This window comes from Acanthochromis polyacanthus, chromosome 12 (assembly GCF_021347895.1).
Source record: "Acanthochromis polyacanthus isolate Apoly-LR-REF ecotype Palm Island chromosome 12, KAUST_Apoly_ChrSc, whole genome shotgun sequence".
Lineage (NCBI taxonomy): Eukaryota > Metazoa > Chordata > Actinopteri > Pomacentridae > Acanthochromis > Acanthochromis polyacanthus.
Window position 1 is genome coordinate 31,090,593 of NC_067124.1, and position 234,093 is coordinate 31,324,685.

Below are 234,093 nucleotides of genomic sequence, written 5' to 3' on the forward strand. Positions count from 1 at the left end.
TATTACAAAAATCCTGTGACTTAATCAAGCTTATTGCTAATCTGCTAATCTATCTTATGTGGTTTATTTTTTTCTCTCCATTGTGATTCGATTTAGATTCCACCTTTTTTTGTGTGTGAGCTGTAAAAAAAAAATCTCAGTGACTATGATGTTGGATCGTTTGCACTCTGAACTTCAAAACCCATAGGCAGGCTTGAAAAATGGGTCTTAAAACAAATAAACACATAATGACAAATGAACTGCATTTATCAGAGGCAGAAATAGCAAAACTTATTTGTGATGTTCGGTTTTGTCTGAACCACATTTAAATTTTAAAATATTTTATCAAAATCACTTAATTCTACTTGTCTCATGGAAAAAAATGCCAAAAATAAACCACTATCACTACGTCCTGTTAAAAAACACAAAAATCAGCCCTCCTCAGTGCAACCAGGATGTGACTATGGAGACAAATCAGACACTGAAAGGAAACTTAAATATACTTGAGCAAAAGTAAAATAAATTTAAAAAAAATATATTGTTAAAAAACTGTATGCGGAGGAGCAAGGTATTGAAAGATACATTCAGCATGGTGAAACATTGGTCTGGAGTTGATGTACAGAAAATTAAAAGCTTGTAAAGGCTGAAAAATGCAAGTAGCAAAATATCTATAGCATGAAGAACTACTATTTTTGGGTGGAAATGATGAACATGTTGCTTTTTTCATTTTTTGTGATAATGCAAATGAAGAAATTAAATCTTGTTTTCTATCGAACTTGCAGGATTTCGGGCATTATACTGCTAAAAATCCATTTCTGAGTTCTCTCTACTTGTAGTCATTGTTGTGCTGTTTCCATACAAGTGCAAAATTTTATATTACAGTGAAAAATGAGCCCACAGTGAGGAAAAACGTGGATTAAGAGGTTTAGAAACTGCTTGGAGTTCAGAGGTTTTAAGGAAATTTACAGGAAATGGGAACAATGTGGTAAATGTATCTTTAGTTAGCCTTTTTTAAAACATTATATATATTTTTTTGACTTACACAAAAAAATGCATGTAATAGCATTATACTTAAATGATAAGATGCTAAAAAGTCAGATTTTGGTCTTACTTACTGTGTTCAGTCAGAGTATACGAAGAGCTCGAGCAGTTCCGAAGAAACCACAAGCACAGAGTCGAATCAGTTTGTTTATTAAACACTTAATCAACTTTTTAATACATTAGAACATTGCAATGGGCTTTAGCTGCTTTTGTCAAAAACAGACCGGTAGTTCGAGCTTATATCGTCCTGATAACCCAACATTCAATCCAAGAAAGCAGAGAAAAATAAACGGCTGTACCTGCTGAAAAGTTTGGGCCTCGTGAGGTGAACACGAAGCCACAGAATCCCTTTAGTCACACATGAGTCATTAAAGTCCGAGTACAAAAACCGAGAACAGTAGTAGAAGACGGCGGTGAAATACATTCTGTGGGATCATTGCTTTTCAAACCACTGTTGTGCTGTTTGAAGGTGGTAAAAACACTGATTGTCAATAGAACTGAAGCACGGTCAGCATGAGGTGAGAACAGAACGGGCGATCGGCCGACCACCGACTGTGATTAGCAGCAAAAATAAGGTGTTAAGGCAAAAACTTTCACTTTAACAGTCAGTGAACCCGTTTTCAGCCAACCCAACACAAGGAACCCCTTCAAGGCTTTAACATACACACTGCATATTTCTGTTCCCCAAAACCCAACTGGGAACATCCTGAACTCTTCCCCCAACTTTACAAACTGCCATCAGACAAACACACGACATCTCCTTTATCAGAATCGTAAGTCTTTAACCTGGCACAAATACTGAGCTGAAAACTGCTAAGAAAAACCATGTTAAAGCTTAATGACATCTCTATTTATGAAAAAAACTGTGTGTTCTGTGTGTGTTTTAACTTCTGTTGAAACAGGTTGAATGGCTGCATGGAACTGAACATATGAGCAAAGTATTGAAGCATAATTAGAAAGTTGCATCTTTTCTTCATACACAGTAAATCTTTCAGCACAGTATTAACAGTACATTGTATGGCATCATCCATGTAACAACATGAGTGGACTCTTGAGATCAGAAACTTGAAACAAAAGCTCATCAGAGTCGACCAGAGGATATTAGAAAATATTCTAGAACAGTCTTTTTCCTGGGAGGTGTACTAGGAAGCGAGATTAAGGAGATAGCAACGAAAATCTGAACTTTTAATATCTGCTGTATCACCATGGTAACTGATGCTGCACAGCTAACCTGCTTCAGAGGATTATTTTCAGAATATTGGAAGTACATCAGCTGTAAGAGGCAATCCTTTGCTTTTCAGACGATATTCTGTTTAAGTGATATACTTGTTTGCCTCTAAGTTTTAGTAACACCACTTGACAAAGCTATGTAGCTGTGTCGCCATGGAAACCGAGACAAATTCAAGCGGTGATGCAGAAAATGCACCTTTTTAAAAAAAAAAAAAAAAAAAAAAAAAAAAAGAGAGTCACTTCTGTGCACACACAACTCGCCTCTGCAAATATTTAGTAAGGACTTCTCAAGATAACTAATTATAAAGTGGCTCAGTGCTTAAATGCAGCTCAAGATCTGTGTTGCTCGATTACTCAGTAATGCAGAAAATGTGCAAAAATGTTTTAGTGCTTGGCTCTGATTGGCTGCAAAGTCCATTGTACACTGCTGCTACTGCAACTAATAGATTAGAAATTTGATAAGTCTTGTGGTATTAATTATGGATATATTAAATCACCAATAATTTCACTTTGATTTGAATAAAACCTAAGGTGGTTTAAACATTTCCCACTGTGTAAGACACTTGAGCATCATGTTTAAATGCATTATTTTACTGTTTAAGTGCTTTAATTGCTGCTGTCCCATTAGAAATAGGCAACAAGCACTGAGAGGTAAAATAATTGGGTCCATAACAACTTACATAATTAACAATTTGCATTCCTCTTTTTCCCCTTATTGCCAGTAACAGTGTTGCTTTTTGTCCTAATAAAGCTTTTATGTTCTTCATAGCTCTCTACTACACATCATATGTTTATTTAAAGAAGAGTAAATGATGCCTCCTTTCGTGGAGCGCGCACTTGTTAATTAACCTTGGACTAACAAAAAAAGTTGACAACCGTCACCTTGATTTCCATCATCTCTCTGTATTAGGTTTAGTCGATCCAGCTAACACAAAGAAAGCCGGGCTGTGTTGAACCTTGATTCCTAGTACACCCCTCCGGTAACGTGCAGAACACGTGGAAATGTTTTAAACGCCCAAATCTACTTTACATCTGAAATGATTTGTCAGATAACTCAGTTTAACTAATCAACACACTGAACAAGTGCTGTGGATTAGAAGGTAAAGCTACATAAGCACATATTTACAGCACCCATGCATTTATCTGCCCAATAAATCTACATATAGCGAGGAAAAACTAGAAAATGTCCACCAATAAACTCACTTAGGACACATTAGGAGGCAGTTTACTGTGACAAATCATTCTACAGTTTGGCAATAAAGACTTGGTGGACATACATTATATTCATTTTTGAGTAGAAACACTCAGTTTACTGCATCTGTGTTTAAGGTTTCAGTAATAATTTCACTTCAGGACTAAACTAACTGTATATCCAGTTAAACAGGCAGTGGAGCTTTGGCTTAAACAAACAAGTAAACAAGTGCTACTCAGGATTACAAACACATACTGGATGAATAATATGACAATCCCTTATCCATGCGCTTCTTTTTTAATAAAACGTAGATTCAAATATAATCTGTTCATGCTAGGATGTCTAAGCACATGATGACAGAGTCTAAAAGCAGAACTTTAAGCCTGCTCTAATCTGGTTAACTTCGAGTTAATCTAAGCAGCGATTTCCTTTAAAAGGCTCATTTCACTAAAACTGTGAAGCACTTTAAATTAAAAATATTATCATTTACCTCTACTTGTATCCAGAAAATCAGACAGTTCAATTAAATTACATTTTGTTTGAGGTGCTCACAGCAATGACAGGGTTATAACATGAACAAAAGCTGCAGTAGAAGGCATTTCTCCATAGAAATTTAAAACATTTCAAACTGATTTTGCAAGGAAGAGTCTTTTTTTTTCCCCTCTATGATAACCAAAAATAATCTTCTTTTCCATCCACCTTATAATAAGATGGACACCAGTAGAGGTAAGTGAGCAAGTATGTGATTTTGAAAGAAATGATCTCTTTAATTATATTGATTTAATATTTAGATCTGTGCAGCTGTTATTTTGCTGCCATTGCAAATAAAAAAAGAAGAAGAAACACAGGTGCACATTTTGACATTTTCAGTCTTCTCAAAATGATTTTGCCTGTTTGGAAAGTCTTTACTTCCATAGAGCAAGCAGGAGGTTCTTCTTTATTCGTCTCAAATTAGGGAAGTCCGATTGTAATTCACAAGTTATATATACAGTATATGTAAGTACATCTACATATTAAATCTGCTTTAATTCCAGAAAGGAAAACTTTTCTCACTCAAGTGCTTTTGTCAATTAAGTGCTTGTACAATCATTTTACTCTTTAATATTCATCTCAAGCCTAAATCGATAGTAAAAGGTCAATAAAATCTGCTTTTTGCTGCTTAAATTAAAATTTTTCAACAAGGCTGCTTGGTAAGCACAACTTTAATTATATTGTAGGACTTTGCTGCTGGTATGGAACACACTGAGTGTATTTTTGTGTTTTTTAAAGCAAGAAATGCAGCATTTCTGAGAAAAAATTCTAATAAAAGCATCCAGAGAGAAAGTATAACATGCAAAATTTATCATCAGAGTTATGCTTTTAAACAAACTCTAACAAATAGCAACATCTTGTGTCATTTTTGAGGTTTCTGTTCTGTATGTCAGGTTACCTCTTAGAAAAAACAAGACTTTTTATAGATTTAAGCTGTTTACAAGACCTTCTAATGAGATCTCACCCATGAAACAACATTTTTTTTTAAAAGTAGGGCTTCTTCACTTTTCCTGTATATAAATCTTTACTTTATACATTGTGCCTAATCATGTAGTTTTTCACTGTATTTTCATCGCTGACACTGTCCTAGCAGCTAAGCATAAATCTACCTCAGCTTTGGGGTTTTTACAGGCAAAGGAGTAGAATTTTTTTGTTGGTTCCTCAACACTTAAGTACCCTGGCTGAAACCAAAGAACATATATTATATTGCATTGTTGTGGGTTTTTTTTCAAGCAAGAAATGCAGCATTTCTAAGAAAAACTTCCCAGTAAGAGCAACTGAAGGAATATTTTACTGTCCGAGTTATTCTGTTAAACAAACTCTTACAAATAATGAGTTCTTACTCTGTATATGCGGTTTCCTCTTAGAAAAAACAAGACTTTTTATAGATTAAAGTTGTTCACAAGATCTTCTAATGAGACTTCACCCATTTTATAAAGCAGGGCTTCTTTACCGTGTCGTATGTAAAAGTTTGTCTTATATACATTGTGCCTAATAATAATACAGTTTTTTTCATTGCAAACTCTCCTAGCAGCTGAGCATAAATGTACCTCAGCTTTAATTTAGTTCGTATTTAGGTTTTTACAGGCAAATGGTAGAATTTTTCTGTTTTCCATTTAATACGGTGGTTCTTCAAACAGGGAAACAAACACCGAAATACTTCGAAACCAAAGAATCTATGAAGTAAAGCGAGTCTTCCTGTGTCTTCCTGTTCTTCCCAGCAGAGGGCAGTGTGGAACCACCAGGATCCTTCGTGGCTAGACGTATCCGTGAAACACTCTTCCCGATTCGCACAGTTTCACTTGTTCATCTCCAGGTTTCTAATCACGAAAATTTATCTTCATGTCCTCTGACACCTTCCAACACTCTCATGATTCAGTTCAAACACAAAATGCAGTTTTTCCTCTCCATTCATGAAGTCTGGGGCGCCCTCATTTAGACTGCGAGTCTTTGCAGGATCTGTCTGTGGAAGTGCTGGCTCTTGCACTTTCCCACATTTGTGCCTTTAAATTCAAAGAAACAAAAATCTCGTACAACCTGCATGTTTCCTCCGAGCGTTGAATCACTCATTCATTAACGTGTTTTATTCATCTACCTTCTCCAAACCGTGAGAGAGTTCGAGTCATCCATCTGCTGCTGTGGTTTAAAGGTTAAGTCTGAAACCTTCTCGTCCCCACATTATTACTACACTACTGTTTTTAGGAGCATTTTCTCCAGCAGCCCTTATCAAACTTATACCTCCTCCATCACCTCCATGACGATTGTCCTCGGTCCGTTCAGGATCAGGCTGCTGACGTTCCGGTAGTCCTGACAGAGAACGTTCAGTCCGTTCACCGACACCACGAACTGACAAACCTGGGGAAAGATGGACGGAGAGCACATATGATTGGAATACAGTGGTTATAATGGACTAAAAAAGAGGTGAGAGTAGATCCTAAAAGCATACAGAGACTTGAAGAAGAGGGAGATGAAGAAACATACTTTTAAATGCAGCATATGGTTCAGAAAACTCAATTCTTGTCTTGTTTCAAAGTTGTATTTTAAAAGTAAATTCTGGTTTACTGCTGCAAAAACCAGCTTGCCCTATTAGAGCCAACATTCAAGTCTGCAGGTGGTTAGTATAAATAGATAGTTATGGCAGTACTCCTTTAAAAATCCACTGTTGAGTCATTTTTATTGCCTGTCCTTGAGACACTCTGTGCTTTCATGCAATAATAATTACAGCGTGCAACACTTAATGACACACTCACACAAAAACAAAACTTACTGTCGGCCTCAGTGTCAAAAAGTTGGATGGATTTCCTCATTGTAAAGTGTGAATAATAATTTTGTGATATTAATCTAATAAGTTTTACACTAAATCACATGTCCTCTGTCATTTAAAACTTGAACTACAGTTCAAAGTCTAGAGATGTAATTTACCAAAGTAAAGCCTGGACAATTTTGATGAATAAATAATTGTCATTTCTCAGAAAAAAAATGCATTCAGAAACATTTTCTGGTTGAAAGGAAAGTTGTGACAGTACATTAAACTAATTATCTTAATAGATAAACCTGGGCAGGAGAAAATTTCTCAGCCATTTTTCATTATTTTCTCACCATTTATATATAAATTATTAATCAAAAAAACTATTGTACTAATCATATAGAACACAATCCCCTGGATAATCTGATTGTCATACTTTGTTGCTTGACAGCTGATAAGTTAGCAAAATCTGACATTTATATCTGTACTTTAGAAGCACTAGAGGATCCAATCATCACCGATAAGCAAGAAGGTTAATAAATATTAGCAGTCAGTGTTGTCTGGATGACATTTAAGATGCATTAAACGATTCACGGTGTCAACTTCAGCACAGAGCAAAGTGTAAGAAAACATTCCTCTTTAAAGGTTGCTGATAGCTGTGAATTCAGGTATTTTTCCTAGTAAAGATGAAATAATAGCAAAAGATATATTTTTTCCAAAGAAATAAGGCAATAATAATGAAATAAAATCCCTTCCGTCTTTTTTAAACCTTTATTTATGCTCAGTTACCTCATTCATCACCATTAATCCATCAATGCTGAAGTCATTTATTTAAAATATGCTTAATTATTGGCTTAATATTTGTCATATAATAAAAAAAATGAACATAATCTTCAAGATTGGAGTATTAAGCTGTTAATAAATGACTAAAGATATGAAGACTTTATGGATTATTCATAAAGTCAGTCTGACATTTGATTGTGCAATCAATTATAATTGACTAATGTATGAAAACTTGCCACACCGCTTAAAAATTGCATCAAAGGTAACCAAACAAACAGCACCACAGCTCTGGTAAGTCACAATGCAGCCATAAAAACCTGACAACAGCACCAATCTTACACAGAGGAGCACTTTTTAAAGCTTTTAATTTCGCGTTCTTCTTTAAAAAACAGACCTGCACAGTCATAGCAATAAACAGGGAGAGCGCTAACTGGCATAAAACCGTATCTGACCCGACTAACACCGGGTACAAGCTGACATCCACGTTCCAGTCACTCCCCCGCCACGCCTGAACGCTGCTCCCTTATCGTTACTTTATCGCTGCTCCAACTGCTGCAGATACAAATGAGACTTCTTGTCCAAGCTGCCTTCGAGTTGCTGTTCTTGCAACACGATGCTGCTGCTGTGGTTTTTTTTGCGAGCCCCATTCACTGGCTCACAAAAAAGTTTTCCAAAAGCTCTGCAGGACTCAAAAAAAACAAAACAAAAGCACCAAATTGTTCTGATACTTAAGCAGCCTGTAACTGAACAAAGAGCAGACGCAGACAGGTGAGCGACGATGGAGGAAAAGCTTTTGCAGATGTTTCAGGGAACCAATGCTCAGGAAACACACAGAGTCATCTGACTGGGAGCAGCGTCGCATGGAAAAGTGAAGATAGAAGCTCCTATTTTGGATTATGTTTGGAGCAATTGCTGCTAAATGCTTTTCCGGGGCTCCAAAATGTTTAAGCAAAGCACAGCTCAAAATAGGCCGAGGAAATAAGGGGAAAAAGAGATTAAGAGTGATAGAGGGAAGGAGGAAAAAAGCCCAGACTGTTAATCTTGTGCTGCAGAGGAATTTCTGGCTCTCATACTTAAACTCCTGCAGCCTCTACGTGCAAAGTCAAACTCCTCTCTTTAATGTACTTGTGCACATGCAGCCTTTTTCTCTATTTCTATTCGTTCTGTTCATCTTTTCCTTTCAACCTCTTTAACTCTCCACCGACACCTCCCCCTCCTTCTCTGCCTTCTCTTCTTTCAGGCTGTGGGGTTGTTGGTCGTGGCAGAGGCCCAGCTCGACTGAATGGCTCCTTGCACCGATGGGGTTAAAATGAGTTTCACGCGGAGAAAAAGGGAAAGAAACAGCAACAGGCATAAAGAGACGAGGTACGGGGAGAATACACAGCACATGTAAAGAGGAGGTGCATCTGTGTGCAGTGTAGAAAAATCTACTTGGGCGACGGACAACCTGAGGCCATGTTTGGATTTATGTCCACTGAAGGTCGAAAAAGCCAAAGAATCAATAAGGTACAGTAAAGATAGACCATCTAGAGAGAGTAAATCAGTATTTGTTTAATACAGAGTAATAAGAAGCTGTCATCTTTCTCAATTAACTGTCCTGTTGTCTTCATTTACAGGCACCAAAAAATATTGGTTCCTTATCTGAAAAAAATCCAAAAATTTACCAAAAAAATTGCCCAAATTTCTGATGATTTGAGAAACTTTCAGGAAAAAAAACATCCAATAATTCGTTAAAAGCTTCCCCTAAAAGTTTTATTTAAAAATAATCCCCTCAATTTGGCAAGAAAAAAATCTTCCAAAAAAATCCTAAAAATATCTAAAATGATCACATATATATCAGTATTCTCTGATATACACTGTCCAGTATAAAAATCAATGTCTAGTCTAGATTTTTTACTGAATGTTCTTAAGGAAACATTTTTTAACATTTCTTTATTTTTCCACCAAAAAATGTTCAAAAATTTACCAAACATGTCAAAAATGTGGAAATCAGAAGTTTCATTGTGAAAATGTTTTTTGTTTTTTTCCCCACATTTTCAAAACTTTAAAACGAGTCAATTTGACCAGCAGGACAACATGAAACAAAAGTAACTTGAGAAGTAACTTGACTACATTTCTATTCAATGTACGACTCCTGTGCTCTCACTTGACTTATCGACAAATCAAGTTCTAGTCAAGTTTCTTCAATCCCGATGACTGCATCCTTAAAAGCGGGGACAGAAATACCGCAATGCTAGTCTTCATCCAAAGTAAGAAAAATGACTGAACCATTGACTGTTGGAAAAATGCAGACTTCATGCTCAGCCTTTTCTCCAGTAAATTTCAGTTTTATGTAACAGCACAGTCAGTCAAGATTAGAGTCTCCACAAAATGCAAATAACTACTCAATTAACATTAAAATATGCTCATACGTGGCAACCCGATGGCCAAATAGTTACTATGTGGGCACATGTTTCCTGAGCAGCAGATCCCTAGTGCGAATCCTTGCCAGGGACTGTTTGTTGCCTGTCATTCCCCTGGACTCTCTTGCATTTCTCGTCTTTCTTTCCACTGATATTGTCAAAAATAAAAGCAAAAATGCCCGAAAACAACTCATTGCACACTTAACTTAAGACTAGACGCCAAACATGCAAAATCCAAATGGTCATCCAACGTCAATGACTACAAGGTGTCATGATCACTGTGTCTGCCCACTGCTTAATACTTGCCTTCTTTGTTTAATTTATTACATAAAATGAAATGTAAATATATCTCCTGGTCAGCAGCAGTGACGTCCAGAAGTTCACTGGTTGCCTGGCAACAAAACTGCAGGAGAGTCTGAACCAGTGCATAAGAGACAAAATGTCAAACTAATCCTTTAAGAGAGAGTCTATACTATAAGATAAGAACATTTCGTTTTTGGGCTGCACAGTGGATCAATGGTTAGCACCATCACCTTGCAGCTGGAAGATCCCCGGATCGCGCCCCAGTCTGGGATCTTTCTGCATGGAGTTTGCATGTTCTCTGGGTACTCCAGCTTCCCCCTGCAGTCTAAACTGTCCGTAGGTGTGAATGTGAGCATGCTTGTCTGTCTCTATATGTAGCCCTGCGATAGACTGGTGAGCTGTCCAAGCTGTCCCCAGCCTTCACCCTAAGTCAGCTGGGATGGACTCCAGCCCCCCATGACCCTAATGAGGATGGATTTTCACTTTTCTCAACTGGTGATGTCTGTGTGTTTGTTTAGCATAATTTAGACAGTAATAACTGTCTAAATGTACTGAAAGTTTGATATATCACACATTAGATGTCTTGTAGGAGTTTTTGAAAGTTACAAGCTGCTGCAATTACTGGATCATAGGGGCCAGAATGTGCACATTTTCATCAGTCACACTGGTGTCCCTGACATTTATCAGGTCTTTCTGTGTGAAAAATTGTTCAGTTTCTAACCTAGGTAAATGTGACATTAAAAGCCTTCATTCTTTACAAACTACACACAGCTGTCTGAGTTGTTGACTGCAGTAACTGAGTAGAGACTAGCGGCTTCTCTGTGCCCAGCTGCCCTGCTAGCATCTAGCATCATCATCATCGGTGCTAAATTGTAGTGTCTATCTATAACTTGCCTGTGAGGCCGTACCAGGACATTCATAAAGTTTAGCTTCAGAAAACAACAGGGACTACACCATCCACCACCACAAATCAATCTCAGCCTGTGGGAAACACAGACATCATTAACATGGCTGTTGCTGTTGAAGCATCGACGAACTGAAATGCTAAAAAAGCACAATGTACCAAAGAGATTCATCCTGTGTCTATTAGAAGTGGCTCTAAGAGTGATGCACTGGACAGTTACATAAGTGCTCACATCCATTAGGACAACGCTGATGTATGCGATGGAAAAAGATACAAAAAGACAGGGATGCATGGGTATATGACGAGAAATAAGAAGAGCCTGTGTGCAATCTAAGTTCAGTGGGTGTTTCTTTTCTCCTTCGGTCTTTTACCTGGACTGCAGTGCCAACACCTCACAGCACTGCAATCCCTCTAATCTATTGTGTCTTATTAGACATCAATAAAACCACTCGGGTGAGGTGGAACTCCAGCAGCCTTCCAGGAAATGCAATTAACTCCTCACAAACAAAGTGGCGAACCCGTTGCACACACTGCTGCACTTTAGCAATTTAATCTACTGCGGTAAAACCAAGAAAATCGGATATATCTAACTTAATATTCTGCTCCGGCCTGAGTTTTTATAGGATTAGCGGTTCTAAACTTTACTCTGCACACAAAACAATCAAGTTAAATCTTCATCGAAACAGCAAACAATAAAATTAAAAGTCAATCCGTCAGTCAGTCAATCAGCCCAACACACACGAAGACATAAAACACACACTTCATGAGCGTGGAGGCCTTTACGACTGACTTTGACCATGATATGTGTTTCCATGGTAATAAACAGTAACCAAAGCAGAAGTGATATTTCCACAGGCCATTTCCTCTTTCAGTACTTAAACTCGAGCTCCTTCATGTCTCTTTCCTCATCTTCCACGCTCCTCACTCCTCAGCTCATTTGTCTTCTCTCCAACATCACATTTTCTTAGTTTTGCTGCCACTGTGAGAGAAAACAACAATTTTCTGCTTCAAATTGAACACTACATGGTCACTTTGATCACTGCAGTTACATAAAATTGCAGTAACTTCAGTTCTTGGGAGGAAAAAAAAACGTAGAATACTGAGACGGACAACTCATAAATAATATACTGAGGCAGCTTTCTCAGCGCCTGAAGAAATATTCCTACAATTACCGTATCATTTGTGGCCATCCCCACAGAAGTAATGAGCTTTCATTCATTCTTCAAAAGCTGACATTTTCATAACATGATTTCCAACCAAGACTTCAAATTATGTCCTTGCTTCTTCTTTTTTTTAAACTTTCCTCGGAGTTATTGTCATTTTTCTGTCTCTTACTGTTTTTTTTTATTCAATCAGTGCTCTCTCCTCTCCCTCTTCTGCTCTTCATGCTGTGGTTAAAGTCACTTTGCTCTGCATTCCCAGGATTCCTTGCTGCCACTCTGTTGACATACCTTCATGCCAGCTGTGGCTGCAGAGCCACCGCTACTCCACTTTCCTCCTCCTTGATTTTTTTCCACTTTGACAACACTCACTTTTGCTGCTCTTGACCTTCCTCCTGCTGCAGACTGAAGCTAAAACAAGCCACCCTGAACTCTTCTTTCTGGTATTCTCAAATTCCTCTCTGCTAGTGTTGTCTAACGCATCACTCACAGACCATATACAAAATAAAAATTCCTTTTAAATAGAAACACGCTGTTAAAATAACTGCTGGCAATAAACAGAGTCTCAGTCTCTCAGAATAAAAAAAACAAGACCTCTCTTCTCTGCTCATTATATTGCAGTGCAGGTCAACAGTTAGAGAGAGTAATTAAGTTACATGTACATTTCTCCATTAGTCCTGCATTCAACAGATCACATGTAGTCACTATTTTTAAGAATTTTTATAGCTTAGAAGCAGAGGATTTGGTAATGATGCTGACGACTAGAGAAGTTTGAACAAATACGCATGTAGCAAACATATTTAGAACATAAAACGATCTCTGTACTGCAATGAAAACGACAAAGGGAGACCACGAGATCTTTCCAGGCTAAATTCTGAAACTCTCCTTCATCTCTTTGTTAATTTCCTTTCATATAATGTGTTTTAAACAACATCTCAATCAGAATCGTTGCTTTTGGATGCTGCCTTTTCCTCTGCGTCCACATTTCTGTAGGATTAGTTATACTTTCCACATCCATCAGAGTCCATAAGCATCAGAGTGACGTAGATTCCGTCATTCCGCGTGCCTTCCATTGCTGAACAGCCCACATGGCTACCACACTACAAGGATGCCAACTTTCCATTGACATGAATGCAACACATCCTCCAATATGATTCCAAACAGGCTAGCAAGTAGTATGGGTGTTTTCCCGGGCTCAGAATAGCTCTTTGAGGGGTGACTATATATGACTATGCATGAGTGATCCATATACAGCAGCAGTCCCCGATCAACAGGCAGAAAGAATAGAAACGTTTTAGTTCTTATTTTATTTCCAGCGGAGTTTGCAGGGTGTTTTCTTTTGAAAAATTATTAAATCATTTTCCGTCTGTGCTTGTTTTCTGCTCTCAGCTGTCAGTTTTCATTCCCAGCTGCTAAATGAAGCCATCAATCCAACCTCTGCCAAAATTAATAAAAAACAAACAACTCAATGCTGAGAAGTATATATATATATATATATATATATATATATGGCATGCCGTTTAGGAAATTATATATATAATGAAAGTCGATATATATATAATGAAACTTGATATATATATAATGAAAGTTGATATATATATAATGAAAGTTGATATATATATAATGAAAGTCGATATATATATAATGAAACTTGATATATATATAATGAAACTTGATATATATATAATGAAACTTGATATATATATAATGAAACTTGATATATATATAATGAAAGTCGATATATATATAATGAAACTTGATATATATATATAATGAAACTTGATATATATATAATGAAAGTCGATATATATATAATGAAACTTGATATATATATAATGAAACTTGATATATATATAATGAAAGTCGATATATATATAATGAAACTTGATATATATATAATGAAACTTGATATATATATAATGAAAGTTGATATATATATATAATGAAAGTTGAGATATATATATAATGAAAGTCGGAATATAGAATGTTCAGATTTTCATTCCATCTATTCAAAGTTTCATTCCATATATTCAGACTTTTTCCTACTGAGCCCTGGAAGGACATGGCAAACAAAAACAGGAACCTTATTGGACATTTGCTCTTCAGATGAGCTCTTCTGTGATTATCTGTCTTCATGGTTGTCACAGGGAACGGCGACTACGTTTGAGAAAACAGGTAATTTTTAGAGATGTTTTGATTCTGAACACTGAACGTGTTAGCATTAGCTTAGCTACTTAGCTTCGACTACATTTGCATCCCTACATAGCTTAAAGGTTAAACACATGCACCATATGTTGATGATAATGATAATATCTATGTTTATCTTTATAGCTGGTCTTAAGGCTAATTACGAGGCAGAGGTCAGCTGCTGCCTGGACACATCCATGATCACGCCACTGGTGGGACACAATTGTACTGGATTTCAGCTGAAGGCTGTTGTTCTGTCCAAACTGAGACATTTTTATTGTGACATACCCTCCACTGTTGTTAGCTTTTGATTCAATAAATTTTTTTGAGATGAGGAAATCACTATTGCATGTTTCTAGTTAAATACCCTATTTTTATGATATATCACTAAAGCATGCACTTTTTATATTTTCCATCAATTTCACCCAAAAGTTGAATAACTATTTGTGAGCAGTGTATGTAGACACATAATAGAAGCACATTTCAATAATATGTCTGCTGCAGTAGTGCAGTTTATCTACCTAGATTGGTGTAACAGTAAAAAAAAACACATATGCTACTGATGTTTCTGACTAAAATCTGCTTGAAAAGCACAACTGCTTATCTGTCAAAATGTGTGTAACAAAAGTGTGCACTGAACACTGAATAAAGTCTCTGTAGATTATAGACAAAATTTGCATCTCTCATCACAAATTTCTGTTTATTCACCCAAAGTGCATGAGTAAAATACAAAACAGGTGAAGTACTAAAAAGATTTATTTTCTAGAAAAGCCAATAGTCAACAATGCAGTTTAATTCTGGGACAGTTGCTCCAGCACCGACGCCATGCGTCCCATCAGTGCAACCAAGGTTTTCATTCATCTTCTGGATGTTCTGGAGAATGGCAGAGGTCACGTCTTGGTGTCTTCCGATCTGTTCCAAGAACCGTTCCTCTGACCTCTCCAGATACTGCAGAGGATCCAAAGCAGCTTCCTGGTTCCCTTTTCCTGCATAAAAGCACCAAAAAGTACTAGTTGTCAGTAATTATTTTCTATTTTCATAAACACAGTTAACTTAAAGTAAATGTTCTATTTTGTGATTTTAGGATGGGTCAAAAGATAACATACTGATCATGTTGATGTCTGCATAGTCTAAACAGATCTTACTTGATTTGGTCTGTAGAGAGGAGGACGGCGTGGAGGAGCTGCAGGACGGAACCAGTAAGCTGCAGACTAGTGCTCCTGGTAACTGGACCTCATCATCCAAGGCCGACAACTTAATAAAATGAACAAGACATGCTGTTGATAGCATCTGTAATACAAATGATTTTATCCATTAACTGATTTATTGCTTTGTCCATACAATGTTAGAAAGTGTTACAAATAATACCTGTAATAATTTCCAACAGTGATAAATGCCTTGTTTTATTTTACAACAAAAAACACCAAAAGCATCTGTGTATAAGAAATCAGTGCATTGGATTTCCACATCTGCAAAGCTAGAAAATCACACATCAGAATTTTACCTTGAAATTATGAAAATAGCTGCAGATTACCAGTACTCTTTACTTCATTGTGTTAACTTGATCATTTGAATCAGTTTTTTAGACTTGTATTACTGATACGAAACATAATCAACACATAAATTAAAATGTGTTCGCAAAGAGTTCGCTGGTTCTTCAAGGAAAATTTCAATGATAACCATATAGTTCAGTAATATGATTAATGGGTCATTGTGTAACAGCGTGGGAGGTTCTGAATACAGGTCTTGGACTGAAATATTGCTGCTGCTTTCCTCCGGTTTTATAAGGAGTTGTTTCATAGCTTGTTAGCTTACCAGCGGCTAACTGGCTGGCAAACAATAGTTCAACGCCAACCTCCAATCAGTGATCCGGTGTCCGGACCGCGTTAGCTGGCGGAACGTTCATAATACTGATGTGGGACTGTTGTAGCTAGCGTATTCATAGTAGGATAACAGCAGGATGTTGGAGAAATAAAACTTACCATTATCAGGATCGCTGGTCTGCATGGCAGACTCTTAGCGCATCGCACTGCTTGAATGTCTGTGTATTTCAGGCCGATTTCAAAATAAAACTCAATAAAATTCTCGTCCGGGTGAGTGTCCTTCATTGTCGCTTCGCCATACGGACATGTCCCTTCCGGGGCTCGGTAGGAAAAAAAGATTTGATATATATATAATGAAAGTTGATATATATATATATATATAATGAAAGTCGATATATATATATAATGAAAGTTGATATATATATATAATGAAAGTTGATATATATATAATGAAAGTTGATATATATATAATGAAAGTCGATATATATATAATGAAAGTCGATATATATATAATGAAAGTCGATATATATATATATATATATATATATATATCTATCAAGTTTCATTATATATATATCAAGTTTCATTATATATATATATCAAGTTTCATTATATATATATATCGACTTTCATTATATATATATATCAAGTTTCATTATATATATATCGACTTTCATTATATATATATCAAGTTTCATTATATATATATCAAGTTTCGTTATATATATAATTTCCTAAACGGCATGCCATATATATATATATATATATATATATATATCAATAAAAAGTAATTTTAATCGTTAGGCCGCGATCACCGGTCCATAGAAAATTTGTCTTGCCCGAAACCGGTCCGTGGTGCAAAAAAAGGTGGCTGATATACAGTGAAGACAATGAGTCTGTGATAACTTGTTTGCCAGAAATCTACTTTACGAAGCATTTTCCAGTTAGTTCTGATCATTGACTAAACAAAAAATTAACCCTCCTGTTAGGTTTGTTTCTCAGGAACGCCAATGCTGTTCCTGTTTCAGTATGAGTATGTTTACTTATAAAGAGTCCCAAAAACATTGTTTATATCTCATTATGAACTCCACTGCTAACTATTTCAATCAGTATTTAGTGCAACGGTGTTCTTTACCTCTCACAGATCATGGTTCAATGAGGATAATTCACTAGTTTTTCCATTTAAAAAAAATAGAAGTTAAAACATTTTTAATGTACCTTGAAAAGACCTGCATATAAAATATAGCATAATTTTATGTAAAATGGATATTTAAAAAAAAAAAAATTACATTTTGTTTTGTTTTTTTCATTTCATGGAGTGATGCTGATAAAGACACTGCTTCTGTTCAGGCTGGGTTTGCAAACATGGACAGTGAACCAGTTTCATTTTATATACTGATTACACTTATTAAGCCAATCAGAGGAAGCTTCATACTGAAAAAATACTGTAAACATTTTTTTAAAGTTTTTTTTTTTTTTTTTTTTACTTAAAAATGGGTGAAGTTGAAGGTTAGGTTAATCAAACTGTCTTTGGCATTAGCTGGTATAATAAAAAACATTACATGTCCATGGTGTCTGCTGTGCTTTATGTAACCACTGTTGCTCTCCATCCTGACCTCCACGCCTCCTTTCACGCTATATCAGTGAATGTTCAGTACAAGTGCTGACATCTACCCTCTTTTTGTTGTTCTTCTCTTCAGTCCAGGGAGGAACAGATGGAAGCTTTCAGGACTCCGTACATCTCTCCTGGTCTTACCTTCATGCCAGCAGCAGCTGCAGGTCCACCAGGGTCCACAGCCTGGATGTGACAGGGTTTGCTGCCTCGCACCACGAAGCCCCAGCCTACAGCATCACCAACGATCTGAGGAACAACAGCAGCACACAATATTAACGCGATATCTGACTGCTTTTAATCACATGCTTTCTGCTGTAAACTGTTCCCAAAGCGTAAATGACTGCATGCACATTTTCATTTCTGTCATGTGCAAACTGATGTGGCATGTGAGTGTGTGTGTGTCTGTGCCACATGCCAATGCACATGACTCGAGGGGCTTTTCTCATGAATCCACATGTGTTTGTGTGTGAGAGACAGATGTGCGATTGTATCTGTGCTGTGTGTGTGTGTGTGTGTGTGTGTGTGTGTGTGTGTGTGTGTGTGTGTGTGTGTGTGTGTGTGTGTGTGTGTGTGTGTGTGTGTGTGTGTCCTACTGTGAATGTCTTCTTTATAAAAGGTCCTCCTGGTGTCTGCAGCTCCTCTGGACTCACTTGTCTCTTGAGAACTGTTGAGAAACACACAACAACACAACACAAAATGATTGCTGCTACCGTGAGACAAAACCATTTACATGTTTGCAATCAGGCATGAGCATAGACACTGAAATAAAGATAGAACATTTTGGCTTTTACAGGGTTTTTTTTTTATATTTGATGAAAAAGAAGTGCTTGTGTGTAAAAATTGCTAACAGTGCCTGGAGGCTGGCTGCTTCCTGAAACCGTATAGCTTTCCTTCCCCTCCTCCAACTTCCCCTAACATTACTCACTTTAACATGACTGCACAGGGAACAACTGGAGTTTTGTGCCTCAAAAATGATTTTAGAAACATTCTTTTCATGCACATAATTGAAACATTGACAAGTTAGACAACAAAGGATGACATCTACCATGAGTGCTTGATTACACTCCTAACACACACCGATCCTACACCAACAACCTAAACTGGCTACAAGAAAAACATGCTGAGAATGTTTGAACATCTTCCAGACTTCAGAGCAAAGAATGCAGCTTTCGAGAGCGAGTGTGATTATATAACATAGAAATGAAGATATTTTAATGCAGCTTTGGATTTTGAGCCCAATTCTTTCTTTTCCAACTTTATTTATAGAATATTTTGACCATTTTAGACAGACACAAGGTATAAAAATATAGAAAAAACACTGACTGTCACATCTGAATGTCTGCACCCTGTCTACCCATCAAGGGTGGGTCAAACACTCATAACAAACACACACAAAAATGATGAAAAAGAACAATTCTATACTAGAAAATAAGCAAAATGGATATATAAAGTAAATAAAAAAGTTAAATAAAGAAAACAAAAAAGAAAAGAAAGGGGGGGTAAGATAAACGATGTTGAATAAAATAAATACTAAAAAAATAAGTAAATAATTACACTTATCCATCTACCAGGTCAGAGGAAAAATCTAGGGAATGTATATAGTTCAGAAAAGGATCCCAAGTAACATGAAATGATTTCACTGAGCCTCTCAGTGCAAACCGGTGTCTTTCAATCTTTATAAAGCACCTCACAGACCCAACGAGAATGTGAAGGGGGACTGGGGAGTTTCGACCTCTCTTGTTTTAATTTCGCACACATTTATGTTTGGTTCATAAAACTTTAAAATGAGGCACTTTGTTAACTAGCCCGGAACCAACCATATTACACGATTCAAAAACATTAAACATAAAGTGAATATACATATAGTGCAACACTATAAATAATATAATTCAACAGTTGTTCAGTATTTATATTAAAATATGCAATGTGGACTGAAAACAACATCTTTAAATTCAGAGAAAATGCTAAACAAAACACAGAGAAAGCCTTAAAATGCTGAAATCAAATTTCAAAGATGAGAGAATTCCTCATCAAGTAGAAGCATGTCACAAACATATCAGTCCTAGCAAATACATTATATGACAATAAGAAAATGCTGCGGGTCTTTTTTAAACATAATGCAGAAAAAGATGTTTGTGCTAATTAGAAATGGTGTTTTCATATAGTTGTCTGCAGACGCCACTATTTTTAATCCTCTCAACTCTGTCTGCAGTACATGTAGTTGAGCAGACGGTGGTGTGGAGTCAAGTGGTAAAACACATTGCAGGAAATAAAACACATTTTAAATGTGCTGAAGTGGTTTAACTCTACACTATATATATTTAAAGAATATTAGCTAATAAATTTATTTCAGTATTTTATTTCCTTCCCCAGATCAGTATCAGTTCAAAACATCTGCCTGTGTGGACTGTTAACTGTGTGTATAAAACATTACTCTTGGTGTAGCGCTTTAATCTGGTAAGGACAAGGAAGTGAAGTGAGACAAACCTTTTATCCTTTGATCTGGACATTTTTAGAGTCTCTCTGATCTGATCAGATATGGAGGATGACTTCTTTTTAATGCTTCATTATCTGACGTTTCTACCTCGGATCAGACGCCAGCGTCTTTTTTGTAATCCATAAAGGCATGACAGAAATTACTTTCTACACTTATATTTGTATCATCTGCTATGAATGCTTTATATTTCTAGGCTTCTTCTCATCCTGTCATGCACAATTACTGGTGTTAATGTGAAGCAGGGGGGAAATACCCTGCTGTGTGCATGTGTGCTGGTGTGTGTGTGTGTGTGCCTTCCTTTTCCTGTTCATTGTGTGTCGTATGTGTGAGAGCGCTCATGTTGAAGAGGTTCTGCTGGTACAAAGAGACTCCGGTCGAGGACTCTGTTTGGATTTGACACATCAAAAGAAACTTTGCAGACGTGAAGAGACACACACACACGCCTTAAACGTGTCCTTCAAACCTGTGCTCAGAAGTTAAAGCAGTTCATCTCCAAATGACATGTAATTATGCGTAATGAAAGCTGAAACATCGGACACTGAGATTGTTTGCAACTCGGACTCGGCGATATGGCCAAAAAATAAAATCTCGATTTTTTTAGTCATCCAGGACGATTACGATTTTAATCGATTTTTGTTGTTTCTTTGCGGTCTGTTTGCTATGGCTAGTGCTAGCCATGCCGTACTCCCGTAGCTGCGACCACTCTTCCCATTCTTTAGGATGCCTCTGCCAGAGGTGCTGAAAGAGGTTAGTTCGTTTTCACAGTACTTTTGCAAACCTTGCACATGACTGTAGTTTGCTCTGTGTCAGTCTTGTCAAAGCCGAACCACTTCCATATAATCGATGTAACATGAGGCCCTTTTCTCACGACCAACACTTGGTCTGCTGTTCTGTCCACCATGACGGCAGTGTGAGTGTTTTGGTGGAAGGAGATGAGAGGCGGAAGCAAACGCCAGTGCACAAATCGTGAAAGGCAGAAGAAGAATCTGTATTGTTATATATTTAAGCTCACCTCAATTTTACAATTTGGCAAATTTTCAAATTGTCAGGTTTTAAAAAGGCGAATGAATCGAATTAATTCGATTTATCGCCCAGCCCTATTTGCAACATTACTTTTCTTAATATTTTGTGTAATGTCAGTTTCCACATCATGTGTAGCATTTCATGTCATGTGCAATATGTAATACGAAATGCACAACATTAAAATTTCACGTGTGAAATTCAATTTCCACGTGCAACATTTTCATTAAATGAGCAAAATTCTACCCTAACATACAACATTATCAATGTAATGTGCAATATATTTAATTTTCACCTCATTTTCAGGTGAATTTCTGCGATTTTACTAATTTTGTCAGTATAATTACCAGCATTGCTTTTTACTGTTCTATTCTAGTATTGTTTTAGCCTACATATTTTATTAGGGGCTCGGGCATGGACATGCCCCGAGCCACTATTGCTCTCCCGATTCTTCTTCCGATGGCTATGACTTTTCTAAGACATTCATTCATATTTGCCAGAGTTATGAGCAAAAAACTGCATTGATTTTCACATACACAATGAATGGGGAGACTCAGTTCAGACTTAAAAGTCACCTGTTTTCACAACGCTACAGCTTTGCCATACTTTCACCTACAGACTTCATTTTAGTCTTAAAAAACCCCCAACTCTCTTCTTTTCAGGCATGTACATATTGTGACGGTGGGATTTATGGTTTTCCAGAGAGAAGCCTTCAAAAACCCCGGGTTAAGCAAAAAAGCCCCTCTTAGAGCGTGTGCTCCTCTGGTCCTACAGTGTGCAGAGGGACGAAATCAGTCGTGTTTTTTTGGGGTTAAATCGCCATCCTGGCCAAACGGTACATACTACACGGACAATCCTTTCACAGACTATAGTAAACAATCTCTATATTCATAAGAGTCCGACATTATTCACCTGGCACATTGTTACGTCACGCGCCAGCCCTTAATTGACGTGGGAACCGCAATCGCACCCCATAAGGCTCAATGCAAATTTAAGCCTCCTGCTTCTTCACACACAGTGATTTGAAAACGGCCGTTTCTCGGTCATTCTTCACTCTACAGAAAAATTAAACATACCGACCTCTTCCGTGACTCATCCTGCCACTTACCAGCCGGTTACTTTTGAGCTAGCATTCACGGTTAGCCCGTCATTAGCACCACAACGCGACGTCGGCCGCTGCCGCTAAGAAGCACTACACTGCCATCTGTGGCAGGCACCGTTGCTGTGCTGGCTCATAGCAACCGCCCAATACACACCAATGTATTCACCAATGTATGCACACACACACACACACTCATTGGTGTGCCACACCTACCTTCGGCTGCTCGCTGGAAGGTAACCACAGTTGGATTTCCTCAGAGGTGAGGCCAGACTACACTACCATGATGTGTATCTGTGTTTTTTCCGAAAATGTAACATTATACTTCTGTGCTTATGTACAAAGACAGAAACACTGTCCCATTTGATTAATATGGGGACCTATTGTAATGAAACACTCACATCAAATACCTCCACACGAGCTGCATGTCAGCCTGAAAATGACAAACCTCTCAGCTTCACACAGCCTTTACAGCAACTCCAATACAAACTTTGACCAGGTGAGATCTTCCTGTCTCTGCCTTTCACAATAAAAGCACAGCACAATTTCAAAATAAAAGCCTGCGACAGACCGGAAAACGCCGAAATACACCTCTGCCGCGGCCGCTCCGGATGGGGTAGCGCGAGGGCCCGACGGGCGCCCGGCCCGAGCCCCTCCCGGGATTTCCACGAGCGGGAATTGTCTAGTTTCACTACTGTACTTTTTACTACATTCGTTTATTTTTTCCTTTCTAGGCAGTGCATTTATTTATTTTGAGCAACATCTGGCACAAGAATTTTCTTTGAGATTAATAAAGTTTTATCTCAATTCGTCTTCTCACTTCTTTCATCAGCACACATCTGTCTTTCTCTACAGTAAACATGAAGTCATTTTGCTTTCTCATCAGCATGTCTTCACTTCAGGTCCACTAAATTCAAATCCCAGTTTTGCCCCATGCCCATTTACTCCCATTTACTGATGACAGGATCTAACTTGAAGGCACTGGTTGCTATTTTCTATTGCAGGTTTTATATAACACTGAAAACTGGAAACCACTGAAATCAAAAACAATTTTACACCTCTAGAGTAAATTAGGAGCTGCCCTGTATGAAACCCTCTCTGTGTCCATGTCATCCTACCAGATTTGGGGTTGCAGAGGACCGGCGGGCTGCTGCTGAGCGTCGGGCTGCTGCTGTAATAACCGCTGCTGCCACAGCTGCTGCTCATGCTGCTGCGACGAACTCCCACCGCCACTTTTATCTCTTTGGTCGGGCTCACTGAGTCAGACAGACACAAACTGAGAGGTTAGACTGAGACACAGACAGAAGAAAAAGAACAAGCTGGAGGGGGAAAAAAAGCAGCATTTAGACTAGAATTAATGTTTACAGTTAATTTAACATGTTTACCTTCAGGTGAATATACAGAGCAGCACCACATAGTCTTTTATTTCATTAATATTCACAATAAGAGCTCAGTCTAATAGCAACACCTTGTGTAACTCTGTAAGAATAAAGTTGGTAATTCATTTGAAAAGAATGAATTGAACATTTCTTTTTCCAAAACAACACAAAAAAATTGTGCTTTTACGCTTTGAGATAAGTTTGTCTCTTTCTCTCGCTGTTGTTTGGTAATTAGTGTTTAATGGCATTTTTGTGAGAACTCCTGTATCAGTATAGGCAAAGAAATAGATTCTGTGCTGTGCATTTTACATCTGGTCTTTCCTTTAGATTATAACAGAGAATCTTTCCAAATGTCTCCCAAAAATGACATTTTTACACAACTAAACTGAAAGGATTTCTCACCAAAAAGCCACGAAGTCCCAGTAAGACTTCCATTTCATTTTCATTTGAAGACTTTCAGTTCTCACCTGCTGTTTGAATCAGTTTAAGTGTTCAAACTACTTGGTTAGTTCAAAACCAAGATCATGCTCTGGTGAACACTTTCACAGCAAAACCCGACATGCCACAAGCTCAGCTGCATTTAGGTCCTGAAACTACTACCTGGGTTGAAATCCGACCTTTTCACTACATGCTTGAAGCTTCTCCTGCACTTACCAGGGTGATGAGTCCTGCCTCATTTAATATACGGTTGGTTGGCTGAAAATAAGTGGCAGTAAAGAAGCAATAAAACGGGAAAAAATGTTGCTTTGAAACCTATCCTTGATCAGTCACAAAAACATAAAACGATGGAAAACACGCTTCACTCAAAATGTGATTTAGGACGTAGTTTAGTTGTACAGGAATGGAGTTTTCTGGAGACGGGGCTGCTTGTTCACTCATGGCATTAAGATTTAAGATTCAAGATTAAGAGTTTTTATTTGTCAATGCTCATACAGTGTAATGTAGTGGAAAGCAAAGCGACTGTATGTCAAGGTTGTGCAAAAACAATAAGGAAAAAATAGAAAAAAGTCACATCATTAATAATAATGAGGTAGACATCCATCCATTCTCTATATACCGCTTTATCCTCACTAGGGTCGCTGGAGTCTATCCCAGCTGACTCAGGTGAAGGCAGGGGACACCCTGGACAGGTCGCCAGTCTGTCACAGGGCTACATATACAGACAAACAATCACACACACATTCACACCTACAGGCAATTTAGAGTAACCAATTAACCTCAGCATATTTTTGGACTGTGGGAGGAAGCCGGAGTGCCTGGAGAAAACCCACGCATGCACAGGGAGAACATGCAAATTCCATGCAGAAAGATCCCAGGCCGGGATTTGAACCGGGGATCTTCTTGCTGCAAGGCGAAAGTGCTAACCACTACACACTGTGCAGCCCGGAGGTAGACATTAGAAACCTAAATAATATATATAATAATATATAATGTATATTCTGAGTGATCCCATCAGAGCTCTAAGTACAGTAGCAGTCAAAAAGAGAATGCCAACAATGGGCAAAGCTGTCATCAAAGCAAAAGGGGGCGACTTTGAAGAGTCCAAAATATAAAACGCTCTGATTTGTTCAACACTTATTTTGGTTACTGCATAAATCCATGTGTTCTTTCATAGTTTGATGTTTTCAGTACAGATCTACAATGTAAAAAATAATAAAAACCACTGAATGAGCTCATCTGAAACGACCTCTTGAGATTGGATCTAACCTCCACGCATTATTTGGAAATAAATTGTTGTGCTGTTGTGTGAATGACTTCACACTTCCTCTTATGCAGAAGATGCCAGCTGAGTGGATGGACTTTAAATATGGACACATTCATGTACATACATACATGCAGAATTTCCGTCTAGGCAGGTCTAAGTCTATATTGTTAGTCTGAGTTATCACATTGAAATAGATCTGGGTGCACTGACACCTCTATTTAAAGCTGTCCATTTGAGCAAAGATGCACGCTAATACGAGGCATGAACAGGGTCGAAACAGCCACTTATGTCCAACTGCTGAACGCTCACAAACTGTAAATCCTTGGCAAGAAACACAGAGACTTAAATCACTCTGAAGCGAGAAGGCCGTTTGAACTGAGTTGAAAAAAACTAAATAAAATTCCAAGCTGAGCTGAAAACTTTGCTACTTATTTTTCAGAGCTGTGATGAAACTCAGCAGTTTTTGCTGCGTTCTTCTGCCTGGCAACACAAACAGAACTCCTCTGTTATCTTTCTATGAATGACACCGCCAAGGCCACCACTCACTGTGTGTTTGTGTAGGTATCTGAGTCAACAATAGATGAGGCAAAGGGGGTAAATATGCCACTGAATCCAGTCACCAGGGGCAATATTTAAAGTTTGTAATTAGATTGCTGCTTCAATGAACACATGAACATACTATCACAATGAAGGTTCTCGGAATCAGTAAAGTTTTGGACTTTTTTAATAGTCTTGCTTGAAAAATGACTAAAAACAAGACTGACATTAATAAATGAATTCATTCTTTGTTTCAACTTTAAGGTTTTCTGTCAGATTTGAACTGAATGACAAGCAACTACAGCTTTTGTTTATGTACAGAGTAACGCTGTGTGTTCGGGTGACTGTCTACCTGAGAGGAAGCTGGTGTTTCCTCCGTCTGAGTTCTGCTTGCGGAGACAGAAGGGGCTGTCGTGGCTCTCTGGGATGCTGCGTCCGCGTTCGTGAAGAAGTTCGATCAGCCGCCGCCGTCGCCGAAAGTTCATCCTGAACTGGAAGAGGAGCGGCCCGTCGATGAAGTGATGCTTGTTGGTGACTAAGAACAAATGCAGAGAGCACGTAAGTTACGGAGAGAAAGAATGAAGAAGAAATGAGGATTTTTGTAATTTCACAATTTACTGTTACACATTTATTGATGTCTAATCTGAAAAGTAACTTCTCAGCTGTGCTCCTGAACCTCCAAGACTGTAATATAGTTTTTGCGGATTCAATGATTACAACATTTTCACAGTCAATCCACGAACATGAACTTCATTAGCAATATTCTCTCAGGACTGTGAAATTTATTTTTATACCTCATATGAGTCAGCATCTAAAGCCTCTCACTCAAGTCACAATTATTTTGGAAATTAGGTGGATTTAGTAATCAGTCTTTCCCACTAAACAAACTATCTCTCAAGCTAAACAAAAAACTGCCCACAAAGAGCATCGGCCTCAAATATCAGAGTCGAGCTGATAAGACGAGTACAAATTTATTTAACGAATTAAACCGGTCAAGGTGAAGGTAAATCACAGGCACCAATATATTTACCAAGTTGAAGAAATTTTGAAACTCCCAAATTCATTAAGTGAACACATTCATCCTATAATAAAACAATCCATCTAATATAAGGCTCATTCCTGTTTCTTGACCCACATCTAATAGCAGCATTCATCTCAGACCTCCTTCAACAGAATCTATAGATCCAGAAACCAGCTACAGTACTGACTCTAATCCTAAAGTCCAGATGAAATGAGAACATTTTTAAAAAATCACCATCATTTCTAACTGCTGTTGTGGTTTTATCATGTAAAAGCAGACTTTTTATTCATTAAAAACATCTTTTTCTGGCAATTTCTTAAAACTCTTGCTTCTTTTCACTCCATTACGAGTTTTGTCAAATTACAGATTATTTAACTCATTTCACTAAATCCTTTACACAGACGTCGAAATTGTAACCTCCTTGTAAGTAATGGCCACACATTACAGAAGCAGATATTTAAACATTTTCATTCCGAGGTCACTGAACGTTAGATATTTACAGTTTCAAGTAGTATATGACATATTCCACATGAGGTGATTTGACACACTGTTATTCACAACAATCTAAAAATATATAGCAAGACTATGTTAGAAAGAAGTCTGAATGTGCAGAGATTAACCTCTGAACTTCTAAAATTTTCTTTTTTCTTTTAAATCACCAAAAGTACACCATTTATCAGAGCGTACAAATGGAAAGAATCATTGAATTCTCAATTTTCAGACAATCCTTGAACTAATCGTGTGTCACACGCAAGTTAATCAGGAAAATTGATGAAATCTAAGCTTGAATTTGATCAAAATCTAATTATTATAAACATCACACTTTTTTTAAAAAATGCTGAAAATAAACTGTTTACACCAGATTGTTTAAAAAAGTGCTCTCTGTAGTGCAACTGAAAATCTGTGAGTGACACAGGCGCAAATAAGTATTCAGCTGAACTGCAGGCAGTGTTTACACAGAGCAGAGAGGAGACAAGTATGTGAACAAATTAAAGCCATCAAGGGTTTGCTAAAACATATCTGATCAATAACATAAATGTAGCATGGCTTAAAAACTGTATACAGAGAAGGAAGTCATCAGCAAATTACTAGAGGATACATTATACAAGATGAAATATTTTTATAGAGTTTATGTGCAAATATTTCTAGCATATAGAGCCAACATTTTATCCAGTATTGCTATCATGTGTAGACACTTGGAAAACTGTTCTCGAGATTGATTCCAGTTTATTTTTTTAAAAAAAACAAACATTTGTTTTGCAGTACAACCGTATCATGCAGCATTAAAGACTTTTTTAGAGTTCTGTCTGTGTCTAGTCCTAGTTGTGCTGTTTCCATAGAGATCCAGGACTTTATAGTGCGGTGAAAAATGAGCCCACAGTGAGGAAAAATGCAAGAGCAAAGAAAATACTTAAACTTAAGAAGGTTAAAGGCAGCAGTCAGCCTGTATCATTTTCTGTTACACTAGTACCTTCATAAACTGCATTTCTACTCTGTTATTAAGTTATCATTTCATTTCTGTGCATAATTGTACTACACAGTGTGCTTGTGGTGAATTTACTAGTGTGAATCAGGCTTTAGCACATTTTAAACTCTTCCTCACATTCATAAACTGAAGTGAAAAGCTGCTTTCTGTCTCTTTATCTGACAAAGTCTTTCGCAGTATGATCACAGCCTCCTGCTGCTCCACTGACTCCACTCTGACTGCTCCGTTTGCACATTAAAGACAACTTTCCCTTATCGCAGACTGTTTGTAACCTATAGGGCTGCTTTAATGCTGCCCGTTTGTGCCCGATTTATGTTTATAGTATAGAAAAAAACTTCCACAGCATCCCACATTAAACACAGAGTGGATCATTCCAGATCCTTTATTCATGAAATGTTTGAATGTGTAACCTCTGGCCTACAGAGCAGAAAGCAGGAACTAAAAGTAGCTGGTTCCATCCATCCTCTATGCCAGGGGTGTCAAACTCATCTTAGTTCAGAGTCTAAATATGGGCCAGTTTGGTCTCAAGTGGGCCGGACCAGTAAAATCACAGCATATTAACATATAAATAACCACAACTCCATGTTTTCCCTTTTGTTTTAGTGCAACCAGTACATTCTGAAAATGTTTACACTTAATGAACTCTTTTTACTAATCGTTACGAACAACTTGAAATTTCTCAAAAAAAGTGCGTGCCATTTCAACAATACTATGCCTCATTTTATCACTGACACACACAACTTACACACTTATCACAGTCAACAATATTGTATTTTAGCTCATGATCAGAACAACTTGTCAAGACACAGAAATTATTTGAAATTTACAGTTTTACAAATTTACGGTTAATCCTCTGTAATTACTTTTTACCCTTTCCAAAGTCATCCTGTTGGCCGGATTGGACGCTCTGGTCGGCCAGTTTTTTTGCCTGAGGGCCATATGTTGGACACCTCCAGCTCTACACTCTTCATAATGTTTTACTAATCGGAGCTGAGAGCTGCACAAACATAACCTATAAAACTAGATTATTCTAAATGGTCCTCCTCTCTGTACCACATGAGCGTAAAACAACACACACAGAGTAAAGTCCACATCCATGTAACACTAGAGCAGTGATTTCCACAGGGAGGATGACACTATGAAGTGTGTGTGAGGCCAGCAGGAAGCAGATCAGCTCTGCATTACATTAACTAAGTGTAGTGTGTGTGTGTGTGTGTGTGTGTGTGTGTGTGTGTGTGTGTGTGTGTGTGTGTGTGTGTGTGTGTGTGTGTGTGTGTGTGTGTGTGTGTGTGTCTTGTGTGTTTTGCAGCACCACATTCCTCGACCCTGGAGATGCTCGGCTCGACTACAGCTCCAGAGAGATGGGAGATCGGACGGAAGTAGGAGAAAGAGAGCAGATGGACGTAGTGTGTGATGAGAAGCATTCAGGCAGAAGAAGAGCAGCAAAAAGAGGAGAGAGGGCAGAAATAACTTCATCACATGATCTACATCCCTCCATTGTTTCTATATATATTCCCTCTTCTCCTGTCAGGAGTCTTCTTCCCCTCTTTTTTTTTAATAACGTATTTAGTTGACAGCAGTAATATACAGTAGCTCGGCTTTATGACACTTCGCTACTTATGGCTGCAGACGGTCTGTAATCTACTGCAAAGTATGTAGATAGGACAACCGCCAGCTATGTTAAAGACTGTACTGTAGATGTTCAAAGCGAGAATTAGGATTTACTATCATGTAACCACTTAAAAATAAAGCTACATGAAATTAAAAGCCAGAGCAAATGTATATGTGTATGAATGAACATGGAAACCTCCAGCAGCATTGAGACCACTGTAAAAAAAAAAAAAAAAAAAAAGGAAAAGTAGATAGAGTTTAAAAAAAAAAAAAAAAGGTGGAACATTGTAACATTTAAAAGCGTTAAAAAATATTTTTTAAAACCTGCAAAATAATAAAAATTGTAAATTGATTTAAAGACTAAATTTAAAGACTTAAAGAATCAATTTTACTGTATATACTGTAATGATGAAATAACTGAGTTAAAATAGAGATATTTGATTTGGAAATTCTGCACAGTTTTTCTTTTTTTTTTTTACAGTCGATATGTAAAAGAGTACTTTCAAAGAGAACTTTATTAACATTATCTGTAATCAGGGATATTTACAATTTTTTTAATCTGACTGTAATAGAATACAAATATAGCAATTTTATGGTCACACACTGAATTGAATTGACTGAATTTTCTGACTTTTGATGCATATATGATGCACAATCTGGCTTTTTTTCAAAGTACATTTTTTTTCTCTGTGATTTTACAAGTTATCTATAATTTAATGAAACAGGAAAAATCTCTAAAATAAGGGTTCATTTATTTATGGATTTCATCAAAAAAAATCTTTCAATTACTGTCAATTATCTTTAAAATAAAAACATTTTTGCTGACTTCAATAGAACAAAAATATAGAATTTGTATGGTCACATCATGTAAAAGAAAAAATATCATTAAAAAAGCAAATTTTTGATGCACATCAATTACTTTTTTGTCTTTGTCTAGCTGTTAACGTATCAATTCAAAAAAATTTAATGATTTTATTAGTATGTGTAATTTAACAGTCTGATAAATAAAAACTGTTGAATAAAACTACTACATTTTTTACAGTGTGGCTCTTCTACACTAACATGCAGTCTAATCTAATCAGATGCGGCTGTGAACCACAGACACCAGCGTCAAATCAAATTTCATGTCATGCAGTGACAAAAAAAAATCTCATTCAGTTCATTGTCAAACTAAAATGTCAGCATGAAAGAACTGCACAGAGGAGAAGCACGACAACTGTAAGATCTAATCTACAGGCAAACACAACTAGTTAGTCAATGTGGTTTTTAAAAAAATAGCTTTAAAACCTCACTCTGCCAGAAGACAACTGCACACTTCACCGATGCAGCCAAACACAGCTTCTAACAGCTGCTGTTAATTACATTTTAATTGGCCTGATTTAAAGAGGAAACACAGATTCACAGCTGGAGATGCTCTGTTTGAATAAACTACACACAAAGAAGAAACAACAAGGCTCCATTAAAATGACTGAGACAAACGCTTTGGTTGTCTGTTCCCCTCAAAGTCCAAAATAAACAACTAGTGAGGACAAACAGACTGAGGCCTCATCCACATGCGCACGGGTAATGTTCCAAGTTTGCTTTATCTATGTGATTCAAACCTTCTGTCCAAATGCACTTTTAGGTCAGTGAAAATGGACCGAGTGCTGTTGCCTGCTGTGTTTACATGAGGTGATTTTGTGCAATAGCAGACATGGCTTAAATAATGTCAACGCCAACCTTGCTAAGAGGATTTTTCACATGTTTACGCAAAAATGAACAGTTCACCTTCTTCTATATCGAGAAAAAGATGCATCAGAATATTAGTCGCCCCTTTCTTTGCCACACCAGAAACAGCAAATCACATTTTTTAAGCTTCTGATCGGCCAGAGTTGCTTTAGGGTTTGGGTTATATCATGGTCTGCTGGTTTGGCTCTTGACAGAATTTAAATTGTGTTTTTGCTGAAACAGAAAACCCCGTTTAAAGAATACCCGTGTACATTTAAAGAAGTCCTCAAAAACCTGCACTGTCACTTCTGTGCAATACTTAACTACCACTCACAATATATGTATTACTGCTTCTACTACAATTGTGTTTTTATAGTGTTTTTATAGAGTTTTATAGAGTGTTAGAATGTTTGATGGCGTATACTGCTGGTGCACTTAGAGACCAGCTCTTTAAATTTCATTTTACTTTGTATGACAATAACACCTTTCTTTCTATTTCTATTTCCAAATGTATAAATGCATCCTTTCAAGAAAGTGGACCTGACTCCACCTGATCACATGTGATGGAAAAATACAACTTGCTGAATGCTGTGGAGACACTGATCTTTGTCTTCTGAACTTGTCTGCTGCAGCTGAATGTGCTTCGTAGGCACATTCTCACCCAAAACTGATCTGAACTGTGTTGTGGTATCCACTGTGTGACTGTTCTAACCACATGATGCTTTGTACTTCTATACTATCTATAAAGGAGCAGCTTTTGTTGCTATGAGATCGAGCCCTGGGTGTGCATTCTGTTATAACATAAAATATTGATCTTATTAATCAGAACTGATGTTTCTGATGGATTTTTCTGTTTACACTTTGCAGGTTTGAAATTAACTTTCAAAATTAAAGAGTTACAGATTAACTTCTCTTGTTGTTCTCAGCAACAAAACAGTTTTTTTTTATAGTTTTATACTGAACCAAAGCACATTACTCAACAACTGTAATTAAATATTATTTTAGATGATAGAACTGATTGATGTTCATCAACCTGCAACAGTATAGCACATATGTTGTGTAACACATTATTGACAGGATTTTTGAAGAACAAATTTATTAAATTTGACTACTTTTGTTGATAAAACTTCTGTACCGTTACTAAAATAACATCTTGAGTGCAGCTGGTGATGCTTGAAGTGGTTTTAAATACCTCGTCCACTGCTAGGACTATAATCTAAACACATAAAACCATTGTATATACTGTCTTTATTCACAGATAACATGATGGGCACGACTCCAGGCCGTAAAGTCAAAACAACGTGCAGACTTGGGGAGTCACGTGACGCTTAGGTTGCACTTTCCTCAGGTTTATTGCTCAGTAACATGCTGTAACTCTACTCACTCTTGAACCTCGAAACGGGTCAGGTCGAGGTCGGGCAACAGAATTAAGACTTGTGAGGTGAGAAATTGAATCTCGGTCAGTGTCAGATGTAATGTGGGTCAGCTTGAACAGCTGGGAGCCCAAAAAAGAGCAGATATGTGATTTTTAAAGTTTACAGTCACTCAACAGAGACCACATTAACCTGTTTTTCAAAGGCGGAGAACTTTTTATGTGTACTTTTTTGGAAAATGTATCTATCTGGACATATCAGTGAGGCTAAAAGTGCAAAACTGGTTATTCTTTTGACGACTTCAACATGGATTCGGCGTCAAGTTAACTGCATGTGTGTGACAGGGCTGTAATTAAACACCCACAAGAGTTATCAGATTGTAAAACCCCAAAGATCAAAGCGAACACACGTGTATCATAGAGCCACATGATGCCAAAGTCCTCAGGTTAAGGAGGAGCTGTTTGTACCAGAGAACTTCTAACAGGATCACGTAGACATGAGCTAGAATCTGAGTGCAGGAACAACCGGCTTCACCGTCACCAGGAATCACTCAATCTGTCAGCAGCGTCTAGTGAGAAGTTGTACCACTTGGTTTGAAGCCGAAGCAGCACAAAATGATAAAAAATATGGCATGCTTGTTCTTCTGTGAATTATTACAGGATCTTTAGCATTTAATAACAATATTAAAGCCACACTTCTTAACTGAAGTTAAGCAGTGTTAGTGGTACTTGAGGTGTTCGCATTCACACACTCAGACCAGTGGCAAAAGAGCTGCCATGTCAGGTGCTTGGCTTCCGCTGGGAGCAACCTCGGATTCAGTGTCTTGACATGAACCACCAACATTGCAATTAGTGGACAATCAGCTCTCCCATCTGAGCCCCAGTTCTCTCCTACGTTTGACAGAAAACATCCAAAATCCTTCATTTTGAGTGGTACGTCTAGCCATCTGTTTACACTAGTTCTACTTTTATCTCTGATTTGGTCTCCACCACCTCTTGTGGGAAAGAGTAGATAAATGTTCCACTATAGCCGTGTTTCCATATTATTTCTTTATGTGGTTTTGGAGTATTGGATAAGAAAAAGTACAAATAAAGGCAAAATTCTAAAATCTTTCCCAGTTTCCCCAAAAAAAGTGTTTACACTCGCTTGATGCTTTTGGGAAAGAGTTAATGCACACTGGAGATGAGTTCTGAAGATCTAATTAACATGAGTGTCCAGGTCTTTCCATCTCTTTTTCCTTTTCCTTTGGATAGCATGAAACATGGCTGATGCAAGCTGACACTGCAGAATATTTACAATTTGCACAATTATCCTCAATTTTTTGCATAGATAGTCAAATTTTTTATTTCATTCTTCTTTTTTTTGGTTGTTTTTTTAGTGATTAGCAAATATCTGGAATATTTTCTGTCTTTTCCAACTCTTAGCCTGTAACAGCATCTTTTTGATGACATATTGCAGCACAGTTTATTTGCTGCAAAGCAGTTAATGGAAACTGGCATACTTCCCTTTTTGTTTGTTTTTAGTGACATTTTAAAAGTTTGCTTCAAAATGACATCCATCCATCCATCCTCTATACACCGCTTTATCCTCACCAGGGTCACGGGGGGTGCTGGAGCCTATCCCAGCTGACTCGGGCGAAGGCAGGGGACACCCTGGACAGGTCACCAGTCTGTCGCAGGGCTACACATACAGACAAACAATCACACTCACATTCACACCTACGGGTAATTTAGAGTAACCAATTAACCTCAGCATATTTTTGGACTGTGGGAGTAAGTCGGAGTACCCGGAGAAAACCCACACATGCACAGGGAGAACATGCAAACTCCATGCAGAAAGATCTCAGGCCCACCCCGGGATTTGAACCAGGGATCTTCTTGCTGCAAGGTGAAAGTGCTAACCACTACTACACTGTGCAGCCCCTTCAAAATGACATGATAAATAATAATTACATAGAAGCCGATGCTTAAATAGAAGCATTAAATAGAATCTAAAATTGGGTGCTGTTTGGAGCATGGCTGGTAGCTGCAATGGGTTTTAGCAGAATTTTTTCATTTAAAAACACCAGCTTGCAGCAGTTAAAAAGCAAAAACAATGAGCTAAAACACAAATTATCCACCATCCCATACACTCAGAGGACGTTGCAAATTACTTGAGCATATTTAACCAAAGCTGTGATGTTTTTTTGTTTTTTTTACTGAGCATTTATTCGAAAATCACTGTTCAAAGGAAGAATTCAGCACATTCTCTGTATGTTCATCACATGAACATATAGTCCCTCATATTAAAATATTGATTATAACTAGACATAACCCATTCCACTCCCACTAATCTAACAGTGTTATCAGTAGTCTCCCTCCTCACCATGCTGGATGATGCCATGTTCCAGGAGCCTCCTCCCCAGCTGCTCCGTCTCCTCCCTGGTCGCCATCTCGCCCTCCTGCAGCAGCCAGTCGATGAACTCCGAGGCCACCAGCGTCCTCTCAAACGAAACGCCCTCCTCCTCCCTGGTCTGTAAAAGGTTGTTCTCTGTGTTCATTAGTCTGTGGACAAGAAAGAGCATCATTCAGCTACTTACTGGTTAGGAGATGGAGAATGAGGAAGAAGCCACAGACAGCTGAATTCAAAAGGCAGCTCAGTTGCAGTCTTAAACCTTCCAGTGACTTTAAAAAGCATGTTTTGTTTTATAATTTATCAGAACCAGAATCAGTAAAACCACATTGAATCATCAGATTTTCAATTTCCATCAGAAAACTTCACGAAATCTACACCTAAAATTGTCAGATTTCGTAATTTGTCATCAAATTTTGTCCTATGTGTGTCATTTAAAAGTTCGCCAAAAAAATGTATTTGCTTTAACCAGATTCTGTAAAAAGTTAAAAAAAATTCTGCACTTCTTAATACAATGATGAAGCCACAACAGACTCAGTTGGGACCAACAGTCATGACAAAAAATGAGGGACTGCAGGCTGTATTTACACAGCAAGAGGAGACGGGTATTAAAACAAATCAGAAATTTAAATAGTAAAACATCTATAGCATGCAGGTTAAGCATTTTTCTAATATCAGTAAAACTTGTGGGCACTTAGAAAAATGTTGTCTTTGTTGATTCCAGGTGTTCCTAATTTCTCTTAAGTAATATCTAATCAAATATTCAGTTTTTTTTTTTTTACTTTACTTGATTTATGGTAATATAATTGTGGTATGCTGTACAAATGACATATTTGACTTCTTCCTACTTCTACCTATGATTGTGCTGTTTCCATAGAGGTGTAGGACTTCATATTGCAACGACAAATGAACCGACAGTGAGGAAAAATGTGACGGGAGCAAATAAAATGCTCAGCAACTGCTCTGGTCTCTGAGGATTAAATCAAGTTATAAAATGAGGCACGTAGAATAAAGTGATTTTGATTAAAATATCTCAATTTCAGGCTTAGATTTATTTAAATTTCCAATGGAACAGGCACATCACTGATTAGAAGTTCAAGCCTTTCAAAGCCTTAATAAACTCCCTCAAGTGAGCTGTGAAAATATTCTGTCATTGGAAGCACTTTGGTTCTGAATCAATTTAGCATCTAACGTGCAGCATTAATTCTATTAAAGAAGCCATTTAAATATGCCCCTGCACTGAATTTGCAACATCCTCTGGCTAATGCTTCCACAGTAATTACCGCGGGGGCTCATTCACTTCAGCAGCTTTATATATGCACCACAGACCAAACACAAAGTGAGTTTTCTAGAAGGCTCCAGTTTCTAATTAATAGCTATAATATACAGCCATAGTACTGTTTTACCATCCCAGAGTATATGCTTTGCTTATTGTGAAACGTGAACTTTCTTTAGAGGGAATTTCCAACAGAGAAGAGCTTCCAAACCAGCAGCTCTGCCCATTTCCCCACTCTGTAATCTGCACAGCCTAAATGCACGAGCACTGTGCTGTAACTGTCTCCAGATTAGCACTTCAGCCACATAAGTCAAAGACCGAGAATGTCTCTTAAAGCTATTCATGCTATTCCTAGAACCTCATGCACCCAAACTACACATTAGATTTGCACGATTAGAAGGCAATTACATCAAGAAAACCCCCCTAGATCTGCTTTGCTGATATTAAACGGTGGTTCGACTTTGGGGACTTTTATTTATTGACGCGTATCAGAGGGTTGCTTTAAGTTCTGTGGTCTGTTCTGGATGGCACCAGGTAAAGGACAAACAAAGACACATGTATAAGCTTGTAAAGAGCAGAACTGCTGACTCTCTGACGATGTCACTCTCCTAAAAACACATTCACACCCATCACTCACACCCAAACACTGTCACCTACACACTCCAACACTGTGAGAAACAATAAGTGTTCTGCGGTGCACCTGGACATGTCAAAACATGCACCAGTAAAGAACTGTAGCATCAAAAAGACTTTCTTCGCTTTGCTGGCATGAATCCTATTCCCACATTCAGCTGTAATGGGCATCAATCATTCACTGAGACGTACAGTGTAACGCAGACAAACAGATATTGTGTACAAGTGTGACAGTAACTCTGAGATTTATAGGAATGGTAAGACAGGAAATTTAATGAGCAGCAAACTAAAAAGATGTCAGATGAAGACACCAGAGGGAATTCAGCTCCAGGCTCAGAAACCTGAACAACCACCGACCTCATTAGACCGGTCCGAACAGGCTAGAAGAACCAAAGCTGCATTTCCATTTGACAGTGAACAGATAATCGTTAAATCTGTATTACTGCAACCAGGGAGGAGACTGTTTCCATGAGTCTATCAGTGAGTCAGTCAAGAGATTCAGTACGACTCTGAAAAGGTCAGTGAACAATGGACTAAAGAAAGAGTTACGCATTTTAGGAAATACACCTAAATGATGCCACGTCTGCTCAAAAATATTAAGCTGGTTAGCTTAAGATTAGCATAAGATGAGGAAAAAGGAGCAACCACTAGCCTGGCTAAGTCTAAATTTACCAGTACCTCTAAAATCTCACAGCACTGGAGAATGATCTGACTGCATCTTACTATCCTTCTGTTATAGAGGAAAGAAACTCTCTGGTTAGTTTGTGTTTCTTAAAAACAATAACGATTGTCTTGGGTGGTATTAAGTCCAGGTTACAGTGATGATGCCCCCGCAACATAGAGATGGGGGAACTGTTTTAGTGGAGGTGAGGAAAAAAAACATTTTGTTCCTTCGTGGCCATGTGATAAAAATTCAAGAACTTTTCGGCTGAACTGCAGGCAGTGTTTCCACAGAGCAGAGAGGAGATGGAAACACTGCCTGGGAGGAAAATAAAACATATTTGGGCCATGAAATAAATCTAACATGGCTCAAAAATGATTTCAGGCTTTTTCAACTTTTGTACAACAAACAATCAAAGAAGTTCAACTTCAGTTGTTTTTCTTTTTTTATAATTCATGGCATTATCACTGTGCCACACTGCATAGAAGAGATATTCCTTCTCCTTCATCATGGCTGTTCTGTGTTCATAGAGGTGCAGGACTTCATATAACAGAGAAAAATGAGCCCACACTCGGTGAAAAAGTACAAGGAGCAAAAGACATCCCTAAACTATTTTATGCAGGTTTCCCAGCCTCTATGCTAAGCTACGCTACTATTTATTGGCTCTAGTGTTAATAATGGAGAGTGGCATTAATCTTCTCAGTAACAAAGCAAACATGCATTTACCACAATGCTAAACTATTTCTTTAAGAGCAGAAATAGCTGGCTAAGTGTATATAAGCAATCCGAACAATGTATAGTTCTAATTGATATTCATCACAGGCCTTTTAAAACCATCAAAAGAAGACAAATTAATATCTTATTGGTGGGAGAACACTAGTAGTAAAACCATTAGAGCTCAGGAAGCAGAGCCTCTCAGCTGATTAAGCTAAATGGAGTTCCTAAAAAATGAAATTACATTAAATAAAACTTAAATCACAGGCAGAATGTAAAAACTGTCCTCTCTGTAAAAAGCCTCGACTTGTTCTTATGAGCCCTTTTGGCCCGAACCGTCCTCCCAGCGTGGTTCATTAAACTGTGATTGAAGATCCGGAGAAAGCTGCGGGCTGAGAAGAACTGTACTGTCGTTAAACTCGGTCCCAGTGTCACGCTGTGCTCCTCAACCTTCAAGTTGAGCACAAAAATAGAACAAGATAATGGTATGAGGTGCACACAAAGGGCTGCCAAAGTCTGTCTGTCATGTAAAGTCAACACTGAACACATGACTTGCCTAGATGTCAAATTTTGATGGATTAGGAGCCGTAGAAGAACGACTGCTATGGCCCACATTAGAGGCCAGCATCATAATACAAATGTTGAAAGAGCTGGACATAATGTTCCATGAGACCTACCTGTGTACACAATGGCTTTTAATCCATTTAAACATGTTAAGTCAACAGATCATGGTACACCAGCTCAAAGGGACTGACACAGTACTGTACTCTGCACCTCAAATAATAGCAGCTTGAGCAACACAGTGCATTATTCATTACCTGGGACTCCAGATACAGTATATAAATGGATCATGATAGCCTCAACTGGGACGATTTGAACTGGCCTGACCTGAATTTGCACTCAGAGAAGCTGTTCAGTCAGCATATATAACTCAAGCCGAGTGCTGTCCACTGACATGGTGGCAGGATCGCCTCGCTGTTCACTGCTCTCAGATCTGGTCCTGCGTGAAGTTGGAGAACTGATGACTCTACTCTCATACAACTTTAAAAACTGATAACGTCACTTAAAGGTCATTGAAGGGCCACATGAGATGGATGTAGAGCAAGTAAGCCTCAGCATCAGGAAGCAAGAAAAAGTTACTGGAAAAGAAATTACAAAATAAGAGGCGACTTTTCCAATTGGGAAAACTCAAGTTACCCGTGACTCTCAATAGGATGAACCACATTTAAATAATTGATGGATGATTGGAGATGCAAATTATATAAATGGGTCTAATTATAAAATGATATATAACTTACAAAAACTACCAAATGCCTATCAAAACACTGGACCTTATATGATGGAACAAGCTGAGTTTGGAGTTTTTCTTAGATTTTGCCTTTAATTATTTAACACAGAATCGAAATGATTTCTAAATATAACTCATTTCTAAGCAGAGCTGGATAGAAGTGAATCACATTTCAATGTCGAGTGACCCATGACTCTACAGGATGAAGTACATTTAAATAATGGATGGATGAATGGAGATACAAACTATAATCGGTCGAATTATAAAATGATATATAACTTAAACTTAAAGGGCCCTAACTGAATAAATGACAGCTTCACTTAACAGTACTTGTGGTACACATTAGCATTAGTTTACCTCAGGCTAATCTTGAATAATCTACACTTTCTCCTGTCACATTTTAACTCAGTGTTTGATGTAAGAAGTCCTGCATATTGATAGGAACAGTACAAGGTCTTTTGGTAAATTATTTTCTGAGCAGTACGACACTTTCAGGACCAAAAAACATTTAAAAAAAAAAAAAAAGATAATTCAATTTGTTTCATGATTTATTTATTTTTGAAATAAAGAAACATCTTTCCAACTGCTGGCAGGTGTTACAAATACTGGAAAAAAAAAAAAACTAGCACTACATGCTACTGATAATTTACAACATACAGTTTGAGAGTCACCACAGACTAACCGTTTTCACACTACTCTGCAAATCAGATCTAGAAAGACATTTCACCGTGCTGAATAAGTATTCCAACAACTTGCTCAAGACTCTGTATGCAATTATTGAACCACCTTGCATTTATTTTATTTATTTCGTTCTCCATCTCATTCATTTCTTTCTCTACCTATCTTCTCATACTGCCTGCAGTTGAGCCGAGTGCAGCCAAATAGTCCCTGAATTTTTGTCACTTGACTGTTGGTTGCTGGTGAATCAAACACTGCTTTTCAGTTGTGCAAACAAAGCTCATATTTGATTTATTTTCCTATTTGAACCTGAGGGTTAGCTCAAGGACCACTGCAAAGTTGAAAATTTGTTTTCTGTTCTTGCATTTTCTCTCTCTCTGATAAATGCTGTTATTCTTGCCATTATTTTTAAAGATTAGATGCTTTTCAAACCAGCTGGTGATCTTTGAGGTTTAGAAACAACCTTAATTTTCAGTACTATCATGACCTCCTACTGTTACTGGTTGGTCATGTGGAAAAGCTCCATCTGCTCTTATAAACGAACTACAGCCATGATCATTTCTAAATAAGCACTGGTATGTTCAGAAATGAAAGGTTTGTGTTGTTGTTTGTCGGTGTAATTGTATCTATACTGCAAGTCTGTAACTGACAGAAAGAAAAGCTGAATGGACTTTAAGTGGGATGGATGTCGGGAATGAATGGGAAAAAAATGGCCACAAGAACTGTAAAATATACACAATTTGCAGTTGCAGCAGAAAACATGCAAAAACCACCAACACAATTCTTTGTGGTTCCACTGAAGATGACAAAGGCTCAGAATAAAGGTCGGCCTGGGAATAAAAAAACAGTCTTTGTGATTTTCAACTGAGGTGTTTTCCAGCCCTGAAAAGTCCTGTGGAATTCACCAACTGCATTTCTCTCACATGCTAAAGCTAGCGTTAGTGCACCAACAAAATAACAATAAAGGCATGGGTGCACACAGGTTAGGACAATAGCAAAGCACACACACACAGACTGTATCTCAAGTCTTGTGAAATTGTGACAGATAAGATTGAATGTCTGCTAAGGAGAGAGCGATGAAAATTCTTTGCATGCAGTTCCTTCAAGTTTCAACCGGAAACTTTGAATTTGAAGTGATACTGCAACTATAAATCACATTCAATTTTAAATTCAACTGAAGTGAACTAGCAAAGTGAGCTTCAAACCACACAGTTGCTGGTTTCATGCCTGCACTGACAGGTTAAATCTGAGTGTGGAGGCGGAATAGCGAAGCTGGAACCTTCCCACAGCTGACATATCCCTTAGCAAAGCACAAAATGCACAGCTAATGTAGTCAGGCTAAAATAAAATCCTGGATCACGTGTGAAGGCATCTGTGGACAGAGGTGCACATTCTTGCTGTGTGAATCTAAGATTAAATCAAGCCGATACCTGCATTATTCATAAGGGTTTGGCATGTGGAGGAGCTCCGGATTAAAACACTGATCCTGCAATTAGTGGGCATCCTGCTCTGCCACCTGAGCCACGAGGATTCATCTATTCAGAAGATTTGACATTTTAATATGAGCATGACAAAAATCGCGCTTATGAAATTCAGACCTGATCTAGACCACACACACTTGTAAACATCCCACACGGCAAACAATGCTTTAAATGTTCCTCTCTGTCGCTTAGGAACTGCTGTCAAAACAACATCTTTGTGTGGTTTGTTTGTTGGACTCTGTTTAGGCAGTTTTGACAATCGACAGCATCTGAGATCAGTTCATGCGTTTGGAGGGCTGTTTATTTTTCCAGTAGAAAAACTAGACGTGAACTGGTTGAAGGGGATGACGCTTTATGGAACACGTTGTTTAGTCATGTAGACTGATGCTGTTAGAGTTTACTCATGCATACAAATTTATGCAATAAGGGCAGACTAGTGTGAATAATACAATCAATGATGGCTGCTTCAGTTTTAGCATTCTGGTATTGGTTCATGTTGAACAATGGTCACACAGTCATCGGTTACTGATTGGGACATTTAGGTTACACTCACTATTAAAACAGCATTTTAAAACGAAAAGGATCTTTTCGCTCCATCTTAAACATCATCTCCATATTCGTGATGCTTGATATCACATGACCCTTCATGCATGCAGGTGTCGGTGTCAGCATAAAGCTGGATTTGAAGGGTTGCTTGGAAAATACTAGATGAAGGACAGCAATGGTGAAAAGGAAGGTCACCGATTCCCTTAGCTACAGAACGGCTGCTAGAACAAAACAACAAGGTCAACAATGTCTTTAATTCATGCAGAAAACTACTGGTGGCCAAGACTGATGTGGCACAATAGGAGATCAGAAGAATGAACCGTAGTGGTTCAGACCCAATCAGAAAACAGGCATGGCAGTGTGAATCAACTTTTCCAAAAGTCTCTGCAATACAATCCCAGAGTAAGACTTACAATTATGAGAATACATTTTAGTTGCTGCTGCTTTTTAAAACACTCAAGGATACCTTATTCAGGATTGAAACTAAACCAGGGATAGCAGGCTCGTTTCCAAAAGTCTCCATTTTAGGGGTCCTAAAAGTGTTTGCATACTGTGCAAACTAGCAATGCCATTCTTCTTGGATAAAAGTTTAATTTGAGGGCGCCAAGATGGTGAATAGCCAATCAAAGTTGGTAATTTGTGTCATGTCACGTGACGTTTACTTCTAAACTCAAGGTTTCCAAACATTAGTCTACAAACCAATTAGTGCCGTCATGCTTACTATGTTTACCTTCCATACAAAATTTAAGGTTTCATGTTATGGACATAATCAAAATGTGTTTCAGTGTGAACAGTTTTGGAGTTTTGGAGCCTTGACCAATCATGATGAGAGACAGAACATTATTGGCGTTGTTCTTCGTGGTTTGTGGGTTGATTGGCACTACATGCAACATATAGCTGAAGCTAATGGGAATGCTATTTACATTTACAGGAATTCATTTCACTCAAACATTAAAAAATTCAAATCTAAACCTCGTGGCAGAATTTGAAGTTTTCCAAAGTTATAAGAATTCAACCATGAATGTCTGTACAAAATGCTGTACATCTACTAGATATTAACCCTTTAAGCTGCAGTCAATTCCAGCCGTTTTCAGTACAAAAAAATCGCTAATATTCTATTTCTAAATTTAAAAAAATGACGAAAAATACAGGGAATATTGGACGCACATCGCGAGGTGCATTTCCTTGAAAACGACCGACTCGTGGATTTTATACCGACTTCAGGACATGTTTTGGATAAAATAGTTTACTGGCTTGTGTCGTCTGGATGTAAAAGGTTGGATTATGGCCGTTTTTTGTGGAATCTTTTTTTCTGTGTGTAATAATGAACCTGGAAATGTGAGTCGCGCTGTGTGCTTTGAAGCCGTGTATAGAGAACGGATGGATGAATATTCGTTTTTGTCGGACAAATGTGTTTTTCTTGCCCGCTGTGGTAATCGCATCTGAAAGTGGTTTATACGGGCGGATTCATGAGAATCTAAGCTTTCCATCGGCGTATAGTGTTTGTATAAGCGCGTTTGCAGCCGTCGGACATCCTTGAAATTCCTATGCAAATTAGTAGGTGTACCGCCGGCGGGACACTGAAGCGCATTGAAGCGCAAAGGGTTAAAGTTGCTCTCAGTCATTGATTAAACCCTTAAAAATTCATATCTGTCTAAGTTACAGAATTAGAAGTTTTCCCGAGGAAAATAACTCCTTCCTGCTTTCAAATGGCTTTGATGCAACCCTATACTTTAGCTTCCTCTAGAATGTGTGGATCTATTGAGACCTCGACTCTCTCTACACCTACTGCTTCCTGCTTCCTGCACCCCATGCACACCAGCTCACCTACAACTCTATTCAAACACTGCAAAACTGCTCTACTCACAATGACAAGTTATATTATTGGGGTAATTCAGCCACATATGTTCCAACTAGAAACCAATTTTGAAGAAAAGCCCAACCCTGCAAGCCAACAGGACTGGTACTTAAGTGCATTATATATCAAACTCTGCAACTTTGAATCATCAGTCAATTGCAGTTTCAGTGTGAAAATACTCAGCCATGACTGCTTAATCTGCTCCTGACATGTCTTCTAGCATATCAAAAACACCATATGGATGTGTCAATAAGGTAAATAAATGGATTTTCACCGGAGGGGGTCTTGAAGATACAACAAAGGATTAATAAACACCTGACAAACATATCCACGTGGAAACAACAAGAGTCAGGTTTGCATCACTGATATATTGAAGCTATGAAAGTGAGTCATTTTTGGTGGATAACCCAAGAAATGGGTATTTATGTAATAAACAAAACCCCCGATGGGAACATACATCAGCCTACGTTTCTTCTCCACTGTATGAGCGTGCCATAGCAGACATGTAACGAGGCCAAATTCCCATTTGAGGCCAACAACCCACGCATTTACGACAATCTGGTTCCCACTTCTGTGGCTTTAATGTTGTTGATCCGAAACACTAGATAAAAAAAGTCACTTTTTTAACCCGTGTAGTGCTTAGGTAAGAAAACTGCTCACTGCAGAACTAAATCATACACTGTTTCACTCGTATGAAAACAGGAAGCAGGAACAGCGATCTTCCCTCAATGGGACATGTTTGCACTTTGCACTCAGGCACAAGAAAGACAGTTGTTTGTTTACGCTGCAGGACTGTTATTTGTGCCCTAAGTGTAGCCGTGAAGCAGCTCACAAGCAAGAAACCACCAGAGTAGAGCTGGAGGGTGTGTGAATGCTGGGCTGCACCATAGTGATTACATAAACACATAGCTTTGAGAGTAGAGACGACAGATGTCTCCCCTTGGACTATTTCTTTCTTATGCAACAACTCACTGTGTGTGTGTGTGTGTGTGTGTGTGTGTGTGTGTGTGTGTGTGTGTGTGTGTGTGTGTGTGTGTGTGTGTGTGTGTGTGTGTGTGTGTGTTGACTCAGAAACACACATAAAAAAATAGGTCGTGTTAAGACGACGTGTTCAGAGAAGCCCTGTTTGCTCGAGCGTTTCTTCACAGAGACGTAAAGTGTGTGAATCCAAAACTGCGATGATGCCACTGATACACAACCAAGACACAGACAGACAGGTGGAGATACACGCCTGTGGTGTTTTGGTAGAAACTATTAGTCAGAACATTACTGGAAATACTACACGGGTACAAAGCTGATGACAAACAAAAACAGTTCCATTTGCTCTGCTCATCTCTAAACAAATGCTGTGACTCATCTCTTGTTAAGAAGCTTCCAATATGCTCTGATTTTTCTCATCCTGCAGGCTTTCATTACTCTCGAAAAGCAGCCCAGCTCAGAGATATGCACTCTCATCTAATAGGATCAAATTTAACAGCAAAACTAATTTTCGAAAAACGAAGGGTGGCGGAGTTTCTGATGTACTCAATCAGCATGCTGTGGAGAACGGCAGCGACTCTTACAAAGAGACACAGAGAGGAAGGCAGGAAACACATGGATGGTATGTGTCATAGTTTGCCAAGAGGGCTATGAAGCTCCAAAACATGAAACGGCATCAAATACAGAAGTCATAGTTCACTATTCATCACATCAGCATTCTTCACAAGCGCTGCCTTTATGGAGACAATTTAAATATCTTGCATGCAATCATTCATATCAGTGCATCACAGTAAAACTCAAACAGAGGGAATGCGGAAGGATACGCCTGCAGGAATAGGGAGCACATAAATAAAAGAGATGAAACATTTTATGAAAAAGTAACTCCCTTATCAATCTGTGTGCTCCAGCATGACAGCAAATGTAGGTTTGGGTGTTTTTCTTCTTTGTTATGATACCATAAGGGCTGGGCAATGACACAACGAAATGTAGCCGCAAAGGACACTTTCAGTTCGTGTGTGTCTGTGTGGTTGCTGCTTGGGTTTGGGTTTGTGTGCGCTTACTTTTCATAGATCCTCTGCCCCCTCATGAAGACCTTGGCTTCACTGTCCAGCGGAAACGTGCCGTCGTCCTTTCTGAAGCGGTAAAACAACTTCATGTCTTTGAACTCCCGGTGCTCGTCACACACTACAAACACAGCATGCAGGAAAGACACTTCAGCAAGAGAGAAACACGGATCATTGGAGACAAAGAACCACAAAAGGTAGAGTTTGTTACAAACAGACTGTGAGGAAGTGGAGCCTTTTGTGCACAGATACACTATATATATATATATATATACATATATATATATATATATAGAGAGAGAGAGAGAGAGAGAGAGAGACACAGATGGACATTGACAGAGCTGTCTTGGAGTTTCATTGAATTCTCTATCTAGGTATTTAAATATAAATTATAGCTAAACCCCAAATCATCAAATGTACGCATTACTTTCATTTATCACAGCCAGAAACTGTAAAGTTGAGTCTTACCTGAAAGTAAGACTCAACTCTTTTTTGAGTTTGTGTGAAAAACTAGCCTAATTCAAGCTGAAAATATTTATTTCACCAGAATCCCTGTATTCTACATGTCGCACTGTAAAAATGTGCCAAAAAGAAGCTTTGTACAATAACTAGATGGCATAAAAAAACAAAAAATACTGCAGTCCCCGGTACAACCAAGAAGCCCTAACTGACTCCACCATGGCCAGCAGTCTACTTCACAAAAATTCTGGTACTTCTCAGCTGAACTGCAGGCTGTTTGGACAAAAATATGGGAGAGAACAACAACATAAAAATGTAAGTGGTTAAAAATGATGAGTTTGGAGATCCACAATTTCTTCCCAGAACTGGTAACGCCTGTAAGCACTTTCCGGGATTTTCTGATGTTTGCAAAATAAATGATCCAAGAGATTAAACTTTGTTTGCTTTTTGCGATTTATGGCACTTTAAATATGATTTATTGCATAAAAACATGTTTGATTTCTCTCTCCTAGTCATGGTTGTCTTGTTTCTATAGCAGTAAAGGACTTTACATTGCAAAATGAACCTACAGTGAGTAAAAATGTGACAAGAGCAAAATCCAGCCAGACGATGCTTTACAGTTAACTTACGAGATCCAAATAAACATCAAAACCTGTTTAAACATTATTAACACCTCTAACTAACAAGCCAACCAACTCCACATGTACTTTACAGGTAAATCCATTCCCTTTAATGACACCTAACTGCGAGCTGCAGAGGCGCTTTTAGGTTACGACCATCTGTATCTGCTGGAGCTAATTTACGATGACATAATACAGCATGAAATGTGCCACTAGGGCCTCATGGGAATGTTGATTGTCTCTGTATAAAGCAACTACTAACGTATAAACATCTTAAATTCATTAACCTCCAGTTTGGTCGATTTAATATGAAGTTGGCCGTGTCTAAGCATCAATTAAAAACAAAGGCAGTCCTCTCTTTGTGTCTCCAGAGTCTGGTCAAATGTGCATCAGGTAGCGAGACGCTGTGCTGGAGCCAAACTGGCCAGAAAACAGCAAGAATCATTTATTAAAAGGCACCGCTTGTTCCCAGAAAATGTCAAGGAAGAAAGAAAGAGAGGAAGACATGGAGAGAGACCCTCGCTGTTATAAAAAACAGAAAACACAAGACTAACACACAGACACAGACACACACAGACACACACACACAGACACAGACACAGACACAGACACACACACACACACACACACACACACACACACACACACACACACACACACACACACACACACACACACACACACACACACCGTGGTGGATGATGCTCTGGTCCAGAAGTTTCTGCATGATCTTGATTGCCGTGTCTCGATCGGAGGCCTCCTTGTGTTCGATCAGCCAATCAATGAGCTCCTTGGCAACAAAGCAGTTCGGGTAAGTTCGAAGGTGGTGCCTCCGGTCCTTGATCACCTTCCCCTCATGGAGCCGCAGCCTGGAAGCAAACAAGTAGCAGGAGAACAGAGGTTTTCTTCTGTATTTTTCAGCATGATTCCTTAAAGAAATGAACAATTGTATGTTGCTATTTTAAAAATCTATCTGGCATTACAGCTTCTCCTTCTGAAATCCAAAACCAAGCAACAGCTTTAGAATATGTTATCTAAAAAAAAATCCCAAAATTCTGCATTATCAGAGCCAGAAAAGTAACGGGAAAAACTGTATGATTTTCAACTTCCTGACAGTCCTTCATCTAATTGTGAAAGTAACCACATTTTGGCTTAAGATCATAATATTTAATCAAAATCAAGTTTATTTTGCAGGCATAATTTAAAAACTTGTCAAAAGTAAGCAGTGTGCAGTAAGCAGATTCTATGAAAAACAAAAAAATCTCAACTCCTTGGCGCAGTCATAAGCCATAAACCATGAGTGACTGTGCAGCTGGAGACTATTTTCTTGAGGATTCTTCACGATTCCTCAAAAAAACTACCAACTAACAACAATTATCATCTGTACCTTGATATTTCAAAGACAAAACTGGCATGATGGCTTCACCTTCTGAAATCTAAAACCTACCAACAGGCATGAAAGGTCTATCATCTAAAAAAAATTCAGAAATTATACATATAATGCAGAAATTAAACCATATAAACAGTAAGAGCTGTCCGATTTTCTGGTATTTTATCGGAATCGTTTTATTTTAAAGATATATTTTTTAAAAAATGGTCAAAAATAAGTCGTGTGCAGCAACCACATTCCGTGAATAACTAAAAAACTCTCTGGTTCAACTGCAGGCCATAAATCACTCAGCAGCCTGGAAACAAACAAAGAAGTAGCAAACGAAAAGACTGTTCTTGAGGATTCTTGAGCACAATTTGAAAAAAAAGGATGAGAACCTTTATTTTGCTTTGTTGAACACTTATAACAGAAAAACTGGAGTCAGACAGATGACCTGTCAGTGACATTCAGCTCTACGCCCACATGCTGTTACTAAAGATCCATTCTCTTTAAAACAAATAAGATGAAATAATACAAATACACGGCTTCATTCCTAAAAAAAGCTCCATAATTTCCCAAAACAGCTGGACACTGTCATCTCTAGCAAAGGTTACACAAACAGGAGGATTATTTCCAACTTCTTGGGGGATTACTTTCAGCTGCGGATTAGTTTGCAATTTGTTGCCCCAGTGAGAATTTATGGCAGCAGGATGATGACATGTGGGACTGACTCAGAGTAAACTGTGGCGTTCAAGATAGTTAAGGAAGCCGTCACTCAGAGCAGCCGTGTGGCTCAGTGCGTTTGGAATAATTCTTAGACAACAACGCAGCTCTGTGGTGCAGAGACATGAGATGCATCAATCAGCCACAATGTTAAAACCCCCTGCCTAATGTTGTGTTGGTTTCCATCTGTGGCCCTTCAGGACGCGGACCTCTGATGGCGTCCTGTGGTGTCTGACACCAGAACAGTGTAAGTGGATCCTTTGGGTGCTGTGGGTTGTGGTTTGTGGCCTCTGTGGAGCCGGCTTGTTGCGACATATTTCGTAGATGCTCGACTGAATTGGGATCGGGGGAGTTAAGACGCTGGCCGACGCCCTGAGCTCTTTGTCATTCTTAGAGTCATTCCTGAGCAGTTTTTCCAGAGTCAGGAGCCACGTTGTCGTGCTCAGGGAGTGCTGTTGAGACACAGGGGTGTGTTTGGACTGGAATATGGTAAACTAAGTGATATGTCTTAAAGCAGCATCTATGAAAGTGGCAGGACCCAAGGTTTCCCAGCACAAAAATATAAATAAAAGTAATAAAAGTTGTGATAAATCTCCAATTTGTCGTTTTGTTCTACGGGTCTGTTTCAAAAATGTATCAAAATAGATGATTTCATAAGATTCTGTTTAAAAAAATTGCACTTTTTAGCACAACCAAGATGGCATAGAGACTCGTGTGATGTGACAAAACGTCAGGTACTTTTCAGCTGAACTGCAGGTTGTGTTTCCACAGAGCAGAGAGGAGAAAAGTACAGAAACTAATTAGAGAGACTGACAGGAAACTCAAACATACTTGATCAATAAAACAAATGCAGGATGGCTCAAAATTGCTACATAGATTAGCAAGTTATCAGAAGATACATTCAGCGTGGAGAAACATCTTTCTGCTGCTGATGTACTGACTTGTGTGAAAACGCCTATTTGTAGAAGCTGTAAAAGTTAAATGTCTGCAGTGTGTAGAAGCCACTATTTCTTTTCCAGTATTCGTCACAAATGGGAATTTGGAAAGTGTAGATGTTAATTTCAGCTGTTTTGATTTCTTTTGTAAAATAAATCATCAGATCAACTTTTGCTTTTGATCATTTCTGGTGTTCTGGCGATTATACTGCACACAAGATATTTCTGAGTTCTGTCTCCTTCTACCAATGATTGTGTTGTTTCCATAGAGGTAAAGGACTTTATATTAGAGAGAAAAATGCACAGAGAAAAACTTACTTGGGGTTCAGAAGTTTAAGCAGAACAGTCTAAGTTTTCTTCTGTACTTATCTATGTGACGTGCGTTTCATATTTCAGTATCTTAGACAAACAATCTTCAAAGAGCACAAAAAATGATTTAGAGATTAAAGGACAACATGAACACACGAGGTCAAGTGTTTGTTTAAGCTGACAGGGCAAACCAGTTCTGGAGGTTGGAGGTGAATTTATGGCATTGAAACTTTGCCTGCAGGAATATATGTCACTATATGACGTGATAACATGATACAGCTCTCGTGGATGGCCTTGACGCTGGTTTCACGTCACCGCGCTGACCTCCACCTGAACCCGAATGCTGTGAAAGAGCCAAAAACCAAGTTTCAGCCAAGCCTCCTGCAGCTGGCTTGTTCCACTGCCTGCTGAGTCCGTGTGCAGCTGGCCAGCATCACTCCAGATTAGCACCGACAGCTTCGGTCCAACTGTTCTGCCAGGACTCGAGACAGGCAAACAAACTCAGCTGAAGGACTTACAGACTGCAAATTCGGGCATCCTCTCTCTGTGCTCAGCTTCAGTCTAATCCTCACATAAAAACAAAGAAGCTGGAAGTAAAATCTTACACTCGCACCGACTCAAACAATAGCAGGCAGGAGGATTTCTGAATGACTCCAGCTGAAAGCATTCATAAACCCACATTCTGCCTGCCGCGGTGCAACAAACTCCCCATTTACAACTACGAACCGGTCACAAGACTCACTACAGCATCTGCCTGGACTCTGTGCCATGATGTCGATCTGTTTTTCAGGATGAAATACAGATCTGTCCTGTGATACGACAAGATGGGACACAAAGACGTGGAAAAAAAAAAAAAAAAACCAGCCAGTGTTCTGTTATCAGTATCAGGAACTGTGTCATGTTCCCTGAGCTGGACTCGTGATAAAACGAACAAACAAAAGGTGTGGCCACTCCTCGCTTTTATACCTGCTGCTGTTCATATCATGTGGAATTTTCTAATCGTGAATGCTGCGGCTGACGGAATGGAACCGGCTTTGATTTACTCCTGTTCTCATTTCGCCCTTCGGTTTGTTCGGGACGAAGCTTAATCAGGGAGTCAAGGTGAACAGTGAAGGAAAAGCTGTGGAAAAGTGTGTCTTTACACTGTGAAATGTAAGAAAAACAAGAGTCCACAAGCTGTTTTTAAATTGAAATAGTCGAGTTTGTGTTGATGTTTTTAAAGGTAAACTCAAGATCTACCTTTTTAGTCAGGCCTTGAATGGATTTCATGGATTATATTTATTAATTACTCTTCCCAGATGTAATTTATTCATTAATCTCTCTATTTAATCACTTATTTACATATTTTATTCCACTGTATCGTTTAATACTTCCTTTTTAGTCTGTTTGTACTCATTCTGACGTCTATTTTGCCCTTCACGTATCTTCCTATATTTTAATGATGGATATTTAATTTGACTTATTTTATTTTAGTGTTTCCTCAGTGTTTTAAAGTCCTTTATTTATAACATGACACTACAGGTGTTCATATTGTTTTCTTGCATTTTTATCCACTTCATGTTGCATTTCATTTGTACAAAAAGTGTTCTATAAATAAACTGTGACTGATTGATTCTGACTGGTAAAAACAACAGTTGAAGTTATCCATGATTCATTTTTAATCAGCCAAAACAACATCTGCACACATCTCAATTGCAAATATCCTCGTGCATGGCCTTTCCATTGGATACTGTGTCAGTAGAAGCGATGGCGGCTGCTGTGGTGGATAAGACTGTGAGAGAATGCCGTAAACTGGGAAGAGCTCATCAGCGAGGAATTTCTGGAGAATGGGAGCTTTAGTTATTGGGAGTCTTGCGGTCGAAATTTACCAGAACTTCAGCCTCATGCTGCTCTGACACGGTGGTAAAACAGCCTGTCATATGCGGTCACGCCTGCACTGCCATAGAATGCCTCCACCTCCTGCTTGCTGCAGCTTCTGATGCAACTAGAGATGTTTGCAACGCCGATTAATCTCATCAAAAATCGAATTTGTGATATCTGTAATTAGATTTCGACTTAGCAGAATTCCAGCTTGAGATAAGATCATTCCAACTAGTTCAAACTTAAATTAAGAAATCTATAAGAGACAGTGTAGACAAATTGAGTTAAGAGGAATTATATATATCTTAAATTAGAATTCATAAAGGAAAAAAATGCATTTTAGACGTGTGAAACTGGAATTACAGCTGCAGATATCTACAGGTGATCTATAGACATCTGTAGTGAGAAACTTCATACACTTGAATGGTAAAAGTGGCATTATTTGTCATAATTTCATTGCCGATATCTGAAATGCACATCCAGTGCTGCTATTAAATGTGAGAGCTGCTCCTCATACGCAGGCAGCTAAGTGAGACTGTACTCAGACAGAGAAGTGCTTTGAGCTAAACGCTAACATCAGCACTCTAACATGACCACAATGACAAAGCAACATGCAACAGTAAGCAGATATGATGTTTACCGTGTTCAGAGTTTCACCTTAGTTATAGTGGCAGCATGCTAGCAAGTGCTAATTAGCATTACCACTGACATGAGGAAGATACTGAATGAAATTTAAGGTCAAAGGTTACGGAAATGTACAAATATGAATGATTTATGAATGTTTGTATCAAAGTTCATGGTAATCCAGCCAACAGTGACAGATGTGAACTTCACCAAGTCCGGAGCAGAAGTCAAAAATGTCACCAAAGTCAACAGGCTTCATCCTGTGGGGGACGTGGATATGCGAGCCAAATTTAATAGCAATCCATCAAATAGTTGTGATGGATCGACTGACGAAACAACATCTGTAGAGCAGGCAGAAAGAAAACACAAACAGAGGCTGAAGAGACACGAGTCTTCTGTGTCCTTTTGCCCAGAACAGCAGCAGCGTCTCAGAGGACTCCGGGACAGAAACCCCAACCAACCCTCCGCTCAGCGACACCAGTCATGCTGCCAGCTGGCAGCCTCAGTGTTCACAGCTGTGCCAGGGACACTGACACACACAAAGCATGCAATGATAAACGCTCTGGGGCTGAGTGAGAGTGCACTGAGGAGGATGTGCTCAGACCAGCTATTAATCTCTCGAGGTGATGACTTCAGTGTTACTTTTTACGGCTCTTCAGAAGCAGCAACAATTTAATTTTTCAGACTCAGCTGGAGAAAACAACTCCGTGTTTTCCTCGTAGTTCAATCGGGGGCTGAAATTCCAGGCATTGGTGCCATGCTTTACCGCCTGAGCCTCTATTCACTGCTGGGGTTATGAGGCAGCGAACGCCACCGGGGTTATGAAGCTGATCTCTGCGTACAGTGCTGTAGGTCAAAGGGTACAGCATGTCAACAACACCGGCTGGGTACAAATCCCTGATAGGATGAATGTGCAGGGCATGATAATGACACAGGGTTAGTAGGTTCATCTTGCTCTGTGCAGCTCAAAGGGCACTGTGCTGGTGGAGCAACCAAAAAATTAACAGTGCGTTCAGTCATGAGCACAGAAAGAAAAGAAGCATCCTGCAGAATCCAGACATTACAACGCCTCTGGCTGTCCTGTTACACATAGGCGTGTGTGGATGTCTTTGTCTGGCTGTGCACACTGCAGAGGAGCTGAAACTTGCCTGTAGGCCCGGTAAGCAGAGAGAGAGAGAATAGCTCCATGCATGATCATTAACCACTGACAACACCCACTGCTCTCATTCAGAGTCCTGACCACAGCATGTACGGCGGCACACGCAGAAAGTAAACAGTTATTATTTCATACTGCAAGTATAAAAGTTTGCAGATTAATTTCACAAATATGCCAAAACTTCCCCCTGAAAGACGCTGTGACCGACCGTGGAGGTCAGCGAGGGTTTGCACCAGAAGTGACCGACCTACCTGAGCTGTTCCCCGGTGACGAGCACCTCGGCGAGCCGCTCCAGCTCTGCAGCCTTCTTCTGCATGGTGTTCCCGATCCCGTCCATGTCCCTGCTAGCACGAGACACACAGACCAGGGGTGTGTTTTTGTTTGCAAACAGCCACACACACACAAAGACAACACTCTGGGTGAAATGCACCAGCTTTGCATTTTTTTTGACAAGCATTCAGGGGCTGGACTGCAAAACAAAAGACACGCAGGCATCCACGAGGTGCTGATTTGATAAACAAAACACCGACACCCCGGATTCTGCTTACCCTTCAAGCACCATGAGGACCCAAAACGGGACTTGATCAATTAATCCTTTGATGAATTAGCAGAGAGAATGATGCCATGCCAGGAAACATATGCAGGGACGCGGGGAGTCGGTCTGGGGGGCAGAGCCTCAGTGGGTCCACAGCTCGATCAGTCCGCTTTTAAATCCTCGAAAACCGTCCAGCAGCGCCAGATATCTGCACACACTCATTAAAGCATGCATGCGTACACCCATGAATCCCTCTATTAATCGGGAACTGCCGTGTGGATGCAGCAGCCTCACCGCCTGTCACCGCGGCTCGCTGCTCGGATTTGTTTGTCGCTCACACCACACGGGATCAATGCACGTTTTCTCCACGGCGTAGCCAGAGCCTATCCACAGAGCCCCCGCATTGGGAGGACTCTGCTGGCGTCATGGGGGAGTTAACCGGAGGGGCGGGGTTACAGGGAAGGCGTGGGTGCGCTCGATTTGTCCACCGGAGAGACGAGTTGGACGTTGGATGTGATTTTAGCCACAAGCTGTGCGCGCATTTCTGCTTTACATGCATTTCAAATATGTAAAACTAAGAGAATGCAGATCGAGTTGTAATTGTAACCGCAGAAATCTATTTGGGCACGATTATAAAAGGAGTTTTAAATAAGAAACACAATGTTAAGCTTTAATAAAAAGCATAATTTGTGTAAAGAGTCATGATTGTTTGCCTTAACTTCCACAAATTAAATATTTCAGTTCATACAATACAAGATGGTCGGTTCCTTAGGAGAAGATTCAGCAGTTCATCTAAATCTAAAATAAAATAAAAAGGATTTTGCTTTGAGGGCAGAAAAGTTCTGGACAGAGAAGGCAGATCATTTAAAAGAGGAGTCCATTAATCTGAAACAGCCATGTCTATGACACCACTTGTGCTCATTATTGGCTTGATTTTAGCATTTTCATTGTCTTTTTCTTATAATAAATGGCAGCAATTTTGTACCTTTATTGCAAATAGCAGCAATTTTGGCACCTTATTTCTTCAAGCAGCACAATTTGCATGTTTATTGTGTGTTTTTGTACATTCTTAAATGTAACGTGAGCAACTGGATCTATCTATCTATCTATCTATCTATCTATCTATCTATCTATCTATCTATCTATCTATCTATCTATTGGGTACTTATCATGCAGTCTTGAGATTCTTCCCTAGAAAGTCCATACATATGAGTCTTGGGTGGTCATCGGTACATTAGCTATGTGATTTTCCATGTCACATTATTTATTTTGGACTCCGCATCAGTTTAAACTAAAAAGCCTCTTGGATGAGAGGTCAAACACCTTATAGAATCCAAAAAGTGAGGTCCAGGGGTATGCATGAGAGCACATCTCTGCTCAGTGATTCTGTGTTCTGAAAATGTGAGCAGGATGATTCTGAATAGCTGCTATGTACACCACATGCAACAGAAATCTTATGTCTGAACATGTGACTGCTGAGAGGAACTCCAGTGAGTCAGCATCAGCATAATTCTTAGTTATATCGGTGAGAGTTCACCTACATGAATGTTACCTCCTTCTTATTGTGCAAATGTTATAACCAGTTCTGTGTCTAAATTTAATGATGCCCGAAAAACAATGTCAGAAATACAAGATGAAGTCGACAAAAATAACAATACTCACTAAAAGTATACAACAACAAAGCAATGGCGGCGACATATTGTGCAACCAAAGATGCACTTTTTTCACAACTCTTAGTTTCCTTGTAGTTTTCATTTAAAAAGAACTAACGGTCTTATAGTATAAGCCTCATATCTTGATTATCACAGAAATCAAACAGCCCCCAAACCAGTTGAACAAAGTTAATGAAAATCCCATAATAGGTTACTTAAATATCCTGTTTGTACAAGCAGGATGGCAGCATGTGTCGCTCAGATTACCAAGAACAAGCTGGGACATGTCCAGTGCATGGAAATGAGCCTTATCTCAGTGTCGCTACAAATAGTAAAGAGTAACAAAGACAAGCAAATGTCAAAAATATCATGCAAACAAAACAAAAAACATTTTCTTCAGTAAACATAATGGTCTTAGAAAGTAACTAATTCCTGATGTAAACTGGTAAAAGTAAATGTGTTACATCCAGGTAAAAACAGACCCAATACAAGATTTAAATTTAACCTGAATGTAATGTGTCAAATATTCTGTATATTATAGACACAGCAGATGAGGGTGGGTCATTTTTTTATAGTAAAAATATAAATTATGAGCCCGCACAGCCACAAAATCTAATGTGAAAGCACTATTAGATCCATATATGTTACATTACATTTTGAATTGTCTTTGTGTTTTCCTTCACACAAATGAACTGAAGCACAATAGGTACAAATTGGTGTCTTGAATGAACCTGAATGCAGGCACTGAAGTGCTTGCCGCTCAAATCTCCCATTTCATGTGTCCGACCAATATTCAAATGAAACCTACTTCCATGTAATTCTGCATCCGTGAAGTGAACATAAAACCAGCGCCTCCATCATGAACGGATGAAGTCATCTGGTTTTTCATTGGCTACATTGGAAAGTGTGCCTGTGTGTGCATTCTGCAGAGTAATGTCCTTTTTTGTGAATGTTTTCAGTGAATATTTACAGCTTGCTCGGGTGACCTACTGTATGTGTTGGCCTTGAGAAGAAGCGTGCAAATCAAAAAGAGCCACACTAAATAAAACTCCGCAAAATACTGACTGACTTATTGATTCAATGCACCAGTTACTTTGTAAATCTGTAAGTGAAAGTGGAAAAGATACTTTAGTGATCCCCTTGTGCTTTGGTTCATGTCTTCTCTCCCACACAGACAGTTAAAGCACCACATTAATACAGATGTGATGCAATAACAGGGCAGACAATACTGTTGCTTGATTTCACTGTGTGAGTTCAAACATGAAAACGTGTTGCAACACTACACCCCAGGCAGTGACAGAATGGAAAATACAACACCTGGGATTTATTGCTGACTGTGGTGATTCAAAAATCCTGCAAACTTTATTACTTTACCTTTCCTACAGTAATAATGACTAAGTTTTATTAATGTTGATCCCTTAACTCCCCATTGCTTTAATGAATCTGTCAAGAATGACCAGTGAGAAAATGGGCATATAGTTAAGATTAATTTCTGACACCATTGGCAATGTCTGTCTCTGAGGAAAGGTTACAGTTTAATAATAATAACAATAATAATAATGGATTAGATTTATATAGCGCTTTTCTATTAAGGCATACTCAAAGCACGTACAATGGATCCATTATTCATTCACTCACACATTCTCACTCTGGTTGTGGTAAGCTACATTTGTAGCCAGAGCTGCCCTGGGGCAGACTGACAGAAGCGTGGCTGCCAATCTGCATCTACGGCCCCTCCGACCACCACCAACATTCACACACATTCATACACCAGTGTGAGTAGCCGCACTGGAGGCTTGGTGGGTTACGTGTCTTGCCCAAGGACACAACAGCACATGACTAGGTCAGAGCGAGAATCTAACCACCGACCCTTCGATCACTGGACGACCCACTCCAGTTTATGGTCCAACTTCGCCACCTGTTGGTAAATTGGGACATTGCGGGAACGAAACAAGGCAATTATTGCCGTAGGTCGTGTCATTAATGCTAATGTTATTTTTCAATCCATTAGGCACAATGTAAAATGCAACACAGTTTGACATAAAGCTTCCGCAAGAACGTAATAACAATATTTGACAAAGCTGTTTTGGAAAAACAAAAACGTCTTCTTCCAGCTTATGATCACGTGGGCCAGTGGCGCAATGGATAACGCGTCTGACTACGGATCAGAAGATTCTAGGTTCGACTCCTGGCTGGCTCGTTGCTTTTTCGCTTTCAGAATGAAAAAAAAGCTGAACTACTTTCGGCTTGTCTTTGGTTTAGCCGAGGAAGAGATTTATATACGCTATCGTGCTTTTACTTTATCGTTTGTTTCACATACATCCCGATTCTCAACTGTTTTTGATCACAAGTAGCTTTATTATGCTAACAGTTTCGTATCAGAATACGGAGCAGACCATTGTAGGCCCCAGTCATTAAAACGTCCTTGTATGACCAGGAAAACAGTCCCACAAACTTTTCATTCACGCCTGCAACCGTTTGCACACATACAGCGCTTATTCCACCAGATAAAATCTACACAGTGCTCATATTTAACGAATATGTGACAAATCTATATATTCATCGGGCCAGTGGCGCAATGGATAACGCGTCTGACTACGGATCAGAAGATTCTAGGTTCGACTCCTGGCTGGCTCGGTTCTTTTTACGCACTAAAAATGGACTATTATCTTATTCTCATCTAATTTTTGGCCCTGGCTCAAGGAGCGTCGCTGGTGTCATTTGTGTGCCGCTTATCGCTGCCATGAATCTTACCAGAAATCAACCAGTCAGAAGCAGCGCTTCTACCAAGATTTCTACACAGCCAATCAACTTTCACTGCACCTGCCGAGATTTGACCAATCGTTGTCGGTATAACTACAAATAATTAGGCTATAATGTTATCAATAAAGTTTATTAAGAACTTAGGGAGAATGTCAGTAACAATTAACCAAAAAATGAGCAATTCGGATGATAAGAACCACACCTTGTTTATAGGGTGTTAATAATATTTTGAGGTGGAGCTGCTCTTCTTACACAGAACATACCAGTATGGCTATTTGATAACAACACTGATGTTACCTAATTATCAGTAGCTACTACAAAGAAATGACCATAATTTACCAATATAATGTATTTATCGTTCCATTTTTAGAAACTCCAACTAAAGTGGATATTTGCAGTACCTAACGCGTTTGACTGCGGATAACAAGATTGCATGTTCGATCCCAAATGGGCGCGGTCCCACCATGGAGCCATTATAACTTGGTTTTTAATAGCTGTTAGTGTTAAAGAAATTCATTAAAAAAAAATGTGCACAATATGTAATAAATATGAAATATCCACGTTTGACTAGCCGTTAGTTTGAAAGTTTTCATGAAAAGTTTCTTTACCTTGATTGGACGAATGGAGCTCTGCCTCCAAACAGCAAATTAGCAGCCATTCCTCGAGGAAAGATATTAAGCTCCAAACAAATAAACAAACAAAAGCCGCGATATTCTCCTCAGTTTGTGCAGGTAAACTTGGAAAAGTCACCAAACATGTACGCCATTAGCCAATTTTCTGCAAGTTCAGCTCTTGTTGGGTTAGATCTGGCAGGTAGATGAAGCTGCTCTGTGCCTGCTGCGCCCCCTTCAGTAATTCTGCATAAATTACACTGTGAGCCTGTTGGTCGGATTAATATAACTGCTAATCAATAATGTCCATGAGTATGTAAGAAATATGTAAATCAGAAACAAAAATAACAAACAATAATGTAATATAATAAACTTCAACTACCAACTTTATATATATATTGATATGCATCTGATTTATACTCTAGCATATTATATATATTATTATACATTATGCAGATAGCCAAACATTGCTCATATCCACCCCAAATTTCGGATTTTTAGTGATTTAAAAAAATCTCTGTAAGAAAATGTTTCTTTTGACTTGAAATCACATAAACAAGTCACAAAATATACCGTAAAATTGTAAAGATGATTTGAAACCATTTGTTTTTTTTATATTTTTACTACAGTCAAAATAAAAATGTCAAAAGTTATATTTATCAATGACATCTCTTACATACAATTTAAAAAAAAGCAGAATGTAGAAACACTGGTAATTAAAATTCACAGAAAATTCAGAGTTTAGCCAAGGTGTAAACAGTTTTTGGCTGTTTGTGAATGTATTGTATTATATATAACAGAACAGAATATAGCGGTTCTGCAAATAAATCCTGGATTTTTAAATAAAGACCCAAATCTGAGTCAGAAGTTGGTCTACTGCGATGCATTTATTAAATATTTTCTTTACAACAATCACACAACACATACATTCATATATGTTTGCTCTTCATCTTAACCTACAGTTTGCTATGAAATAAGGACCTCAATGACAAGCAACTTAAGTGTTAAGTTAGTGAACTGAAAACAAGGCAGGAAAAACATCTGGATGGCAAAGGCAGGCGACCAAAAACCCTCTTCACGCTGCATGTCTGCTCAGGGGGTTTGCACCAAAGATAAAATGAAACATAAATGAAAAGCCTACAAATATATATATATATTCTTTTAAAATATACAATGCAAAGGTAACGACATACGTAGATCTACATGCCTAATACCAAAGTCTTCATTGGTGCATAGAAAACTCGCATATCTACCTGTAAGTGCTTAGAACAGATTGCATGTGACAAATACCAACTTTTTGTTTACCACAGAACAGTGCAGCAAAAAGCAGCATTCCTGCTCAAACTTAACAAAGGGGAAAGTAATAAAAGTGTTCGGTATGACTGAACTGGTAAACACACAGAGACACAACAACCTTGATGATAAAAACACTGTTTGACGTTGATTTGAGGTGTTGAGAGTTTATTATTTGATGGGATTTATTGCGCACTGTTTGCATATAGAACATGACGATGCTGGCTCTGTGTGCAGCTCGAGACACAGGTATGTCTGGTAACCTGTTTGAGAATAAAAACTACTCCTGCACACTGGCAACTGATTAAAATGAGAAAAAGTAGAATGATTTGTTATTCTGCAAGGTTTTCCAATAAAACACTTAGTATCTCTGTGAAATATAAAGACACTCCAGCTGTTACTACTGTAGAAGCTGTTGTGCTCCTTCGTGATTATCCTTCCTCTCTGTCTGAAACATTAGGTACCTGTGATTTATGTCACATTCCACACTTGCTTTCACATCATTTGTGTAAATTATCCTGATTAGAACCTAACTTGGTTCACTGAAGGCACACAGCGTCTGAAACGAGCTGACAGAAAGATATCTACACAGCTGACGCAACTGGTATTTACAGAAAAATAACAACATGGCGTCACTTCTGCAAATGCGCCGCTTTGTTGCATTCATAGTAGGGCTTTGGTGTATTGCAATACTTCATTACTGGGTCAATGCCCTGTTATGTTCTGCATAAAGGAGACTTCATTAACATCTCTGTCAGAATACACACATTTGGATGTGATGCGGTCAGTCGGTCAATCCTCTACAACAAGAATTGTTAACATCCACTCCTGCAGTTCCTCCTCACATCCACCAGGCGTCTCCCTCCACCTGTTAATAGGAGGCGGTGGCAGCGGTGACCGAAGCGGGGCAGCCGGGCTGGATGTGCTTCAGGTGGCAGGAGTGGCAGAGGAGGTGTCCGTTGAGAGGGTAACAGCGGTGACCCTCCTCGTCGTTCAGCTCCATCTTACAGTCCTGAACAACACAAAGCAGGAACAAAGATGACACACGCAGCCGCTGAACGGAGGATAATTGGTCTGGCTCTGCATTGACCTCGTTTCTCACCCCTGGAAAATGTGACGGGAATAATTGCTGCTGTGTGGCCTGCAGTTTCTAGAAATCAGTGCTTTTACGAAGACAGAACTCTAAGGTGAAGATGCTCCTTTTTGAACAACTTGAAAGGCAAACAAAAAATCTAAGAGGACACAGCAACGTTTCTCACAGCTCACTGATTTTATTCAGATGAAGTGAAAGAACAAGCAGCTGTCAATCAGACTTTGCCAAAAAAAAAAAAGGAAAAGAAGAAGCACTTGTGTAAAATGTTGAGATAATGATGATGAGGTGTCGCGTACCTGCTTCACTCAGCACTGCATAATTACCAAGACTGTAATTAAGATCGGGGATCTTCTCATTAGAATTTTTTCCTAATGAGCTATTCAGAGGTTCCCCGGCTCAGAGCCACTAAACACATGTTTTCACAGACGCTTGTTTATAAGCCTGTAAGGGCTTTGTTTTTACCCACCTCGCAGTGATAACATTCCACATGGTAGTCTTTGTCCATCGATACAACTCGAATGGTTTCATCAGACCCCTGGAAGAAAATTCACACAGACAAATGAAGCCAATCTCACCACAAGACACTTGGCTGGTCGTGTTCTGCTCAACCTCACAGTCTGACAAAAGATCGATAAAAAGCGTGAGACGGTGGTTAAAGTGAAGAGCTGAATTGTCTGTGCTTTACATGACTCCTCTGCTAACAACCTCTCCTCATCTCTTCCACTGTCAACCCCTGTTGCTAAACTATCAGTGTAGCGTTATGTTTTCTGAATTTGCTGTTGAAAGAACAGAGCTCATAGTCAACTGTAATCTTGGACAGCATGTGCACCCTCTGTGTGAATCATATTCCTCTCTACTGTTTGCCGCCTCAAACAACAGCTCAGAGATATTAGGCCTGGCATTGTTTTGACCTGTTGTCTCGGGGGAAATATGGCTGTATGAACTATCTGCTGTTTGAGCAGTTAAATTCTGTTTTGCTCAGAAGTGTGTTAACACTAGCAGATAAGGTTATATGGAGTGAATGTAGAATAGGGCTGCATGATGGTGGAAAAAACTGACATTGCAATATTTAGTTTATGTATAGTCTGATATAAAATACAAGAATTTTCATCAGATGACTTCAATCATTTTACTTGAAAAAAAAAATATTTCTGTTCATCTACTCCAACTTGGCTACTAATTTTAGGCAATGTGACAGGAACCAGCTCGAAATGATGTTGTGATGTTTGTTTGTTTGTTTTTTACACAAAAAACCCAAACATGCAATGCAGTGAAAATATAGAGGAAGCAGATGCTCATTGTCCACACAGTAGTACTCCTGAACTATGGATGGAACAAAAGACTCAGCTGGACCAGCATGTGAAGAAATCCAGCTCTCAGCTACAGTTTGGGGCCAAAACGCTGGAAAAGTAAACAATGTTCTAACATACTGATATTTAAACCTTATGCTTAGAATGAGTCACTACTGGCTGCACTTGACTCGTGAACTCTTGTGAACTCAGCTTCTCTAAAGCTAAAAACCTATGCTAAGTCAAAACAACATGCCAGTTTAACTTAGCATCTAAAAGTAGGGGTGCTTTCTGATCTTTAGCTTAGCTAATGTTGCTAATGGTATTCCTTCATGTGTTTGTATCAGGGCAGTGATGTTGGATATTGTCATCACTGTGTGTCAGGTGTAGATGTGATATTGTTTGATTAACACAGTGTTGCAGCTGTAGATGTAATGCGCATCCATCAGTGTTTTCATTCTGTCCACTCAGTAGTGGAATCAGCAACACCTTTTAGATGCACTTAAGCAATTTTTTTTCCTGCAAATATTACCTATTTTGACCTCATAACAATCTGCCCCATACATTGCTTGAAGTTACATATGTGGTACACTGTATAAAGCTATTCTATATTTGAGCCCTTATGTCCTCATCACTAAGTATAGCTCTTGAATCTGGGTGAAAATGTCAGTTGCATATTACATACACTACCGTTCAAAAGTTTGGGGTCACTCAGACAATTTCATGTTTTCCATGAAAACTCACACTTTTATTCATGTGCTAACATAACTGCAGAAGGGTTTTCTAATCATCAAATAGCCTTCCAACACCATTAGCTAACACAATGTAGCATTAGCACACAGGAGTGATGTTTACTGGAAATGTTCCTCTGTACCTCTATGGAGATATTCCATTAAAAATCAGACATTTCCAGCTAGAATAGTCATTTACCACATTAACAATGTCTAGACTGTACTTCTGATCCATTTAGTGCTATCTTTATTAAAAAAATAACTACTTTTCTGTGACCCTAAACTTTTGAGCAGTAGTGTACATCTGAAACTTAGCTTTTGCTTGACTACACACAATCCATGCCTTAGTCACAGTAACCCCTGAGTTACACTTGTAGGTCACTTAATATTTCAAATGATCACAGTCATTTGTCAGCTGAAAAAACAAGGTATTAGAGGTTGCACTTGCTACAGACCGTGTGAACCTTAAAACTGACATGGCGTTTACATGGAGCACAGTGAAACCTGGTTGTTCATTTTGCCGTATACACGATGAATACTAGTATCCTGGTGCCTGGTGACTGTGTGCTGTTTACAACTCAAAACGGTAATTTAATCTGACATTCCTGTAACCGTTAGCGTAATATCAAATTAAACTGACTGTTGCAATTGAAAGTTAGGCCTTTGGGCTAATAACAGGCAACATCTTGTGAATTTGGCTTACCAGCGTAATGCCAGCATTGGAGGGTGAGGGAAAAAGGAAATATCAAACATGCTAAAACTTACTTGTTTTCTTTGAATAAAACTCTAGGCCTCAACATTAAATAACAAGAAGGCAAATATTTTCTGAAGATAAAGATCAAATCATCTAAATTCATCTAGACATAAGAGCTATAAACCACAGATCATTGATACGAGGATCTTGTCTAGAATAATATTTCATTATTTCCTAAACATGAAGGTTAAAATGCAGGCTGATACTATCTTACCTCTGAAGGCAGGATGGGTTGGTTACAGGCTGCACATTTAGGTGCCAAGACCCTGGTAGAGTGAGATGAAGGAAAAACATTTTCATAGGCTTGTTTGAATTTCACTGAATTAAGTTAACCAGATTGAATGCAGTTCAGAAATTCACTGAATTCAAATTCACTTTATCCAAAGACTGTAAGAGGTTACAGTTCACATGAGGCGTCCCTCCTTTAAGCTATGAGCCTCTCATATTTCTCTCTGACTAGATTCTTGGATCCTGATTCAGCTCAGGAGGTGCCAGGTTTGCAGATGTGCTGGCTTTCCCTCACACAAGTGGTTCCTCAAATCCAGGAACGAGTAGAAAAATACAAAGCAAACTGAATTCATTATTTCCACACACATGGCTGGCACCTGGATGTCTGAGGAAAAACAAAGGCTCCTCTCAGTGTGGATGGGCATGACTGTGGCTTAAAGTCAAACACATACTGTATACACAATAAGGTTTGTCTGATTTAATCAGCGTAGAGAACATGTGGGGGCTGCCAGCAACAGATGATCCACGTGCTCCGTTGTTCTGTACATGCGGTGCCAGCAGAGTGAAGAACGGCTGAAGCTGCAGAGCTGCTGCTGAGGTTGTACAGGTGCTACTGTTGACAGTTCTAATTATCAACAGGCACAAAATCAATTTTCCTCACAAAGCCTTGATTTTTAACAGAGATGACATAGAACCGTTAGTTATCCTAACACAGTGTTACTGTCAGATTTGGACAGGAGTCATGGCTGCACGCCAGTCTTCACACCTCTGACTGGACTGTGATCTTTGCTCCCTCCCCCTTCGTTTCCTTTCATGCCAGACTAAACTTCTCATGTGTCTGCCACACGTGGCAGAGAGAAACTCAGTCCACCCCTGCAGGCCTTCTCAACCTGATCCAGCAGTAGCAGGGGAAAGCTAAGAGGCTGCGCTGTGATTTAACTTGGAATATGAAGCCCAGACAATTCTTTCCGATGTCCTGCGTAACTAATTTACCAAAGATAAAACCAGGTCATGCACTTGTGTTCCTTTAAATGACTGTGTAACAAGTGACACTCACCTGTGGTAGTCCTTGACACAGTAGATCTTATTTTCAGTGTCCACAGTGAAGGGTACTCCATCAAGGCTCTCATTACAGATGACACAGCGGAAGCAGCCGGGGTGGTACGACTTCCCCAGGGCCTGCAGGATCTATAGAGGCGAGGATATGAGGAGGCACAATAAAAAAAAAAAAACTGAGACATCGCCTTCAATTTGTCTGCGGGATGGAGAACATATGTAGACTCGTGAAGAGAAATCCTTCGCTCCTGACTTGCAATGACATCATGTGCGTCTGCCTTTTTTTTGTTTTTACCCACGAGTCTGTTTTTGTGTGTGTGGGAGAGAGAGCGACGCAGAGCCAACACTTCCTCCTGAGTCTTTATCCAGATGTGCACACAGAAAGCTCATTTAGGGTGAAGTAACTAAGTTTCTGCTGAGATCACCTGGCTCCGACCCACACATGCAAACACAGCAAATGATGGGAAAGCAAACAGGAGACACTTACCATGTCCATAATCAGATGTCCACATGCGTTGCACTTGTCAGCAGACTGCTGGAAACCAGAATACTACAACAGAGACAAGATGACAGTGATGTCATTGGAATTTGGTTCTTTAATGGATGACTGAAATCTCTGACTTTCATTATTTGAGCACTCAGCAACTCCACAAAGTCTCTAATACACAATCCAACATTTAATGTGCGGTTGAGCATATATAGCTGAACTGAAACTGCTCAAAAAACGCTCCCCAGTCCCCTTTCTAAGGACAACAACAACAACAGTTTGTGCTTTAGGTGTGTCATTTGCCATAAAAGACAGTAAACACATTTTTTAGAAAGTCATTTTAAGACCATATGGTGCGGTTCCTGACACTCGGGTTTAACTACATAAACCCCAAAACCCAAGGGTGGTTTTGAAAGGCATGCCATCTTTACAAAGTCCACCAAAGTAACACCATTTATTGGAAACAGAAACTGTAAAATCAGAGAGGATCATAAGATTTTCAATTTTGTGGCAGTCCTTGAACAACTCATTTATGATGTGCTATTCTGTCAGAAAACATAATGAACTCTAAGCTTAAAATTCTAATCTTTCATTAAAATCTTTCTGGGATGACCCTTTATTCTGCATGTCTTATTTACCAATGTACCAAACCGTTTGCACCACATTTTTGTAAAGAACTAAAAATTCAGGTCTGAATTGCGATCAGCAGTCACATGACCAAAATTCAGGGACTTCTCAGTTGAACTGCAGGCTGTGTTTACACAGATCAGATAGGAGACAAATTAAAAACTGAAGATGAAAATTACCTTTAAGTATTTAGAAACAAATGTTCCCAATAATGATAACACTTCTTGTGTGCTTGGAAAAATGATGGATGAGGTGATTTTGTGTTTTTTTTTTATTTTTGCAAAATAAAAACATCTAATAAATGAATCTATCACTTTTTCTTTTTGCTTCTGATCTATAGCATTATAACTCTGCAATAAAGTTAGTTCTCACTACTTCTCGCCATTGCTGTGTTGCTTCTATAGAGGTGAAGGACTTTTTTAATACAGTGAAAAATGAGCCGACACTGAAAATGTGACAGGAGTAAATAAAAACCCATAAACTTCTTGGGGTTCACAGGGTTAAATATACATTCATAAGCTCATGGATTAAGCCTAGTCCCATACTAAATAGTTTTTTAATGCAGATTGTCATTGAGTTTTTCTTTTTAGTCTAGGACAAGGCTTAATCCACGTCTGGGAAGCTGCCTGATACAGTATATGAATCCATATTATTTGTTGTTATGTATGAGCAATGCCAGCGAGGAGAGGCCACACCACCAGGCCTGGCAGAGGAGCACACGTAATTAACAGTACATGCAGGGAGCAGAGCCAGGGCAAATTTAATTCAGTATAAATTTTGATTTTAATTGAGCAGCTAAGAGCTTTTGGTGGAAGGGCAATTAGATGAGGTTTTATACAGACGGGGCTCCTGGGGTAAACACGCACAGAGCTACTGAGAAAGTGTGAATGCAAGAATGAGTTGGGGGAACTACTTTTCCACTGAAAACACAACATGAACACTGGCTGTAAAATGAAGGCGGGAAATTAATTGCATACTTTACCTGAGGGTTTCAATTGCGTTTAATATAAATCCTTGCATGATTATGGATACTGAAAGCTCTCCATTTTTGCAAAATGCTCAAGACCTGAGTGCCTTATACCCTGTAAACAGAGCAAAGCAGTTTCTCCAGTTCCTGACCTCCTTCCAGCCTCACCAAAAGGAGAAAACTGACATGAATTGACTGAATTAGATACGAGAAACTGGGTCACAAGGTCAAAGTCTCTGTATTTAAGTTGAAGGTTGACAGTGCATATCCTGCTTATAGGCTGGTGTAAGCATTAGATTGAGTCTACACATGTCTGACAGCAGCTTTTCTTACTCGTTACATTCATCTCTGTATGTGAGATTAACAAGGGGTTAACACTTTTCCTTTAAACTGCCATTGGTGAGGCATTGCATTTTCCCCATAAAGCTTACAGGACCACATACCCCAGTTGCGGCATACTGAATATTGATTGAATATTGACCACTCACCAGGAAGTCCTCTTCACAGAAAACCTTCCCTCCGACATAGTAGAAAGCCTTCCCTCTCAGCCTTCGACCTGCACAACAGAAAAGCCTATTTTTATCATTTCACTTTTTACACCTGAGGGTCTCAAAACCTCTTTGTCAGAGAGAATAAAATCAGTCTTTTTCTATTACTGAAATATGATTAAATAGGAGAGATAGCAGATTAAAGCAGACTCGAAAAGGTGAGTCAGTGACAGAATGTTGAAATGTCATAGTGGAAAATCTCGCATGAGCCATGAGCTTGATCTCAGAAAATAGTTTCAGCACTAATGCATGAAGACCGTAGTGATTAATTACAGCCATTCGAAGGTAATGGGCCCTCTTGCAATATTCATTATATCCTGCTGAATCCCAAGCAGATAAATCAAATGAGCAGATCTATGGTGTGCTGGTGACTTAATATAATATTCCTGGGACACAGAGCAGCCTGCGATAGGACAGTGAACACATCTGGATCGAACACATGTGGAGGAAATGCTGATTAAACCCAATTGCTAGGCAGGTGCAACAGATTAAACACTGCTCTATTGGATTTCAGAGCAACAACAGGCCAAGGCCAACAGCGACCTGCTATTCTTCTTCTTTCCTAGTGTCTGTGCTCATGCTGGGTTTGCTTCCTCTCTGTCTGGATCTGGCCTCTTATAGCAACACACACACACCAAACCTTTTTTGCTCACTTCTCATAACTATTCTTGCCCAGGTCCCACAGGAAGAGGGAACATTCCTCACATTTTCTAAGTGGGGAGGTGAGGGAGGGGACAGCAGGGGAGAGGAGGGGTTAACCTTAGTCAACAGCCGCCCTCTTTATCTCCCGGGCGCTATCTCATGCTCTTTTTACTTGATTATTTGTACCCAGACCACTTTTTACGGTGTTACACAGCAAGACGGAGATCATATATCATATAACATCCCCTACATATAGATTACCCTACCCATAGATCAATGCATTCAATCTACAAAGAGAGTAAATTGGCTCATTTAGTTTGTTAAGGGAAAAGAAGAGCTCAGCACGACATGCAGTACTGTCTTTTCTCTACTAAGTCACTACATGTAACTCACCAGACAAATTGGAAGTCATAATTGCAGGGTCAGAGAAAGCAAGAAACTCAGCCGTTTTACAGCAGCGAGTGTGAATTATATGTAGAAGAAGAGCAAAAGATGAGAAAACCCTGTGATTCCACTTTTTCAATCAAATGCACATAAAACTGTCGGAATCACTTATTTACAAGGTTGTTGCTAGAGGTACGGACCCGTGACCGTAGCCTGTGGACTACGGATACGGCACTTTCCATTTGCCAATCAGATACGCGAGATCTGGTCACGTGACTCCTGGTAGACGCTCGCGGTACAGACCCGTAGCATCGGTACTACAGGTACGGACCCTAAACCTAACCCTAACCCTAACCTTTGCTTACCTTTCAACAGTTTGCAATAGTTAGCAGCTTCTTGACTCGCGAGACTCGCGTACGGGTCCGTATCTGTCTGGCAAATGGAAAGTGCCGTATCCGTAGTTCACAGGTTACAGGTACGGGTCTGTATCTGTAGACACTACCTATTTACAATTGCATTATCTTACTTTAATAAAATAATAACAGTAATGCAGCAACCAAGGTCTGGCCAAGGTTCACACAGAGCCACCTTAAGAGACAAGTCATTCTGATCAGGCCAAGGTGTGGAACTGGCCTTGGGTAATTACTGACAGCCAGCTTCACGTCCCTAAAGGAAGAGGGGGGACGGATGAAGGGGATGAAAGTGGGCTATTCCCCTACTTCACATTCTTGTCTTTTTTCCAGTAAGTCAGAGAGGGAAGGCTTCGAGCTTTGCAGAAAGATAAGAGCTTAATTAAAGTCAGGAGTCAGGAGTGACGGGTTGAAAAGCACCAGAAAGAACCACGACTATTGCACTTTCATAAAAATGTAAAATACCTGAGGGACAGAACCAAACACAAGTCCATTTTCTAATTAAACCATTCTATGAATTCCCTCATGTAATCCCATTCAGAAAATAAGCAACTCACAATGACCCTGCAGTGACTGCCTAATCGAGCCTATGTTCTTTCCTGTGAGTGAATTACTCAAGTGAGACATCTCAGCAAAAGACCTCTTTTACTCCAAATTCAAATTTGTAGATTTCTTCCTCTGATATTCTGTCTCATCGAAAGTAATTTCCGACGTGTGTTTAACCGACAACGAAAAGGTTTTCTGCATTTTCAGGAATTCTTCCTGGGATTGTCTGACTGAGAACAGCACCTGGGATGTTTGGTCAAGGCCTTGAAAATCTACCCACCAGATGTTGACATACCAGCGGATTCAACACCAATCAGATCGCTTCTTGTACTCTCCAAAGCCTGCAGACTGACTGGGATGAGGGGCTCGTATTAGGAAAGCAGAATCTGTGCATCAATGTTCCTGCTTGCACTGCTGCTGTGTCGCTATCTTGGTGGAATAAATTTACACGAAACACAAGCAAACAGCAAAAAGCTAATGCACTTAACCAGATGGCACATGGTGATAAGTCATTCCTACCTGCATTTCATTTATAATCTAAATATAGAGGAAAAATATGCTTTCTTTTTACAGTCTCACAGATTATCTCAGTTATCTCAATCAGGCCTAATCTCTAACTAGACCTGAGCTGTACCTTTAAATGTCAGTAAACAGTAACTGATTAACCTAGAGCCGAATGCCAGACATGCAGCCTGAGCTCTCCCAGCCATTAGGAATGTTCTCCTGCCTCTCAGTCACCTTGGGGGGGAGCGGTGGACTGGAGGTCCACAGAGGAAGTTTACAGTCATAAAGACTTGTTATGTAACTCAACAAGTGCAACAGTTGCCGTGACACAGATTTTGCAGGCAAATGAGAAGCAGCATTTACTGTAAAGCACTTGTGCTGTTTACTGTGTGGGTACATGCATATGTATGGCGCCTGGATCAGTGTGCCCCTGCATGCCGGCTGCATGTGGTGGGTGGCGTTCTCACATTGAATGGTCTCCCTGTCCCACACTGCGCTCCCGTCTCATTGCGCCCAGCTGACATAACAGCACCTACTGTCCTCCTGGAGCCTCAACCTACTGGGGGCCCCCCTGTGCCTGCATTCCTCCCCAGATGAGATGCTTTTCCCTGGGGCCACTCAAAGCGAACACAACCCTAATGCCCTCAACATGGAGCAAGCTATGAGAGGTATGCGGCGAGTAAACTCTCTCCCTCCACTTCAGACATCAGCTTCATTCTGAGCCACAATATGTTTCTCTCTTACACATGCACAGGATGGAGGGTAAAGGAAAACAAAGATGTTAATCACAAGTTTGAGCATGCAACCGGCAAGGTCAAAGGTGGTGCAGAATAATGAGCCTTAGGGGGGGTCAGCACGGTGACACAAATACTCCACATACCCACGATCTGATAATTGGGACAGAGAATTTAATTGGTTTGAGCGGAGAGGCAGGGAAGTGTACAGTCGCCCAGGCATGAAGCTACAGGTCAGTCATACATTGAACAGTTCAGGGCCAGGTCATGATCCTCAACTGATGTCTGGCGTCACTTAATTGGTCGGGTAAACTGTATCAACACATGTATATGATGTTTGTCTCATTGTTGATTTCTTTCTTATTTAGACTGTAAGCTTTCCTCTAAACGCAAGTTTATCTTTCATCTGCAGCATCAGAAACATTTTTCGGACACTTCCTGGGGTTTTCTGCCACAGGCTTCGTCTACCACTACACCTAAAAAATGTGTAATTTTACAGAATTCTTCCTTTTAATTTTACAGATCTGTCTGCATTTTTGAACGACACAAAAACATTAATAAAATTTTTTTTAAAAGATTGGAAATGTACACATCTAATGTAAAATAAGATTAAAATCTATTTTAAAACTGTAAAAAATACATTTGCAAAGTTATCATAATGTGACAAATAGAATTTTTTAATAGTTTAAACTGTTAAATTCAAATTTATACGATGAATATATTCCTAAAATTGTACAAAATTAGTAATTTTACACAGATTTTGAATGATTGTTTTGATCAATATATAATATTAATAAGCATCAATAATACGTCAAAATAAAAATTTAATCATATGTATCATTTAATCAATCTACTCCCTTTCTGTCACTAAAGTTGCTCCCCTGCTTAGCTCTGGCAAACATATTATTGCTACTTAACATACAAGTCATCACTAGCAGTGGACCAGCGTGGGAATCTTGCCACAGAAAGTACATTAAACCTCCAGTACACTGTGAAATTAAGAGTTATAAGGTTTAATCAGCATTCTGTGAACTCATCTGGCAAGGGTTTAGATGTAATAAATGTTCATTTTTTTATGTAACTCCCACACTCTAGCTTTAAACTAATTCTGTTATAAAAGTTAAAACTGTATCTGCCTCAGGTAATTAAAACAGAAAGAATAATAAATACTGTCTTTGAAGTGGATGTAAAAGTATTTTTAAATAAATGAGCCCTGCAGCGCAACAGTTTAAAGTGATACAAGCCACTCTTGCTTCCTTACAAGTCTAACAAAATAAACATCTTACATAAGCGTGTTTGTGGTATCATTGTTCAGTGATTTTCAGTCTCAAGATCTGCACAAAATTCAAATCCACTCTAAATAAATAAATAATGGCTTAAAACTTACTGTATTGACAGATGGGTGAAATAGGAAGGCATAAAGTGCCGCTGTGTGTGTCTTTGTGTGGGCTGGAGGAGTGACTGGCACACCCAGAAACCAAACACCGGCAGTACAGGACAGTAATCCCTAAATAATTGTGTTTTGCTTGGGGCAATGAATGACCAGAAGAAGGTACCACTTTCATTCAAGAGTACAGGGGTTTTTGGCAGCCTATTAGTCTGCAGGTGACATGAGCTTTACGCTGGTGGATAAAAAGAGCAAAAACGGGAGAAAAAGTCTTTTAATGAAGGCCCACTGTGTGTCTGTGTGTGCACTTACTACAAGCACTACAGGTGAAGCAGCTGTCATGGTAGAGGCTTCCCATAGCCTGGCAGGCCTGGCTGGCTCCATACACGGCCTTGTTACACTTGACACAGGCTCCTGGAACACAACACGGCATGTCAGCAAATCAGAAAAGTTCACATGAAGACACACATGTAGCTAATCCATCATTCTTAGAGAACAGTTTAACACAATACATGGAAACACACCATATCAACACACATGAAGATAATTTTAAATACAAATAAAACAAGTTCAATTTAATACCCACACACCCGGTTACACTGTTGGAGACAGGGAAATAAATAACCTCACAAAAGTTCAGGAAGCTGGTTTAGCAAGCTGTGTCAGTGAAAGGGGAAATATATCCCTATTTGCTTATTTGACTTGGCTCGCAGACTGGGAGTTCTGTTAATATAGAAGTAGAATAAAAATCAAAGTGTTCCTGCTCTCACAACTCACACAGTTAGGGTGGCTTGATATCAGGACACTGGAGTGTTCTTAATATTAATCCACCCACTCGTCCAAACCAAACTAGATCTGAACAAATGGCCAGAGGAAAAAAAAAATGTCAAGAAAATAAAAACTGACAAAAAAACACACATGAAAGCAACAGTTTCTCTCTCCTGTGGGTTGGGTGAAGAAGACATTGCAAAAAGCTTATCACATGAGAGCGTGCCAGGATAATTATATAATCTGTCCTTTGACTTTGAACAGCTCCAGAGTAACACAAGGTTTCCATGTGATCAATATGTAACTATTTTCTATCTGAAGCTGCTCAGGGTGCAATACTTTCCAGACCTGATGTGAAAATAGTAGCTTTCATCATCCCACTTCCCTGCCATTCTCCATTTATTCCTGTGTGCTACATGACAGGAAGTGATATGACAACTGATGTATGGATTGCCCATCCCTGCTGACCCTAATGGGTAGTCAGCTAGCTGCTAAATCAATCAGATACGGTATGATATGACCAAACAATCATGAAAACAGAAAGGGTGACGCCCCTGATGGAGGATGAAAGCGAGACCTCGAGTTTCAGTGTCATGCTCATGTGTGTGCATGGCCATGAGGTTATTTGTGTGTAGGTTTTTATAGCAAAAGAACCCTCTGGAGACTGAGAAATATAGCTCAGCAGAAGAGAGCGGCCCGACCCAGCCCAGCACAGGCCAGCCCTGCTTCTCCTCTGACAAAGAAACTTCTGTTTCCACTGTATCCAACACACATCACATGGCTGCCTCCTCCAAAAACACACAGTTACATTTAATAACCTCCTTCAAATGTTCTCCTCACAGACTTGCAGTAATATAATATACAATTGGGCTATATATAATTCAACTAAGCCTAATGCCTAATGCCACCACAGAGGACACATCATCAGGGGCCCCCAACGGCTGGAAAGAAGATTTAGAGATAATAGAGGGATATTATTAGACAGCAAAAGAATGTTGCAGTTATGTAAGCTACTTTGTTTACATGAAACACAATCAAGTATCATGCCCCCAAACTACTGAAATGGATCAGTGAGGGTCCTTCAAATCACCTTTTCTCGATGCTTTTCCAAACAATGTGGGTCAGACAACAAATAGTACACAAACTGTATAGTACATTCAACTTTGTAGGACTTTTTGACAATGTGAGAAGGACTTCTTGCTTTTCCTTTTTTTTCCAACTTTGATTTTCATCCACCACAAGAAAAAATGCAATAAAAGTCCATTCTCACTTTATTTTTCCTGTTTTAGGACTGAAAAATCACATATTTCCGTAGCAATCTCCTCGCCGGGTGGGCCACTACAAATTTGCTTTTGGCTACAGTCCCATATTCCAAAACAGTGCAATTATTCAGGGGGACTGACTGGCTTGGAGCCTGGGGGGGAGGGTAAAGCAAAACAACCTCACCCCTCCTATCCCTCTTCTCACCTTTCCCAGCTGACAAAACTCTCAGTAGGAAGGCTGCTTGCTGGCCAGTATGCCACCGACAGACAGCTAAACTTTGTCTCACACTGGCAGCAGCTTCTGTTATCGCTTCTACAAACACCCTACTAGATGATAGAACCTCTGTGCTTGCACTAGGGAAAATTTGTCTCTAGCCACTGTGGCTAAAGTGCTAGAATTTTGTTTAGCCACATTTAGCCACACTTTTTCAGTATCTGTACTGTAGCGTGCGAATTTTGAAAAAAATGAGTCATTTCCTGCCTTCTGGTGCATTTTGAGGCCAAAAATTATGTTCAATATTGCTTCAGTTTATTTCAACATTTTAATTAAAAAAAGTACATCTGATATTTTTATAAAAAAATTCAGTATCTTTCTATTTAAAATGATCTTTCAACTCTTCGATCACCCTCTCCTTGTCCTCCTTGTTGTACGCCTTCCCGGGGTTAGTCCGAATCCTTTTTCTGATTGGCTGAGACGAGACACGTGACAGTGTGCATCCATTAATGATCGGAAGCATTCGGGTCGTTCCGGTTATACTCGGTAGCACTCTTCAGTAAAGGAGACACGGTTTGTTATTTTCTTTGATTATAGCTCAGCAAATTACGAAAAAGTTGCAAGTTAACCCTTTTTTCACATTTATTAGGCAAAATTAGCTTCGCCACCGTGGCTAAACATGCTAAAAATGGCTTCGCCATCCTGAGGAAGGCCTTCGCCTATGGTGAAGTGGCGAATGGCTAGCGCAAGCACAGGAACCTGCACTTTGAAAGTCACACAAATATGCAGATCATCTTCTAATCCAGGTAACATTTAACTGATGTGAACTGTGTCAACTACTCGCGCTGATTTCTAACCATTCTAGTCATTTATCACACGATCTCAACTGTTTATCAATCATTTTTTGATCCATGTTGACCAATTATCCATGTCCTAGTGCTGTTACACCAGCTACTCCCAGTAGTATGTCTTGTTCAGCCCTAAAAATTAAGACACTGTGGAAAACAGTGCTTCCATTAGCATTGGATGGCTTCTAATTTCCTGAAGCAGATAAGACATCCTGGTTGTTGGACCCGATCATATTTCTAACAGTGTCACTCCCCACCGCAGACCACTAATAATCAACACAAAGCAGTCAGCTAGAAACGTGGGAGTTGTTTTTGTTCGACATCTCAACCTCTAAAAGCACTTTAGGACTTTTTTGCCCCAATCTTGTCATCTATAAATCAGAAAAAATTCTAAAGTCAAACCAATCCTGCACAAAAACAGTAGAACAGCTCATCTGCGTAAGTATTTTCCCCCACCTGGGCTACAACTTAAATGATTCAGCAGCTGTCTGTTTACAGTTTCAGAACACAACAGCAAAGACTGCTTAAAAATACTCAACAAAGGAACTCATTACTGAAGAAATGGCTGAATTACACTTGCACACCAATTGCTACAGAATGCAGTTTGCAGATCAGAGTCTATGTGTATAAAAGTTCCAGTGTCCAGACTTAAAACAAAGTGGGTATCATGCCGTTACTGTTTTCACCCCAACATCCTGGTACAAGCTCCCCATCTTGCCAGAACAACTGCCAGTAAATCCGTTTAAAAAAAATTGGCATTTGTATTATACTTCATAATGTATTTCAGTTTGTTTTATTGTCTTTACTAAACTTTTATTGTCCTGTGTCAAACTTTTATTGTTGCTCTTTTATATAAAGCACCTTGTAACTCCACTTTTGCAAGGTGCCATAGAAGTAAAGTTTATCAGTAACATTATGTTTCCTTATTCTTTATTTCACCTGCTCAACATTTAATTTTAGGGAAGTATTTCCACAGTTTGTGTTACTTTAGGGCAGTAAATTCACACATGTATCCATTCCATTAGGTTAATTATATTAAGCGGCTCATTTGTTAACTATTTTTTATGTAATCTCTATGGGACATGGCTTTAGGATGAGCAAAGTGACTCAGGTTAAGGTGTGTGCTGTACAGTCTGCCAATTATAGCTTGAAGCGTCTGACAGTAGTGCTTGCAGCGTTACAACTTTGCCAATTAGACCAAGGCGTTCACATTTTTCAAAAGGATCATTTCAAAGCACTACGCAATCAAAGAGAACACATCCAGCACATGATGTACCTCAAAAAGCAGCAAAAATATGGACGCCTTGCATTCTCCTTCATGGAAACATACTGCAGGCTGTGTCACTTATGGCATATTTTTTCAGCTTATGCCAGCAAACACAGACAGACGCCACACCCAGGATTTACGCAGCATATTAAAATGTGTCAATGCCCGCAGGCCATATGTTTATAGACAAAAAAGACGGAGACATGAGCATGAAAGGATCTGGCATTCACATAAAATTCACATAAAAATAAATAAATAAATCGGCCTCCAAAAACCCGCCAGAGCAGGAGCCAAGAAGCCCTGGGAAGAGTTAAGACGGAGCTTTCCACTCAACGGCCAGATGGGATAAATTAATCCTCCATCTTAACACAACACTAAACGCTCCACTGAATGTGTGTGTGTGTGTGTGTGTGTGTGTGTGTGTGTGTGTGTGTGTGTGTGTGTGTGTGTGTGTGTGTGTGTGTGTGTGTGTGTGGTGTGTGTGTGAGAAAGTCAGAGGAAGAGAGCAAGCAGAGCTCTGGGATGTCCCACCACTTCTCCCCTCTTGAATGAGCTTGTCTATAAATCTCGCATCCTCTCAGGCTCTTGCGGCCAAGGACAAAGAAACATCCACAAACTTGTCCCTAAATCTCTCCATTTGTCTACTTATCCATTCAGTTGCACCACAGGCACCCCTGAACTCGTCTCGGACACCCCTCCCCTTTGTAGCTTAAGACCTCATTTCTAAAATTCCTCGCTCTCTTCCTTCAGACATTCCCCAGTGTTCCCCTGGTGCAGCCATTTGGCATTGAACTCGTTTTCCCAGAACCTACCGATGCAGTTATGCCCATCAGCGCAATGTAAAAATAGGAAATTTGTCGAACCCAGCCCTGTGTACAAACACTGGTAAATACTACTTTATCACTGGCAGGAGAACAGGCTTATTGCACACAAAGATGCGTCTTTCAAAAACGTCAGAATACGCAAAGACGACATCTACAAAGTACAAAAATCACATATATCTTTCTTTAGGTCTTTCCTGAAGGACTTTTCTGAAGACACTAAAGTGTAGGAAACTAGCCTACACAAGTTTTTCTTCGTGACATGACTCAGAGGATGAGCCACGGTCTGTGGGAAAGTCCTTATAGGAACTATGTGTGGGCTAATGGGAATGTGTGTGGATGAATAAAAGTCTTACACTGCATGACTTTAAAATCTGCACCTCTGCTGACTGCACACTATGCTCTCCCACACATCCGTAACATCCGTGTTGCAAGGCTATTTATGAGCGTTATCGTGACAGTGACGTATGCCGGAGCATCTTCCCTTACACACCAGTAGACGCGCACCAGGGGGCTGAGGAAGGCTGTGAATGGCAACCATGACATTCCAGCAGGACATTCCTCCAGCGAGGAGGCAAGGGTTGCCGAATGTGTGTGTCTACTGGGTGCTTTGTGGCTTCCAACAAGATGTCACTCATCTCATGCTCCTTCCCTTCTTGAAGCGGGGCATTCTGTCTTCATGAATGGCCTGGCTTCGAAGACCTGGTGAACACGTGAGCACCAGTTTCTCTGCAGCAAACACCACAGCTTACAGCATGTCTATGCATCTGTGACAACAGCCTGCCAGCTGATCTCAAAGCCAAACATCTGGTTTTCAGAGTTGCGCTAATTTCCTGATAGCGCTCCTACAGTCCAGATAGAGCAGCAAGTTCTACAAGCACAGATATGAGGAATAGAAACCACATTATTGTGCTGATGGTGGACATTCTTCTCCACCGCTGCCCACCTCCTCTGGCTCATACAACACAGCTGTTTGCTACGCCCCCAAACTCCAACTCCAGCAGCTACAGGTGGTGTTATTCATTAGCATCTTCAGTGAGTGCCTGTGTTCATCACATGCACAAGCATACATGCTCACAAAAAGAGTGAAGGGAAATGTGCAAGCACAGGTCTGTGGTAATGACATCATGTGGAAATAGTGAGAGCCAGTCAGTCAAACGGAGTCAACACAGGGAGGCACATTTGCACAATCACAAACTTAATGTCACACAGAATGACGGAAGTGATGCAGCTCTGACTAATAAGTGGAGTTACAAATGTTGCCTCAATCAATTCTAGGTGGAGTTTCTGATTCTGGAGTAAGCTTGTTGATATTAAGACAGCTGACATAATTAGTTCATTTGCTAGATTTACCAGCCACCTCACCCCCTGGCCTTTGCACAATCACGGACATGCACAGTGCTGTGTTGTCAGTCTACGCATCTTTGCTTGTTTCCCATCCACAAAGCCATGACTGTGTGTGAACGGCAGACTTTTTCTTTCAGCACAAACAGAACGGAGACCTAACAGACAGTGAGGAGATGAATTTGACAGAAAGCCAGTTGGATTACAATCACATAATCCCTTAAATCTCTAAGGGGCGATAAGAGGGCAACATTCTACTTTCTTGCCTGTGGCCACCTTTCACCACCGCAAGGTTTGTTGAGAGAAGACAATGAATGATTAAAAATAGACAGCAAATTAGAAAAATATTCTGTCTGCATTCTGCAAAGGCAAATAAGAGAGGCCTGCTTAATAAGTTCAACTATGTTAAGACTACGGATGCCATCAATGACCTACCACAGCTGGGATGCACTGTTTAAGCCACACAAAAGAAAACACACAAAACATGTGTGTCTGTGTGTGAGGGAAACCCAGAAGAAAGATGACAAAGGGTGACCGTGGGTGCATGTGTAAATATGATATCAAAACCAAGAGGAGTTATGTTCTGAACTGTCAGTGGGTGGTTCTGTCATTCAGCTGGCTTCAAAGCAGTTGTCTAACTGATGCTGGTAATCTGAATTCTTACCAAAGTAGTCAGCCTTTGGTTGGGCATCCATCTCTTTTTCCAGCCGCTTAGTGAGGGCTTCTAATTTTATTTCGGCTGCTGAAGGCCCCTGTTCAGGGGGCTGCGTGAGAAGAGGCTGAGAGGCTAGTTGGACAGGCTTAGGGGAGGATAGCACTTCAGCTTCACCACTGGCAGGTATTTGGCTCTGACCTTGACCCTGGCTGATGCTTTTGAAGGCACTGGCAGGGTTCAAGGCAATGGATGCCACCTGGGCTTTGGGTTGAGGTGTTTCTGAAGATGCAGGTGGGACAGAGGAAGATGCCACAGGACCATTAAGGCTGGCAGAGGGTTTGGGAGGCGGAGGTGCCACGTAATGGGCTGCAGGCAGGGTGGAGGGCTGCTGCACATGGAAGTCGGCTCCTCCTGTGAAGGCACTCAGAGGCAGGGCCGGGATCAGGTCTGGTTTCGGTGAGCCAGAGGGTTCTGCTGTCCATCCTCTGGCTGGCCCTGCAGAGGAGGGTGGACTCAGGTTAACAGGAGAAGGGGCAGCCCGATTCTGCTGGGATGGAAGACTGTTGACGGTGGAGGGTGGTTGTGGGCGCTGGGGCTGCTGCTGAGGTGCACCGCTGCTCCCTGACCCAGATGGGGAACTCTGGCTGGATGGGGCCCAAGCAGCCGGCTGGCTCACCGGGTGACGAGCATGTGTGGGCGCGCAGTGAGACGCAGGGCTGGGCGGAGAAGGGGTGTTGTGCTGGTATGACTGTGGCTCTGAGCGCTCCTTGTTATCGTAATTGTTTCCGTAGCCGTATGCCCTGCTGGCTGGGAGTTCAGGCTGGAGACCCGTGTGGTGCTTCTGCCCGTCAAACTGTGCGTACTGGCTCCCGGCCGCGGTGCTCGGCACTGGGCCAGAGAGTATCGGGGGCTTCGCCGCGGCTTCACCCGCCTGCCTGTAACTGTTGATAGGCGGTCTGTCTTTGGTGTAGTGTGTGCTGTTGTGACCCCCATTCATTTTAATGGCCTGGTTGTTTTTTGCCATCTCCTCTTGCTGTTTCTGCAAGTGTATTTTAGTCATTTTGGACGCAAAAACTCTTCTAGTCTCCTCAAAGTCAGGGTTATTTCCCGCATCCCTCCTCGTTCGAAATAAACCATCTCTGGAAGCTTCATACATATTTAAATCCTCGATAAACTTACTCGCTTCAAGTCCTAAATCCTCATATTTATCCATTTTGAATGTTTAGCTTCAGTAAGGTTAGGAGTAATTATATTTGGGAGCTAGCTAAAACACAAATGCCTGTTAAAAAGAAAAAAGAAAAAAACGCTTCCAGAGTGAATTAACTTAACACAGTCCAGGAGCAGAAAGCGGTGGTCCAGAAGAAGCTGAATTAAACTTTTCTCACTTGTTTCCAACCTCTTTTTTCTCTTTTAATCCTCTGAGGCGAAAAAGAAAAAGTTTTAATAAACTCCGCGTCCTCCACCGGCTAAACTCCGTCCGTCAGTACAGCTCCGCTCTGCCCCGAAGAAGCCGCCGTCTGCCTGGTTATAAATATGAGCAGATTCCCAGAGCCGATACCCCGGACGACCCCACAAACTGCCCCCTCCTCCTGCTTTACAGTCCCAGCGAGAAACCTTCATTCAAAACTTTGCCCTCCACGCGTCCGATCGAGGTGCAAAAGTACTTTAAAGTGTCTAAAAATGGCTAACTTTGTCGTTAATGTCGCAACGCTTAACACATGAAAAAGTAGTGCCCGCGGAGCAGACCGTGGGAGAACCGTTGGTACGTGGCCGCCGGTTGGGACCGAAAACAGGGAACAGTTTGTTTTTAAAGGCGCAGTACTCGAGTCAAGTACAATTCAGATCAGCGCTGCCTTCCTTCATTGAGCACAACGTTACACAGAAGTTAGCTGAAATATTTCCTGTGTAAAAATAGCTCAACCTGTGGGCACATATTCATCCGCTCATTCTATTCTGAGGCTGCTCAACCGCCTTTGTCATCTTTAAAAATAACAGCTAGTTGACTCAGTGACTTCACTTTGACACTGAAAATCTGCATCCCCCCCCCCACACCCCATAAAATGAACTGATAATTGAAGTCCTACCTCCAGCTACCTTTACTTTAACTTTTCCAGTACTTTAACAGGCATAGGCATGGGTTTAACTTTGGGGGAACACATTCATTATGATTCTGGTCATTTTCATGCACTAATTTGTTCCCTTTTGAATCTGTTTGTGGTGAAATATGACTTTATTTATGTTCTTCAAGCACCAGGTGACAATTAAAAATATACTTGAATATAATGCAGGAAATCTCCCAGAAATTCTGTGTGATTTTCAAATATTCAATACAATATAGCAACTTTTATCATTTACAGCCCACAACAGCAATACCACTTACAAGTCAAATCAGTTAAAACTGTCTCACCTTCTGCTCGTAGTATTACTTCTAAACTGAACAGAAAGGGATTACAGTATTAACTGTTCACAATTCTTTTCTAAAATACAAGGAACTCAGTGCAACAAACAGCAGCACGTCTTTCATTACTGAGATAAAAAACCTTTTACTTCTTAATACTTCATCTGTCCAGCTTTATCTCTGATGACAGATTCAGTCCTCTTTGGCAATGAGAATACCACGTTTGCACACTTTTCTAGACTATTTTTCCAGCTGTCCTTTGCTTAAGAGGTTATTTTAGCTCTACCTTACTGATTAAAATATGTTTCTAAGTTGTTCTATTGGATTTAAGTCAGGTGAAATACTAAGCCAGGTCATCGTTTTCACTTTTTCCTACTTCAGAAACTCTTGTGTGGTTTTGGCAGCATGTTTTGGAAAGGTGTAGTGGAATATTCTTCTTCGGCAGAGATTCTGCAAACTAGGAGTCATCTTATCGGCAAGTATTTTAGTAATTCCACCGGCAATCATAGTGCTGTCTATAAACTTCATCCACATATGCACTCATGTAGCTCCATATCATCACAGTCCCCCCTCTGTGCTTCACTGTCAGGAATATGCATTCACTGTGGTGGTCTAAGCTGCAGGACCCCATCTGAGCCAAATAAATTCATCTTATCTGGTCAAAGAATGTGCTCCTAACATTCATAAGTCTTCCGCTCTTTAAACTTGCATTTTTGTACCAAGACCAAGCAAGGTTTTGTTTTTTTTAAAACTTTTTTGGATGCCATCCATAGAGGATGATGTTATACAATGTCTGTCTCACTGTCTGAGCTGTCATAAAAACTTTAATTTCCTCTGATAACCACTGTGCCAAGACTTGCCTGTCTGTTTTTTAGAGGTTGACTGTACACGTAAAATGCTCTCTGTGGGGTTATTTTAGGAGGATGACCATTGCAGTTCTGATTAGTGGCACCATGGATCACTCTGTACCTCCTAATTACTGCTGTACACGTGTTTCCACTGATTTTTATTTGGTCGCTGATCTTCCTATGTCCTTTTCCATCAATTCTTTTATATGTGGAGCCATGATGTAAACATGCAGATTGGGTATAAACCCAAAACTGAGTGAGTTCTTTCAGCTCATATTCTAAACTTTCACAGTCAAAACAGACAAAACACTTCCTCCCTGTCACCGGCGCTGTTAAGTTTTTGCTTCTTTCATGATTTTATGAAATTGCATGAGTTCTAAATTTTGTATGGGACATAACACCTTTTTCTATACTGAAATCCACGCCTATGCTCACATTGTTTGCTACCTAACAAGTAATTTCCACACACAAGCAAAACTTGTCTTTTAATGTCGATTTCACTGTTTGCCTTCACTCAAGCAGGGTGCGGGATCTAAATAATTCTTCTATCACAGCTTAGTTACATAAAAGAGGAGGGGAAATTAAGTAGGTGGAGGATAGGTAATTATTTTTGACAGGATTGGGTTGTAGAAGCTTGAAATCACTTACAGTTTTATGATAATATGAGAGAAGCTTTTTGAATAAAATGTAATGGTTGCACAGTGACACAACAGTTTAAAGTTGCCCAATATGCCATAAACTGCCTATGCAGTGAATGAATCCATAAAACTGTTCTGTAACTACCGTATGGGTGTGTTTCCATGTGGTTTTGGGGAGTGTTTGCAGTGACCTGGCCCCTCTGTTTTTGGTTGAATGACATCACACATTCCTTCCCATGAAAAAACACACTCGCACACATGCATGTACACACAATGTGACCCATCTGCACTGCATCCTGACCCCAGCTGGAATATTCGAGTCAGAGTTAGAGTACAGTAGGACAAAGTCATAATGTGCACTGAGTCTCCCAACAGACACATTGGAACACATTTTATTTGTCCGGTGGAGCCCGAGTGTGCAGATAGTGTCTGACAGCCCTGGTTGTTGTGAAAAAATAAGGAGTCGGCCAGGATGTCGACGGGGGCCTCTGGGCGTAATTAAAACAGATGTTTTATAGGGCTCAATCATCTGCATGTCTGAGGAAACTGTCACCATAATGCAAGCTTGCATTTTAAGCTGTAGGATTAGCATGTTTTTCTGAAACATATTCACTATAAAAAGCTGGGGTTATTATTGGAGCGAAAGCCTCAGAGAAGTTGATTACATGCAAACAGACGTTATTCACACAGAAGGTTATCAAATAAGTACGTCACTGTTTCAGTGAATGGTGGAGGAGCTACAGTGTTGTGATATACTGATATTTACTGAAGCATACAAGCCATTTATGATGCATGTGGCAAGACCAAATACCCCAAATAGTGACAAAATAGGGAGAGTAAAATGTTAAACTGTCTGAAAAATTGTTTAGTGTTATCGTCAGCATTAACATTCATGTAATTTGCTTTTCGTTTGTGAAATATCTCCTAAAGTGAGGATAATTCAAACAAGTGGTGACAATAACTCTGGAAAACCTGAGCTCATTTGGCTTCACCAGTTATATTAACTGTCTCATTAGTACCTTGTTAAATGAGGAAAAAACAGAATACTAATTAGAACTTTTCTTTCTTTCCCAATCCTCAAATTACTCACACATTTATTGTCATTTCAGAGCTTACATGGGGGATTTTTTTACATAAGAGTGATACTTTCAGGTTAGTCACTGCACTACATACAACCCCTTATATTCTTAGAGTGATGATTGGGGACCAGTTTAAGGCAGTAACATTTGCATAAAAGCATATGCAACCACAAAATTGAGTTCAATCAGAGCAGCAATTTCTGGCTTTTACTTTGTAAAGTTTTTACTTTGAAGCATCTGCAGAAATGACTAAGATAAAGTGTGTGGAAACAGTTTGGATGGATGAATGGAAACAGATGGAATTAATAGATTTGTTTGAAAACTTGCAATTAAGCACTGGTGGATAAGAAGAGAGGATGAGCAAATGATAAATGGCCAATACCAATGTGACACTTTGGTGCAACTTTCTGCAGTGTTTGCATGCAATTAAATATATATACAGTACATTGTATGCAGTGCACAGCCTGGGATTTATCCAACATAGTAAATAAATAATTTCACAAAAGGCCAGCATGACTAATGGAGTGCTACCATGGAGAGGTACAGGAAATAAATGAACAACTTTTTAGCGAATTTGCACACATACCAAGAGTTTATCCTCAGCACAATTAAAGGACTAGCGAAAATCTCTTACAATGAGCTCACACAAAAAACATCCACGGATGAACAAATTACCAGGCTTGAGGTCAGCCTCCAGGATAATGAGCTGCAGCATTACTGCATCCCCCTGTGAGAATACACAGTCCAGTCCAGGGGCTCCACTGGTGCAGTGGAGGGTGACTGGGACAGCGCTGTTGGCCGCTCCACCCTATCCTCCACCAGCAAAGTTTGTTAAGAGGAAGGAGAGCGATTCTTTTCATCAACTCACGGAAGACAATTTGCGCTGCACATCTCTTGTGTAAGACTGTGGCATAGAGAGAAAGTGAGTCACAGTGGACTAATGTTGCCTATTCAGTGATCCCAGTCGTCATGGAAACTGCAGAGCTGATGAAAAATGTGTTAAGCGACGCCACAAAATTAATTGTTAGAGGAAACACACCAGTACAGTTCAGAGCTCCATGTACACTGAGAAATATCAGACTTATCTATTTTTTTCAAACTTCAGTCTGGGAAGCATTTCCTGGCATCTCTGACCCTTCTAAACTGCTCCTTTTAACAACAGGGCAACTTCTCTGCCCGTCGTTCAAGCCAGTTCAAGTTCAGATATATTTATGAGCTGCTGTTGCTAGAGAGAAAAGTGAAAGGAAGGTGCGAAAAGAGCTGCAGCAATAAGACACAAAAAAAGAGGAAAAGATCAGGGGTTTAAAAAAACGGCCTGCCATGGGTTTTACAGTTATTTCACACAGCCAGTCTGAAGTGTGAAGGAAAATATGGCAGATACAAAGATGAGGTAACAGAAGATAAAATGCCTCTGCAGGTTTGTCTCACTTTCTGTTTTGTGCCGTGACAGCATCTGGTTGAGATACAATTCGCAGAATCTGAGACAATGCAGAGAATAACTAGCAGAGTTTTGGCTCTTTGCTCCCCTCCTCTTATTCCTGGTGTCCCTTCCTGTTATTCTGTCTCTCCTGTGAGCCTTTTCCTGTCACCTGATGGTCAGAGATAAAGCACAGAAATATTGAAAGTAGGTTAGGGGGATCAGTAAGGAAGGCTCTGTTTCTTTATTTAACTAGCAACAAATCCTGTTACTGGCATAATGAGACACAGTCACGAGCACGTCTTTTGACAGCAGCTGACCTTGCAAAAAAAAAAATCATATGAATTGCACTTTTCACAGTTCAAATTCCTTTATTCCCATTCACACACTTTACTGATACAGTTACCAAAAGCCTCAGCTAAACCAAAGTCACGTGCACCTCGAACTGTGAAAAACAAATGCTTGTATGTATCAAATAACTGCTTACTCACCCAAGCTTTAAAGATAGGCCAGTGGGTGGATGCAGATACATTTCATTGCCTCTGGCCTGTGCCAGGACGGGGCTAATAGCTGAGTCATGTTGGCCCGATGTCGAGACACAGAGCTGATGAATAGGCACAGCTGGAAGCGAGGCACAAGAACAGCAAGGGACAATCATGATGTGGCGGCGAGGTGAAAAATCCCCGACCACATGAGGCTGCTCGGTTACCTCCAACAGACCTTCTGATGGTGATCACAGAGCACAGCGGCGCATCCAGAAGTCACACGGCAGTCCATGTACGGTACTCAGACGAGATCTATGGCCTAAAAGCAGCACCAGAGGTGGACACAAACACTGATAAGCTAAATCAGGAATATGTGACTTGGCTGAGACGACGTACAGGGAGACATATGACAGACGAAGAGGTGTGAAGTTGTGGTTATGAGGGTAACGCTGAAAGTGACATTAAGGGGAAAGGGGAGAAGGTGAATGATGACTGGAATCTAAAGTGGTGTTTGGGCTCGTGTGTGATTATACAGTAGGTCTGATCTGAAAGAGACAGCTGCTGATTGTAGTTTAAAGATACTAGAGACACACTGCTTCTTGGATCTTTTTAATAAAAACTGAAAAATATAAATAAAATGTCTTTGGATTTATGTACATTGACATTATGAGGGTTATTATAAACATGGCATTACAAAGTCCATCTCTTTTGCCTCTCTGTGTCAAATCGCTGATTGACAAGCATTCACCGCCATCTAGCAGCTATAAACGTTGCAGTAAACGCCCAAACGTCACTCATCAACGAGGAAATTGATGAGGGCAGTCCTGGGGGACAGGATGGCTCGTTTGATGCTACGCTCGCCCAGAAGCTTCTGTCCTATGGGGCTCTCCAGGACCAGCTGTTGCACCCGAATGCTGTCTTTGGACACCTGCAAAGGCACCGTCATTGTGCCACAGGCCTTGTTGTTTATCTGAGGGGCAGAAACAGAAGGCAAGAGACAAATCTGTTCTGTCAAACATTTTCCATTCAGCTAGTTTCCATCTGACAAAAGTGCTGCCATGTCAAGCTGTACCTAAACTCCTTCCTGGCACAAAAAAAATCCCAAAATAACAGACTCCATCTACATATACAGTAAACCATTTAAAACACATAGTTAGTGGTAGGTATGGGAAGGGCACCCGGTGTTGTATGTTTAGAAGCAAGTGTATGTGTGCGAACGGTGAACGTGATCCTGTCTCTGGAAGTGGTTGCAAATTAATGGTGTGTGCATGTGTGTGTGTATGTGAGTGTGTCTGAGGCCACTCAGCCTTGGCCTACATTCTGGGACAAACCCAAGTGCATGATTAGAGGACAGAGGGAGCGAGGAAGCCCACAACAGAGAACTCAGTCTGCGGGAAAACCGACATCATCATCACTGAGCACTGGGAGCTCAAATATATGCTGTGTGTGTGTGTTAGAGTGGAAAGCTTACAAAACTGCAAACAAAAATGCAGAAACGTGTAAAGGAGTATTATTTTCACTCACAGCAAACGAGCATGTAGAGAACAAATTTGTAAATACACCCATGTTTCCACTTAGAGGGCACTACATTGACTTATATTCACTTCCTTGAGACTTAAACCTCATTTTGGCTCTCTTGATGTGGTACACATGGACAACTGTGGACACCACAGATGTATAGTTGTTACTACACTACTTTTCTAGTCCACTTGGAGGACTCAGCTCCATACATGCAGTTATGTATTCTGCTCATGCACACTACTGCTCAGTATTGCCCTTGTAGTATAGTCACTGCCCAGATACAAATTTAGGCTGCATGCGAACTAGGGTGGATGACGAAATTTACTCTGACGTATTCTTGTGGATTCTTGTAGACATGCAGACACAGAAACAACAAGAAAAGCACTCAGACAGCACAGTACTCCGTCAAGGCTGCTCAGTCGTAAGATTTCCAACAGATAAGTCCGCAACGGTGGATCTGTGGCAGGATCACAGTCATGTGATCACCAGCAGGCGGCTGACGTAGTGTTCACTTGTTGTTATTATAGTTACAGTGACAGCTATCTCTCAATGATACAGAAATCTTTAACGAATTCGTGGATCCATACTATAAGCCGCATCGCTGCAAAACTCTAATCATTTGGTCTTTGTGTCATTTCTGACCTTCTCTGAAAATTTCATCGAAATCCGTTATTCCGTTTTTGAGTAATGTTCCACACAAATGCTACACCGATCGTCACATAATTCCGCCATGTTCCTTGGCGGAGTAATTAATTAGCCTAAACACTGACATTACCCATGAAAAAACTGGGTAAAAATGTTGATCTACATGTATGTTACACAATCCTCCAAATTGACTCCAAGTGGATTAGAAAGTAGCAAAATAACGACAGCCATGTGTTCTTGGTGTCTGCAGATATCTGTGTGTGGATCTGCAAGGGACTTTCATCAAGGGTTTAGTCATGTCCCCAAGAGTCCACATGGACCCTTTCACATCCAGCCCTGATTCTGTGAATGTGCAGTGACTATGCTACAAGGGTAATAGTGCACCCTGGTCGACAGTAGTGCGTTTGTGCGGAATACATAGATACAAACTGCTGTACAGTGAACTGAGCGTAGCATAAGACCAGAATGATACAGTCCATGTCTGTGCATATCTAAGACGTAAATTTCATCACTTCCCCAAGTCTGTGAGAGTCTAATATGTAGCCAAATATCTGCTTTGACAACTACATTACAAGGGCTATAGCATGCATGATCGAAAGAAAATGTGCATGCATGAAATATATAGATATGAACTACTGCGCATGTATGCAATGGAGTCCTCCAAGCAGACTAGAAAAGTATAGCAACAATGTCGACTCCATGGTGCCGCAGCTGATCATGTGCACATCCTCAAGAGAGTACACTCAAGGCTTAAACTCTAACCATAACCACTACTTTACTAATCCTAACCTTTACTCTAAAATTTAATTACTCCCCAGAATGTGAGTGTGTAAACAGATACATGTTCCCCTAACACCAGTAATAAACCTGCACACATACACAGACTCTGCAGGTTTTTTTGTTCTGTCTTTCAGTGAACGACAGGTGCTGTTATTCAGCTGACAGTGTTTGCTGTGATCGCACATCACGTGTGTGTGTGTATGTGTAAAAGGATTATTCTCTCAGGAGATTCAACCCTCTGCAGAGAAAGTAGTCAAATTAAAGCAGTTTGAGCTTTTATCTATTAGCTTAGTTGATGTTCAGGGCAGCGTGAACACTGACATGTGCGTGTGTACGTGTGTGTGTGTGTATTTGTGTGTATTCATGGGCCGGCATTAACATGTGTGACGCTTGGATCTGATCCAAGTTGATTTTCTGAGCTACTTTATCACAGCTGGATATTCCCTCTGATTGTCTGCACGCCTTTGAAATGTACACACACGCACGCACATACGCAAACACACTTTAATTCATGATGATGACATATGCTGCCAAACCGAGGGCTTTCACTGGTTGTGAGCTCACAGGCAGAAAAAAACAGCACACGGTGAGAGAGTAAGGCAGGAATAACACAGCAGCTCTTGACTTTTAATTTTTGACCAACTTGTCTATTTAGCTTAGAGCGCACCACTTGACATGCCAACACACAAACACACACTGGTACGCACACACATGAGCAGACGTACACACGGGCTAATCATAGGCCCTCTTGAAAATTACAGACTCTGAATGTAATCACGGACCTGATAGTTTAGTTTGAGTGAAAATGCTGGAAGATGCAAGAGGAAATATGCACATTTTCCCATTAATATAGCTACGTATAAATAAGGAGCAAAGTTCTGCTGTTGATGGAAAATTTCTTACCTTTGAAAAAAAAATTCTTTCTTTACTTTTTTGTTCATTCAGTGTTTGGCAGAACATTCATTCAGCTCCAGCTGATTTGTACTGACTGACTGCGTTATGTCTGAGAGTGTGTACTCATGAAATCCTACCAGCACAGACAGCTCCACAAAGTCGGGGACCTCCAGATACTCGGGGTCCACAGTCGGCCAGGACTGCTGCAGGACGTCTCCACCTCGCAGGAGAAGGGAGCTGAGGGGGTTTTTCACCTGGCAGAGACCTGAGAGAGACCCCAGAGGAAATACAGGAGGCTATCAGTGGCCATTGTCTGCCGTCATGCTGAATAAATTAAGCTACAGCAGCTTATAAAACTGGAGATACAAGATGCTTTAAGAAAAAGGGGCAACAATAAAACACTAATGCCAGTTAATACAGGTGAGTTTATAAAAGCTTTTTAAAGTGAGTCACTGACTCTGCTGCTCTGACTGTAAGGGGGAGTTTGTTCCAGAGATGCATACTGACCCCAAATCTCTGCAGACATTTAAAGGGAATCAACAGAATCTAAATTCTATAACAAATGGGATAGTAATTTGTTCCCTGATTCATGTGTTTATGAGCAGTCAAGCTGGCAACTGTTGTATTGTTTGGCGTAAATAATGAGTAGCAGTAGTCCCAGCAGCAGAAAATGGTTGCAGGTAAGTTGTTCAACTACATCTAAGGGAAGGAGTGGTTTGACTTGGGTCATATTGTTTTTTTACTTTTTCGAGTCCTAATGTGACGACTGAAGTATGAATCGAAAACACCTCACCACCCACCCCAAGTTTCTAACTGATTGCTTTGTTAAAGGTCAAAGATTAGTCCTCACCTTGACTCCATGTCACTGAAACTTACAAATCAAGCCAGAAAACTCGGTGTCATCATTTGCTCAGACCTGAATTTTAACAGCCACTTGAAAGCTGTTTCTAAATCTGCCTATAACCACCTGAACAACATTGCTAAAATCAAGCCCTCAGGTCACCAGGGATAGCTCTACTGTGTGTTCCCAGAAACAAAACCAAAAATAGTGAAGCAGTATTCAATGATGATGCTTCTCACCTGTGGAAGAAACTTCTTGAACACCTGAGTTCTGCTTAAACTGTCGGCTCTTTTAAATCAGGCCAGAAAACCATATTGTTTACTGCAGCTTCCTCTTAGATACCCAATCTATTTTTTTATTTTAAATGCACTTTCATTGCTTAATTATGTTTTATTTCTATGATTTTATTGTATGATCTTAATGTCTACTTTTAATGCATTTTAATTGTTCAATTCTGTTTTATTTCTATGATTTTAATGTATGATTTTAATGTCTACCTGTAAATCATTTTTAAAATTACTTTTAAAGTTCTGTACTGAATATATTTCTTTGCCATTGTAAAGCGCCTTGAATTGCCTTGTGTATGAATTGTGCTAGAAATTAAATATATTAAATATGATCAGGACCAATAACTAGTTCTTCAGAGACAGTGTAAATTGTTGACATATTTGTTGTTGTGGTGCTGTGTGGTAAAGGCTCCCCTTAATTAGAAGGAAGATTTTGAATTTTTAGTGCTTTTGTTTGTGCAGTATCACCAACGCTGTGCCTCCTCTCTGAGGCTGCAGCTCTGCCTTCTTAGCTCTGTGTTCAGTTGCAGGGAATTAGAGTCCATCCAGTCTTTAACGGAAGCAGGCAGTAACGCACAGAAGCCAGATTGTCAAGACTTTGAGACATACAACTTGGAGTCATCGGCGTAACTGTGAAATGGTGTCTCGCACTGCCAAGAGGCAATAGATATAAATTCAACAAAATGAGGTCAAAGACTGAGCCTTGTGGGACACACAAAGACAGTTAAAGGACTTAAGTAACTTTAAATAGTAGTACAGAGCAGCTCAACCAAGTTCTTGAGTCTGTTGAAGAAAATTTCACAACTGCACCCAAAACGGAATTTTTGTCAAGCAGAGGGCTGAGATTACCAGAACCTGCACTCATGAATATGCCATTTGCTACTCTGAATATGCCGATTTTTCTACTCTGAAGGAAATACACTTAAGTACTGTCTTGGCCAAAAAGTGGGAGGAAAAATACTGTTTGAAAACAGATCAAAGTAAATCTATTGTGCTTTAGTAAAGAAGCAACAAAAATAGCTGTGAATGACTTTTGTATTGCTGCTATTTGTCGTCCTTTATGTTGAGAAAAATATCTCGATGAAGGGTCAAAAAACAACCCAGCTACCCGGCTACCTCCCGTCCTGACTCTTGGTTAAACCAGCGAGTTTACATCCTACTGGAGGCCCAAGGGAAGGATGTGAACTTCCTCTATCCTGCACTCTGTGTGTAAAATTACAAAGTGAAAAGTACAGCGTGACTGAGTGCAGCAGAGGTCACATGTCTCCCACTTGTATGTCCTGTTTGCGATACTGTACATACATGAACACAAACAAAATGCACGCAGTCACTCATTAAAACATCATCTGTCAGCTTTTCCTGACTCCGGCTATCAGCTGCGTTTTTCCGGAACCTCTTTTCTCTCGGCTGTGTGCAGAAAGGTTGTGTACGTGTGTCACCGACAATAAAGGGATGTCCTTCAGGCCAGAACGAGGACAAGCTTCCACGTGAGGCACGGAAAGTGACGCTTTCCATTGTTTGTTTGCAACAAAAGGCCTTGCAGCGCTGCCTTTCAGTTTTGTTTGATGGACGGTTGCTGTGTTTGAGGAAAAATGCACTGCAGATTTGTTCAGTAGACTGAAAAAAGGCTCAATGTCACTTTTTTTCTCACTGATGTATTGGATGTTACATCACTGCTGGGTGTTAGATAAGCCGCAGTGTCAACATTGTGTTTATCAGGCAACACACCCTCCTACAGACAAACAATACTCATTTTTGTCACTGTATTTGTCTAAAATATCACCTGCACTGATATAATTCTGGTGATATTCAAAGTCTAAAAGATCAAATTTATACAAATGATCACTGTACGTTAAGTGCAAGACAGGCCTTCTCCATTCTCAGCTATTAAGTATAATTCATGCTAATGGTTTAAATAGTGTATATGTGCACGGGTATGTAATTTATTGATCAAAATCTAGTTTTCACCAACCTGCCCAGAGTTCAGAAGCCAAGTGAGGAGCCATAGGTGCCGTCATCATAACCAGCGCAGCCAGAGCTTCCTCAAACTCCACGCTGTGCTGCAACAACCTGACTGTTGCACTCTAAACACACACATGCATTGGTAAAAATGTGATTTCCTGTGTTAATATATATTTGTGATATATTTATTTGAAGTTACCAAAGGATGCACTTACACTCAGCGTGTTGGTGAGTCCCATTAAACGAGACATGGCTGCGTTAAACAGGAAGTCCTCTGTGAAGTGAGTCGTCACCTGAAAACACCAACACAAAACGGCGACGCAGTCTGTTAGTAAAAATGACACTGTGTCAGGTTTTACATTCTGTTTCTGGTTACTGGACATATGGATGCTCCCAGATGGATTGACTGTACCGTGACGGATGATGGGAAAACAATGACAGGCTCAGAAGAGGAGCCTCCCCCCTTGTTATCGTCATGTGCACCAGCTGAAGGCACACAGCGTGTCAGCATTCCCCTGCTTAGCCTTCTGGGAAGAAGAACCCATTTGGGAAGGGCCTTAGGGAGGAGGAGGTTGATCAGCGAGGCTTTTCTGGGGGACACATCAAAGGACAGCCTCGGCTTTGAGGGCTTATGGCAAACAGCCTGAGGTCCTTTAAAAGCACTGGGGAATCAAACCTGGCAGCCAAAGGGGGTTATTTATAAAGTGTGAAAGGAGAAGGAGTGGATTTAAAATCAATTTCCATCCCCTTCTGCTATTACTCTTTACACTGGGGGCTTTAGGTTGTGAGGGATGTTTAGGGTTGGATGGAAATGCAGGGACTCTGGACTATGTTCTGTTGGACTGTGAAGTTGCATGAGACCATGAAGTATCTTTGAACAGAGAAAAGACATCTTACCCTGCCTTCTAACTGTACACTTTATTAGAATGTCAAAAGCTGAAATGAAAACAATTAACCCATTGAACCCCAAATCCCACTGGCAGTTTTGAAAAGCCTTATTTTTTAACAAAATTACCGCAATCACACGATTTATCAGAGTCAAAAATTGTGAAAACAGAGAGAACTGTTTCCATAGAGGTGCAGGACTTTATATTGCAACAAAAAATGAGCCCACAGTGACTAAAAATGGTACAGGAGAAGAAAACGCCCAGAAACTTGCTTCCTGTTCATACCAGACTTTAAAAACATGACCACAGAAAATTTGATCACTCAAAACAGAATAAGACGACAGTTGCAGTGTCTTATTGAAGGTAGATGAACATTAACTTTCTGTGGAGATCTGAGATTTGTGTCCATAACTGACCCCTGCTGGTAACAACTGTCGCAATAACGTCACTGTTAAATAACGTCATCATGAGACATTTTCAGCCAATTATCCGAGATCACAGCCAGTCACAGGCTATAAAGCAGCTACCTCTCGGATTGCGTAGTTCTTGTTCTCCCAGATCTTCTTGGCCTCTGCCAGCTCTTTCTTTTTCAGCACGGAGGGGTTCGGGACGTCTCCGAGTTGCCGCGCTGCTCTCAGTTTGGTGACCAGCTGCCAGAGTCGAGACTGCCATCGCAAAACCCCGGGAAGAGCATCAGCTAGAGACACAGAAGAAAATGATAGCTTTACATCCTTTTTCACCCTTTGATTTGCTCGTTTGAAAACAACTTCTCCCCTTTAACAAACAGAGCTGACCCTCTCCAAACCAGCAACATTCCTAATTTACTATATTTATGCATAACTTCAGGAGTCTGTGTGATGTTACAGCAGCATCTCGGCTCACTTTTGACATTCCAGAGGATGTCCTGTTCAGGTGGAGCGGCGTAAAGAATGTAAAGTCGAACCGTGTCCACGCCATACTGCTGCACCACCTCTTGGGGGTCCAGTCCATTGTGCTTAGACTTGCTCATCTTCTCCCAGGTCACCTCAATGCGACCACCGTTCAGCGCCACTGGTTCCTTATCTAAAAGAGGCAGGTGAAGGGATCAGAAATAGCTGGGATAAAGAGACTTTTCTGTTTCTAAAAGCCACCAAGTATCCCCTGTTTATCCTGTTGCCAAGCAATCAATAATAGCTAAAAAATCCTTGGGCGTGATGCCAATTATAAGAGAGCTCTCAGGTCTCTTCAAAAGATTTCATTTGATTTGATTTTTGTCAGCACCGGCTGGTTAACTTGTCATTCAGTTAGGAAAAGCAATAAGGCACAAAACAGAAAAGGATTGCAATTAGCATCACAAAAGGGATGAGGTTGAATAGTGGTGTCACAACAAACTCCAATAAAAATGATGTTTTGACTCCTTACTCGGTTTGTCATTACCTGATTGATCTGGCAGCGCCACACTCCCTTCTCCCATCTTTTACAAATGTGTGACATGAACAAACACCCTGCAGATTCAGGTCGTGTGTACCTGTGAAGTCTATTTCTTCTCTCTTCAAGTATTGGCTGCTGTCTGCCAGTTTAAAAGTCTGGCCCTTGATCAGACCCTGGACCAGGAGCTTCCAAAAAGGCTCCCTGGAAGATAGAAAGAGGATTCATTGACACACATACGCACAATGTACATTTACACCTAGAGCACATAAACCACAGAGTAACCCACCTGTGAGCCACGAGACCATGATCCTTGCAGAAATGACAGAGGAAGCGAGCGTAGTACAAGTGCATGACGGCGTGTTCTTTCCCTCCGATGTAGACGTCCACAGGCAGCCAGTGATCTGCGAGGTGACGCTCAAAAGGCCTGTAGAAAAAGAGCACATCAGAGCTTAGTAAATTTATGAGTTTAAATGGTTATCATGGGCATTGTTGAGAGGCAATAATAAAAAGTGTGAAATGAGTATGGGAGCTTTGAGGCTCTGAACCCCAACAGCAGGCGTGCTTTATGTTTGTAAAAATGTGAAAAATTACACAGTTTTTCAGAGACAGAAACTGTAAAAGCACAAGAATCTTAAACTTTCCAACAGTTGTTCAACATATCTTTGGTATGTTGTATGTCAGGAAAATACTCAGGAACTCACTGCAGAAGACACTGAATCTGAAAGATCTCATCACTATTGGAACTTTTAAAAACCGTATGAAGGATCTTGCAGGAGCTACCTGTTGTTTTAATGTAAATTCTTAATCTTGTGCTTTAATCTAGCATGCATTTTATTTATTTTGTTGAGTGAGTCAGTGGTGTTTGTTTTTAATTGCTGCACTTCTAATGTTTCTCTGGCTGCTGTCTTGGCCAGGCTTCCTTAGAAAAAGAGGTCATTGTATCTCAACAGGACCAACCTGGTTAAATAAAGGCTAAATAAAAAAATTAATTACATTTGCGCCACTTTTTTCCAATACCTCTCAACCTAATCACATTCTGCAAAAAAAACAAAAAAATGTGTCATCCTCGGGGCAACCATGAAGCCATTAGTGACTCGGCTACAATAAACAATCACATGACAATAATTCTGTTTTTTGGAGGGTTTTTTTTGGTTGGACTGCGCTGAACTGCAGGATGTGTTTTCACAGAGAAGAGACAAAACAAGCAAGGAAACCAATTAAAAATCTAAAAAGTAAAATATCTATAGTGTGTAGAGTCACAATTTTTTCAGTAGTTGTTAATAGCTGCAGGAACAAATATGTTGTGCATGTGGATTTATGGGATTATAGCTTTGTTATGTTGCACAGAGGACATTTTTGAGTTCTCTCTCCTTCTCGTCGAGGTTGTGCTGCTTAAATAGAGATGCAGGACTTTATATTGTAGTGAAAATGAGCTCACAGTGAGTAGAAATGTGACAGGAAACTGGGCAAAAAAGCTCAGAGGACGAATGCTGAGAAAAATAGTCAGTTCTATCTTTTTCCCTCCCTGGATTTTTGCTGATAGGTAATGCAGAGGCTGCGTTTTATTTTTTTTTCCTATGGTGGCTATCACTTCTTACAGTTACTACTCTATTTGTTTTTCATTTATTATCAATAAACTGCATCGGAACTATTGGAGAAATCCAAGCTGCATGTTAGCAATATTTTTTTCTCTCTTACTATTTCTTTTAGATTTATTTTCCTCTTTTTTATTATGTATATATTAGTTATTCATCTAACCCTCTTTCTATCTTATTATTTTATGATTATTACTGATGAATTTGAAACTGAGGGTAGGAAAGCAGACTTTTGCTGATGTAAAATTTCACAGTTTAGTCCTAGAAACCATTTGTTGCTTGCTATATGCTTTGTTAGACATGCACATCTTCTCCTCCAGGGGGCAGACTAAATCTGACACACCAGACCCGGTATGAAGCAAAAAGAAGCATCCTAAAGCTTCTACTCAACTGGCTTCACACTCACAGGGAGGAAAAAAGTGAGATCTGTATGAAATTTGTCTCGAAAGACTTCCTCTGTCTTCACCTTCACATGCTAGTGGTAAAGTAAGACTCCATCCGTTTATTTAGGATCTGGACAGCTGCGTGTGCTCAGCCTGACTGCGGTGACAGCAGTAATGATGCTTTTTAGGGGGCAGACTGCTATCTCAGTGTGTCACCTTTCACACCAGCCATTACTCCCCTGCACACCTCTCTGGCTGATGGTGTCTCTGGATAATTGAACCGAGGAGCTGAGGGGAAAAAAAAAGTTATGAACTCCTGATGCTGAAAATAATTCAGCCCTGTTTGCTGGCATCAGGCCAAGGAACTCTAATACATAACCACACACACACACTCATACAACACCCTCTTCCCATTTTCTTCCTATTTCTTGCGACTTTCAACATCTCTTGCTTCCTATTTTCACCGTCCTCCCTCCTCCCTCCTCCTGTGCGCATGAGGCTCAGCAGGGCCAAGTGAAATGCACAAATAGTGTAATTGCTTTTTCTGTTGTGCCATAATCTGTCCGGCTAAGAAAAGTGATGGAGAGAGCAGTCCCCCTCCCTTTTAAAGCAGCTTTACTGCTAGGTCAGGGCGCTGGGAAATTAATCTCTTTTGTTAAGCTCAGGGTATCGCCACCATCCCAGCAGGTGACAGCCGTGGCTCCATAATCTGTATTGGTGGAGAACGCAACTTTCAAGGAAATGTGTGCGTTTGTGTGTGTGTGTGCTGGATATGCATGCTTGAAGCGGGTAAGTGGGAGAAAGAGTGGGTGATCTTACAGAGAGCTTAATTATGTGTTTCAGTGTAACTTTCACATAGGACAAAGTGTGTGAGTGGACGTGCAGTGTGTGAAAGTGTGAGGCATCTAGTTTGTATATGCATAGCAGCGATTACAAAGAGAAAAAAACAACAACTTTTTGTTAATCTAAACAAATGTTTATCCGCCCACTGCTGGAGAACCTTGTGCGAGATTTCATTTCACTTTCGTTTAAACAAAATAGGATGAAAATAGGATCTGTGCCATTTGTGCTAAAATCTGTCTCGGTGTGAGAAAAAAAAAGATGCAAAAGAAAATAAGTTTGTCAGCTTCACTGAGATAAGAATGGATATGAAGCAGCATAAAAGAAATCTCAGGAGGTGGATGTGCATACCTGTCTGGGTTATGAGGGTCCGTGTATCTGAAGTAATACCAGGCCGAGTCCACAAACGTGTCCATGGTGTCGGTTTCCCTCCTCGCTGGGCCTTTACATCTGACGGAAAGAGGCAAAGAGAGAGTTGGCAGAGACGGCACAAAATTAATATTGGGCTGACAAATTAGGACGTGAACAAATGAACGACCCCTGTTTGTGTGCTCAGAGAGGTGGTTTGTATTTATGTGCGGGTGTAAAGCCCTGCTCCATCTGGCTGTGGGGGTCACGTCCCTGCAGAGCGGCACAGCTGAAGCCAGGCTGGCACCGCAACTCTGTCCCCGTGCCCTGACTAACAGGCTGTGCTAACAGGGAACGAACTGGCAGGCATGCACACATGATCATGTGTTTGTGTTGGAAATGCCACCTCATGCCCCTTTCTATCCAAGCCAAACAGCACTTGGGTACGTGATGCGAATCTGCCAGCCACACTTTCAAAGTGAAGGAGAGGATGTCCGCAAAGGCACAGGAGACATCGGAGGGTGTTTTTTTTGTTTCCGATATAAAGCATTTAATGGAACAGTGAAAGCGTCTGCCTTTTACTTTATAATGAGTCTCAAAAGATTTAAAATCAGTGTCCCAGAAACATAAACAGAAAAACAGCTCTGAGCTTTATTACAGTATGTGGAACAGAGTCGGCATCGTTTCCTGGACCTTGTGGGATGTCTCTGTTGTGACTCCACTTGTCGAACATTTTCTTTCACACAAACATCCATCCCAGTCAAATGTTTTCGATCACACACTCACCAAGTGACACACACACATGAAGAGGCGAAAACTCCTCGACCACCTACCATACCAGTCTATAATAAGGCTGTGATGATGGGGTAAGAGCTGGAGGTTGCCTAGCAACAAGGCTAAGGTGTAGCAAGGTTAATATTTGGAAGCCAGGTGTTATTTCATATGATGAAAACCTGGCAGTATAACGGAGCTCCCTTCCATCACAAAAGGATCCAAAAATGGAAATCTTTCAAAACGGAGAAAGAAAATTATGCAAAAAAAATATCACTCTTGCTTTAGATTGGCCAATCAGAGGCCAGATTGTGTCTATTTGACAGACTTCTGGTACCAGCTACAGCCCTGAGGATCAGATTAAACGACTCAAACAGGTACTCTCTGTAGATAGCCATGAAAAGAGCCTAACAACAAAACTAGGTAACTAAAACTGAAGCAACCTGTGTGCATGAGTGTGTAAAGTGTGAGTGTGTGTTTGGAGGATGAGCCAGCAAGAGCCAAAAGGCTCTCAAACAGATGCGGCAGGGGAGGCAGCTGCCCACTCCATGAGGGCTCTTCCCAAAGAAAACAGCCCTCCATCTGCTGCACGTCTGTGTGACTGGCGACCAGTGTGTGTGTGTGTGTGTGTGTGTGTGTCTGTGTCTGTGTGTGCTAACTAGGTGGTCCTTTTTTTTTTTTTACCTGTGAATCCAACGAACAACGCACACTCGCAAGCACACCTTCCTAATGGAGCGAAGTCGAGGCAGGGTTCAGTTGGCAGGCCAATTTACAGTGCTGCAGAGCGTCGGACACGAGACGAGCGAGCAGGAAATGACTTCCTCAAGGACAGATAAAACTCCATTTCTGCCGCCCATCTCTCATCACCCTGCTCGTCTGTGTTCCACTCAAACTTTAATTGGACATGGTCGACAAGTGAAGAGAACAAATTTCGACAGACACTTAACAACGGAGGGGAGATGGGCAGAGAGGAGATAATGGCGTCTTTGCGATTATAGCCATCAATCATCGCCAATGGGAGGAATTTCGGTAGATTTGTGGAAGTGAGTGAACACAATCTGATGAGTGGTGCCATCTGCGACTGAGTGAGCCTTTGTTTTAATCAACATGGTGCCATGACGGTGATTAGTCTTATTCAGAGAGGAATCCCCATGTCAGCGAAGGGACTCTGGAGATGCCAGTTGAGCAGTCATTCTGCACTCACTGAGATGATTAGCTAAGTAGTGTGTGTGTGTGTGTGTGTGTGTGTGTGTGTGTGTGTGTGTGTGTGTGTGTGTGTGTGTGTGTGTGTGTGTGTGTGTGTGTGTGTGTTTTTACCCCTGTATATGAAGAGTAAATGAGCGTGCACATGCATGTACAGTATTTGTGTGTCTCTCCGGAGACACAGCTGGCTTATGTAACCGCCATCATCATCTCATGTTGCTCCTGTCACAGATGTCACTCATTACATAACCCCGTCTCAACATAGTTATTAATCACACAATTTGCAGGCTCGCTCTCAGTGCTCGCTGTTCTTGTAAAGCTGTCAGTCCTCCCGGCACTCATGACAGGGGGCTCACTTTGTCGGTGTTGGTCTCCTGACAAACAGAAAGTACAGAGGAGCTGCGGTCGGTGGAGAGGGTGTACATGTAATTCAATTCTCACCCAGCAAACACCACAACAGACTGGATCATTTCCCCGGCTGCGCATGTTGTGCCAGGTACAAATAACGCTGTATCCCATTTACAACATCACACAGTTGAATGGGGCCACAGATGTGCTAATGCAAACCAGTGTTACCGGAGACGGTGGTGACTCAGCCACTTTCTCATGAGGTGGCTTTGCTCACTGTGCACATAATGACTTTGTGGGTATGAGTAGATGAAATTATTAAAAGGTACTCGTACTCAGTTGGACTCGACTTTTAAAATGCTTTCACGACCTTACTGAGTGAAATTTAAATACATTAAAAAAAAAAATGGCACAGGAAATCTCAGAGAGGCATCTGCTTTTGGCAGATGATGTAATTCTGGTGTTTTCATCAGATTGTGACCATCAGATCGCACTGGGGTGGTTTGTAGCTGAGTATGAAGAGGTCAGGGTGAGAGTCACCACCTCTGAGTCTGGCTGTCCACTGGAAACCGGTGAAGATGAGTTGCTCCGCCTAGTGAAAGAGCTAAAGTATCTCAGGATCTCATTCACAGGTGACAAGCAAATGGACTAGGAGATGGATTGGGGCAAGAATATTAATAGTAATGTAGTCATAAGTAGAAATAGCAATAACAGCAATGTGGACCATTTTGGTGAGAATGGACCTGAGCTGTAAGACAAAGCTCTCAATATGCCAGTTGATCTACGTTCCATCTCTCACCCACAGCCATGAGTTCTGGGCAGCGACCAAAAGAATGAGATCGTGAATACAAGCACGTGAAATTAGTCACTGCTTCTTTGAAAGGAGCCAACTGAGGTGGCTTGGGCATTTGCTTAGGATGCTCAATGGGCGTTTTCACTGGAGGCTTTCCGAGAACATCAAACTGGGAGGAGACTCAGAGTTGACCCAGAACATGGTTGAGGAATTATCCATCTCATCTGACTTGGGAACACCTGGGGATCCCTGATGAGGAAGTGGAAAAAAGTGGTAGGAAGAGGGACGCCTGGAATGGCCTGCTTAGCCCTGGGAAGGAAGGATGGCGGGACGGACAGACCGACGGACGGACGACACAGACGTCATACATTCAAATAATTTCTTTAGATGACCCTTTAGATTAAGATAAGTTGTTCAGCCCTAATGTTAACTAACAAAAGTGAACATTTTGAGAAAAGTTTGCTTGTAAAGTAAGAGAACACATAATGCAATGTAAAGAAATGCACACTGTCCACAAAAATGGACGGAAGCTGAAAAACAAATTCTCCATAGCCTACTAATTTTAATACAGGACTTAATATATACAAGCGTGCTGTCAGTTAAGGCTAACCAATAGCTGACTTGTTCATTAAATAATCAATGTGATCATCATATACTGTAAAATTAGAAGGTATAATACATTAGATTGGCTGATTAGCTAGCTAGCTAGCAAGAATAGCCTGATATATAAAGATAATAGCATCAAGTTTTACATAAAAGAAGAATAATATAGTGACTTACAGTACAGTGCTGCTTGATAAGATCATAGTCACTGTTTATTTCTCTTTAATCTTGGACATCATGTAGTTTGTGATGTTGTGAATTAGTCACTGCAATTTTTGTTGTTTAAATGTTTCAAACCTTGAATGTTGACTTTTCTGCACAGAGAAATGTCCTTACTTCTCTGTATTATCGAGGATTCATGTTAGGACATTAAAATATGAATCTACGTAAATTCTCAGCATTCTCACCTTGGACATTTGCAGTTGACCCAGTCGTGTGCAGCTCCTAGAGGCGACGCACCTTTTCCTGTGAGAGACGGCAGCTTTGGCAGAGTGACTGGTAGCTCCTCCTCAGGAACTGCCACCGGACCACAAGACCCACAATGCACTACGGGGATGGGTGTGCCCCAGTACCGCTGCCTGGATATCAACCAGTCCCTGAGCTTGGAGCTAGTGAGGTGCCCTCCAACCTTCTGTTCTCTGGCCTTCTGGGTAATGGAGTCAAAGGCCTGCTCTCTGGTGAGGCCTGAGAACTACACAAAGAAGAGGGTGGAAGGAAACAGCAAAAGGTAAAAACAAGGTGTACAGCAGCAAATTGACAGTTTAATAACGATGAACCATCTTCATAATCATGATCACTGCTCACCTCCTCTGAGTTGATCAGAGTTTGTGTCCCATCTTCGTGGGTTTCCACCACAGTGGTCCACCTCAGATTAAGAGCTCTGGCCACAGACAAATCCTCCTCACTGCAGTCTGGGACACCTGTCACATTAAAATGCAGCATTAACACCTAACACAGTAAAAAAAAACAGTAACTCAAACGTGGATACGATAACTGATCTCTGGAGAGAGTAAAAAATTCTCCCCGTGGTGTTGTTGAGCCTGTTGTGATGTAACTACTCATTACCAGTCCCTTGGGTTCCAGCTCCACTCTGTGACACAAACACCCACCGGTGTCACTTTATTGTGGCATTACTGCTGTTCAAAATGTTAACAACACTGGAGCAGTCCCTTTTGCACAAACAAAATTCCTCCAAATTTTTATGATCACAATTTTTACCTGTTAGAAGAGGTACATCATGTGCCAGATATGTCTTTTTGTTTTGTCTGAGCAACATCGGGCACAAGAATTTCCTTCGGGATTAATAAAGTCTTATCTTCTACATTCTGTTTATCATATCAGATCTGTGGTGCCAGTTCCAATAACTCACCAAGCACAGTGTCCAGATAGCCATCAAACGCCTCCTTGTGTGAGATGACCAGGGGAACCTCGTGGCCGGTGAACAGGTTGTGAGCTGTGACCTCTGTAACGGAGTCTGGAGAGCAAAGATCAGGAGGTGTGAGTGAAGCAGTGCTGCTTCCCCTGGTAGCTCATTATCAACAGCCACCCACCGCTGAGACTCCTTCAAGGGGAATCCCAATTAACATATACTAAATCTACCGCAGCTTCTACAACCACATCTCAATAGTATGATGGTTAAACAAGTGTATTTACATGAGCAGTATATGAATATATGGAGACAAGCGCACCACACATCTTTATACGTCTAAAAGCATGCAGTTCCTTCCTCAAACAAGCGCTGACATTTCACTGTTGAACCACTTCTTTTAATTAGGCACTGCTTACTAAAGAACACACAATATGCAAAGAATCCCAACCTTTTGCTAAGAGCCTTTTCTAGTTCTGACAACTTGTGGGCGTAGAGGAGTGAGCTATCTCATCTTGGAACAGTAATGAATTATGTTCCTGACAGGGAAAACATCTAAATGTGAGTCTTTCCCTCAAAGAAAAGCTTTCCCGACTTCAAAAGCAGGAGAACATATGCTTTTGACAGACAGCCTAAATGCAGGCTGACGTAACTGTGGATAAATGCTCACCTCTGCCCAGCTGAAAGGCTTTTTGCAGGGCAGAGCGGACTGAGCTGCTGCCGTGGAGGAGTCTGTGGGAGGGCAGGATGGACAGGTAAGCCGCTCCGAACACCGTCTCTGGGGAGAAGCAGTAGGCTGACAGGGTCTCCCCCGTCTCCTCCCCATTCACCTGGGAGACAAGAGAAGAAACATGAGGGAACCTTCATCGCGGCACCAAAGCTGAGTCAATGAAGGGAACCTGCAGGTTTTCAGGTTACAGTTTGATGCCTGTACTGTACTCATTAAAGGTCCCATATTGTGCCCCTTTAAAGTAAATTCATGACAGTCTCACATGTCCCCTGAAGTGTGTTTTTCAATTTTCTGCTCAAAATATGAACATAAAGAGATTGACAATTTCACAATGACTTTAAAACTCTGAATTTTAATCGTGTTCTAAACATTCTGTTTCAGTGTTTGCTGCTTTAAATGCAGCTAACATAGATGTAAATGAGTGTGTGACTCATTCATTTTGCACAAATATATCCCCAAATTCACTCCCCGGCTGTGGTTTTTAAGTCATGTTAATGGTGAGTTTGTCAGAGGACACTGTGGTTATAAAATTAGTAGTTTAGTGGTGCAAATGCCGTCTCTTGGGACTGCAAAGTATATGCAACATGTGCAGCATTTAACTCTTTGACATATAAGAGGGCTGCAATGTACAATTAATACTATTTCAATTTATAGATGCTGCATACATATTTGTGGGGTTGTAATTATTAATTAGTTCACATCATGCTGCAGACATACAGATACACATCGTCGGCCCTCTGGGGAGATAATTCAGAAAATGCTTCCTGTGACACCGAATTATGATGACAAACAAGATAAGCAGCAATCCGGTTAATTTAATAACCCGTGGTTTTAACTTTTATTTCTATCCTACTGGAGAAACCCCTTCTATATACACAGAAAAAAAAAACATAAAAACACAAATGCACTCTCATATTCTCTTTACTCTAGGAATATGGTGATTTTTTAAAATGAAGCCACTGGCTTGGTAACATTTCTTAAAGACAGCAATTTCATAATAGCAGTCAGAAGGCTATCAGTGGGCTTTTTGCTGCCGCTCAGCTTGAAACAACAGCCATGTGAAGCACCGTAAATATGGTTCTCAGTAGAGTCAATAGAAACTAATCTGTGACATCATCTGTTTGGGTAAATTGCCACTTGCAGATTGATGCGCCCATTGAAAGCGAAAAATAAAGTGAGGATGTTTTGGTGCACGATTTTTAAAAGAAATACATAAATAAACAGAGGCGCCAAAGAATCTTAAATAAAGCGAGCAATCAGCGCTTGGGGTAAAAGAGGTGAAAAACAGAGGCAGCGACAGGGAAACACTCAGTGGTTAAAGAGAGGAGAGGCTGAAACAGAAAGAATGATGAATGATTAAAATTTGAGCAGGAGACAAAGGAGATGAGATTCACCTTGAGTTTGAAATCGAAGTAGCAGCCGGTACACTCTCCGATCCAGTTCGCCTGCATGCCTTTGACCCCGTACCACTCTGGGAGATCCTGCAGGGCGTCCAGGAGAGGCTGCAGGAGCAACAAAGACACGAGTTTACCACTTTGTATGAGTTTGGAAGGAGCTCATTTTCCACTTCACTGTGGAAAAGAGATATTCCGCTAAGTATGTGGCTGTCCAGGATAATGCAATTGACTCCCAACTCTGCGTGGCCCCTTTCAAAACACAGCCAATTTATTTTGACAAAGCAGCAGAGCCGACCAGGTCGCATTATGCAGACAAAAAGGGATTTTCAAGAATGCTGACCTCCACCCGCCCTACTTTTCTTCATATCACAAAGCAATCGGCCATACAGTGTGCACACTCCTCTTTTCCCACATACATACAGCAGCACAAACAGTCATTCAGGCTGATTAAAGGAAGCTATGCATATAAACGAGGCTCAGGCCAAAAAGCCACAGCTGGTCCGAGGCCGGAGATTTTATAATTCTCTATTTCCTTTTTGGTCTGTCACAATCTATTATCCACAATCCCCCTTCAGGGTGCCGCTCAGCATGCAGCACCTCATCATGGAGTTATCAATACAAACCTAAACACTGGCTACAGTCATCACTAGCATGACCGCGGAGTATGTCGCTTATGGATTCGCTCCAGAGTGGGAGAAAAAGAAGACATAAATCCTGACGAATCTGTGTCAGCATGACTGAGCGAAACAAAGATGTTACCGGCAGTGAAGGAAAAACTGAAAAAGCTGTGACCGATAACCGTCAATGGCTTTAAAGTGAGAGGCAGTCAGTGTTTTTACAAGCAGGAGTAATTGAAATATGTACAGCAAGGACAGGAGTCTCCATGGCAACTATGAAAAGCTTGAAAGAAAAAGCATGGTATTGCAATAACCAAGGACCGGGGTTTGAGAAAGAGACGTCAAGTACACTTCTGACAAAAAAAAAACACATTGGACAATACAGCAACAAAAATCGATGCACTTTCCAAGCTGAAGATTTTGAAATAGCCTCCCTGAAATCACAAGCAGTCTGTGGTCAATTTACCATAAATGACAGCAAAAAAAACACATTTCTGGTAGCTATGTATATATTTGAGCAATGCTGTAGGAGAACAATGCACTGAGCTCTTAGTTTGTGAATCATTTAGATGGCAGTGTGGTGTAATAGGCAGGCAGCATTTGTCTGACTGCAACAAGTGTGATTGTGCATGAAATTGAAAACTCCACGACTGCCACATGATAATTTAGCATCCTGCGCGCTCCACATCAAAAAAAATCCATCTTAGTAATAATACGCAGTCACTGTGCAATGTGGAACAACTCGACAGTTAAACAGAATAAATATTGTCTGAAGTTAATGTTGTCTAACAGACTCGAACACGTGTAGAGGCAAGCAGACAAGACGCTCATGCAGGAAATCACAGTCCAATTACTTTTTTTTTTTCTTTCTTTGGCACGCTCTGGTTCGACACGGTCCTTCTTTCTCTCCATCTGTCTTTCTCACTTTTTTCCTTTAACACCTTCCTCTTCCTTCCTTCCCACTTCTCTGTTCGTCAGAGAAAATTAGAAATGCAGGAACACATTGTCACAGTAGGCTGCTTCCACCTCCACTCACACCTCTGACTGGGGCGACTTCGGCTGAAACTGAGTGACGCCCGACAGTGGACAAGATGAGTTTTTTCAATCATAATGACAAAAACTGCAAATGACTTAATACATCCTGAAAGGAAAAACTAGTGTTTATTGCAAGTTTTGGGGCCATTTTTTGGAAATCACATGCATTTTGTCTTACTGGCAACCATTTTTCAATGCATGAAAGCATTGTTTCTTTTTAATTTCACACCTCCCAGGCACTGGTTTCTGTTTTATTTTAGTACGATATGAAATCCCGCTCACAGAAACTTCCAAGCTGCTGATGCTATAACTTGCTCTCCCTGTCCTTCTTAAGATCTAAGTTTGTCTAAATATTTGAAACAGAGATGGAACAATTAATCGATTAACCAGTTAGTTGTCAACGTCTACGTGAATAGTCAACTATGTCAATGTTTTAGGAAAATTAGGTCTAAATTCTTTGATTCGAGCTTTTTAAATTTGTATTATTTTCTGATTTCTTTACTGCTCTTGTGACAGTAAAATGACTGTGTCTATGTATTGTGGACAAAAACGGACATTTAAGGATGTCAGTTGTGGTTTCTAGGAACACGGATCAAGATTTCATAAACTGATCGGATAATTAAGATAATGATCGACAAATTGATCAACTTTGAAAATAATTGTTAGTTGCAGTTCTAGTTTGATGGAAAAAAAGTAGAACAGAAATTCTTATTAATATTGTATAATTCAATAAGTCATTCTTTAAGCAGAAATGCAAATAATTCTTTGCATTTACCTCCTTAAATATGACAATTTGTTGCTTTTATCTGCTTCATATTCCTGGCTTTGGACTGCTAGTTAGACAACATGAGACATTTGGAGACATCGTCTTGGGATGATGTTGTGAAGAGTCGCACAACTTTGTAAACCAAAAAAATGGTCAACAAATGAACTGATGATTACAGGAATCCTAAATTGCAGAAAGAATATTAATACAGTTGCACCTAGTTTTTCTTAACTAAACTCTGGTTTACATGATGGAAAGACAAAATGTGAAGAATCTATGCTTTCCCCATCCACATAAAACTTTTTCTCCTCGATTAGCATCACTCTGCAGTCTGTCAGTGTTAGCACATGCACACCACCACACATCCAACAGTGCACATGCATGTGCCGCATGGAAAATGCATGACCCGTCTTTCTTATGGGTGATTCATAAGTCTGGAGGTGGCGAGTTTCAGCCTGCAGCAGGCCCATTCACCCCTGTGCTGAAAGGTGGAGGCTCCTCATCAGTCAGCCCGGCCACCTGGTGGTCTCCTTTTGCCTGGCACGGAGGCGCCAGGCGACAAATGACGGTCTCCAGGGGTCTGATTGCAGAACCAGAGAGGAAGGGCTGCAGCTGCTGCTACTGAAGTGTCAGCCATGATTGTTATCAGATGGATCCGCTGCTCATTTCTGCTCATATGAAGCTGCCGGCCAGTCATTCAGACGCCACTTGTCTCACACACACACACACACACACACACACACACACATTCAAGGCTAACCCACACACTCACACACATTACAGTCATACCTTGGCATAGTTTGTCGTCTTGATGAACCATTGTGTGAGTAGCTTCTGCTCCACCTGCGCGCCAGACCTCCAGGAGCGACCATTTTCATCCACCTGCTCATCAGCCAGCACCGTCTGATCGACAGGGTCCCAGTTCACCACAGCCTGAACGACACACAGGCACACAAATACAGACACACACACTTGATATGAAAAAAGGAGAGCTTAAGGAAGAAGCTTGGATTTAATAGACAGACCGGAGCCTTATTTGAAGGTCGTCCCATTTCATTACACATAATCAAAAGGCTCCTACCAAGCTCTCTTCATTTCAATTCATTCATTTTCTTCAAAGAGTAACGGATGAGCTGCCTCAATCATTTCTGTAGCTGTCAGGCACCTCAAACCTAAGCCAATCATATTACTCCTTCCAAAAGAAAAACTGGATAAGCTCTAAGAGCAAAGGCCGTTCCTACCTCTTTCTGATACGCCAGGCCTGCTTCAAAGAGCTTGATAAACAGATACTGCGTCCACTTGTAATAGTCTGGCAGACAGGTGGTCACTTCCTGCCAGGAGAAGCCAGAGTCAGGTCAGCAGTGCAAAGTGTCACAAACCCTCAAAAGAGAGCAAACCAGACTAAAAGCTGCTACAGTTCAGTTCCACTCACCCGGTCCCAGTTGAAGCAAAGCCCGAGGCTGTCCAGCTGCTCCCGCATGGACTGAATGTTACTGAGGAGGAGAAAGAACGGCAAAGTTAGGGAGCAGAATATAAACAGAGGATGAGAACGGATGGAAATGAATGTACCTTTTAGTCCACTCCTCTGGATCGAGACCTCGCTCAATAGCTGCATTCTCAGCCGGAAGTCCAAAAGCATCCCAACCCATCGGATTCAACACCTGTGGATGCAGTTAGCGGCTCCACATTAGCGATCGTTAGTGAATGAATCAGTCAACTGTTGTGTAAACGTGCTAAAAGTACCAAACGTTCTCTGTGTCAGCTTCTCATATGTGAAGATCTGCTGTGGGTTTTTTTTTTATTGTGGCAAGAACAAAACAGGCTATTTGAAGCCTCCTTGAGCTCTAAGAAATTGTGACGAGAATTTGATGGCATTTTTTTTTGCATTTCATACATTATAAATAATCTGTTTAGCATAAAAATTACAGACAGCATATAAAAGATGGATATAGCTTCTAGGTCTAAAACATGAAAAGAATACAGTTAAAGTGTCTTTAACCTGCAGGGGGCGACTCCTCTGTTTGCTAAAAAACTAATTGTAGAGAAGTCTGTGAGAAAATTACTGTACTTTTCACTTGATTTCTTTCATTACTAACCATTTTGCTAATGAGTTCATTATTTCAACCCATAGTTTAAAGTTTCCTTAAGTGCAGAATGACATTCTTTCTGTAAATTATGGTCTCATTTAGATTAATATAGACGATAATGCACAGCATGGTTTAGGGTTTTAGTGGCTACCTTGAGATTGTATGGTTGTGCATCGTGTCCTTGAGTTCACATTAAAATCTAGCTTTTGCTTGTCATGTCTGGTTTCAAAATACCAAAGCACAAACCAATGGGCGACACAACTGTAGCTATGTAAATCTTTGATATCCAGTTTATGGTTTGTTATGGTTGTTTTACCAAAAGGTTAACTTAAAGACTCTTCCAAAAACTTTGTCTTTGTCCCTGAAAATTTTTGAAAATGCAAATACTATACATAACATTTCAAATGTTTAGCTGCTGGATACAATATGTTGCTGATCTGGGGCTGAACAAATTAATTATTTGAAATCCAAATCACAATACAAAGCAATGCAATTAGCAAATCACAAAAGGTGCAATTCAGGATATACATGATGCAATTGTCCTACCCAGTCTTTAATATTTATTTATCTTGATTGCTTAATATGTAATATTTCTGAGCTATAAGTGAAAGGTCTAGTTATTTTAGTTCTTTTAAGTTTATAGTAAAACTTATTTATTAGTACCATCATTTTTAATCAAATTATTTTACTTAATATAATCACAACTTTTGTGATATTTGCTCTTTGCTTGATTGTTCTATGTCTATTTAAAAAAATGCCAAAAATACATGTTGGAAGCGATTATTATCAATTATTATATCTTTAAGCTCAGATTCTTCTAAATTTTATGCCACTGTGAGTGTTTCACTGAAGCTTGGCTTTAAAAAAAATAATACATTGAAAATCAAATTTCAATTGCAAAATCTATCTGAAAAATCAAAGTCAGGTGTTTTCTCAAACTTTTTCTCTGAGTAATATATTCCCAACGTGTGTGCACTAAAAGTTTCACCATCAAACTTGCCCAAGTCTCACATTAGACCAAGCAGAGAAGCTGAATATGAAAACAGCCTTGTAGAGTCAAACTCTGCACACGTTTTTCTGCATGTTCAAGTCAAATAACAACAAACAAAACACATTTTTAAGCAGAAGGACACTTTAAGCTCATTGCTTATTTAAACTGATAAATGGCAGGATGATTTATGCAAACACTAACAATAAAATAATCTGCCATTGTAGGTGGTAATTTATTCAACAAAACAGTGTTGCATCCTCAAACATGAAGAACACATTGACCCCTATATGATAATGTGCCGTTCCCCGCTGTGATTTCAGCTCCATTACCCATCGTGTTTAATGTATGCAGACTGACTGCCATGTAACTGCAGCTGTTACATAATGAAAATGCAAGTGGAAGGCAAGGTTAAGCTCAGAATGGGAGATCAGGACGCAACAGCTTTGTAGTAGCTCGCAAGATGTTATTACCAAAGTTGGTTCCTACACAGTTTCTCCTACACTGCATCACTGTCACTTTCTCTATAGATCTGTGTCCTTCCTCTTCCCCCCCCTCACATATACTGTCCTTGACAAACACTGGAGAAGACATCTTTTTCACTCATTTCTTTAGCTCCTCTGATTTTTTTTTTTTTAGCTCACAGAGAGAAATGAAATGAGAGCACAGGAGTGGAAGGCATAAGTAAAGTAGAGGAGTAGCAGAGTGACAAGGAGTTGAGGGCTGGAGAGGATCATCGCACGGACTCTAACGGGTGTGATGTTTCAGACGAATTGGTATCCTTGGTAACTGCATGGGCCTCATTTGTAAAGCGGAGCGCTGGATGGTATTAGGCTAAGAGAGCTCAGCAGACCACTGTGCCTGCTCAGGAGGGATCCAGGCACAGCGAGAGCAAAGCACCTGCCTGATAACTGAAGTAAATAACAAAGCAGGAAAAACATGCACCTCTACTACGGTGTTTATTCAGCGTAATACTTCAACTGAGACTGGATTCATGAGATGCTGTTACTGGGAGCAGCTGTGATGGACAGGCTGTGTTAGTGTGCTAAATTCTCAAAGTTCAATCTGAGTGGCAGAGGAAAATTATTTTTCCACTAATAGCTCCACTTATCTTTACGTGGAGACACGATGTGAGTCCAATTCTTCACACACCTGTTAAAAGGGTTTCATTGGAATTACTGACTATTTCTGACATTTTTTTTAAATTATTTTAGAATAATAATAATTTAAGTTTGATACAGAGAGTGCATATAGAAGATGGATGTAGTTCCAGGGTCTGGAAAGTGAAGCCAATGTTGAATGTGCCTTTAACCTGCATTCTTTCTGACAGCCAGTAGGGGGCGACTCTAATTGTATAGAAATCTATGAGAAAATGAACCTACTTCTCACTTCATTTGTTACCTTAGTAAACATTTTTCTAATGAGATTATGGTCTCAATCACTAGTTTTAAGACTTTTTAAACACAGCATGATGTTCATTTTGAAAACTATTGTCTGATTTAGAGAAAAACAAATGATTAAGCCAGGCATGCCTGAAGGCAAGACACCTACCTGAGATAGCTTATGTAAATAACAAAGCAGAAAAGAACATTCACCTCTACTATGATGTTTATTCAGCATAAATAGTGATGGTGTTATAGGGAGCAGCTGTGATGGACAGGCTGCGTTAGTGAACTAAATTCTCAAAGTTCAAATTGAGTGGCAGAGCAAAATTATTTTTGCATTAATAATAATGCAACTTATCCCTAGGTGGAGACACAACGCAACTCTGACTCTTTACAAACCTGTTATCAGGGAGAATTTTTTGACATTTCATACATTTTAAATAACCTGTATACAGTAATAGTTGATGTTTGAACCCCAGACTGCATACAAAAGATGGAGGGTCTGGAAAGTGAAGTCAATGTGAATATGCCTTTAACCTGCATTTTTTTCGAACAGCCAGCAGGGGGCAACTATGCTGGTTGCAAAAAGAGGTCTGACTGGATTAAAATTTCTGAGAAAATTACCCTACTTCTCACTTTTGTTACCTAAGTAAACGTTTTCTTTGTTATATCATGGCCTCAATTACTAGTTTTAAGACTTTTGAAACACAACAGGATGTTCATTTTGAAAATTATTGTCCCATTTAGAGTAAAAGCACTGCATGCTTGTGGGCGAATAACCTGCCAAAGATAGGATTTGTTATTAAAGCAAAACTGAAAGAAAACATGCACTTCTACAATAATGTTTACTCAGCATAAATACTTAAAGTGAGACAGTATTCATGAGATGCTACTGAACCATAATAGTTCCACTTATTGCTCCATCCACACATAACACGAGTCCGACTCTTCACAAACCTGTTATCGGGGAGTCTGTGCATTTATTATTTATTATATATAATAAATAATATCATTATCATTATATATTTTTTGACATTTCAAACACAATAAATAAAGTGCTTGCAATAATGTTTATAAAAATATTTGATGTTTGATACACGGACTGCATGTAGAAAATGGACGTAGCTCTTGGGTCACGAAATTTGTATTCTTTCTAACAGCCAGCAGGTGGCAACTCTGATTGTGTCGGAGTCTATGAGAAAATGACCCTACTTCTCACTTCATTTGGTACCTCAGTAAACATTTTCCTATTAGGACTATGGTCTCAATCACCAGTTTTAAGTCTTTTTAAAAACAGCAGGATGTACATTTTGATAATTGTTGTATCATTTAGAGTAAAACAGATGATAAAACAGGGCATGACTGAAGGCAAAACACCTGCCTGAGATAGCTTATGCAAACAGCAAAGCAGGAAAAACATGCACCTCTACTACGGTGTTTACTCAGCATAAATACTTAAAGCAAGACGGTGTTCATGAGGACCTAATGAATCATAACAGCTCCACTTATCCCTCTGTCCACACGCAGCAGAGTCAGACTCTTCACAAACCTGTTACCAGCGAGTCGGCACATTTCAGAGCGTGAGTGACAAGAGGCAGCGGAAGATGGACGTGGGAGACAGTGGAGACTGATTTTGTGGCAATCTGTCCACTGTAATGTGAAACAAGTCGGTGCCAACCGGAGACGGATACAAGCATCCACAGCTCAGGGAGGAAAGGGGAGCTGGGAATGTGGAGCCACGCTGTTACATTCATGTGTCCACCCACACAGATCCAGCCAGAAGCTCCAATCCATCTGTTGGAGCTTTGAAATGCAGCTTTAGAAACTGTGTCTCAAATGTAACTCTTGTAATTGTTTTAGTATTCATCTCTTCTGTCTTGACAAATTGGATGAATTCCATGATCACACAACTTCCCTGTTTGAGTTGCACTATTTTACACGACCGCCCATGTGCAGAGGCGACAACACAGCAGCAGCTCAAGTGTTATTTAGCCTTAAAATGTCAATTAATGAATTAATTGCCAGCTCACTGGATAATTGTTTAAGAGATAAAAAGTCCAAATTCTGTATCTCCAGCTCCTTAAATCTGTATATTTTCTCATTTCTTTCTTCCTCTATTACAGTAAACTAAATATCTATAGGTTTTGGATGAAGGAAGACATTTTTCAACTTTAACATCATCACTGTTTACCGTTTTATGACATTTTATAGACCACTACTAATCACTTAACCAAGAAAATAATCAATAGACTTCCCTAATTAATTTAGCCAGGCAGATTGTTCTCGTTTAAAGGAATAGTTTGACATTTTGTATTCTGTTTCTCAGTGACACTTTGATGAAAAGAATGTTAATAACACTCTTTTCTTCTGTTTGGTAAATTTGCAGTTGGTGGCAGTAGCTGGGTATTTCAGCACAAATTACAGCTTTAAATTATGGATTCAACGAAAAATTAAAGAAATCATTTGACATGGTGAGAAACAGGCTTACACACGTTCTTGCATTGAGTTAGGTGAAAAAAATACCACTGTGTTGTAGTTATGAAGCAGGTGCCAGGAGACTATTAGCTTCGCTTAACCTCTAATTAAAAGTAACAAAATGCCTCTTCAAAGAAGCAAAAGCATAGCATGTAAAAAACTAATTTTGTGGCTTTACAGAGGATTATGCAGAAGATGAGGTGAAGTAATTGCTTAAATGTATTAACATAAATGTAAAGGTTATTTTGGTTTTTGAAGGGAAATTAATTGTTTAGATATACTGATTAAAACTAGTTGATAGTGGCAATCCTTAAAAAAGATTTCTTTAATTTATCAAAAATTGAAAACAAAATTCCCTCCACTCCTGTACAATGGAGGCGAGCAGAATTTTGTCTTCATTTTCACAGTATTAAAACATCAGTTGTCAACAGGAACATATGTGGAAGAGATTTTGATCATAATTCTTTGATATGAAGAACAGACAGGAACACTGGGTCCTGCTATAATTTAGGGTGGAAAAAAAGTCTCTGTTTTTACACATGAAATAGTCTTAAAACATCCAGAAAATAGCTTTCGGGTGTTACCATTGACAGAGAGAAGCTTTCTTAATTAACTAGTGACAAGTGTACACCGTGTGCATGTAGCGGAACAGGATTCACTTTCTGACAGATGCTGAGAGAAAAAAACACTCCTAGACTGGGAGTTGTTGCCAACCATGTAGAACCATGTTTCTGTTTGGGGAGAAACAAGCCAGAGGAAGACGGTGAGGAAGGAGATACACATCATCTAGTGTAAAGTCCACCAGGAGCAGAAAACACAGAGGAGGAGAGAGATTTCATTCACAGCTATTCATCTGGGTAAAGACTGGGATGGATTGAAGCGAAGAACGGAGCAGAAGGTGTTTGTGTCGCTGCAGGAGCGAGGACCATCCGGCAGACTCTGGCCATGACCGCTTAGAGGCATCAGAGAGAGAGCCAAATATCGATTGTAGCGCTTTGATCTGAAACAGAGCCCAGTCAATACACCACTATGGTGGCTCAGATCAAGAGCACAGAGTTTGCTTTATTTACAACTAACTGTAACCATAAAAGGCAGTCAGACTGGGAGGTTTAAAATTACCACAGCAGGTTAAACATTTTGTATTTTTTCCAATTATCAGCTGCTAAGAAAGAGGAAAACACCCCCTTTCTTTTTTCTGAGTTTATTTCACAAACCTTTCACCCTGTGAGGCCTGACAATTTTCAAGGTAATTTCAATACCTTTGCTTTGAAGTTTTTATCTCGGTCTTACTATTAATCATTATACAGTCTGTACAGTCCAGGCTATCAAGATCTACCATTATTCAATATGATAAAACCTGCAGATTTTTTAAATATAAGCCTTTAATTCAAGGAAGAAACACTCTTTTGCCAGGAAATTGTTATATTTTAACATACATTTCACTACAAAATGCTGGCAGTGAAGATATGCTGTCAAAACTGTGCAGGGGAGATCCTCTCCAATCTGGCAATATCACAGCTTCGATAATGGGATATTGTGTGGCTTAGAAATGGGTAAGAATATGTGCTTTTATTCACTCAACAGTCCTTGTGCAGTAGCCTACTGACAGAGGCAAATGCTTGGATTAAAATTGATCATTATAACCTTTGTGAAGGTAGGAATTACTGAATTAGTCTTATTTAGATTTAACTAATGAACTGGCAGCTGAGTGCAGCGTTTAAATGAGCACTGTGCTAACTTTCTAAAGGAAGCTGGCAGAGAGCCATACAGCAGAAATGTAAGCACGTATACAACAAATAAAGAAGAATTGAATTACATGCTCTCAGGGAAGTGTAAACATTTCCCATCTAATTGAAAGAAAGTAGTGCAGGGAGGTATTGTTCTGCTTCTAGTGGTGCTTGTATTAATGCGATGGTTAGCACACCATATTATTTACACTGCAAAACACGTGTAAACAGATATGGAGCGTCACAGCCCAGACAGACAATGCATAAAAGGGAGTGCAGAAATGTAATCACAGCTGATGTTAATTATATTCTGAATGAACTGATGCACACACAACAGGGATGCAAATAATAGGCACACTCACTGTTCTTGTATTACATGATTTATCAGTGACATTATTAAGGCTGGAGCATCCAAGTCAATATGGTGGTGGGTGATATGATGTCATTCAACCACCAATCACTGGTGTTACTTTCATAAAAAGAAAAGCCCGACATTGATGCTCTTCCAGGATTAATCCATTATTAGTGGTGGCAAGAGGAACAGACCGCCTGAGAAAACCTTTATTCTTTCAACCTAATTCAGACTGTTCATCCTAACTTACTTAACGTTTACTTGGAATCTGCTCCAAAGTAATTGACACCATGTCAAAGAAGCCATCATTGTGGTTGAATTTTGTTCAAAAAGATGGACAAAAAACCAGCAGCTTCCATATCACAGCTCAGGAAACAATATAGCAGAACATCTAAAAACTGCAGATAACTTATCTGCATTATATTCCTGAATAGTTTTTGTGCTGGAATCAACAGCTGAAACAGTTCTCTTTTCAGAAAGCATGTGAATATGGTGCATGCTGTTCCGCTCCACGTCTGCTTATTATTCTGCAAATACCAGCTTTATGTGCTCATTTATATTTCATGTAGGCTAATAGAGCTAGAAGGTAAAGTGAACTCAGTGCACTGTGGCCTTTTTAGCTCATCGAGAAACAACATGCAGGTGTTTATTTTTTTGCCTGTGGCCAATTGATTGGTTTAAGAGTTGGTACGAATTCAGTCAACCAAGATATTCTTTCGTTGACTACGGCCCTAAACATGACTAAAGTTTGTGTAAAGGAAATTGTATTTGTTTGTTTTTTTTTAAATGCTGAAAATTTGTGAAGCATGTTGTGCTGAATTGTGAAGGTAGATCATTTCTTAGACAGTTTTTCATCATTTCTGTGTTCAGGGTTTTTTGAGACAGACCCCGTAACACTGTGAAAACTAAATTCAGTAGCTCTCACTCACTCAGGTTAGTTTGTATGATTAGTACGGTTCATTTGTTCTGATGTGAAGGGTGTCAATCAGTGCCCTCAGCATGTCGCCATCACCTTTTCAGAAGAAAGTGTGTTATTTTTTCATACTTTAAGATGTCATTTTATACACTTGCCAATTTTTCATTCATTCAAATTTCGCTTTGTGGTTAATAACAGTTTGTGACAAAGTCAGAACACATTTTTTCTGCTTTGCATGGACTTTAACAAGAGCCAAATCAAATTAACCTCAACAGGAAAGTGCATGTCTCACAATAATGGCAGTTCGCTAAAATAAATATGCACGTCAAAGTGCTTTGAGGGTGGCACATCCTTTGTAAGTTTTTGTTGTTGGAATGAGAATCATTTTAGCAAATTGTGTGTCAGAACAAAAACAGGGACAGTTAAGCCACAGAAAGAGACTCATGGCGAGAGGAAGATAACAAACAATAAACGAAACCCAGGCGTACAATGAAAGTTAAAAGCTTTGTGTCATAATTGACTCATTCTTGGAGACAGACACCTGCTCTCAGCAGTAGTCTGGAAAACAATTCTTAAACTGTGATATTACTGGTGAAAAGTCTCCACTTCCTGTTTGTTGGCTCTTTACTTCACATTTTACATCAGAGAATCATCACTCCAAAAAGTAGCAATTAAATTTGAAAAAAGCTGTCCATCTTTAGTCTCATGAATTCTCCATTAGTAACTTGATGAATATTTAGAGTAGTTTAAACCTTCCTCATGCAGGTGCTACTAACAACACTGGTCTCTTCTATGTGTCCCCGTAAGACAGCGAGTTTTAATGCACAACAGCAGCTCCCTGGAACACGAAGCAGCAAAATGGAATTCAGCTGCTGTGGGAGCAGACTTCACCGACCTTGCTTGTTTTAGGGATGACAGTAGTATCGGTGAAAACGCATTTACTAAAAGCACACATACCTGATGGCCTCTCATTCTCTGGAAGTGGCCAATGGTGTCACTGATGGTATACACTCGCACATGGCCCATATGCAGTCGCCCCGACGGGTACGGAAACATGGAGAGGACATAAAACTTCTTCCTGTTGGCACTCTAAGACAAGAAACAAGAGCCTGTTATGATAATGTACACAGCTGAATGAAAAGATTATAAAGCTTGATTGTAATCCTGAGAGACCACAACAGAAGAGTGAAGTGCAAAGTTCTCCTCTCCATTATCTGTCTGGTTTTTGAATGAGTTGCATATAAAAGAGGCTACGTTAAAGTGATGAGGTCAGGACAGGAATAATAACCCATCACATCCAGAGCTGTAGCAGTGACTGACTTCTGCTGTATCACTGTATGAGGCTCTAACAGCGGCTGATTATAGTGTCAGAATCTAAATGGTTGCAGATTATGGATGGCTTACAGTCACAACACTGTTGCCACAGCAGCGCAGTAAGTGGCGGTTACACCCAGCTATATGTGATTACAGGAAACCTGAGTCATGAATTTTTCAATAAATTAATTAGGACTGAGGTCCTGTCATAAATGCCCTTAATCACTGTCAGACCGTCGCAGACGACCACACGCTCAGACCATTAGGACTTATAATCAGCCGGAGCTCTGACTCGGAGATGAGCCGGTGCCAGTAATTGCAGAGAGGATCATTTGGAAGGATGCATAACAACAGATTAATCCATTACTCTACAAAAAAAGAAAAGAAAATGGCTAACAGTGGCTTGGATGTACACAGTATACAAGAGAAGTAAGTACTATAATACTAGTAAGATGATTCTAAATTGTATCACTTTACAGTAATTTGAATACTGTAAGGTATTTTTATATACTCACTTAAAACTGTTTAGATTTACTGTAGTAACAGTAAAGCAGATTTTTCACTTCCTCTGGTAATTCTTTTCGATGTGAAGCCCTGAAGCAGGCTGACACATCCCATGGGTTCAAGGCTGAGTAAGTTCTCACGTTCACAGCTCCGTTATTAAGCTCATTCATGCAGTTAGGCTAATGGGAAAACACAGGTGTACTCATATAAATTTAGTTACAGTGATCACAGGTATAGTCACTTATGTTACATTTAGTTTCAACATTGGGGCCTGTATTTTCAATATAGCTTTTATTTTTAACTGTTCATATGAGGAATAAAATAAGAATTATTAAGAAGTGATTTTCATTGATTTGACAATTAAATGATATTGTACAGCGGTGTACTCTACATGTTCAGACTTGTCCAGACAGATGAATTTTCCCTGCAGACGTTGTTGTTCCCAGGAGCAAACTTGGCCAAGAACAGGGCTTTTTCACAGCAGACGTTTTGACTTGTCACACAGCAGGAAAGGCATAGGTGAAACAAATTTCAAAATGTCTGCTAAAAAAGGGCTATTGGTCTATGCAACGATTCCTCATTCAGCAGCACTGACAGGTGTTCTTATAGTGACTAAAAAACTTTTTAAAACCTTGCACTTCTGTTTAATACATTGCAGAATATGTGCAAGAGTACAGATATGTGCACAGGTTTAAAGATATTCCCTTTAGATGGTGCTTGAGGAACCTGGTGATTTGTGTCAGAGCAGATAACATGTCATTTCTGTACCTATACCTCAACAGCTGACATTGTCTTCTTCTGCAGAATGAAAAGCAACAGAAGATAAATTTTCAGCTTTTTTGATAATTGTCAAAGTCATTCTTTAAACAGAAAAGTCAAATATTTTGTGGTTTCAGTTTCGCAGATGGAAGGGTTTGCTGCTTTTCTCCATTTCATATTGCAAAGTGAACATCAGAAATCAGGTAAACAGCATAACTGAAATACTTAATTTTTAATTTAGGAGGATTTTTAGGACACTCATTGAACATTGGACTGCACTTTTGCTTTTCCAATGTGGTGTAGGAGATCATTTTCTGTCTGTTAATAAACGTAGGCAGGGCCCACAGTTTCAAAGGGAGGGACTCACTGTCAGGGCCCCCTCCTTCCTCCCTGCCTCAGCCCCCACCTGACCTCCCTTTATCTCTCTCTCTCCCTCCCTCTCCCTCTGGTACCTGGGGGAGCTGTCCTCCACAGCTGCTGCTCATTTTCCTGACCCAGCCTGCCCCTTTGACTCTTCAGGATCTCCTGTCTGCCCTGACCTCCCCTCTCCCTTCCTGGCTCTCCCCATCTCCGTCTGAATAATTCCCATGGTCTTGGAAGACCCCCGCTCTACCCACCTGCACTCGTCCTATTACCACCCAGACCACCCGACCCGTTCTCCCTCGCCCCCCGGAACCAGAACATCCTGCCCGCTCTCCGCTGCTGCCCAACACCACCCTGGATGTTGGCTGGACCGCTGGTTCCCAGTACCGTCACCCCCACCTTGTTACCTAGTTCTTTTTCTCACCCAGGCCGCTGCGTCGGGGACCAGCCCCTGTACATGGTTCGGCCACTTAACCTGATGAGCTATACAGACGCCCCATGCGTACTAATTTTAGGAACCTGAATAAGCACTTATCCTACTTTTGAGAAACCGATATCCTGACTGCAGGACTGTGGCACCTCATTCAAGTTTCTAATCACAAATTTCTAAACCTCAAAACTTCACAAACCAGAAAACACCTGAGATACTACTGCACATGTAAACATACTCTGAGACTTGCTTGATCAATTGGAGTCAGTTTTTTCCACATTATCATGTTGTCAGCAGGTTAGATGTTGTATGAATTCATGCATTTAAGCCCCTCTTACCTCCTCGAGTGCATCCTTCTGCCATTGCGCCATAATCCGTGGGTGCCACCATTCCTCCACCTTGCGTCTGGTTTCAGTACGATAGTCCTTCTCCCAGACTCCTGTATCACTGAACAGGGTGCGAGCGCTTGGTGACAAGAGGCGAAGCACCGGCCTCAGGAGAGCAGCCCTGCTCTGGCTGGACCGGGCTGCACACAGGGGATACAGAAGCAGCCTTCTCACGGACACCTGCATGATTGTGTCTCCTAAAACAGGGACAGACACAGTAAACTGACAGGCAGGTGGTGGGAGTGTTGACAAGCTGGGAAAATACTGAGATCTGGATTCTGCAGAGATTCCACAGTTAAATAATTTTACACAGGTGTCGATGCTACTTTAAAAGTGTAGAAAACTGTCTGCAAATGTGAGCAAAAATCACAGAAAAAAATCTAATCAATGTAGTGCTGAAAAGATGAGTCCATTAGCAAGATTACAAATGAAACCGCAAAATCCATCCTGTAAAATGTGAAGATTTACTAATTTTTGCTTTTTTTGTCACAGTAAATTGAATAAGTTTCAGTTTTGGAGCATTGAACAAACAGTACAGAAAAAAAGACAGTCAATAAGATAAGTAACCAAAAAGTAACTAATGTTCATCAACAAAGAAAATGTTCCTCTTTTAATTTTCTATGTATGCCTGTAAAACAAAACCTTAAACCACTTGTTTTGGTAATATGAACAACATAACTGTCATGACACTAACTCTGAAAATGGGTTTGTGAAAGTGCAGGTGACTTTTGTTTTGAAAAGCTCCACAGTAGACTGATATCAAATTTGATATTGGTAAAGCTACGGCCGTTTCAAACACAAATCAGAGGGAAAATTTCACAAAAATGAATTCATTATCACAATAAACCGTACATATTCAAACAAGACTCAGGTCTTTAGAAGAAAATGACTTCAACTTTATACGCAGGTCAGTGTCTCTTATCTCTCCCATCGGTGCTAAAAGAGGGAAAAAAACTGATCTAGGACAGAGAACCTTCATACAATGCCAGCTTTCATTAAGAAGTTTGACTTTATGGTTTCTCCTTTCATGCAGACAGATGCAGGTTTCTAATTTACAAGTACGAGAGCACAAGAGGAGCATAAAACCAGAGTGCTTCACCAGAGCAAAGAGCAACTTTGATCTAATGTCTCTGCACACCAAGGTCAAACTAGCCCTCTGACTTGCATACTGAAAGGAACATGAAACACATTAGCATAGTATATAGCTGATACATAACCACTGGAGCAGTAAATACGAAAGGTTCCATCACATAATCTATAGAAATTTCAACTAAACCACTTACAGTTAAGCACAAAATGTTTCACACTGATGCCAACTTGATTTATAATGAATTTCCATTTGACCATTAGCTTTCTCCTGGCTAAAAGTGGCATTATTTTTGAGATGTGAATGATATAGTTCAGTTTTTTCTTTTTCTTTTTTATCAAAATCCCATCCCATGTCCAAACTTATTAAAGCCCTAGCTTCTATAGCACTCCACATGGTGCTTATATTTCCAATGTCATGTTCCAGAGCATTCTAATGCTTTCTGAAGTGAGAACAGTTGATGCAGTAGTTTTCATTCATTTGCAAGTCATGGGCCACTCCAGTGAACAAAGCCGGTCTCCATGGATGCCCACCAAGGACGACTCCGTTCCTCCTAAACAGCCTCACAAAAGCACACCTAGTGTTTGTAAAAGCTCATTTGGGCAAAGGGGAAAGCTCATGATGATCAATGCTGTGGTTGAAGGAGATAAAAACAGAGTTGTTTGGACACTGAGATGCAGTTTTGATTTCAGCAAAAGAAAGGAGAAGCATTCAAGAACCAAGAACACCATCACCATGGTCAAACATTGTGGTAACAATGTGATGTTATGGGGATGTTTTTCAGCCAATTAACTAGGAAGCCTTGTCAAAGTAAACAGCATGATGAGAAGAAAGGACAACATTAAAACTGTGGAGGAAAACATCACAGTCTGCAGAAAAACTTGTCCTTGGGTGGGACTGGACCTTCTAACAAGACAACAATCTCAAACATACAGCCAAAGCGGTCAAGAAATAGCAGAAAATAATAGCAACATTTTGGGAGTCCAGATCTGAGTCCCATTAAGAACCTGTGAAGGAAACTAAAGACCCAAGAAGCCTTCAACGTCAGAGAGCTAGAAATCAACACAAAGAGGAACAAAATCCCAATGGAGACGTGCTGAAAGCTTGCTAAGACGTATAAGAACTGTTTGATCTAAGAATGAATATTTTTTCACATGGCAATTTAGGTAAATTTCATTTAGTTAAAAAACACATCTTTAATAACTTAGTCATGTCATTTTCAACCAGAAAATCATACTGGTTGAGCAAAAATTCACTACAAACCTAAAACTTGGCATAGGTATGTATGATTTTTGGTATTACAGTAAGTAAAAATGTTCAAATATTAAAGAAGTGTCTGTCTTTTCACACGTTTGACAAAATACTTTGAGTACAAAAGTTCTAAAGTGCTGTCCACAAGAGTGAAATACCCGCCACATGGTGTGAAACCATGTTCAGCCCATGTCAGGACATATGGGATCAGATGGTTTGGATCAACATGACGGAGCAGCACATGAGTCCACTTGTTGTGGACAGACTGAGTGACGGTTCTGCTCTGCAGCCTCCCGGAGTGATTTTTTTTTTCTCGCCGCTGCTGTTTCACAGTCTGTGTTCTTCGCACCACGTCACTCACGCAACAGCAGGAGTTTGTGAAATAAGAGGTTTATTCAGCACGATGCGATTCTGGCTCTGCCTCGCCATGAAGCTCTGGACAGGTTGTTCTTATTAAAGCCGCCCGCCTGCTCAGATGAAAGACTGATAATCGCAGTAAACAGATTTGAAATGACACACTGATGTCTCGACTAGAAATCTGCCCTGAAGTTTTAGACTTTGGTGTAGCACTACAGGAGGTTAAGTGCACCTTCTGCCTCAGGTTTCGACTTTTCTCAAGTTTGGTAATTGCTTGTAGTTCAAAAGAATAAAATCCTAGTTTAGAGAGATGTCAGTAAAAGGATTTTTTCTGGATAATAATTTAAAATTTGTCCCACAACAGCCTGAAAGAATAAAAAAGGATTTTTTGTGTAGATCCTTCAGAGGAGTGTAATTGTCTTTAATGGGAGGCTAAACATCCCCAGGGCTTAATGTAGGTCAGACAGTCAACTGCATGCAAAAAAAAAAAAATCCATTTGACCTAAATTTGATTTTACACAACACAACCACACACAGAGGCATGTATATAAACACAGTTTCCAAGGAAACCTGAGACATTCATACAGTCTCTGCATCCTTGGCAGCGGAGGACAAGTGCTGCTAACCTGGCCTGTCAGGAGAATATTTTCACAGCAGTGACGCATCTGGATCTCAGACAGCGAGACCTTTGTTGATCAAGAAGAAAGGAAGTGATAATGTGCACTCTCCAACACCACACTGAGATAAAGATGTAAATGAGGTAAATAAAAATTATGGCTGTTTATGTAAAAGCTGTAGAGGAATCTGTGAAAAGGTTATCCTATATTCTGTAATGTTTTGAAAATACAAGATTACTATACAGATATACTACTACATCATATAATATACTACACTAGAGAGAGCTCAAACAGTCAAACAACTTGGTAAAAATGATCAGAAACATGATTTTTGTAATACCACTGCAGATTCTGTAGCCTAGACTTTAGGAAAACAGGAGTTTTTGAAGAGCTTGCAGCGAGGGTAAATCTCTCAGGGATAATCGAGCTTTGTCAACCAAAATGAGAGTTAAAAAAGCGTCCTCTCCTCCACCCACCTGCTTGTGGGAATGTTTTTTTCTTTCACCAAATTCTCTCGAGTATAAACTAAGCACCACAGCAGCCAACACTCCTCCCTCAGGCTGAGGCTGGGAGAGCCGAGCACTCGAGCCTCTGTGCATCTCTGCCGGTGTGAGTGAGTGGGCTGAGGCGAGAGACTGAGATAATGTTTCTATGGTGACTGGGCTCGTCCATTCGGGTGTCTCCTTTGAAGAGTGACTGAAAACTTCTGCAAACAGCCCCTGACTCAGCTGCACATTCTGCATCAGCAAAGGAAAACTGTGCTTGATCAGATGTTAGTGTAATTATCGTGTCTAAGGCTCACTGCCTTGGGAATCAATTGAAATGTGTTTTTGGCACTAAGATCAAAAGATGGGTTCAGTGTTGGTCAAATACCTATCCATGTTTGCATATCCTTTAATCCCATGTTTACTTCCTAAAACACCAACTGTGATCACTGTTACATTTATTTTTTTTAATTTGGGCAAAGAACTTTTTTTTGTGGCAATACACTACCGGTCAAAAGTTTTAGAACATCTGAATTTTTCCAGTTTTTTTATTGAAATTCAAGTAGTTCAAGTCCAATGAATAGCTTAAAATGGTACAAAGGTAAACAGTGAACTGCATAAGGTTAAAAAAGGTAAGATTGCCCAAAACTAAAAAAAATATTACATTTCAGAATTACACAAAAAGGCCTTTTTCAGGGAGCAAGAAATGGATGAACAACTTAAAGCTGGTCTGCAGCAATGGAGGTTGATGAAGCCCTGAAAGCTGGTGCTCCCAAATCCTACAGGTGTCCCAACTTTTCTTGGTTACTTCCAACCCCCTCTGTCTGCATAAAAGTAGTGTTAGAACACATCATACTCTCGAGAGCATTATTTGAACAGCACTGTACTGCAGAAAGTAATGTGTAGCTATAAAAATGGAGAGGAAACGACAATTAACAATAGAACAGAGACAGACCATCATAACACTTAAAAATGTAGGTCTTTCCTACAGAGAAATTACGAAGAAAGTCAAGGTGTCAGCGAGCACAGTTTTCTTCATCATCAAAAGCACTCAGAAACTGGAGAAAACTCTGACAGGAAGAGGTCTGGAAGACCCAAAGATACAACAGAGTCAGAAGACAAGTTTCTGAGAGTCAGCAGCTTGGTGATAGGAGGTCACAGGAGAACAGCTTCAAGCACAGCTTAATAGAGGTCGTAGTAAGAAGTCTCAGTTTCAACTGTGAAGAGAAGACTTGGAGTTGCAGGTTTCATGGCCCAAGGTGCAGCCAGAAAGCCATTGCTAAGGCTAAGACATCAGAATAAGAAAAAGAGGCTTGTCTGGGCCATGAAACACCTCCAATGGACTACTGAAGACTGAAAGAAGGTACTACGGACTGATGAATCAAAATTTAAAATCTTTGACTCATCATGCAGGATTCTTGTACATAATCAAGTAGGTGAAAGGTGAGTTCAGCTGTTGTATCTGCCAAAGCTGGCTACTTTGACGAGTCAAAAGTTAAGAATACATTTGGTTTAGAACTTGATTTTTTCTTTAACTCCATATGTTTATTTATTCTATGCTTTCATTTCAGAGTACAATGAGACATTAACATGCATAATTTCCCCCAGAAAGATGGAGTCAGAGAAAAAAATTCTAAACATTTTGGTACAGTAGAATATTTTAAATATTTTTGAAAAACTTTTTTCCTGTTCTTAAAAAATAAAGATGAATTCCTGGAAAGCTGAGCAGTTATAAATTGATAAAAATCTAAAAATTAAGATAAGATTAGACAATGTCGGGAATTTTGGGTGAAATAAACAACAAATGAAGACTGAAGGATGTGTAAACAAGAAAAAAATCAGAATGTCATTATCAAAAATCACAAATATTTCAATTGTGAGGAATGAGAATTGTCATTTTTGCATTTCTTTTCCACAGAGAAAAAAATATTTTAAAAATTATGTTAAATTTACTGTAATGTAACATTCCTTCACTTCAGGAATGATTTATAGACCGACAGAGCTCCATAGCACCACAATACTACATTTAAACTGTCCAAGAAATACTCCTGTTCCAACGAGTTCATCCTCAAATATTTGATTAATATCTTTCCAAAACACCAAAATCTATCACCAAAATATCACAGCAAAAATGCACATCTATAAATTATCAGCTTGGCCCTGAAGTCTCCAAACCGCTTCCTCAAATGTAACACACTAAATATACAATTATTCCCAAGACCTCTGTGGTTTGTTTGGTTGCGTGTCAACATGTGAAACTGTAAAGCTGTTTAGATTAAACTGCAAGATAAATGCAAGTTTTAGATTTGGCAGTTACAGATCTGCTCCACTTGGACCGGTAACAATTTGACTTGCTCACTGGGTAATTAATGGGAAATAGGAAGTAATTGGAACATTATCAAAGTTGCAATATGGCTAAGTGCAATATCCAGATCACAGGAACTGAGCTACTTTGGTAAGTGTAAGGTGTCACAACATATCACTTGAAATAAAGCATTATGATGCTACATAGATGCCCTGGTGTACATATGATACTCTTCAGACTTAAGGGAGCATGTTTGTTGGTACAGACCACAGCTAAAATAACCAATCACTGATTTTATTATTTAATGGCGTGGAAAAGTACTGAAAAAATACCACTAAAATCTGTGAAAAATAATGGTAATATGACAAACTGACTGTACAATCAAGCCTTCTCCCAGTAGTTCAGTTCACCCACTAACTGTGCAATAAAAATGTAAATAAGGACACTATGTGCAATTTCAAGGAAATTTTTTCAATTAACATCTATATTTCTTCCAGGAGAAAGTATCTATTTATATCTGTGCACTGTGTGCACTGTGTGCTGCTCTTTTCTTTGTGTTGTTTTTTTCTATTTGCTGCTGTAACACCAAAAATTTCCCTGCTACAGGATCAATAAAGGTTTAATCTATCTATCTATCTATCAAAACATAATATGATTATTTTTGTATATTGTTCAGATCCTGTTAATAACTGCATATTTCAGTTGGTAATATTCATTTTCAGATCAATCACTACAGCACAAGAAAGAAACTAAAAAAAACAGTAAACAGAGCATTTAAAATGAGTTCATGTAATAAAATATATTAGTGACAGTAGATGTCACTAATATAACATTTTTTTTAGTCTAAATGCAATATTTAGACGCTTGAACAATGTCAAACTACACATAAGGTAATATCTATTTAATTAAAGCAGCATAAATTGCACTGTACTGTAATGTTATGCAGGTTTTACAGCATATTTAAACCTTTTACGTGACAGTGTCAATATTTCATTCATATTACACCTGCTGGTTTATCCACACAGCACAACTTTTACGTGCAAACAAAACATTATCCAAACTCTTCATAGCATCACCTGGTGCTTGTACAGCTACTTTATGCAACATCGTGTTTCCGGTTGAACTGGTTCAGTGTCACACTGCAGGATGAAGTTGAGGCTGTAAAATGATAAAAATGTCTTTTTAAAAGCTACTTACTGCTTTAATTCCAGGTGTGTTGTTTCCGCGTTATTGTTGCAAACACATGAGACCAGAAACCCATGTCAGAAATGTCACGTCCCGCTTATAAAAACGCTGCAAATGACCTGCCTCCTTGCATCACGACAACACTATAAGCGCCGCCATCTTGGATTTGAATAACCTTTATCAACACGGCGGGCGTGGACAAAGACAAGCAAGTGTCTGTTGCTGAGGAGTGGTTGGAATCAGGTTGGAATATAAACGCACTGGGGGCTTAAAACTGTATTTATTACATTTTGTCTGATGATTACAACTTTTTTTTCTATTTTGGCATCATTATTATTGGTAGTAGTAGTAGAAGTAGAATTTCATATTCAGTTAATATTCTTATCAATAAATAAATCAATAAAAATGTGAGACACTGCAGTGTCTCTGCGGTGTAAAGTCCTCTCACCTTCATTTTGTATGCTCTGTGTGCCACATTAAAATCACATTTCCTGAATATTCTTCTTCTAAATGTGTTTCTTGGAGAATACTTGTTTTCATCAGCATTATTAAATAGTATTTTGGGTGTCCAGCCCTTCAAATAATGCAGGAAAAGAGAAGCAGAAGTCATAAAATCCCATAAAATAAATTAATTCTAATTATAAAATAACAAAATAGCTGGTATTCACTTTTTTTAGAAAAAAAACTACAGCAATTTATTAAAAATGTGTTTGTTACCCAGCTACCTGTTGCTATATTGAGCTATTTAATAACAGAGGGATCACAATATATATGTAGCCATGAGAAATATCCATATAGACAATAAAGCTGTAGCTGCAGAAATCCTGCTGTGAGGCTCTGAAATGAGATAATCTTGATATGACAACAAAATATGCTGACTTTATTGAACAAATCAGATTTTAAAATGTAAAATGATACCTCAACATTTTGGATTGTGAATATTGGAATATTTTTGAAGGCTTGAATACATGATTTTATTGACATGAATAGATTGAGGGCTATTTTTAAAAATTCTTCTTACTTTTGGGGACAAAAACTAGCAGACAAAATAGATTTATGCCTCTTCATTAAATTTTCATGCCAAAAATGCTACTGTCTGTAAAAAGGGGTCTGGTAGTCTTTTTAAAATAATTCTAGTACATTAGGAGCTGACATTAGATCCTATTTGATCCACTTGACTGTGTGTTTTACTCGCCCTTTTCTCTCCTGTTTGAATCATGTTTGATGTCTGCATGTATGTGTGTGTGCGCATAAACATCTGATTGCCATGGCTTCATGTCTGATTCCATTGAGTGATGGCTCCGTTTGTGACCATAGCAACCAGGTAATCTCCTTCACTTACTATTATTTTTCATTTGAAAAAAATCTAATCTATGTTTCTCTTTTTTTTTTTATTCCAGTATCCCCTCCAGAAACGGAAAATTGGTTTCAGCGGCTAAAATGTCTCCATTTGACGAAACAAATGGCTTTTATTGTGGAGAGCACCTGTTTTATTTGTTGTTTTGTTATGAAACCACATTCTCGTAGAGAGGACTTTATAGAGGGTCCATAGGTTACGACGAGCCTGCCGGTTTTATTAATGGTAAATTGATCATTTAATCATTTATAACATAATGTTTCCAGAGGAACTGGAACATGTTGCTTTATTGCTGCTGTTGTTTTTTCTTTTGCTCTGTAAAGCACTTTGTGTTACATTTTATTTGAGTGAAAGGTGCTGTAGAAGTGAAGTCTGATTTATTTAAGAATTCAATTTAAGGAATAAATGAGTCATGTTATTTATATAATTACAGAAATACAGAAATTATTTATTGACCATTCATGAAGATATTTGTAAAAATCTATAGTCTGATTTCAAAGGATGCCTTTTCACTTGTGTAATTCTAGTTTGAACGTCCATTAAAGTTCACAGGGAAAAGCAATTATTAACCCTCTGAACCCGAAGCAGTTTCTGAGCTTTTTTCAGTCCTGTCGCTGTGTGCTCATTTTTAACTGCAGTATAAACTCCTGCACCCCTATAGAAACCACACAACTATGACTAGAAGTACAGAAAAACTTTCATATATATTCTGTGCAGTAAAACACGGTTACAATGGCATAAATCGTAAAAAGGTATCTACAGATGTTTCCAATACTGGAAAAGATAATGGCTCTACATACTAGGCCATATATATATTAACTAACTTTCTTACAATCTCTACAAACAAGATATTTTTCACTCAACTCTGCACATCAGCTCTAAAAAGATGTTTTACCATGCTGTATGTATGTATATATACTGTTTCAGAGCCACGCTGCATTTATTTTCGTGATCAAATCTGTATTATTTTTCTGCTCTGTATAAACACTGCCTGCAGTTCAACTGAAAATGCTCTGAATTTTTGTCACGTGACTATTGGTTTCTACATCAATCATGGCTTCTTAGTGGTGCTGAGGAGCAGAAATTTTAGTTTCTTTTCAGGATCTGGGGCAAACTGTGCATTTATTCCGAAAAATGTACAAGGGAAATATTGAATAAAGTGATTTTTTTCGTAATATATTACCATTTCAAACTCAGTTTAGGTAAATTTCTCCACTGAGCGTTATATGATTCACTCGAGGTTGACATTCTGCCAGTTCCTTGTGCCTCAAGTTTCTGGCTCTGATAAATGCTGTATTTCTGTCATTTTTGCTCTCTTAAGATAACAAGCTTTTCAAACCGACCAGCAAATTTTGGGGTTCAATGAGTTTCTGAGCCCCATCCAGTGAAAATAGAGTTTTTAACCCTGCTAATATATCGTTTTACTACCCTGGAAGACATAATCAGTCAACTTTGTGGCTGATTAGTTCTACCTCGAAGATGCAATTTACCAATGACAGTCTCAAAAAATGAGATTCATATGAGGCGGGCTTCATATGTAACTGTGTTTGAGCAGAGTGGTGGGTGAGCTGGTGTGCTGAAGCTGCAACAAGTGGTAGATATGTGGGTGGAAAGAGAAACAGAGACTAAATAGATTTGCACGATCTCATTGAAGCAGCAGTGTCACGTTACATTTAAGCCACCTTAAGGCATGATGGGGTTATTTTCCTGGAGAAAACTTCTAAACATGAAACTGATACACAGAGAGGAGGTTTTAGGGGTTTAATTAATGATCCGAGAGGGATTTTAAAAAGATCTCTTCCATGAAGGGCCACAGAGAAAAGCTTTTTGAGCTTTCTTGTTTCTTGTTTTATCTTCTCGTGTGTCATACACAACTCAAGTCAAAGTAATGAAACTCAAATCCATCTCCATATAAGTAGAAACCTGAGTGAAGTAATTCCACGACACACATTTTCTGCCAGCAGCTCTGCAACTACCGTATCCTCAGGAGGGCCTTTCATGTGATTTTCTCAGAGAAGCACTATTTCTTTGATGCCAATTTCTAGCGTAAAGTGATTGCTGAGTGAGAAAGCACCACCACTCACTCTCATCTCCATCACAGAGAGGCGCTGAGGAGGACGGTGATGATGATGAGGAGGAGGCAGCGTCTCATCAGTCTTTTTTTTCTGAGAACTCTCACCTTTGATCTGATGTGCAGACAGAAGCGTAGAACGAGGGAAGAAATGAGCGCCGTTGAGAAGAAGGAGGGTAGGATATCATTAGCAGGAGATAAAGAAAGTTCCCCGATGTGACGTCAGTGAGCTAAACCTGGGGCTTTGCTTCGGCCTGCAGTCGTATATCAGAGCTAAATGGTCGCCTCCGCCCAGGGCACAACAGGATGTGGCTGCAGAGGAGGAATGAGAGGGAAATGGATTTGTGGCACAGTGGAGACGCTAACTCTCCTCAGACAGCCACAGATCAGTCTGCAGATAAAGAGGGTCTCTGATGAATGAATCTCACTTCCTCGTCACTACAGTATGTGACTGAGGGCTGCAGGTGCTGCTGAATGGTGGTTTGTGCAAAATGTTCTGCTGAAGTCATGGAAATTTTGGGAAAACACGCTCCTTCGTCTCACCTTCACGTGAATGCTCGATCGTAAAGTTTGTTTACTGCTCCATTTTACGAGGAAAAGATCACCACAGTGTATATAAAACCACATGATGGATGAAAAAGGTGCAACGAGGACAACAGAAGCTCTTTTCCTGGCCAGGATTTATTGAAATGCTTCCCTGCTTAGAGTCAATACAAATACTGACTCTAGCTCTGCTTTAGAACAGATTTAAAGCAGCTGAGCATGAAGGACAGTGTGAATATGAAAATCCATCCTTTTTTTTTTTTTTAGATCTGCTCATCCTGTGGAGGGTCATGTGTGGTGGCTGGAGCCTTTAAGGCAACAACCGTGACAGGTGACCAGTCTAACACAAAGAAACACAAAGACAGACAACCATGCATACTCACACCTACAGCCAATTTAGAATCATTAGTTTAACATCTCATGCATGTCTTTGGACTGTGGGAGGAAGCTGGAGCCAGAAAAAAAACCCACGCAGGCACAAGAAGAACATACAAACTCCACTCAGAAAAAGGCCGCAGGCGATCCGGAGATTCAATCACAGGAGCTTCTATCTGAACACGATGTTACCTTTCCTCATCTGAAAACACAGATTTGAACTGTAGTTTAGAACATGCTCGTGACCAGTAAGGAAGGGCTCGAAGTGAATTTACTGTATGTCACAGCGTGGATTAAGAGGTTTGTGACCACATGACAAAACACAAAGGTGTGAGGAGTGTGGAACAACAAGCATTTTCTGGGTGTTTTTGTCGCATTTTCACTCACTGTGGGCTCATTTTTCACTGCAATATGAAGCTCTATGAAAACAGCACAACCAAGACTAGAAGGAGAGAGAACTCAAAATGTCCCTTGTGCAGTCTGACACAGTTACAAATAATAAAACCTGGAATTAACATGTACAGCAATCTCCAAGTGTCTGGAAAAATGGCGGCTCTACATGCTATAGATTTTTTTTTTACTATTTACATTTTTACAATTTCTACACACTAGGCATTTTCACACTACTCTGCACACCAACTTTAGTAGGATATTTCTTGTATCATCCTACAATTTTCTCCTCTGTACACTGTTTTTGAGCCATTTATTGCTCAAGCATGTTTTATTTTCTTCTCATTCTCTTACTTCTTTCTATAATAACAGTAAAATATGAGGCTTACTGTTTAAACTCTTATTGGATCTTCCAATGACATACTCTGCTTTTCTAGCATGCTATATTAATAGTAACTCGGCAGTAGAAATCAGTAGTTGCTGCAAATCTAATTTGTGAAATTGCAGACATACACCATTATTGCGTCTTTAATCTTTAAGATCCACAACTACTATTTTGGGGGGTAAAGCAGTCCACTAGTGCTAGAACTTGGCTGTACTTATCACAGTGTTTGTCTTCAACTGTTGCCTGGCAACATTACAACTGTCGCACACATTTTGATTCAAATACCACAAAATCCTGCAGAGCATGTGGTGGCCTGCTGATTAGGATGCATCGCACAGAACTGCAATTTTCTAACCAGTGGAGGACCTTTATTATTGCAAATTGTAGCCCCTTACACTCTCTTTACACTTTCTGTCTGTATCTCTACTGCCACTATCAAAAAAACATGCAGTATCAAAAATATTAAGTAAATCCCGATTGGAAAACTAGAAAATGTGCTTACAGGGCCTTTAAGTGATGCACTTGATAGAAGAAGAACTCATTAAATGTTATGTGGAGTGTATTGGGTGATATTTGGTTGTTCTAGGTCAATATTTTTAAAATAAAGATCCTCCAGCAATGTGATATGTAGGGAAAATGATAGTTAGGTATCGTATAAGAGCAGCAGATGGAGGCTCGGTGTCCTCAGGGAGTGTCTGGGTGAACAAAGGCGGCTTATTGCTGGAAATCTGTGGAGAAAATAAAACACTGAAATAAAACATGGACTCAGTTCTGTGAAAGTCTTGTCCTCTCTCCAGTTGCCAGCTTTGTCTCACTGCTCCACTTCTTTGTATTCTTCCCTAATTAACATCTTTTTAAAAACTGATGGCATCGTTCCTCAGTTTCATGGCAAAGTGCTTTAATGAGCTATATTTGGTTGGACCGCTACATAGAGTCCCAGGTACAAGCACGGCCTTCTGCTGTTTCTCAAACAAATCACTTTTGAAAGCAACCAATCATCCTCCCTTTTTCCACCCACAGCCGCCTCCTTGTTCCCACCGTGACAAACAGCCCACGGTAATCACCCGCTCGCTCCGTTTTGGAGGACGATTGCATTTCACCAGCAGAGAACCAGATGACAAACGAACACACGGAGCAGCAAAGTGTTCGCTGGAAAGCAGATGAGGGGAGTCGGGGGCTGACTTGTCTTTACCTGTCCAAGGTGACCTTTTACGGGTGTGTGTGATTCACAATCCGCCTGGATGAGGAGTGGGCCGGTGGTGCCACTGAGAAGCAATCTCACACCATCTCAGCTGCCAACGAGGAGGAAGTCTGATGGGTCTCTGCACGCCGCTGACCGAGGTTCAGGAAGCCCTGATAAGTGTGATGTTATTTTCAGGGCTTATTTCGCATCGACGGCCTCACGTATCCTTCACTTACCTGCGCTCATGGAAGGCCTCAGACAGAACATGGCGGAGGATCTAAAACAATCTGCAGGAAGCTCCCACCATCCAGCTCCATCTTTCTAATTTTCTTCGTGACTTTTTCCTTATCTGAGAGCTACAATGCAGATTCTGCAACAGACAAGCAGTTGAACAAAACTACACATTTGTTAACTCTCTCTCTCTGGGTCCCCATCCACTTCGCCTTGTTTCTCCTTTGTAATTAATGCTGCTAATTAGTGCGCAACGTGTGCAGACCCAGATCCCTCTGCAGCCTCCGAGATGCACTCAAACTAAGTGAGACTGGGACGGGAATTTGATTAAGACAGGAAACAATGAGTTCCTAAATTGTCATCTTGTTATGTCCTCAAGTTAGAATTTAATTTCAACATGTGTTCACGAGCATTTTAATTGCTCCAAATTAGAAAGCTGGCTGTGAGATTGAGACTTTATGAAACTCTGAATGGAATAAATCACGTCATATTGTGAATAAAACTGTGTAGCGTATGTAACTAATATTTAGGCACGAGTTGAAGGTAAAGAACTGAAGCACAATTGCTTCTACTAGACTACAACTGAATTTTTTATTCTCTACATTTATTTGAATTGCTGCTGGTTCAACTGAATTTACTGGATAATCCGCTCAGTTCTCATTTACACAGTCCTGTGTACGCTTATTAAAAACGATAAAATCATTATAACATATCTACCTACTGTAGCGCTCATGTTTAGTAGTTATGTTTTAATGTCCTTATTTAAAACAGATGATGATGCATAATTATGGATTCAATCAGCCAACAGTCAATTAGTGTTTAATTTAGCTCCACAGTGATCGACTACAACATTAAAATGGTGCTTATATGTTAATGCATGACAATCCAATATCACAAAACACTTAAAAAAAGAAGCTAGGATATTTATGGAGTTTTTGCTTCTTTATTTTATAATATTTAGGTACATAAAACTGATAAATGCATATATTACTTTTAATTAATTATCTTTTTATAGTCATACTACTGTCTTTACATAAATGGGTGCGTAAATGAATGTAGATTACACTTTCCCCTATAAAAGACAGGTAACTCCTTGTCTCTGATCTTGTTTGTGATGCTCGTTGACAAGATCTGAACGGGAAACTAGAGTGAGGAGGACATCTAGAACCTCAAAGATGCATCTGTGCTTTTTTGCAGATGATATGACTCTATTCGCTTCATTGGACCATACCTGTAAACTTACACTGGGCCTGGTTGCTGCCAAAAGTATGTTGAAAGTCAGCACCTCCAAATCTGAGGATTGCTCCCTGTGAGGGTAAGTGGCTGCCACAAGCAAAGAAGTTTAAATATCTGGAGATGTTGTTCACCGGTAACAGGACGACGGAGCATTAGACAGACAGATCGATTAGTGCGGCATCAGCAAATGACATTCTTTTTTAGTAGGTAGTGTCTACAGATACGGACCCATACGCGAGTCTCGCGAGTCAAGAAGCTGCTAACCACTGCAAACTGTTGAAAGGTAAGCAAAGGTTAAGGTTAGGGTTAGTGTTAGGGTCAGGTTTAGGGTCGGTACCTGTAGTATCGATGCTACAGGTCCGTACCGCTAGCATCTACCGGGAGTCACGTGACCAGATCTCGCGTATCTGGTTGGCAAATGGCAAGTGCCGTATCCGTAGTCCACAGGCTACGGGTACGGGTCCGTACCTCTAGCAACAACCTTTTTAGTAATTTTGGAGATTTTTGAGGTGAAATTTTGGATTCATTTTGGACACATTTTTATCATTGTTGGACATTCTAATTAATTTGTGACAATTTTGGTTCATTTTGGACCTGTTTTTGTGTCACTTGGACAGTTTTAAAGAATTTTGTGTAAGTTTTAAATAATTTCGAAAAATTTTAAATCATCAGTTTTAACGAGCTTTGAGTAGTTTTGGACATTTTCTGTTATTTTGAGCACTTTTTCAGAGATATTTTTCTATAAAGTTTTGTTCTTTTGGACTTTTTTGTGATTTTGGACTATTTTTCTTTTTTTAAATAGAAATGTCGGCCATTTTTGAGTCATCTTAGACATATTTTTTAAAGTAATTTTGAAATGTTTTTGAGTCCTCTGGAGGAGCATAAAGTCATTTTGGACAAAGTTCAGTGCTGTACTGAACCCTGCCCTGTGGTCATGAGCTCTGTGAAGTGACCAAAAAAGCAAGACACAAATGACTAAAAGGAGTTTGCTCCATAGGGCGGCTGGGCTCAACTTTTGATCTTAAGATATACAGAGGAAGTTTAGAGTAGAACCTCTGTTTTTCAACGTTGAAAGGAGATAGCTGAAGTGGTCTCAGAGTAGGATGCCTTCTGAGCTGTGTCGTTTGTAGGTTTTCTGGGAAATTCTAACTAGGAGGAGACCCCAAGGTAGAACCACAACTCCCTGGAGGGATTACATATCTCATCTGGCCTGGGAACAATTTCTAAATTTCCCAGGATGGATGGATGGATGGATGACTCCATAATATATGTAAAGATTTAAAAATCATGGACACAGCAGTTCCCACAATGCAATTCAGTAGCATCCTTTGTTAGATATTCTGACTCTGGAAATGTCCACATCTTAGAAGTACTGTTAAAAATCTTGTGACAATCCAAATCCAGCTCTCACAGGTTGAGTAAAACTTCATGCAATATGCAGTATATATCGAGAGATTTATTTCCTATGTTGAAAATGTTCGGTGTGCTCAGCCTCAGAGCCTGAATTTAACAGATATATCACATCCAGTTCTGCTACAGTGCCTGAATGGATGTTACAGTTTGTCTCCAGCTCTTTGCAGATCACCAGTGTTTCCCACCTGAGCAGGCTGCCTCCGACTGCCTCAGAATTGCTTCTTCAGAGGAGGAATGAGAGACGAGGAAACTCTCTGCTGCAGCTGTGCGATACAATCTGCCCTGTGGATTGCTTTTCCCCCTGAACACAACACGAATATTTGCGACTTTTCTGATCTCCTGCAGTTCTGACAACACATGACAACGCTCACAATGATGTTATGACTTTCATTATTATTACCAACTAAACAGGGTGTGTGTTTCTTTGTCAGCGAACATCCCTCTATTTCCCTGCTTCTAGAGAAACCGCTGTTTTGTTGCCGTGGTGATAAGGCCTGGCAAGTGATTGGTGGTATGACAGGACCAGAGCAGACAGGCAGGGGGATTCACCAGGCTCAGATATAAAACAAGAGCTTTAACACTGTGGCTACGGGGATGCATGTGGCCAATCCTCAACTTCTAATTAGGTCGGTTGTGTGTGAGAGTCGGTGGGTTGGAGTAACAGCGTCTGATCCAACAGGGAGCTGATAAAGGCCAGCCAGGAGTTTCCGTTTGGTTTCCTGACTAAAGAGGCGCATTTTGAGAAAATGAATCTTTCATAGCATTTCCTTTAGCAGAAGAGACTTTTATCTTAGTCCATTTGCATTTTTGTCTCCAAAGCAATTTACATTTTTATAGCATAATTAATGAACAAGAAAGTAATTTACATTTTATTGCTCAGTTCGCCACTCCATTGTCTGGAGCGTATCTGATGCAGAGGGACCAGCATTTGGAAACGTGTGGGAGTGTTTGCCAGAGAGATGTCTGAGCGTACGGGAAGGGAACAAACTAAATGATTGTTTTAAAGCAGAAAGGTTGAGTCACAATTAAAAAAGAGGACAAGAGGACAAGGTGCTTTCAGGTGCAAATTGAGGCCAAAGCATCTTTCACTTCAGCTGGCCCTCACATCAAATACACGGAGGCAGGCCTTCGAGAGCAAATTACACCATTTAAACAGCACAGAAGAAAGTGATTCATACAAGTGGCATTCATGTTTCCCAGCCAACAGAGATGAAACGGAATAATTCATCACGATTTCGCTTCTGGTCAATGACCGCGTTCTGTCAATAGCTTATTATCTTTTCCTGATGCATTATATATAAGATATTAGGCAGAATACACTGTCGGAAAGCATAATTAATTCCTCCGTCAGTGCCGTATCACCCCTTAGAAAATGGTCACAGGGGCAGGATGCATGGAAGGTTAAGTGATTGAGAAATGGAGGTGGTTTCTTTCTACAGCCTCTTCAGGATGAGAGCAGCATCTGCAGAAAACAAAGTAGAATGGCTTTCCACCTTTATGAAGCCTGAAGTGTCCAGAAAGGGTCAGATAGTTGTTGATTTGATTAGTTAGAGCTTTAGTTTTTGTTATCTTGTTGCATTTAAATGTATTATATTGTTTATTGGCCCCATCCAGTTGCCCTTAAAACTCATTCCTTCCTACCTTTACAATGGCTATAGTGTCGCTTCTTCTAGTACACCAGCTCACCTACTCTCTGAAATTTGGAGAACCTCAAGGAACTCTGGACATATTCAAGGAACTTTGCTTGCTTACAGGGTTCCTGGATCAACCTTTAACAATTCAAAGAGGTTTCTGGAGGAATCACTAATAACAAAAGTTTTTTTTTTTGTAGAATTAAGTGTCAGTATAAATGGCAATTTACTGCTGCACTTCCACTTTTATTGTAAGTGTACATGTTGTAGTCTTAAAACATGGATATAATATAATCAGTCTGGGTAGTTTTCTAAAAAAAAAAAAAAAGGAGCAACAAGGATGACAGCATTAGAATGCAGTGTTGTGTTGCTGCTTTGATGGGGTTTGTATTTTAAATAAGCCATTATTTGTGTTATGTTGTATTTGGATGAAGATTGGCCAGAAGGTTGTGCGGAAAACAATTTTTAAAACAAACTAAAGTTACAAAGGTGGGGAGGAAACATAGGATGGCAGGAGAGCAAACAAAACACCTGTCCAGGAAAAAAAAAATCTAAATAAAAAGTCCAGCTTAATATCAAAACTGTTCAAAAATCGAAGCATTAAAACCTGGTGACACAATCTCAAAAATCTTAAACAAAACCTGAAATAGCCTTGGAGGTCCAAACAAATCAGCTTGAGGTGGGCAAACAGGACAACCTGTCACAAGACAACGGAAACACCAAACTATACACAAAGAACTAACTGGTGAGAGGAGACACAGATGACTCACACAGGTGAAACCAGTCAGAGCAATCTAAAAAGGAGGGAAGTACAGACAAAGGAGGAAGTAAAGGAAAAGAGACATACAATGACAGGGAATGTCAAAATAAAACAGGAAATAAACGGAGCAAAACCAAAGACCATGACAATTTCAATTGCATCACAGGTCAGGGTCATTTATTCATAAATATCATGCTGAGGGATTATTGTACTTGGGTCTGACTTTCTACTCAAAAAATTGCACGCAAATGCCCTTATTTGCCTAATTATTTTCTTAGAATTGTCTTCATTTTAAATAGATAGATAGATACTTTATTTATCTATTCAGTAGCATCTGTTATTTCCTTATGTTTGCAGATTAAAAATATGCCAAAACAATGCTACAACTACTACTTCTGCTACATATAATAACAATAACTTTAATGAGATCGAAACGGAACCTCAGACCCAACAAAACACTACTTTGAAGAACATTTCTGAGGAGCTCTTCATTTGACCTCTGCTGCAAGGGTTCTTCAGTGAAACAATCTGAACTTGAAAAGTTCCTCCAGAGTGGCAACGGTGAGGAACCCCTCAAGGGTCTTGTAGTTCTAAGAGTGTATGACTGTGCTGGAACACTATTCTAAGCTTTGCTGTGAGTAATGGACATGTTCAAACTAAAAACCAGTTGGTTCCTCAGGTCTGTTATATATCAAACCCCAAGGTTTAATTCTGTGTTTTTGAGACTGTCATTGGTTTCAGGTGATACCTTCTTGCATATTTAAAGATTAAACCTTCAATAGTAAATGGTGGAACAAATACAACAACATTTTGCAAAAGTTATGTGTGAAACAAGAATCATTTGAACACGCATTGACGGATGACAGGATGGGAAAGGTCAGTTCTGGCCTCATCAGGTTGAATCCAGTTCAACTCTCAGTTGTATAAACATCATTTTTTTGGACTCAGTGTGATTTGAGCCTCAGCCACAACCCCACGAGCTCCTCGCCAAAACTGACCAGGTGTTCAACCACTTGTCCTAATATTTAAATTATTATTAGAGCCCTGCAACACTGAGATTAACCGCAGCTGTGTCCCCGGCTGTAATTGTAATCAGATTTGCTGTTTGCGATAAAGCGTCTGGATCCAAAACACAGAGAGGGCAGGGCAGGGGAGTGGTAGGGGGGTGACTGTATCCCCTTCGGCTTCGGTTGCTGCAGCCAGGTGATGCACACCGCGTACAAAACCTCCTGCTGCTGCCGCACAGCAGAAGCACATGTTTATTGATGTGTCTGGCTTCCTACCGGGTGAGCAATATGGTCGAGAGAAACAACATACAGAAAGCTTGCAGAGCCGAGAGCAGATGAACAAACAAGTGGAGGGATTACGGGCTGTTGAGTTTAACTTCGTCTAAATAGATGCTATAGGCATACAAGAACTTAAAACAAACACATGCAATATACATATATATATATATATATATCTTAAACAACTGCAAACAAACCAGATTCTTTTCAACTCACTGAGAGAAACTGCTCTGTCTCTATCAGACTGTCGAGGAGAAGACACACTTGGAGTGGAAGCATCTGAAAGAGGAAACAGAAAGTGATATAAGTCAAAGAATTCAATAGTTCCACTTCATCATAAGCACTTGGAAGCTATTACTTTTGAACCTCAGTGTGCTGAATTGCAGGTTCTGCAGTATAATTAAATCATAGAATAGAGCTCACACTCTATTCTGCTCTCCTTCAGTGTGTCACTACAGGTAACTATAGTAGCTAGTCTTGTACACGTTGTGCAGAACAGCTGATTTTATGACTGAATTTTTAAAAAAGACGGCTCATGAATGAAAGTGTTTTGCATGGGAACATCTTGTCTGAATCGTGGCCTTGTATTGTTGCAGAGAAAGCTGTGACCACCAGCAATATGGGAGCCTTATGAGTGAATGGAAGAGAATATTTTCAAATGACAAATTAGCTTTTAGCACTTTCCAAGAATTATGATTAAAGAGAATGAGCATATGCACGAACATTTGGGCAGAGTTTAGACAAATCTTGGTGAGGAAGTGAGAGACCAGCGCTTCTTTTTACTTTTTCAAAACAGATGAGGTGCCTTTGAGCAAGGCACCGACACCCATGCTGCTCCAGTGACCCTTCACCCTCACCCTGACTGGTCGAGGCAGACGTCTGCCTTCCGTGAGCCTGGTTCTGCTACAGATTTCTTCTCCAGCTTATTCAAGGCTCCAGCTTTTTGGATTTTTTCTTTCTATAATACAATATCGTAAAGTCTTACTGTGTGAAGCACCTTGGTATGACCAATACTGTGAATTGTTGCTATAAATTACATAAAACTGAATTGAATTGGCTATCATTCAGGCTGAATTTGTTCAATCTGTTCTGAATAAATAAAGGCTCAGAAGTTAATCTCTTCTGCACGGCTGCAGATTAACTTCTTATCTTTTAGATCAAATGAAACATCAGTCAAAGTCATTGGTGTGACCTTGTCGTAATCTGCGATCTCATTGTGTGTGTCAATTTAGTGGCCTTTACAGACATCAAAGCCACAAATACTTATTAAGCATACGGAAATTAAAGAATAAATTAAGCTGTACATTATTATCAGGAGAAAACAGGCCATCTGTATGTCTTTCTTTACATCTTACATGACCTGTTGAGCTCACCGAGGTCATATCCAAAGTGACATTTTTTACCTCATCGTGTTATGATGCAGGAAATGCAGGAGAATCACCAAAGTTATTTCATTTTATCCTGAAGGAGGCTCTAATCTGTGCAGAACATTTCATGGTGATTCATTCAACATCTGTTGAGGTATTTTGCTCTGACTCACAGACTATAAATGTCTGTTGTGTTGTGTTGTAATATTTCACAAAATAAGCGGAAATTTTCAATGGTGGAAAGAATTAGTAGGATTCTTTCTCTGGGTACCAACATAAGACAAATCTTTGTTAATCCAACAGTGGAGTAATTTGCAACGTTGCAGCACGGAAGGGGATAGTGCAAAAATGTATGGACATAAGTAGAAAACATGAAAAAAAAATAGGCAAGAAATATAAAAATGTACTGTCGATATTCTACACATTCCTTTTAAATTGAAAAATATTGTACAGAGTTATTCTAGTTGTAGAAAAATACTGATACAGCACAGATCTTACCATGAGACAGTGATATTGCACAGATTCTTGGACATTCAGAAATAAATGACAATGCAGAGTCAATTTAATACACAAAATAATCATAACGCACAGGCTTCAATGTATTGATGCGGCACCAGAGTGAAATATAACAGTTGTTGTAAGTACAGGGTAATTGCAGTGAAGGTGCAAATGTTCATGAACTGACACCAACCATCCAGCAGACAGAGCCACAGAACAGCTCAAAATAATGTGCATTCATTGAGTGATCACAATGTTCTTTTCAATATCTTTAAACTTGACTAAGTGTAAGCGAGCAAAATCATTAATAGACAAAGGATTCACTGCGTCCTCTGGCAGAGTTCTGTTTTGGAAGCCTTCAGCACTTGTAACAGTCAGTTTTGTTCACAGAAAAATGTGTCATTTCTGTTTATAAATGGAATTTGCAAGCACTCATGTCACAAGTCCAAGGTTTTTCTCAATGCACTATTGTGAGGCAACATTTCCAGTTACAGAAAATACTGAATCTGTGACAAATGCAAAGAATTAAAACAAATTTTAGGGCATTTCTCTGTGGTGTGTGATCAGAATGACCCCAGTGGGGGCATGAAGCTTCACCAGGGGGACCTTTAGACCTCTCTGGTTATGGCTGTGCTCATGTGAGATGGATAGAAACACTGCAAGATTGCATCCATAAGATTCTCTCTGCAACCTCTGACTACAACCTGTCAGTTATTTTCTTTTCCAAAGGTAGAAACTGGTGGAAAGAAGTCAGTTTCATAGCACCAGACAGCCAGGCCAAGACTGTACTGGATGTTCTTTTCAAAACTGTCATCATTTGGGCATCTTCCCTACTGAGAAAGTTTTACTGAGCATGTGCAAGTCAGTATTATTGACTGGAAGATGTGTCTTCTGTCCCTGCGCACTGGAGACTCTCCCCTCGCTACTCCTCTGTGTTTTGGTCTCTGCGCTCACACCTGAAGTGGCGGAGAGTCGGTGGAGCTCGGATCTGTGCGCGCAGCAGCTCAGCTCCTCCTGTACTGCGACCACAGCATTTGGAGAACAAGAACGGGAGGAAAACATCCAGAAGGAGGGAGGAGGAGGAGGGAGATGCGCGCATGTGACAGGCTTTGGACATTTCCATTTCTACACGGCGGGCAGGGAATTGAGTCTCTCCGCGGGGAGCTGCGTTTTTAAAAATCACCAGCGACTGGCGTTTTCAAACATTGCGCATCTCCGTCCGCCGCGGATTGTCACAGCACCATGCGAGCAGGAGAGACGCACCCTGTGCCATGCTGAACAACTCCGCGACTCTCCTGCTGGCTCTGACCGCCGCGGCCGTACTTCTCCCGCGATGCCAGGGCTGGAGCGACGATGACCTGCTGCTGCCGCCCATCAACTCCTCCAACAGGTTCCTGGCCAACCTGGAGGTGGACGTGCGCTTCTCCAAGAGGTCCGTGGAGGAGAGCGACGCCTCCTCCCTGCAGACTATGTCCCAGTGCAACGTGAGCGTCCAGCGGCTGCAGCCCACCTCGCTGGTGGCGCGCTGGGACAGCAGCTTCGGCTACCAGTGCGACGTGCTCATCTACACCACCAACAACCACGGCAGGGCTTTTTTCTCCGCCTCCTTCAACCGGGCGATCTCCCCGGTTGTCATCGAGCACCTCGGGGTCACCGGGGGTCAGCAGGAGCTCCGGCTGTGCGTCGGCTGCGGGATGTCCCGGTACCGGAGGTTCGGTCAGGGCCGGCTGCGGGGCCAGCAGAGCGGGGATCAGGTCACTTTCTGCTGCGTGGATTTCAGCCTCGACGAGCTGAAGGGGGACAAAAGTTGGAGGCTGAACAGAAAACCCATCGAGTCGACACTTGTGGCTTGTTTCATGACTTTGGTCATCATTGTGTGGAGTGTTGCTGCTCTCATATGGCCGGTACCGATCATTGCAGGATTTCTGCCTAATGGGATGGAGCAGAGGAGACCGAGATAATTGAAATAATCATCATAATTATAGCCTGTGCTGCCTATACTATAATTGTAGCCATTCAATTGTTCACATGAATGAATGATTGCGGAGAACTTTTTGATCAGAGGCTTTAGTTTGGGGTGTTCTTGAACCCTTCCTCAAGGTAAAGTATGGAGGATTATTCTACTAGCCAATCTATACTGGGACCAATGTGTTTTGTATACCCGTGTAGGCCTTCCTATAGATTATGTCAGCGTAAACTGTGCAAAACTTTTCTCTATTTAAACAGTGTTTGTATAGTTTTTAATCTTTATAGAAAGTTTTTTGCCTTATCACATGTGTAGGACTTTTGCACTGAAAACGGTGCGTAAATTGTGCCGTCACATCCAGTATACAGTATCTAACCTATAGTCATGCTCATATAGAAATCAGTGTAATAGGGTATTTTCCAATAAATTCTGACACATAGATGTTGTTTATGACTGATATAGAGAGAATTTCAATACTTATATTGTTAGATTTCTACTGTCAGGTTCAATATAAGTGTTTATTTGTATAAATGTTCCAACAGTTTAAATGGAAATAAAAATCGATTACAGGCTGTAGCCTAACAGATTCTCTCTGACCTGTTCTCCGTAGCATTAATCAGTTTACTTATTTTGGAATAACACTGTGAACTAACAGTGTTAAATAGATCCTGATATGATGATTTGCATGTTTGGGAAAAGCTTTTGTGGATCCATCACTGTTTATGCTCAATTTGCTGGTAAATTGTGGGCATAATTGTAGTGAAACTTAGTTTAAATCTAAAAAGTAGCTCATGGAACCTGTTCCTAGCGCTTAATTAAATGTATAATTGAGAGATAATGATCCGATTTGCTGATTTAGATAAACCTTTTCAGCTGCCAGCATTGTTTCTATAGGTTAGGGCAACATAAAAATGTTACATCAACCTAATATTGAGTGTAATTTAACCTCAAGTGTCTATGTTAGTTCAATTAAAACTCATTTAAAGTTGAGGTAATTAGTGTTTTTTTACTTGAAGTTCAGGATTTCTAGTTTCCTTTATCCTAAAATGCCTGCACAATTTTCACAGTTGACTGGAAATTAATAACAAAATTGATTGCAGGTTTAAAAAGAAAAGAAAAAAATCCCCTAAATAGATGTAGTTCATTCCTTGGTTGAACATAACTTCATTAGAAGTTGTAATAACTCAAAAAGATTAATGCAAACTGCAGCATGAATATTTTTGAGCCAAAGCTGGATTTTTTTTTAGAATGTATTTTGAACAATGCTCCAGTTATTTATTCATTTAACAAATTTTCACAATTCTTATCAGTAAAATACTCTAATATCTTAATATAGCCCTGTTCACTATGTTAAATTATTAATGCACACATAGAATGAGCAGAATATTAATGCTGGAGCAGGTCCAAGTACTTTACATACAGGCAGGCAGTTTTATCAAACCCAATTCATTCAATGCAAATTCTGCAAAATCAGAGCACCTCTCTGTCCCTTCCTCTCTATTTTCTGACCAGTGTAAACAAGAAAGACTCCTCTCAGGCCTAACAAAGTTCTATTGATCTTATCTAAGTGTGTTATCTGTGTGTCTAACAGTAGCAGGACTTTCTAGTGCAAATTACTGTGACCTGTCCAGACAGGAGAGACTTTATCAGCCTGATCTATCCACAAACTGTTTGCAATGTTGACATGCTGGGAAAGTGACAATTGCACCACATTCAAGCCTTAAAATGGATATATTTAAACAAAGAAAGCAGTCAGTGAGGATGCAATCTGTAAATTTAACCTGTAGACAAGCCACAAATCACTGAATTTATCATTATGTAATTAAAAAAACATCTCCATGAAGACATAAGACGAACTTTCTTGTAATAGTTTCACACTAGAAATCATCATATAATCATCAGATATAGTATCTAATACATACCATGCTTGATCTCTAAGCCTTAACTGCATTTTAATGGTATTTTTTATTATGAGCAACTTTATGTAGTGATTCTATTATTTTCAGGAGCATTTTTTCAAACGATTAGGCACGGATGAAGCTTGTACCTGGCAAAATGGCCGTCCTGGCCACGCCTTTGTCTTACCTGAGGTCAACCCTTCCCCGCTGCTGACACACATTCTCGCATTAGGAAGTGAAGGAGCTGCTGCGTCCCAACATCTCCGAGCTGAGCTTCGCGTAAAATCCAGAAGAAAAATGTGGCGCACGACGGTTCCGGCTCTGGATAAGAAGAAATGAACTGTGCGCTGATCTCCTCCGATTTCTCTCAGGATCTAATTTGAAAATTAAAAAAAAAAAAAAAAAAAAAAAAAAAACCTACCCCGTGGGACAGCATGTTTTTATTTAGAGCCTCTCTACGGGTTTTACTTCTTATATTCACCGTCTCCGCCGTCTCAGGTGAGTTAAAGCTTAATTGTTAACCAGCAGGAATGATTTCCTGAAACGCTGGAGAGGTGGAGGAGCTGCTCTTTAAATATTGACACTGATTGTTCCCCAAATTAAATGTGGGGAGCTTGGGAATTATTTATTTGAGCCTGGGATGGCTATAATGAGAGTAAATTGCGTTTGAAGGCTAATCAGTGGTGATATTGTAAAGTTTGTGTTGTTGTAGGTGACTGAACTGAACATTTTCTGTTGCTGATTCAACAAAAGATGATGATTCTAAAAGATCTATAGAGTAAACTTCATGTGTGATACGTTAAATGATTGGTTGTGTCTGTTTTGTTCAGGGATAGGTATGGAAATTGAGTGTGAACCAGGATATGTGTGACAACAGCGAGCTGATTGGAGCAGCATTAGGTGCTGTTGTGTGTGAACATAAGTGTGTTTGCTCAGCAAAGGCCGGTTTAGTCATGGAAGGAGTAAAGCCGAGCTGGCGGCAGTTAGTCACTTAAACTGTGTTACCAGCAAATAAAACCGCATACTTAACCTGCATTATCTGTATTCTGTTTTTCCAAGCAGTGATATTTCCAAATATCACTCAGGACCGGACATGTTTTATCCCATTTCTCCTTATTAGCTCGTCACACTCTGTGCTCTTTTACCAGGAGTCCAGAAGTTAACCGTTACTCCTTATCGTGGCACAACCATCAACATCAGCAATCCTCAGGGTAAAGGTTGCAAAGTGTGCACAGGGCCGAGAAGATGCAGCACTTCCGTTTCACTGCCAAGCAATGATTCTGTCACACTGGAGTTTGACTGCTCCAAGCCTCAAGACGTATTCAACGTGGAAATTGTGAGCAATATAGGTGAGTGTCTGCATCATTTTTTGGTATTTACAACATGAAGTATATGTGGATTTATTTGTTGCAATTAACAAATAATAAATGTCCCTTTCGTCCCCTCAGCGTGCAACGTAAAGTCGTGCAGCAGCCACATCATCCAGGCCGAATCCGGCTCCCTCCCTTTGCTGGATTTTAACCGCAGGTTCACCTGGAATCTAAAGGCCTTGGGGCTCAACGCTTTTAGATTAGACTTCGCTAACACAGGTCTGAGACAGATTAATCCGTCTGAGAGATGTCCTGACAGACACACCTACAGCCTCGAGGCCCAGCAGTCCACAGGGAACGTGGCCTTGGGGAAATACTGCAGAAGGGGCACTATCAGCAGCGCTCAGATACTGAATCAGGGCAGCTTTTCTCTGGATGTCCCAGCAGGCCAGAAGCTCCAAAATGACCAGTTTGATGTATCTGTGGGGGAAGAAATCAAGTGTAAGTTTCATTTCTCATCCCTGAACAGCTACTCTCTTGTGTGTGTTTCAAAGTTCACAGTTTCATTTATTTTTCCCTCTTCTAGCTCTTGCCAAAATTTCTCTGACGTTACCGAAAGGGGCCTCGTCCTCGGAGCTGCTCTCGCCAAACTACCCGGACAGTTTCCCCGACGACGACGTGATGGAGTGGTACTTCGACGTCCCAGACAAACACAAGGTGGCCATCCAGTTTGGAAACCTCACGGAGCCGCGGTGTTTGAAGAAGGAGACGGGCGTGGAGTACCATAGCAGAGGGAGAGGGGCCCTGGTTCTGAGTTTGATGGACACCCAGCCGGTCCAGAATCAGGGGAGCTTCTCTCTGACGTTGAGGAATTGTGAGATGGACAGAAGACGAACTGGTTCTCCAGGACTCTCTCTAAACCTAAAGGTGTCTGCTTCAACCACAAGTTCACCAGGTTTGTACATCATCTGCGCTTTATTATACAGTTTCTGTTTGGTTGGATTGTGGGTTTGGCTGTAAATTTGCTCGTCTGACTCCTTAAAGTGTCTCAAATATTCCTGTTTGTTTATAATATTTACATAAGGTGGTCAAATACACTTTGAATCGTGATACACTTTGCTTTTGGAAATGAAAAACCATACCTGTGATTGCTTAGGCTGGTTTAAAGGCTCAAAAGTTGGGCAATGGGAATTTAAAGCTGTTATAATCTGTGTTTTTATATATACAGTGGATCATGTGTCATGTGAAAGCTGTGGCCTGTGGTGATGACCATAGACATCTATCACTTGGGAACATTTAGCATCTCTTAGCTCACTGTTTTGATTTTTTTCCCCCCTGCCTTACCTGCCAGCTGTTTTGAGCAAATAGATTCTAAAAAGAACCAAGAGAGACATAGTTAGTGACTAACTGGTGAACGAAGTGGATGATTTAGCATCTAACAGACAAATATTTCTGTCAGGAGCCGGTGGAGACCAAAACAGAGCTAAAAGGAGGGCGAATGTTAACATTAGATTGATCAGATGGCCAGAAATAGTCTTAATTAATGCTAAAGCTGCTTTGTGTCTGCTAGATGTGTTATTTAGCAATTATTTTGCCCTCTTAGTGTTCTAAGGTAATAACATGTTGGTGTTTTTTGTGTCTCCATGTGGTCAAAAAAGTCATATACTGCTACTTGAAAGTACCGCATCAGAAAAGTGACAGTGCCTATAGAGAATAATCTCTTCCTTGAAAGCGTCAACGTCGACTCATGGTCAGTTTAATTTGGCTTTTTTGACAATAATTTACTAAAAGACTCATTCATGTCAAAGTGAAAACAGTTTCTTGTATCCATTACCTAACCTGTGCTTTTCGATAGCCTGTTCACAAAGTTGCTTGGCTTGTTTTTTGTTTTTAAGGTGTAGTCATATACAGGATTCACCAGTGACTGGACTTTCCAGATACAGGTGTCTTTATATTACAATTACTTAACACGCATTCACTACATTTGGGTGACCTAAATTTCACTAATTATGTAACTTTTAGCAACAACTGACTGAACCCGTGTTGAATTAGATGAGTTACTTTAAAGGAGATGAATACTTCTGCAATTATTTATTTTATGTTTTTAATTATTTGACATTTGCTCCAGAAATGTATTTTCACTTTGACGTAAAAGAGTCAGTTCTTATCAAAAAACAAACTGATTTGACTATAACTGAATGGAAGGAAAGCAAGAAAAGGGGAAAACTTCCAAAGAGGATGACGACAAAATTCTGTAGGACACTTCAGTAGCATCCAGTGTTTTTCCTAAATCTTCTAAATTATAGCATATTAGAGCTGTAAATACTTTCAGTGTGATGTTATTGCTGTTTAAGAAGTAGTGCTAACGTGACTGATGTCTCCTCTACATGTTGCAGCAGGTATGTGTGTTAAAATCTTTCCCCCCTTGCTCTTCGCAGTTACAACAAAGGTGCAGTTTCATTAGTCAGGGTTCCTCTTTTTTTTGACGATATTGATGAATAACAGTGAGTGGAGCGTGGGCCTCGTGGCCTCTCGAAGCCCTCACGTCTTTGGGGAGCTCACAGATTGCTTCATCTCTGACTCACGAATGACGAAACTACCAGGAAACTGTTCCTTTAATGTTCAGGGCATAATCTCTGTCAGTCACACCCATGCATAAGTGTGAGCTAGTTAGAGGTCGGGAAATATTAAAAAGTCACGTTTTATTGTGCTGTTTTCTCTCCAGTGACATGTGAAGTGGATCCCAGCACTGAGAGCCTTTCACTGCACATTGAGAAGCTGAAACCGGCCTCTGACTGTGAGATGAAGATAAACTCAGTGACGAAGGAGAAAATAACCATCACATCAAGAAGTAAACTGTCTTTCCAGGACTGTCTTCATGATGACTTACTAGTCACAGCCACCAGAGTCATAGGTAAATCCAGATTTGAGTCTCTGGCCCTGGAAAAATACACTTTTATGATTCTTATATTCACATTTCAAGACTACAATGTAGATTTCCATTGATATAGAATCTGTAATCACTGTAAAATGGCATTTTAATCGTCACCACAGGCCTTAATTTAGAAGATTTAAGTGCTGTACTTATCTGACAGTGGATTCTTTGGATAATTTTTAAGCCAACAGTTTTTATAGAGACAGTTTTTTATAGATGGGAGTTAGTTCTGGTTGGACTGTTCACAACAATGTCTGTAGATTATTCACATAAAACAAAAGCAAAACTTGTGCTTGACTTTTGTAAAAACAATCTTTCCTGTGGTTTGAAAACAGCCTGCTGGGGTTTTTATTACTTGACACTTGAATGCTCCCATTTAGTTTCTGTAAGCAGCGTGTAAACAGTTTAGTACGTGGATTATAAATCATTATATTTAGAGGAGTAATACTGTTTGTTTAAATACCAGACATCACTTCTGATGCAACAGTTAATGTGTGTGGCAAGTTTAGATTCAAGAGTCAAGAGGTTTATTGTCATATGGACAGAAAACCAGACTGTTACACTTTAAATTTTCACTTTGCTGATCCTCCTTATGCAAATAGACACAAATATTAGTCAGCTATAATCGAGCTCATGAAGGAGTCATCGTGTCGCAACTCATTTATTTCCAAAAAGAACAGCTTAATGCTCCTGTCTAAAGGGTTTCTTCCATTTGTTTCAGTATGTTGATCTAAGTCAAAGACAAGATAAATGGCAGACCAAAGATTAAGCCATTTTATAAATAAATAAATAAATGTGTTGCAGTCTGACTTTAAATGTCATCTCTGATGGATGTTGGCCTTAATAGTGAAAATGTTATTTAATGTGGTGTACCAGCATGAGTAAGGCCTTCAGAAGTGTTTTTGTATTGTACTATTGTTACCTTTCTTACTTTTCTTAAAGTGAAGACTTATTAAAAAATGCTCAAAAGCAACAGGTAGCTACCAGCAACTTTTAAGGTGGAATGTTTTCTTACCTGTGAATAAACTGAGATAATTTAATCGACGCATTTTAAAAATCAAACTGGCAACTTTGAGCATTTGTTCTCATTGCCTCGAATTTGTATTTCCTAATTTCGAAGAATAAAAGGCATAGCACTGTTTCAGTGTCTCCATCAGCACGAAAATTATGATATTGAATAATGTCGCAGTCATTGATGCATATTAAGCGTTCATTAATATACCATATTTCCAAAAATTATTGTTACAAAGTTATATTTTGTATTTTGTTAGTTGTGTTTTACCCTTTTCATTCGTTACCAGTTTATGAACCAGCCTCAATTTTGGAAATGTCATAGTATTTACCAAATATATTCATACTGACATTTACTTATAGCTGCATTTTAGTGCGTTTTAAGCAATTCTTATGCTTCTAAAAGTGTGAAAATTATTCTTTTTCAATTTTAGTGATGCAACCCATTACTTTCTGTATCGCCTTTCTTATTTAATTTCTCGATTCCTATCAGGTTGCAGTAGTCTCAAAGACTGTCCAAAGGCTACCATCCCTCTGTTGGTGCCTCTGCTGCCGTCCTGCCTCCGTTCCTTCCTGAGCAGCGTCACCTGGACCCTCCGTCCCGGTCAGCACGGCACCGTTCAGCTCACCTCCCCCAGTGGACCCATCAAACAGGCCCTACCCGGGCAGTCGTGCAACGGCAGCATCTTTATTAAACTGACCGAAGATGATGGAACCATTATTGGACACTTCTGCCCTCGTGGAGCCATTCAGAAAATCCAAATCCACACCAATGTGTCAGTCACCTGGACGCCCACCTTCCAAGGAAGAATTCAGAGGTCCCTCTACAAGCACGTGCTGAATGCCACTTTTGAAAAGGAGGTATCAGGTAATAAATGACTTCAGCTGAATTTGATTTACAAATGACTAAAAGCACATTTTATCAGTAATGTTTACCAGACTTTTCTTTCTCACTGATATCCAGACAGGTACATATTCACCGTATCTCCATCGAAAGACACCCCTGTCCTCCTGGCTACTCCTGGCTGGCCTGTAGGAATGAAGCCCTCCTCCACCGTCTCCTGGATTGTCGATGTCCCCCCAAAGATGGACGCACACCTGATGTTCGCCAACCTCACCCAGCCTAAGTGCAAAGCCCGTCACACCAACATCAGGGTGCAGAGAGTCGGCAGCCCTGAGGAGGACTACAGCCGCCGGGAGGACGAGGAGACCGAGAGCGAGATCACCATCTCTGAGAGCTTCTACCTCAACATGTCCAACTGCATGCCTGAGAGAGGAGACTTCAGCATCATCACCAAGATCACCCTGCAGAAGGCCAAGAGTAAGAGGCAATTTTGCAGATTTACATCACAGTTTTGCATAATTTCTACATGGACGTTGTGGCTTTATCCATGTTAGTGGCTTCATCATGGCAGTGTCAGTCGGTTCAGACTGAAATATCTCAACAATTATTGAAGGAATGCCAAGAATTTCTGTTCAGACCTTTATTGGTTCAAACCTAATGACCACATACCTACAACAATCACTATAGTAATTTCAAACAGCCCAAGTTGTTCTTTGTGGTTAGTGCAACACCGCAAATTCTCGTATGCTAAACTAAAATGTTAAACATGGTTATATTCTGTTTGTTGGGGGACATTTTGATGGGATTTGCTGAAAATGATGTGCAGTAAAGCTCCAGATGGACGAAAGAAATTTATGCTCATATTCTTAAAGTACATCTTGGCTTTAGGACAAGACTTCACAGTACCCCCAGGCCCCCAAAACTCCGCTGTTGTGTGATATTTTCATGAATTGCACCAGATCTTACACTACCTAATTGTAATATCAACTAACACCCCACAGTACCAGCTAATGTTTTGTCTTCTAAGAGGGTCTTGTGTTCACAGGATACTGGAAAAAAGATCCAGTTGCTTCAATAGTGGCCCAACAGGACCCAGTTTACCCACTAGTCTCCCAATAGATTCATCTAGTCCTGAATTACTGTAAGCTCAACAATTTCCTTGCATATGAAAAGCTCTACAAGCACATCAGTCATGTCTTTTTCGTTATACTGGATGTAACATCGTCCTTTGTTTTTGAGGAAAACTATTAAGATTTTCTTACACAAGTGTTTTTCCTGCTGTGAGGATCAAAAGGTTTGTTGTTCTGTTAATTTTGTTGACGTTTAAGACTATTAGGAGATGCATGACTAGTAATTGCAAAATGACTGGCAGCACAGGAAAGTAGGACTCGAAGAGTATCACTGCTGACAGCATTTCTGCCTCTAGCCACTTGGCTGCCAGGACGCCGAATGCTTGTATTTTCAACATGCATGAACATGTTAACAATGTGATTGCAAACATATTCATGTGCTGATTATTTAGCTCCACACAATGTTATGCTTAAGCAATTTCTCATGCAGACCATCGAGCTTTAGTGTAGATTCTTTCTTTTATACAACAAAGTAGGACTGAATTTTCGCAATTTCAAACAATGTGATTAGCACAATGCAAAGGCTGCAATTTAAGGTGAATGTTATGCAACGCATCAAGCATAGGTTTTTAATGAACTGTATAAGCTGTTTTCTAAACTCATGGCATCCTGCTTGTGTGACACCTGATGGTGTCATGTGGCGACACGCCATCACATTTTTGATTTATTAGTGAATACTAAACTGAAGCCCGAAAAATTGCAAATCCATATTTTCAACAAATTATTCAGCCCTGCAACACTGATAACATACAGCCTTGTTAGAAAACTAGCTTATGATTATGAACAATAGTGTCTCTGATTTATTCAAAACAAGCAGTGACTCAGCTGTTTGGCACACATAGACTGTATGTAAAAGGTCAACATAACCACAGTGAAGTCACCCAGTGGTTTGTGAACTTCTGTTTTGAAGCGTCATTACTGCCATTTTGGCCGTCGCCATCTTACTCCTTTGAAACATGATGTGACAGAACATGAAATCTTGAAGAGACTTGCATATACAGCAGTGACTTGTACATCACAAGTTAGTCACACCCTACAACATACTCTGCTTTATTGTCTGCTATTCTCTAAAAATGTTTATAATTTAGAAAAAGAAAATCATTATGTATTGACATTTGAAACAAGAAATTGAGATCATAAACTACACAGGAAAATGTTTAGAGGTAGCAAATCAAGAGAGAAGTTGGGCCATTTTCTCATAAACTTCAGTACAATCTTGCATCATTTTACAACCAACGGAGTTCCCGCCACCCCACCCTCTTTTCTTCTAGTATTATTAAGAGATCCAAATTTTGCCAGAACTTTGGTATCATGACCACAAACCAGCAATCTTAATCAGTTATGTCAAACACTGTTAAGTCACAGTATTACAACCATCTGCCTAATACTGCATAGGTCTTTCTTGTACTGCTGAAATAGCTTTGGCCTGTTGAGGCATGAACACGGGACCTCTGGGGTTATCTTGTCATGTTTGGCCCTGAGACGTCGGCAGCAGATACTTTAGGTCCTGTAGGTGGTAGGTTGGGGCCTCTGTGAATCAGGCATCTTCTGCCTCATCGCATAGATAGTTGATCAGGTTGGGTTGTTGGAGTTTGGAGGCTATGTCGGCTCTTCGTTGCGTTCCTCGAGCTGTTTCTGAGCAGGTTTTGCATTGTACTGCTGGGGAGAGGACACGGCTGTTAGAATTCAGAAGTATGCTTGGTCTAAATCAATGATTAGTTGGGTTCTAGGTGGTCGGAGGGGGAATGAGAGGGGATGCCATCTTCTTGTTGTCCAGAATACCAAATCATCTACTGCTGATGGATATCAGTAACATCACACTCCAGGATTCAAGTTTTTTCCACAGAACATGAGAACAGGAGATCATCAATGTTATTCACTTCACCTGTCAGTGGTTTTAACGTTGTGGCCGTTAACGTTTGAGCCTAAAGAGCTGCTTGCATGACTGTTTTGTATTCTAAAAGTTTGCAGAACAGTAGTGACACAAACTCAAATATTCTAAAATAAAATACCCCCCTTATACCCTTTATAGGTGATGTCAGTTTTGTTTTGTTTTTTAATGAGAAGCACTTGAATAATGGCATTTGTTGTTCTCTCTCTCATTCAGACTTTCTTCTGACCATCATCCTGAGCGTGGTGGCTGCTCTTCTCGTCATTTTTGCCATAGTGCTTGCTGTAGTCTGTGTGGTGGTTAGGTGAGTGGATCTGCTTTGTGTTGTACTCTTCATTATTTGTTCTTGTAAGTCGATATTTCCTTAATTTTTAGTTGTCTGCTGGGTATAACTCTAACATCTTTTGTGCCAAACAGGAAGAAGAAGAAGCAGCTTGATCATCAAGTGTCCATCTACAATCCAAATGGCACCAACTTCCTACCAGGATACAACGGATTCCCGAAAACTGCCGAGGAAAACGAGTATCATGTGTACGCCTCCATCGAGGACACGCTGGTCTACACACACCTGCTGAAAAAGGGCGAAGAGCTTGGCATCTGTGGAGAGTTTGACACTTACCAGCCTTTCGCTGGACAAACAGACTCCCAAAAACCGCAGGTCTCTAAAGACACTGGTTCCAACAACATGGAGACCGGCGTTTATCGGTCTTTCCAGTATCCGTCCCAACAAGCACCTCCTCTTCCCAACAGACCTCCAAGTCAAGTCCAGCCGATGGTGGACAATGAGATTTACCAAAGCGAGGAGGAACGCTCTCCAACTTTGGGACCACGGATGGAGCCAGAGGGAGGGAACTGAGCAGGAGATTGAATTCGGCTTTGTGATTTTCACTTGACCTACTTGAACTTTGATATTCATTCCCTGGCTTCTGTGTGATTGCCTGCTGTTCAGCCTTGCAAGAGGCCTTTTTTTATTTATCTTGAGTGTAGCTTTTGCACCAAGGCGAGGCCCACCAAATAATCGTGTTGGAACCTGCCCGCAGCTGTTACCATGTTTTATCTCAGATGAAGGCGCTTTTGTTTTGAAAGCAGAACTTAATCAGTCCCTTTGTACAAGTTGTGGCCGCTATAAAGGCTTCTTCTGTTGCTCTTAGGCAACCAGCATTTTGATATTTAAGATATTTTGTAGATGTACTTTTGTACATATTATGGCTGATTTTTTTAAGAGCTGCTGTTTACATTGCGAGTTTTTCATTTTTTTTTATTGTTAAAAAAACCAAAAAAACAAGTACAACTAACACTGATGCAAACCCTGCATTTTTATAGCATAATTTTTACATTATAGCCTGTTCAGCAGTGGAACTAAATGTGTGCAGAGTATCGTCTGTATGTTGTTTATTGCTGCTTTTGCCACAGCTTTCTTCGACATGCAACATCATTACACCATAAATTTGTCCTACAGAGTGGTCAAAACACACACTGCTATTCATGTTTAGGATTTTAGAATTGTTTATAGTATTTGAATGAAATAAAAAAAATTGAGACCCATACATGTGGGAGTCTCAAGACTGATCTACAATAAGCTGAGGGTTCATGTAGTTTTTGTTTTTCTTTTGTGTATCACAATCATATTTTACTATTTGTTGTGAGAATGACAGAATATCTCTTCTAGACTTCACTCACATGCTACAAAAATTCTCAGACATGTTTTTTTGTAGTTTGCGAGCAAGGTTAGATGTAAAATTCGGACATCTTTGTTAGAAAAGAGATTGTTTTAGAGCTATATTTAAACACAAATGGGGTGCAGAGTTGACTTGCGCAATCTGTAGAAACCAAAACTCACTGATATACTCTCACGATTAGGTTCTTGTGAAACTAAATGCAATTTTACAAAACTTTTGCCATTAGGACCCAACTTGTGAAGGTACATTCATATAAAACAACCAGATTATCATGGTCCTAACAAAGCTCAATGTATTTTAATTAGTTTTTTGGAGTAACAATATAAATCAGCACAAAAAGAGGAACACAAGGCGGTAAATGCTTCTTAAATAAAGTAGTCACTAACAAAAAGAGAACCTTTCAAACTAAGTTTTAAAGTTCTAACTCCCTCATCTGATCCATATCAACAACAAAAGAACTCAGATAAGGAGCTGTGCTGACTTACTAACTCTACAAAATTAAAGGTTGGAGTATCACCCCAAAGACCTTGTGCTGAAGCATTCATACCTAAACTACAATTTAACAAGATTGTAATGAAAACAGCCTCCAGACACTAGAACAAAACAATTCTCGTTAGAGGTCTGTGGCACATCCACAGTTTATTTAGGAACCAGTAACATCAACAAAAAAGACACAGACGAGCTGCTCACTGGAAATCACAGCATCCAGACTGACAGTTTGTCTGTGGTTTGAAGCAGCTTAACTGGAGAGTAGCATTCGGGTATCTGTTCAATCAGTCACAGCAGGACAGAGGATGAGCAGTTGGAATTAAGTTAAACTGTAGGAATCAGTTTAGGATAGTGGATTCTACACAATAAGTTACATATGAACCAGGACAAGGTTAATTACATTAAAAAAATGCAAGCATACAACATTACATTTTCAGTTTCTAATGTCAAAAAGGCAGTAATTCCTATGTGACCTTTATTATCGAGGTCACAGTGGGTGGTGTTGGTGCACTGGACTGCACTACATTTATATGTATTCCTAAAGTTTTGGCCACTCCATTAAAATACATAAGGGAGGAAAAGTATTCATTTTCTGAGAACAGATTCACATGGTGTTTCCAAGTCAAACATAGACTGTATTTTTTTTTTTTTTTTTCCTTTATTTACATTGCATTGTATTTACATAGACTTGTCATTTTTCCATTACAATGCATACACATAGCATACAAGCTTGCAATAAAATAAATTTAAAGGGAGAAAGAAAAAGGAACAACAAAAACAAAAAAAGAAAAAAGACAACAAATAGGCATATATGCCTAATTCCAAGGTACAATTCATTATAATATATATAACATTCTCTTTTAACCATAAACATTTTAGGCATCAATAACCTTTAAGGTTCTCATTATCTCAAGAGTTTTCACAGATTTTGTGTGGGATACATTTAATAAAGTATTCACGTATATGTCGATATCTAATTGGAAGACTTTAATCGAAGGTTTTGACTCACCATATTTACATTTATGTATATAAAATTTACCTAACAGTATATACAAATTGACTAGATAATCTAGTCTTTTATCTTGATGGGTAAAGTAAGTTACAATAGCCTGGCTTTTTAAACATATTTTGTAATTAGTTTTTTGGAAAATTACTAGCTCTATTTTTGACCAGAATTCTTTAACAACTTGACAATCATAAAACAGGTGTACAATTGTTTCATCTTCTTGTTTGCACAGGGTGCACTTTGGATCCTTTTCTTTTAGAAATTTAGATATTGCTAAATTGGTAGCATAGATTTTGTGTATTATTTTCCAGTGCAATTCTCTTATTTTATTATTAATGCAATATTTAAATGGGGTTAACCATGCTTTTTGCCAATTAATATTAGGATATTTAGAATTCCAGTAAGCTTTACAAGCCGGTTTAGTTCGATCATGTAGTTGTATGCTATTTCTAATGAATTTGTTGTTACACTTAAGACTGTTAAAAATTATTCCATCAATGATGATTGGCTCTGTTATTTTTGGAGATTGCCCTTTAGTATATGACTTCATCAATTGTTTCAGTCCCTCAGGAACACTTTTCATGACATAATTAAATTCTTTAGAGGTGACAGGAAATTCAAATTTTCTCATAAATACTTCATAAGATAGTAACTGGCCATCATCGCCAAATAAATCCTGTAAGAAAAGTATGCCTCGTTCAGCCCATTTTGATTGATAAAGGGATTTATTTCGCTTAGTAATGTCTTCATTATTCCAAATAATAGATTTGTGGGGCGAAAAGTTGTGCTTGTATAATAGTTTCCAGGCTAAAAGGGCTTGTTGATAAAATGCACACAATTTCAGGGGCAATTTGGATACCTTATAATTACACTTCATATTAAGAGAAAAGCTATATTTCTGTTTATTAGACGGAAAAAAGTTGATTTAATTTTCCTACAAGAGACTCACTCAACCGAAGAAGACGTTAAAATATGGAAAGTCCAGTGGGGTGATCAGTGTTACTTTAGCCATGGTACAAATCGGTCAGCAGGTGTGGCTGTTCTTTTTAACAAGTTTAATGGTAGCATAATAGAGTATTTAATAGCGGAAGATGGTCGATGGATTATTGTTGTGTTAAAAATGGGCAATTTAATAAGTATAAACTGTAATCTGTATTGTCATAACAATTTATTATTAGCCAAGATGATGATGACTTATCTTTGCTTTAAAATACAAAATCTTAAAAATAAATATCTTAATTCATGGGTAGTTATAGGAGGCGACTATAATGATGCACCAGATGAAATGCTTGATAGGATTCCAACCAGAACGACTGTGACAACAAACTTTAAGAGTACAGGATACACTGCTGACCGACTTAATGTTATAGACGTATGGCGTTTTCTAAATCCTAATTTAAAGGAATATACCTGGAGTAACACCAGTCGGACACAATGCTCTAGAATAGATTTGTGGCTAGTGACAACTAATTGTGTACAATATGTTAAGGAAGTCAACCATTTGTACATTCCCTTCTCAGACCATCTTGCAATCTATCTTTCTTTAGGGGGACGGAAGGAAAATTGGTATTGTAGAGGATATTGGAAAATGAATAATAACCTACTAAATGATCACATATTTTGTGAGATGGTTCAAAAAATTGCTCAATATACATTTAATAGAAAGGAATCAAATTGGGTACAAAAATGGGAGTTTTTCAAATTTAAGATAAGGGAAATGGCCATGAAACGCAGTAAAGTAATAAAGAAAAGTAAGATGATTAAAGAAGACCAAATTATGGAAGCTTTAAGTCCACTACTTAGTAAAACTAATCTTGATGAGGAGGAAACGTTACAATTAAAAGTATTGAAAGAAGAGCTTGACCAACAATATATAGAGTTAGCCAAAGGTGCTTATGTGAGATCTAGAAGCAAGTGGATAGAGCAGGGAGAGAAAAATACAAGTTATTTTTTTGCATTAGAAAAAAGGAATCAAAAAAGGAATAACATCACAACTATTAAAATTGATGGAAACGAAATACAAAATTCTGATAATATAAGACTGTATGTTGAGCAATTTTATAAAGACATTTACACATCAAGCGCTCGACCTGAGGCTTGGAATCCATTTTTTCAGTCAATTAAGGAATTTATCCCAACTGTAAGTGACCAACATAGAACTGATTGCGATCAGAGCCTCTCAAAGATGGAGATGAAAGCGGCAGTAAAGTCCTTAGCAAAAGGGAAAGCGCCTGGCAGTGATGGACTCTCTATTGAATTTTATCAACAATTTTGGGATGTACTGGAACTACCTTTATTCAACGCCTTAAACCAATGTATAGAGACAGAAGAGATGTCAAATACTATGAAACAAGGATTAATATGTTTGATACCTAAACCAGATAAAGACCCACTGTTGATGGAAAATTGGAGGCCCATCACGTTACTTAATGTAGATTATAAAATATTGGCGTCCATCTTTGCCAGGCGTCTCAAAAGAGGACTTGATGATATTATAAGTGAAAATCAAACTGGATTTATGTCCAAAAGACATATTAGCTCTAACATAAGATTAATAATGGATTTAGTTGATTATGCTGAACTTATAGACACTCAGGCTTTGATTCTTTTCTTAGATTTTTATAAAGCATTCGATACAGTTGAACATAATTATTTATTTAAAACAATTCAAGCTTTTGGCTTTGGCCCAAACTTTTTATCGGTGACGAGACTGCTTTACAAAGATATTAACAGCTGTGTTATGCTTTATCCTAGAACTACGTCAAGGTTTCTGGTCACAAGATCAGTCAGACAAGGATGCCCCCTGTCTCCCTTTTTGTTTCTTCTGGCTGTAGAACTTCTTTCCATATATATTAGAAATGACACTAATTTAAAAGGGATAACTATATTTGATAGAGAAATAAAAATTACTCAACTTGCGGATGACACTGCTATTTTTCTCGAAAATAAGATTCAGGTTGAGGGAGCGATTACTAAGATAAAGACATTTTCTGAAGTGTCCGGTTTAAAATTAAATATGTCTAAGTGCGAAATTTTATGTTTATACGAGGGTAATGACCAAGTAATTAACAATATTACTGTTAAAAAAATGGTTAAGTATCTGGGTATATTTATTTGTAAAGAGGAAAAGGAACGTCAACAACAAAATTTCATTCCCAAATTAAAGAAAACTAAAAATATATTTAATTTGTGGATACAAAGAGACATTTCAATATGGGGAAGGTCTTTACTAACAAAAGCTGAAGGTATTTCAAGGTTTGTTTATCCTGCTTTATCGTTAAATGTACAAGACAATGTTTGTAAAGATATTAACAAGTTAATCACAGATTTTGTTTGGAGAAACAAACGACACGGTGTTAAAAGAACTATACTGACAAACCCCAAAGATTCAGGGGGACTTGAACTCTTAGACTTTAGAACACTAAATTCTATGTTTAAAATTAAATGGATTAAGCAATGCATCGGAAACCCTGAATCCTTGTGGTATTTTATCCCCACTAACATTTTTAAAAAAGTGGGCGGCCTCTGCTGTCTATCAAACATAGACTGTATATAAAGATGGACGTAGCACCCGTGACGTCATTCGTTGGTTTCTGCACTGAGAAAATGAAGCCCAGATTTTGCTACTTCTTGGTTTACATCTTGGATTTTTGGAGCCAGAGACGAAAAAAAGATTCTCGGAGGGCAGAACCGGAGAGCAGTGATTAGTCCGACTGACTGAGAGCCGAGGACTCTCTGTCCCACCCACATTTACGGGCTTCTGCTGTTTACTGGCGCTGCTGCTAATAACGGTAGCGTCCACAAGTCGAGCTAAACCTACGACCGAGTAGCTAGCTCGGTTAGCATCGCTAACATTAAAGCTAATATTTACTGGATGCTAGCTTTCTTCTCTGGTCATTACACACAGGAATAAACTCCAACAACATCTGGAGTGCATGGCACACATATCTGACACTAAAGTTGCATAGAAAGTGCAGTAAAACCGACACCGTTAAGAAAATAAACACTTACCGAACTGTCAGCGTCCTACTCCTTTCAGTGTCTGCTGGTAGAATCAGTCGAAGGTAGAAACCTGGTTAAAACAAGCCAACAGGCAGGAAAATACTGTCTGTGGAAAATGTTCTGCTGCTTCACCGATAAATAAACAAACAATGATCATATCAGAGGCTTCATCGCATCAGTGGTAACATTTTTATTCCATGTTTTATTTGTTCTTTGCTAACCCTGCTCTCAAATGGAACAGGGTTGCTAATCCATGCTAATGTTAGCTTTTTATGAGCAGTAGAAGCTAGATATTTAGCTAGCTGTTACTGCTGACCAAGAGAACTAACTGACTGATGGAAAACAGTCAAAATAATTAGTCTGATCCTGATAATATGAGGTAGAGTGAGATATTTAGTCAAGGCTGCCAATGTGATGAAAATATGATAAATAGGAGAGAGGACATAGCTTTGCTCCACCCATTCTTTAGGAAAACTAATGTTAATTCCAATGTATCATGTGATTCATTGTTTTCTTCTAACAGATAAAAAGGTTATGCTAACAGGGTGGTTGTTGGACACACATTCAATGCATAATAATTATTTAAAATACACTGCTCAAAAAAATTAAAGGAACATTTTTTAATCTAAGTATTGCATCAAATCAGTGAAACATGTGGGATACTTACCTGGTCAAGTAAGTAACTGAGGGGCTTTTTAGTCAGTTTCAGCTGCTTTGGTGTTCATAAAATTAATACAGGTGCTCCATATCAAGATGCTGATTAGACACCATGATTAGTGCACAGGTGTGCCTTAGATTGCCCACAATAAAAGGACACTCTGAAATGTGCAGTTTTGTTTTATTGGGGGTCCTTCCATAATTGGACGACATTTTTGGCTTCAAAATGTTTGAAAAATAAACCTTCTCTTTTACAGTTTTCTGCTCCACATTCATCAATAATAGGTCGTTAATCCAAAGGAGAACAGAGTTTACGAATGAATGAGCGTCTTGGCTGTCTCCTCCATAGGACCTGTCAGTTATTCCAGACCAGACTGTCAGTCATGTAGCCCTGCCCCCTGGCTCCAAAAAACTTTAACGCTCTATATAAAAGTCATCCATCCATCCATCCATCCATTCTCTGTACACCGATTTGTCCTCACTAGGGTCGTGGGGGGTGCTGGAGCCTATTCCAGCTGACTCGGGCGAAGACAGGGGACACCCTGGACAGGTCGCCAGTCTGTCACAGGGCCACATATACAGACAAACAACCACACTCACATTCACACCTACGGGCAATTTAGAGTAATCAATTAACCTCAGCATATTTTTGTTATATAAAATTCAGTATTGATTTATTTTAAGATCGGCGACCTGATCTCTCGTTTTGACCATAACAGCTAATGAAAACAAAATCCTGAGTCGATCAAATTTTAGTTTTTCTCGTGATGAACTGGGGTCTATGGAGGTAGAGCTTTTTGGAGCCAGCCATGGCAGACTGTGTAATATTGCAAGTTTTTGACACTTCCGGGTAGGCTTCATTATAGAGCCAGCTACGTCCATCTTTATTATACAGTCTATGAGTCAAACCAAATGAAACATGGTTTTCCTGAGACTTTTCTAAATCCATGTTGCCTCCTGCAGTTCAGAAAATAAACAGCAGAGGGAGACAAAGTCCTGAGCTGCAAAAAGCCCATTAAAAGTGTCCTCTGGTTCACTGTAACTGTCTGAATGTAACTGAAGCCACTTTGATTTAGGGCTGTGAGTTACGTCCAGTAATGCTTTCCAGTTTGACTGACTCACAGTGATTGTTTGAATGACGGAGGAGAGGACCAGCTCTCTAAAATCATCGAATTTCCATGGAGATGTCCAAACATGTTGATGTGATGTAAGCTTCATTCGGGAAACTAAGGTATTATAAGAGCCAACGCAGAGACTGGATTTATCTGATGATGAAATTGTGTATGTGGGTGGAGGCACAGTGTCTCCCACACAGATGTTTTCAGAACAGAAAGCCTTTGGAGATGTTTTTTGGTGATTTAATTTCATTGCGTTTCCTCTCTACACTTCATAAAATATAAATTCTTGGAATATGGAACAATTGTCATGCTCGCATACACAGCCCCGGGGTTTCAATCTATTGTTGTGTTGCTCATTTAATTAACTGTACAAGAACTTTGACCCACTCTATTCTGTAATCTTGTTTTTTAAAGGAAAACTTTGACCATTTTTTTCCTACTGTGAGGGGCGAAATATTCTCATATATCAGCAGATTTTTGTTGATTTGAGCAAGAAGAGGGTCCCATGAGGAGATAGAGGAGATACATGTTTATTATAATCACCATATAATGAAACGTAAGCAGCATAACTTGACATTTAAAAAGGCGCACATGATAATTGTTCTTCAGGCAAAAACAAAACAAAGACAAGCCATCTAGCTCGGCGAATATCTAAGATGCTGCAACTTCTACTGAATATGATGGAGAATACAGGTTTATTGATTTACAGTAAGTGATTTTTTATGCCACCAATAGTTTTGCTTTGGCTGGAAATGATGTAAACAAGTGACAGAAGACAATAAGACACTGTGTTAGTGATGTTAAAGATGAACTGAAATTACTTCTTTTCATAGAAATAACCTTTTCCAATTATTCACATCCTAAATTATTCATATATTCCATATATTCCCTTGGATATGACTTTATCTTTAATGTGGTAAACAAGTTCACTAAGCTCTTTAGTTTTAGTCATGACTTCCAATTCACTATTAAGTGACTAGAGACTTACTAAACCAGCTGTTCTCAATTTCTAGTGTGTTAAAACAATCTAGAACTCAGTAAATATTATCATGAACATGTTTAATGGTGTAAAACAGATGGAATGTTCAGTAAAAATGTGAAAACAACATAGAAATAGATAAAAATTCATCATTAACATCTGTAAAACTGTGTTTTTGTCACCTTTTTTGTCATTTTTAGTCAGAAGAAATCTATTGCTTGAATTATAAATCAAAACTTTGAATGCATATGAATAATTCTGGGCCTTAACTCCACAAACAATATCAAGTTCCAGTGAGTTTAGCTTATAAAATGACATACTGTATCCCTAACCACTGTGTGAAATCTCTTTGCTCTGGACTGACACCTGGACAACCTGGTCAAGAAAGTGAGAGCTGAGGAAAGATGCAGCACATTATTTTTCAATGTATTCCATGAATGTACCTGATAGCATCTTCATTCTTTTTGCAGCAAGCAGCGCTTAATGTTCATAATGCTGTCAGAGATTTATAAGCTCTCAGACGATGTTGAACTCACAAACAGAGGCCTTCTCAGCCCTGCAGTTCTCATCGAACCACTTCCCGTTGGCCGTGGTGGACAAGATGGCACAGTTCTGGCTGCGCCCCCCATCCGGCTGCAGGGTGATCTCCGTCTCCCAGTTCTTGAAGCGAACGTTGGAGCCCGACTGGTCCACCCACTGGCCATCGGTCACCATGTCGTTGATGCCCAGCCAGATGTGCTCATCTGGGCCGATGCTCTGGCGGACGTAGCTGTAGAGCTGGTCGTTCTCGTCCCCCGTCAGAGGGGTGCTCAGGCTGCCTCCTTTGGCGATGCAGTCGTCACTGGCTGCGTGGAAGTTCTTCTTCGCCGGATCAGCCAGGAAACACTTGCGGAGGATTTTTGTGCCTTTCAGACAAACTGCAGGGAAAAGTTAGAAGAAAGAGGCGCAGATGACCTTTGGTGTCACTGGAGCACAAAATACGACATGTAGCCTGCTATCTGTTACACACAGATAAGCCCAGAATTATGGTACAAATGCAAAATTTGTTTTAGAATTATTAGGATTTTATTTGACCAAAAGGTTTCTTCTAACTGGAAATAACATCAACAAATGACAGATATGGTATAACATTGTATCAGAGATGTTAATGATGGGTTTTCTTTAATTTTATATTAAAAATGCCTTGTCCAAAGTTACTCATGCACCTTGAAATTGTTACAGATTTTGCAGAAAATGCAGCTTCTACACCACTCCAAATGGTCCTGTAATTGTTACCATGTTTGAGAGCATTTAATCACACTATAAAAAGAGAAAAGCTGGTGCAGTAGTTTTCTAGTTACCAGTCAACTGGATGTCATGGCTCAAACCCAAGAGCTGCCATTAGGGTCTAAAGTCATATCGAGGTGTTTTCAAGTGTCAGTGGTCACAGTGAAGAGCATCATCAGAACGTACAAGGAGTTCCAAACTTTGAAAAATCTCAAAGGTTAAAGTAGGAGGCTGTAAGTGACCTCTGCACTGGCAAAAATGGTACCACAACAATTGGTACTAAGACCATCTTGATTAATCTGAGCAACTCTGGTTCCAACATCTCAAAGCAGACACTGAACAAGGCTGGTCTCCATGGATACAGACCAAAGTGGACTCCTCTTCCACAAGACAGACGCATAAAACCTCAGTTGGACATCTATGGTTATCAACTTTGTGGTTGAATGAGATTAAAGTAGAGTTGTTTGGAAACAGGGATGTGGCTTTTGCTTGGCAAACGTAAAGAGAAGCATGAAACTCCAAGTCAAACATGGTGGTGGGAATGTAATGCCTTTGGGGAGTTGTTCAGTCCATGGTTTGGCTAACCTTGTCAAAAGCAACAGAATCATGAGAAAGGAGAAGCACATTAAGATTCTGGAGGAAAACATACAGAAAAACTTGGGCAGCACTAGAGCTGAAAATGATCTGAAACTTACAGCCAGTTGGGTCAAGAAAATGTTAACAGAAAACAATCAGGAGATGTTGCAGAAGCCCAAAAAGGACCCATCCAGAATCTGTGGAGAAACTGAAGATCAGAGTGATGGAGAGGATCCTTCAACCCTGAAGATCATCACAAAGAGGAACAAAACCCAGTGGAGAGAAGCAGAAAGACTCTTAGGAATTATAAGAACTGGTTGACTGATGTGGAGGCAAATAAAAGCTTTACCACCAACTACTGAGAGAAAATACTGGACATAATATTTTGAATTAAACAGTAGATATAATGTCACTTGTTTATATCATTTCCAGCCATAATTGAACATTTTGCTCAAATATAAAGTCACTATGAATCAAAATTTAAGGCTCAACTGTATACATGTGGGAGCCACATATCCCTCTCAATTAAAAAATCTAATTCTTTAAGATTTCTGAAACATTTTGATGCTGGTACAATACCTGTCTGTAAAGCCTGTTGCTCTTTCAACAAGTTCAGCTCCTGAAAAATGTCATTAATCTGTTTCTTCAGCTCTTCAATTGCAGCGTTAGTGGCAGAGTCTGTTCAAAAGACCAGAAATCAAAGCTGAAACATAGCAGAGTTGTTATTCAAAGAGCAAGTGAGGACGTTGTTTTCATTTCCAGTTAATATCAGGCCCTACCTTTCTTGCCGTTTCTTTTCTTGGAGGACGTCTGCTGCTGCGAACAATGTGCCAACAGCAGGAGGCAAAACATCAAGCAAACCCCTCTGACGTCCATCGTATCTGAAGAAACACTTAAATTCCACCGCAGAGAAACTGTTTTGCTGCAGCTCCACCAAAAGGCTCCTCGCAGCTCCGAGCCAGACACAGACTGTTGTGTTTTACAAGCTCGGCGTGAAGGCAAACAGTTGAATGAGGAAATCTTATCTGAGAGAGAACAAATGTTTCACAGATGTTTGTGTTGCTTTTAAAGAGATGGAAGGAGAGCTGGGTTTAACAGCGTTCAGACAAGCATGACTCTGGTTCCACATGTTTATCGGTAACAGTACATTACAGGAAGGGTAGTGTTAGGTTATTTAAACAGAAATATTGACATTTTTAAGAAGATTTTTGGCCAAATCCTTGCATCGTTTAACATTGTTTTAGATGTATTTTAGAGTAGTTTTGTGTGTCTTTACCTGTGGATTTAGTCTCTTGTATACCTGTCAAAGGGCTTCCTCTGAGGGTCCAACATGCCAGAGGTTGGATGTTTCAAGGTTTTTCTCCTAAAGCTTACATCTGGATCTCCTCAGCGAGCTGGACGACGTGCAGCTGACACGTGGCAAAGACTTATATAATCAACAAATGGTCTTCTGAAATTAATTTTTGTTTATTGTTTCAGATTTTAGAGAGGTTCTGAGACCTCGGCCAGGAATGAAAACTATCCAAGGCTCTAAATAATCAGGACGCATCCCACATTTCACTCTCTGAATACACACGACTCACAGCCAAGCAACACATTAAAGTGACGCAATTCAAAATTCAAACTTATGAACAAATGCACTCAAGAGAGACCAACAGCTTGATCACACAGGGCATATTGTATTTTTGGTAGACTTCATATAAAACCTTTACAGTCTAAAATTATCCATACTAGAAAATATTCCAAAAGTTTGATTTTTAGTGAGATTGTCTGCTTTCAGATTTCGATATCAGAACTGCTCAGATTCATCAGGATGGTCTTGGTGGTGATATTTGGATTGTTGCAGTTCAGGGGTCACTTCAGGCTTCCTACCTTTGAGGTTTTTTTTTTTTTTTTTAATGTTTTGTGGCCTTTTGTTGGCTTTATTAGGTTAGTCAAGAGGCAGACAGGAAGGTAGGGTGAAGAATGGGGGAAGACCTGCAGCAAATGGCCGTTAGCCGGAATCAAACCCAGGCCACCGTGTCTGAGACTACAGCCCCTGTTTATGGGTCTTCTGCTCAACCAGGTGAGCTACCTGTGCGTCCCCTTTGAGTTTTTTTTTACAGTGTGGAACTTCTTGTTCTTTTTTATTCTGCTTTGCACTGTTGTCACATGCACTTAGAAACTCTTAGATATGACTTCATAGTCTTTTCTTGTCTTCTGAGCAGCCACAACACGAAACTCTTTCAAAGTGATATGGACCTTAAGAACAGCTCTCCAAGCTTTTTGGTCTTAGTCATGACTTGCAATTGACTAGTAACTGACTCGAGAACTATTGTGTCAGACAGACAGACAGCAACAACTGTGGCAATTTCAGGGGATATGAATAATTTCGGACATGGCAATATCTGTAAAAATCTAGAAAGAAAAACAGAATTATGTATAATTTATTATTAACATCTATAACACCATGTCTTATAATTTCTTGTCACTTGTCATTTCCAGCCAGAAAATACCCATGTTTCAATAAAATTATGATTGTTATATCTCTATTTTTAACTGTATTTTACTGTAACATGTGAATTACCCCAGAAAGGAATCAATGACAATAATAATCTTACAACAAAAATCCACTCTACCGCATGCATATGAATAATCTCAGCCTTAATTATATGCACATTACTGTAGTTCTTGCTCTGTGATTAAATCCAATTCAGAAACTAATGGCAGCATAAATTACTATTTTTATCTTTACTATAAGTGTGTATGCTTTCCTGTTTTTTATCATTAATTTTAAAGAGTTTAGGAAAGGTTTTGTTGCTAATAAGGACCTATTTTGAATGGGTGCTTCTTGTTACTGGGTATCGTAATGAACATTGTAGGATCTCTTTGGACGTTGCGCTGGACGATTTTGGAATTTAGGAGTGAAAGAATATGGTATTCTTATTTAAAACCACATCTTATCAGGTTTTAAAGGCATCATATCTGCAGGAATGTCTAATTTTTTAGGAATTATTGGGGTAAATGTTGAGAATGGTGCCATCTTCAAGCATGATGTAACTTTTTAACGTCCCGTCTTGCATGTGATTAAGATTTCGGGTACAAGATATGGACCGAGCATGTTTTTGTTCACGTCAGAAATGAAATGAAGAAGATAAACTGAGGCAAAGAGGACAAGGTCTTTATCAATATATCTGAAATACAATATTTACAAAATAAATACAGAGTGAGGCGTGTTCTTGACGTCGTCCAGTCGCATGACATTCATTGAAAATAAGTCTTTTATAATGTACAAAAGTTCAGGCAAAGGCAAAGGCAGCTTGTATAAAGTCCTACGTAGAGAGTAACAATGCCCATCGTGGTGTTCGCTGCCCTGGAGGCACGTCGAGGCTCTGATTCAGAGCTCCAGTCACAAAGTACAGACAGTGTGTGGGTCACAATTCAAATGCATAGTTAGTTATTAGTTCATAGAAGCCCAGAGTGCATCGCGTCAGACATCAACTCATTATCCTCCATTAAATAATATCGATGGTGTGTTCAGTGCACCGCTGAGATGAAAGCTGATGGACGGTCTGCAGCTACAAGGAAGCTGTGGATTGTATGTTGTTCATGCACACTGGTTTAAGGTAACTAACTGATGTAGTTGCTATTATTGCTGCTGTAATACTTTCTTTAATCTTAAAGTACTCTTCTGTTTATGATTTACATGATTTGATTCGTCAAAATCTCTCATTACAATGCTTTAATACTGCAACTTCTGTGCATTCGCTGCTTTGCTGAGCTCATAAATGCAAAGCCCTTCGCACTTCAGCTCTGCTCTGTAACCGCCTCAGTACATTTTCACAGCATGAGAAAATTAAAAATGCACACAAAAAAGGTCAAAATTCACAGGAATCGACCACACAAGGTTTGCAAATCTCAATTCAAAATAAATACAGCTGAATGGAAATCAAAACACACACAAAAAAGACACACAGAGGTAAAAACATGCAGGAATAAATTAAGTGTGCTTCATGTTTGCGGAAAAAATACAATGAGTCCTCTTCTTCTTCTTCTGGTCGCCGTGGTAAACTTTCTGCAGAGTGTCAGGTTCTGGTCTACGTCGGGCAAAGCACTGAAATAACAGCAGAGGATGGTAATGAATACAGGGAGGAAGTCTGATGCATACAAAATACAAGGTAGGAGACAGAAAAGAGGGAAAACAAAAGGAGAAATGCAAATTTAACCAGATGCAGGTTGGGTGAGACAAAGGTTTGCAAATGCAGTGCTATTAAAAAAAAGTCACAAAGAGGTGTTATGTGCAGAGTAAGAGGAGCTCCATGTGTGCAGTGGGGAGTCATTGTGAGTCTAGACACTAAATGTGCTGTGCAGCAGGAGGAGAAGTGAGGACAGCATCGGGGTCAGACTGCACTACACATCACCAGCAGAGAGGGGGCGCTCTCCCTTCACAGTGAGTTACAACAACACAACAGTGCACATCACAAACCTCTGGGTCCGGCGCTCACACCAGAGCTGGCAAAGTGAAATTAGGCAGAGTCGAAGCAGAGGAAGAAACGATCAAAAGGAATGAAAGCAGAAAGTGAAACGTCAAAGAAAGGACACACAGAAGATAAAAGCTATAAATGGTGATCGAGGGGCTGATTTCAACACAGAAGAAGTAAGTTTGAAGTTGATTGATACGTGATGCATTTACTGCTGCATAATTACACACAAACTGACAATACTATAAATAAATTTATCTGCACTTTTATTCACTTACTTAAATCAACTTCTTTTCTATTTGTTGTTGTGATTTGTCTCTTACATGCTTTTATTTTTTTCCATTTCTTGTCCTTCTTTGGTTGTTTTACTCAATCTGTTTTAATTATTCTAGAAATGAGAGTCCATTTTATTCAAGGAATCTTTTCTGATTAAAGTGATTTCATTTTTTATTACGCTACTTACTTTCTTTTTTACATTTTACTCTGAAAAACCTCTGTGTATGATAAGGTACTACATAAATAACGTTGCTTGATTTCTTGCTCAAGAACTTCTGTTCTTGTTGACGTGTTTGTGAAACTTTCATGAAAGTTCTTTGACATTTCAGGTCTCAGAGTCATCTGCTTCATATTTAACAGAACCAAAGCAAATTAAGCTTTTCATAGGATCTTAATTTGTTTGTTTTGAATTCCACAGCTGACTTACAAATGGAAAAGTTGAAGCTTGCTCGGGTACAAAGGACCAATTTGAATTGCTCCACCAGAAACTTTTTATGGCCATTTTTGCGGGAGGAAAAAACAACCATTCCAGGGTATGTGGGTCTGAGCAGCTGTGAAAAACTACCATGCAGGTTCTGAAGCGGATTAGTTTAGCTTGTAGATGACAACATGCACCAGTTTTCTGCCCTGTTGATATCCTTTTCAAATGGCCGTCTTCTCTCTCACATCACCTGCTTCAGCATAAAGTTCACCCTACAGGTGAACATAATAAACCTCCACTGTTCCATTTCTTACATTTTCAAAGAACTGGAGATACTGCGAGTCTACTAGCAACTGTTTGTCGCTGTTTGGTGCACGAGGAGTTCATGTAATTGTCAAAGCTGTCAGATCCAACCTCACAATGGAAACAAAAAGGCTGAAAGGGTCAATTATGTTTCTATAAAAGTTTGCCACCTCCTGCACTGGAAAACTGCCTAATATTAGACTTTCACTCCATCACTATTGTGGCCAAAGTAATTCACATCAATAATATTACTGGGATAACTGTGGAAAATATGAAAAAAATAAACACTATTCAAGTTGAAGTTCGTCAAGTTCATCTTAACTTTCTTTCGTTTGCTTAATGAATTCTTTTTGTAATGATTTGCACTCAAAATATGAGTGTAAGGTAGAGAGACAGTTTATAATCATTTCTGTTCATTATGTTGCCAACCAGATAAGTACTGGTGTCAGATTATTTATGATGGTATCATATGTGTATTATTTACACAATAACAGCATTTTATTAATTAAATATCAAAGTTATTGTCAATATTTGTATATCATGACATCCCTACTTGTAGCCAAGAATAAAATTTTGAGTTTTGTTGTGTCCTTGAATGCATCAAAATGAAATGATTTCAAAGCAGTGCCTGCTCCAAAAATTCAAAAACAAAGCAACAGCAGCAAGATCATTTAATTTTGGCAAACTAGAAAAAATGAAGGCAGTGGAATGTTCACATACAGATTGCTGATATCAAACACTTCTAGGATTGTGTTCTAAACTAAAAATCGATGCTTTCTGAAATGTGGGAAATGCATAACATTGTGATAATATGAGCAAAAGTAACATCAAGCATTAATGATTTACAGTAAAAGGGCTGCAAAGCACTGGTGTGACTTTAACTTTACGTCATCAGCACAGTGACACAGTATCGATCATTATTGATCCTCTGGTTTCTGCGAAACAACGATGACAGAACAGAAACACTGCAACTATGTCACATCATCGACATCCACAGTGCATCAACAGAAAAGAGGAAAAGCTCACCTTTGAGAATGTAGTCTGTTAAGAGACTGGGCACCTTGTCACTGTCGTCCCTCATCGCTTGTAGAACTGGAAAGAAATCAAACAATCAGTGATTCAGTGAAAGAAATGCAACTTTGAAGATGAAGAAACTCACTTTTGGTCAGGATCTGGAGGTCTTCAATGGAAGGAGGGTGTCCTTTTTTCTCATAAGGGATGACTGTAGTCAAATACTGTAAACCAGCGATACAGAAAGGAGGAGATGAATTAAAAAGATGGATGTTAGAGAAAACAAAGTTTGTTTTAATTGAAAGTATGAGATCTAGCTGGAAAATGAACAAAGCTGAGACTGTGGTGCTGATGGGCATAATTCTATTCTAGAGGAGGAATCAGGAAAGAGAAAGCATAGCAATTTAAAAAGAAAGACATGGAAAGTAACCTGTCTTTCACTGCACCCGCTTCCAAAAGTTTGCCGGAAGCTGTTTTGAATGACAGAGGAGAGTCCCTCCATGCTGAAGCGCTGAGGAGGAAGGAAGAAAAGCAAAGAAACTTAAGAAAGAAAAGAGACAGATTTAAAGAAAACACAGTTTGTTGGAAAACAAAACAAGTGCAGCAAACTGCAAAAGATCCTGCATGATGAAGCGAGCATCACTCATTTCAGGAGATCAATAGCAGATAAAAAAGCATGACTCCTTAAAAAAGCACTGACTGATCCCAGTGTTTTCTCCGCGAGGCTCTGCGACGTCCCGGCTCCACCTTTCAGCTTCTTCTTCTTCTTCAGCGACTCTCGATGCTCCTTCTGCCGGTTTTGTACGTCGATGAGCGCCGAGATGAAGCTGTTCTTCACCTCTTTCTCAAAGTCCAGCTCATCCCTGAGCGCCAGCTGCTGCACCAGCTCCTCCGAAAACCTCCTGATGTTCGTCTCCGTCTCCTCCAGATGCTCGTTCAGCTCTGCGACGCTCAGGCTCCTCACCCCTGGACCACCAAAACACAGACAAACAAAACATAAGATACTGATAAGAAGAGAATGCATTCAAGTTCTGCTCAGTGGACACTCACTCTCCTCATAGTCGGGGTTGCAGCTGGAGCGCTGGACGTCCAGAGAGAGCATCGACAGGTCCGACTGCGACGGATTGTGCGCCGCCTCCATGTCCGGAGAGTCCTGCATCATTTCCTCGATCTCCTCGATGACCTGCGCAGAGCATCAGAGAGGCAGCTCTTAAAATAGCTCAGCGGACATCGTCCATTAAATATGCGTGGGAACCACAGATGGACTTCAGCCGTGTTAAGCTGCTGCCCTGCATTTAAGGGCTTTGACACACTGCTCTCGACTAAGCTGGAAGATGATGCTTCTACCTGCTCGGCTGTGAAGAGAGGCTCCTCGGCGAGGCAGGAGACGATGATGGAGTGCATGTCCAGCTGCTCCCTCAGCTCCTCGTCGTCCGACAGCTCCGCCACGACATCTGCCTCCCTCTGTAGCCGGGAACAGGAACAAAGCGGGGGGAGGGAATTTAATCAACGCACTAAACCCTGGCACAATGAATATTTGAGATTTGTGAGATGAACGGAGAAGCGATTTGGCGGAGGGGTGGGAGGGGGGATGGAGGAAAAGTGGGGCAGAGATGGGAGGGGAGGGGAGGTGAGGAGAGGGGAGAGAGGTGGAGGCACTCACGGGTTTCTCCTCCAGGTTGGGGAGGTGGAGGGAACATGTCCGCGACTGTTTCCAGTCCACCGGCATCACGTGGCCGTAGTTGCTGGTTAAAGCGTTCCAGATTCTGTGGGGGAACAACAGAAGATCTTTACAAAACATGTGCTCTGAAAAAGTGACTGTCCAGAAGGTCTACACATCAGGAGCTTCAGTAGAAAACAACTGGACTTCTCTTGTACGTTCTTGAAGGCGTTTTACCTTCATCCAAGAGGCTTCTTCAGTTCTAACTGACTGATGGAGAGTTACAGAATTTATAGTCTCTCCGGCTCACATGGCTAATGGACTGTTAGCAGCCCAGGACTCACTTCTGGGACTTGAACACAAAAAGCTAATCAAGTTTAATCAAATTTGAGAACATTTCAAGTATGAGAGGGTAGGATTCAGCAGCATTTAGAAATAAGATTGGAGATTAGAACTAACCGAAGCAACGTAGAAACACAAAAAGTTCCTTCAGTGGAAGAAGATCTACTTCCTTTGCAGATCTGAAGGGCTGAGCTTTAGCAAACAAAACACAACGATTCAGATTACGATGACTATACACAAATTAAAACACAATCAAGACTAAAATACTCAGTTTCTGCTAATAGACACCATTTATTCTCATCTAGCCAGAGTTATCTCCACAGTATTGAGTCTAGCTAGAGAATGATTCGACTCCACCTCATTATTATTCTACTTTAAGAAAAAAACAAAACTCGAGCGCATTTGTCTTTCCATAAGCCGATAGAATAGAAAAGATCTTTATTGTCATTGTTAAACAACAATGACAGTCAGTTTACCACCTCTGAAATGGCAGCATGCAGCAAAACAGCACTCATCTTGGGTTTGTGCTAAGCCCAGGATGTAGGGATGGTGCCCCTTCACATTAGCAATGAGGGAATACTTTTGGTGGAACATCTGCGTTCTAATTTGCTGAAAGAATTTAAGCATTTCATGAGCTAAACCGTCATTAAAGCTGGCCACTTTCAGCATGAAGGCTAATGAGTTCCATAGTAAAGGGGACTTTTAAAATTAAACAGATAACAGAAGAGGAGGAGAAAGCTGTGTGAAATGCTAAGCAGAAATGTCAAACTCCCATTGAAACCAACTCAAAGAGAGTCCTGATGATGACTCCAAATTTTGACATTTCTAATTTCCAAAATGGATGCATAGTAAGGGTGCAGAGTTGGAAATGTTTTTTCACGGTTGCATCTTCTGAGCTTAAACCTGCTGGCCTTTATATGTAGTGTTTGTATGTTCTTTCTGTGCCCGTGTGAGTTTTCCAGCTTCCTCCAAATGTACAAAGACATGCATGGTAGGTTATTAGATTCTAAATTAGCCGAGTGTCAGCTGGGATACACTCCCAGTGAGCCAACAAAATGGGCACAGATAACATAGGGATGGAAGATAAAATCAGGTATAGTAGCTTCTGCTTCATCTTTTTTCAATGCTTTAAAATCCATATTTCATTTTCCCACTTTCACCATAGGCAGCCACAGGAAAGGTGAGAAAGGCTCAGATATCACACAACAGAACCCCCTGACTGGGATCAAATCAAACCAGATAAGTTCTTCAAATTTGCTGAAAACAAGCCTATATTTGCTGCATGGATGCTGGTAGCGACTGACAAAAAAAACTTTTGGACATCACATCCAAAAATATAACAAGCAGCTTAAACTGTTGTGATGCCAAGGTTAAAAGTATAATCCCCAACGCAGCTTATCAAGTTGAAAATGCCACAGATGATGACGTTTAAAAATATCACTTAAGCCCAAAGCTGCAGCACGATGAGTCCTGATGGATGCTGAAGTCATGGTTAAAGCTAGTAATAACCGTTTTCTTTTTTTAATAATAAAGATGATTGACTGACTCAGAGGCTTTTGTTTTTTGACTCTAGCACCCACTGCTTATCTGGTGGGCTCACTTTCCCAAACATGGATTAGACCTATTCTACAGTAAAAACTTTTGTCAATGCAGTGAAATGTTCTTCTATTCTAGGACTAGGGTCTTTTAATGTTTGAGAAACTTCCTGTTAATGTCTGAAGGGTTAAAATAATACTATACTAGTAAGTAAAGATGTGTGATATTTTACTTAAACAAGAAACTGATGGCTTGTTTTGTCCAACCAGCTGTTAAACCCAAATATAAAAGACCAATCCTCACATTTGGGGATTTAACCAGCAAATATGTATCAATTGCAGCTCTTAATGTCATGATACAAATGACAGGATGATCCAAAATTGCATCAACTCTCGATAATTTCATTATTTTCAAGCTGACAAGTAGAGTATTTCCTTTATCGAACAATTATAAACAAATGGAGACAATACTGAAAATGCAGACCCCAAAGTACAAACTCAATACAACAAAAGTAAAGACACCTGTGATCACTGAAACTAACTGAGTACATGGGTAATTTCCATCAGCTTAACTGCATGAACATGTTATAAAATGACTTGTAAACAGCAGAACTTTCTCAGTTGTTGACCCATGAGCTGAAAAATATGATTGTGAGACAAAGATGGAAAAGGATGCAATAAGATCCATAAGTCAGCAAAACTCAGGTGAAACCCAGCTGCAGCTCTAATCAGTAGATATTGGATGAACCTTGGTACCACTAATCAGGGCTGCAGTGGTTGTGCTTCGTTATTTACATAACCTAGCTTCCTCCATCAATGAAGACAGTATGAAGGACAGTGCATAATGTCAAACTGTGTGAACAGCGTCCAAGAAAGAAAACAAAAAAACCTGTTCAGAACAAAACTGCAAGGTGAAACTTTGCTAAAGAACATGAAAAGAACCCTGATAAATATTGGCAGAACATACCTAATGAAAGGTCAAGACAATTTAACCCCCATGTCTGAATTTCTTTAAAGAAAGGCTCACAGCGGTCTCAGGACAGCCTTGCTCTTTCTGTGAAGGCCAGTAAGATCTGGAACAGTCTTGTACTCTCCATAAGGGAGCATCCCTACTGCCCTGTGTTTCACTGTTTAATCCGCCTATGGACTACAGATGTAAACTAGCATTGTTGCTATAATTCGGCATCTTCAAGTCTATTGCTGTCAAAATAGACGTTCATTTATGTGCACTGTCTCTATCAAATAAAGAGATAAATAAAACAAATTAATAAAATAAATTTGTTGGACTGAGATGGGTTCCAGCATGTTTGGCATGAACCTCACCAGGACCACCACAGTGAATGCACAGTCCTGACCACAGACATAGATCTTTATACGTCTATGGTCCTGACAGTGAAGCACAGAGGCCAGAATGTGATGATATTGGGCTGCATGAGTGCAGAAAGTGTTGCGGAGATGACATTTATAGATGGACCATGAATGTCTGTGAATAAACAGGCTGATAAAATGACGTCTTATCTGCAGAAACTTGACAAAAGAGGAATATTCCAGCATGGCAATCACCCAAAGCACACTGTCAAAATCACACTAGAGCTTCTATAGAAGGACAAAGTGAAACTATTAGTCCAGATTTGAATCAACACAGCTCTTCTATTCTATTTAAAACAGAAGTTAGAGCAACACAAGCCCTCTAGCAACGAGCAGCTGCAAAAAAAACAGTCTTTGAAGAAAGACAGAACATCTCCATGGAAATTTGCACAACTCTGGTGTCCTTCCTGCTGAGGAGGACAGTCATCAAAAATAAAAGGGAACGAATGAATTATAATAAATAAAAACAATTGAATCTCAGTAATGATTTTGTTGTATGGAATTCCCATCCTACTGTTCAACATAGTAATGCAAGTACCATGAGGTAATACTGACATTTAGGTCACATTGCACAGTAAATATCCTCAATTCTATTTGCCTGATGAATAATGAATAATATATCAGACTAATATTTTATCTTTATCGGTTTTAAATATCATATTATAGCCAAATAGGATGTTTTCTGCATTAAATTCTGCAATGTGATGATTTAATGCAATATTAAACCAAAAAAATAACCATTCAAGTGTTCAAAATATCGATTGTAAAGTATAAGTAACACTCACCAGGCAACTCATATCGGCTTCTATATGTTGTTAAAGCCATCTAAGGACAGATACAGATACTGTGCCGATATCAGTTCACCTGTTAATCAGCTACAGGAGTAAGTGGCTGTTTCAGTAGATAATAGTAGATTTATGTCCTGGGTTTTGATAGTTTGACAGACACTGTCACTACATCATTCATACAGAGTAAATATTCGCTGAATTAAAGGTCCTACAGCAGATAACATGCATTTATAGGCTTCGGTTTGCAGAAAAGGACCAGCAGCAGCAGCAGCAGCAGGAGGCTCCACAGGCCAAACAAACACTCACTCGTCTTTCTCCAGCAGCGCGTCCTCCGTTATCTCACTCACTGGAGCGATGCTGTCCGTCTCGACGTCAAAATTTCGGAAGCACACGGACAACTTCTCGTCGAAATCGTTCACCAAGTCCTCCATGGACCTGAAACCGCCGCTGTCCCCCATGGAGAAGCCGCCGTCGTGCAGCTCCGGAAGATCATCATCATCCAGGAGGAGCTGCGGCGGAGCTTCCCCTGCGGCGGCGGCGGAGCGGCCTTTCTGTGCCAGCTGCAGCCGCTCGTCGGAAACCATGTTTACTGCACCCAGGGTCGGCCAGTCCTCGTCGAAATGTGCGATAGGTGCAGCCATAGCCCGGACCAGGCTAGTCGACCCGGTGAAATGACGGCGGATGAGCGGCTGTGCGACTGGAAGGCCTCCGCATCCTCTCTGTGTGTCTCCCCGCTCAACGCTGCACCGGACACACCGGCGGCACCGGGCCGACTAGCGGCCGCACGGAGGATTTAATGGACTGCAAGTAAACAGAGATGAGAGGAGACAGCTATTTATAGGCTCTAATTGCCAAAAGCATTTCCCAGAAGCGATAAAATCACTCTGAAAATTGCGATAATTTCATCATTTGCTCCCATTTCAAAAATGGGAGCAAATAAAATGGCAACTTTACGCACACATGCAACATGTTTATGGATGTATGCAGTGGTTTAAAGTAAAAACCATTTAGTGAAAATGTTAAGTAAAAGTATGTAGGAGTAAAACCAGGGAAATTACCTACGTTTAAAGTAAATAATGTCGAAAATAGCTATTTCATATCAGTCCAAAGTTTGGACACACCTTCTCATTTCATGTTTTTTGTTTATTTGTATTATTGTCCACATTGTAGATTAATACTGAAGATGAAAACTTGCTTGTTTGCAGCATAATTTCATATGTATTCTTTTATAGTTTTGATGTCTTCAGTATTAATCTACAGTGTATAAAATAATTAAATAAAAACCATTGAATGAGAAGGTGTGTCAAACTTTTGACTGGTCGTGTCTGAGGTGGGGCGATTTTGAACTATTTTGTAAAAAGGCTGCGGTTAATGCTCAAAACAGGACTAACTAGATGGTTATTTTCTTAATCAATAAAAATGTCATCACAGTTACCCAAAGTACAAAGTAACACCTGCAAAAAATATGAACAAAAATGTAAAATTATTAAACAGAAAAGCAGCAAATTCTCACGTTCAGAGAAAAGAATCATGAAATTTGGGATATTTTTCTTACAGGGCATAATCCAAACTGTTGCAAAGTAGCTTCTAATTACTGTTGAGTAATTCAATTTATGATAATCGTATTTCATAGCACTTTAAATGTTTTATGTGCAAAAATATCTGCCAAAATCATCAATTTGGTGAATAAGAAAACGTCAAACTCTGTATGAAATGGGTGGAATATAATTCTAAAGTTAAATAAGTATGTGTAGACTAAACATGGCCCGTACATTAAATGTGTGGCAGAGAGAGAAGAGCGACCTCCTGTGGATGATCAGGAGTCCTGCAGGTCTCCGCTTCCACAAAATCAGCTGCTCACTGTTGCCAGGAGTAACAGACACCAAACAAACTGAAAAAAACACGGGGAATCCCTCTGAACACGTCTGCACTGGAACATCACAACAGTCTAGGGGATTCAGGAGCTGGACTAAAAGAGGAAAACATGAGCTCACCTCTGTCGATGCTGAAGAAAACCAAGCGGATTCCTCTGCAGGTTCCTGCTGATGAGCAAAGGTAGGGCAGACAGGGAACACTCCTTTATTGTGCAACTGTGGGGAGAACGTGAACGCATCACATCACCCAGCTGTGTTTGTCCTGCAGGAGCAAACAAAAGGTGCCTTTTAGGAGGAACCTGGTCAAAGGTAATCTGCAGCCTCAGAACAGTCACACCCTGTACTTCTACATTTTATGCATGAATTATTTAAAAAGACTATTTTTGCGAAGTTTTTTTGCTGCTGTTGCTGCTTATAAATGAGACTTAAAGCATGTTCAGCTGGGTATTTTTGTCAGTACCAATGTTTTTGAACAAGATGTATAAATTGTAGTGACATCAACTGTTTAAAATTCACTTTAAGGCAAAGTACTACATAAAAAAGTAAAAACTTATAAATGCAAGAATGAAACTGCCTCAGCTGCTTACTAACACTGCAAAAATTTAAGGTTGTATTCTAACTTTTAGAAAATAACCTCCTTAAACAGTATTCATTTTTGACAGTTTGTTCAATATTTGTGCAATATTTCTGTCACTGAAACAGAAAATGCTCTTTTAAGATGCATTTTTACATTGAATATTTTGCACAGTTACTTTTGTTATGTTGAATACAATCATTCCCCCCACCATGGTTGTTCTCTTGTTTAAATGTGCAAAAGAAGGATTATCTCCCTAAACTATTCCTATTTTATGCAGATCATTAGATAAAGCCAGATAAAATTTTATTTCACTTTATTGGTATAATAGGACCCAAGGTTTCCTCCATTATTTGCTCCAAAAATCAGAAAATACTGTTAACAGACAGAAAAAATAAATTAGCTTTGTCATGTTTTTATGAATAAAATGTTCTATAAATCATGCTGTGAAAGATAAATGAATAAACTCCTCTAAGATGAACTGACAGGTTTCTGTCAAATAAATAGTTCTTTATTCAACTCATAGTTCGTGTACGTACTCCTGGATTGTAACATTTTTTTTTAAGTTTCATGTTTTGTGTGTAAATTGTGAAGTAACTGTCAAATAGTTGGAGTACAGTAAAAAAAAAATTAAAAAGTCGAGTGTGAAGTGTAAGTTAACAAACTGCTTTTACTTGTACCTTTGTGAATCATGTTTTCATAATCCCTCCTTATTTTTAATTTTTAGAATTTCACACAGCTTTAGTTTCTAATGATTCTTCTGATCCCAACGATCTGCTTCCCTCTCAAACTCCCGCAAATGAAGCCTCCACTTCAAAATCCAAAGCTCCAATAAAGAAAGGTATAAACTAGTGCAAAGTTCTTTTATTCCAATAGCATGTGCATTCAATGGACTGTAATTTGACTTAAATCTGTATCTAATCCCACTAAGGGTTGCTTTTATAATTACCATTTTAAGGGATAAATGTTTGTTTTTCGTACATAAATCAGCTGCTCCAAGCGACTTTGAGCTCATGACCACCATGGCTCAGCGAGTGATCCAACTGGAGAAAATAGTAAAGAGCCAAACACAGGAGATAGAATGCAAGGTGAAAACACAAACATCCTCCTCTTGTTGATATTAAAACTGTCCGACAGCTTTCTAAGAGCTCTCATTTTGCCTTTTCTTCACTCCTCTGAAGGATAAAAGGATTTCGGCTTTAGAGGAGAAGCTGAGGCTTCAGGAGGAATCCGGTAGGACATGTTTGATCACAGTTCAGTCTGTAATAGAAGTGATTCTGACTCTGTGTGTGGATTTAGGCAGAAATGATGTTAAACAAAGATGCCAACAGCTGCAAAATCAAGTGAATGAAATGGAGGTAAGATGAGAAATTAAAATGTGATTATTTTTGAGTCAGGGTGGATCTTTAAAGTAACTTAGCTGCTCTCTATGTTGCAGAAGTTTCTCGGTGATTATGGTTTGGTCTGGGTGGGAGATCAGGAGGACAGAGATGCTGCTGAACATGAGGAGACACACAGCCCAGGTAGAAACCTCCATCTCATCTTTATAGGCTCTAAACTTCTCCACATTCCTTCCTCTAAATCCCCATATTTCCTTTGCAGGCACATCTGTTGGCAGCAGCTTCTACATGAACTTTGACCTCGTGCTGCAGAGGATCAGGGATCTGAACATCCTCTCAGGAGAAGGAGAGTCCTTTGTTCAGACGACGGCGATTGGAGCTCAGCTGGCCAAGAAAGATCCTGTTCAACTGAGGCTCTACAGCAATGGCATCGTCATGTTCGACGGTCCTTTCCGCTCGTATCAGGAGCACAGCACCCAGGTTAGCTTCCGAAAGCTGCAGAAAACACACTTCATTTCTAATATTTGTTAGCTAAAACTCTCTTTTTTTTCCTGTAGCAATGCATGCAGGATCTGATGGACGGTTATTTCCCATCAGAGCTTTCAGAAAGATTCCCAGATGGTGTCCCGTTTGAAGTGAGTCTCTGTTTCTTCTTTTTTTCAAGCGGCAAAATATGCAAATGTGTGTACTTTTAATCATTCTTTGTGCAGGTTCATGACAGGAGAGATGAGGAGTTTGTGTTCAGGCTCCCCTGGGAGGCTTTTTCTGGAGAAGGACAGACTGTTTGTGGGATGAAAGCTGAAGCAGCCAGCTCTCAGTTACCAGGTCTGTTCTGCTACCATCACTGTTAATGTAAATCCTCCGTCTTTGTCCTCATTTTTTAGTTTTCCTCTAATCCACAGGTAAGAAGCTGACCACGGATCAGTTCCTGAACAAGCTGCCAAAGTGTGTGGTGAAGGGCGGTCGAGTGATTGACGTCAGGGACTCTGTGAGGGCGACTCTGCAGGTGAGCATCTACCAACGACCTTCTGTGACTTTATAGAGACTCCTCTTGTTCAGATGATGATAAACGCACATTTTCCATTTCACCAGGGTTCATCAGCTGATCCTGAGAGCAGCTCAATGATCCTCATAGACACACCAGCGCTACAAGCAATGACAGACAGGTAAACAAAATGTCCTTATGCAAGAAAACTGTGATTTCTTAAAAACCATCTAAACCCCAAAACCCATCAGCAGCTTTAAAAGGCTTTTTTTTTCTTTTTAAAAATATGCCAAAATGAAACAGCTGATCAAAACTAGTAACTGTAAAACAATAAGAATTACCTGATTTTCAATTTTCTGAAGGTTCTTTGGGATCTGTCAGAAAAATGATCCAAATCTAAGCTTAAAATTGTCAAAAATAAATGGTATATACTAACAAGACTGTAAATAATCATTATAACTGCTCAGGATTAGTGAATGGAAGAATCCAAGAATAGAATATGACTGAAATGATCCAGATGGTTTTGACAGAAAGGTTTGCACATATATGAGTTACAGCCTCATTTATAGGACATTTTATTCCCAAAAACATGGTTGTAATAGATTTTTTCCAGCTGTTTTTGCATTTTCAGATTTATAGAATGATTAAAAGTGCAATCCAAATATCCCTCTGTAAAAAAAAAAAACAAAAAAAAAAACAACAACTTGAAATTCAATTAAGTTCTTGTCCTAATGTAAATGATCAGCTGGGGTATTTTCATGATGATCCGTATCAGTTAAAATGTTTACAGTATTCACCTATAAAATTTTGATTTAAAGTGTGCTTTAAAATGATTGTGCTGCACAATTATAATCTTGCTAAATAATAGATAGTGTGAAAAACAATTCCAATTTAGTACTTTTCACATACAGGTTTGAAAAAAATATTCCACGCATCAAAGGGCTAAACTGACAATTATTTGTTTTACCAGAGGGGGTCAGTCATTACAAACTCATCCTGCCTACACACACCTCATCTAGATCAGCTGAAAAGTGCTTCAATTTGCAGAAGTTGTTCCAAAGTTTCTTAATATACAAAATATGACTGGATGGATTTTGGTTAAACATGTGTACAATGGGTGTAACTGAGATATTTTTTGTTGCATCTGTGGTTAAAGAGGCACCATATATAAGTCAAACATTTTGTAACTTTAAAACAATGAACAAATGACAAGAAAAAAAGGAGTTAAAGGAGTACTAGATGTGAAGCCTGATTAAATCCTGTACTGATCTGAAAAATGAAACAAAACATCATTTGTCATGTTAGCTTGTGAAGCTGCTGCAACACAAGTAACTGCTGATGAGTCAAGAGAGAAATACTCCAACTTTAGCTCAATTTTTCCTAAATATTTACATAGAAAGACACATTTTTGTGCTTTGTTGCCGTCACTAGACCTCAGACATCCAGCGCTGTCCGGCTGCCGTCTGCTCATGGCGTCATCACGCTCAAGTTGAGGTCAGAAGATGGAAATCACACCTACATAGTGAAAATGTACTCAACGGAAACAGTCGGTCACCTTCGGACGTATCTGGACCAACACAGGTGAGATTTCATCCTCCTGGACTGTTCATTAGCTTCTGTTTTTCCACCGTGTGACTCCGGTTGCTTGTCTGAACCACAGAGGCACTGGTCTGCCTGCTTATGACATCATCAGCGTGCACCCGCAGCGTTGCTATGACGACAACGGCCAGACGCTCTGCTCATGTGGAGTCACAACAAATGCAAATCTGCTGCTGCGAAAGAGGCGACGTGGCGATCCAGTGGCTGAAGATAATAAACCTGTAGAAGGTTAAGTTTGACCTGCTGATCTTCACAGCAGCCGTTAAGGTTTAGTTCATGTGTGTTTTACAGTTCAGATGCTGATGATTAGTCACAAGAAGACTCATAACTCAGATTTGGAACATATTTGTGGTAAAAAAAAAAAAAAAGTAACATCTAAGTGTCAACATTTTTAATAACTGCAACAAAGTACCATGAAATGTCTTTATTTATGTTTTAAGGGTTTAATTAAATGAGAACTTTTAATTTTTAGGCGGCTTTCCACTGCAGAAATTTGAGATAGATGCAAGACAGCACCAACATTTACACCATTTCAGCCTTTCTGTCTCCGTTAAAGTAAAAGATCTCTCAGCAACATCCACTTTGAATGCCAAAACAACAGAAAATAGAAGATTTTGGACATAATTTTGCTTTTATGAGCGCATAGGAAACAAAACAATGGTTTTATTTTAGCATGTATGGTAAATTGTACTTGTATTTTTTGGCCTGCCCAAATTTTAGCCAATCAGCATTGAGCCTTGTACAGTAGTTTTTGAGGGATATTTAAGAGAGTAGGAACTTCTCTCCTAAAAACAACCCTGAAAGAGGTGCTGTGGCAGAGTTTCCTGCAGTCAAAACAAGATCCCGCAGTGGAAAACAGCCTATTTGTCCTTCAGTGTTTATTGGATATTACTTGTGACCTGTAACCAATCAGAGAGCACCGTGCAGCAAACAAATAAGCACATTTTAAAGTGAATTTATTTTATCAGGACTTTCTAATGATATAATCAGTAAAATTCTGAATATCACATGCATTTATCAGTCAAACCCTCGTAGACATTCTGACTTGTCACAGCAGGAAAAGCACAGGTGTTACGAGTTTGGCTGGAAGCCTTCGTTAATCTCATTACTGACACCTGTGCTTTTCCTGTTGTGACTGAACCAGATATTTTGGTGCAAAAGGACCATCGATGTCTTAAGATTTGAGCAGATACAGAACACAGATCCAATACAAGTGCTTCTTTTCCCAAAACTCATCATGATCATTTTTATATAACATGAGAGACTGCTGTTGCCCCAAATACATGAATAAATAAAGCTGATGGTTGGAAAAATGTATTGACACTGACAGGATTAACACTATGCTATGTGGATGTGTCATGTCATGCTTGACTCTCAATCCAATTAATAACATCACAGTCGATACCGGTCTAATGAAAACTGGTGCATCCCGACAGAGTATTTCGTGTCTCACCACGGGCCTTTGGGGAGTGACTAAGAATGACAGTAAGCATAATGAGCCTGTGTCACCTCATTTGACAGAAATCTATGCATTACAGAAAACTGTTACTCGATTTAATGAAAATACTGCAGTTAAAAATCAATCAAAATGAAGGAAAAAAAAAGCTTGAAACAAATTAAAACAAACCCAAATGTGGGAAATCTTTATTTCTAAAATATGCAAATACAAACAAGGACAAAAGTATGAAAATATAAATGTCTTTTTCCCTTTTGCAAAACATTTGAGATGTTAAGGCATGCAGAGCCTGACTTTTCAAAAGATAAATCTTGTGCTACTTCAGTTTAAAGGTCCCATGAAATGAGAAATGGCTTGTGTGTCCCTGGGTGTTTTGTTGCATATTTTTATGGTAGAATCCCTTTCTCGTCCTCTAAAGTGTCAAGTTTTTTCTTAAATGGCTTCTCCTGCAAATATAAAAGCGATTTAGGGGTGATCCAGCCGACCCCGTCTATCATCATCGTCATCGTCACCACGTGGGATTAAAACACCTGAAGAAAGTCGGACATCCAACCTCATGACAAACACACTAAACCACAGAAGAAGATTACAATCTGGACGCCACTTCATGGGACCTTTACACACAGTTTTCTCAAACACGTTAGCACATTATTACAGCAACACATCAGGAGGACCCAGAAAGCTTTCACACGGAGTTGTCAATGCAAACAAAAAATAAATAATACTGAAGATTAATACTGTTCTCAGTCATACATTTAGCAAACAGTTAACCACTCTGTCGAATGCGAGTCAGCCATTATCAACGAGAAATTAAATCTACAGAGAAAATACTACCGACTTATGAGTTTTACTTATTTATCTACCAGGAACAACAACAAAAAAAATGAACGCGTGTCGGGGCCTCCACAAGCTCGGTGACACGGCCTGAACTTTTACTACATTCAGAGTCAGGGAATGTATTGGCTATCCTACTGGTTGATACGCTGAGAGAATATTGGAAGAGCCAGCTGCAAACAGCCCTTTTTGTGGTTGGTCTGAAATGAATCGTAGTTGCAAACGTGACAGGAAGGCACATGTCGGTGTTCATTCAGGCCTGCAGCAGAGAGGAGAGTTCACAAACATTCGCAGACTTGCACAACTGCTTCGACCAGAGTTTCTTTGGTATTAAAAAACTGTTGTAGGCCTGTTGGTGCGAGAAGCTGATTTGGTAGCTGTTATGTGTTATACCTCACAGCAGAGTCCAATATTACAGTGGTCGCCATTTTAAAATAACGGCGCGTTAGTAACATTTCCTTGCAAATTCAGTTATAAGCACAGGTTAAAGTATTTTCAGTTGATTGTCAACCACTTCTAGGATAATTCCCCTAAAGAGGGAAATTAGGGTTTAAATAAATTAAATTTGTGGGACTTCTACACAAAGTTTATCCACTAGAGTGGAACAAAAAGCGTAAGACTGTTTGGTAACTGACAGTATCATGTCATTATTAAAAAAAAAAAAAACACACACACACACAATGCTTAAGGATCAAGTATTAGAGGTAAGTTATTTTCTGTTAGCCCTTGGACTGAAATAGATGAACTCACCGGGGGGATGGGAGGATTCTGAGCTACAGGCAGGCTGGAGACTCGACGTTCAGTCAGTCGAGACAAGTAGAAGCTAAACCATTTGGGCTTTCCTTTGTCCTCGTTTCAAGAAAATTAAAATCCGGCCCTCTTTCTGACATTCAGTAACTGGGCTTGCAAGACAAGCCAGTTGGATGCCTCATATGTGAAGAGGAGCTTCTGCAAGTTTCCTTCATCACCAAAGTGTGAAGGTCATTGAGTTATGCAGTTTTCTCCCATGTCCTGTGCGTAACGGTCCAGTATTACGTTACGAAGCTCCTCGACGTCACGACGGAGCTGTTGGGCTTCCACCAGCTTCTTCTGCAGCACCTCAGGATTCATCCAGTCCTCGTCCTGCTCTGCCACTGCTGGAGGTGCTGGAGAAACAAGACATAAAAGATTCATCTGTTACTTCTAACCCCGAGGTTTCTAATCTAACTTAAAAAAAAAAAAAATGCAATCCTGTGAAAGTAAAAATCTGCTGGCAGGTTTGAAAGAATCCTCAAAATGAGACCAAAAGGAAGAACAGTTGGATTTTTGAAGAAATTAACCAGATCTAGTTAGTTAAAATCATGAAATTTCATGAAAAAATATTATTTCTATGTGCCTTGTTCAAAAATTCACCAAAAATATACCATTTATCAGATTCAGCACAAAAGAAAAGCCACAATTCTCTCAACTGCAATGACAATCCTGTGACAAAAATTCAGGGACTGAACTGCAGGCTGTGTTTAAACAGAGCAGATAGGACACACAAATGGAAACAAATAAAAAAATGTAAATATTACAATTATTTATACTATGTTAGGACACCATCTTTCCAGTCTAAAAATACATGCATGTGCCTGGAAAAATGTCATACATGTTGATTCCAGTTTTTCTTTTTTTTTTTATACAATAATCAAAGGAACTTTTTTCTGTTTGTTTTATATTTCTACACTGAAGTCATTTTTAAATTCTCTCTACCTCTAACCAATGCTAGTTCTGTTTCCTAGAGGTACAGGATTTTATACTGCAGTGAAAAATGAGCCAACAGCAAAACAAACTGTGAACGAAGCAAAAAATTATAGTTCAGAGGAATAGTCATATTATATTCCTCATAAAAAAAAGGAGTACAGTTTAGACGGTGCTTACAGGTGAGACCAAGCAGCAGGGAGAGGTTGGGGTCTTGTCCTTGGGCTCGCTGGGTCAGAATGCTGCACAGCGAGCGCAGATCACTGAGGCAGGAAGCAATCTCCACATGCAGCCTTTGTGTGAGTCGAGCTCCAGCTGGCTGCAGGACAGAAGAGGCCTGGTTACTGCTCCTCTGCTCCGGATCACTCATCTGCTCCTGCAGCGTCAGATTCTGCTCCATCAGTTCCTGGTTCTGGGCCGACAGCTGCAACACAGTCATCAGCACTTACGTTAGGATTGAAGCAGTCAGGCGTTATGAAGGACTCAGAGCTTCTCTCTGCACCAAACTGTTTTTTTTTTTTTTTTTTACAGATTTGTCCATCTCACCTCCTTCATGGCTGTGTGGAGCTCTAACATATTCTGCTCTTTGGCCAACACTTCCTCTCTGAGAGCCTGAGAGCTGTTCTCTTCCTGAGATATTTGCTCCTCCAAAGCCTGCAGACAAACATTGAAATGCAACTGCTAATCAATTATACAAAAAGACAGAAAGCAAATGACCATTTAGACTCATCGTGACGAGAGACTCACCTGAATCTGAGAGCCGAGCTGTTCCATCATTCGGTGTTGCTTCTCAATCACCTGTAAATGGAAGAGCTGAGCTTTAAAACAATATCTTTTAATATCACCCTGAACTAAACACTTGTTACCAGCCAGGCTTTACTGGACTGTTCTGCATTTTATTTATCAAACTCTACTCACAACCTGCTCTGACACCATCTACAGTAAACACTTAAAATACTTTGAATGCAAACTTGCAGGCAAAATCTTGCCTCCACTCTGCCAGTAGAGCTGAGAAATTAAACACAATTTCACAGAAGAACCGCATCTAACGATTCAACAGTCAAACTAGAACTTGTTGGGCAATTCTGTTTTCTTGACGCTTTCCATTTTAACATCAAATTCTTTCACTCTTTCTCCTCCCTGTTCTGTTGGGACTGCAAGACTGTGACTGAACTTTGTGAGAGTAACATGTCTATGAGCAGGAGCATTTACTTTGCAGGTGAAGCACGCATTAGCACAGCGAGCATGGTAACCAGTACAGAAAACATGCTTTAACCACATTATACTATCACTTTCATAAGAAACGAGAACTTCTCTGTAAGCTGAACTCAGTGATGACACACTTCCTCTAAGGCTGAAGCTGCAATCATTTGAAGTAAATGCAAAATTTAATTTATACATATGGTGTCAACAGTTTATGCATTTCACTATGGTATAACAATCACAATAAAGTCACACACAAAAGGAATTAGGTCTTTCTAGGTCAACAGGTTCAACCTGTTACACTCTAATCCTGTTTATGGAAAGCTCTAGTCCTACATGGTAAAATGTTGCTCTACACACACAGTATGCGACAGATAAAAACAGTTCCTCTGCTATAAAAATATCCGGTGTATCCTGGAGCTTAAAAACCCATATACCCCCTAAAAAACTCAAACAACAACATGCCTTTTTGAGTCTCTGCTGCTCCTCTCTCAAAGTGTTGTTTTCTCCTCTAAGCTTCTCGATATCCAGAGAAGGGAGTCTGGCTCCGTCCTCAAGGCCCTGCTGCACCCGCTGCTGCATACTGATGAACCCAAAAATAAGAACACAGAACGCTCATTATGCAGAGTTATTACTGTCTCTTTGTACAGAGAGAGAAGAGAATCACCGCGTCACAGAGAAGACAGCACACTGTGTACGTACTCCGTGATGGTGGTCAGCAGGTCTCTCTCCCGGCGTTTCTGCTCCTCCAGCTGTGTGTCTTTCTCTCGTAGTTGTGAGCGTGTCGTCTCCACACAGGCCTCAAGTTCTTTTACTTTCCCTTGGAGCTCAGCTGCTTGCTGTTCAGCCTCCAAGAGCTAACGGCAAAAACCACACAAATGTCCGGGTTTTAAGAGTGAGTTCAGTAAAGCAGGACAGACACAATGAAAAGGAGTGAAAGTGCAGAACTGTCCTAACCTGCTTGTTCTGGCTCTGGTAGTCCTCCAGGGTGGGCAGGTCAGCTAGATAACGCTCCAGAGTCTCAATACGCTGCTGGTTCTCTCTCTTCAGCTCTGCCTCCTTCTGACACTTCTTTTTCAGGTTGTTGATGTGCTTGTCGCGACTGCGGATCTGCACACGTAAATGTAAGTGGTAAGTGGATGCTCCAAATCTAACCATTTATAAGTCACTTGTCGTACACCACATCCCAGAGCAAAGACTGATGCAGACTTTAAAAGTAAATGTGCACACAACTCTTTCATACTATAACTGCTCTGCTATGTAGATAGTAGCACTGCCTCTCATTGTGAACACAGGCCAACACACAGAGCTCCTGTGGAGGTTTCTGGACATAGCCGGTGGTTATAGACTGGCTTGTAGCAGCAGTTTCAATGTGGATATTTCCTAGGTTTACCAAGCACAGGATTTCTAGAGAATTTTGAACTTTGCACTGTTTGGGCACCATCAATGGAAAGCATGTAGCTACAAATCAAAGCACCCCCCAAAGTCTAGCAGCATCTACTTGAATTACAACTCTTTAATCTCTATGTACAACTTCCTCTCATAACAAGCATTGGTTCTAAGCACCATTTGTTCCTGGCACATGTGCAATCAGCATGCTTGCTGTGCCACCAGTGCAGGTGGTCACAATTTATGGACAGATGACAACATTTACATGGGCCCTTGCAGACAAAGAAAGCATGAATCGGCCATTAGCGTCTTTCTTTGATCTTGCTTAGCGAAAATTACCTCCTTGTTAAGGGCTACAGAAACACTTAATAAGATCTACTAATGCCCTAGACTTGACAGTCATCTTATCTACATCTTTGTTCCTGTGAGGTGAGAAGAGAAGAGTTTCCTGTGCTAAATGAAGTCAGATATTTTGTTGGGGAAAAACTTTAGACAGAATTTAAATGCAGTTTTCAGTTTGTTAATGCAACTAAAACAGAAGTAAAGCTCATCATCATTGAACTTTTCATTCATGTTATTTTGTGGTTGTATTGCTCACAACACTGTTAGGAAGAGGCGTTAGGTAAGCACTAACCCTCTCTTCCTGTTTCTTCATCTCCTCCGCATGTCTCTCGCAGGCTTCCTTCAGACTGTCGTTTAGTCGGCGCGTTTCTGCCTCAACTGCCCCCAGTCTGCGCTCTGCCTCTGCTTTCTCCAGGGCAACACAGTCTGTACGCTCAGTAAACTGGGCCCGCAGGAATGCATTCTCCCTCTGAGCCTCCTGCAGTGACACCAGATTATGAAAGAGTCAATGGAGTTTTTTGGGGGTGGACTGTCTGTCAAGATGGCAGCAGTATAATACAGGGTCCTTAGTGTTGTTTGTGGGAATCCGAGCATGCTTTTACTAACCTGGAGACGCAGCATACACATATCCCCGTAAGAAGCACCTCGACCCAGAAGGGCTCCGTGAACTTGCAGCTCGCTTTCCCTCAGACGTTGCTCCAGCTGGGTCATATGCTGCTTTTGTCTGCATCAAGACGAGATCCAACCATCGTTTACAATCAAAGTATCACATCAATGCTGATCTAATTTCATTGTTTTATCAAAATGGTTAAACAGCAACTCCTTTACCCAGCCCTTCTTAGAATGTCTCAACATGAGCAGTAAACCTATTAGAAACACTTGCCTTTCAATGATAAGCTCCTTCTCCTTCAGCAGACTCTCACTGGCTTTTACCAGAGCGTCCCACTTGCCAGAGTCTGAGTGAACTGGCGTTGAGTACAAGGACGGGTACTGCCCTACTCCTGCATTCATTAACTGTATCAAAAGAGACATAAACATACAGACATATTAACTGTCAATTTCATTACCAGTTACAGCTGGATCACATCGAGAAAATATGCAGAGGGGATAGGAGATGCACAACTCTGATTCTTAAATTAAACTGTTTACATGTCTGACTGCTTCCCACTTTAACTTAGGACAGTGTGCAAGATACAGCAATAGAAGGGTTACAACAACAAAACTAAAGATAGTTCAAAGCACAAAACAAGATGCAAACGGCTCATGAGTTACCTCTGGCCTTGGTTACCCTTCATTGTGACCACATGACCTAATTATTTTTATAACTGACAACAGAGCAGCATATTGTTGTTGTCAATAACAGCTGGTCAATTTTAAGTGCCTGTCCGTTATTCAGAGCAATAAACCTGGAGGATGAGTTTTTAGTAGTGGCCTTTTCTTTTTAGAAGGGCTCGAAATTGGCCCTGATCTCGTGATTTGTCTAGTTTTTCATTCACAAAGTCTGGACTCCACTGGTTTCTACTCAACTCAACTTAATTCATAATGTTTCGGTTACATGAAATAAATACGAATGTCACGTGAAGCACTCCCAAGAATTTACTGTGGGAAAGGATTATTATCCGAATATTTGGATCCATTTGTCTGGTCTCCCGAACTGGAGGAGACTTGTCTGAATATTTGGATCCATTCGTCTGGTCTCCTGGATGCAAATTTTGCACACTGCCTTTGTTTTGTCTTCAGTTAAACTGAAGAATTCCCAAACAGCGGAGGTCTTCGGCATCTTGTCTTGTGTTTATACAACGAAGTGAAGCGTGACGGCAGAGTCGGCAGCCACCTGGCCATTCGGGTGGTGGTAACAAGCACGAATGGATGAGCCGAACACGGCGGGATGAGCCGAAGTGGGCCGAAGGCGAAGGGAAGAGACGAGCTCCGAATATTCCTATTTTCGTCTGGGGGGAGGAGTAGATGATCACATAGACATATGTGTATATGTCATAGACATACACACGTGGACAAAATTGTTGGTACCCCTCAGTTAAAGAAGGAAAAACCCACAATTCTCACTGAAATCACTTGAAACTCACAAAAGTAACAATAAATAAAAATTTATTGAAAATTAAATAATCAAAAACAGCCATTACTTTTGAATTGTTGATTAACATAATTATTTAAAAAAACAAACTAATGAAACAGGCCTGGACAAAAATGATGGTACCGCTATAAAAGATTGAAAACTATTTGACCAGAGTGACATGATTAACTCAGGTGTGTCATTTAATTGACATCACAGGTGTTTCCAAACTCATAATCAGTCAGTCTGCCTATTTAAAGGGAGACAAGTAGTCACCCTGCTGTTTGGTGAAAAGGTGTGTACCACACTGAACATGGACAACAGAAAGCGAAGGAGAGAATTGTCCCAGGACATCCGAAAAAAAATTATAGACAAACATCTTAAAGGTAAAGGCTATAAGACCATCTCTAAACAGCTTGAAGTTCCTGTGACAACAGTGGCTCATATTATTCAGAAGTTCAAGACCCACGGGACAGTAGCCAACCTCCCTGGACGTGGCCGCAAGAGGAAAATTGATGACAAATTGAAGAGACGGATCGTTGGAATTGTATCCAAAGAGCCCAGAGCAACCTCCAAAGAAATTAAAGGTGAACTCCAAGGCCAAGGTACATCAGTGTCGGATCGCACCATTCGTCGTCGTTTGAGCCAAAGTGGACTTCATGGGAGACGACCAAGGAGGACACCACTGCTGAAAAAAAACTCATAAAAAAGCGAGACTGGAATTTGCAAAAATGCATGTTGACAAGCCACAAAGCTTCTGGGAGAATGTCCTTTGAACAGATGAGACCAAACTGGAGCTTTTTGGTAAGGCACATCAACTCTATGTTCATAGACTCAAAAACCAAGCATACGAAGAAAAGAACACTGTCCCTACGGTGAAACATGGAGGAGGCTCAGTAATGTTTTGGGGCTGCTTTGCTGCATCTGGCACAGGGTGTCTTGAAAGTGTGCAAGGTACGATGAAATCTGAAGACTATCAAGGCATTCTGGAGAGAAATGTGCTGCCTAGTGTCAGAAAGCTTGGTCTCAGTCGCAGGTCGTGGGTCTTCCAACAGGACAACGATCCAAAACACACAGCCAAAAACACCCAAGAATGGCTGAGAGAAAAGCGTTGGACTATTCTAAAGTGGCCTTCTATGAGCCCAGATCTGAATCCCATTGAACATATGTGGAAGGAGCTGAAACATGCCATTTGGAGAAGACACCCATCAAACCTGAGACAACTGGAGCTGTTTGCTCATGAGGAGTGGGCCAAAATACCTGTTGACGGCTGCAGAACGCTCATTGACAAATACAGAAATCGTTTAATTGCAGTGATTGCCTCAAAAGGTTGTGCAACAAAATATTAAGTTATGGGTACCATCATTTTTGTCCAGGCCTGTTTCATTAGTTTGTTTTTTTAAATAATTATGTTAATCAACAATTCAAAAGTGATGGCTGATTTTGATTATTTAATTTTCAATAAATTTTTATTTATTGTTACTTTTGTGAGTTTCAAGTGATTTCAGTGAGAATTGTGGGTTTTTCCTTCTTTAACTGAGGGGTACCAACAATTTTGTCCACGTGTGTATGTGTGTGTGTTTATGTGATCACACGTCGAGATGAGCCGATATGAGCCGATGTGGGTCGAAGCGTAGGGAAGACAGTAACGCCGAATATTCGTACCACCCGGTAACGTCCGACCGGGATGGGGCGGGCCGAATATTCGGATACCAAAATTAATATCCGGATACCGCCGTAGCAAACGAATATTTGGATATTCGGGTCCAGCCCTATTAATTATCAAATCATATAACTTGCAAATATATAATAAATATATTACTAATTGTTTTTTGTGTCTGTGAAGCATTTTTGTAACAATGTCACTAAAAATGTTACATAAGTAATGCCTTAGTTACTTACATTTTCTGTTGACTAGAGATATTTTCATAGGCAAACACAAAACAGACTAAAACATAACTTATTTACAGCTTCAGGCATGCACGTGCAGACCAGCTTAGCACTAAAAAAAGCCCTGCACCACCTCCAAAGAAGCATCATTACATATATATCAATAAATAAATGCTCTCCATACAGCTACCCAACAGCTGTTGGCACCAGATTCAGACACCTACTTTAACGATCACTTTGAGCACAAACAGGACAGAAATTTTATTCACAACCTCATTTGCACTGTTCGTGTTGACAACATCCGTCAGATATCCCCAAACAGCTGGCTAGCTAGCATTAGCAACCCAACAGGGACAGACTGAATACGTTCGAGTTCACACACCGTTGCCTCGACTACCTCTACAGTTCTTTATTTGAAACCTTCTTGTAAATAAAATCTCTGTCTTGACTATGATGATGGCTACAGTCAGTCAACTGTTATGAGAAATTAAAGTTCTGCAAATTGCACCAGGTTTACTGATATGTGAACTATTCACATCACAGTTTACGCGACTGTCATGATTCAATGCGGCTAATGTAGCCAGCTGTCATCCACTTTACTTTCTTCAACTTAAAATTGTAAAAAAAAAACAAAACAAAACAGGATTTCCACAAAGATGTAGCACATTTACTGGAAAAAGGGGTATGAAGAATTAATACTACATCACCGAAAAATAAAAACGGGAAAAAAGCATATCCTCCATCAATTCATAAATGTGGCTCTTGAACCACAGCTTTAAGAACATTTCATACTTAAATGATCATCAAAGCCAAAATATACAAGAAGTTGTACCTTTTCTTCATATCGTAAAATCAAATATGGGTCCAGTCACATTTTGTACTAGAAATTCTGTCAAGTGTCAGTATCTCAACGAAGCAAAAACTTCTTAAAAATCTGAGCTGAAGTGATAGAGTACTAGAACATGTTTCAGCACAATATATGTGGAAGTTGTAACAGTCACTCGACGAGCTCTTAGTCAGCATCTGTCATAAAATGAATGACAGCATTTCAGAAATGTGCTGTTGAGCAACGGCTTTCTACCATTTGACAGTGTTTCCTGACTGCAAAAGAGAAGCAGCGACAAGCTGTCTAACGTTAACAAAACACGGGATTTTAATAATTGAACATGTAATAAAATTGATCAGACAGACAGCACAAAATCCTTTGAAGTTCTTGTGATTCTAATTTGGCTGATTGATTTGACAAATCCTTATTTAAATTAGGACACATCGTCTGTATGCCTGCAGGCCTTGCTTAGTAGGACGGCATTTTCCCAATGTTGACCTACACACGTGGACAAAATTGTTGGTACCCCTCAGTTAAAGAAGGAAAAACCCACAATTCTCACTGAAATCACTTGAAACTCACAAAAGTAACAATAAATAAAAATTTATTGAAAATTAAATAATCAAAATCAGCCATCACTTTTAAATTTGTTGATTAACATAACTATTTAAAAAAACAAACTAATGAAATAGGGCTGGACAAAAATGATGGTACCCATAACTTAATATTTTGTTGCACAACCTTTTGAGGCAATCACTGCAATTAAACGATTTCTGTATTTGTCAATGAGCGTTCTGCAGCTGTCAACAGGTATTTTGGCCCACTCCTCATGAGCAAACAGCTCCAGTTGTGTCAGGTTTGATGGGTGTCTTCTCCAAATGGCATGTTTCAGCTCCTTCCACATATGTTCAATGGGATTCAGATCTGGGCTCATAGAAGGCCACTTTAGAATAGTCCAACGCTTTTCTCTCAGCCATTCTTGGGTGTTTTTGGCTGTGTGTTTTGGATCGTTGTCCTGTTGGAAGACCCATGACCTGCGACTGAGACCAAGCTTTCTGACACTAGGCAGCACATTTCTCTCCAGAATGCCTTGATAGTCTTCAGATTTCATCGTACCTTGCACACTTTCAAGACACCCTGTGCCAGATGCAGCAAAGCAGCCCCAAAACATTACTGAGCCTCCTCCATGTTTCACCGTAGGGACAGTGTTCTTTTCTTCGTATGCTTGGTTTTTGAGTCTATGAACATAGAGTTGATGTGCCTTACCAAAAAGCTCCAGTTTGGTCTCATCTGTCCAAAGGACATTCTCCCAGAAGCTTTGTGGCTTGTCAACATGCATTTTTGCAAATTCCAGTCTGGCTTTTTTATGAGTTTTTTTCAGCAGTGGTGTCCTCCTTGGTCGTCTCCCATGAAGTCCACTTTGGCTCAAACAACGACGAATGGTGCGATCTGACACTGATGTACCTTGGCCTTGGAGTTCACCTTTAATTTCTTTGGAGGTTGCTCTGGGCTCTTTGGATACAATTCCAACGATCCGTCTCTTCAATTTGTCATCAATTTTCCTCTTGCGGCCACGTCCAGGGAGGTTGGCTACTGTCCCGTGGGTCTTGAACTTCTGAATAATATGAGCCACTGTTGTCACAGGAACTTCAAGCTGTTTAGAGATGGTCTTATAGCCTTTACCTTTAAGATGTTTGTCTATAATTTTTTTTTCGGATGTCCTGGGACAATTCTGTCCTTCGCTTTCTGTTGTCCATGTTCAGTGTGGTACACACCTTTTCACCAAACAGCAGGGTGACTACTTGTCTCCCTTTAAATAGGCAGACTGACTGATTATGAGTTTGGAAACACCTGTGATGTCAATTAAATGACACACCTGAGTTAATCATGTCACTCTGGTCAAATAGTTTTCAATCTTTTATAGAGGTACCATCATTTTTGTCCAGGCCTGTTTCATTAGTTTGTTTTTTTAAATAATTATGTTAATCAACAATTCAAAAGTGATGGCTGTTTTTGATTATTTAATTTTCAATAAATTTTTATTTATTGTTACTTTTGTGAGTTTCAAGTGATTTCAGTGAGAATTGTGGGTTTTTCCTTCTTTAACTGAGGGGTACCAACAATTTTGTCCACGTGTGTATATACAGTGTGTGTACAGGAAACTCATTTCTGGCCAAATTTCAATACCCACAAATGACCAACTGCCCCACATGTCTACACCAATAGTCTTTACTTATCCTCAGATAATGCACTTTTCCTATTCAAAGAAGTCAAAACAAGTTTATTTTACCATCCAGCAGATGTAGTTTATGAATGGGTAACATCCAAGTCTAGCCTCTATGCTATGATCCATCAAGAGCCGTTACATTTCTTAAATTTATTCTAAAACAAGTAAAACAGCCTCTACAGTTGCAGGTTTGTTTTCCTTTGTCATGAATTTAGTAGAATTTTCTAATGAGAATAAACACATACCTGCATTTGTTCCACTTGCAAGCGTAAACTCTCCAGTTGCTGTTTCTGCTGTTGTTGCTGCTGCCAGCTTGAAAGTTCACTACATCTGTCCTGCCGCAATGGCTCATAACCCTTGGAGGCAGCATGCTCCCTCAGCAGAGCCTGTGTCTGCAAGCTGAGAGGGCTTGTATAAACTCCAGCAGATCCGGCTGCACCAGGCTGACCGCCCCTCTGATTAGAGGCTTCTGATGTGCCAGGAACGCCGGGCCTCGCTTCAGGCAGAACCTTATAGCTGTGCTCCATAACTCCTCTGTAGGCCTCAGACACACAGTCTGGGGTGTCTCTAATCCCGGTCGCCTGTAATCGGAGTCTGACATCAGGGCATAGCCCCCCCAGCAGCACCGACTGATTTAGTGTAGGTTCCACAGCAGGAGTGTCAAACCTCTGGCCCTCATCCATCCGGGTGTGATCTGTGGGGAAAAGCGAGTGGTCCAGCCCATTGACGAGGCTGCGGTAGCGGCTCAGGCAGTCTGGTTTGGGTCCCACAAGATCACCTCCCACACCAACCGGAGCGTCCAAGTTGGGCGAAGATGCTGATTTGGAGAGGGAGGAAGACTTCGATGTGGTGCCGCTTGGGGTTCTGGAGCCTGAGGAAGACCTGTGACCATCAAGTGAGGACAGGGAGTCCTCCTGGACACAAGCATGGGGCTTCGAGGCCGGGGCTCCGGCCGTGGATGGCATGACATGTGCAGTGGGTATGGGGATCTGACTGCGGATGGGCTGGAAAGAAGGGCTGCTGCTTGAACTGCAGAAATCTAAAAGAGAAAAAGAAGAGCGTCATTAGAATTTACATTAGGTATTATTCACTAACTGTTCAATACACAAATGTGCCTTTTCAAAATCACTGCAGAATATCTGGAGCACTACTGCAGGCCATTTCCGCTATTTTCAGTCTGCGATGTAAAGTAGATGCAGCAGGGTTTATGGGTGGCCTACTTTGATGATGAGGTGTCACCAGTGAAAGAATTAACTGGCTCTGACTGACTCAACCCAGGGAATAGGCTTATAATAGACTTAAACCAACGCACAGAATAAAAGCTCTGCATTACGCGATAAACAAATATGTCATGCATTTGCTGTCTTAATAAAGCGAGTTCAACCTGCCGCGAAAGACAATTATAATCCACAGTAGAATTCTGTTAAAACAGAACAGCAACCCCTAAAGGGCCCTCCTTTTTAATTAGTAAGACGATCGTTATTCCCTTGATAACACACACAGATTAGTGGCCTTGGATTACTTCACAGAATACATACTGAACTCACTGCATTAAGCATGCACAAAAATGTCACTTAGCCTCATTTGGAAACCTCAGAGATCCCACAAGCTCACAAAGAACTCCAGCAAGATCTCAAAAACCAAACCCCAAACATCTTCACAAGCCTCAACAAAATTTCAAGTTGCACAACTGTCTTCAGCAGCACTACAAACCTGAGGGACTTGTTGAAGTGGGGAAACCAGGCAATCACTGGAGCGCAGCAAACATGTCATTAGCTGTGGCATTTTTTCTACAGCTGAAACGAGGTGAGTAGAGCTGCACAACGCTTTAAATCAAAATAGAAAACGGTCTTCTGCATTTCCGGGAAGCGCCAAAACAACCTCTGAAGCAAAGACTGACAGCTGCGCAGCAAGCAGGCCTGGGGCCCAAAGCTGTATTGTCCTCGTACAGCAAAACCAGCCAGTACCGAGCACTGAGCAAACACATACAAACAGGCATACACAGGAAAGGTTAGGGGTATTTATAGCCCACCTCTCAAGTTACAGAGTGATCTGTGGGTGCCGCTTATTTAAGCACCTTGCCTCCTCCCACTGTAACACACATCACACGTGTACATCCAAAGTCAAAGACTGAATGGAATAGGTTTTTCTTGCCTTTCCTTTAATCTGAAACTTGATACATCATAAAACCTCCACAATCACAGTGGAAAATAATGATGAGCAATAAGAAAGAAAATTTAATGGAAGCACAGTATTAAGTCTTCAAGGACATAAAACCTCAAATATAAAACAAGCCTCCGGGCTCCACTGATTCATGGCTGGCTAGAACAAGTCTAAACTACTTTGTCAGAAGAACATTTGGTACATGTTTGCTTAACAGACATTCCTGCCTTTGGGAGGTGAATAAAATAACAAGAAATACCTAAAGCCTATTTGTTCTCATTTGTTTTTGTAATGTCTTGTAAACTGAAGCTGGTTGCTTTTGTACTTTACTCTGTTCTCTACAGAAGTCATTATTATGGATACATTTAGGGTTAACAGTCAGTCTGAGTTCCTGCACAAACCCAGTACGTAGTAACTGAGATCATTTCTACATTGCCAAGTTTTTCCAAACAGTGAGGTTTAAGAGAACGCCACAGGAGAATAACCAATGCTAAGATGATAAGGACTGACAATGTTTAAAAAATGTCAATATATTTTTTCCCCAAAGTTTCTAAGTCAGGCTTCATTTGCTCAAACAAACTATTTTGTTCATCAAATGGTCAAAAGATAGATTTCTGACAAATAAGTTAACACAGACTTATTGCCTTTACTGTATGCAGACTAATCAGGCTTAGGGTGCTACAAAGGCCAATTTTGACTTGAAAAAACCGTGCATTAAGACAACAACTATCAAGGAAATGTATTTGAAGAGCACACCAGAAACAACATGAACAGAATGAGGCACAAAATCATGCAAACCTAGCAATCAAGCCATCCTAAGTATCTAATAACAACCTTGGCAACCATGTGTTTGAATGCAACTTCGATCCTTCCGGGAATGTTGCCTTACCAGCCCTGAGCTCAGTGATCACTGTGTTCAGAGCTTGTAAACCTCAAGAAAAACTGTTTTCAGTTTTATGGAAGATATTTATCCATCAACACTACAAATTGTTCTCCACACTCTCTGTTTACAGTTTAGTGATAGGAGGTGAGCAGAAAACACTGTTCCATTCACTATAGTAATAAGTGAAGTGCTAAAACACACATTAGTTTATAGACAGTATGTACTGGGGCTACACAGTCTGACAAATATTTTTGCGAGGTTCTATAAAGTTGCCTGGCAGTCCTGTCGTAAACACCAGCTTTGTAAAGCTCAAACCCTACAGTGCAGACACCCTCTTGATAAACCTTCAGCCTATTATTTCATTGCGTTTCCTGTGGAAACAGGGACCACCCATCCCAGCTGACCATTTATTACATCGAACCTTTGAGTCTGTCATTTTTTTCCTCTCATCATGATCATGTACAAATACAGCACAAACACAAAAGCACCATCCCTGTTGTGAATATTCCCCTTTAAAGCACAATAACATTTTTGTTAACTGTGAATGTGACATTCCACATCACAGACAAGGTCCTTTCCCCATTTAGCTGCCTACTCCTGTCATCTCAACACATCATCCTCTCAATTAGCCTGAACACCAGAGTGGTGAAGCTGCGCCTTGGGTCATTTTTCACTGTAACTCTAATCTATTGCACCTCTGTAAATCTCCAAAGCACCCACACTAGATCATGAACATTTTCTTGCTCTATAAATAGCGTAAGAGAGAACACCACAAACATAAGGTCTTTCCAGCTTCAGCACGCAAAAAGTGTTGAGGCTGAAGGCTATGCATTGCCTTTCACTGCATTAAACATGATAAAACTTCAACTCAGCTTAAAATCCAATCCTAAAGTACAGAGGTTAAATGGTAAAGAAACAGGTTGTAGAGCAAATATTATGTAATGTTCATGTGTTCAGCAAGCCACAAAACTCAAAAAGCAAAGCGGAGTCCCACCGCTGACAGACAGTCTTCAAAACAATGTTACACAACACATGCTTCAGGCAGAGGAAGAGCACGCAAAAGTCATCACCTTCTGTACTGTCAGATGCTGAGGTGCCAAGACCAGTGTCCCCGCTGTCCGATGTTCCAGGCCGGTGGCCAAAACGGCTTTGGAACTTCTCTGACACAGCTGGCGTCTGCCACTCCATGTCAGCAAACCGAGCTAATGTACATTTGTGAAAAGGGACAACGGCAGCGGAGCAGTATATCAGTATCAACGCACGAGGAACTGACGCACAGTTTATGCATTTTGGCAGCAGAGTGTCAACTTACCGGCTGGTTTGGATCCAATATATCTCTGTGAGGTTGTCATTCCATACAAGACAAAGTGACCTGACAGAGATAAATAAAATTAAAAATTAGTTGTTTGGTCTATAACATGTCAGAAGAAAGTGAAAAATAAAACACTGTGTGCCAAAGCCCAAGAAAACATCTTCAGATGTCTTGTTTTGCCCACAACCCATAAGATGTTTGCAGGGATGGGATCAGCAAGTTCTGATTTTAGCGGAAAGTTGTTGGGGGGTGCGGCGGCGGAGGCGCAGTGACTTCCAATCGCTGGGCCGTTTACAATCGTCGTTAACAAGCTATCGTTAACGTCGTTACCATCGCGCGGGAGTATCAGCGACAATAAAGTGTTCAAACTTGTGAAATCAGCGTTCAAATAAATGAAATCCGCGGATCCGCGGTAAATTCCCATCCCTGAAAAGCGGAATTCCGCGAATTCGCGGAAAAATCACATCCCTGTGTTTGGAGATTTGCAATAACCAATTGCTTAATTGGCAACTATAATCAACAACTATTTTGTTAACCGGTTAATTATTTTTTTAAATCAAAAATTCTATCAGTCTAGCTCTGTAAACTTGGATATTTTCTTGTTTCTTTACTCCACTGTGACAATGGACTGAACATCTGTGCACTGTGGACAAAACAAGACACTTGAGGATGTCACCCCGGATGATCAACGCTGTTCTTCATTTTCTTACATTTTGTTTTCCAAATAACTAAATAATTACTTGAGGAAATAATCAACAGATTAACTGACAATGAAAATAATCATTAGTTGCAGCAGAAATATTCAGTTTACAGCCATGGATGAGTAAAGAAACAAAACCTTCAAAGAATAATTGGCAATTTATGTAATTGCCGACAACTGATTGATTTATCTTTGCAGCTTTAATCTTAATGCAGATCAGTTAAGCTGACTTCTCAGTCTAACCACTAAGTGATTGTCTGAAAACCTATTCTTAACATTAGTTGACTGAGAAAACCAGAGACTGAACCAGACCACTGAAGAAAACCTTCTTTCTTGCATACTGTCGATTATGAACTGGGTGTCCTTGAACTCAGCAGCTGTTGGCCATTGACTGACTTGCTCACCTATTAAATTCATCTGCCCCTCAACAAGCACGACAGACTTATCTGGGTACCAACGAAAATAACAACATGAGCACATGTATTACTGTTGCATAATGTCTTACACAAACGTGTACATCCCAAAGAGGCCGCGGGAAGCTGTGGCAAGCCAATATAATGATTACTGATGGACACAAGGACGCTAAGATGCTGCCCGGACGTTCAGAACTAATCCTGTTCACATGCTAATTCATAAAGGAAATGACTCGTTAACCAGCTTTTTGCTAAACACTAACCGCTAAACTGAATTAGTTAGAAGAATTTCAATAGCAGCTAAAAGCCAGAATTATTCCTGTTTGGGTGTCTGGCGGGTTTAAAGCGGGAACTTCTTTAAGATTTCCTCGCTCGCATTTGTTGTACTGCGATGCACCGTTAACCATTTTAGCTAATCCATGACAAATCCGTTTCCGTCGAACAAGCTAGCTAACAGCTAACACAACGTTGCTGCTGGAGTTAACGTAACGTAAACGGCACATATATCAGTTGGCTTTGTGGCTAACATTGTCGCAGTTAAACCGGCTGTCGGCGCACACAAAACGGCTACTTTACCTTTTGTTTCACATGAACACTGAACACGGTAACAAATCTCGGTTTCGGGCTCCGAATCTCTACCATCCGCTTCTTCTGCTGCTGCTGTTGTTCCGCTAGCCAACTGATCCCTTCTGATGATGGCAGCCAACCCACAGATCGCACGGTGGACGCTTTTTCTGTAGCACAGCGCCGCCCGTCGAACACTGGACGTACACTCAACACACGAGTTAACCTGTCATGTGACCATATACCAGTGCGGTAACACAAAACAAATGAACCTCCCCGAAATACGTTGAGAAGACCAGAATAACCCAGAAAGAAGACTTTAAAGGGTTCATATGTGTCTAAACCTATTACGCAATTTAAAAATGCATTTAATTCGACCGCAAAAATAGTGATTGACATTCAATACTAGCAGTGCAAACGCAAAAATCTGTGTATTTTTTATTTCAGATGTGGCATATTACACCAGCCTACATTATAAAATACAGCTTGTTTGTCATTAGCTGCCACATATGTTAAAATAATCCACTGATCCTGTTGGCTTAGATTACACTCATAAAATTGGCTGAATGAGGCCAGTTCAGGCCGAGCAGATGAGCTCTGTAAAAAAGGAAGTGAAATTCCACAAATGGTGAAATTAGTTTGTCATAGGAAATTGAGACATTTACCATTTGTATTATTCAACCTCTACCATACAGTGACACGTGCTTCAAAGCACGATTTGTTTTTGCAGCAGATTTCACACAATTGCTTGATCATATATTTTAAAATATATTTGGTATTTATTTTCATCTTCCTATTTAAGAATTTCTATTTAATTAAAGGAGAGATATTTGTATTTATCAAATAAATACTTGGATAGACTGTATTTTTCTGGTTTAATTTATTATATTTGCTTGAAAAAGATATTTGACTATTGATTACATCACTGTAGAGAATGTATTTTTCCAGCTTGACTGCTTACATTTGCTTTTTTGTGTGCTTATCTGCATATTTTAAGTGTGTAAATTTTATTAAATCACTTTAAAATGTATTAGCATGCTTCTATTAATGACATAAATGTACTATTAATAAATCTTTGTATTGACTGCATTTTTACATCCCAGTTGTTTGCATTTCCTTTTTTTTTTTTTAAATTGTACTTTTCAAGTATTTTGTACTTTTTTATTTTAAGTAATTTTCATATTTTATCGTATGATTAACCAATGATTTCATGTGCTTCCAAAATGTAGTATAATGTTGTATAGTATAAATGAATATATGGAACTATTAACCATTTAAGAAGCAACAGCCAATCATTGAACTCGTGGTGTGCATCCACACATCGTTCGGACCCTCATGACTTCATCTGAAGTTTGTCAGAGACTCACAATTTTCCAAAGAATTAAATATGTCACATTGAATCAAACAAGATATTTTAAAAAATCTGCATTCTTTGTAATATCTCAGTTAGAGTGAGCGTTGTTTACTGGATCTTCAACTGAAAGCTGCAACTATGTATGGAAAAACACAATTTTATGTGTCCTAAAAGCTATTTTAACAATATGCTGCTCATCTTATATGCTAATTTTAAACACATCAGATTTCTAACTTCATATTAAATAGTTAAAGGTGGCTCATAGCAAACAGAACAAAATGAAAGGTGCAGAAATGCTGACATAAGTTGCAGGACGTTTGGACATCAATGACATAGTCTGACATGTGCAGCAAATCTGGATTTTTCAAATAGGTTTGCAACATCTGACTCACTCTGTATTTTCTGGGTACAACGATTAGTAATGATAGTAATTGTGACCCAATGATTAACTGATACTTTCTTGTACAAAGTCATGCTATACAACCAAACACTGTTGCCCACACAATTTTAAAAAAGGTTTAAAGGGAAAATAATCTAAAGAGAAAATAAAAATAGAAAGTTCTGAAAATATTAGGGAGTTTAAACACAAAATAAAACATATCAAAGTCTTCATGACTAGTGTGACATTTTTGTCCTCATCAGCATCAGTTTCTGTTTTGCTATAACCGTGAGAACTAATGTGAATATGAATTTACTTATTGGCTGTCAGAGATATGTTTAGTGAAGCCCAGAAGGTGCACAGATCTGCAGAGATTTGTCAGTTAGTGATGCACAGAGTTCAGTGAAGACACAGTGAAATGAAGTTTTGTCATTATACTGCCCACTGCTGGAACAAGCTCCCATTAGAAGCTAGATTTGGCACAACTGAAGCAATTTACGACCTGTCCAGGGTGTCCCCTGCCTTCGCCCGAGTCAGCTGGGATATGCTCCAGCACCCCCCGCCCCCCGCCCCCCGCGACCCTAGTGAGGATAAAGCGGTGTATAGAGAATGGATGGATGGATGAAGCAATTTAATATCAAAAAAATAATTGGCTTTGATGTACATTACAATTTTTTCTTTATTATAAATATTTTTTATTCTTCTTATTAGAACTCTTTTGGGCATTTATTTGCACATTTCCATTTAAGATGTTATTATAAATAAATATATGTATAGGCTGCATTTGTACAGTTTATTTGCATGTATTGGCTTTTTATTTGCATCATTTTGTTTTTTCATTTGCATAATTTGTTTAAATGAGAGTAATTTACTATTAAACAAATGTTTGAACTCCATTTTTGCAATTTAATCATTTTTTTTGGTTTTTGTGTATCATTTTAAGTATTTGTTTTGCTATTATTTTATTCAGTTTCTATTAGATTTTTTAAAGTATGTTATGTATATTTTTTTAGCACATTCCTATTTTAAAAAGAGATATTTGCTATTTAATAAATTACTGGATAGACTTTGATTTTAAAATTTAATTAGTTGTTTTTACTTTTTTCTGTGTATTATTTTGTTTATTAATTTATTTTACTTTTTTATTTTCTATCATTTTTGATTGATTCCATTTTTCAGAGTATGCTATTCATTTGGTGGGATATTACCATTTCAAGAAAACATAATTACTATTAAATAAATCACCATAAGGGCTGTATTTTGACATTTTAATGCTTGCTGTGTATTATTTTGTGTATTTGCTTAGGGTTTTATTTTAGGTGATTAAAAAATTCATTTTTTAAAAGTATGTTAGATAGTTATTAGTACATTCATATGTAAACAGTTAGATATATTTATTACGAAATAAGCTACTGTATAGATTGCATTTTTAAGGCTTAATTGCTTGGTGTTGCTTTTTGTGTTGTAATATTTTGTATATTTTCAATTTTATGTAATTTATTTGATTCTATATTTTTTTAGCATGTTAACTATTTATTATTTAAACTATTATTTATATTTACAATAAAATAAACCACTATATACACTATATTTTTGCAGTTTAATTGATTGCATTTGCTGCATTTGTGCAACAATCTAAAATGCTTGTTATTGTTTCAAGCAATTTTTGCGGCTTTTATTGTGAAATGCACCGTCTGTCGCTTTAGCTGCGGAGAGAAGTTGCGTGATGATGTCCGGAGGGAGGAGGGTTGTGTTCAAGTCACAGAAGGTATTAGCGAGAATCCTGTCAACAAACTCGCACAGAGTGAAATTTATGACTTTGTTTAAATGGACACCTCTTGACAGACGCCTCTTTAGTCCGAGGAAAGCGGTGAGACTCGTTTAGTGGCCGCGAGTTGTGCTTAAAGCGCTGCAAATATGAAGTGGACGTTTTGTTTAGCTAGCAAGGTAACGCCAGCACGCTAACGCCAGCTACTTGGTAAACGACAGGTCCCTTAAAGGCCTGATGCAAAGGTGGCTAACGCTACTGGTAGGCTAACAGCGCTGTAACGTTTAAGTAATAGTTAGTGTTCAAGCAAATAGCCGACTGTTCTGCTGGCTGAGCTACATTGCTAATATTAGCTGGTTAGCTAATGACGAGAGAAAAAACAGTCTTTGGCACTGAGTGAGCAAAGTCTGCACACCAGCTAACGTTATGTGTACGCTGTGGCTTTTAATCAGCTGTTTAAAGAGCTCACAGTTAGTTAACAAGTCCAATGCATGCTAACCACTTAGCTCTTATCTTAGCTGTTTAACTGACATTAGCATTATATCGCATAATATTCTGGTTTAATCTGCTCAACCTCTTTACAGCTTAGCCACAAGAGAAAAGAGAGTAAATGTCATCTGAGCTCTGACCCCTGGAAACCTCCAGCCCAGAACCTAATTTATGTTTTGCGGTGAGGCCATGAGCACTGTCAACATCACCAGAGATATCCTGCACAGGCAGATCAGGGTGAGTAAACAAACGTCAGGGCATGACCTGAATGAACCAGCCGGTGCAAAAATGTGCTGCAGATGTTGATTTGTGTCTTCAGGACAAGAGAGCATCAGGCTTCCAGAGGTTCTACCATGTGACTGACCCCTTCATCAAGAGGCTTGGACTGGAGGCCGAGCTTCAGGTCATTAAATGCGGAGAACTGGGAAAAAGAAGTGGGACATGACGGGATATGTGTTTGTGTTATCTTGTTCTGACAGTTTGTACCAACTGTTTCCACAGGGCCATACAGGCTGTGTGAACTGTTTGGAATGGAATGAAGGAGGAGAGTAAGTGTAATATGTATCTATGTCAAATATATGTACAGTGAAGGCTGTTCCTTTCATGTTTCTGTTCTGTATGTTTGCTTCAAGTGATACAGCTTGATCATGGTATTTCTCTACATTGCATGTACGCTTCTAAAATTGTCTCTTTAAGCACTTAATTTGCCTCACTCTCAGCACCTTCAGTGTCCAATGAGACACCATAGTTTACATGAATTGAGAAAGAAAGAACGGAAGTTGGCAACAAGCTCATTACAGCTCCATTAATCCTAATGCCTAACCCTGAGGCCTATAAACAATAACTGTGCTGTATAATTACCACCAGTGTCATCATGCCTTCACAGTATAGCAATTTCAGTGACATTAGTAGCGAAGGGTGTAAACGAATGTTGCTCGACTCGTCCTGGTGATTGTTTGTGTCTTCAGTCTCCTGGCTTCAGGCTCTGATGATCAACATGCCATCATCTGGGATCCGTTCAGACACAAGAAGCTTACAACTATGCACACAGGCCACGCAGCAAACATATTCTCTGTAAAGGTGAGGAGGACTGATTGTCAGTTTTATAGCACAGTGTGGGCTGCATTTACAGTGATAATGTTCATCTTTAAGTCAGCGTTCAAAGATGAATCCTTTGTGAAGCATCCTGTCTGTGTTTATCGGTTCATTCTGGTGGTTTTTTGTCTATCCACACAGTTCCTGCCTCACTCCGGGGACAGGATTCTGGTAACAGGTGCAGCCGACACTAAGGTCCATGTGCACGACCTGACGGTGAAGGAGACCATCCATATGTTTTCTGATCACACTAACAGAGTTAAACGCATTGCTACGGCACCCATGTGGCCAAACACCTTCTGGAGTGCTGCAGAAGATGGCATCATCAGGTCAGATTGTTGTTTTTTAATCTCATCTAACAGTCTGAACCCCCAAGCAGTTTCTGCAAGTTTTTCTGTCACATCATGGCTCATTTTTCAGTGCAATTTAATGCCTTGCAACTCTGTTGTAACAGCACAGCCAGACAAAACTAGCTCATCAAAAATGTCTTTGTGAATTATAAACTATATAAGTCATGACACCACAGATCATTATGATTATTAATTTTGCAAAATAATATAAAAAGTTTCCATTCAACATGTATAACATTTTTCTAAGTTGTTACCAATATTGAAAAAAAATGGTGGTTTGACGTACTTCTTATTAAGTTATCTCCACACTTGTCACCTATGTACTCTGTGTAAATACAGCTTACAGTTAATTCCTTTTTTGTTTATTTTGTAAGTGACTGTTATTCACAATGGGGTCACTAATAGTTTTCTAGTTGCACCAAGGAGTTTAAAATATTTAATTTTATACAGACCACAATTGCTGTATGCTACACTAATGGTTTATTTTTGGCAAATGATGTAATTAATACATGTAAAATGAAGTTATTTGGATGTCATATTCAGATTTTTATTTTGAATTGGGGTCTTTTTCCTGAACAAAACCCAACATCACATATGTATAGTTTAAGAACCTGCTGACAGTTGAAAATCAGACAATTTTTCCTGTTTTTACAGTTTCTTGCTATGAAAAATAATGTAATTTTGGCAATTTTAAAAAAAAAATCATGCCTTCCACACTCTTCTGCTTGTTCTTGGTTTCAGAGGGTTAACCAGGAAAACGGCTCGCCAAGATTAAAAATCTTTTTTACCAGAGCTTCCTGGAAAAGACAGGCAGCAGCATAAATTAAGAGGCTACGGATATGCAGACATAAAACGATTCAAATCAGATTGACATAAAGATTACAGGGTCATAAAATCTAAAAAATAGCTTACAAGATGGCCAGACAGGGACAATTTAAGTCTTTCTGAACAAGTATGTATTTGGATGTCTGCCTACAAGTCCTGTAAAGAATTTTACTTGGTGAGATCAGCTCTTTTAAATTTGAGCAATCTTGCACAGACATTGGGAACAGATAGCAGGAATAAATCCATGGAGTATCAACAGCTTTCCTTCTTTTCTTGGCTGATTTAGATCCGTAGATATGAAGGACGCAGATTAAGAATTGCTCTATAAATAAGAACATGCTGGTGATTGTATCGATGGATGGACAGGACAGACCATCCACTTCAAACATATAACACAAGATTACTTACACAAAGATTTGTAGTAAACTTTAGTGCTCCGTGATAGAATATATCCAACTCATGTAAACACTGGGAGGATCCCAGAGATCTGAAATAAATTGATGATCAGTCAGTGACTGATTTTGTTACAGGTAAATTGTTCATTTTCTCCCTGTTCTCTCCAGACAATATGACCTGAGGGAGAGCAGTAAACACTCTGAGGTGCTGATCGACCTGACAGAGTTCTGTGGTCAACTGGTTGAGGCCAAATGTCTGGCTGTGAACCCGCGAGACAACAACTACCTGGCTGTGGGAGCCAACGGGCCTTTTGTTCGCCTCTATGACATCAGGATGATTCACAACTACAGGTTAATTGGGGTTTAATGTCCTTTTGTAGAAACAATAAGTCAACAATTGCTAAAGCACGGTGCGTGTGTCCGATTTATGACATTTTGTTTTGTTCCTCATACAGGAAATCTATGAGTCAGGGCACTTCAGCAGCTGTGCACACGTTCTGTGATCGGCAGAAACCCATTCCAGACGGAGCTGGGCAGTATTATGTTGCAGGTGTGTAAGTGAATAAACTGTTTGTGATCAAATTCATTTAACATATGCATTTATATTCTAATTATACCCTACAGTTATAGCATCAGGAGAGCTGGCTGTGAAAGTTGTGGTTGAATGACATCCCCTTCTGTCTGAATCCTTCAGGGCACTTGCCGGTGAAACTCCCAGACTACAATAACCGCCTGAGGGTCCTGGTGGCCACCTATGTTACTTTCAGTCCAGATGGCACCGAGCTGCTTGTTAACATGGGCGGGGAACAGGTAATGTGTCTTAGAACAAACAAGGAATGCTGAGAGGAGATAATCACTTCTGTTTACAGTTGTGTTCTCCGTCTGTCCTTCACTTCCTGTGGCAGCAGTATTGAAATAACTGCTGTTTATTTTCTACATCTTACAGGTGTATCTGTTCGACTTGACTTTTAAACAGAGGCCATATACTTTCTTCCTTCAAAAAACATACCCGTCATCAACAGGTACATCTAAGCTATAACAAAATAATACTGAATGGTACCTTTCTCCGTTATATTAATAATTTCAGAATTTTTGGCTTTCCAGGAGACGTGCAGAATGGAAAGACGACCAACGGCGTCTCCAACGGTATTCACCTGCCAGCCAGCCACATTTGCTTCGCTGGAAGCAAAATGCACTCTAGGTAATGTTTTTTTCTTCTGTGGGCACCAAAATCTGGCATTACACCCTCCCATAGGACAAATTCTTTAAAACTGGAGGATCGGTAATCTCTAACATTATTGGTACTAGAAGAACTAAGACAATACATGACCTATTTATTATTGCTACATAAACATTGCACTGTATTTTTATCTGATTTGTCTATGCTGCATTTTCTCTATTTCTGGAAGAAGATGCTCTTTCTCAGAGCTTGTGTGTGGTTGGTTCTCGGTCTACATATTCTGAAGTGTAGTTACAGTTTAAAAGACACTGCTTGTTGGCATAAGAGCGGAAACATGGTTAATTTGTCGAAACTTTAGGTGAATTTTCTTCATATACAGGTGCAGAAATGCACAGTTTCGCCCTGCGTAGCTGGAGTTAACGACTATACAAACATAGCATAATGATTAAAAGTAACAATTAGCCAGCTGATTGTTGAGCTGTGGCTGCTTTAATAAATTCAGTCTGAAATGGTCATAGCATCATCTGAATTGTCTTCAGAAATTCAGCTTCAGAGTAGAGTGGATTTAATGATTCAGGGGCTGAGGACAAACTCTGCAGCTCTGCAGCTGAATCTTGCCTAATTTTCAGCCCTTTTCTGACTGAATTTTGGTGTTAACAGTGTAAAATAAGTTCCCTGTTTCAGTAAAATGATACTGAATGTAAAAAATACTGTCCAAAAATAGTTCTGCATTCATTTACAGTGAAAAGTTACAGATAAGAAATTTTAAAAAAAGACAAAATTTAAATTGTCTTTAATTTGTTAGATTTTTTCTCTTCAAAATGAAAAAAAGAATCAATAAGAGTACAATTAACATCCCACATCAACAGTACGGGTTGCACTGCTATAATGTTTACCATGCCCATCCTTACCTTTCACTAATGTTTCACATACACACCAACTCTGTGAAGGATAGCATGTGTAAAGTTCTTAAAAATCTTTCTTCTTCTGCCATTTGTGTAGTTCTACTGATCTCCCTCCTCACTTGGAGAAGATAAAGCAACAAGCTAATGATGCCTTCGCCCGGCAGCAGTGGACACAGGCCATCCAGCTGTACAGTTTAGGTATTCACCAGGCCAGCTGCAATGCCATGCTGTACGGGAACCGGGCTGCAGCCTACATGAAACGCAAGTGGTAGGTGTCATTTTATTATCGCAGTGAGATGATTCATTTTCTTTTCCCGGAGGCTTTAGAAACGGTGACTAAGTGTTTATGCTTGCATGTGTGATATCCAGGGATGGAGACCATTATGATGCCCTCAGGGACTGTCTGAAGGCTCTGACTCTGAACCCCGGCCATCTGAAAGCACATTTCAGACTGGCACGCTGTCTGTTTGAGTTGAAGTATGTGGCTGAGGCTCTGGAGTGTCTGGATGATTTCAAAGGAAAGTTTCCAGAGCAGGCGCACAGCAGTGCCTGTGATGCCTTAGATAAAGACATCAAGGCTGCGCTTTTCTCCAAGACAGAATCAGGTGGGAAAGAGTGAAGTGGTACCTTGGTGGTTTGCTGTAGCTGTCAGTTGTTAAATGAATATGTACACAGCTGGATCTTGACGTAAACATAAAAACCACACTGCCGCCAGATAATTCTGGTTATTTACCAAGTTTGTATCCACAGTCAGAGTGAGACTTTTATACATTAGAGCCAATAACTGTAAAGAGCTGAATTGTAATCGGCACATATTTACGTTTATAAAGTGTAACAGACGGCCCTTGTTTATTTGAAAACGGGATTGAATCACTCTTGTAAAAGTACAAATTGTTTTTCCTCCCCAGCAGAAGACAAGAAGGCCAACAGCTCCATTCGATTCCACTCATTCAGTCGGAAAGAATCCATTCCTGAAGACGAGCTGGTGTTGAGAGAGCGCAGCTTTGACTACAAGCATAGATACTGCGGTCACTGCAACACCACCACCGATATCAAAGAGGCCAACTTCTTTGGAAGGTCAGTAGGGGGCAGTGTTTTGCTTTTTTCCCCAGTTACAGTGACTGCAAAATAAGATTTAACTAACAAACCGTAAATAATTATCGTCTAATGTGTCTTTAATGAACATATCCACTAAATATTCACAGTCCTTTAATAGCAATGACCTCAAACAGCCTTTCTGGTAGCTGCAGATGAAACCTGCTCAGCTTTTTGATAGAATTGTGAACATTCTTCCCAACAGATTTGCTTAATATATTCTAAAGATATGAATGGATCTCTTGATGTCATTCCACAGCATTTATATATATATATATATTTTTTTTACATTATCTCTCTTGTGTGCTCAACACTTTTCTTTTGGTTTTATGCGTCCGTATGACTAGATACAGTGATTATTTTCCAAGAAATATTGTACTGCTGCCTCTACTTCTGCAAGATTTAAATACTCAGTAGGGCTGTAGTAGAGGACTGCATCGGATCTGGGATTCCATGTGTCCCGTGGGACCCAATGAAACTCTTGCTGGAGCAGGTGTTAAAAAAAGCTACTCCTGGGATTTACCACAACAAGAAAGATGGAGTCAACAAAAGCAGCTGACAGGAAGATTAAAGCAGGTTTTTACAATAGAAAGCAAAGTAAAGCAAAACAAGCCTGACACAAGGATGCATTTCTTAGTTGTTACTGACAAAGATGGAAAAGAATTGGACTTTACTGTGTCGGTTTTGCAGTGTTGATGTACAGAGAGCCTCAAATCTGGGACCTCCAGGTTGAGGCAACACCTGTTTTGTTCTTCTGTGTGAAACTAAGCACTCCTCCAGAGATAAAGCACTTCTTCCCTTGGTATCAAGCTAATTGACACCATGTCAAAGAAGTTGTCAATTTGCATATCACAGCTCAAGAAAGCACATGACACACATAGAAACGGTAGGATAGCATGTCTGTGTTAGGATGTTCCACCAACAATCGTGTTTCATTCTTGAAGCTTTGAGTGTGAACATGTCAGAATTGCAATATTTCAATATGTTTGGTCTAGTAAATGTTTCATTTTGTGGCCAAGCGATTGATTGAATAGTAGGTATGATTTCAATCGACCAAGATTTTCTTTGGAGTCTACAGCCCTAGTACACAGAGGTTTAACAGGCCTAATGAGGTATGTACTGGTAAAGACTCAAGCACTACTGTTGATTGCCTTTACATAATCTGGTTTCCCATCATAACATCTGGTTGAACAACAGGAATAACTAAAACCATTGCTTCAGTTCTTTTTGAACCTTGTATATCTGCCGAATTCATCAGGCAGGTCTAAATGGTTCTTTTTCTGTACAGCAAAGGCCAGTACATCGTCAGCGGCTCAGATGATGGCTCCTTCTTTATCTGGGAAAAGGAGACGACTAATCTGGTGAGAATCCTGCAGGGAGATGAGTCCATAGTCAACTGTCTGCAGCCTCACCCCAGCTACTGCTTCCTGGCTACTAGTGGTATCGACCCTGTGGTTCGATTATGGAACCCCAGACCAGAGGTAAGAGAGCTGATCGGATATTTTACACACATAGGTGAGGTAAAAAGATGCATTGTAATGAGCTGTGTTTTCTTCTGCTGCAGTCTGACAACGAGAACGGACGCGTCGTGGAGGACATGGAGGGAGCTGCTCAGGCAAACCAGCGGCGTATGAACGCTGACCCACTGGAAGTCATGCTGCTTAACATGGGCTATCGCATCACTGGTCTGCGTGGTGTCGGCCCGGATGGTTCGGACGATGAGGACAGCTCAGAGGGACAGGTGCAGTGCAGGCCAAGCTAAACAAACAGCCATCCATTCTGTAGAATGGATTTAGGAAGCAAAGCGCTCTCCCAGCTCCTGTTTGAATCTTAATCCCCCCTCCCTGTCTGACAGAACATTGAGTGAATGTCATGTCACATCTCTGCACTATGCATCGCCCTCCCCCGTCCTGCGAGAGGACCGGTGGAGACCACTTCCGGGAGAGGAATTCATGGAGGGTAGAGACGACGCCCTTCTCACCCCCTTCAAAGCACCAACGACACCTCAGCCTGTCCCTCCACCCCGCGGGAGGGGGGGACACCTTTGAGGAGAGCACCTTCCACGTCACTCCCCCAGTTTCTCACGAAGAAGGAGGAGTTCAGCACTTATCCTTCCTCAGGTTTATGTTGGAGAGAGACACTACACGGACAAGGCTGCAGTCGGGCGACCTATTTTCAGGTCGGCGTGGCCGCACGGTCGCGGTGTCCTCCGCCGAGGATCAGATCACAGATTAGAAAACGGTGCTTTGTTGCATCTCCTGTCTGCTCTGCAGATGGAGCAAAGTGTCACAGTGTCATCTCAGAAAGGCTGCACACCCGAGTCATCGATTCGAAGTTCGAGTTTTGGTTGCAGGAAGCCTAGAATTAAGTGTCGACAGTGTTGCTCCGATGAAGTGTGTTTATAAGCTTTGTTTAGTTTACAACTGTCAGGAAAAACAAGGGGTTTCTTCTGCCAAAGTTTGCCATCTGCCATTTCAACAGCCAAGGATTAATGTTTGAGTTCTCTGTGTCATTGAAACACAATTTTGGCTCCTTTAAGTTAAGGTTTTAATCTAATAGATTATTGACAATTCAACAAGAGATCAACCAAGAAATATTTGTAAAACACAAAACTTTCTAATACTGTTTTTGTCTTTGTCCTGTCGATTGCACATGTCGTTTGAGATGTCAGTGTCCAACTTGTTGGGTATAAGTGGGGCACAGATGCTAATTTGTGGTAAATGACAACTGGGCGCTAAGTACTAGGTGGCTGATAGGGTTCCTGCCTACTAGCTGCGTGGCTCTAGCATTAGTCCTCTGCTGCAGTCAGGTGTTCAGTCCTGCTTGCATGAGGCTTCTCTGACCATAGTTGAGGGCGAAACAAAACAAACTCAGCCACATCCCATCCGCTGCTCAGAGAACAGCTCTTTGGGTCTTCTAAATGTTAACGAAAGGTTCCTCATGCGTCACTAGGCTTCCATGCGTTTTACTTTATTCATGAATTTGTTTTTCTTCGAGGAATCCTGTAATAACCTTTGTTGCAAACAAAGAATAAAATCATTGAACACCTTCTCGTCCGTGCAGTCAAATTTGTTTGCCTTTTATAGTGTAACGGTTACACAACAGATCCAGCTGGACTGACTCGATACTATGTAGGTTAGGAAGATGTACTGCAGGTGGGGCTACGGTGTGAAGTCTTGGCTCATTTATCAGTGTCTGCTCGACTCTGCTTTTGGTGGCTATCGGACTACAAATGTGGGGACACTACATCACAAGCATGAGTAGTTAGGGGAGAATCTCATGCTCTATATACTGTACGGTAATGAGGTGGCCCAGCTCCAGGAGAGGAGGAGGTTACACTACAGCGACAGTGAATGTGGCTGCCCAATAGGCCTGGAAGGTAAAGATGCTTCCAAGGCTAGAAAAAAAAACGCCTCTTTGCAGATGTTTGATGAATGTGTTGATTTAAACAACAGTGCAATACATCTTAAAGTTGTTGGTTTTTTTTACCGTAAATAAGACAAGCCACATCCATTCTAATAATCTTCTGTCTTTGGAGCAGTTTGAAGATTTCTGTCACATAAGTCCCACAATAGATAAAAACAAAGGTTTAAATTTCATATAAATGACAAGAAAATGCATCATTTTGTTGTTTTGGTGGAAACTGTGATGACAGGTGTTGTGCAATTGCAATTATGCTTGTATCTCTATTATTTTACCTGCTCCGTGCCCTCAATTATAACCAGTCCAATTCTTTTTATTGATTAAAAATTGGACTAATTCAGCTCATAAAATACTGTTTCCGAGCAAAAAGAAGGTGATTACATTTCCTTTATTGTGATTGAAGTGTTATTAATGCTTCAAAATTACTTGATTTCGCACATGAGGGTTGTATTTAATAGAATACAACTCACAGGAAAATTATAGTCTAGTTTCCAAACATAAACACGGATATTAGACATGCCTAAATGTCCGATCTAATGCTACACTTTAGCCTATAATTATTGCAATGTCATGCCTATAAACTGCAAACACAACTTTGGTCACAAGTATTTTGCTACAAGAAACATTAACGTTTCACAAAGGCATTTACTCGTTATCACCACGGAGATAAAGTTCGTTGTATTTGCACATTATGACTGACCAGATTAGAGCAGCTGCAGAGTTAAGCTCAAAATTACTCATACTTGTATCACATTTGGATTTTTTATGTGGTAAACAAGTCTCTATATATGTTTTTTTTTCACTTTACTAAAAATGTTGTGTCCAAAGTTATTCCTACTCTTTCTCAGTAATCAGTGACATCTTTATTTACACAGTTCTTCTAATCAGTAGCAGTCTTTCTGCTTGTCTCTTTTATTCCATTTTTGTGATGATCTTCATATATTTCAAGGTTGAAGGCCTCCTCTCCATCATTCTGGTCTTCAGATCAATTTCTTTTTTGTCCAGGTGAGTTTTTCTGTGTCTGTCTTGAAGAAGTGAAGTCTTCAACCTTCAAGACCAGCTTTGTTCAGGATGGCCTGGCACTTTAAAACACTTTTAATATGCCTTTTGCTGTCTTGTGAGCAGCCACAGCATGAAACTGGAGGTCCTCACTGAGCTCTTTGGCTTTGACAATGTGTTGCAATTATTTAGTAACTGACTACAACTAATGTATCAGCTGTTCTCAATTTATAGTGCATTAGAACACCCTATAGCACCATAACCACTTGGAGTGAGTAAAGTTGTTTTTTTCTCTCAAATATTTATAATTTCAACAGGTATGAATAAATAAGATACAGATTTTTGGTAAAAAATTACAAATATTTACATTTAGCATCTTTAACACAGTGTCTCATTGTCTTTTGTCAGCTATTTATGTCATTTCCAGCCAGAAAAAAAACAACCAGAAAAAACTTCTTGTTAAATACAAAATCACTATAAATCAAAATTAGACATCAGTATGAATAATATTTGTTTAAATGTATCATTAACATCTTTGGTCACGTGTTTATGTCATTTCCAGCCAGAAGAAACCTGCTGGTAAAATAAACATTCACTATAAATAAAATAATAATGTGGGGATTAACTGCACATAAAGTTAATCAGTTCAGCCCTGTAGCGCGTGGTAAATCCTAGCCTCTAACGGTACTCAAACACCACAGACACGCAGTAATGAACGGTGTGCTGCGTTCACGGACCGACAGCTGGTTCCGTCGACAACGTGCTCACGCCGCCTGGCCTGGCTGTGCGTCACTGTCATCTCCCCGCTGTCACTCCGGGTTGTGATGGCGGAGGTGGACGATACCGACGTAATGATGAGCTACCACGGTGATTTCTTGAAAAGCGACCGAAAAAGCAGCCGCTACCCATACTGCGTCGTCTGGACGCCCATTCCCATTTTATCGTAAGAAGCTAACGCGACATTCTTGCTAATGCTAGCTTAGCGCTAACTGTGGCAGCTTACGGCTCGGCTCGGGTGGCTGCTTATTATTTAGCTAACGTCGGATAAAATAAAGCAGATTTATCGTTCTATCTGTATAATTTTACTAGAGCAATTAATATGTATTTGTATTCTGGTACACACTCAAACATATGCAAACCGGCTCATATGCATCTGTTTCGTGCGTCCTGCAGGTGGCTGCTTCCCTTCATTGGGCACATGGGCATCTGCACTTCTGCTGGCATCATAAGAGATTTTGCAGGATCTTACTTTGTCTCGGTGAGCATGGATTTTGCACCCAATTCACCCTTTCATGCACCCAAATTGTTCATACCCATGCAAAAAATGTGATTTATACTGAGTGTTTATGTGACCAGTAAGCTTCTTCTAGCTATAAATGGCATAAATAAGTGACAGAAGATGGTAAGACATTGTGTTTGAGATGTTAAAAATACAATTTTAAACTATTTTAATATTTTTTAATTCATTTGACCAAAAATGTCATGCCCAGAATTATTCATATCGTGGAAATTGTTGCATAAGCAGATTCTGTGTCATTCCAAATAGTTTTTTTTTTCATTTCTGTTCCTCTATTTCAAATGCAAAACACAGTTACAAAATGGCACAGTTAAAGCACTAGCAAAAAACAAATAAAAAGCAAATTCTGAAAACGAGTGCATGCTGTGGAGTCGATCTCAACAACTCGCAGTTTGGATTTCAAAGCTTTTTCTACTATGTTCCAGAGCGTTCTAGTACACTATAAGCTGAGAGCAGCTAATGCAGTAGTCTCTAATAGTTATTACCCAATTGCAAGTCATGGCTGAAACCAGAGAGCTCAGTGATTACCTCCGGTTGTGCATTGTGGCTGCTCACAGGATGAGGAACGGCTGTAAAGTCATATCCAAGTGTTTTCAAGTGCCAGTGGCCCCAGTGCAAAGCATAATTAAAAAGTATAAGGAGCTCCACTCAATCTCACAAGTCATTGAAGGCCAAAAGCAACCCATGGACTGACAAGAATAGGAGTGTGACAGGTCAGGAAGTGTCTAAGAATAACTTGATGAATCTGAGTGATTCTGGTGTCAACATCTGAACGCAAACACTGAACAAGGTTGGTCTCCATGATAGTGAAATGAAGTTGTTTGGACACAGTGGCATGGCTTTCATTTGGTGATGGAAGGAACAAGCATTCAATCCCCAAGAACAGCATCCCCACTGTCAAACATGGTGGTGGAAATGTGATGTTTTGGGGGTGTTTATCAGTCAGTGGGTCAGCAAACTTTGCCAAAGTATACATGTTCTTGAGGAAAACATCAGGTGATCTGCAGAAAAACTTGTCCTTGGGCAGCATTGAAGCTTCCAATGAGACAGTGATCCAAAACATGCAGCCAAAGAAGTCAAGATATTATGAAAACGGAACTATATGAACAAGTCGGAGTCCAAACTTGAATTCATCCAGAATCTGTGAAGGAACTGAAGACCAGAGTAATGGAGAGGAAGGCTTTGGCCTTTGGAGATCATCATAAAGAGGAACAAAATCTCAATGGAGACCTGCAGAAAGACTGTTTGATTGATGTGATTGCAAATATAGGCTTTGCCGCTGACAACTGACAAAGAATAGGAATACTTTTGGATGTGGCATTTTTAGTAAACATATAAAAATAGTTAAAATTCAACATCACCATGTCTAACACAACATCTTGCCGTCCTCTGTCACTTGTTTATATCCTATCCAGCTTGAAGAACCCTATTAGTCAAATAGAAACTCTATAACTAACAGTTGATCATTCTGTGGTTGCTCAGCAGAGTTCAGTAGCTAAGGTTGACATTAAAATGCAAATCTTCAACGTGATGCTTCCATGCAGATTAAAGCTGAAAATATACTGCACTTTCTGTGATAAACACACTCAGCTCTACCGGAATTTAAAGCATAAGATCACAGTGTATGATTCCTGTTTTTAAAATGTGACATTTTCTTCCCAGGAGGACAACATGGGCTTTGGTAGACCAACAAAGTAAGCGTATAAATCAAAATATTAATAGTTTTGTTGTATCTTAATGAGTAAGTCACGCACAGTTAACACTTTGATCGACTGTTAACTGTTATTGCAGGTACTGGAAGCTCGATGTGGATAAAGTCTGTGGTAACGGTGCAGCTACGTGGGACAAAGCAGTACACGATGCATCTGAGGAATACAAATGCAGGCCGGTAGGACAGTATTTATTTATTGCTTTGTACACATTTCTGGATCATTAGTAATATTATAACTACTTTTTTCCTCTTTTTCATTGAAGCACAATCTGTGCTTTGATAACTGCCATTCCCACGTCGCGATGGCCCTCAACCTCATGCGCTACGACAACAGCACATCTTGGAACATGGTGAACCTGTGTGCGCTGTCTCTCATTCATGGAAAGCATGTAAGGTAAATATTTTAGACTCGTTCAGCCACTTGTTTTCGCTTTGCAAGTACAATATGTGCAGTGGTGCTTGAAAGTTTGTCAACCTTTTTTTTCTGCAAAAAATATGACCTAAAACATCTTCAGATTGTCACACAATGCATGAAAGATAAAGAGAACATTATGGTTGAAATATGATACGTTATGTTTGGAGAAAGTAAAACACTGAAATCCAGCATAAGAACCTTACTCCATCTCTGAAGCATGGTGGTGGCAGCATCATTTGAGTAATTCAAAAGCTTTCATAAACTTTCAAGCACCGCTGTGTATGAAGCTAAAGCCTACCAGCTGCTCCATGTTCCTTTAGCTTCCAGTGTTTAAAAGTGTGGGAACAATTCTGACCTATACCATCACCAGATGCTTAAAATTAGCTAAAGAGAACACGAGTGAGCACGAGACAGAAATATCACAGTTGGTCATTTCCTTTTTTGTGGTTGAGGATGCAGTCTTGCCCATCTTTGAGTGGCAAAAATATGTGAACCTGAAGGAGTAGCAGCTAGTTTGAAGGTGAAATTACAACCAGAGGAAAGAAAAACACTGCAACCCAGCATAAGAACCTGACTGCATCTGTAAAGCATGGTGGTGGCAGCATCATTCGAAAACTTCAAACGCTTTCAAAAACTTAAAGCACCACTGTATTATGAAGCTAAAGTCTACCTTGCTTTCCAGTGACCATCTGCTCCATGGTGGTCTAGCTCCCAATGGTTTTTTTTTTTTTTTTTTTTTGTTTTTGCAATAGAGGGTCTTCTTGTTTTTATGGAAAATCCTAAACTGGCCGACTTTCACTGAGGGCACGTGATGATAAATGCCCTTGTGTTTGTAGCTACACATTATGTGCATTTGGTGGAGTCATTAGATTAAGTCAAGGACACTTAAGGACAGAAGCAGCTGGGATCAAATTGCCTTCCCAACCCCCCACTCATTCTACCACGTGGCCTACATCTGCCTCGCTGATTTGCATTGAATCCTTGAATGTAACGAGGAACTTGAGAAACAAGATTTTATTTCTGGCTTGTTTACGCCAATCTCATTGATTTAGGAAACGAAGAAAAGTTGTTTTCATGCTTTACATCCGCTTTAAATTTGAAGTAAAGCCATATTATTCACAATAATTACCTTGAACCAGCAGGAAACAGTCAAAAGCATGAGTTAAATACATATTGTGGTGTAATTATTATTTGATAACATACATATTTGTTTTTTTTTATTTCTAGATAGTGTTTTCCAATACAAATGTATGGAAGTTGCATTGTTTTAGCCAGAAATCTCCACGGTTTGTAAATGTATCATTTTTCAGCCTGATTTATTGAACACACGACATCCAATTTATCCTGACATCGCTTAGGAGATGGAAGGAAAAGTGATGCAGGAGGATTTCCTTTTCTAAAATAAACATACAGGCATCATAGAACCAGTGGAGACACAAGTAGCTGCAGTGGAATTAGAGGAAAAACTGACTTTCTGACAGCACTGGGTCAAACGCACATGAAGCATTTTCACCACAAATGCTCCTCGCTTTCAGAGACATTTGGCTCAGAGAAGCCCCTTCATTATTCTGCGCTGACCCACATAGCAAACGCTTGCGTCACACTTTGTGTTGCCGCTGCGTGAGCCTTTTGAGCAGAAGGGGAGTCGTGTAATTCATCACTGACAGCAGCGCTCCCCTCTGTGCCACCGCTGGAGGTCACCTCTCCGCTGGGGCTCCCTGGCTGGACGAGGACAGCAGGACGCAGACTGAGGTGTAGCTGCCGCCGTAGAGGAGAGCTGCAGGGCCTCAGGGAGCAAAGATGCCGCACCGTGCGATACCTCACCTCATACGTCCTTGTCTGTCCAGAACGCACCTAGGAAGGGTGTTTTATTTGCCCTCCCCGCCGCTCCAGTCACCAGGTGTTGACGCTTCCTCTAACTCACATTCCCCTCTTTCTTTCTAATCCTTCAGCTGGGCCGCATTCCTCAAGACCTGGCTGCCCTTCCTCATGCTGTGCGGAGTCCTCGCCACGTTCATCCTCACATTCAACCTCCAGTAGAGCGCCGCCATTAGATGACTCACAGACTTCGGTTATACTTAAAACATTGTCATTGAATGATGCGTTTCGACGGGACACGTGTTAGTACAGAAAATACCGAATGACAGACCGCATGGTGTGTCGTGATCTCTAGGAATCTAGTTTTGGAGGGCGTTTAAGGACGAGCTGTTTGTGGTTAGCTGTGAATGAAGTGATTATTTATGTTTCAACAGTGGATTTTTTTCCCCCATAATGAACATTATTTTAGCTGATCACCTCCTTAAAATATACCATTTTTCACGTGGTGGCTTCTGCATTTCATGATGGAAGATGATCTCCTCCAGATTAGAGCGATGCATCTGGGATGTATTTGTCATGAATGGCCGTGATGAATGTGCTTCCAGACCGGCTAATGTACATTTCAGTGATGAATCGCTGCAAAATGGATCACGAAATCTTAACGCTGAAAGTATTCATCAATTATTTGTCTAAGAGATACGAGCCACTACCAAAGATAGAATGATGGAAGACCCACGTGTGAAAAAAATGTGGCATTGTCCTCCTTTAAATTCCATTTACCCTCTTGTGTGTTCAGACGGATATGTTAAGTTTATTATCATTGTTTGCTCCAGGCAGTTACTGAATGCTTTCTAATTGTGCATCCTCATGCTGGAAAGTTACTATAACCCTGTTGTGTTACACAAAGCAATACTAAATTTCATTTTTATGCATTATGTATTTATTTGTTTGGTTTTGAAGTTGTGTACCTAAATAAGCGTTATTTATTATTGTCTATGTTGATTTTTTTTTTACCTTCATTTTGCATTTGCTGTATGCACAACCTTTCCCAGTCTCCTCTGGCAGACTGTGGTGTAGGTCACAAGCTGTGGGTGCCCTGATGGTCCTCTGTACCTTTAAGGGAACCACGCACCTCTCTCATCCAGCAAATTCTGCGTGATACGAACTACCATCAATTTACAGGAAACCTTTCTTCCCACAGTAGAGCAGCAGATGAGGAGGGACTGGAGCTGCAGTGTTTGATGAGTTTAATGAGGACAAAAGCTTTGATTTATCCCTGCACACGGAATCCCCTTTTTCTCTGCTGTAATTCTCGTGCGTTAGGATCTTTTTTATTTTCATTTTTAAATATTTTGCTATGATTTAGAGATGTGTATTTTTCCTGTCCTTGTGTTTTTGGGAGTTTTTCTTTGCGCGCCGCACCAGTGCTTGGAGTGTCCTTCTGGCTGTGAGTGTTTCGCCGTCACCCGCACAGTGAAATGTGTTTCTAAGGCTCTGCTCTCGGTGCCGCGAAACATCCCGGGATACGCCAGGACTGTTGTCATCGCAGGGAACAACATACACCATATCGGACCCGATTCGTTTACAGAGCTGGAGAATGTCACTAATATCGTTTTAAGCAATAACAGGTGAGAATGTGCGTTCTGTTTCACTTCTGTATATGAAGCCATATTTGGATAATATGACTAACTTTCTTGATGTGTACATAATAAATGAACAATGCTGATTTCTGGGTATGTGCTTTTTATTTGCTCATGTGGTTGCAATAGTAGTTTCCAAGCTTGAGAATGATATGAAATACAGAAGAGCATATGTTAAAGTGTGAGTCATCTCTTCAGGATCACAGAGATGGCTTCACACACCTTCTCCGCCCTGGTCAACCTCCGCTTCCTCGACCTCAGCGGCAACCAGCTGGCCCTCATCCATCCGGAGGCGCTTCGCATCCCCGGCAGCCCCCTCCAGGAGCTCAACCTGAGCCGCTCGCTGCACAACTTCACCGCCCTCACGGACCTGACCACGGCTCTGCGGTGGGGCGGCCTGGGGGGTCTCCTCCGCCTCGACCTCTCCGGGAACCACCTCGCCCTGCTGCCCCCCGGGATGTTCTCCCACCTGCCCAACCTGCAGCAGCTCTTCCTCGCCAACAATTCCCTGGTGGCCGTCTACGGCGGGACCTTCTCCGGCATGAACCACTTGGAGGTGCTGGATGTGACGCGCAACGCCTTCAGGACGTTCAGGGCCGACGCTCTGCAGGAGCTGGAGAAGCTGGGGAACGTCAGGATCCTTCTCGGGAACAACCCCTACGCCTGCACTTGTGACATCCGGGATTTTGTCTCGTGGCTGAACAAAACAAAAGCTCGGGTTGATGTGGAAGCTGTGAGATGCTCCTCACCGAGTCGGTTGACTGACATCCAGCTGCGAGGGCTGAGCGTCCAGGCCATCGGGTGTGTGGTTCCAGTCCTTGCGGAGGTGGCCGACCTCACCCTGCAGACCTCCTACGTCTTCCTGGGGCTGGTGCTGGGGTTCGTGGGCATGGTTTTCCTCTTTGTGCTCTACCTGAACCGCAAAGGAATGAAGAAGTGGATCATTGAGATGAGGGACGCGTGCCGGGACGTCCTGGAGGGCTATCACTACCGGTACGAGATCGACTCGGACCCTCGGCTCGGCCACGTCTCAGCGGGCAGCAGCAGGGCTCAGAGGCATTTAGCTTTATCACAGCAGCTGCCAAGTGACACCTGCATTGTCCAGGTTCCCACAGACACACAAGTCAAACAGGTGACCACCTCCCCACCTGTAAACTTATGATCTTTAAGTAGAGTATGATGTATATGTAAATAGTTTACTCCAGGACATTTACAATTAGTTGTTTTTAGCTTTCCTGTGCAGTTCTAGACTATAAATACCACCTTAAAAGTGCCTTTTTCGTTTTTGAGGCACGCCAGTATTGCATCTGTAAATTAGCATCTTGTTTTTAATCATGCATTTTTATAAGAGCATATTTCATAGGCTGCACTGGAATGTCGTTTTTTGGTCTTAGTATCACAACTTTTAATATCTTATCATTCTACAAAAGATACAAAACATAGATGGCAACATGAAAATAAGATGATGTAGTAAGAAACTGCACTCCAGAGACAACCAGTACATTTTAGAATAGGCCTTTATAATATTCTGTATGCTTCAGTAAAAGGGAAGAAACCCTTAAAATTAACTTTTATTGTGTTCATAATGGGATCTGTGTTATTCAGACATGTAGACACTGAGGATACAATCTCATGAATCTTGTATTTACATTAATTATTAATAAATAAAATAAATGCTGTATCTGATTTTCCTGTGCTCCTATTTTATTATACACCTTGTGACACAGACTCATATTTCTCCAGGTGAGGCGGCACCTCTGTTTCAGTGGGTGATTAAGTGTTTCCATACAGAGATAAATAGGGCAGACTGAAAGATAATATTTGGAAACACACCTGCTGGCTGTGCAGCTGTGCTCCCCTGTGTTACAGTCAGCTCTACACTGCATATGTGTGTGTTAACAGCATGTTTGGGAGTTAGAAAGTGTATTTTTCACAATGTTAACTGCAAAATGCCACTGTTCGTTATGCTTTAGTTGTAGTTTAGTGTAAAAAATGCCGAATTACAAGTAAAACCCTGCATGAAAAGTCACAAAGGATTAAAAATATATAAATTTTACAAGCAGAGTTAAAAAGTATTAAAGTAAAAACACTTTTTTTGATCCCTCTGAGTGATATATTGTTATATTTGACCTCATTAGATAATTAATAGTGAAGCATCAGTGTCTAAATAGGTTCTGATTGACAAATCTGTTAAATTAAAAAAAAAAAAAACATTTTCTCTAATCTTTCACTTTTGCTAAAATATCTATACCCGTGTAACATTTTCTTAAATTAAACAATGTGAGAAATTAGGACGGAAAAATCACTATTTAGTGGAAACTGTTGACAACTATTTAAAGACCTGAAATGGGTCTCAGATTAAAGGGTGTCATATATACATACATACACTACTGTTCAAAAGTTTGGAGTAACTCAGGCAATTTCATGTTTTCCATGAAAACTCACCCTTTTATTCATGTGAGCATAACTGCACAAGGGTTTTCTAATCATCAATTAGTCTTTCAACACCATTAGCTAACACAATGTGGCATTAGAACACAGGAGTGATGGTTGCTGGAAATGTTCCTCTGTACCCCTATGGAGATATTCCATTAAAAATCAGCTGTTTCCAGCTAGAATAGTCAGTAGTGTATGTATTAATTGTGTTTTATTAACCAAAATGAACCTTTTTGCTCATAAAAATTGTCATAAATATTGGAAAAATGCACAGATTTCTGTCAAATGTGGTAACAGAGACCTTTTATCCTCACTCAATGTGGACTCCAAAGAAAACCAAATTGCATTGGAAATGACCAGTTTAATCTTTAACGATGTGCTATATGTTAAAAGGTTGTCATATATAGTGTAAAATCTTCTAAAAGTAACAAAAGCTGCCAGATAAATGTAGTGGAGTAGAAAGTACCATGTTTCCGTCATATAAAATAGCATGACATTGAAATAAACAAGTAAAGTACCTCAAGATTCTGTTTATTCAAACTTCAGTGTTTGGATTATGGGGACATTTTATACATGCATGTTTCAGCTACACTCACTTTATCACTCGGCAGTATCATTAATATCTGCTGGTAATTACGATACACATCAGTGCATGCAGAGGTTGGGTGGTCCTCTCTTTCTCTAAGGTGTCATTGATGCTGGGTTTTATTTATTTAGCTCACTGTTTTTTTAACTCTACATTGCTGTCTTTTAATGTGGGCTCTTCTCACTATATTATACTGCAGGAGTTGTATTGTTAATGTGGAAAATCCAGTTTTACTCACTTTGCGCCTGAAACGTGGAATAACATGCAGAACTGACTCATTTTTATCCTAGGGGCAATTTAATTTAGTTTCTGATATCATCTTACGCTACCTCTAGATGTTCTGGTTTTATCTGCTTCATTTGTTTTTAAAAATAGTTTTTATGTCCATTCATGTTTTTGTTGTAATTGTTATCCAGTTGTCTTAGTTGTTTCCCTTTTCAGTTACTAAAAATGATGCCTGCAATGTATTCCAAGTTTCAATAAATACTGAAGAAATGAATGAATGTTACTGAGTTCTACCTCTTTTTTAATCTAGTCAGTGAGTTTTCTGTGGTTCTTGTCACTTATATGTATGATATTACATTTTCTGTTCTCTCTAGTTGGTGTTTTGTCCTCTCTGCGGGGATTCACATTTCTGATCTGCCCTCTTGTTTGTTTCATCCTCACCCTAAATGGTTGAGGCAGA

The 234,093-nt window shown here is 39.9% G+C and overlaps 12 protein-coding genes, 1 long non-coding RNA gene and 2 other non-coding genes across 26 annotated transcripts; 8 read left to right on the forward strand and 7 right to left on the reverse strand.

Annotated features, from left to right (window-relative positions):
- Positions 1 to 1,154: 1,154 nt before the first annotated feature.
- Positions 1,155 to 55,903, reverse strand: deptor (DEP domain containing MTOR-interacting protein). 2 transcript variants are annotated; one of them, XM_022194223.2, is made up of 10 exons: positions 55,503 to 55,903; positions 55,206 to 55,295; positions 48,669 to 48,847; positions 46,897 to 47,020; positions 35,696 to 35,874; positions 26,486 to 26,668; positions 23,631 to 23,768; positions 18,490 to 18,560; positions 18,038 to 18,142; positions 1,155 to 6,328 (listed from the first exon to the last, which is right to left on the reverse strand). In XM_022194223.2, the coding sequence occupies exons 1-10, from the start codon at positions 55,514 to 55,516 to the stop codon at positions 6,206 to 6,208; spliced, it is 1,206 nt and encodes a 401-aa protein (XP_022049915.1). In that variant the 5' UTR covers positions 55,517 to 55,903; the 3' UTR covers positions 1,155 to 6,205. The 2 variants fall into 2 exon arrangements, with proteins under 2 accessions (XP_022049915.1, XP_022049914.1); XM_022194222.2 differs by having other exon boundaries at positions 55,206 to 55,298; positions 55,503 to 55,902.
- Positions 15,297 to 16,559, reverse strand: LOC127536356 (uncharacterized). 2 transcript variants are annotated; one of them, XR_007945356.1, is made up of 3 exons: positions 16,441 to 16,559; positions 15,604 to 15,712; positions 15,297 to 15,444 (listed from the first exon to the last, which is right to left on the reverse strand). It is a non-coding gene; the product is annotated as an uncharacterized LOC127536356 (long non-coding RNA). The 2 variants fall into 2 exon arrangements; XR_007945355.1 differs by having other exon boundaries at positions 15,604 to 15,748; positions 16,441 to 16,545.
- Positions 55,904 to 59,268: 3,365 nt separating the features above from the next.
- On the forward strand, positions 59,269 to 59,341 carry trnar-acg (transfer RNA arginine (anticodon ACG)). Its single transcript has one exon. It is a non-coding gene; the product is annotated as a tRNA-Arg (tRNA).
- A 364-nt stretch (positions 59,342 to 59,705) lies between these two features.
- Positions 59,706 to 59,778, forward strand: trnar-acg (transfer RNA arginine (anticodon ACG)). Its single transcript has one exon. It is a non-coding gene; the product is annotated as a tRNA-Arg (tRNA).
- Positions 59,779 to 61,383: 1,605 nt separating this feature from the next.
- Positions 61,384 to 88,730, reverse strand: limd1a (LIM domains containing 1a). 3 transcript variants are annotated; one of them, XM_051956376.1, is made up of 8 exons: positions 87,013 to 88,730; positions 74,508 to 74,609; positions 69,529 to 69,596; positions 67,447 to 67,509; positions 66,961 to 67,091; positions 65,890 to 65,941; positions 63,368 to 63,436; positions 61,384 to 62,820 (listed from the first exon to the last, which is right to left on the reverse strand). In XM_051956376.1, exons 1-8 carry the CDS (start codon positions 87,050 to 87,052, stop codon positions 62,680 to 62,682), a joined length of 666 nt encoding a protein of 221 aa, XP_051812336.1. In that variant the 5' UTR covers positions 87,053 to 88,730; the 3' UTR covers positions 61,384 to 62,679. The 3 variants fall into 3 exon arrangements, with proteins under 3 accessions (XP_051812336.1, XP_022049917.2, XP_051812337.1); XM_022194225.2 differs by lacking the exon at positions 87,013 to 88,730 and adding an exon at positions 81,384 to 83,196; XM_051956377.1 differs by lacking the exon at positions 87,013 to 88,730 and adding an exon at positions 74,786 to 74,847.
- A 105-nt stretch (positions 88,731 to 88,835) lies between these two features.
- Positions 88,836 to 131,399, reverse strand: lars2 (leucyl-tRNA synthetase 2, mitochondrial). Its single transcript, XM_022194224.2, has 21 exons — positions 131,247 to 131,399; positions 123,900 to 124,144; positions 121,149 to 121,280; positions 111,831 to 111,922; positions 111,694 to 111,754; positions 111,503 to 111,592; positions 111,051 to 111,194; positions 107,841 to 107,948; positions 106,387 to 106,546; positions 105,720 to 105,824; positions 105,155 to 105,270; positions 104,758 to 105,041; positions 100,636 to 100,734; positions 97,753 to 97,890; positions 97,564 to 97,667; positions 96,939 to 97,118; positions 96,584 to 96,753; positions 95,385 to 95,462; positions 95,180 to 95,291; positions 92,217 to 92,344; positions 88,836 to 89,209 (listed from the first exon to the last, which is right to left on the reverse strand). The coding sequence occupies exons 2-21, from the start codon at positions 124,131 to 124,133 to the stop codon at positions 89,030 to 89,032; spliced, it is 2,715 nt and encodes a 904-aa protein (XP_022049916.2). The 5' UTR covers positions 124,134 to 124,144; positions 131,247 to 131,399; the 3' UTR covers positions 88,836 to 89,029.
- Positions 131,400 to 146,850: 15,451 nt separating this feature from the next.
- LOC110951249 (transmembrane protein 158) lies at positions 146,851 to 148,515 on the forward strand. Its single transcript, XM_022194226.2, has one exon. The coding sequence runs from the start codon at positions 147,232 to 147,234 to the stop codon at positions 147,919 to 147,921; it is 690 nt and encodes a 229-aa protein (XP_022049918.1). The 5' UTR covers positions 146,851 to 147,231; the 3' UTR covers positions 147,922 to 148,515.
- A 2,262-nt stretch (positions 148,516 to 150,777) lies between these two features.
- Positions 150,778 to 160,524, forward strand: cdcp1a (CUB domain containing protein 1a). The gene is made up of 9 exons (XM_022194197.2): positions 150,778 to 150,786; positions 150,945 to 151,173; positions 151,273 to 151,635; positions 151,721 to 152,089; positions 153,860 to 154,048; positions 155,574 to 155,948; positions 156,045 to 156,401; positions 159,162 to 159,249; positions 159,363 to 160,524. The coding sequence occupies exons 1-9, from the start codon at positions 150,778 to 150,780 to the stop codon at positions 159,799 to 159,801; spliced, it is 2,418 nt and encodes an 805-aa protein (XP_022049889.2). The 3' UTR covers positions 159,802 to 160,524.
- A 7,886-nt stretch (positions 160,525 to 168,410) lies between these two features.
- On the reverse strand, positions 168,411 to 173,752 carry clec3ba (C-type lectin domain family 3, member Ba). Its single transcript, XM_022193400.2, has 3 exons — positions 171,497 to 173,752; positions 171,297 to 171,395; positions 168,411 to 169,792 (listed from the first exon to the last, which is right to left on the reverse strand). The coding sequence occupies exons 1-3, from the start codon at positions 171,591 to 171,593 to the stop codon at positions 169,392 to 169,394; spliced, it is 597 nt and encodes a 198-aa protein (XP_022049092.1). The 5' UTR covers positions 171,594 to 173,752; the 3' UTR covers positions 168,411 to 169,391.
- Positions 173,753 to 173,856: 104 nt separating this feature from the next.
- On the reverse strand, positions 173,857 to 183,522 carry fez2a (fasciculation and elongation protein zeta 2a). Of its 2 annotated transcripts, XM_022193409.2 has the most exons (9): positions 183,188 to 183,522; positions 178,852 to 178,954; positions 178,536 to 178,652; positions 178,239 to 178,371; positions 177,889 to 178,154; positions 177,619 to 177,699; positions 177,337 to 177,412; positions 177,204 to 177,269; positions 173,857 to 174,810 (listed from the first exon to the last, which is right to left on the reverse strand). In XM_022193409.2, the coding sequence occupies exons 1-9, from the start codon at positions 183,520 to 183,522 to the stop codon at positions 174,794 to 174,796; spliced, it is 1,194 nt and encodes a 397-aa protein (XP_022049101.2). In that variant the 3' UTR covers positions 173,857 to 174,793. The 2 variants fall into 2 exon arrangements, with proteins under 2 accessions (XP_022049101.2, XP_022049102.2); XM_022193410.2 differs by lacking the exon at positions 177,619 to 177,699.
- Positions 183,523 to 183,675: 153 nt separating this feature from the next.
- ubxn11 (UBX domain protein 11) lies at positions 183,676 to 190,568 on the forward strand. Of its 3 annotated transcripts, XM_022193408.2 has the most exons (14): positions 183,676 to 184,936; positions 185,024 to 185,064; positions 186,057 to 186,170; positions 186,320 to 186,417; positions 186,511 to 186,562; positions 186,629 to 186,687; positions 186,768 to 186,852; positions 186,932 to 187,149; positions 187,227 to 187,304; positions 187,380 to 187,494; positions 187,572 to 187,675; positions 187,762 to 187,835; positions 189,086 to 189,235; positions 189,315 to 190,568. In XM_022193408.2, the coding sequence occupies exons 1-14, from the start codon at positions 184,866 to 184,868 to the stop codon at positions 189,484 to 189,486; spliced, it is 1,431 nt and encodes a 476-aa protein (XP_022049100.2). In that variant the 5' UTR covers positions 183,676 to 184,865; the 3' UTR covers positions 189,487 to 190,568. The 3 variants fall into 3 exon arrangements, with proteins under 3 accessions (XP_022049100.2, XP_022049099.2, XP_051813423.1); XM_022193407.2 differs by having other exon boundaries at positions 186,511 to 186,687; XM_051957463.1 differs by lacking the exon at positions 185,024 to 185,064 and having other exon boundaries at positions 186,511 to 186,687.
- A 301-nt stretch (positions 190,569 to 190,869) lies between these two features.
- cep85 (centrosomal protein 85) lies at positions 190,870 to 209,404 on the reverse strand. Of its 2 annotated transcripts, XM_022193405.2 has the most exons (14): positions 209,261 to 209,404; positions 207,572 to 207,631; positions 207,330 to 207,461; positions 203,459 to 204,252; positions 197,083 to 197,213; positions 196,806 to 196,923; positions 196,492 to 196,677; positions 195,426 to 195,578; positions 195,171 to 195,325; positions 194,934 to 195,051; positions 194,013 to 194,063; positions 193,812 to 193,919; positions 193,446 to 193,689; positions 190,870 to 192,688 (listed from the first exon to the last, which is right to left on the reverse strand). In XM_022193405.2, the coding sequence occupies exons 2-14, from the start codon at positions 207,609 to 207,611 to the stop codon at positions 192,525 to 192,527; spliced, it is 2,394 nt and encodes a 797-aa protein (XP_022049097.1). In that variant the 5' UTR covers positions 207,612 to 207,631; positions 209,261 to 209,404; the 3' UTR covers positions 190,870 to 192,524. The 2 variants fall into 2 exon arrangements, with proteins under 2 accessions (XP_022049097.1, XP_022049098.1); XM_022193406.2 differs by lacking the exon at positions 207,330 to 207,461.
- Positions 209,405 to 212,673: 3,269 nt separating this feature from the next.
- Positions 212,674 to 222,131, forward strand: wdtc1 (WD and tetratricopeptide repeats 1). 4 transcript variants are annotated; one of them, XM_022193413.2, is made up of 16 exons: positions 212,674 to 212,749; positions 213,334 to 213,475; positions 213,558 to 213,641; positions 213,740 to 213,786; positions 214,207 to 214,318; positions 214,475 to 214,662; positions 216,072 to 216,254; positions 216,359 to 216,453; positions 216,598 to 216,713; positions 216,850 to 216,925; positions 217,008 to 217,104; positions 218,086 to 218,256; positions 218,358 to 218,593; positions 218,897 to 219,065; positions 220,372 to 220,564; positions 220,648 to 222,131. In XM_022193413.2, the coding sequence occupies exons 2-16, from the start codon at positions 213,410 to 213,412 to the stop codon at positions 220,843 to 220,845; spliced, it is 2,031 nt and encodes a 676-aa protein (XP_022049105.1). In that variant the 5' UTR covers positions 212,674 to 212,749; positions 213,334 to 213,409; the 3' UTR covers positions 220,846 to 222,131. The 4 variants fall into 4 exon arrangements, with proteins under 4 accessions (XP_022049105.1, XP_022049104.1, XP_022049103.1 ...); XM_022193412.2 differs by having other exon boundaries at positions 212,696 to 212,928; XM_022193411.2 differs by having other exon boundaries at positions 212,696 to 212,851.
- A 2,110-nt stretch (positions 222,132 to 224,241) lies between these two features.
- LOC110950678 (transmembrane protein 222) lies at positions 224,242 to 229,740 on the forward strand. Its single transcript, XM_022193415.2, has 6 exons — positions 224,242 to 224,448; positions 224,679 to 224,763; positions 226,465 to 226,496; positions 226,594 to 226,690; positions 226,777 to 226,907; positions 228,881 to 229,740. Exons 1-6 carry the CDS (start codon positions 224,330 to 224,332, stop codon positions 228,966 to 228,968), a joined length of 552 nt encoding a protein of 183 aa, XP_022049107.1. The 5' UTR covers positions 224,242 to 224,329; the 3' UTR covers positions 228,969 to 229,740.
- A 369-nt stretch (positions 229,741 to 230,109) lies between these two features.
- Positions 230,110 to 232,072, forward strand: LOC110950679 (trophoblast glycoprotein-like). The gene is made up of 2 exons (XM_022193416.2): positions 230,110 to 230,374; positions 230,585 to 232,072. Exons 1-2 carry the CDS (start codon positions 230,115 to 230,117, stop codon positions 231,546 to 231,548), a joined length of 1,224 nt encoding a protein of 407 aa, XP_022049108.1. The 5' UTR covers positions 230,110 to 230,114; the 3' UTR covers positions 231,549 to 232,072.
- Positions 232,073 to 234,093: the final 2,021 nt, after the last annotated feature.

What these genes read in the sequence shown, in the direction of transcription:
- deptor (XM_022194222.2), bottom strand. An exon ending in CCTCTGCAACCCCAAATCTG is followed by an intron (nt 18,561 to 23,630) that starts GTAGGATGACAT and finishes GTTTCTCAACAG; the next exon opens with TTCTCAAGAGACAAGTGAGT. An exon ending in TTATAAAGAAGACATTCACA is followed by an intron (nt 18,143 to 18,489) that starts GTAGGACACACA and finishes GTTGTTCCTCAG; the next exon opens with ATCGTTGGTGATGCTGTAGG.
- limd1a (XM_022194225.2), bottom strand. Translation starts at nt 82,587, where the DNA reads ATGGATAAATATGAGGATTTAGGACTTGAAGCGAGTAAGTTTATCGAG. An exon ending in TGTGTCAAGGACTACCACAG is followed by an intron (nt 65,942 to 66,960) that starts GTGAGTGTCACT and finishes TCACTCTACCAG; the next exon opens with GGTCTTGGCACCTAAATGTG. An exon ending in AACCCATCCTGCCTTCAGAG is followed by an intron (nt 63,437 to 65,889) that starts GTAAGATAGTAT and finishes ATTTTCTTCCAG; the next exon opens with GGGTCTGATGAAACCATTCG.
- lars2 (XM_022194224.2), bottom strand. Translation starts at nt 124,133, where the DNA reads ATGCAGGTGTCCGTGAGAAGGCTGCTTCTGTATCCCCTGTGTGCAGCC. An exon ending in GTCAACTGCAAATGTCCAAG is followed by an intron (nt 100,735 to 104,757) that starts GTGAGAATGCTG and finishes TCTTTCCGTCAG; the next exon opens with ATGTAAAGGCCCAGCGAGGA. An exon ending in GGCTTCTGAACTCTGGGCAG is followed by an intron (nt 92,345 to 95,179) that starts GTTGGTGAAAAC and finishes GGTCTCTCTCAG; the next exon opens with GTCTCTGCCAGGTGAAAAAC.
- LOC110951249 (XM_022194226.2), top strand. Translation starts at nt 147,232, where the DNA reads ATGCTGAACAACTCCGCGACTCTCCTGCTGGCTCTGACCGCCGCGGCC.
- cdcp1a (XM_022194197.2), top strand. An exon ending in CACAGCCACCAGAGTCATAG is followed by an intron (nt 154,049 to 155,573) that starts GTAAATCCAGAT and finishes GATTCCTATCAG; the next exon opens with GTTGCAGTAGTCTCAAAGAC. An exon ending in GTAGTCTGTGTGGTGGTTAG is followed by an intron (nt 159,250 to 159,362) that starts GTGAGTGGATCT and finishes TGTGCCAAACAG; the next exon opens with GAAGAAGAAGAAGCAGCTTG.
- clec3ba (XM_022193400.2), bottom strand. Translation starts at nt 171,593, where the DNA reads ATGGACGTCAGAGGGGTTTGCTTGATGTTTTGCCTCCTGCTGTTGGCA. An exon ending in GAAAAGAAACGGCAAGAAAG is followed by an intron (nt 171,396 to 171,496) that starts GTAGGGCCTGAT and finishes TCTTTTGAACAG; the next exon opens with ACTCTGCCACTAACGCTGCA. An exon ending in GCAACAGGCTTTACAGACAG is followed by an intron (nt 169,793 to 171,296) that starts GTATTGTACCAG and finishes TTTTCCCTGCAG; the next exon opens with TTTGTCTGAAAGGCACAAAA.
- fez2a (XM_022193409.2), bottom strand. Translation starts at nt 183,522, where the DNA reads ATGGCTGCACCTATCGCACATTTCGACGAGGACTGGCCGACCCTGGGT. An exon ending in CCAACCTGGAGGAGAAACCC is followed by an intron (nt 178,653 to 178,851) that starts GTGAGTGCCTCC and finishes TCCCGGCTACAG; the next exon opens with AGGGAGGCAGATGTCGTGGC. An exon ending in CTCTCTTCACAGCCGAGCAG is followed by an intron (nt 178,372 to 178,535) that starts GTAGAAGCATCA and finishes TGCTCTGCGCAG; the next exon opens with GTCATCGAGGAGATCGAGGA.
- ubxn11 (XM_022193407.2), top strand. Translation starts at nt 184,866, where the DNA reads ATGAGCTCACCTCTGTCGATGCTGAAGAAAACCAAGCGGATTCCTCTG. An exon ending in CACAGGAGATAGAATGCAAG is followed by an intron (nt 186,418 to 186,510) that starts GTGAAAACACAA and finishes ACTCCTCTGAAG; the next exon opens with GATAAAAGGATTTCGGCTTT. An exon ending in ACGTATCTGGACCAACACAG is followed by an intron (nt 189,236 to 189,314) that starts GTGAGATTTCAT and finishes TCTGAACCACAG; the next exon opens with AGGCACTGGTCTGCCTGCTT.
- cep85 (XM_022193405.2), bottom strand. Translation starts at nt 207,611, where the DNA reads ATGACAACCTCACAGAGATATATTGGATCCAAACCAGCCG. An exon ending in AGCATCTGACAGTACAGAAG is followed by an intron (nt 204,253 to 207,329) that starts GTGATGACTTTT and finishes TTTCTCTTTTAG; the next exon opens with ATTTCTGCAGTTCAAGCAGC. An exon ending in TGTGTATGCTGCGTCTCCAG is followed by an intron (nt 196,678 to 196,805) that starts GTTAGTAAAAGC and finishes GTGTCACTGCAG; the next exon opens with GAGGCTCAGAGGGAGAATGC.
- wdtc1 (XM_022193413.2), top strand. Translation starts at nt 213,410, where the DNA reads ATGTTTTGCGGTGAGGCCATGAGCACTGTCAACATCACCAGAGATATC. An exon ending in GAATGGAATGAAGGAGGAGA is followed by an intron (nt 213,787 to 214,206) that starts GTAAGTGTAATA and finishes TTGTGTCTTCAG; the next exon opens with TCTCCTGGCTTCAGGCTCTG. An exon ending in GCCTACATGAAACGCAAGTG is followed by an intron (nt 218,257 to 218,357) that starts GTAGGTGTCATT and finishes TGTGATATCCAG; the next exon opens with GGATGGAGACCATTATGATG.
- LOC110950678 (XM_022193415.2), top strand. Translation starts at nt 224,330, where the DNA reads ATGGCGGAGGTGGACGATACCGACGTAATGATGAGCTACCACGGTGAT. An exon ending in ACGCCCATTCCCATTTTATC is followed by an intron (nt 224,449 to 224,678) that starts GTAAGAAGCTAA and finishes TGCGTCCTGCAG; the next exon opens with GTGGCTGCTTCCCTTCATTG. An exon ending in GGCTTTGGTAGACCAACAAA is followed by an intron (nt 226,497 to 226,593) that starts GTAAGCGTATAA and finishes CTGTTATTGCAG; the next exon opens with GTACTGGAAGCTCGATGTGG.
- LOC110950679 (XM_022193416.2), top strand. Translation starts at nt 230,115, where the DNA reads ATGTGTATTTTTCCTGTCCTTGTGTTTTTGGGAGTTTTTCTTTGCGCG. An exon ending in ATCGTTTTAAGCAATAACAG is followed by an intron (nt 230,375 to 230,584) that starts GTGAGAATGTGC and finishes TCATCTCTTCAG; the next exon opens with GATCACAGAGATGGCTTCAC.